The 213,974-nt window shown below is 35.9% G+C and overlaps 5 protein-coding genes across 9 annotated transcripts; 3 read left to right on the top strand and 2 right to left on the bottom strand.

The window, feature by feature from the left end:
• Positions 1–36,734: 36,734 nt before the first annotated feature.
• On the top strand, positions 36,735–42,413 carry LOC306887090 (m-AAA protease-interacting protein 1, mitochondrial-like). The gene is made up of 5 exons (XM_079444583.1): positions 36,735–37,220; positions 37,892–37,963; positions 38,040–38,166; positions 38,922–39,066; positions 41,646–42,413. The coding sequence occupies exons 1-5, from the start codon at positions 36,855–36,857 to the stop codon at positions 41,722–41,724; spliced, it is 789 nt and encodes a 262-aa protein (XP_079300709.1). The 5' UTR covers positions 36,735–36,854; the 3' UTR covers positions 41,725–42,413.
• Positions 42,414–44,774: 2,361 nt separating this feature from the next.
• Positions 44,775–53,158, bottom strand: efhb (EF-hand domain family, member B). Its single transcript, XM_079444199.1, has 13 exons — positions 52,420–53,158; positions 52,251–52,313; positions 50,827–50,970; positions 50,395–50,575; positions 50,193–50,303; positions 49,912–50,041; positions 48,231–48,314; positions 48,063–48,130; positions 47,634–47,788; positions 46,569–46,776; positions 46,201–46,419; positions 45,101–45,282; positions 44,775–45,002 (listed from the first exon to the last, which is right to left on the bottom strand). Exons 1-13 carry the CDS (start codon positions 52,471–52,473, stop codon positions 44,856–44,858), a joined length of 1,746 nt encoding a protein of 581 aa, XP_079300325.1. The 5' UTR covers positions 52,474–53,158; the 3' UTR covers positions 44,775–44,855.
• A 58-nt stretch (positions 53,159–53,216) lies between these two features.
• On the top strand, positions 53,217–61,360 carry LOC306887924 (ras-related protein Rab-5A-like). The gene is made up of 6 exons (XM_079445969.1): positions 53,217–53,266; positions 55,251–55,480; positions 56,324–56,475; positions 56,786–56,908; positions 57,077–57,170; positions 58,695–61,360. Exons 2-6 carry the CDS (start codon positions 55,315–55,317, stop codon positions 58,808–58,810), a joined length of 651 nt encoding a protein of 216 aa, XP_079302095.1. The 5' UTR covers positions 53,217–53,266; positions 55,251–55,314; the 3' UTR covers positions 58,811–61,360.
• Positions 61,361–72,022: 10,662 nt separating this feature from the next.
• Positions 72,023–179,134, bottom strand: LOC306887703 (zinc finger protein 385D-like). Of its 5 annotated transcripts, none has more exons than XM_079445664.1 (9): positions 163,375–164,252; positions 161,830–162,005; positions 123,676–123,818; positions 104,413–104,520; positions 96,599–96,770; positions 80,115–80,381; positions 77,914–78,089; positions 75,600–75,701; positions 72,023–73,826 (listed from the first exon to the last, which is right to left on the bottom strand). In XM_079445664.1, exons 2-9 carry the CDS (start codon positions 161,921–161,923, stop codon positions 73,602–73,604), a joined length of 1,287 nt encoding a protein of 428 aa, XP_079301790.1. In that variant the 5' UTR covers positions 161,924–162,005; positions 163,375–164,252; the 3' UTR covers positions 72,023–73,601. The 5 variants fall into 5 exon arrangements, with proteins under 5 accessions (XP_079301790.1, XP_079301794.1, XP_079301792.1 ...); XM_079445665.1 differs by having other exon boundaries at positions 72,029–73,823; XM_079445668.1 differs by lacking the exons at positions 161,830–162,005; positions 163,375–164,252 and adding an exon at positions 179,123–179,134.
• An 8,356-nt stretch (positions 179,135–187,490) lies between these two features.
• Positions 187,491–212,131, top strand: LOC306886813 (ubiquitin-conjugating enzyme E2 E2). The gene is made up of 6 exons (XM_079444119.1): positions 187,491–187,710; positions 190,800–190,982; positions 194,360–194,410; positions 207,446–207,578; positions 209,579–209,726; positions 210,754–212,131. Exons 2-6 carry the CDS (start codon positions 190,807–190,809, stop codon positions 210,849–210,851), a joined length of 606 nt encoding a protein of 201 aa, XP_079300245.1. The 5' UTR covers positions 187,491–187,710; positions 190,800–190,806; the 3' UTR covers positions 210,852–212,131.
• Positions 212,132–213,974: the final 1,843 nt, after the last annotated feature.

The raw sequence follows: 213,974 nt of genomic DNA on the forward strand, positions 1-213,974 counted from the left end.
TATATCCCATTCCCTTTATTATTTAAAAATAGCCTAAATGGTCATATAATCATTTTTGGCTCTTCAGTGTAGATTAATTTATAAAGTTTGCATAATAGAATTCTCTCTTATTTCTGTCAGAGTGCTGAATTTTTTGTAGATTTTAGTCCGTTTTAATCATTCAATTTAGATACACACTAAAGCGGCAATTTATGCCATAAAGTTGTAATTCGTAGCACAAGATTAAAGACGTTTTATAAACTATACTCTTAACATTTTCTCTCATTAAAAAATTATTTTAATATTTTGTCCTGTACTCCAGTTACTAAAAGTGGCAGATATTGTTTTAAAACACAACCACCTCGCGATAAAAACATAAAGATCTACCATATGGATTTTTATTTTAAAATTCAATGCGGAAAAAGAAACTATTCAAACTGTAGCTCTGCAGGAGTTTTGCACCAGATATGATGATGAGAATGAATCCTTTCAAATGTGAGTCATCCGACCCGAAGCTCACGTTATTAGAAAGCTTTTATACCATAGTTCATTTGACATTTATTCGACATAAACATACATCAGATACCATCATCTCCGATGCAGATTTCCAGTACAGCTTCAGCATTTCCTCCCTTTGATGAAGGGGAAATAAGTAACGCTGCACACTGTTTTGATTCTAAAGACGAAGTTTTGATTTAAAAAAAAAAAAAATCAGATTAGACATTTTGATCTGAAAGAATTCGAATTTTTAAACTCTTCTGCATTGGGTGTGAAAATCCTCTCAGCCTGTTACTCTACATCCACACACAGAATAATGTCACATGCTTATTCATTACTGTTATGCAAACGTGCATTGTTATCATATAGAAATTACAAACATTATGCAACCTGAGGAAACCTTAAATGAATAGAGTAGACTGTAAAGTGTTGTAACATCATCATACATGACCACCAGACTCCTGAAGTGACAGGACAGGCTGTGAGAATCTGGGTTCAAATCATTGCATTTAATGGTGTCATTCATTTGATGTAGAAATCAGTGTACTTCTATTTGGCCCACAATATAAATGCTAAATAGGCCTATATATTTTATGACCACACATGTCTGATACATTTCCACAGATTGCAATTTAAAACTAAATTTTAAATGAATTGATACAAAAAAAATATGCATGCAAAAGATTGACGCTTTAGGAACCAGCGGGGTCGGCCGTAACACTTGACACTAATTTACATGTTTTTAGGATGAGCTGTATATTTCACATCTACAACAGACACATGTGGGAATATTATATCAAAGTCTGAGATGTGCAGTGCAAAAAAAAATAAAAAGTACACTGAGCAAAATGTGTGCCAACACTCTCCGTTTTCACCTACACAACCTTTCAGAAAGGACTTGGCAAGCATCACCTGTTGCTACAGTACAAGCTCAAGGGTGTCTGTCCAAATATGTTTGTGCATTTGTGTGTTTGTTGCGGTATCATTGTCGTATGAACGGAAAGGCGGCTGCTACACTGTGCTATGTTTAACCTCACATCATGGAAACAAGCATCTGTAAATTTCCAAAAACACTGACACCTCGGACTTGATAACTAGGCCAAAATTTACATAATCGCAGAGAAAATCTGTCAATGTTTTCTAAAGCATCTGCGACCACATATTTCTGTTTTAAAAAATGGAAGTGAATTCATTTGAGTTCTTATTTGCCATATTAGCCAAATATTAATTCAAATAACCGCTGTTATCGTTACAGCCGTTTCTTGTCACCATCACATTGTAACTGCTTCTCAGAAAACTCGCCCAAATAGTGGCTTCGGGACTCCACAAAAGCCAAGATGGTTTCATTTATCAGTGGCATTCATAATTTTCAGGTTCTCTGTATGAATCACCGTCACACATTAGTTTCAGGGGAGTAATCTCGAGCGGGAGTGATCGGGGGAAACTCCTCCAGTGTGAGAGAGTGATACAGTATGAAGAGCACAGAGAATATCTGACACTGCAGGACTGCCTTTGGATTCAACTCACCATCATATGGATTGAGAACACAGGATGAGACTTCCATGCGCTGTTACCCAGAGTGACCACAAGAGGGCTTCATGTGTGCTGGAGAGAAACATTGATCAGCTTTGATTTACACACATTAATGCAAATCATAAAACAAGCCTTTCAAAGCAGATAGTTCTGGGTGATGCTCGGATAATGCAGCACTGCAGCTGCGCTAAAGTTCACAGTATAGCAGCAGCTACGATGTGAAACATGATCAACATTGTGTACATCACTACACAGCATCTATAAAGACAAATTATTAACCCAGAAAATGAAGTGTGTGTGCGTGCATATAAATGTATAATAAATAAAAAATACAATAAAATATACTATATATATATATATATATAATACTACAATATACATTATATACATATATGTGACCCTGGGCCACACAACCAGTCTTAAGTGTCAGTTTTTCGAAATTGAGGTTTATATATCATCTGAAACTGAATAAATAATCTTTCCATTGATGTATGGTTTGTTATGATAGGACAAAATTGGCCTGAGATACAACTATTTGAAAATCTGGAATCTGAGGGTGTAAAAAAAATCAAAATATTGAGAAAATCACCTTTAAAGTTGTCCAAATGAAGTTCTTAGCAATGCATATTACTAATCAAAAATGAAGTTTTGATATATTTATGGTAAGAAATTTACAAAATATCTTCATGGAACATGATCTTTACTTAATATCCTAATGATTTTGGCATAAAAGAAAAATCACAAATTTTGACCCATACTATGTATTTTTGGCTATTGCTACAAATATACCCCAGCGACTTAAGACTGGTTTTGTGCTCCAGGGTCATATATATGTATGTATTTATGTATGTATGTGCTTGTGTGTATATATATATATATATATATATATATATATATATATACACATATATACACACACATATATATATATACGGCTTATATATAAAACGGCATATACTATATATATATATATATATGCTGTTTTACTTGTTTTTTATTTAATTATTTTGAAAAAAGGAAAGAAAATGTTTAAATATATATATAAATTAAAAGAAAAATATAACTTACCTTTTTTTAAAATAATAATAATAAATAAAAATGCTAAATATATAAAATGCCACTATATTATTATTCTTATATAATTATAAGTTTATATATATACACACAAAATAATACATATATACGTATATACGTGTGTGTGTGTGTGTGTGGGTGTGTATTTTATTTTTATTTTGTTAAAGTAAATAAAAAAAATGATAAATGCTATATCTATATCTGTATCTATAACTATCTATCTATATATATGTGTGTGTGTGTGTGTGTTATTTATTTTTATTTTGTTAAAGTAAATAAAAAAAATGATAAATGCTATATCTATATCTGTATCTATAACTATCTATCTATATATATGTGTGTGTGTGTGTGTGTTATTTATTTTTATGTAATTATTTCTTTAAAGTATATAAAAAAGGGTTTCTTGTATATAAATATATAAAGTATATAAATCTTGGTTTGTTTGATCTATAACAAAACTTTCAATTGAAATATATATATATATATATATTTTTTTATTTTAAACTAACGATAGAATATAGCAGGTAAATACCGGAATAGATTCACATGGCTAAAGGTAAGGGGTTGAAAACAATAAGAAAGCTTTGTGACGTCAACCGAAATGGAAAGTGATTTCAGAGGGGGGTCAACTCATTACGCTCTGATTAAACATTACAAAGCCAAACTTTTACTTATTTATTTGTTACGTGGAATAACATGCACCAGACACACGTATTAGGAAATTAATTGGGTTAATTTCGATGCCATGTTGACTTTAAAACAAAATATTTCACGCCGTCTGCCACGACTGCCATAACAGCTGAGAGCGTGTGTTGGAGAAGTCGCTAACAGTGCAGTATTAGCGGTGCTGGGGTACATCCGCGCTCTGACAGTAGGTGTTAAAGTGACGGCGTGGGTGTCTGACACAGGAAGTGAGCTTAATTGTGTTGACAGAGTCGTATTTTTTCTGCCAGCCGAGTCTAATGGCGAGTAAAAGGAAAACGCAAGATTGAAAAAGAACTCAGCAGTTTGTACAGAAACAGAAATAAATAAAACTCAAACACAAGATCGCAGCCCTTCCCTCTCACCCCAAACAACACCCTGAAATTAATGTTTACAACGCACAGCCAGCCTAAAGAAGCAGCAAGACTGCTGTTGTTTTCATCCAGTGGGTACATTTTAATTACAGCCTATATTTACTATGCTAAAAAATACGCCTAGGGCAAAATATCAGAGGTCTCGTCTAATTTTAGAATGTTTTATTATTTTGTTGTTCATGCTGAACAATTTACAGTTTTTAGAGTATGTCAATTGCACAGTTATCATTGTTATTTTAACTCTTGAAAATCCGTTACCTAATTTGGTGTTCCTAGTCAAAAATCAAAAGTTGCTGTTAAATCTTTCGTTATGCTATATTATCACCTAATCTTGGATTTAATCTTGTTTTCTTTCAATTAGCACAGGTTTTATGTTTCTTTTTGGGGCTGACTGATCGTAGGTGTCGTTGATTGACTTGGTTTTTGAGTCAAAAAAGCATCATTTGTGGATAATGTTTACTTAAAAACTGAGCTGCTTGAGCTCAAATCAGTGAGGCCTATGATTAATCAGTCCAAAAAGAAATGCAAAACCTGAGCTAACTGAAAGAAAACAAGTTGACAAGCCAATATTTGGTCAAAATATAACATAATAAATTTATAAGCATTTTTTTTGTAACACCACAGATGTAACAGGGTGGGGAAAATCCCCCAAAAAGCACAAAAAGGATCAAGATTGTTCTAGGAAGTTGTTCAACCTTGTGTACGCAGTCACTAAGCTTTAGATCAATCCAATAACATTAGCATTGAAAAACAAAATCCTCTCTGGGTCAAAATGACTGGAACACAACATGAGGTTTAAGTAGGGCTGTGCAATTAAATCGAATTCGCATCTCGTCAGTAAAGCCGGTTCAGTGATTGGCATTAAATCGCCATCACCTGCTTTCAAATGAAGCGGAAATTACTACACAGAGCCGTAGTTCACCGACAACATAAGAAATATTGCATTCATAATCGCAGACGAATCGACTTCGATTATGAACATGATATTGCCTAGCTTGTCAGGGTTCTGTGTAGTAATTCCGCTCCATTTGAAAGCAGATGATGGCGATTAACTACTAATCAAGAAACCGGTTTTACTGACTAGATGCGCATGATAATCCAATTCGATTAATTGCACAGCCCTAGGTTTAAGTTAAAGAACCTCACAAAGTCATCAGGCTGAATCATTTGCATTTTGCACTGTTTTTTCTATTACAACAGACCTGTCACTGATTTTCGGGTCGCGACCTACCAGTTGACACCTGCTTCTTCTAACATAAATACAAAAAAGCTACATAACCATACAAAATAGGCTTTTCAACTTTAAAAGAACCTAGAAATCTGGCATACTCCATTCAGAAAAACATGGTGAGCCAGCAGCTGTTAGATCAGCAGAGTTCTGATCATGGCTGAATTTGTGGTGTGGTTCAAAATGCTTTCCACTCCCTAGACATGAAAGCAGAAGAGTTTCAGACGCTGATAGCCCGGTTCTCAGTGCTACCACCCATGTCAGGCCCTGACAGGATGTTGATTTGAAGATCTCTCTAGATAAGAAAAGGTTTCTACAGTATGAAACTGATGAACGAGCAAATTCAACAAAAAAACTGCATCTCTCATACAGTATATAAACAAATAAATGAAAAAAAGGGCAAACTGTAACTATTTGCTAATTTATTAAAAAAATGAACAGCTGTCAATCAAAATGTCATGATATGGCAAATCATTAATCAAATTAATCAATACATGCCAAATAATTTTAAGACATTCTTTAGCTAGACAAAGACTTACAGGCCCCTAGTACATTTTACAATATGAGTGTGTCAGTTTTTTAGAGACAGACTCCATATGCAATATTTTTAAGCTATTGCTCTATATACACATGCAGACTAACATTTCTGGTAATTACACACGCTGCTGTGCGTTTAAGACTTTAACACAGTTTTTAATGTTTTTTTGTTGCTGTATTAGCCTATTAGTATTTTAGTATTAAATATGAAATATTTAATTGTTTTATATATATATATATATATATATTTTTTTTTTTTGTTAATAAAGTTAATTATTATTATTCATTTTTATTTATTTATTTATCATTTTTGTTCACTTTTTGCTGTATTAGCATATGGCTGAGGAGGCATGATTGTTTTGTGCATTTTCATATTTTATATTTATATTATATTTCACATATAAAATTATATGTATATATATATATATATATATATATATATATATATGGATTAGTGTATGGGTCAGGAGGCATGATTTCTTTTTTAAATTTCATATTTTATATTTATATTTCATTTTATTATATGCATATATTTTATAAAATATATTGTTTTTATTTATTTATTTAGTATTTTTGAACATTGTATTAGCGTATGGGTCAGGCGACATGATTGCATATGTTAATTTTATATATATATGCACACATACATACATTTTTTTATTAATTGTGCTAGATTGACTGCCTTTTCTGATGTTACAAAAATTCCAAAATTCTGAGATTGCATGAAACAGCATGCCCTAAAAGTGCAAACGCTGCATGCGATTCTACCACTGTAGTTAAGATAGATATCTTCAAATGTGGGGGGAAAAAGTGTGAAAGAAAAAGTGTGAGAAAAACTGTACAGTTAAATCTTCATCCACTTCAGTTCACTACCAAATTACTGACATGCATTTGATGACGATGTTTGAGTCCCAGCAGGACACGCGAGCTGCAGAGAGTCCATTACTCCTGCTTAATTAAACCACACACACTTCTGAACTCACAGAAGCACAGCTCAGATAAAGAAGCCTGCATGAGAAGAGTTTGCTCTGCCTGGCTGGATATTATTACCCGGCATATTAAAAAACAAGCATAAGAATTGTATCTCCATCAGGGTTACTAGTTAACAAAAACTACAAACCCCCCCAAAAATAAAAAAGTTACTTGAAATAAGATAAACTTTAAATAAAATATTTTAAAGACCCTTAAACTTACTTCATTATGGCAACATTTTAATGATCTAATTTTAATTTAGTTTAACTGAATAATAAAAAAATATATAAACATTAAAAAAAAAAAAAAAAGACAAAAACACAAAAAAGTGTAAACTTACAGTAAGTCAAATTTTAATTAAAAAATAAAATATAAAAATAAAAATATTAATATAAACTACAATAGTATGTTAACAAAAAATAAAATAAAACTTACTGACACTGACTGAAATAAATGGATACTACAAAAATAATAAATGATCTATAAGTTTGCCTTGTGATATTCAGTGTTGAAATTCAGACTAAAGAAAGTTTCCAATTTGTTCAGGGAGGGGTTTTCCTGCCACTTCTTCTTTTCTTGTGTTTTCATCAGATTTATGACCCATTTCAAGCATTGGGCTTAAGATAAATGTGACTTTATTACAGTAATTTGAAGAGACAAACCACACACTGATTCCTAAAATTCCACAGAGTTTGAAGTTGGGAGTTCACAAACAAAGCGAGCAATTGCCTGCCATAAAAAGCACTCGACTGACAAGCAGCAACACATCACTTGGCGAAAGCTTTTATGAGGGAAAACTCGCCGCCTTTGGAGGCGATCGGTGACTACGGTACATTTTACCTGTTGTTAATTTGCCGAGGAGAGAAGTTCATCTATTACGCATAATTGCATGGGCTGGAAAACAGGATGTAACCATGGCAACATCTGTAGGCATCAAAGCACACCTGTGCTCCAGTCAATCATGAGCGCATCGAGCAGCAGCACCCGATCAGCTGAATTGTGACAAACTTGTGCTGTGAGCGTCAGATTCAAAAAGCATTCCAGAAAAGACATTTTATGACATCTCTTTCATTTTTCTCCAGAAAATCCCCTATGTATTACATCAGTAAGACTACAGTGGCAAAGATTAAAGCAGCGACGTTTAGCACATACAGTACATTAAGCAAACTTGTATATTTTTCCCTTTTCTCTTCAATAAATCTGCATTTGGGTGGTTGACAAATAAGATTTTGAATTTATCAGGGAAAAGTATATTTTGACAGGTCACTTAAAAATAAGACGTCTGTCTTCATTTATTGTTTCCAAAACTGTATGCAGTTATTTTGTCTGTGAATCTTGAGAGATACAGTAGTAACCACAGCTGTCAAAATATAAAAACGAGTCCAAAATAGTGTTTGTGCACTTTAGACTTTCAGGGAGGGGAAAAAAGGTACAAAAGTTGTCACTTTTTCAAAAGGTACTCCTTTGTACCTAAAGGGCTCATATTGGTACGTTACAGGTACCTAAAATGTATATATTACTATCTAAAAGGTACAAAAGCTTTCCGGAAAGTTTTTTTTCTCAGAGAGTGTACATGCTCGTACCTAATTGGTACATATTACTACCTTTTAAATAGCTTATTTTTCAAGTCTTATAAAACCACATGGCAGTTTTGTGCCCAAAAGCTTGTCAAAAATGTTCTCTGAGGACTGTAATTTTGTGGGGGTAAAAATGTAGGAAGGAAAAAAACAAAAAAAATAAATGAAATGGGGGTGAGTATACAATGACTGATTTTTTTCCCAACATTTTTCAGTTTAAAAATATTTAATAGGCTCTTGAATAATACAAGCGCATAAAAATTGCAATTGCATAAAAAGGGCTCTTCTGTTTATTTGATTCATGAATTCAGTAAAAACAGTAATATCACAGTTTAAAATAACTATTTACTATCTGAATATGTTTTAAAATGTAATTTATTCCTGTGATGCAAAGCTGAATTTTCTGCATCATTTCTTCAGTGTCACATGATCCTTCAGAAATCATTCTAATATGCTGATTTGCTCAAGAAACATTTCTGACAGAACCGATCCTCCCTATACGCAAAGCATGCAAGTTGCATAGGGCCCCCGAAACACCAGGGCTTGCTCTCAAAGATGATTTAATTTTAGTTTTCTTTTTTAATTGGCCAGCGGTTCTGAAAACATGAATATTAATTTCTTTTAATGCGGTGCGCTGTCGCCCTTTTTACGTAAAAATCAGTTAAATCATGTAACATGAATGTCATACAGTCTCTTACTCGAGACTTAGAAAAATGAGTTGAAAGCGTTCCGAGCCGCGGAAGAGACACTGTTTCTCAAGCGCTTTCTGTGAGCATGATTCAAAATGATTCATTCATTCATAACTCAACCAAACCCCCCCACACAGTTTTGCGTAGGGCCCCCAGAAGTCTAGGCTCGGCACCGATTTGTGCTGCTGACTGTTTTTGTAGAAACCATGATACATTTATTTTTTTCAGGATTCTTTGATGAATAAAACGTTTGAAAGAACGGCATTTATCTGAAATTTTTTGAGTGGTAGTATATAAAAAAATGAGAACAGTGCAGATTAAAATGTTTCAAATGGAGTTTAACAAGCATGCCACAAATAACTTGTCCGATATCAACCAATAGAAACAAGCGAGCAGAGCGCTGGTTTGAATGAAATGAGTTTCAATTACGCTCTCTTGACAGAGACTTTCCACTTCTTTTCTCCGACCAATTAATCCTCCGATATTCCATGTTGCTTTTGACAAGCGCTCTACATCACTCCATTGAAAGCAATGGGGGATCCCTCAACCAGAGAGAGCGCTTCTCCCAAACCTCGTTGCCCCCGGTGATAGTGACAGAAGTCAGTAATTGCCACCGCCTCAGACGACTTCATTAAGACGTGGATTGTCTGCGCGGCTGATCTCAGAACAGCAGAAACATGATTACGGTGTAGCTGTAACATGTGGGGCCGGCATCCTCTGTGTCTACAGGCGCTAGCGTTACTGGGACCGGGCAAATATCCACATCATCCGTCATCCCGCTGTCATTAGCTGGTAATGATTTGATTATTTTGCAGATGAATCGTGATATAAATCTCTTTCACAAGCACTTCCTGTGTAAATTAATCAAAACCGTTTGGGTAGAGCTGACAGAGAAAAGAAGGGAAATGATGTCTGAATTAAGAATTACTGTCTGTCGATTTGAACGTAATACTTGTTAGTACAAAAGCGGTGCAGTTAAATGAGTCATATCATAAATGTAGAATTCATTTTTTCCCCCCAAGGTCCACTTATAATTTGAGCGGATGTCTTTTGTGCCATAAATGTTCATAATTTATTTTTATGCCTATTCACTTTTTTTATATTGGATTTCTTAAACCCTTAGGCTAAAAAAAATGTTGTATTTTCAAATTATTACAGTAACACAATGAATTAAACATGAAATTTTGAAGACTGAAAAGGTGTCTTGTACATACTCCAATAATCAACTTTAAAAATATTTTATTTCAGTGTAGCAGCAAAAACGGCCATTGAATATTCTTCTAAATATTTTCTTTTCTATCCTGAAGAAGAAAGCAATTCATACAGGTTCAAAATGACGCGAGAGTGAGTGACACAAAGTTCATTTTAATGCCTTTTCATGATACAGCTCTGTCCTGCCGTTTTTCCATGATCTAACCTTTGTCATCAAATCCAAAATAGTCAATATCACCCTTCACTAACAGCCTTATTGCAAGTCACGTTATGACAGATTCATAAAACATTTCATGCTGAAATGTGACGCTCAAGCTGTTACAATCAAACTATCATTACACTCTCAAAAAAAAAAAGGTACAAAAGCTGTCACTGGGATTGTACTTTTTAAAAGGTACACTTTTTTGGGCGGGGGCTTTCAACATTATAATAAAAATAATAAACTCTAAAAAATGCTGGGTTAAAAAAAATATTTGGCAACCCAGCTAGTTGGGTTAAACATTTTTACCCACCATGCTGGCTTCTTTAATATATTGTTTAAAAAATATTATATTGCTGGCTTAAAATGGGCTGGAAAGTAAAAATCACCCACACAATTACTATAGGCAACAGCAATAATCAAAAGATGAACATTTATTATTAAGCAAGAACACCCATGGACAAAATACAAGACAAATTGAATTTATTTGGGAGAATACAGCATAGTTTACAATATTACATGCATTTAAACTCATTTAACAAGCATTTTGGAAATAAAAAAAATCATATAGAAGTAGCATTTTAAGTGTATTCAACTGTTCTCTGAAATCGCTTTTTACTGAAATAGTGCTCGTGCCGATGTGTTGCCGAAATCTGAGCCGGTGAAGGGCTGCTGTTCAGGAGGGAACTGCGAACTCAGACCGCGGCCTCGCGTTTCACTCGTAGCTGAGAGATGGCGCCAAAACCTGCCCAAAAACAAAGACTATTGAGATTAGAGAACATATTTTAACATCAAATCTACACTCAGTACACTCAGTATTATAACGAATACAATCCATTTATGTTATGCAAGGCAAAGGCTTTTCCAGCACAAAATGACCGCAGCTGAGGCAGCTTACTGACATCTCGCCCTTATGTTGCGTTGCTTAAAATAATATAATTTACACATTAAAGACTTTATAAATAAAATGTATACAAACCTTTATTTCCCTGAAAGAGTGCACCAAATCGGCGGCGCTGAGAACCGCTCTCTTCTGTGGACTTAAAGGGGTCATATGACGTTGCCAAAAAGAACATTATTTTGTGTATTTGGTGTAATGCAATGTGTTTATGCGGTTTAAGGTTAAAAAAACACATTATTTACACATCATTGTTGCTCCTCTATGCCCCGTCTTTCTGAAACGCATTGATTTTTACAAAGCTCATCGTTCCGAGAAAGAGGCATGCTCTGATTGGCCAGCTATCCAGTGTGTTGTGACTGGCCGAATACCTCAAGCGTGAGACAGAAATGTTACGCCCCCTTACCGTATTGTGATATGGTGTCCCAGCGCGACGACACAAAAACAACAAAACCCATTATAAACGAGGTATTTGTAGCATCCAGTGGGAACATAATTACTGATTATAATGACTTATATTGTCTTTTTATGTGTCGCGTTGCATCATGCCGCGTAATCATTACCATGTCATAACTTTCCTAAGATGGCGCCGCAGATGGCAGCTACTGTGCTTTGCTCTTCAGTGTTTGCACTGTTTTTGTTTGTTTTTCCTGTTTTTTGTTTCTCAAATATGATCAGTTTTACCAGGGATGACCTGCTGAACATTCGGCAGAACACACCACAAAATCGTTTACCGTATTTTGACTATTAGGACGTTTTGCTGGACATTGTAGTTGGTGGAGCCGTAGCTCTGGTCAAACACTTCAGGAGGACGCGCAGACGGGGGGAAGCTAGCTGGCGCGCTCGTGAAGGTCAGACAGCGCGGATTTCGAATGCCGTTGCCTAGCATCCATCTGGCGAATCTCCGCTCTCTACCCAACAAAACGGACAAATTCTTTCGGCTCTCTCGGACAAACAAGGATTTTTCTAACTCTTCTGCTCTGTGTTTCACTGAAACCTAGCTGAATGGCGACATACCGGACAGCGTGCTACATCTGGCTAACTTCCAGCTGATCAGAGCAGATCGGGACGCGTAATCAACGGGGAAATCGCACGGCGGCGGGATGTGCTTTTACATCAATGAGAGGTGGTGTACAGATATAACTGTGTTAAAGAAGATGTGCTGTTTAGATCTAGAAACGCTCTTCATTAACTGCAAGCCGCTCTATTCGCCGCGGGAGTTTTGTTCGTTTATTCTCGTGAGTGTCTACATTCCACCGCAAGCGCGCGTGAGCACAGCTTTACAGAAACTCACTCTTAATAATTTTAATCATTCTCAGGGACTTTAATAAAGCAAATCTCTCCCGTGAACTGCCAAAATACAGACAGCACATCACATGTCCCACCAGAGACAGTAATATATTGGATCACTGTTACACAACAATAAAGGACGCATATCACTCTGTTCCACGAGCAGCTTTAGGACTCTCTGATCACTGTTTGGTTCATCTTATTCCGAGCTACAGGCAGAAACTTAAATCTGCAAAACCTGTATTAAGAACTGTTAAAAGATGGACTAATGAAACAGAGCGGGATCTACAAGCCTGTTTCTCTCTCACTGATTGGACTGTTTTTGAAGCTGCTGCCACCGATCTGGACGAGCGCACAGAGACTGTAACATCATATATCAGTTTCTGTGAGGATATGTGCATTCCTTCCAGGACTCATTTAACCTACAACAATGACAAACCATGGTTCACTGCAAAACTCAGACAGCTCCGTCAGGCCAAAGAAGATGCTCACAGAAAGGGGGATAAAGTCTTGTATAAACAGGCCAAATACACACTGGAAAAGGAGATCAGAGTGGCAAAGAGTGGCAGTTGAGTCATTCAAATTCCTGGGTACCACAATTTCTCAGGACCAGAAGTGGGACATTCACATTGACTCTATTGTCAAAAAAGCCCAGCAGAGGTTGCACTTCCTTCGCCAGCTGAGGAAGTTCAATCTGCCACAAGAGCTGCTGAAACAGTTCTACTCTGCCATCATTGAATCCATCCTCTGCATGTCAATAACTGTCTGGTTCAGTTCAGCTACCAAATCTGACCTCAGAAGACTACAGAGGGTAGTCCGGACTGCTGAGCGAATCATTGGTACAACCCTCCTCACTCTTCAAGAACTGTACTCATCCAGAGTGAGCAAAAGGGCTGGTAAAATCACTCTGGACCCCTCACATCCAGCACACTCCCTCTTTGAACTGTTACCGTCTGGTCGACGCTACAGAGCTCTGAGCACCAGAACGACCAGACACAGGAACAGTTTCTTCCCTCAGGCAATCCATCTCATGAACACTTGACAATAAACACGGAACACACAACACTATTAAACATTATTTATTCACCACACTTACTTATTTTTTTTAAATTTTTTTCATTTCAAATTTGCACATATCAGACCTGTACACACATAATTGTCTATATTATATATTGTGTTTTTGCTGTTTTGTATATTGCCTATTTGGATATTATTCTTTTATTATCGGTGTCCTGTCCTGTTGCTGTCTTTCTGTTGCACTGTGGAGCTTCTGTCACTAAAGCAAATTCCTCGTATGTGTAAACATACTTGGCCAATAAAGCTCATTCCGATTCTGATTCTGATTTGTGATCGGAGAAACGACAAAAAACAAGCACTACTCTACACTGCTCAAAACTCGCGTTTGAATTGTCAGTAGCAGAAATGTACTTACAGGCTGTGAGTCAGAAGCGTCAGACTGTCCTTGCAAAGTTGGAACTGCCCCACTTTATAGAAATAGCCTTTGTGCAACCCAGCATTGTAGGCTAACGTTACTCTTCCAGGTTCAGGAAATAATTCTCCATAAAATGCGCTGCACACACTCTAATATTTGGGATGAACTGTTCTGGAACAGTGTTGTAAATACAACTTAACCACTGATTTCTAGTTGTGTCCTCTTTTGGAAGCCCAAACAAAGAACGAATCACAGCGTCTCCAGGACATGGCACCGGCGGCAGCAACAATACTACAGCGAGAATAATAGTTCCGCCTTCTTTTGTTGCGTGTACGTTTGCGTGGTGTTTTGCAAATCTTCCCACACCGGGACATAGACATTTTGTGTTTAAATTAGACGTATCTTGTAACATTTCGTGTTTAAATTAGACGTTACAGGGGGCATGTCAGAGTCTTAACTTTTATAAAGAATATCTCTTTGGTTTTGAGACTTTAGTCTTTGCAACTTCAGGGATCTTATCTATGCACAAACAGCTTGTAACACTCCAAAGAGAAAGAAAAACATGAAATCGCAGCATATGACCCCTTTAAAAAGCCCGTGCTCTCAGCAGCTGCGTTGTTGAGAAGTTTCACTGGAGACAAGCTCAACCCAGCGTTAAAATAACCCAATAAAATGACCCAACAAGCTGAACCCAGTGTTTGGGTTACAAAAATAACCCAGCACCTGGGTAAAAATATTAAAAATAACCCAATAAAATGACCCAACAAGCTGAACCCAGTGTTTGGGTTACAAAAATAACCCAGCACCTGGGTAAAAATATTAAAAATAACCCAATAAAATGACCCAACAACCTGAACCCAGTGTTTGGGTAAAAAAAAAACAAAAAAAACAGCACCTGGGTAAAAATATGAAAAAATAACCCAATAAAATGACCCAATGGGCTGAACCCAGCATTTGGGTAAAATAAAATAACCCAGCATTTTTTAGAGTGTAATAATAAATGTTTTAATTTAATTTCATTTATTTTAATTATAATTCGATGACCTTAAACATCTAGCTGGAACGTGTAAGCTCAAAAGGTCAGAAAGATACGAAGGTGCCAGTTCATTCGAAATCTTAAAAATAAAAAGTCAAATTTTAAACTCTATTTTAAAATGGACTGGCAGCCAGTGCAAATAGAGTAGGACAGGGGTAATATGTTCATATTTACGAGGGCCAGTCAAAAGTCTGGCAGCTGCATTTTGTACTGTTTGAAGGCGATTCATATATGATTGGTTAATACCAATATACATTGAATTGCAGTAGTCTAGTCGAGATGAGATAAAAGCATGTATAGCTCTCTCGAACTCAGCACATGTCAAAAAACCCTTCACCTTAGCAAGGCATCTGAGCTGAAAAAAAAAACTTGATTTAACTACTGCATTTACTTGCTTATCAAAAGTCAAAGCAGAATCAAACACAAAGTTTTTTACAGAGGGCTTGACATATGCAGCCAGATCACCCAGCACTTGCTGTATATTGCCAGATACAGCTAAAGAACCGAGCACAATTGCCTCAGTCTTACTCTCATTGAGATTCAAAAAATTAAGAGACACCCAAGCAGTTAACGCACTCAAATTCTGGTTGTCATTTTGCTTAAAAGGCACATAAATTTGCGTGTCATCAGCATAGCAATGAAACGACACTTTGTGCTTATCAAAAATAGAACCCAACATATACAAAGAAAATAAAATGGGAGCAAGGATAGAACCTTGAGGAACTCCACAGGTCAACACTGATTTAGATGATGAGCACCCATCCACACAAACTGAGAAAGTTCTATTATTCAAATAGGATTTGAACCATTTTAGGACAGAGCCACCAATTCCCACACAGTGTTCAATACGGGAAATAAGAATACTGTGGTCTACAGTGTCAAATGCTGCACATCTATTCTGCCATGTCACTTTATCTATCTTCTTTTATTTTTCTACAATGTCCTCAGACTGACAAGCTCTTTTTGCACTATACATATATCTGCACAGTTTTGGTTTATTTAACTGGTTTGCACTCCATCTATTCTACCATGTGCCTTATGTCACTTTATCTAGCTTCTCTTTATTTTTATTTTTCTACAATGTTCTCAGATTGATAAGCTCTTTTTGCACTACAAATATATCTGCACAGTTTTGTTTTTATTTAACTGGTTTGCACTATCTGCCATGCGCCTTATGCCACTTATCCATTTCTTTATTTTTTTTCTACAATGTCCTTACTTGTATAGCTATAGAGTTGTATGTACATATGTTTAAACCGTATTATCTGTAGTTGAACGTGTTTAATGTTAACTGTTTACACCAAGGGTCTGAGGGTAACGCAATTTCAATTCTCTGTATGTATGTGCTGTACATGTGGACGAATTGACAATAAAGCAGACTTGACTTGACTTGACTTGACTTAAATCTAAAAGCAAAAGTACTACAGAGTTACCAGTATCAATTGATAGCAAGATATCATTTAACACTCTTAACAGGGCAGACTCAGTACTGTGATGTTTCCTAAAACCTGACTGAAAAGTTTCAAACACACTATTTGGATCTAAATAGCTTAGCAATTGATTAGAAACAACTTTCTCTAAAATTCTAGAAATAAAAGGTAAATTGGAAATGGACCTAAAATTGGATAACACAGTCACATCCAAATTTTGTCGTTTTAAGAGAGGTTTGATTATTGCATGTTTGAAATATTCAGGGACAGTCCCTTCAGAGAGACTCTTATTTATTATAGCCAGGATACACGGCCCGACAGCATCCAAAATCTTAATAAATAAACGTGTTGGAATAATATCAGTTGAAGACATAGTGGGTTTTAATTGCTTAGTAAATTCTCGAAGAGAATCTATAGAAATTGGTTCAAATTCACTAAAAGATGAACTACAGGCTGGAGGGACTGAGGGGTCATAATCTACAGGAATAATAAGCTGTTATTATATCACTTATTTTATTTGTGAAGAATCTATGAAAACTTTCACAAGCTATAGAATTTATAGTGGAAAAAATAATCCTGGGTCTATGACAATTTCTTGATATAATGTCTGAAAAATATTTAGATTTAGCTGCTTTCACATCTTTTTGATAGTTGTTCAAAGAAGTACGTAGGATTTCAAGAGAAACATATAACTTGTTTTGAGCAGCAAATCAGAATATTAGATTAATTTCTGAAGGATCATGTGACTGAAGTAATGATACTAAAAATTCAGCTTTGAAATCACAGGAATAAATTACATTTTAAAATATATTCAAATAGAAAATAAATATTATAAATTGTAAAAATATTTCTAAATTTGACTGTTTTTGCTGTACTTTGTATCAAATAAATGCAGGCTTGGTGAGCAGAAGAGACTTCTTTAAAAAACATAAAAAATCCTACTGTTCAAAAGCTTTTGACTGGTAGTGTATATTCACATAGAAAATAGTTATTTTAATATTTAACAATTTTACTGTACATTTGATGAAATAAAAACATCCTTGGTGAGCAGAAGAGACTAAAACATCTGCTCAACTCCAAACTTCTGAACGCTAGCGCATGTGAATACAAAGAGGACAGAACTATGGGAGTGAAGGCAGCCGGTCCACGTGCTCTCAGACACCTCCAGCCAACACGCTTCCTTTATCCCTTTCAGAATTCAGCAGAATGCAAATGGCCTCTTGTTGAAGGCATATCATACCCATCCACCTCTCAGGGATCACTCCAGGGATGCCAGCGGCTCCGACTTGGCCGAGATTCCCGAAGGGACACGAGGGGGTTTAAGCCTCTGCAGTCCAGTAAACCCACAGGCCTCCAGCCCTGGGAAATGTGGCTAATTGTGAGCACCTTGGCTGCGGGTCTCCCTTCGCCTTAGGTTCGCCACAGCTCAAAAACAAGTCGAACGGTGCCCAAATATGGAGCAAGTGGGCCCATAAATGTAGGGGGAGCATGTCTTTGAGTTAATCTGGATTGGCGCCGATAAGAGGTGGCGTTCTTTCCTGTCGCATATCGCCGTCTGACACCGTGCAAAGGCTTGGGAGGATGACGCGACGCACATTTGAGCACTGGAGGCGAAATCGGCGCATGCCAACACTGGACAATTCCATACCGGCATTCTTCAACAGCACGGATGACATCTCGAAGACCGGCGTCTGCTTGCTGAAGCATATCGGTTAAAACAAAGTCTGGGCTTTAAAGACTAGGCTGGGCTTTGTGAATTTGGGAAACAGGTGAAAATGACATGCAAACGTCATTGAGGTGAGATAAAGTGTTGACAATCAAAGTCAATATTGACTGTATGTAGTTTCAGAAATGCTCATGACCGCAATACCGTTGTTTCTTTTATAATTGGTAGGAAATACCCACATGAACGTGAAAGAAACCACAAAATCTTAAGGTCATACATTTCCTTCCATACCTTCATTCTTTTAAACAGCTAGTTTAAAATAACAACTTTGTTTTGGACACTCAGAATTTACTGAACATGTGAGCAAATCTCTCTTATAAAGAAACATGAATGGATTTTTGGTAAGCTAATTTAAATGCGTAATGTAATGCAATCATTCAATTTGAGGAGATACCCATCAACAACTTTTAAACGACACGGCGCCATAAACATGCATTCACTGTGAACAAATAGGGTCACAGTTTTTGATTTTTGAACAGCATGCTAATCGTTCCTTCCATTCTATTTGTGAATTTTATCACAAATAGAAGCACAAATCGACACAAAGCGGCTCCTGTGCTTGTTGTGGAAAGACCAGCAATGATTTGCTTCAAGTAAACCTCCTACGTCTGAAACGGAAAGTGCCACATCAAAGAGCGAAAACACGAGGTCCCTTTCAATACGATGAGTAACAGTGAGTAATTGTAAAAGTGTGGAATTCATTGTAGTGGTATGAAGATTCTAAATGACATTTAGAGTATTTCCCTAATTACAGTAAAAATGATTTCTGAATCTGTCGTGAGTTTCATGCCGTGGGAATACTGTACAGAGACGATGTCTCATCTTAAACCGTCTCTGAATGAATTTCTCTTTGAAAGAATTACAATTTCTGCCACATTCTGCAAGTGCAACTCATTTAAATTTTAATAAATAATATTCATTCTGGGGTCTTGTGTACACATAAATTTCACATATTTCTAGTATATAAACACTCACATATATTTAAAAAGCATTAATAACCTGCATATATATAAAAAAGCATTGATAACTTGTTACCATGGAGAATGTGCTTCCTTTAATTAAAAAAACACTAAGTCAGAAAAAAAAATTCGACCCATTGCACTGATCTAATCTATAAGTCGCCCACATTTAATTGTACCAGATGACTGACAGAAAGCACACAACATCTCTATTTATGAGCGACAGAAAATAGGACTGTTGCTTCAAATGCACAAAGCTTGTGCCATGTTTTCAGCGTGAAATTAACATGTCAGTGTCTTGACCAAGAAACACTGATAAGAATATTAAAAATAATGAAAGTAATCTCAGAGTACGTTCTCAGACACTGTCCTGTAATGTTAAAGACTCTCATAAGAAAACGTTCAGATCCTGTAGGTCAATAGCAAATATATATGGTATATATATTTGTGGTGATGGCGCAGTGGATAAGACACATGCCTTTGGTGTGAGAGACCCGGGTTCGAATCCACTGTGAGACACCAATGTGTCCCTGAGCAAGACACTTAACCCCTAGTTGCTCCAGAGGCGTGCGACCTCTTACATATATAGCAATTGTAAGTCGCTTTGGATAAAAGCGTCAGCTAAATTAATAAATGTAAATTTATATGGTATATATGAAATTTTGCATAACATCAGCTTAACTGTAAACCATTTATGGCACATTACAACATAGTTATTCTTAATTCAAATTAAAGGAACAGTTAAACCAGAAATTCACCCAGAAATGCATTCAAGATGTAGATGAGTTTGTTTCCTTATCAGAACAGATTTGGAGAGTGTAGCATTCCATCACTTGCTCAGCAGTGGATCCTCTGCAGTGAATGGGTGCCGTCAGAATGAGAGTCCAAACAGCTGATAAAAACATCAAAATAATCTACAAGTAATCCACACCACTCCAGTCCATCAATCAATGTCTTAGTGAAAAACTGTGTTTTGTAAGAAACAATTCTAAGACATTTTTAACATCAAACCGTTGGTTCCTCTATCCATAATATTGCTTTCTCCAGTTATAAAGCCATCTTGTCTGAATCAGGAGACAAATATGCACAGATCAAACACTGTTTACAACTAAAAACAGTACTAAATATGCAATGTGAGAGGACGACAGGAGATGGTCTTTTCACTGGTGGAAGCGTTATTAAGGATTATGGACTATGGTATTTTAGCTGGAAGTGACAGTTTGAAGTTAAAACTCCTTAATGATGTTTCTTACAAACATGCAGATTTTGTCTTCTCAAGATGTTAACTGATGGCCTGGAGTGGTGTGGATTATTTTGATGTTTTTATCAGCGTTTTGGACTCTAATTCTGACGGCACCCATTCACTGCAGAGGATCCACTGGTGAGCAAGTGATGGAATGCTACATTTCTCTAAATCTGATGAAGAAACAAACACACGTTGGATGGCACTTCCAGCAATCTTTCATTTTTAGGTGTTCTTTTTTGGGAAGCAAACTTCATTATGGTGGCACTGGCCAATTTACTGACACAATAAGTAGATTTTGCAGCATGAATTAAATGTTTTGGGTGAGTTACAGACATGCAATTGAGTTTTGATGTCCAATAAAACTGAAACTGTGATTGTTGCTCTTAGAGTTTAGAGATAAATGAGCCAAAGCGATTGAGGGAAACACTCAGATAAAACGATGACAGTCGTGTTTGGCTGCAGAGGTGTCATGACTCCAGGTAAAGCAGTCCTCATGGAATAATAGTTAACATACCAGATCATTTCATCCCTTTCTCTTGAAATTTTTGGGAGTCATGGAGTTTCAAATAAAACGTAATGAGAAAATAACAAAGGCATCAAGAGACACAAGTGGACTAATGGAAAGTTTGATTGTGTTAGTCGAGCCATGTTTAAAAAAACAATTCCTACGTGAAATTAAACACTGTGTATAGCACCGCTAATTTGACTTCAATTAAAGAGTGAGCTATAAATGGTGTGTTCAGTGATCAAATGCTCACATGCAACAAAATGTAGGGTCCCAAACCATTACGACCAAAATAACGTTGCTCCCCAGGGACGATACCAGTATCTGATCCTCGTAAGTGACAGCTGATGGCTTCAGAAAGATAATTAACTTTTCAATTAGAGGTGCATCTGACATTGCAATTGTATCTACTTGAACAACTAAGGAGCGACTGAAGGAGATGCGGATGTATTATTACTGCAAACAAACAACGTGCTTTCGAAACACATGTCATGATTTCTGATGTCTTTGTGTGACAGCAACATCAAAGAGCAAAGGCAAAATACGTGCTGAAATAATAATTACGACAAAGAGTTTGCACAGAGTAAAATCTCTCAAAAGAGGATGAGCATAAAGCTGCATCGCTTTTAAATAATGGAATCCTAAATAAATAGATAAAAACATGAAAACAAATACAAACAATAAAATAAATAAACAAATATAACATACAGACAAATACATAATAAAACATGCAAATAAGACTAAAACAAAAACATGCAAACAGACTTGGATTCAAAATAAACAGACACATAAATACTACATGCAAACATAAATACATAAATACATGCAAGGAAACAGACATAAATATAAAATAAATGCATGAAACATGAAAACAAACACAATCAACCAAATAAAACATACAAATACACAAAACAAGCGTAAAATAAACAAATAAATACATACTTAAGTAGCTACTTAAAAGATAGAAGTACTTGCATTGTCCAATCTATACAGACTGTGTCTGTTCCCCGAATAGCGAGGTCAACATATAAATTTAATGCAGGATCTAGAAAAAATCTGATCGTGATTAAACCGGAAAAATCGCAAAATAAATTAACAAAAACTATTTTTAAAGCTTGGGCTCCTAAACATCGTTTTAATCATACGCTAGATTTAATTATATCGCATGGAATTGATTTTACCGATATAGATATCGTACCTCAAAGTGATGATGCTACTGATCATTTCCTTGTATCGTGCATGCTGCATATTACTGATATTAATTATATGGCTCCGCGTTATCGTCCGGGTAGAACTATTGTTACATTAGAATACATTAGAAGCTGTTGCCCCCCTCAAACTGAAAAACGTTAGAGAAAAACGTACTGCGCCATGGTACAACAGTTATACCCATTCTCTCAAGAAAGAAACTCGTAATCTTGAGCGCAAATGGAGAAAAACTAACTTAGAAGTTTTTAGAATTGCGTGGAAAAACAGTATGTCCAGCTATAGACAGGCTCTAAAAGCTGCCAGGGTAGAGCATATCCACAAACTCATAGATAATAACCAAAACAATCCAAGGTTCTTATTTAGCACAGTGGCTAGATTAACAAATAAACACACGCCACCCGATCTAAATATTCCCTCACAGTTTAATAGTAATGACTTTATGAATTTCTTTACTGATAAAATAGATAACATCAGAAATACAATATCAAATGTAGATTCTACTGCGTCTAGTATTTCAGCTTCACTCATCGCACCCAAAGAAAAACTGCAGTGCTTTACAACTATAGGACAGGAAGAGCTAAATAAACTTATCAGTGCATCTAAACCAACAACGTGTTTATTAGATCCTGCACCCACTAAACTAGTGAAAGAGTTGTTACCTGTAGCAGAAGAACCTCTTCTCAATATTATTAACTCATCGTTATCTTTAGGTCACGTCCCAAAACCATTCAAGCTGGCGATTATTAAGCCTCTAATTAAGAAACCACAACGAGATTCTAATGAACTGGCAAATTACAGACCCATTTCAAATCTTCCGTTTATGTCTAAAATTTTAGAAAAAGTTGTGTCTGCTCAATTGTGCTCCTACTTGCAAAAAAATTATCTCTATGAAGAATTTCAGTCAGGTTTCAGGCCTCACCATAGTACAGAAACTGCACTTGTTAAAATTACAAATGACTTGCTTCTTGCTTCAGACCAAGGCTGCATCTCATTGCTAGTATTACTTGATCTTAGTGCTGTGTTTGACACTATAGACCATGACACACTCATAGATCGATTACAAAACTATACTGGTATTCAAGGGCAGGCTTTAAGATGGTTTAGATCCTACCTGTCCGATCGCTACCACTTTTACATTTAAATGGGGAGTCATCTCAATTATCACCAGTAAAGTATGGAGTACCACAAGGATCTGTCCTAGGTCCTCTGCTATTTTCAATATACATGTTGCCCCTTGGTAATATTATTAGAAAATACGGGATTAGTTTTCATTGTTATGCTGATGATACTCAACTATATATCTCAACAAGACCAGATGAAACTTCTCAACTATCTAAACTAATAGATTGTGTAAAAAATGTAAAAGATTGTATGACCAATAATTTCAATTGGACCAAAAAACAGTACACAGAATCTCTTGGATTACAATTTGCGACTAGACGGATGTACTGTTACGTCCTCTAAAGTCAAAAATCTGGGTTTTATATTAGACAGCAACTTGTCCTAGAGTTCTTACCAGGTCAAGAAAATATGATCATATTACCCCAATTTTACAGTCTCTGCACTGGCTACCTATTCAGTTCCGTATAATTTACAAAATATTATTACTTGCCTATAAGGCCCTAAATGGTTTAGCTCCTGCGTACCTAACTTGTCTTCTACCACGCTACAATCCAACCCGCTCCCTAAGGTCGCAAAACTCTGGACTTTTGGTAGTACCGATAGCAAAGTCCACTAAAGGAGGTAGAGCTTTTTCACATTTGGCTCCCAAACTCTGGAATAGCCTTCCTGATAACGTTCGGGGTTCAGACACACTCTCTCTGTTTAAATCTAGATTAAAGACACATCTCTTTAGCCAAGCATTCACATAATGCATCTTATAATCTTGTACTGCAGTTATATCTGATCAAATGTACATTATTATTATTCTTTAGCTTGGGTTGAACAAATAATTTTTGCTTAGATGGAACAGCAGCTACGCTAATTATGTCTCTATTTGTTTCTCTGTTGATTAACATCCTGTGGTAACTAGGAATGACAGAAGCTTCAGTCTGGATCCAACCCTTAAATGATCTGAGATCCCGAACTCCCGAGAAAAGATAATGCCAACCCCTCAGAGGACCTCAGAGGATGCCAACGCTCAGACAACATACAGAATTACCACATTTTGCCATAAGTTCTGCAATATATAAATATATTGTGGAAACTTAATTTCCTGTAGAGCTGTTTTGCGTAAAAAGCGCTATACAAATAAACTTGAACATAAATAAATACGCAAACAAATACAAACAATAAACTAAGTAAATAATACTTACAAACAAATTAACAAATACAAAATAAAACATGAAAGTAAATAGTAAATGTGTATACAATCCAAATAAATAAAACACATCATGAAAACAAATACAATAAAATAAATAAAACATCCAAACAAATACATACATTAGTTAATCATTAACACGCAAACAAACAAAATAAATATAATAGATACATAAATAAAATATGCATACAAGTACAATTAAATAAATTAATAAATATTCATATATAAAAACAAACAAACAAACAAGTATGTATGTATGTATAGGTATATTGAATTTTGAAACATTACAATAAATTCTTCCACAAATTCTGACTGCTAATGAAAAACTGACGCACTGACTGGGTTGGCAGTGGCACCTCAGCAAAACCTTTGTTATCTGTCCAAACACGAAATTGTGTTTGTGTAAAAGATATACTACCCACTGAATCTGATAGATTCAATTAGTGAGAGTCTATTAATTTTGTGCTAATATCACGGCACATCCTGCGTTTTTTAATTGAGCCGGGTGCAGGACGGCTGCAGTTCAGAGAAGAGAGGAGTCCGTGTCTGCTCATTAGACTAGCCGAGATCTACACCTGGGGTTCAGCCAAACTCAAGGCCGAAGGCCGTGGAAACACAGGCCATAATTACAGACGGAGATGCTATAGAATCATTTATGGTAATGCAATCACAATGAATGTTTTAGTGATCCTGGGAAAAACAGAAGGGGGAAAAAACCAACAACGTGTAAATGCAAAGCCATAAATTCAGCATTTCGAGACTAACGGGTCTCCGTGCGGTCGATTGCATCAAACAGAATCCAGCTGTCACCAGAGTCCAAAAATAACCTCATCTCATCTCCATCACAACAAGGTCTTAAATCAAATATCAGCTTCTGAGAAGCCAACCATCCATTTATAGTTGCTTTTACATATTGTCTGCAGCAAAAAGGCGCCGTATCTGTCTCTCGAAATGTGTCAGGAATTACAGCAATTTTTGCCTCCAATTCCAAAAACATGCATTAAACCCCTCCTTAGGAGGTGCCATCGTTCTTTTCTGGTGCAAGCTAAATATCGCAGAGAAACACGGCTGTTCGAGGCAGCAACCTGGCAGCTGGATGAGAATAACCCAGCACAGGAAGAAAGCATCCATGTTATCATGTGCACACATGTGGCCTGTGTAAAGATTAAGCCGTATTCATCCCCGGCTGCCTGCTCTTCTGCCTCAGCCCATCACAGATATGGCACAGATTCAGCCAGGAATGCAGGAGAGGTGCCACGGATTTCACACGCTCCCCAAATCGGTGGGACCCGAGACGCCGAGGTGTGGTGTGCCGGTATCACCTCCTTCCCCCCCAGCCGGAAAACCACATTTACGAGAACGCCGTCGACATTCACGCTCCAGATAATAATAATAATAATCCCAGGGATTCCCTAAACGTCAGCCGATTCTGGGAATATGCCGTTCTCTCATTCTAAATCAACACTATCTTGATGTGGTTAAGAACAGGCTTGAATGTTTTCTAACCTCAGATAAGGAAGGGCCGCGCAGGTTTGGGGAAGAGGCTTATTCCGTCAAAGCCACGTTGGGACCCTCTCAATGTTAAGCCCCTAATAATTCCTGCTGTTTGGTTCAAAAGGAGACACACAAAGACCAGACAAAGTGATGAATGCCGTGTATATGGTGCTAGTCGGCCCGTGCGGACAATGAACAAGCCGCGCTCACAAAGGAGGCCTTGCCGGTGGGAGCGGCTATTAGGCTACGTCATTCTTTCAACCAGATTCAGTCCTAAAATCCAGATTAGGTGCAAAACTGGAGTATAAACAGGGACATAACCACCATACCATAAAAAAACTAAAATAAAGAAAAATAAATTAATAACATTATTAATAATAATAGGCACATGACTTATATTAGTATCTTGTTTGTATGAATATATATATATTTAATAACATTAATAATATAATAAAATAATTAATAATAATAATATTGTTGTATATTTTTTATTTAAACGAGGCTATTATTATGCTATTTATAAAATATATACCAGTTTTATTTTAGTATCATTGACATACTACTATAGTTTTTATTAATACTTTGAATCAGTTTTTTATATTTTCCCTTTTTAATTTTAGTTAAAAATTTTGAATTTTTTTGTGTGTTTTTGTCATTTTCAATATTAAAAAAAAAAAATTCTACATCAAGTTAAACTAAATTCAAATGAGAAATGTTGTGTTTTATTTTTATTTTATTTCCATTAACATTTACTTCAAGTAACGGAAATGTTTTTTTTTTAGTTTTCGTTAACTGTTAGAATCCGAAATCTGAAATGGCACGTTAGTTTAAACGCATATGAAAAATCGATCGATGAATATATTTTTCAGGGTCAGATTCTAAAACTTTTACATTTTGGGCACCCCACATTTCTGGGAGCAAGATGTTTCTTTCAAATTTTCAAAGCCAAAGTATAAATGACAAAACAAAATCTACATATTCACCTGCTCTGCTTGTCATGTGATCATGTTTCACAGTTGTCTGCTTTTTATTCATTTGCACCTAAGCTCATAAATGATCAAAAATACCTTGCCGCAATGGGAAAAACATATTGTTACCAGAAGGCTTTGTCACCAGTTATAACGTGCGGTTTGAACAAATTAAGTTACAAACACAAACAAGTGTAGATTGCATAGTGAGCGAAACAAAAACAAAAAATAACTACTTTTAAAGTGCAAAGTTTTCAACTGTTCTTAATCAAATAAGGGTATTTGCACCCTGTGAACGCACCGACTATTGTTTGTATGTGGGTTGCAGGTGTACAAAACATGTTGCTAGTAATCAAATTTGTGTACTCAGCCATAAGCAATGCACTAACCTCTCAGAGTTGTGAAAGTGAAGTGTTGTTTGTGGGCGTTGTGCATTTTGTGGCGTGCATCCGTGAAGGGCTGCCGCTGCTGCAGTCTTCTGTGTCAGCAGCAGCATTTGATTTTTTAAAAACCACTGGTGCAGTATATTAACTATAATTTATATTTATCATCTCTTGTACCCCAGCTGACTTCAACAAACCGTTTAACACTTCAGTCTTGCACGTGGCCCCCTTAATAGCTATTATGCTTGAAGGAGCACTTTAAAGATTTCAAATCATTTCTTTGGGCAAACACTAATGAATTATGTCACCATAACTGCTATCCAAAAGGGCCAGCGAACCAGTGGTAATTACCGGCCGACAGGAAGTAATTTGTGTATGTGCGTCGTGTGTGCATGTGTCTAATATTTAATGCTCACACCGTGATTTATAAGAAAGCGCTACTTTCTTTGTTTAATTAGTGTTTCAAAGGTTGTTGTTTTTTCTGGTGACAACTGCTGCACCGTTTCTCTGTATATAAAGCCAATTTGAAAAGTATGCTTTATATTTCATATTACACAGAAATGCAATACCTACCTGTGCTCGTAGCATGATGTGTTTGTAAGCCAGGTTAGGGGTTCAAATCCTGCAAAATAAGATAGATGATATATTAATAAGATATATTTTTTATATGAAATCATGCAAAATTATATGTTCTCCTTTAAAACTAAATGATATCCATAAATTATATCATTTGAAATTATATGTTTCTGTTGACAAATAAAATGGATATAATGTAGTGATGATATGAAAAAGAGCAGCTTGAACATTATTCAAATCATCCTCTGTGTTTCATTTAATGGCATGATGATGAGATGATTTGGGTTACCTTCCTTTAAAGTAAAGGTGAAGTTAATGAATATATTAGTTCACGAATATGAATTACTGCTGGATATGCATTATGGAATATGCATCATCATTTTGTAAACTAAATTTATACAGGTCGTCCGGCTTATTATAGTAACCAAAACTGAAACTGCAGCTAAAATCACAAAAAGCTGAAATAAAAAAATAATAAAAAACAACAAAAAACAAAACTTAATAAAATGACGGAAAAAAAAAACACAGGACAATATTACTAAAACTTTACCAAAAATTAAACTGAAAATGGATCACGTAGAAATAAAAATACTATTAAGTATTAAAGAAAACTGCAGCTCATGGTATGCTTTTTGTGCAAAACCTGCATACTTCATATTTGCATCGTTAAATTCCCCTCAAATTCTCTTCAAAAATTAAACATTATCACAAAATCGATGTGTTAATCTGGACATTAAGGCTTTACCGTGTTTGAGAAAACCACCAGGAAAACCCACTCGATGCAGAGAGGCTGCCTCTGCCCTCCTAAATCACGTGAAGGTGGACTAAATTTAATTACAGCCTCTATAAAATCCATTTGGCAAATATTTCAAGGTACAGCACAAGCCCAGAAATTGCAAACAGGACTGGCAAGCGCACACAGTGGCTGATGGTGAGTGACAGTAATCCATGAAGAGAAGAAGCAAATTACCGCGTTTATTCCCAACCCCGTGTCCTATTCTGTGATGGATTTTTTTCCTTTTACTCATTTAAAAAAAGAGAAAACACATCTGCAGAGCAAATATTTCAAATAATGTTTCTTTCATGTTTGTGTACTTCCATAGAAGCAAAAGCTGAGAAGCGGAGCCAGAAACACAACTGTCAGTCTTTGGGATTCACTTATTCGGGTGTTAATTCAAACGAACAATCAAAAGAGAAAAGAACGAGAAAGATTGTTTTACTCTCTAGAGCGCTTTTTGTTGTTAATTGCCATTTAGCAGTTGCTTTTTCTCCAAAGTGTAACACGACACAATTGAAATGTAGTTCTTTTGGGACATGTGGGCACTTTGTTATTGTTCAAATGTTTGATAGGCACAAAGTTTAGAAGTGTTGCGCTTACAGAAATGCTTTTACTCATAACAAACACGTTACCCACCGATTCTTCTAATGGGGCGTCACATTAGACTTTGAGCTCCATCCACTTGCATTCATATGCATACGGCCACTGGAAAGGTAATGCAAGCATATGCACAGAAGTTTCGTATTTATACTGCATACAGGTGACCTGCAAATTCATATAGAGAATGATTATAACATATATTCCAACATTTATGAATTTATTTTTATGCTGCATTCATTGCATCGTATTACGTTGCATTCATTTGAGGTAATTTCAAAGCTTAAAACTATACTTAGTACTTATACGGATACACAAACATGCACATTAGACTGATTTTTTTACATAAAATCTTTTAAAATTTATTAATTTTGTTGAATAAAATGAATATATATATAGTCATTTGAAAATGGGCCTTCTCCAAAACACCTTCTGTGTTGCATAGATAAAAACCCAAACTGTACAGGTTTAGAATTATATGATGATGAGTAAGAGCAGAATTTTCATTTTTAGGGTTAACTTTTCCTTTAAAGTAGAGGTGAAGTTGATGAAAATATTAGTTCATGAACATGCATTATCATGCATATGCATTACAGAATACGCATTATAATTCTAAAAGCTCATTTCGAAATTAGGGTAACTGCATAAGTTTCAAACTTTATTTCTGTGCTACTAATGTCACCAGACAACTGTTGACTGTTATCAAATAGGTTTCCCCAAACTCCCTCATTAGTAGATTCAATGTTACTGGTCATGGCACTCAAAAATGTTCTCCCCATTTAATCTGAGATTCAAGAATTACTTTAACATCTTATCTGCGTCTAGTGCGACCACAAATTTGCTAAGACATGTCACGAGACACGTTAGCATGCCACATTTTCCATTATGCAACATTTCTGTTCTCTTAATCACTACAAGAAGGCACGTGCCGACTAGAGACGTTTACCAAAATGCAATCTCCCACATGATCCGTGCACGTTCCCCATCGGTGATATCACAGCCAGGTGAGGACGTACAGCGTGGTTCCTTCACCCTCAAAAACATCAGAGCGTGGCCTAGTTTCTGCAAGCAGGGTTTGTCGTCGATGTAATCTTCACACGGGGGCTGCGTTCGACTGCCATTCCGCGAATGCACAGAAAGAGAAAGACCACACAGACGAACCGGTCTGAACATTTACGCTTCGAACACGAGATTACATCGGCCTCACCCACGCTCCCCCACTGTGAACTTGCATGCCCAAAGCCAAAGCTAAAGGGACGCATTAAAGATGCCTTGGCTGAGATTCAGGTAGCAGCATTATTCTGCATCTTGGAAGCTGGGGTGCTATTATTAAACTGCCACATGCAGGAAACACGACGCAGGCAAACGTGCATCGCCCTATATTATTGTACACAATGCTGATGCCACAAACCCAGTTTTAGTTCCTGCCTTGCTCGGTTGTGCATCTTTTGTTGCACCTTACCTCAATCCCCATATTTCTGACAGTCATATCTGAACATCTGATACGCACCTTTGGCAGCGAGTTGAATAAAAGATCATTGGTGCAGATTTGTTTAGACAGACTGGCCTACAAACGCAAAGGAAATCCAAGATGCAAAGAAGATCTGAGTAACAGTAGGTCATCGGTAAACCTAACACACAAATGAAAACACACCAGATGCACATTTCTAAACCTCAAGAGGAAAAATACACTAAGAGCTCCATGCAAAGTCATAGGAGAATCTTACAAAGTTTAACAAAAAATATTTCTGAAGAAAAGATCTTAACAAACTATAATGAACCATCAAGACATTTTTTTTTTATTCTCCAAAGAACCATACACCGAGTTCAACAATAAGGATTTCTCCTTGCCTGCCATTATTTCCACTATGTTTTTCATCAAAAATTATGCTTTTATAGCAACATATTCTATATGCAGTATAAGGTCTTTACCGAAAAACAATTTCAGACAAAAAATATTTAAAACTTAATAATAAGGATTTGTACTTGCCTTGACAAATTTACTGCATTTGCTCAACGAAACAAACTTTTAGCAATATATTCTATATGGAGTTTTAAGTTTTCTTGAAACAATTTTCAACCAAAAATGTTTTTTTACTCTCCAAAAAACCATATACAGAGCTCAATAATAAGGATTTTTTTCAGCTGGCCTGGATTTGTACTTGCCGTGCCAATTTTTTCACTGGTCTCACAACAAAATAAAGCCTTTCTAGCAATATAGCAATATATTTTAGGACCATTCTACAATCTCTATAAATTCTTTACTTCAAAAATTGCTTTTTTTTACTTCCCAAACAATCATATTCAAAGCTCAACAATAAAGATTTGATCTGCTAATTTTTTCACCAGAACAAAATTATACTTTTTAGCAAGATATTCTATATGCAGTATACATCTTCCTTACTGATAAACAATTTCAGACAAAAACTGTTTTTATTCTCCAAAGAACCATATACAGAGCAATATATTTTTCTGCTGGCCTGAATTTGCACTTGCCCTGCCAATTTTTTCACTGTCCTCACCACAACAAAATTACAGAATATGCTGCTAAAAATCCTGCAGAATATGCTTTCTTTACCGAAAAAAAAAATTTAATTGAAAAAAGTTTTATATTCCCCAAAGAACCATATACAAAGCTTAACAATAAAGTTTTTTTCTGCTAGTCTGGGTTTGTACTTGCCTGCCAATTTTTTCACAAAAACAAAATTAGCCTATGCTTTTTCAGCAACATATTCTATATGCAGTTTTCAAGCACTAAGCAAAGACTGCAAGTCTTTATTTGCCAATTTTTCCACTGGCCTCACCAAAACAAATTTACACAAAATTATGCTGTTTTTAGCAGCATATTCTATATGAAGTTTTCTCCACTTAAAAACAATTGTGCAAAATGTAAGAGCATAAATGTTACAAAAACATACACTCAACAGAAATCAACAGAATTTGATCACACAAAACCATATTTTTATGCATGCAAGACATAAAAATACATGCACAGAAGATGGGAAAGTCGTAGGGGGGAATGGGATACGACATAGGCCAGATTAAAACTCACATTCTCTTGAGAACTTTCACAACCCACTTTGACAGAAATGTAACTTTTAGGAGTGCAAAAAACATTACGTATATACATTTTGAGCAATCAATCACCTGGGGGTGTCGTGCAGTGGGTAGCCCGTACGGTGTGCCATGCACTAATGGGCAAAACCCAGAGTGGGACGCCTCTAATCAGCCAGGCTGGGAGGGATCAAGACTGATTTTTGCCACAGGGCATTTAGCGTTCCTGAAGAGGCACGGATGGGCTGGTGGGAGGGGGGTATTGTCTGCCACGGCTGTGCGTTATAGGATTGAGCTCAAGTTTCCTTTGTGCGTCGATTTTTGTTGAGGGATTATGTTCTTTGAGAGAGTTGTGCGGGCAGGGGGACGGAGCGGAGGCGGTGCGGCGGAGGGAGGGCGCGGGAAGCCCGTGTCTTTGTTCCGAGAGAGGAGAGGGAGAGAGGATGTACAGGGAGAAAAGAAAGGCATAGCTCAATGAAGCGAGCATCTGTGTTATAATGTCATTGGGCTAGATGTCAAGCAAGTCATGTAACCAGCCATGTAACAATTCAAAATCAATTTACCTCCCAAGAAGGAGCTGATCTCGAAGGCACTCGAGAAGCCCTGTCTGAGTTAATCGCCCTGGAAAGTTTCGAAATGATTCTTCTTTTCTGGCTTTGTCACTTGAACCTGCGTGCAAAGTCTGAGACTTATAGATTGGATATTTGTATTCAGATTTAGGCTCAAATTTTTAAATGCATTTAAAAAGTCGAAATATTCCACGCAGGCTCTCGATTAATAAAAGCTGCATGCATTTGCTGTTTAAAATAGTTTTCACAGAAGTACAGAAGAAACTTTTCAAAAGTATGTAATATCAGCTAGGCGTCTACAGACACTGGGCATTAAATACTAGGTAAACGCAATATTTTTGCACCACACAGGTTTTTGTCGCACATTGTTGGCGTTCCCAACTTGTTAAAGCATCACATTTGCATCGGATAACCAACATATAGCGCATCATTTGCATGCCTGAAAGTACACTTGAGTAACCGTAATTACACGTGACACCAATTACTCTGTTACTTTGTATTAAATTATAATGGAAAATTCCACTAGAGAATTGGAGCCTAATTGCATCTTAATTTGCATAATTTTGCATATTAATCACATCTCAGATGAATAATAAATTTCAGCAGATTTTTTAATTTATGCATAGATACAAAAACAAGAAAAAAATAATCCGTTGGGGGAAAAAAATCAGAAACTATTACTTTGGCATTTGCACTGATTCTCTCATTATCCAGCGTCAAAGTAAAGTTACAGTGTGCCACTCATGACATGGTAACATTTTCATACATGTACCTCATATTTTTTGTGTAAAAAATAATATAAGCCAGGTTTCAAATGGCTTTGTAAGATAACAGCATACACTAGCATATCCTAACACTATTGATGCTGAATGTTACTGGCATTAATATGCAAACTGATGGAGAGTGTGTCATGGCAAAAACTGGATATGGGTTTTTCAATTATGCCCTTTTTTCACTTATTATTTGCTTTTTGTTCACCACAAGCAATGTTTTGCAAGTCCAAAATAAAATCCAGGTAACAAAGCGTGCACGTGTGAATAAAACTTTTTCTTCTTTGCTATTTATTATTGGAGGCACTCTGTTATCTGAGTTTCTTTCCGCTATAAAATCACGACCTAAAGTTTGTAATCACTCTGGCAAAGTAATTAATTGAAATCGGTACTGCTGCAAGATTTTTATTATTCTGTTCATTCAAGCCACAGATGTAAAAGCATTTCAGACTGACAGAGATAATTACTATAATACATCTTAGCAAGGTTTCCATATCTGAGCGCAAATTCAATAATGATGAGCTGCAATAGCAATTATTTATCAATAAAAATAGTCACAGAATTCAGAGGGGCGGGTAAATTGTGCAGGTGTCTGTAGTCTTGGTTTTTATGCCTCAACCCTGAATGAATAATCATCATTTTCAAAAGAAAACACAGATAGCAGGCAAATACAAAAGCTTATGACCTGTAATCAGCGGAAACAGCAGGAATGTAATGATGTTTTGCTCTGCTGATCACATTTAAGCTTCTGAAACAATGATGTTGTGCACCTGTGAGGTGTGTTTGGGTGATGCTGCTAGCTTCGGAGAGGGGGGCACTTTTAAAGCGGCTTGCCCACCTGTGTCACTCATTTGCATTCGATGATTCAACAGGAACACTTGCCTAACCTGCTCAAATCCCTCTTTTTATTCAATAGTTCATTCATCATATCGTTGAGTGCGTATATTATACAGTACATACATGTTCATTCATGCAGATGGAAGGAAAATGCAAAACGAAGTTTGCTAGGTTAAACACTAAAACAATAGATAGAGAGACCGGGGCTAGTTGTCCCAAAGGTTTTGCTTCAGCTGTGAGTCTACAAGAATATACAAGATGCTTTCAAATGTTAATCAAATCAAATTTCCACTATCGTTATATTTTTGTAAAAAGCACAGTGAATCCAAGGTCGGGGCAAGTTGTCACATGCGTTTTAAAATATATGCATTTTAACGGTATAGGTATTTTTATGTTTAAAAATGGTTTGAATGTGGCTAAAAGCCTACAATAGGCTGTTTTATTGAGACATCTTACCCCATATAGCATGACAGCATGCTCAGTATTTAAAGTTACTGTCATATTAGCTTCACCGACTACTATGTGCAATTACAGATTAAACATTCAACAACATAATAAATATAATAATTCAACGTAGACCAAACAAATGCAAGATTTTATACATACAATTACTTTAAATGTATTTGTGATAAAAAAACTGTAAACATTTTTGTGAGTTCATCTTACAAAATAAGTCATTATTATCCTTTTAAGACCCTGCGGCCTCATATGAGGACATTATATTTCTCTGAGACTATACACGCCACAGTTTTAAGTCTGGATGTCCTGTACAGAGCACATTCAGGGCTTTTCAGAGATACCAAATGATTGGATGTTTCACCATGACATTAATTTAGTGACACTCTTATGGAAATATGATAATATTTTGTAATTATCATTTAAATCTGTCTAATTTTTAAATTGTGTATCATAAATCAACATCTCAGGAAAATGTTATGGGGTTTCAAATCAAAAAATGACCTTCTGTTACGAAACAGGATGTTGATTTCATACATGAGGACACCGGGACTAAAAGCATGTTTATTACAGGTTTTGGGAGCCATAACAAATGAATAGGGAAAGAAATTATATTTCAATATTCTATGAAATATTATATATTATTATGAAAATCTGTTCAATTATTACTCCCATTATTACACTTCTTTTTTCATTAAGTGTTGCCCCAAAAACACATTAATATGCAAATTAGATTTAGTTTATAGATACATTGTATATAATGAAAAAACCCGTTTATGACCATTTTACACACATTTTGAATAAAGATCATTCTGTTATAACATAGCTGAGAATCATCTTTATACAAAGTTTGGTAAAAAAAAAAAGAAAAAAAAAAGAAAAAGTAAAATGTAAAAATGTATTGGTGATTTAAAAAATCTATTGTTTTTGCCCATGCATGTTCATTCAAGTCTTTTTAGTTTTTCAAAGAAATTGAGTACCGAGGACATAGCATAACTTATGAATGAAATATCTTTTTTTTTTTTTTTATTCTAAATGCTCTAAACAATTTAAAGACATGAAAAAAACTTTTTTTTTTCCTAAAACATTTTTCTTGGGTCTTAAGAGGTTAATGTAGTCAGGACTTTGTGTCTATGCATAAAATGACACAACATAAACAGTCACTGTGTGACAACAAGCCCCGGTGTCTCCAATACTATTCTCAGTAAAGAAAAAAATATATATTGTTACATTTTCTGATCGTCTAATTTTGGATAACTTGCTTATATGTCATAGAAACCGCCAAAACACCGTTTGATTGAGTCACTGAGCAAAATATAAAGATAACATTTTGTGAAGAACATATATTATGGCGCTTTTGAGCGCAAACAAAGAGATTTGATCTAATGCAACGACATTCATTCATTCATTCATTCATTCACGTTAAACGAAAACTTGCACTGTATGGGCCTACATTTTTTTATTTAGAACTTCTCATAATAAATGCTACTTACATCGCGAGGCCATCCATCAGCATCACCATGACGTCCAGCGTCTGCGCGGGAGCGCGCATGGGAAACACGGGTCTTTGCCTCCATCTACTGGAGAAATTACACAAGTGATGAAAAACCAAAAGCATTATGGGTACAGCGTGGGTTAGTTTCATAAGGCTGCCGGAAGCTACGCTGAGGACGGTACGTTTGTCATTTAAGAGATTCACAGTGACCAGTTCGGCATTGCGCAATTACAAAAGAAATGCGCGTCCGTGATGCATCAGTTCACGTGTTTGACTGCACGTCGGGAACTCGCATTCTTGGCCTGTTCATGGAAGAGGAATATTGTGTCGATTAAACACGATACCCACTGCCAACCATGGTGGCATCAGCGCGCGCGCCCTCATGCCAGCTGCGCGACCTCTCCAAAGCGCGCATGGCATCACCTGCGCAGACCGTCTGCTGGCCAGCACTGCAGACTGTATAGTCAAGATGCAGACAGGGACACTAAGCATCCTGACATCAAAGTGGTGGGCACCCCGGATCTCATCGCGTGGATCAGGAATAAAACTATCTTGTTTTTAATTGAATTGTATTTTGGCTTGAAGTTCAGTGTGGAGTTTGACAGTGGTGTGAAACAGGTTGGTATGAAGCAATGACAAAAACTGTCCCATAAATTATAAGCCTTTTTAGGATTATTTTGGTTACCTAAAATAAAAAGAAACTGAAAAACTAGCTGAAATAAAATAAGTTTAAGTGTACTCAAACTGTAGACATTGAAAAACAATCCACAAAAATGACTAACACCTCAAAATTACTAAAACTAATGAAAATAAAAAGCACACAAACACTTTCAGCTATTTGGTAAGACATCATTTTTATTTTAAAGTACAAAAATATCTATAAAATAACTGAAATGAACATCTTCAAAAATTATAAACATAATACAAAAAACACAATGTTACTAAAACTTTAAATAAAATTACAATGAAAACAGAAAAAAATTAAAAGTGAAAACAACTTTATTTCAGGTAGTAGCCAAGGCTACAAGGCTTTTTAAAAGATCAAAATAACACTGATCTTCTAATAATGATGCCTAGAGAGTACTGTGGCCAATAAATAATGCCATTTAATTACAGCAAATGAGATTTCAGAATAAAAAGCTTTTCTGAAATGAGTGCTTGTGCTGATTACTCCGCATAATAATGCTTTAAAAGAGAAATCAATATGGCCAAATGCAGCCTGGCAGATATATCTGTTTATCACTAATAAAGCACTGAATTGTGATTATGACTGACATCTCTCTCCACAGGCAGCAGTCCATGTGTCTACTATGCTCTCCAAAGGCAAGTTTAATGAATTAAGGAGTGTGATGTCGAAAGAGGTTAGTTCATTACATTACTGGTTTGCCAAACATTTGAAGTCATATCAGGCCTGTACAGTTTTTCTTCTGTTTACAGGCTGTTGACGGTGTCAGAAAGCAATGTAAAACTCTGTCAGAGGCCCAACAGAGACATCTTGCCATTTCCCTCGATGACATTATATTTCTGCTGCCTGAGGACGTGTCTGTATTCTTTGACCAGAGCGGTGAGTCTGTTCATTCCTCTTATGCAGAAACGTTTGAAATCAATACGCTTTTCAAAATGTTAAATATGCTTGTGTTGTAACTAGGGTTGCAAAAAGGTGGAAAGTTTTAGTAAATTTGGGGAAACTTTCCAGGATTTTTTGGAATTTTCCAAGTATTTCTGGAAACTTTCCACCCCTAGTTGTAACTTTTGGAATTTCTAAGGATACAGTCGACTTTTAGAAACATTCTTAAACTCAGACACTATAAAGATTAACTAAACTTTAGCAACACAAGAAATGAACAGGATAAAAGCTAAAAGGATAGAAATACATTTTTATTTCTTTATTTTTTGTTACTATTATTATGACTCTAAGTTTTGATGTAATGTTGTTTTCTGTAATTATGTCAGAGGGATGGAACGTTTAAATAAAAAAAACAAAACAATTGATAACACTCACTGTAGTTTGTGCTGTTGTTTTCCCTCCAAAGTGATGTCACTTCCTGGAGGATGATGTTATTAAAGAGATATTACAAAAAGTGAGATTGGGTACACAAGAAGAAAAAAAATCTAGAAAACGATTACAAATTAGAGCAACACTGTACATTGTTTTAAATATTTGGTTAGAGAAAGAACAAAATGACTGAAAGATTCTTCATAAATTAGTAGTAATATAATTTCAAATTCACCTCATTCTCATTATGATATTACAACATTAGATCAACGCATCTGATCCTGATGGGTGAGCAGCGAACTGAACGTCTTTTGTTCTCCTAGGCAGAAAGTTTCTTTACATCACCATGAGGCTTTGGTATCTGTCCAGCGCAGACGTACCTGAGGACCCAGAGAGCACCCGCATCTTCAAGATGGACTTAACTGAAGACGATGGTCCTCAAAAGAAGATCATCACAGCTGTGTACGAGTAAGTGTGCTGTGACAGAATACATCTACAGCTAGACATGAAGAACTATATATGTTCATGTGCATGTATATATATATAATAAATATTACATTTTATATGTAATATATTCTAAAAGGGTACTAAAATCAAAACTAAAAAAACAATAGATATTAAAAAAATTAAAACTATAATAAAAATTAAAACCTTTTTTTCAGCTACTTGCCAAGGACACATTTCTAATTTTCATCTAGTTTCATGTACTAAAATAACTAAAACTGATTTCAAATGTATTAGAAAACTTGAAGGACTTAAGTGAAGATGATGGTCCTCAAAAGATCATCACAAGCGTGCATGAATAAATGTGATTTGACAGAATCTAAAGCTAGATATCAGACAAACCCCAAAAATCTTGCCGATTATGAACTGGACATGGTTTTTGGCATTCATCTTATGAACATTTCGGTGTTGTGATCTACTCCTTGGGTTTTTTTATGTTTATGCACTGCTTATGTGACTTAATTGCTATATCCGCCTTAGTTTTTCAGTCCAAACATGCATATAGCGGCTGTATGTTTGGCACTCTAGAGTAACTTTCATATACAACTCTTTGAAAGAGTCACACTCAAAGCATAATTAGAAGTCAAACACTCTTCATTTCATTGCACTTGTAAACTGTCTCAGCGAAAGCACCTCGCGTGACAAATTCTCCTCCCCATAGACACAGATTTTGGTGAGCGTTGACGTAAAGTACACACAGCCATAAGTCTGACTGATGAATGCCAGCACAGCTTCAAATGATCTTAAATGTACTTAATGGATTTCTCCCTTATGACAGACATTTGTTTTCCGCAGTGCTTTGATGGATATATAGATGCTAATAGGTTCGCTCTCAGCTGTTTGCATACTCCTCTCTTTCTCTCGTGTTTCAAAACATCTTTCCATCTGTCACATTAGCACGTTTTACTCGGCTGTCGCTCAGCTAGAGTGCCGTCTCTAAGTTAACTTTTTGAAAGTGTCATACTTCAGCTCACCCTAGTGTGGGTCTGATGTGACACGTTTTTTCACACCTCAGTCTTTTTTCTGTTGTGTGATTTGATTTCTGACACCCTTTGAGTTTTATGATATATGAAATTCCCCAGATTTTCCATTGCATTGCAATAGGGATGCACTAATGTTGAAATTTCCCCCCACACATTTTCATCAGGTGCAATGCAACAGCTTTTCCGTTATAAGTACTTTGTCAGATTGATAAAATATCTGGTTGCTGGTGTTTGTACTGATTAATCATGGCAAAAAAAGTAATGCATATTAATATAAAGAATATATATTTTTCTAGTTATGCTCCGTTTTAACATTTCATCAACTAGATACTTGCTTTCTCCAAATGCACTTGACCACTTATATGACTTATTTCCTGTATTTGGTCCAAGTGTTCAAGAGAACATGAAGACCACAAGTGTGTGTGTAGAACTTTTCATTACCTGATGGTTATAGTGTTGTAAAAATCCAAGTGTTTACACAGCTTTGCATACTTTACATTTTAAAATCAATTTCTAAATGTCTAATGTTCAGTATTCCCTATAACATGGCAATTTAATTTTGGTGCTTCTAATTAAGTGATAAAAACCAGTTGCAAATGTTGTACAAAATAAATATCACCACTACTCATCTTTGCACCAATAAAACGTGCAACACTTTGTTTTTCTACCAAATTATATATCATTTAATTAGCCTATTATATTAATATTTAACTTACATTGAAAGTTTTCCGTGAGATCTCGGCAAAAAGTCTCACGATTTATTTCCAGAACATGATGCATGATGGGATACACTAATAGCACTCCGGAGCAGTATTTGAGATGGATTCAGTGTGCATTAAGGGCACTGCACTTTGACGTTTTTAAGACTTGGGACAGTCTTGCGCACTTACTTCCTGTCGCGCGCACAGGCTCTCAAGTGGCCAAGAACCGCAAGTGTGGGTATATGGACAAGGGGACTGACTGTTCACGTAGTATAAACTTTGCATGCAAGTCAAATTGAATCATTTTTGAGTTTATTCTTTTAAGTGAATCAGTCGAATTGGTTCATAAATGGGTCTGAATGATTCTTTACCAAATTGGAGTCTGAATTTGAATGTAAACTCAGAGTTCCAAGACATAAAAAGTCAGAATCATGAGGTATAAACTTTTTTTTTTTTTTTTTGCAATTCTGAGTATTTATCTGGCAATTTTTGCCGTTTTTAAAAATGTTGACTGAGTTTATATATCAGAATTTGTTTTTCTTCTGAATTCGCATCTCTTTATGTTCCACCATGGAATAAAAAATAATTGCAACTTTGTATCTCAGAATTATAAATTTCTCTCAAAATTGTGAGATTATATTTTACAATTATGACCTTTTTTTATAAAATTGCGAATTTATATCTAACAATTCTTATTTTATATCTGACAATTTTGTGAAATAATAAATCGGTTATTTTTGTATCCTATGGTGGAAACAGGCTTCCATACTATCCAGCGTTTCAGAAAGAAAAAAGAAAGTACATTAAAGGTATTTTCTGGTCCCTAAGGAAGTATTAACAGCTTATGTGTTCGTTGAAGGTTTTATCGGGAGTTGACTGCTGGAGCTGATCCAGAGTGGATGGTGACCCGGATATGGCACTGGAAACAGCTAGAGTAAAACTCACAATACACTTTACCAGACTAAAACAAACACTTTGTTTCATCCATCCTGGGTGATTTGATCACAAACGGCCAGGTGAGGAACATCAATGTTTGCAGCTGTTAGTAACTAGTCTCAAAAGACTCTCCTATGACTGGATTTCAAAGGGAAGGTCTCTGAGCATCTCTTAAAGTTTAAAACCCATGTTGTAATTCAGTGGTTGATTGACAGGTGAGTAGGTGCTTCATTGCTGCTCCAATATCAGTTCACACATTCTGACTACAAATGTGATTTAAGTGATGGGATCACAGCACGCTTTGGATCCAATCACTTTATGTACTGGTGTACACTTTATGTAGGCTTTCCTGTAGCTCAAAATTTTAGAGCATGGCGCTAGCAACGCCAGGGTCATGGGTTCGATTCCCAGGGAAAGCAAAAGCTGATAAAATGTAAAAACTGTAACTTGAATGCAATGTAAGTCGCTTTGGATAAAAGCGTCTGCTAAATGCATAAATGTAAATGTACTGTAGCACTGACCACTTGTGATCTGATCACCTGAAACAAAACTTTATTTCCAGTATAAACAAGGTTAAAGACAGGTTTCTCCAGCAAAGTCACCTGTACACCCACAAGTAACAGATTGTGTCGGAGCTCAGATGGGTCCAGAAAGCACTTGACATTTCAATAAAAAAAGCAGTATAACAGTTAATTCTGCCTTGTCATTTTTTGTGTTATGGTATTTTTATTGTTTTGAAAAAAAGTTTAGTTCAATTGAAATCGATATTGGAAATGTATTGCCTTTTTGTTTCTCTGAACCATTATGATTTTCTTAAATAAGCAAGTTTCACATCCAAATGGTCTATAATGTGGACAAACTTTAATTCTTATCACTGTAATCCAATGAGAAAGATCTGTCAGGATGCAATGATTTTTCTTTTTTTATTAAAAATGAGTAAAATAAACTCATACAATGCAAATGAGAGGGCTTTAAATGTGCCTTACTGTCATAAAAATCAAACAACATCTCAAAATATTTCGAAAATCGCCTTCAAACATCCAAAACATCTATTTTAAAAAATGATACAGATGTCTTTGGGTCATTGTGATTAATTAGGGCCAAAGTTTGTTTCAGAGCTGCATTTTCCAAGTTTCAAAAACATAATTTCTGTGTCAAATCATGGTCTAATGCACTTCCATTAAGCAGAGACTGGAATTAAACTGATATCTCAACAAAACAGTTCTGAAAAAGTCACCCTTTTTTCAGATCAAGCAAATGAGATTTGCGACAAGATAAACAACCACAATTAATTATGATATTTGATATGTTCGGATCATAGAGAACCACAGATGGTAGATGAGACCAATTATCACCTAATTTAGATATTAAAATAAATCCTTTGTTAAACTGACAGGAAGACGTTCTCACCCATGCGTGGATGTCATCCTATTTCTGTGGAAAACTCTTTTATGGCATGTCATTGTTTATGCATTCATGGCTTTACAGGGAGTCATCGAATTATCGTTGACTGAAATTCATTAAATCATTTAGAAATATGGCTGTGGGATTATTATAATTTTTGCAGGCAGTAATGGATTGTTCTGTTCAACTTGCGTGGGTGTTTTGTCACATGTGTGCAAACAAGTCATAATATGATTAACAGTGGATATCATACCTCCTGTTTCAATTTAAATAAATATGTTAATACCATATTAGGCAATTAATCACGCTGGCTTCAACTACAAGTGAACAAAAGAAAATAAAAGCATTAATGTGCTTTACAAAGCTATTTTGCACTCCTCTAGGCTTTTATCATGGATTAGGGACTCTGCTGTTACTATTAATCTGTTTATTGTACTAAACATTAACTCATATTTCTGATGGGTTATATCGATGTTGCCAAATTAGGCAGATGAATTCATCTGTGTACTCTTGTGCGTTTAAAGTCGACATGAAATACAGCTCAAAACCCATTTAACTTCTGTAATCTGACATTTTTTTTAAGTGACAGGATAGGCAAGTGTTGGGTAGGACTTCATTTGAACTATAGAAACTGGATTGGATTGTGAAAAGGAGCAGGCTGTGTATTAATGTTCAAGAGGTTCATGTTCAATGTGTCAAACAAAAGAGATTGAGATTTACTAGTCCAAGAGATGGAATAATTTACCTGATAACCACCAAAGGAATAGGTGTATACTAATATCCAGGCAGCAAATAACTTATTCATAACGGATTACAACACTTGCCCAAACTATATTGGGTAAAGCACACAAACACAGGCTCCCACTTACCATCAGTGTGTGATAAAAAAAAAAGTCCTTTGGGAGAAAACAGTAATTGACAGCAATCTCCATCTCTTTCAAACTCTAAATGCAGCATACGTCCTCTAAGTAAACTCAATAATGTTATCCTGGGAGGCAAAAATTCATTACTAAACTGAGCTATTATTACGCTACGTTGAGGGCACTTCTTATTGCAGTCTGGCCCGTTGCAGCACTTTGCTTCATTTGACAAGAGACTAAATTAAACAAATAACATGGCCGAAATTACCGCTGACCCAATAATGGATCTGAACTAATAAAATACTGCAGTTGTAGAAGTCATGAGGGTCTGAACCCACTTCTCAGTGTAGTAATGATTACTACATTAGTGTGTCCACACTGATTATTGTACAATTGAAGCAAACCTTTCCAGAGGCAGGTTCTGCATTTATCATATTAATCCCTTGAAAGGTACCTAGAGCTTTACCTCACCTGCTTTTACTGGTCATTTTTGATGTTACTTTCTCCTAAATGATCTGATTGAAGGCTAACTTTGAATTATGGAGTCACCAGGGTTTTTAATAGTCAACTAAAACCATAAAAAAGTGGTTACTTTAAATAAACCTGAACTAATTACAAAAAATTAATAAAATTAATAAAGATAGCCAAAAAAAAAAACAGAAATGCAAAAAAAAGTATTAAACTAAAATGTAAATGAAAAGAGAAATTATAAAAATCAAGTAATTCCTAAGATTAATAAAAACACTGGGTGTCATAAAGCATTGCTTGCAAGTTGAAACAAATTTCTTAAGGAACACACTTTTTAATGCAAGTCTTTTTTTAATGGTGCATTATAAATAAAATGTAATTAAAATACTCAAATTTTGTGTTTAGTTTGCCCGTAGTTCACCAAGAACATTTCGAAAGCTTTCCACACATACGTCACCAGCAGGATGTCTCATGGACGCCAGCTTCCAGGCTTCTTCAAATGTCTCCTCAGCAACATGGAGACCCACTTTTTGGAATATCTGTGCAATCTATGAGTGATATATGCAATATCTTTAGTCCATCTGTAATCATTTTTTGGACAGCATAAAATCCCTTTAAATCATAATGCCCGTCATCCGAAACTCACCTCATCTTTGGTGCGAGGACTAAAAAACTCTTTTTCATGGACTCCGTAGAGGGAATGCAGAAGGGGGTGCAGCAGTTCATGTGCTGTTCCTTCATCTCCGTAGTTTGTCCTGTCGCTGATACGTTTGATACGAGGAGCAGGTAGATCAGCCCGTACAGCTGGTACTCCGTATGTGCGATCATCTATTAAAGAGAAGCAATCAGAAGAAACTTTAAGTTTCATTTTCTAGTTGTGTAATTTTAACCCAGCAAAACCTGATATATGATATAGAATTTTTTTTTTTTTTTTTAATGGAATGGTATATTGAACCTTTTGAAAAAACAAGCCTATATATAGTTTGCATGTGTGTTTTTTATTGAGTATCATATTTTATATTTTAGTATGATATAGTGTAAATATGAAAACAGCTCAATTTAATGAAAGGCTCAGAGAAAAATATACAGTTTGGTTCAGATGCTGAAATTTTTATGCCCAAAAATAGGATGAAATTTTGATGCTTGTAATGTAAATCAATGAGATTTTTATAACAGTAAAGCTGACGATACATGAAATTATATAAATATTGGTTGTCACTCTATATCTCATAATATCTAAATGCTTAGTTTTATTATCAAAGATGATGAATAAGAGATGAACAAATAAACATTCCTCAAAAGCCTGATGATCATATTTACAAAAAAAAAAGAAAAAGAAATTATGTCTGGATAATAAAGTAAAATCAAATCAAGTCCAGCTAAGTTGCTTCAGTCCATTAAGTGTTCATCTTTAAATATAAAAGTTATTCTTACATTTACCTCATAAAAATCAGATCAGATTTCACAGTAAAAAGACATTTGAACCACAAGCTGAAAGTTTGTAAAACTACTAAACATACTTTTACTTGCTAAAAAAAAAGTATAAACTATAATCAAACAGACAACAGAAGTCATGTTGTAGATTGTGTGCAACAGGTTTATCAGAAAAGTTTTAAATATAAAAGGTATAAAGGCTTTAAAGGTTAAGCAACACCTTGAAAAAAAGCATGGAGGTTGTTTTAAAGCTTTGTGTAACTTGAATACTTGAGCAGTTTCAAAGATTCAAAGGTTTTGTGTGAGACTCACCGGCTAGGGAAAGTCCACCCACGACAGCATTGATGAGAGAAGACGAGGTGAAGAAGTTGTTCTGCACAGTTCTAGGCCTAGACAGGGTTTTTGGAGTCTTCCTGGTGCTTACCACCTTAACCGGTTCCAGATCTTCAGGTCTAATCAAAGGCTTCACGGCGCTGGATTCCTGGAGGTCTGTGCGCTGCATGTTAGCTGGGGCGGTCCAAGCCTTCCGCTCTACAAGTTTAGAGATAAATTTAAAATATTTCAAGCCTTGAACCAAACCAATTAAGCCTGGAGACAAATCAAAACATTGATTTAAAACAGAACAAATACCAAAAGACTGTTTTGGTAGATCTGTCATGAGCAAGTACACTTAAATTCACCTCCTGTGAGAATTTTCTGCTCCATCCTGTTGATTGGGTGTTTGTCTTTCCAATTAAGAAAATTGGAAAATTCCATGAAGCCGATCAATCCGTCTTTATCAACATCGCAGTAATCCATGAGATCATCAAGCACTGCGTCACTGATGATCATGTTAAACTGGTGGCAGACTTCCTTCAGATCCTGCTTATCGATTTTACCTTGACCCTTCTGTAACACAAGACAATTACAACAGGTAACTGGCAAAACTGGCTTCAAAATTAAGAATCGATTCTAGATTTTGTTTTGCTTTGATGAAGCATACTTTTATTCAGAAATTAATGGTTAACTATGGTGAAATTCTGATAGCTTGCAATATAAATCAATGGTAACACTTCAACATTATTCTCAACCAATTCTCACTATTAACTACCATGCATATTACTAGCATACTGGTTGTTTATTAGTACTTAAATACTTTATCCTACCCCATTCCTAAACTTAACTACTACCTTACTAACTATTAATAATTAGTTAATAGTGAGAATTGCACCTTAAAATAAAGTGTGACCAAATCAATGAGATCTTTATAATAGTATACCAGACGTCTTTGCATGAAATGATAAAAATATTAGTTGTCACTCTATATCTCTCAATAATACTGTATTGATATTTAAAAGCTTAGTATTCTGATCAAAGTTCTGTAGTATCAAAAACTATAATGCAATGCAATAATGATTAACAAACAAATTAATGTTCCTCAAAAGCCTAATGATCAAATTTGATACAGGTTAACTTGATTATCCATACATCTATTTTTCATGTTAAAAAGTAAGTTGTTTCAGTCCAATAAATGTTCATCTTAAAATATTTCTAACAATATAAACGTTATTCTTGTTTACTTTATAAAAATCAGTAAAGATTTCACAGCAAAATTACATGTGAAGCACAAGCTGAAGGTGGACATTTGTACAATTATACTAAAAGGCCTTTTACTTGCTAAAAAAGCACAAGACAGACCATCAAAGAAAAGTGGTAATTGGTAAAACTGGCAACGAGCAGATTAAGCAATGAGAACAGCTGCTGACCTTGTCGTAGTATCTGAATGCTTCGAGTAATGAGCTGAAGTTCTGGTAGTTGGACTTCTTGAGGTGCTGGCGAACAGCGCTGACCATGGCTCGCTGTCTGTCTTTACCTTTCAGGTACTCGCCAGGAGGAGTTTGATGGAGCAGGTCACCCACACCTGAGGAGAAACAGGAAGAACTACAAGTGGTTGAATCTCTCAAAACCAGTCAAGAACATACCCCACAAATATGCTTAACTGTCATGAACATAGGCTTCATTTTCTTTATTTAAAATACAATGAATGTTTTTGAGTTTTAATTATAGTCCAAGTTGAAATTTCCCAACAATGTTTTTCACACCAACCAAGAATAACCCATAAACTCTCTACGATACTGGCTGCTAATTTATTTCTGACATATCAAACTCAGAATGTGACAGACGATTTAAATTACCAAAGCTGTCAGGTTTCATCAAGACTCCAAATGTGTGATCACTGGGAACGTTTAATGTCTCTGCAATTCTATGAATTAATGCACAAACAGAAAAGATGATTTACACAGTGGCAGAAACTGTGAAAATATCATTAGCATTTAACAAAAATGCTCTTAACCATGACTTACGGATCATGAACTTTGCCTGTTTGTGGCTGAGTCTTCTCTCTGAAGTCATCGCAGCGTTTGGAAACTAATTTTGCGCTGTTGTGCCTGAAGACATGAAGATTAATAAATTGTTCATCTCTGATAATGTTGTCATTCACATTGCTATATTAGTTGTCATTAGGGGCTTATTTAAAAAAATTGAAACAAAATATGGATTGTCATTATAAACTGAATACTGAAGATTGCAGACATTCATAATAGCTGTCAAAATAGTAAAAATGACAACACTGTTACCTTTCTGGAGGCATAATGTTATCCCAAAATACATTCATTTAGCTACAAATGACAATGCAATTAATCTCTGATTTTCTCGATCGTTGTGCTGGGACTGAAAGTGGGGTGAATTTGAAATATCCCCCTACAGATGGTGCCATATATATATATATATAGAATATAGTTTTAAAAAAATATATTTTTAAAGCCTCTTCTGCTCACCAAGGCTACATTATTTGCTCAAAAAAAATTAAAATAAATTACTAAATTTAAAATAATTGTTTTCTATTTGAATATAAAATGTAATTTTTTCCTGTGATACAAAGCTGAATTTTCACCATCATTACTCCAGTCTTTAGCGTAACGTGATCCTTCAGAAACCATTCCAATATTCTGATTTGTTGTGCAGTAATTATTAATGCTCAATTATTAATAATGGTTCTTATTATCGATGTTGAAAACATTGTTTGCTGGTTAATATCTTTGTAAAAAAAAAAAAAAAAAAGTGATAAGGATTTTTGATGATTAGAAAGTTCACTCAATCACCACTTATTTGAAATATTTTTTAACATTATAAAATGTATTTACTGTCACTTTTGATCAATTTAATACATACTTGCTGAATAAAAAAAATAAAACAAGCATGAAATAATTTTAAATAGCAGTGTAACACGGTTTTCACAAAATATTAAGCAGAAAAAAAATTCAGTACTGAGAAAAATAATGTTTCTGGAACACAAAATCAACATATTAGAATGATTTCTGAATGATTGTGCACGTGTGTACACATATACATACACACACAATTTTTATTTTTTCAAAAATGTTTACATTTAACAATATATACGCTGCAAAAGTAGAGCTGTTAAAATCATCAAGGACTCAAATTCACTTTGCTTCCATCTGGTAAGCGCTTCCGTAGCCTGATGGCAAAAACTGAGAGACTTTGAAGGAGCTTCTTCCCCCAGGCCATCAGGCTCCTAAACTCTAACTCTGTGTCATAACATCACTTGACTCCATGTAAATATCACCATATCAATAGCTATTCATAATTTTTCTCTACCTCATATTGCTGCCATTTAAATACCCTGTACAAATTTTTGCACATTCCTCTTATTGCTATTTAAGTCAACAACATACTGACCTGCACATTTATATTTTTTATCTTTTATTTTATTCTCTTATTTTTTCTTTTTCTTAATATCTGTATACTTTATAATTGCACTGTCCTTGGAGCGGACCTGACCTACATTTCACTGCTGGTTATACCCTGTGTAATTGTGTATGTGACGAATAAAAATCTTGAATCTATATTTAAATTCAATCTGAAAATAGAAATCAATGCTAATAAATCGCTGTAGGTTTAGATCTTCAGCTATAAGCAAAACGTACAGTAAGTTAAGGTGCATGTGTGTGTGTATACATTTACATTAGTGAGTCACAGGGCCACCGCAGAGATCTGGAGATGGTTCTCCCATCATTGTAATGCGGCGTTGGGAAACCAAACCTACCATCTCTCCTATAGTGATTGCAATCGTACTTTCTGTCCACACGCTCTCCTGCAACAACAAAGAGACAAATGCAGCCAAAAGCTGTCCATCTGTGTTTTCTGAAATGATGCCAAAATAAGCACAAGAGAAAAAGACAACAACAAAAATGGAAAGTTTAGGCAAAGACTAAGACCTCTAAATGGGCTGCATTCTGACTGACCTACAAAATAGGATCCGTGTGAGCGAACGTAGAGCTGATGTCCCTCATCCGCTTCCTTCTTCACCTGATGTGTGGTTTTGGGTGGATTGATGACCTCACCGCCGTTAGATACTGCATTTAAAAGAATTCACAGATTCGCTGTTTCTTTTGATTTTTGAGTCTATAAATGACTATGCTATTGAGGTTTCACTATTACTCTTACACTGGAGCGTTGTAACACCAAAAGTGGTTTTCTCAGCATCAAGCCAGCTTGGTAAACCAGGGCCTTGAACTCCTGACCTCCCAAGAGGAGCTTTCTGATAGTTGGCATAATTGATTTCATGAAGATGACGCAGCCTCTCTTGGAAGCGCGTTTTTGGTGCAGGATGGATCACTAATCCAGCCTGAAAAATGCGTGCATGCAGTGAACAAACACATTTTTTTTAACTATTACATTTGCAACAAAGTCTAAAGTCGCCAATGTGCTTCTAGCAGAAAAAGAAAGAAATAAAAAGCTCATGAATAAATAGTTTTCAATTGGTTTCAAAAGTATTTTGAGATTAATATGACTGGCTTTAAAGTTAAAACGGTTTAAACATTAAGTACTAAGAACGAAAATAGTCACTAAAACAATTTGGACATGATGTCTGCTTACATTAATGGATGATTTAGTGTTCACACCATGGACTAGTGTGCTGGCAATATCAGGATCATTTGCTTTTCCATGGAAGACCCGAACTGTCCCAACGGGCGGCTGAGCAGAATTGACAAACTTTCTCACCACAGGTGGAGTTACATTCTGTAAGTAAATAAATAAATATTTTATACAATGTTAGTCAAAGGTTTGTTTTTTCAAAAGTTGTATATATACACACACACGCACAAAATGGTTTGGTACAATTTACTGCTGAAAAAAATAAATAAAAGGAGATGTTAGTTTATTTAGTACTGACCTGAATAAAATATTTCACAAAAAAGATGTTTACATATAGTCCACAAGCGAAAATAGTTGAATTTATAAAAAATGACCTCGTTCAAAAGTTTACACACGCTTAATTCTTAATACTGAGTTGTTACCTGAATGATCCACAGCTGTGATTAGTGATTGTTTAGTGATAGTTGTTCACGAGTCCCTTGTTTGTCCTGAACAGTTAAACTGCCTGCTGTTCTTCAGAAAAGTCCTTCAGGTCCCACAAATTCTTTGGTTTTCCAGCATTTTTGTGTATTTGAACCCTTTCCAACAATGACTGTATGATTTTGAGATCCATCTTTTCACACCGAGGACGACTGAGGGACTCATATGCAACTATCACGGAAGGTTCAAACACTCACTGATGCTCCAGATGGACAAACCATGCATTAAGAGCAAGGGGGTGAAAACTTTTGGAATTTGAAGATCAGGATCAACTGAACTTATTTTGTTCTTCTGTGAAACATTTAAATGTCTTCAGTAGCTTCTGAAGGGCTGTACTAAATGAAGAAAAATTATGATACTTGGGCAAAACAAGAAAAATATACCCATCTTCATTCTGTTCAAAAGTTCTTAATGCATGGCTTTTCCTTCTGGAGCATCAGTGAACGTTTGAATCTTCTGTAATAGTTGCAAATGAATCCCTCAGTCGTACTCCGTGTGAAAAGATGGATACAGTCATTACTGGAAAGGGTTCAAATACACAAAAATGCTGGAAAACCAAAGAATTCGTGGGACCTGAAGGATTTTTCTGAAGAACAGCAGGCAGTTTTATAGTACAGGACAAACAAGGGACTCATGAACAACTATCACTAAACAAAAAACACAGCTGTGGATCATTCAGGTAACAACACAGTATTAGGAATCAAGGGTATGTAAACATTTGAACGGGATCATTTTCATAAATTATTATTATTTTCTCTTGTGGACTATATGTAAACATCTTTTATGTGAAATATCTTATTCAGGTCAGTACACACACACACACACACATACATATACACACATATACATATACATATATATATATATATATATATATATATATAAAACTGGAGATATTCGTATATCCAGTTAGTAGCCTAAAAGAAAATTGGAGAATGACTCACCCCTGGTGTAATTTCTTGCAGACAAGTCTTAGTTGTGTCACCGACTGTAATGAGCTTTCCTGCCTTACAATGGAAATTATTATACATTAAAATTCAGTAATATTTGTTGCATAATTGTAGTCGACAAATCTATATACAAGATCAAAACTTAAAACATTAGTCGTCCTACCGCGCGGATGTTTGGAAACGTGTCTCTGGATGAATTCCGTTCTATGAGACTCATGCCTACACATTTAATGCAGATTTATTAACCAATTAACCATTTTAACAACTTTACAACAGCAGCACTAATTACAAAGCCTTACAAACACGTAGCAGTGTTTGTTTGCCTTCCGTTACCCTGACAACGCGCTGACAGGAAATGGTTTAGAAAATATTGAAACGTCTTTACTTTTATTCTGGAATTGCTCTCACAACATCATTCTTGACTTTAACAAATATTATGTGAATCCTAATTATGAGTTTACTTATAGAAATGTAATTTTTGGCTTTCATGAATGTGAAAAAAGTGATGCCTATTTTATAAACCTTATTTTCCTGTTAGCTAAATATCATATTCATAAATTGTTAATGTTTTTAGTTGTTGTTGTTTTTTCAAGCATTCAATAAAAAAAAAAGTCGATTTCCAAATTAAGCGTTTATTTTATGTTATAAAATTATCCTAAGACCTAAGTTGCCAATGCGCTTTTAATTGAAAAAAAGACTCGTTAAATTCTGATTTATAAGAAATAATAACAATAAGTTTAATTAACTACTAAATATGAATAAAATACGTGACTGTACTATGACTTTAGTATATTTCAAAGATTAAATTAAATGTAAAATATAATAATAAATAATAATAACAACAATAATAAACTCTTTATACAAAATTATAATCCTGTGTGTTATGAAAATAAAATATTTGTGATGAGCGTTGTTCTGATTGGCCGATTTGTCTCCGATGAGTCTGACGTCAGATCCGGTCATCATCAGTTTTGATGCAAAAGGGGAAGTTGGGAGGAACCGAGAGGAAGGTAACGTACGAGTCACAGGGCTTTAAACATTTGTACAGTTATGTTAATTTGAATGTTTTTTTGCTTTGTTTTTTAAATAAGCCGTACTGTTGTCCAGTTATTTCCGATTTCTTGCTTTTTTAACGGTTTATTTATGAGGTGTCACGCTCAGTGCTGTGTGTGCGAGCGGCCTGTTTGTCTTTTAGCATTAGCACCATTAGCTTCTGGGAGCCATTAGAACCGAAGCATCTGAGAAACTGACAGACCCGTTAAAGTACCGCTAAAAACACGACTGTCATTGAGTTGACTGTGTGTTTACATGCGTGTATTAGAGAGAAAGACGAGGAGACATACAATATCATTAGCATAGTTAGCATCACAAGCTAACAGGCAGCTCCAGCTTCATATCGTGCCATTAAATAATTAAGTGATTTTATGTTGTTATCACTCTGAAATTGAAGTTACTACTAAATTGTTCAGTGAACACTATATTAACCGATCAAAGCCTGCTGCGATTTGTTTTGAAGAACCAGATTATGCTAAACGTTAAATAATAAGTCACGTTTTATCAATAATATTTATTTAATTTGAGCATATCCCATCAATTCTGATGTGAAATGTAAACAAATTGCTATTTATAATCGCCTTTTAATTTAAAAGTGTTTAGGAGCTATCTCAAGCACTTATTGATTATTAGCGTCAATAATAGACTTGTTTTGCATGGTCACTCTTGTCTCATTCTTTCTATATCGCATAAGATATAACAAGGTTGTCTGTGAAGCATGTATAGTCTAGAATGTAATGTTCTTTGGGACTTGGGCTGTGTTTGAATAGCATATCACCACACTAGTCTTACTGTTTCTGCAGTGTACATTATGGAAGTTTTCTTCCGAATGACCTATATTTTAGTACTTTACAATACTACAAAAACACCTGAAAAGTATACACCAAAAAGTGAAAAACTTGTATGTCCACGTTACTTCAGTGTATAGGCTCAAAAAGTCAAATGAAGGAATTAGAAAGTAAAAGAAAGCACTGGGATATCAATCTTGTTCTGAACACTTACTGCACATTTTTGCCTACTATTAAATATTCTTCACTTTTTTCTGTGGTTATTGTTAATGGGCTTTTTCTTATCGTTTCCTTAAGTTGCATTACTGCTAAAATCAGTTGGCAGTAAACAATATAGACTATGGAAGCCTATTTCTACCACATAGGAAAAAAAACACGTATTGCTAAATCATAAATATTAGTGAAGTCAAATTTGTAACATTAATTTTGAATTTGGGTCATAAACTAATAATTTAGTAATAAGCGAATTTCGACTTCATCAGTTGACAATTTTGAGTGATTTTGATTGTCATTTTTTAAAATTTCATAATTATGACGGTCCATTTAATAGTGTGTTTCATAATTCTGACTTTTATGTCAATTTCACGCTTGGTCATAATTATGTCTGTCATAATTATGATTTATTATCGAATTATGATTTTTCTCATGTGGCAGGAATGGCCTTCCATAATATACAGTAATCAGTATGTAATAAGATAGTATTTCATCCCCATCATGGCTTCGGTTTTTGTTTGTGGTGTTTAAGGAGACAAGACTGATGTCACTGGGTTTTTGGGTCAAAGCACAAAAGACATTTAAGGCTTAACACAGTGGCAGTTCCTAAACAATGTCTATTGTCTATGATTTAGTCATGTGACCACATTGGTATGGATGTAATTGATGGCATGACACAATAGATGTTCTTACTATATCAGTGTTACAGTCTCATATATTACAATATATGAACTGAAGATCTGGGTCTCAACTTGTAGGATTATGCTTATTACAGAATATAGAAAATGGCATATTGTTACTAATTGGCCACCAACGTATATTGTGCAACTCTCGTTATCCTCAGGTTGTATTTGGCTAACCAAGACACCCCTGATATATTACATTACGTAATAGTGTTAACTTACAAGCGATACTAGATTATTAATGTTTGTTCCCGTAGATCTGGGAGTTACCGTTTGAGAAGCACCTCTTGACTTCAGTACAGGAGATTGGGGCTTAGGGTCATGGCAGGAAGAGGTGGAGCAACGAGACCTAACGGGCCGAACGCCGGCAACAAAATCTGTCAGTTCAAACTAGTGCTTCTGGGAGAGTCCGCTGTGGGGAAGTCAAGTCTAGTCCTTCGCTTTGTAAAAGGACAGTTTCATGAGTTTCAGGAAAGCACAATAGGAGGTAAGACATGCATTATATTGCCTGCATATAATAGCCCATATCTGATGTGATGCTAATGCATTTATGCATGGGCAGTTTGACTAAAATCGTGTATTACAGTAATGGTATATCACTAGTATAATATAACTAAGACAACTTTTTTTTGGTGGAAAAAAGACATAATTTTCCATATGAATAATTGAGTGATTTTATTAATCACTCTGATTTGTACAGTAAACACAATATTAGCTAATCAAAGGCTGCTGTGGTTTGATTTGACAAGTCGTGCTTTAACAAATGTTTATTTAATTTGATATACGGATAGGCAGTATGGACAAAATCGTGTATTATGGTAATGGTACTAGTCTTACTAGTACTAGTTAGTTTTCCTGTACGGATGGGCAAAATGACCAAAATCTTATATTATGGTAATGGTATGTCACGATATAACTTATTTTTGCTGTAATGGGCAGGATGACCAAAATTGTATATTATAGTAATAATATGACGATATAACTAGTTATTTTGCCAGAAAAAAAAAATAAGTTGTGTATATTAAAAACTCATGATAAGCCAATGGTTAACGATGATAACCAGTTAAATAAATAAAATAAATTAACTGTAAATTCTGATTTGAGGAGTCACATTTGTCATTGTAATAGTCATAAGTCAATATACACAATGACAACAGTAAACAGGCACAAAAAGTTTAGTTATCAACACCCTTTAACATCTCAATCGGCTAAAATCTTTCTGCCATTGGTATGTGCAGTCATACTGCCCAGCCCTAATTACAAGCAATTAACAGATACTGATGACAAGATCTGACCCGTCTCTGTCCTGTCTCTGTCCTCTCTCCACTAGCTGCCTTCTTGACTCAGACAGTATGTTTGGATGACACAACAGTCAAGTTTGAGATCTGGGACACAGCTGGCCAGGAGCGTTACCACAGTCTGGCCCCAATGTATTACAGAGGAGCGCAGGCTGCCATAGTGGTGTATGACATTACAAATGAAGTGAGTCCTAACCCACTTTGTTTACTCTGCAGTTTAATTGACAAATCAGATTTTTTGAGTAAAGTTAAGTCACATTTATTTATAAGGCATTTTATATAATACAGATATATATAATACAGTAATAAATGGGAAAATAACATGATGCAGGTGTCAATTAAAATTTTTCTAGTCTCATCATTCAGTTTTAGTCAGTTTGGATCTGTGAAAAAAATAACGACGAAAAATGCATATGTTCCTTTTAAGCACAAACGAGAAAGCTCCGAATCCAGAAATTGCTTTACAGAAATGCATGTTTTTGTTTTTCTTTCAGGAATCATTTGCACGTGCGAAAAACTGGGTGAAAGAGCTTCAGAGACAAGCCAGTCCAAATATTGTAATAGCTTTGGCTGGAAACAAGGCAGACCTTGCCAACAAGAGAGCGCTGGACTTTCAGGTTTGCGATGTTTGAACAGCCACAGATGAGCAGACGCTTCCTGTTGGCTTTACAAATGAGATGTGGAACTGTTTATAAACAAACAAACATGCCATGCAGACTTCCAGTCGCTTAGAACTGTCCATTTAGAGTCTGAAACCCTGACTTTTTTTTTTTTTTGGTTCACAGGATGCACAGTCATATGCAGATGACAACAGTTTGCTCTTTATGGAAACGTCGGCAAAGACTTCAATGAACGTGAATGAGATTTTTATGGCCATTGGTAAGTTTATCAACCAGTTTGACGCACTACTTTTTTGGTAAATAGTTCTACACTGCCATTCAGAAGTTTAGGATCTATATGATTTTCAGTGTTTATGAAAGAGCGTATTTTTATTTTTGCTTAGAGATACAGTAAAACCAGTAATATTGTAAAATAACTTTTCTATTTGAATATTTTAAATGTAATTTATTCCTGTGATGCAAAGCTGAATTTTCAGCATCATTACTCCAGTCTTCAGTGTCACATGATCCTTCAGAACCCATTGTAATACGCTTATCTGCTGCTCAAGAAACATTTCTAATTATCTTCAAAGTTAGAGGTACAAAAATGTAAACACCCTAAATTTTGTACCTAGAATATCTGGTTTCACTCAAGAAAATGCATCACAGTTTAGAGTTAAATTGGGTTGTGAATGCCATTTCATGTTCAAGGAATGGTTCATCGAAGGAAGATCAGATGTGTTAAAACATTAGCCACACTTAAATCTAGACTCAAATCGTCTGTTTAGTTGTGCATTTACTGAATGAGCACTGTGTTATGTCTGAACCGATTCCACTGTATTTTATGTATAATCATTTTCTATTTTTAACTGTACTTAACATTTTAAATCAAATTTTAAATCATTTAAAAAGTTTTTGTTTTTATTGTTGCGATTTTTTTAAATGATTATTTGAAGTCCTTTTATGTAAAGAACTTTGAATTACCATGGTGTATGAAATGTGCTATATAAATAAACTTGCCTTGTCTAAACAGATTTGGAGAAATGTAGCATTCCATCACTTGCTCACCAATGAATCCTCTGCAGTGAATGGGTGCCGTCAGAATGAGAACGCTGATAAAAACATCACAATAATCCACACCACTCCAGTCCATCAGTTAACATCCTGTGAAGTGAAAAGATGTGTGTTAATAAGAAACAAAACCATTAAGATGTTTTTAACTACAGACTGCTACTTCTGGCTAAAACGTGACTCCTCTATCCATCCATAATATTGGTTTCTCCAGTGGGGGGAAAAAAAACTGTCTGAATCGGGTGAGAAATATGCACAGATCAAGCACTGTCTATAAGTAAAACCCTGTCTGAAACTATTCTAAACCAAACATATATTTGTGATGTGAGAGGACAACGGGGGATGAACTTTTTAACTGGAGGAATCGTTATTATGGACTCATATTTTGGTGAGAGTTTAAATTTAAAACATCTTGATAGATCATAGATTTGTTTCATACAAATGCACAGCTTTTCACTTCACAGGATGTTAATTGATGGACTGGAGTGGATGTTTTTATCAGCTGTTTGGGCTTTGATTCTGATGGCACCCATTCACTTCAGAGGATCAACTGATGAGAAGTTGATGTGATGCCAACTTTCTGCAAAATCTGTTACAATAAAGAAAAACCCGTGCATCTTGGATGGCTTGAGTAAACTTTCATCAAATTTTAATTTGTGTGTGAACTATTCCTTTAACTTCATCATTCCTTATATTTACAAAACTACCTCTTTTGTGTGTTTTTGTACCTTAGCAAAGAAACTACCCAAGAATGAGCCCCAGCCTGCAGGTGCCAACACAGGACGCAACAGAGGTGTGGATCTAACAGAAACGGCACAGCCCACGAAAGGTCCCTGCTGTAGCAACTAAACAGCGACGGTCCTCACCTCCTAACCAACCGCATCACATCTGGACATGGGGCTCCTCCTTCCAAACCTCGCTCCTTGGATTAGCTAAAGACTCTGTATAGCTGTGTTTCTAATCCTTTTTTTTTTTACTTTTTATTTTTAAGAAAAAAATATGTAAATCAACAGTCTACTGGATGCATGCATCACTACAAATGCTAAATACACATTTTAACTTAATTCAGCAGGAGAACAAACCCAGATGAAAGCGCGTGAGAGAGAGAGAGAGAGAAATATTGAGTGTGTTTGCATGTGTTTAGTATGTGGAACTGATTACTTTATAACCAGGCCCAGGCGCAATCTGCAGACGTTTTCTGCGAAAATGGATTAAAACAATGTGTTAAACGAAGCTATCCTTAGTGGTAACCGTAAGCATAATCTAATCAAATTAGCAAACTAATAAACTTCATGAATGCATTACAGTTCTGTGGAAATCTGCTTGCAGATTTCGTGTAGGCCTGTTTATGACTCAAAATTGAATCAGAAAGAGTTTAAAAACTGTTTAAGAAAAACCAGATCCATCAGCAGCTGGTCTAAGTTGGTTTTGGGTTGTAGTTTGGATACAGTAGCTTCCTATATTCTAGTCAAGCATTCCTCAATGCACCTGCTGTGTCCTCAGTACACCACAAATTGCAGTATGGCCATGATGATATTAAAAATATTGGGCCTTCATGAGCATAACTCAAAGTCGTCCAGCTCTTTGGCAGAAGGGATCTTACAAATGGCTTGGTGAATCGATACCGTCTTTGGGATAAAGAACAAATCAAGGAAGGCAGTCAGTAAAACATGTTCAGCCTGCTGTATGAATGATTATTATTAATTGGGACTGTATTCTCTTCTCTGTGTTATGCTTTTACGTTTATTGCCAGGCCCAGATAGATATGGGTGGGCTGTGTAAGCCTGTTTCCACCAAAAAAATAAAAAAGGTACGTTTATCTTTTCTCGAAATTGCAACAACAGAAAAAAAAAGCCAGAAATCTGAGATTATATCTCACAATTCTGATTTTTCTCACAACTGAGAAATATTGACTCAAAATTGAAAGATATAATCTTGGAAATCTGACTCTCAAAATTGGAACTTTATATATTTCAATTCTGAGTTTGTCTCACATTACTGAAAAATATAACTAAAATTACATTTAGAATTCTGCCTTTTTTTTGTTGTGGCAATTCTAAGTTTATACAGTAGTCAACATTTGAAGTGGATCAAAAAGACAAAACACATTTTGGTTTTAGGACAACTTTGATGAAAGGTTTTGAGCCACTTCAAATGTTGACTAGTGTAATCTCCAAATTGCAAGGGCAAGAAAACTATTTGAGAGAGAAAGTTGCCATTACCTTATTTTTTTTTCCCGTGGTGGAAACAAGCTTCCATGTGTAAAAGTGTGACCATTTGAATCATGCACAATTTCTATGCGGGCCTGGTAATTATCAATTAAGAGACAAAAAAAATTAATTACTCCAGACATGTCCAGGAATCTTTCCCTGCAATTGTTATTGTAATCTTACTGGAAGTCATGAGCAAACTGTAACGCCTGATTATGTCAGTGATGCAGTGCAGTTTTGTTATCACATGTACTCTGAAGACTAAAGGTGTATGTTTGCGGGCAGATTTAAATGATACCTGCTGCCAGACATAAAAGACTCGGTGAGGGCTTTTACTTCAAAACATGTCTTGGAGATCTTTCAGTGTTTTGTGGTCAGATAGAAACCCAGCATGTCTGCATCATTTAGGTGTGCCTGCCATGACGGACAGTAATTTTTTGCACACTGTACAGCCTCTCATAAATCCTACTACCAGTTTGAAGTTTCTTTTAACGGAGAATCATGTTTAAATGGTGGTCTTTTTAATGTACGTAGTGTTATTAACAAATGAACTTGACATTTAGTCAGTGGTCTGTCTTGTACCTTCTCTTAAAATGCTCAATGTTTTTATTTCTAAGAACCTATTGAATTGCACAATTTTGAGTTGCGTTTTTTTTTCTTCTTTCTAGTTATACAATTGTGTCTGCCTGTCATATCCAAAATGATTTTATCATGGACTACAGTGGACATTCTAACACTCCTGAAGTACCAGGTAGCTGCGGTCAGTAAACTAACTGGCAGATGTTCGTTAAACCAAACAGTTTCAGCGGCGTAGTGCATTAACACTGAGGGACTACTCATTTTTTAATGTCCAGGTACTAGTATATTTCCAATAAAGGGGGTGAATTGTGTACATACACGCTGTGAACATTTAATTCAGGTGGTTTTGATTCCAATTTGATAACATTTGTCTGATACACGCATTTGGAATATAAATATCCTGGACACCACCAGCAATTCCATCAGATGAGTACAAAGGCTGGTCATCAAATTTGGTAGTTTTTCCAACATGTTTGTCTTATCCTGTTGTAGATTCCTCGCCTTCCACTGCGACTGAAGTTTCAGTCAACTCACTTGTCCAATCCAGAGCATGTCTTCCAAATGCAGCGTTCCTCTTCCTCAATACTGAATCACAAAGTCAAAATAATCCAAAAAAACCAAAAAAAAAAAACTTTCAAAACTGGTGCACTCCTGTAAGCCATTTGGGGACTCTGGCAGTAAGCAGCAGAAGACCTCAGCCTACGGTCACCAAAGTTCAATTTAACTTCAAGCAAGCAAATCCGAAACGAATCCTGGATCCTGCATTTCATTCCTAAACTCAGCTTCATGTCCATTTCTTGAACACTCTTAAAAATAAACGATGCCATCGAAGAACCATTTTTGTCTAAATGGTTCCATAAAGAACCTTTAACATCTGAAGAACCTTTCTGTTTCACATAAGTTTCTTTGTGGCGAAAGAAGGTTCTTGAGATTATAAAAAGGTAAGAAAGAGATGGTTCTTTAAAGAACCTTTGACTAAATGGTTCATTGTGGAAGCAAAACTGATTCTTCTATGCCATTGCTGTGAAGAACCTTTTAAGCCCTTTATTTTTAAGAATGAATTGGGATGTTCATTATAGTAGGTGTATGTGTCATTTTAAGTAAAAGTGTGTGCTAAATGACCACTTACTCAGCTATACACTGTAAAAAAAAAACGTTGAGCCAATTTAAAATTAAGGCAACCAGCTTCAGCAGATTAAGTTTATTCAACAAAAAGTTGAGAATCTCCTACAAAAAATAAATTGAGAGAACTCAGAAATCTGCTGAAGCTGGTTGCCTTAATTTTAAGTTGGCTCAACTTTTTTTTTTTTTTTTTTTTTTACAGTGTATGGGAGCAGGGATTTAAAGCTACACGCTTTAAAATATAGGTTTTACAAGGGATGCGATGCAATAGAACAACCATTTTTGGTTCCAGTTGATTTGGTTAACAGCTCCTAAACTGTTTTTATTAGTGTGAAGAACATTTTAATGATATAAAAGGACCATTTAAATAACATTTTGTGGAATGGAAAGGTTCCACAAAAAGTTATAGGTTCTTCATGGAATCATCAATGCCAATAGAGTGTGTTAAGAATATAATAATAATCTGAAGAATAATTTTCCACTGTAAAGAACCTTTTGTGCAATGAAAAGTTTCCATGGATTTTAAAGGTTCTTCATCAACGCCAATAAAGGAACCTTTATTAAAAAAAAAAAAAAGGAAACAATAAATGTGTGATTTAATTAAGACGCACATGTTCCCTCAAAGCATTTTTAGTTAAGCTCTGCCCTTAAATCCACTGAATACTGTGCTGTAACATGCACCATCAGCTTTTCTTCACAATTCATGTGGTATTTTTCTATATGCCAGTAAATCCTGAAAGTGGCACAGAAATGACACACTTAAAGTGAAATGAAAAATGTTCGCCCCGTCCTCTTTAACAACTCATTTTACTTGGATAGTAAGTTGTGTATATGTAGATTTACTGGTTTAGTGAACCCATAGTGACGCACTTTTCATGCATGCATTTAAAACTCAATTTTGTCAGCATTTGGAAGCTTTTCCTCACCTGCATGTTCTCCTCCTATCCAGCAGATGGCAGCAGGACGCTTTCCCAGCTCTGCTCTATGTGCTAGTAGTGGTTTGTCCTCAGAAAAACTCACTTTACTCAGTAAAAGTGATTAAAAAAGTTTCCTGTGGGAGTCTCTTTGGGCTTTTCCACACAAGCTTCACTGCAACTCCAGTCAGATTGAATCAGGGTATGCAGGTGTGCAGGGGATGCAAATTACCCAGAGGCCATTGTGGTTTGTGTGAATCAAAATCAATATGCATGCAAATTCGACATGACCCAATTCATCTGGGTCGATCCGACTCGTTCTTACAAGTAGCCAATCACTGATTCAGAAAGCACTCAGACAAAACAGGCTACAGAAAAGAAAAAGTTCAAGTAGCACAAGAATTAATTTGGATTAATCGGTTCATTGTTTACAGGAATTCACCCACCAGCCTCATGCTTCTTGCATTTTCTCTCAAAATGTGCGACTGTGTATCGTCAAGACAACTATTTAATAAATATTTGACAAATCTAGCTTTGACTTCAGTGAATAAATGATATTTAACTACAGATCAGCTCCATCTATTGAAGAAAATCTCTGAAAAGAATTAGCTATAATTTTCACAATCACACACACTAAACTGAGGAGACATTTTTAGCTGTTGCTACAGTTGGACCTATACTTAAAATTATAAATATTATCTAAAAACTCCAAACACGTTTCTTCATAAAATACATCTATTGTTATTAGGGTATAGCAGGGTTCCTCAAATCTTTCCCTGGAGATCCAATCTGCTGCAGAGTTTAGCTCCAACCCTGATAAAAACTCATCTACCTGTGATTGTCTAATGCTCTTGAAGACTCTGATTAGCAGCTCAGGTGTGTTTGATTAGGTTTAGAGCTAAACTCTGCAGGAATGGTCCAGATTTGAGGATCCCTGGGTTATAGCCTATAGCAGTGCTTCCCAAACCTGTCCTGGAGGACCCCTAGCCCTGCACATTTTGTATGTCTCCCTTATCTAACACACCTGATTCATAGCAGTCTCTACTAACGAGCTGATGATCTGAATCAGGTATGTTAGATAAGGGAGACATACAAACTGTGCAGGGCTAGGGGTCCTCCAGGACAGGTTTGGGAAGCACTGGCCTAGGTTACTAACGTAAAACACGAAAATATAGCCACAATTATCTTAAATTGTCTTAAAGTGATCATCTCTAGTTAATTTTCTTGTAGAAATGCTGCTATTTTCAAAACAGCTGTGAATTGTAGGACATGTTTTGTCCAGTGTCTTGAGAATCAGCAATATTAGAGGCAGGTGCTTCTAAAGTTAATTTATTGCTTCTGTGAACGTTTAGACATTGAAACAACAAGGTGACATTGTGGACATCCGAGTTGTTTTCTGCCACGATATGCATCTCCTGTCGTGCTTGTCACCTGCAGCCCTGAGATCATCACGCTGACAGTCCTATTAAGATGATAACTCTGACCGCTGCATATATTACTGTCACTCCACTCACCGCTTCATCCCCTCTGAATGAAAAGAACCAGAGGATTGTGTCAAACAGGCCTCGTCACAGAGAGGGTGTCAGATATCTGTAGGGTGAGTGGGTTTTTCAAGACTCAAACCGGGACGGACAGGAGGGTAGAGGGTGTTCTTGTGAAATCTTCATGGGGAGTGAAAATGTGATTGGAGTATAGTTCTAAAACCGCTGGAAAACAATAGTTTTTCATTATAGTTGGTATCATTTTTACTTTCTTCCTGGTGCAATTAATATTGTTAACTAAAACTATTATACAAGAAGAGCACTAATATTAAGTGGAAATAAAGAAAATTACTGGGAATAAATACAAACTGAACTAAAAGTAAAACTATTAAAACACAATAAAAAATAAATAAACCGAAACAATTTTTGAAAACGCAAATAAAAATCATAAAATATTTAAATTATTTATATATATATATATATATATATATATATATATATATATATACACACACACACACACAAACACATGCATGTATATTTTTAAGAAAAATATTAGTTTATATTTTATTATATACTTAAATATACACATTACATAAACAACAAACGCAATTAATAGTTTGCCAGCACATACATATATATATATATATATATATATATATATATATATATATATATATATATATAGGCCCAAACAGACTATTGTAAGTATGTGAACGCAACTGCGTAACATTGCAATGCTACACACTATCCATGCATTGTATCATTCTGCTCTGATTCCATGCATTATTTAATTCTGGAATTAATCAGTCAAAACAGACCTTGTAAAACTGAGAATGTTCTATATAAACTGAGACATCTGGTCACCCTGAGTGTCTACCCCATAATAAACTTATAAAAACATTTATGTTCTTGTTGAAAAGTTCCGTCTTATGCAAAAAAAAAAATCAAATAAAAAAAAAAACTCTCTTGAAGTCCTCTTTTCAAAACTTCTCCTTACCAGCCACTTGACTCCATTCCAGTACCAAACACCAATCCGGTCAATTCCTGATGGATACAATTAAAGTCCTGTTTCAATTAGATATGCATCTGAATAAAAAAGTAAAGTGTGTTGCGGATGTCAAGGACAGTTCACAGAACTGAAATAGCCTTTCATAAGTTGTCATATGTCATGTAATCCTATGTAATAAATTGCAATCTAAGTATGCATGTATTTGTCATTTGCACATTTCCCGAAATAGGTCCTGATCTGCTTGGAAACAGCAAACCTCAGAACCAAAACTGCTGTTGCTGTGATGCATAAAGCCCTAGCAACAGTCAGACAGTGTGAATAACTCGCATCACGCCTGTAAAAACACACTTTATCTTCTATGGAAATGAACTGGAAACATCTGAAGCGTTTCGGGCTTTTCTTTCCTAGACCCTTGAGATGTGCTCCTAACGATCGATTTTATGCTTTTTTTCCCACCCTCCATATTCCTTAATCCAGCCTTAAGGCAAACATTATAAAGTTTTTATGGAAAACATTAAGAAGTTGAGGACTTTTTTTTTTCCTCACTGAAGGCCTTAAAGGTACAGCTCACCCAAAAAGGAAAAACCTGTCATCATTTACTCACCCTCACAAGTTTCAAATTCCTAAGACTTTCTTTCATCTTCAGAACACAATTAAAGATATTTTTCATGAAAACTGAGGTATTTCTGTACCTCAGTTGACAGTCTACACAACCTCTTTGATGATTCAAAACGTTCATGAAGAGGTTGTAAAACAAATCCATATGTATATACTGAACAGATTTCATTTTGACATTTATTCACATATTTACATTGATCAGCAAACAAACAGAAGGTCAATCATATGGAAGGCAGATGGGGTCAGAAGTCTTTATGCAGAATGCGTGAAATTTGACTGTGTCAGCACACACTATTTGTCTGTGTTAATGCAACAACATGCACAGCAGCCAATAAAATCGCTGTATTTGAGACTATATTTGCATATGGGGCGTTATGGTACGTTGGTGTATATGTATACAAACATTAGAAATCGTGTTTATTCATGAAGGATGTAGTAGTGGTATGCCGGTGTGCATATATGCAAACATCAGACATTATATTTGTTCGTGAGGGATAATGCATTTTCATTTTGTGTGATGTCAGTCTTATGTCATGATTTATCATGTCCTTTTTAGTTGTTTAGTTCAATGTCCTTTCCCAAGCAGAAAAGTCTCAATTTGCATTGTAACATTAATGCAAAGATCTGCTATGAAACTCTAGATGGTGCATAGGTTATAACTCAAGCTGATACAATTACACCATCGTTCACATGGTGCAGCTGATTGGTTTCTTTTCGCATCAGCAGCCAATGAGCTTGCTGCTCAACATTCAAATGCTTGGCTAGTGCTGGCAGCACACTTCAGAAACCCTCCACCTTCCCCAGCTCCACCTGTATAGATCTGCAATGGGGTAATTTCATGTATGCTATACATGAGGGTTATTTCATATATGTTATATGTGAAGCAGAAGTACAGCAGCAGCGTAGCAGATCCATTCCGCCAAGACCAAACATACCATGCTAAACTCTCAGAGAGTTGTCGTGACAGAAATAAATTTACTCTAGCACAGTAGATATCAGTAAAGCAGTGCCACAATAAATTAAAGAAAGGATTAATAAGTGGGTAAATATAGAGGTAAATCTGCTTTAAAAAGTATTACACATTCAAGCACGGCCAGAAACGCATTCAAATTTACTGTCTTTATGTGGTAAAACTTGACATCTTGACACGTACTAAAGAAATACAGCGAAAACGGATGCTTTAACATGGACAGAATGTGTATGTCTACACATACAAAAGAAATGTGTTCAAAATTGCATGTTAACGTGGATGAACAGTGCATGTTGTTGACAGTTTTGTTGTTGAGAGTTTTGGCACTGTCTGCCCTCCATAGTCAGACAACAAATAGAAAGAAAGAAAGAAAGAAAGAAAGAAAGAAAGAAAGTCATATGGGTTTGAAATGACACGTGGGTGAGGAAATTACAGAATTCAGGGTGAACTATACCTTTAAGTGCACTCGCTCTTTGAGTGCTCTGCATTTGGGTTATTTAGAAAATGTATTTTTGATGACCTTCCCTCGTTTTCAAAGAAACGCTGTGGTTTAATGACACTGAAAGCTCTAGAGGTTAACGATAGCTAAACAGAACAAGGTATAATTTCTGTCAGGGCTTTAGTGCTGAGCCGCAGGCAGCAGTAAAACCTCGTAATGTGCAGTTACTCTTAACTTTAGGACAGCTTTTATTGTGTTCAACTTGTGATCTGGTCCGAATAACTCTTAAGGGTGCAATGTATACACAGTGATTATGCATAATGCATTCAGACTGGAAAATATTAAAGATACAGGTATGTGGAAATTAACTTTAATAGAATTAGCTGCTAACGGCTCAATGGCACCAACATTGCTATTTGATCCAGAGTCTTTATTTTATACAGGAGATGGTTGGCAGTTTATATTCTCTTTTGCGTACTCATTTCACTCGTTGAATGCATTTTTTTTTTAATTGATTAAGGTTTTTTTGGCTTGTGTTTTAAACAGCAGTTGGGGATTTTCTTTATATCTGGACTCATGTTATAATCAGCCTTTTACACTTTAACTTCTGATCCAAAAAACAATTATTGACATATTTTCAGCTGCACACGTCCAGATCCCTCATCGACTCTGAGGTGCTGAATGTCCTTCCAGTTTATATTCATCAGCATGCATTTGAACTTAATTATGAACAGTATTTAAATGCTCTAATCAGAAAGAGACCGCATTTCAGAATCATTGTAAAGGTGTTCTAAGTGGTTGCCAGGAGGTTGCTCTGAGTAGTTATTTCTAAATGCATAATTATTAGTCAAAAGAATCCATATATTTCCACTTCTTTTTTCATTTCTCAGGTAAAAACAGTAAGTCTGATTGGTTAGAAAAGCAAAAGCACACCTCCCCTCAACAACAACAAAACACAGCTAGAGATACAGTATCATTCATGTTCATAGCAACAAGGACAAGCCAGGTGCTTAACAATACTCAGGCCTAGAGGCTTGTTCAAATCCCAAAGTATGAGCAACAGTGATACTTGACCACAAAGTAATAAGAATGACCCTCTTCCAAGCTCAGATAAAATGAGCCTTCTTGAGTCAATGTCACAGATTATTCTATCCATCTTGCTTAAAAAGAAACTTCAGCTCGCTTATTTCGACCTGTAATTGTCTTTGGTCATATCAGGTGCACCAGTGACAGATAACATAATCTGGAGTGTGCTAATGTTTCAAACAATGCCTAAAATCCAAAAGAGCCCAGCTGGAAACACTGTTGACATGAGCCATAAAATCGCAAGCACAAGATGTGCTTCATGCCAGCTTCAGTCTCTCTTGGCATGGCAGCAGGGATGAAGACGGGCCCGACGTACTTAGCAGGCTCCGCTATAAACCTGCAGGAATAAAGAGAACTCGCTCCTCTTGGACTAGAATGCTAATTACTGCATTTGTCACGATCAGGAATCAAAGCGGCGCACAGGCGACCGGAGCGCTTGAATTTCCCCGCTCGTCCTCCGAGGATCGTCATGTTCCATTAGTCTTCTTTAGATCTCCCCCCAGGCACTTGAAGAGAAGTGTGAGTCTTCGAGTGCTGAGTAAAGTGTTCTACGGTGTGCCGGGAGGGTATGAAAAATGGATTTCTGGAAATAAATCCACATTGTGAATGACGTCCTGAACACACGCGGCCTTCTCAACACATCTCGTGATTCAAATGCATTATGAACGCTTTCAAAATAGCGTTAGCATTCATTTATGGATCGATGTTGAAACGAGTACATTTTTCCATGACCACATTTCAGAGAGTCTGTCAGCGTTATTAAAGGAATAGTTCACCAAGAAATGAACATTCTGTCATCATTTACTCAAACTCGTGTCTTCGCAAACTGCTTTATGTGGACACAAATGAAGGGCTAGTGAAACTACATAGGCAGCATGCTTTTAAGGCAGCAAAATTGAACCTAATTTGTTCACCATTTTTAATATTCTACATATGCATTAAGATGACTCTCCTCATGTGAAGCACATGGCAGACTCAACTCACAGTTGATTTCAAATCATTTTTCGAGTTGCTAATCTAACAATGAAGTGTTATAAGAAGCTTCAGAATACACAGAAATACAAAGATACATACAAGCACACAAATATTGGATAATTGTTCACGATAAAATAATTGTCAAAAAAAAAACTACATGCACTGATCATTTTTGGTATTAAATTATATGTATCATTAGACAGTAAATAAATATATTTTCTAACCTTTTGTCCACTTCTTTTAACAAAAACATGTAACATTACCTTTCTTTTGGACTTTCTATTGAAAATATGTATCATATTTCCAAAACAATTAAAACAATATGAAGCAGCCCAACTGTGTGCAACATAATACGAAATGTAAGCAGCAAATTATTATATTAGAATGATTTCTGAAGGATCATGTGACACTGAAGCCTGGGGTAATGATGCTAAAAATTCATTAAAATTAATTACATTTTAAAATATATTTTAAAAGAACAAAGTAATTGTACATTATAATAATATTTCAGAATTTTACTGTATTATTATTCAAATAAAGGCGGCCTTGATGAGCACAAGAGACTTGTTTAAAAAATAAATTATATATATATATATATATATATTGTTTCTCAATGGCTCTGATGTTTTCATTATCGAAAGGAAAAGTCATACAGGTCAAAATCTGAATATTCCATCCACAGTATTCTTTTTTTAAATTCAGCAATGGTCTAAAAAACAACAACCACGAAAAAAATCCAGATAATTGGAATCTGATTTGGCTCTTTGGATAAAATACAGCCTGTCTTCTCATTGAACTGACCTTCCGCTCAAACAGAACATATCGACTCCTACATGCAGATGTTCACCATTATGTTTTGAGAGACAGCGAGACCACGCCAGCATTTCACTCTCCTCTAGCATTATCGTTCGCTCTTCAGACCGCTGGCTCCGTCGCTCCTGGACCGGCGCACCTGCCGCTTTTCAACACGGATCAAGTCATAGCATGGATTTATGTAAGAGGTTTCAAGAAAGTTCACGAGAAAGTCCACAGAGAGTATGGGTTATTCAGCCCCGCGTCTGCTGACTTATGAGCTTTTGACAAATGTGACTCATACAGGAATGCCAGAAAGTGAAATTGATGGCAGTGGCGTTTCATAACGCATACAGAACCTCCTGGAAACCAGCGCTTGTTTAAAAACACAGGCTTTTTATAGGCACTTTTGTTTTGTTTTGAAAAGAGGTAAATTGTAGTTGTGCTGATTAACAACTGCTAGTGTGACTCACTTTTACCGGCTCGTGCACCAAAACAAGCAAAGTCGAGATAATTGGCGTGCATTTTTTTTCTCAATGCAATCCATTAAAGCAATAGTTCACCCTCGAAACGATCATTTTGTCATATATAATCACCCTCGGGCCGTTTCAACCCTGCATTTTCTTTCTTCTGTGAAACATGAAAAGAAATGATCTGCAAAATGTCTGAGCTTTGTTTTTCCATACAGTCAAGGTGGACGGTGAGGTCGACGTTTAATGGCAAACGTTGTTGGTTCTCTAGTGTTACATACATGATTGCAAATTCGAAAATGCATAGGAAAAAATGACCCTAACAACCAAATTTTGGGTTTGTTTTCTCACACAAAGTGATCATATGACTTCAGAAGACTTGGAATAAAGGCATGGACTGCTTTTATGAGATTTTTAAAGGTCATCCAAAACTTAAAATGTACTCTTCCATCCAAGATGAAGGTTGTTTGTGTCTTCATCAGATTTGGAGAAATTTACCAGTGGATCCTCTGTAGTGAATGGGTGCCGTCAGAATGAGTATCCAAACAGCTGATAAAAACATCACAAGTAATCCACACCACTCCAGTCCATCAAATAATGTCTTCTGAAGCGAGAAGCAAAAAGCTGTGAAAATAAAGAGGAACAATTCTGACGGCACCCATTCACTGCAGAGGATCCACCAGTGAGCATGAAATGCTACATTTCTCCAAATGTGTTCTCATGAAGAAACAAACTCATCTTTGGATGACCTGAGTGTGAGAACATTTCCAACAAATCTTCTTCTATTTTAAGGGGTTTACGGAAAACAGAAGTTTAGACAGTCTAGTTAGATATCTTATATTTCTACTTATGTTTCAAAGAAGAAAGAAAATACTATGAATTTGGGAAAGCTGAGTAATGTTTTTCAATTTTGAGGAAAATATTTTCAAAATTTTAGCTTCTGCTTACCAAGCTTAATTTATTTGATCAAAAATACAGTAATAACAGCAATTTTGTGAAATATTATTCAAATTTAAAATTTCTGTTTTCTATTTGAATATATTGTAAAATGTAATTTATTCCTGTGAATAAAGCTGAATTTTAGAATTTGTCTTCAGTGTCACATGATCCTTCAGAAATCATTCTAATATGTCGAAAACAGTTTGTTGCTTAATATTTTTTTTTAAATTCATGATTCTTTGAATGAATAGAAACAGCATTTATTTAAAATAAAAATCTTTTGTAGCATTATAAATGGCTTTACTGTCACTTTTAATTTAACGTGTCCTTGTTCAAAAGTATTAATTTCTTAATATATATATATATATATATCTGACACCAAACTTTTGAAGGGTAGTGTGTGTATATACATATGTACATTCTCCATATTTAAGTGAATTTTTTTTTTTTTTTTCAAACAAGCAAGTTAACAAAGCAGGATTCTTTATTTGAAAATGTTTATCGGTTTTCACATTGCAAGAAGAGACAGACAAGCTTTGTGGCCCCAGTAGCTCATGTAATATTCATGAGATGTTTCCAGGGACGACTTCAGGTGAAAGGCCTGCTAACTCTCCCCCGCACACACACACACACTCACAAACACACACGCGCACGCACGCACACACACATTCCTGCACATTTACATATTCATCTGTTTAGCAAACATCCCACTATATTTTTAACCTTGCTTTGACATGAATCAGCAGCATTTTACTTTGGAAATCACCCACTTTTCTCCCCCCAAGTTCTGCTGTACACACACACACACACATTCACAAACAGGTACAACAGGGCTTAATTTGTATTGGAAAAGCTGGATCTGGATCTGGAATTGGACTGCAAACACTGACCATTTTTGGAGGGTCTTAAAACTGTGAAATTAACTTTTATTTGACGTCAGCAGCCTTAACATTCTTAACATCAGAATTAACATGACAATTTTCCTGCTCGAGTGCGATCAGTCACATGACATTTACAGCTCAAGTTATTGGCTGAAATTTAATGTCTCAAACCGGCCAGATCCATCACCAATAACTTATTCCATTATTTCTTAATGGACCCCTTTCACAGATGTATTTCAGAGTAATTAACACTGTAAATCTAGCAAAGGATTTGTTTTTATATTTTCATGTACATTTATAACACTATACTTTACATTTTTACCCCTGCATTAAAGTTTTTTAGTTTTTCTACTTGGAAATTTCACATTTAATTAAATGTGGTACTTGGTGTTTCTTTATTTGTGAAATTTACTTGTGCAATTTATGAGTGAAAATTGTTTCGAAGTCAATTTTTTGAAGAATTGATGGCAAATTTGACATTTCTCTTTTCTGACCAGCATAATTGATCATGTAGATATTTGATATATTAATTTTTTATATGATTATGTTAATGTGATATATGAATAGATATTTCTTCCTCTTTTGTGAAGTCATAGAAATGCTATAATGGATTTTTTTTTCTCTATTGAAGCAAACAGGGACCCAAAAATGATATTTGTTGTAGATTCCATTGACCACTATAGTGCTTATGACTACTTCTGTTTCTGAGAACCACAGAAATGTGAAACGGGTCCATTGACAAATGAAGCACTGCTGACCTCGTTACACTATCAGCTGGAAACAGGAAGGGATCTAGTCATCTAAAGCACTGAAATCAACAACAGAAACACTTAAAGTGCAAAACAGCAGAGAAATACAACTTTCCGATTTCCCCATTATTAACATCTCTGTGTTCCCAAACTCACCTTAAATTTACAAATCAATCTTGTACTCTAAGCAATGATAATGATGAATCATGGTTTACATACAGAAAAACAAAAATCAAATCTCCACCAATACATTTATAGCTTAACGTCAGTGTGTCACATGATAATGATGATGCATAGTTACCTGGTTCGTGTTTTGTCTTTAAATTATTGCGATATCGCACATTGGATCTGGGCATGAGGTGATGGAGGGGTTAATGATCCCCCAGAGGTCATAATTCAAAGGTCAATAAGGGGCAAACAGTACAGGCGTGTGAGCAGTCCTGATTGGTCCCGGTGCAGGGCGGAGCAGCGCGGCGGGAAGGGACTGAGTCTGAAAGAGGGCGGGATTATGGCAGGCACGCAGCGGGAAGGCGGAGCCAATGGCGGCCGCGACAGCTGCCAGGTGAGACGGCATTATCCTGGTGGTCAGCGGTGGACACAGGTCTTTACTGGCTGACATCTTCAACTGCTGGACACAGGACAGATTTTTTAATATTTTGTAAATTAATTTTTTAACTAGTTAAAATAAACAAATAATGAAATCTAAATATTAAAAAAAAAAAAATAGATAATATATATTTCATCCTTGACAAAATTACAAAAGTCATTTTTAAATTTTAAAAAATATTACTATTAAAAATTCATTCAATTCTTAGATTTGAAAAAAAACTTCAATAATGATCAATGAAAATACACACACACACACACACGCACACACACACACACACACACACACGCACGCACACCATATTATAAGTTTAACAAAATAATAAATTTAATAACAATAATAGAAATTCCAAATTATTTTATATGTTCATTTATTAAATGTAATTGCACCATATATATTTAATGTGTTGTTTTTCACAGTGACGTAAATCAATTCTATAATAACTTTCATTTTTTATTTAATTATTAACAATAAAGAATACAAATTATAAATATAAATATAAAAGAAAAGGAAGTATATGCACAAAAAATTTAGGCCAAAGCTCATGTAGATGTATTCCATCAAGTACCACTGATTTAGGATTGAACTCAAAAACATTTTGTACTTGGCACTTTGTACTAATTTTGCCTCAATGGAACAAATCTACATGAGCATCGGCCTATATTGCGTGCAGATTCAATTTCATTAGTAAAATCAGTAGTCAAATGGGTTGTATTTTCAGTTATACCTTACAATGCTATGAAATCACTATTATGCGATTCCGGCGATAGCTCACTATGTTGATGTTGTTCCAGACCCATATGTGGTTGTTCGTTTCCGTGGAACACTAAACAATACAACAACGCTTCAGAGTAACCGCAAGCACCACAACAGTAGTCCACATGACTCATGCGCTATCTTCCAAAACGTCTGAAGTCATATGATAGATTTGGTTTGAGGAACAGACTGAAATTCAGATCACTCACTGAAAATCTCATTTGTGTTCACAGTGAGCTTGACAGATGTCACTATCAGCTGTTGTTGCATGGAACAAAACAGCATCAGCATACGGGTTTGGAACGACATGTGGGCGAGTAAACAATGACAGAATTCTCATTTTTGGGTGAACTATCGCTAAACGGTCAGGATGTGTATAATTCATCAGGATGTGTTATTCGAAAGGAAAAAATTGTTTTGATAAGCGTTCGTCAAAACATAATGGTTTCCTCTGTCTCTGAAATACTTTCTCTGCTGACATACACGAGTGCTGATAGCACACTAATAAACTACATTACTGTTCAAAAGTTTGGGTCAAAAGTGTGATCAAAAGTTATTACAAAAGATTTCTCTTCAAAATAAAAGCTGCTCTTTCTTTCTATTCAGCAAAGAATCTTAAAAAAATGAAGCAGCACAACTGTTTTTAACATTGATAATTGAAGTAAAATTGGAGTAATGATGCTGAAAGTTCAGCTTTGCATCATAGATATAAATTACATTTGACAATATATTCACATAGAAACCAGTTCTGTTAAAGTCCTGGTATGCATTATTTCCACTGAACAGTTCTCCATCTGAAATGTGTCACATTGTGAAATTTAAATTTATTGTGAAATCATTTCATGTGTTTTTTATTAAATATGGCTTCACTCCATCATGCAACATCTGATTTTGAAACAGTCTGGGCTGACAGCATTATTTTTGCACCACTAGCAACACAAAACAGAACTACCTTTATTGTTTTCCATTTCTATTGAAATGAACAGGGTTGCTTAATAACATATTTCTCCAGGTATTGTTAAGGAAGCAGGAACCTACTGTCTGTTTGGTGGCTCCTCTTTGGGGTTTGGTGTAAGGACTGAACTTGGGTTTGGCTGGTTTCCCTGCAGCTCTGTCTTTATGGCGTCTGCTGCTGATATGCTGACGATACAAACACAGAATGTGACACAGATGTGATGAGCTGACAGACACAGTTTACAGATTCTATAACAGCGTTTAATGCTGTTATGAACTTTTCATACCAAATTAAAATACAATTTGCACTGCAGATTATTTGCCACAAGCATTTATAGCAAAACAATCCACTGCTATTAGCGGTACCAAAGCAGAATATCCCATCCTTTATTATTTATTTAGACTGTATGATGATGAATGTATGATTTTGATTTATTTATGTTTCACTATGATTTTTTTTTTTAATATTGTTTAATATTGCATGGATGGTGGGTATCTACATCCTCCACAAAATTACAGAAATCATTTTTATATCAACATATATCTACACAACTAATTAAAGTAATTATTTTCCTTTTTTAAAAAACTTACTTAAAATATTAAAATAAAAATATTTACATCTATCTATCTATCTATCTATCTATCTATCTATCTATCTATCTATCTATCTATCTATCTATCTATCTATCTATCTATCTATCTATCTATCTATCTATCTATCTATCTATCTATCTATCTATCTCTCTGTCTGTCTGTCTGTCTGTCTGTCTGTCTGTCTGTCTATCTATCTATCTCTGTCTGTCTGTCTGTCTGTCTGTCTGTCTGTCTGTCTGTCTGTCTGTCTGTCTGTCTGTCTGTCTGTCTGTCTATCTATCTATCTATCTATCTATCTATCTATCTATCTATCTATCTATCTATCTATCTATCTATCTCTGTCTGTCTGTCTATCTATCTATCTCTGTCTGTCTGTCTGTCTGTCTGTCTGTCTGTCTGTCTGTCTGTCTATCTATCTATCTATCTATCTATCTATCTATCTATCTATCTATCTATCTATCTATCTATCTCTGTCTGTCTGTCTGTCTGTCTGTCTGTCTGTCTGTCTGTCTGTCTGTCTGTCTATCTATCTATCTATCTATCTATCTCTGTCTGTCTGTCTATCTATCTATCTCTGTCTGTCTGTCTGTCTGTCTGTCTGTCTATCTATCTCTGTCTGTCTGTCTGTCTGTCTGTCTGTCTGTCTGTCTGTCTGTCTATCTATCTATCTATCTATCTATCTATCTCTGTCTGTCTATCTATCTATCTATCTATCTCTGTCTGTCTGTCTGTCTATCTATCTATCTATCTATCTATCTATCTATCTATCTATCTATCTATCTATCTATCTATCTATCTATCTATCTATCTATCTATCTATCTCTGTCTGTCTGTCTGTCTATCCATCCATCCATCCATCCATCCATCCATCCATCTACATGCTGTATATATGTATATGAAGAGTTTATTTGCAAAAACAGATAACTCCGTTTTTTTAAATTGTCAAAAAACATGTTTTTATTATGTTATCATTTTTGTATTGTGTTTTATTGTGTTAAGGTCATCGGACACTGAGTTCGAAATTTTCGCACGTTAAAAAATAAATACGACCTCACGTTGTGTCAATCACGTTTACACACTGCCTCCAAAACTTTCATCCGTCATAAAATTTTTTGGATCAGGTTCGATTTTCTGCGTTTTCGCATCTGTAGCATGCATTTTGATAAGAAAGGATGACAAATACGAAAAAATGCAAAAACGCACGCAAAACTTTCGGACTCAGTGTGCAGTGGCCTTTAGTTAGCTGTTTTATTCATTATTTTTTAACCTAGTCAAAATAACCCAACTGTAGTTTAATTGAGATTAATTGGAAAGCACAATGAAAAAACATGATTTCTGAGAATTGTTAAAAACGGAGTTATCTGTTTTTGCAAATTAACTCTTCATATAGGCCTATATATAAATAATATGAATTAATACTTACTGTATACTTTCGTTTATTACATGCATCTTTCTTCAAAAAGCTATTTTTTACTTTTTAATCTTTCCATCTCCATAAAATAACCACTATTTAACCACTGTTTTAAAGCAGGTACTGTACATCTAAAATAGGCAATTATTACTATTATTTTAGTAAAAGAGTAAACAATATTTCACTAAATCTTAAAAATCTTAAACTCTTCCAGTAGAGTGACAACATTAGAATTACATTATAAATGAAATCTCACAAGTAAAATCTGTAGTCAAGTGAGATTTTGACATTATTTTACTGAAATCCATGCCTTTGATGCTTCCTACGTAATGCTCTCGCATCATGCTGCGCTTTCGCTTTCACAGTGACAGTCGAATGAGGTTTGGCACTCACCTGCTTGAGCTGCGTCTCTGAATTGACGTGCACGTCGCAGGTTTCACAGTGGAATGTCTTGTACTGCAGGCCCGTGTCTACTTTAGTGGGTGCAGCCAGCTTGCTCTTGGCCCTGGGGAAGGATTTGATGGAGCCGATCCCACTCCGAGCCTCCAGCATGGTTTTGTGTTTAGTGCCTGAGGAACAAAACATGGCAGGTTCAAAACATTTATCATCTTAATGATACGCATTCGCCAGAGAAAATAAAACCGTGAGGGCTGGACGGCGTCTTTAGTGCTAATGCATCACATTTCAAAGTCAATTGCTGTATATGTATTAGAACTAAGTATAAACTAACCATCAAAAGAGACGTGACTGAATTTACGGTTCTCATTGATCTTAAACTTATTGAAAGGTCTTTGCTTTAATACTTGGAAAAAAAAAATTGGTTTCAGTATTTTTATGATTCATTTTCTCCATAAGCATCCTTCAAAAGTTCCAAACCATGAACCAAATCAAGCAGCTCCACATCACATTTATCTGAAGCAAAAAAGAATTCCAGAACAGGCAGTCAGTACGATTTCTAATGCTTTTAAAAGAAGTCTCTTCTGTTCACCAAGGCTCGATTTATTCGACCAAAACTAATTTTTATGTAAACTTATTAGTCTGAAAAATGTCCTCACAACCCAACTTGCCAAAAATCATAACCGAGGTGCAGTATCTTGCTGTAGTATTTAAGTATTTTAGTACTTTGAGTTTTTTAAAGGGGTCATCGGATGCCCATTTTACACAAGTTGATATGATTATTTAGGGTCTTAATGAAAAGTCTATAACATACTTTGGTTAAAATTTCTCAATGGTAGTGTAAACAACACCTTTTTTACCCTGTCAAAATCAGCTCTGTTATCAGCACGCTGTTCTAGTTCATGTTGCTTTAAATGCTAATGAGCTCTGCTGACTCCGCCCCTCTCTTCCGTGGAGTGACGAGCAGACCATAGATATGTGTAGATTCCCTATTCAACCGCTCCAGATACGTCAGCCATCTCGCATTCACCATAATAATCAATGAATATTCAAAGATATACAAGCGTATAACTTGCTGTTGTAGACGCGCACAGTCAATGCGCTCAAAGATTCGCAGACCGTTCCAAAAATGGCGGATGGCTTACGTATTGCGGCCCATAGAAACAGTCCATAATGAGGCATCTAGGTATATATATCTAGGGAGCATATTAAACTTCAGCCGCGAAACTGGCTAACTAGCATATTATTAGGAAAGGCGATTTGCAAAGATTCATAAAAACCCTTATACTTACTTCTTCTGTAGATAAAGCTGGATCACGAATGATTCGTGCGAACAATGGGGTGTTGGTCTTGGTCTGAAGTACTTAAGGAAATGTGCCAAAAGGATCGGGGTGATTCTGTAGCTAGAAGCCCGTAGTGTGGGGTGTCTCTATACTTCACACTATGTATTTCTATAAAGTCAGGTATGCATCTTTTACTCGTAGATTTATCTTTGAGAATTTGATGTTTTGTATTGATATGATTTGATATCTCTGAATTGGCTATGTAATTGGCATAACACATACAGTATTTACCTGACTGATACATTTGATCTTATTCTGTTTTACTCTGTAATTATTGACTCTAGTAGATTACGTTGTATCCTTGTTAGAGACATGAGCACCTGAATGAATGAGTAAATATAAAGTAAAGAGTTAACTAGAATAATCAAATATCAGTAGAATACTAATTAGAAATAGACAAGCAATCAATTTGCATTTTAACCTAAATACGAGGTCATAATAAAATGGAGTCAGATTAGAATTGAACTTAAATTAAAGAACTGCACAGGAAACCTTCATCCACCATTGGATACCTTCTTTGGGCCAAATGTGTGGACCTTACAGATGTGTACACACACTTCCAACACACTTCCAACTAATAAAGTGAATTTTGCATCCGATGACCCCTTTAAATGTCTTTTTTAAACTCTTTGACTCACAGTTTCTAATAAAGAAGCTGTTCATTACAGTAATGTAATTTTTTTACCATGACAAGATCACTGTAATCTTGAGTGACTTATTGCTTTCATAAAACTGCAGCAACAACAATATGATAAAAGGCCCTTTTTTAAAGGCTGGTTCTTCAGTTCTGTTGTCTTGCATGTGTCAGGGTAATTCAGAAAAGCCTCAGTGCAGGCGCTCTGAGAAGCTGCTCACCGCTGTTATGTGCCTCTAGCTGTGACGCCGAGTTGACGGCCACCTTACAGAGGGAGCAGTAGAGCAGACGCAGCGCTTTCTCATCCTCCGTCTCTGGAATGACTTCTGGGTCGTTCTCCTCCGGTTCAGGCGGGTTGGGCGTGATGGAGCGGCCGTCCTCCCCTCCTGACACTGAGGTAGACTCTGGCTCTGTGGGCTCCACACCGGGGCCGGACCCTGGGGCAAAAGAGGGTGATGAAGGGGCCACAGGTGCTCCAGGACTCCCACCTGTAAAAGACAAATGACCTGTGATAGTGCTTTAGTGTTTATACCGTAGCAGATCTAGTTTAAAATAATAGTCTAATAAGAGTCTTTTGTTTTGATCTCATGTGTTTCATAATGTGAAGCTGTTCTTGTAGTGATGCCAGACTCATCATTCATATATTACGAATAATTGTTTGGTTTCCATTTATCAAGGTCCAAATATAAAGAGAAAATAATTGAAATTAAGTACCTTTCATTTTTAAAGTACTTCATTTTATAGATTATACAAAGATATATTATACAAAAACATCGTTGCTCAATTTCCAGCATAAACCACACACACACACACACACACACACACACACACATACAAAACTAAAAACAACTAATTATTAGTTCATACTTAATAAAATATTAAAATAAAATAATTTATTACTATGTAAAAATAAATCTAAAATCTAAAAAGCAAACAATAACTCGTAATTTATTATGAATAACTATTTAGTTTGTATCCATCAAGGTTTAAATATAAAGAGAAAATTATGTACTAACTAGACTCTTGATTCAAATATTGTTGGACAATTTAGTCCTGCATAACTAACAAAATGCACTGCAATACAAAGTGTAATTTTAATAATAAATAATAATTTATTAAAATCTAAATAATTTATTAAAATGCAATATAAAATCTAATTAAAACTATTTTAAAAATATAATAACTTAATAAAATGTCAAAATTAAATTATTACAAAATTTAATTATTAAATTAGATAAATATTTGATAAACACATGCCTATTTTTCTGAACTGAAGCACTGCACCGAAAGCTATTGAGGCGCATTTAAATACAAGTCAGAATTTTCTAATTATACACACATTATATTGTCCACTGGATGGATGAGTATTGGATTGTGTTTTGGATGAATAAATATGCAGCAGGCACACATAAACACGAACCCTGATGTCACGGATGACTTGTCGACCTCTAAAAGCTCCTTCGTTGCCATTGTCAATAATATATGAGCACATTATTCCATCAAACGGCACTCTCGCGTTCTGGCTGCGAGTTTTTCCTTGAGTGTTGGACTTATTGTTTTGATTTGAAGACTTCCTTTATTTGCGCTGGAAAATAACTGTGTCAAATATTGAGATCGATGGCGCCACACGCCAGTATTACCTAATGTGGTCGAGACTGAAATTAATTGCACCGAATAAGATAAACTGCTGCTGATTTTCCCCAGATGAGGTGTGCTTTTGGCAGGACGCTCTGATCAATGTCTGAGGGGTCTGAACTCTTTGTACAGTAATAACACAGAGGCTCTCTTCATTTCAGACCCTGGGGACTCAATCGATACCGAATTATGTTGTTCTATTTTGGTGACCCCTTAAGTAGAGTCTCTTATTTATCCCAGAGCTCCTCTTTGGATCATCTGTAAAAGAAAAGAGGCATGAATGCAACCGAACATCTTGCTCAAACTAAGACCAATTAGTTAACCCTAGGGCTTCAACAAATGGTTATTTTGAATGAAATTAATCTAATGATTATTAGAATGAATAATCAACAAATTGATTATTGCACTGAATAATCAGTAAACTTTCGACGTTCGTAATCAGTATCAATTCATTAAAGTATAGAGTTCACATTCTACGCATTCATATATACATAGAGCTGCTGTAATTCTAACTTTAGTGACACTGGCGTCGTTTTTTCATGGTTAATACTGTAAAGTTGATTGCTTTTTAACAGTCTATTGTATAACGTGCTATTACAAATGTGACATGACTAAAGCTAACAATAAATTACATTTTTTACCTATTAAATTGTGTTTTTATTAATGTCTACACCTACCCCAACCCTAAACCTACCCCTACAATAATGCAAAAACAGTAATTATTGTTGTACAGTGTGACAAAAATGACCAGTGTTGGGGAGAAACTAGTTACATGTAATGGCGTTACGTAATTTAATTACAAAATAAATGTAACCGTAATCAGTTACAGTTACTAAGAAAAAATGTGTAATTAAATTACAGTTACTAATGAAAATGTTAATGATTACAAAGGGGGTTACGTCTGAATTTTTGCACATATCCGCATACTGTCACACCCGATGGACTGTTTTTGTTGCGTTTTCCCTCCCCATGTGCTCCGTGACCTAGTGTCTCCCTCTCGTTGATTATGTTCATTTAATTCCATCTGTGTTCCCCTTGTTTCCCTCTCTGGAAAATAATGGCGCAGAGTATGGTTTCGTTTACTAGAAGTACAATTTCTTTTGCAAAACTATCATCATATTATATACAAACAGACACAAATGTTTCAAAAAGACACCAATTCAGGAGTTTAGTACACAGAATACGACATACTTATTAGATAACTGTTTTTCCCCCAAAGCATTGTTAGATGCCATTTCCTGTGGTTACGCAAAGATTTGATTTTAACTATTATTTTTTGTTATGATTTTAACTGCATTTAACTTCAGATCAATCTCAAAGTAAAAAGCAGTACTAAATGATTTTGTGGTGGACGTGTTCAATTATTATCAACTGATGAAGGATTTTGTAAGTCGAGTGTTAAATAATACCGTAAGGTTAACCCTGTATGGTGTAAATGTTTGAAAACAGTAAAATATTTTTTTTTTTTAAATAATCAAAAGCAATCAGTTACATTACTTTAATATAGTAATTGAAAAAGTTAAGGGGGGTAACCTGTAATCTGTAACATTTCCAAAGTGACCTTCCCAACACTGGAAATGATGCTATATTGATTGTGCATGCCCAGTAGAGGAATCTGTATACCATCTAGGCTTAACCCCTACATGTCTCATAAGGGTGTCTTCTTCTGGGAGGACTGAAATACAGTCTTGCTCTACAGAGCCACACTGGTCAAACCACATTACTGCAGGCACTTACATTAGGTCATATGAGATCAAACGATTATTCAACTACTAAAATAATTTGTAGACAATTTTTATTATTGTGGACCGTATCAATTACTTTTGCCTAATCGTTTCAGCTCTAGTTAACCCTATATAATTCTGCACATATAGTTTTGGAGCCCAAAGTCCTTCATCCGTGTTGAAAGGTTTACCAGCTGGCTAAAGGAGATTAGCTTGTTGAGCCGTGGACATCGCCAGCTCCGATGGCAAAAAGAGCCGTTTCTCTTCCACCAGAGAAGCATCATTAACCATGACGGCTCGCCACAGAGAACTTCATTTACACTCCAGTTTCTATTAAATCTGCAGTGGCGGCCACACGGACACTTCAGTCGAGCTTGACCACTGTGAGTAAGAGCTGGGAACTCAACCAGAGACAACAGGAAACCAAAAGAGCTCTTCTCAAAGCTCTACAGATGAGGGTTCGGACCGGGACAAAATGGTTGTAACAGTCAACCAGTAAGCCAACTAACTATAAGCCTACTACATGTTAACGGCAGAGATGGGTAGATTACTTACAAATTGTTGTCTGGTACTGATTATAAATTACACGATACAAATTGTAGTCATTAATGTAATCTAGATTATGTATTCTAGGTTATGTATTCTGACTACTTTTGGATTACTTTTAGATTACCTTTGACCAAACTTGTTTACTTGAGATTATTGTTATTAAAAAAGCCAAAGAGAAATAAAAGATGTTCCATTCTTTGTTATCAACATCATGAAATGCAACCCTAGGGTTTCCCAAACTGGGGTAAATGAAAAAACTGCAGGAGTTCATGAAAAGCTAAAAATGAGTAAAATATATATTTTTAAAATAAGAACACAATAAAACACTTGAACTACTTAATTTGAAATATTTTATTTGTTTACCTGCATTTCACATCAGAGAACACGCAAATATGTTGCCAAATTATTGAAATGTTAAATTAACCCTACTTGAAGATTTAAAGTGGTTCGACAGACAAAAAATAAAGAAAGAAACAAACATGAAAACAGCAATCATATGTTAAAATCTTACAGGTGTCATTTGTTAACATTAATTAAAGCAGTAATGCACTAATGCATCATACTCTAACAATGAGCAATATATATATATATATTTAAATGTTATTTCACAGTCGATTAACTAATGTTAATAGTATTTTGCTGTGAAAATATGTATTAAATACTCAAACATCTTTGAGAGAGAACACAAAGTTTTGCGAGGGAACGCAAACATCTTTGCGAGAGAACACAAAGTTTTGCGAGGGAACGCAAACATCTTTGCGAGAGAACACAAAGTTTTGCGAGGGAACGCAAACGTCTTTGCGAGAGAACACAAAGTTTTGCGAGGGAACGCAAACGTCTTTGCGAGAGAACACAAAGTTTTGCGAGGGAACGCAAACGTCTTTGCGAGAGAACGCAAAGTTTTGTGAGGGAATTGCGAGAGAACGCAAAGTTTTGTGAGGGAACGCAAACGTCTTTGCGAGAGAACGCAAAGTTTTGTGAGGGAACGCAAACGTCTTTGCGAGAGAACGCAAAGTTTTGTGAGGGAACGCAAACGTCTTTGCGAGAGAACGCAAAGTTTTGTGAGGGAACGCAAACGTCTTTGCGAGAGAACGCAAAGTTTTGTGAGGGAACGCAAACGTCTTTGCGAGAGAACGCAAAGTTTTGTGAGGGAACGCAAACATCTTTGCGAGAGAACGCAAAGTTTTGTGAGGGAACGCAAACATCTTTGCGAGAGAACGCAAAGTTTTGTGAGGGAACGCAAACATCTTTGCGAGAGAATGGAAAGTTTTGCGAGGGAACGCAAAAGATTTGAAAAATATTTTTTCCTCCCATCCCAAATTTTTTCCTCCCATCCCGAATTTTTTCCTCCCACCCCGAAATCTTTCCACCACCATGAGCTCTAAGGGGCTCCGTAAATATGTATGTTTCATTTGAGCTTTATTTCAATTATCTTTAAATAGTTTTAGTACTTGTTTAGTAAATGCACATTTGGTGCAAAGATGTGTGTGAAGGAGCATATTATCTGGAAAGAATTATGTCCTATTTTAAGTATAATGTTGAATCACAGGGAATTTCACCAATTATGAATCACATTCCACTTAATGATTCCAGTTCCATAATGACTATTTTATTACTTTTGAGGAAAACCCTCAAATAAATAGTTCTGATTATATACTAAACAAACACTACACTATTTGTGGTAACATTTCAAACAAGAACTAACTTGTCTTTTTGGCTGACTCATTAAAAAGAACCGGTTCAAAAGAGTCATTTGTTTATGAATCAGATTACACCGGTTCTACAGTATGTTCCTTACTGTGTGCAACCGGTGAGGATAATGCAAATAATAAAGACTGAATATACAACAGCACTGTTCTTCATAACAAAACTGCCAAACTGTGTGGATACATGTACTGTATCTTGTGAACAGACCAAGCAATTTAGATAATATTTTCCATCCAGCTTTACTCTTTCAGTGAAGAGGTAATTTAAAACCGCTCCACTTACAATTAATCAATTTACCGCTAACGTCAAAAAGCCCACAAAGTCATTTGCTGTTTATGGGGAGATTCACCTTGAACGACAGATAAAGAGTAAATGAGGTGAGCGGCGGCGCTGACCTGAACATTAGCCTCATTTTCATCTACCATCAGGAGGCTCGGATCACAAGCGGCCGACTCTACAGGAAGTCTGGCACATCCCAAACTACGACGTGTGATCAATTTGAGCAGCATTTGTGTGTGAAAATAAGTCATTAAAGGGTAATTTGTGAGAGTACAGGCTGCTTTGATTGTCTGTCAGTGTGCTGGTGATCTATAGAGTCTGCTGTGACCTGTGAGGCCAAAGAAGGAGAAACGCACTCTGATAGAACATCAGAGAAGGAAAAAGACAAAGAGATCAATGGTTCCTCATTAATGACCGGAATGGCCTCGATTAATCTGCTCTATCAAGGTGCTGAAGGTGGCAGAACAGATCTGGGTCAATCCATCTAGTTCATTTTTATGTCACCAATCATATTCCGAAGCCCTAAAATGTATGGAAAGACACTTTTTGGACACACTTGAAATATCTGAATGCACGTTCACAAAATATCACAATGACACTTTTTTTTCTTAAATGCTAAAATGCAATGACATTCATACATTTTGAAATTGTGGCTAAAGATCCTTAATACTCTTTTTCCTTATGACTTATTTAAACTTATATAGACTTTATATAAAGACTTATATTTAACTTACTTGGGGGTGGTTTCCCCGGATAGGGATTAGATTAAGCCTGGACTAGGTCTTTGTTAAATTAGGGCATTTAAGTAGCTTTTACAAACACGCCTTACAAAAAAGCGTTACTTGTGTGCACTTTAAGACCAAACAATGGCACTGATGTATTTTTAGATATGTCAGTGCAGGCTTTTATTTTACATTTATTTTAGTCTAGGACTAGTCTTAAGCCCTGTTTGCGAAACCGCCCCTTGATGTACTAAAATAACTAAAACTAAAATAAAAACTATATAGATATATTTATAAATATTAAATAAGTAAATAAGTAAATTCACAAAAAGTGTAATAATAAATTAAAATATTAATAATTTTTATACGTAAAAAATATATTGCATGCTGTCTGATAAAATGACAGAAATTAGTTTGAAATGAACGACTTTTCAAAATATGAATCTTTAAAATATGTATTAATAAGTATGATTATTAATTACGATAGATAATAATTAAATAATACATTTTAGAATAATTTGATAATGAAATCATACCAATTATGAAATAATATACATCTCATTTTCTCAAGTAACCCAATAAAGAATGATGTATAACCCAAAGAAAGAGAGCTGCTCGTTCCATCAGATCCTTTCCGGTCCCGCCGATGTGCCCAAATGCTCTGCCAATCTCTGCTCTTTAATTACGGGGGCAGTAATAAGCGCACGTCTCCATAATCCTTCCACCCTTGTTATTATACCAACTAATCAGAAAGTTCCCTTGAGTTCTGATTACATTTTCACCATGATTCTGGATTAAGGCCTCTAATTATAATGATTACGCCCCATTATGAATCACACTGACTTGTGAAATCAGTCCCCGAGGGCCACACGCTCCTGTCAGACCTCTGTTTTTTTATTAATTGCCCCAAATATCTCATTTAGAAATTCTCCATATTTTATAGAGAGTAATAGCTGCTGTGAAACACCAGTGAGGAGGTCATTTGTGCTGCTGCCAGAACGCCGCGACACGACAGCTTTCTACTGACAGCCAATCAGCCTGTCCACACTGCGTGACACAACACATTCACAGCCAATCAGAAGAGATTTGATGCTTCATGTACAGTTCAGAGTTAAAAAAAAAAAAAGAAATTAACAGTTTTATTTAGCAAGGATGCATAAATGCATTAACAGCCACCTCCAGCATGTTTGATAATTTTCACAAAAACTTCATGCCCCCAGAATATTTTGTTGCATTAATATCTGAACATGCAATATGTCAAAAGAAAGAACAGAGCCTCTGCTTTCAAACCTATTTTACTATTTTTATCAACACTAGAATTTGGATAAGTTTCATAAAAAAGTAACATTTTGAACAAAAAGCTGGGGTTGGATTCAAAACAATAATCAAAACAAAGATCACTTCCATTAATTATTATTTTACATATGCATCTGTTTACATATGTGATTGTTTTTTTTTTCTGCTTCTTTTTTTTATTTATTACAGTTTTTACAACACTATGAATAACACTATTGTTTTCAACATGTATAATAATCAGAAATGTTTGTTGAGCAGCAAATCAGTATATTAGTATGATTTCTGAAGGATCATGTGACACTGAAGACTGGAGTAATGATGCTGAAAATACAGCTTTGCATCACAGAAATAAATTACATTTTACCATATATTCAAATAGAAACCAGTTATTTTAAATTGTAATAATATTTAAAATTTTTACTGTATTTTTGATCAAATAAATGCAGCCTCGGTGAGCAGAAGAGACTTCAAGCTTCTAGTTCTGTCTCGGCAGAAGCATCATCATCTCTAGCAGGCTGTAAGTGTGTGTTCTTAAGGCTTTTTTCCAGTTCAGTGCCTGATGAAAGGCTGAGCGCTGCAGACAGGGAAAGGATATCAGGTTTGCTGATGACTGAACAGTTGGAGTTTGCAAATCTCTCTCTTCTTGAAATAAATTTGTATTGCCCTTTCTCAAACTTTTTGGATTCTTCTGTATTTTTCCCCTATAACTTTCTCCAATCTTAGTTTATACTATTTATACTGACTGTAAGGCAGTCCCTACTTGTGCAGTTTTGTTTGGTGATGCAGAAATTACACACTTCACCTTTAACTATCAACTCTGTCTCAGATGTTTCTTATAAAATGCCTCAGGGGAAATAAAAATGAAAGCAAATGAGCCACGAAGAAAGAGTATAATGCTATGAAATGAATGCGGATAGCAGCTTAGATCATTTGATGAGAAATGGTTTTGTTTATGTTGAGATCTCTGACTTTTGATGGCTTAACTTTGGTATCTTGGAAAATCTGAACTAGGGTTAATATAGTTAAAATTAAAATTAAAACCATAAAAAACATTTTCAGTGCTTGTAATAAACATTTTAACTAATTAAAATCAGAAAATATTAAAATATTAATAAAAAACTATAATCAGGGTTTCTGAAGGTTTTATGAAGTTAAAGACCTTTTAAGTCAATAAAAAAATCTTAAGGCATAAATCTGTTTGCTCCCAACCACTGGAAATAATTGATCACTCTGCAAAAATCTTGTTCCTTAGTATTTTTGTCTTGTTTTCTTGTGCAAATGTCTAAAGATTCTTAAATCAAGCTAAATGTACTTGAGAAGCAAAATGATAAAATGATTTATACACCATTGACAGATATTTATTATTGCTTTAAACTCAATTAATTCATTTTGCATCATAGGTAAATGTATCTTGATTTAAGGATGTATAGAAATTTGCATTGGAAAACAAGACAAAAATCCAGAAGATAATCATTTTTAGCAATGCATGCAACATTTTTTATGATTTTGAGACTTTCTGTCTGATTACGACCTTTGTAAGACTTGTAGAAGCCCTGTATCTCAACCATATCTGAACACAGTCGGAGACATTGTCGACATCTCTTCTAAAAACTGACACATGTAAGACCCCAGGGCTCTTTTTCTCAGGAGAAACGTCTGAGCAGCATCAGATTTGCAGGTGATATTTCACGCAGCGTACGGTTTTAGAGACCCGAGAGCTCCGTAATCCAGCCCTGAAGCACGTGAAAGCGTCTCCTCTTCTCTCTTCCCTGACTCGTGTTTTCTGCCTGCATTGTGCAGCTGTCTGAGCTGGCGTCCCTCCCCTGACAAGCTGCTCTTTAATAGCTAATATCAGGGTACATTTCCTGCGGCACTGGACTGGAACAGAGAGATGGAGGCGACTCTGTCACACACACGCTCGCACGCACGCAGCTGCTGACTCATCTCCTCATCTACAGCGGCTCTCTCTCGGCCCTCTGCCCATCTCGGGCATCACATCAAAGGACCGTACTCTCTCTCTGCCTCAGATAGCGGCCATTTGTGCTGCTGCTGTCTCACTGATTAGATGTCATTTTCAGCTCTGACAATTTCTTACTTTTGTTCCATTTTTTAAATTTGTACACGTCTGTGGCACCGCTAGATCTGGAGGTGCTGTAGTGTCTTTTTTTCTAGCCTCAAATGTTTTAGATGCACCAGGGAAAAGAAAGTAAGCCTTTCAATAATGGTTTACTTAGTAATTATTTCTACAAAGTTACTACTACTACTAAAAATGTAAACCATTTTTCCAGGTACAAAATGTACACCTAAACAAAACAAGCCCTGCAGCGAATGCATGCAAACACAGGACAGCATTGTATATGCATGCAAGTTTTGTCTTTTGTTGCTGCCTAAAGTTTTACAGTATTCATTTTTGTGAAGTACTGTACTATTTTAGTATAATATATTGTGTAATTATACATATATACAGTATGTGTGCATAAATATTATATGCTATACTATTAATGTAAATACTATTCATATAACATATTTATATATTATTTCTATAATATCATAAAGCATAAATTATACAATATACAGTCAAACCAAAAATTATTCAGACACCAGATATTTTTTACTAGTGGGTGCAGGACACTATAGTTCATTTATGTAAGTGAGGATAGCAAAATAAAGTAAACTGTGACATATTATACCCAAACATTCTTCATACAGTGGACTACCAGTAAAATTGATAAAAATTTGGGACCAAAAATATTCAGACACTTTGACCTGACCATGGTTTGCTTAAGTGTTTTTTCTTTAATTGCTAATGTGAACTTTTTGCACCACAGACTGAACAAAATTAAAGCATTGCTTGGTAACTGGTTGACCTAAATTAGTATTATCTAATTGTGTACTTAAATTTAACCGCTGACAGCTATTCAACCGAACTCATTACATACCTTTATATCAAAGTTATCTGACATTATCAAGATCAATTTGTTCTGACACAGTTTATCTCTGAGGTCTTGTCATATTTTATTACCATTTTCTAAACTATAGTGAATAAACTGTGATATTTTGAGAAATGTGTTTGAATAAATTTTGGTTTGACTGTTTATAAAATATATAATATACAATATAAAATGAGCAAAATACTAATTAATATCTTTTTATTTATATAGTACACAAAAATTAAACTCAAATAAATTTTTTTTTTTATTATTTGATTTTTATTTTACAATATATACATTTTGATCCTTATAAAGGACACTTAAATGAATTATTAAAAATTAATTATTCAATAAATAAAATAAAATGACAAATACCATCACCAACATATGAGTATCCCTGTCCCTGTATGCATATATTGCATATATTTTTCGCAAGGTCCGAAGCAATTTCCATCCTGAAGTTTAGTATGACCTTTACAGATAAGCCCCAAGCTAAGAAATCCACTAAGAATGCAGTGACATCGAGGTGGAAGATAACAGATACCTCCAAAGTATGTAGTCAAATGCATACATATTCTCTTCCCACACATTATTCACTTCCCAGCCCTGACAAATGACTGTTATTTAATAAGAGAAAAAAGAAAACCTTGAATTAAACGCATTAAACAGCCACTCCAAAAGAGCAGACTGACTAGCGCGCTGCTATCTGCTCTCTGAAGCCGCCCTATTAGTGTCTGAGCCTCTGCTATTCATTACATGCGGCAAATAAACTCTAGATAATGCAGCTTTCAGCCGCCCCCACAATTCATCTCTCTGACATCTACGCACATTAATATTCATTACCAAGTGGCATTTTGACAAACAAATGCCCAGCTCTCCGCAAACGCTGGGAACGCGTGAGAAGCGGTAGGGTGTGATGCTGTGTTCGGTATGATGTGGCGTGATTTATCGGGAGGTTTCTGGCCCTGCGTGATCATGTACTCAAATGGGTCACGGTGCCCTTCTTTATTCGCAGGCTTTATTAATGCAAACAATACACCGGCTCGATTAGTTTTCTGATAACGGCAGAGGTAGGTCACCGATCCGTGCGTTTTCATTCCAGAGATACAAAAGGGGGGATTCACTAAAATGAATTGCACCAGCTGATGATAGCACCATTTATTTGCACGTGGTGCATGTGTTGTTTTAGCACCGTTCGATAAAAAAATTATGCAAATTGCAGAGTGCAAATGTACACAAAAGACCTGTGGTAAATGCGATGTGCATGGTGCAAAACCCAATTTTGAGTAGGCTACTAAAGAGTGCAGGATGCAGCAAGCTATCACGATCTAATGTACTTGAAATGTGGATGCACAGCATCACTCCACAAAAGCACCCGCTTTATGAATAAAGCGCAATCAATAATGAGTCTCATTTACATAGATAGGAGGCGTGTTTGCATGGGAAATAATAAAAATAGCATAATTTAAATGTAGCATATTCTTATTTTAGCACATTTAGTGTGTGGTTAACCTGGATTGCAATTAAATAAAGTACTGCAGAAGATAAAGCTGTACTTCCTCCAAGAAATAGTTCACCAAAAATACAAATTTGCTTTGAATGTATTCTCCCCCAGGCCATCCAAGATGTAGATGAGTTTGTTACTTCATTAGATTTGGAGAAATGTAGCATTCCATCATTTGCTCACCAGTGGATCCTCTGCAGTGAATGGGTGCCGTCAGAATGAGAGTCCAAACAGCTGCTAAAAACATCACAATAATCCACAAGCAATCCACACCACTCCAGTCCATCAATTAATGTCTTATGAAGTGGAATAATGTGCGTTTCAAATCCAACATTGACACATCAAATCATTTAGCTTCTGGCTAAATTATGAGTCCATAATAACCAGGAGAGAAATATGCACAGATCAACCAGAGTTTACAGGTAAAACCAGCCATAAACAAATATGTGGGTGTATTTTGATGTGAGAGGAAAACAGGAGATGGAATTTTTCACTGGAGGAAGTGTTATTACGGATTATGGACTCTAAAGCAGCTTATTGATGGATTTGTTTCTAACAAACACAACTTTTGGCTTCACAGGATGTTAATTGCTTGACTGGAGTGGTGTGGATTACTGAGATGTTTTTATCAGCTGTTTGGACTCTCATTCTGACGGCACCCATTCACTACAGAGCATCCATTGATGAGCAAGTGATGGAACGCTACATTTCTCCAAATCTGATGAAGAAACACTCATCTACATCTTGGATGGCCAGAGGGTGAGTACATTCTAAGCAAATTTTTGTTTTAGATGCACTATTCCTTTGAAAAACCAAAATTTGCCAAAAAATGTTTTTTCATCCACATGAATTTTGCAATTATATTCAATATAAAAATGGAAAAAAGAGCCAGATGTGTTGCAAAAGAATTGTTACCAAGAATTTTTACCGGCCAAAAATTGTATTTCATTTACACGCATTGGGGTTCTTTTTGCAGTATTTTTTTGCAGTATTTTTTTTTACTGAAAGATTGCATGCAAAACCACTGCAGCTGTTTAGTAAACTCACCCCAAAGGGTTGACAAGAAAAACTTTTGGTGACAGAAATGTGTTGTTATGAATTGCATGATGCGAGAACACAAACTGCTGACGCTAGTGCATTATTTGTGTTTGGTGTTGCTTCTACGAGTCCACACAAACTGCATTTCCTCTGGCTCATAGTGATGAGGCACTGCTTTATAAGACAATAACGGCTTGTGAAGGAGCATCTCTCTGACTTCAGGCTACACTTTTGCCTTAAAATGCCACAAATTAGATTACACCAGGTGTTTGAGCACAAATAGACCTTTTGATTGGGAGAGCTTGACTGCTGGGCCTAAACAAGCAGAACAAAAAAAGAGTGAAGTAAATTATTGATTCCAGAACAGGTTCCAGACGTGTGTTGAGTGCACCTAATTCCACAATGTGCTTACGTACACAATTTTGTGCCATGAGACTCCTGATCCAGCTGTAATCCTGCAGAGAATACAGCCAACCCCTGGATCGCTAACAAACACACACAGGAGGATGCTGTTTGCTTTGGACCATCTGAAACAGCACTACGAGTCAAATTGAACCACCAGAGCAATATATAATTTCACTGTTCTGCGGAAGAACATCAAGTTCAGGACAGGTCAATGAAAACCAGAACCTGAAGTGGGCGTCATGCTATTTTCCACTGGTGCACATGAATATGAAGTACTGTACTGGTGCAATAGCGACACAATTACTGCAAAACGCCTGCCTAGGACTCAAATTATGGCCTTTACGCCGATTCTTGGAACATATTTCTTGTTTCCAGTTCAGAGAGAGATCTTTGTGACAGAAATAGAAGAGGAGGTCAAGTCTTGTCCAGGGAAATCTGATGAATGTTTCTTCTGTTGCACAAAACAGCAATAAATCGCAGAACTCTTGCAACAGATTCTTGCATTTTTCTGAGTGCTCTTTGCGAGTGCAAAACTTGCAGATGATGTTTGGGTGTTGTGGGTGGTATCTTACGTCTTCATGATACATAAACTTGTATCAAGAAACCCTTTCAGACAACAAATCCCTCAGTTATAATATCAAGTGTTCTACCAACCGGCTGCTAGTCTGTACATATGGATCAATGTAAAAGTGTGGTCACATTTATTGCTGCTTGATGAAATTTTGTGAGCAAAATACAATTCCAGTGGCAATTTGTGCAATCAAGAATTTCGTCTGATGGACTTGCCTGTGCAAAGAAATCTCCCGATGCAATTACATTTCAGATTTAAGGTTAGTGACTCTGACACATGAATTTGCAACACAGACCAATTCACTTGTCAAGCCTGATATCATACGCCATTGTTTCTGGGTACAAATTTCCAGTTGCCAAAACAAACAACAAATGGAGCTAAAATACACTCACGGTGTGCTTTAATACTAAAGAAAAATCATGATCCTAACCCTGATCTCCATACTAAAATCTCAGATGGCCAGACAGTGATTTTCATCTTTTATGGTCATTAAAATATTGATGAGTAAGTGAATGTTTTGCCATTTTATTGTCCACCAATCTTTGAAAAAACTGTTAAAACTTAAAGAGTTTTGTTCAGTGGTGGCTTGTTGGGGGAGGCAAGGGAGGTGAAAATGGGAGGAGGAAAACTTAATAAAAATAACATTCACAATTCATTTCAATTCATGTCTCAAAAAGTGTATTTTTTGTTTGTAATTTCACAGCTTTAATATCATAACATGCTACTGAAGTTGGAAAGCACTGCTTTTCTATTGCGAAACGCGAATGTGCCGAATCTGCTGATATAATTACAACCGCTAATTGATAGAGAAGGGGAGGGAGAGGCCGGGGGAGAGCTGAAATAGCCAATCAGCATCGAGCGTTCACTTTCAGCGCTGTGTTGAGAAAGAAACCTCGCCCCTTGCGAGGTTACCCTCCCTTCTGGTATATCAACCAATCATTACAGAGACGTAAATTACATGATATTAGTTTGAACGTCTCCCGCTGAGCTGATAATGTACGAAGTAAGTTACTTATGATGAGTAGCGATATTGAGTATTTGATCGCCAACAGATTTACCAAGGTGTCATTCAAACAGTGTATATACAAATTAAAATAAAGGGAGAACGCTGGATGTAGGCTACAGCCTTCGGCTTAATTAAATGGCACAACAGGCAGCTCTCTTTAAACACAGACTTCTAAGAAGGGATCGATGTTTGCTTCAAGTGATAGGCCAGGTAAGTGAAATTATATTATCTTGCTGTATGAGTCCTTTCCTTTATGTTTTCTGACTAAAAGCAACCAAAAAGCCATTTTAAAATGGTTAAGCAAATACGTTAATGATATTAATCGGCAAGGATCCCCAGACCAATCAGTGTGCCTCCTTTATTTTAAAACCCACGAGCCGCCACTGGTTTTGTTTACTTGCACTGTTTAGGTTTTATTTAGAGTGGATTTGTTTGCTAGCCAGTAGAATAGCTATGGATGTTTGATTTGTTATTTGTTCCTGTATCATTCATTTTGTCCCATCCAGTTGTGCTTTCCGTCACTTGCGAAGTTTCAGCAAGCAACAGTAACTGTGACCACACATTTCTATGTTTTTTTGTTTGTTTTTTGCCATTTTGTTGTCAGAAAATATTAACTGATTTCATTTATTCATTTGACTTAGTTTTGTTTACATGCATTGTGTTTGCATTATTTTTATTATCAATATAAATCATAATTTTGACTCTGAAGGTTCTTTTATTGAAGTTGCATGCAAAACTAATGCAACTGTTGCAACAGCTTTCTTTCACCTGTTTGATTTAGTTTTATTTACATGCATTATATGTCTACAGTATTTTATTAACTATATAAATTTACCTCCAATAATATGCAGGTTATTTTGATGAGATTGCATGCACAATTGCTGCAATAGCTTTCTTTCACCTGCAAAGTTTCGCAAAATAAAAGTTAATGTGACCACATATTTCTGGCATTTTATTGTCTTCCTACATTTGAAAAAAAACTTTTTTTTATTTAGTTTTGTTTACATGCATTGTGTTTGCAGTATTTTTTATTAACAATATAAATCATTTAGTCTCCAATAAGATGCAGGTTCTTTTGCTGAGCTTGCTTACAAAAGTGTTGCAACTCCTTTTCACTCACGTCAAACAACAGTAAATGTGACCACACTTTAATTCTCTAAAAAATAAACATACACTTAAAAAAGAATTAACACACTGCTCTTTGTATCATACATGTCTGTTGGAAACGGTTCAAGATGAGCTGCACACTAACACTTCGGCCTGTGGGGGTTTATTCAAGCAAGCATGAGCAGCCACAACAGTGATGCTTGTAAGCATGAGATAACGTCTCTTCTCTTACCTCTTCTGTCAGTGTTGCTGGCCGCTGTGGTGGGAGAGAGGCCTCTTGGCGGCTCCTTGTTGGTATTTTCCCTGCTGACCAGGGAACTCTTGTGTTTGAGGCATTTCGGGGTGTCCAAGGATTTCAGCTTCTTGGCATGTTTGGTGCCTTTGTAGTGGGCCAATGCCTGGCTCTAGGAAACACAAAACGGGCCAACCCGTGGAGAGGGCCAGCCCGGACCAGGTGTTAGCAACATCAGACAGGGGCAAAGGAGCTCTGAGCCATGAGCAAACAAGCTGCTGGACGCAGCGCTGCAATGAGGCACGCTCATATTTTATCGACATCAAACCACCCGTCTGTGAGGGTGAAGGTGACATGACGCCCATCTTCAGTGCAGCCCAGTAAAATGGGGCTCTCTATATGAGAAAGCCTGCTTACTCGTGAATCTTATATTGTTTAGCATCTCTGTGCTTCACCTGTATGTGTCGACTGTCTGGATCTGCTCCAAAAGCTAATAACTGCCTACATATGCAGCATTTTAAGGCACCGTAGGCGTGCAGCATAATGAAAAGGACTACTTTCCCATTTTTCTATGTGAAAAATGTGAAGCTAAAAATGGTTTGATAATTTGGAGAAGGAAATTAAAAAAGTATGAATGCCATAGAGATGAGAAACTGTTGTATTTCAATATAAGATTAATTATGCTTGGCAAATGTCATTAAGAAAGTGAGTGGGTTTGGATAATTGCTAAAATTTTGCATACAAATATTTATGCAAAATTTTAATTTTAAAATGTAAATATCTAAAAGAATTTAAAAAAACTATATAATATAAACACACACACACACACACATGTTGGTTTTTGTGGTTTATGGGGTAAATGTAATGGTTTTTATACTGAACAAACTGTGTGTGCTATTGCCCTACACCAACCCTACACCTAAACTTAGCCCTCACAGGAGACTTTGTGCATTTTTAGATTAAAAAAAACACCAATTAGTATGTTTTTTAAGCCTTTTGAATTACGGGGACATAGGCAGTGTCCTCATAAACCACCTTCATATTGTAATACCTCTGTCATACCCATGTCATTATACAAATTTGTGTCCTCATAAACCACATAAACATGCACACACACACAAGCACACACACAGCACACACACACACACACTCACACACACACAAAACCATATAAAATATATATTATAATTATATTGCATACTATATAATATAAAGTATTCTTAAAATATCATTAAAAAATATTGTACACTTTACATTTATAAATTTAGTTACATTTATTCTTTTCAGTGACAAAACAAAATATCACAAAAAAGAAATTATACTAAACCAAAGCCTACATTAAATAATTCAATTATGATGATTCAACTTTTAATTGAAATGAATCAATATTAAATGTATTAAATACATTACCATTATATATTGGTAAAAGCTGCCAGGGCAGAGCATATTCGCAAACTCATAGATAATAAAAAAACAATCCAAGGTTATTATTTAGCACAGTGGCTAGATTAACAAATAAACACACGCCACCCGATCTAAATATTCCCTCATAGTTTAATAGCAATGACTTTATGAATTTCTTTACTGATAAAATAGATAACATCAGAAATACAATATCAAATGTAGATTCTACTGCGTCTAGTATTTCAGCTTTATTCATCGCACCCAAAGAAAAACTGCAGTGCTTTACAACTATAGGACAGGAAGAGCTAAATAAACTTATCAGTGCATCTAAACCAACAACGTGTTTATTAGATCCTGCACCCACTAAACTACTGAAAGAGTTGTTACCTGTAGCAGAAGAACCGCTTCTCAATATTATTAACTCATCGTTATCTTTAGGTCACGTCCCAAAACCATTCAAGCTGGCGATTATTAAGCCTCTTATTAAGAAACCACAACTAGATTCTAATGAACTGGCAAATTACAGACCCATTTCAAATCTTCCGTTTATGTCTAAAATTTTAGAAAAAGTTGTGTCTGATCAATTGTGTTCCTACTTGCAAAAAAATGATCTCTATGAAGAATTTCAGTCAGGTTTCAGGCCTCACCATAGTACAGAAACTGCACTTGTTAAAATTACAAATGACTTGCTTCTTGCTTCAGACCAAGGCTGCATCTCATTGCTAGTATTACTTGATCTTAGTGCTGTGTTTGACACTATAGACCATGACACACTCATAGATCGATTACAAAACTTACAAAATACAATTTATACAAATAAACTTGAATTGAATTGAATATATTAGTTATATAAAACACGTGCTAAACAAGTTTCTGTTTTGTTTGTAGCTTTGCTCACAAATTCCAACACAGGGTACAAACATACATGTTAACATTCATTAATTCATTAATGCAAATCATTAATTAGAAATTTTTAAATATTTTGTGACACTAAATTTGTCTGTTTTTACTCAAGGCTTTCATTTGCAATATTCTAAGCCAACATTGCATGCATTCTTCATAGAGAAGGCAATCCCAGTGTGGAAAAAATATATAGCACTGAAGCAATTCAATACCAGCTTCTTCATTCTATTCAATGTTTTATCTGCCAATATAATAGTAATGACTTCTATGAATCAATAAATATTGATTCCTTGTAATGAATTTCATGATTTCGCATATTTAATTGCATCAATCAAACGTCACAGTCTTCTGTGAATAAGGTGCAACCCATAATGAGCTTAATTTACATATAAAGGAGATGTGTTTGTGCTGGAAAGAATGACAATGACTTCAATTAAACATTCACAGCGTTAATTCGCCTGCTTAAACTGGAATGATTAACTAATCAGCATATCATGTAATTAATTTGACTATCAATTTCGGCTGATTGACAGCGCTATTTCTGATTCATTCATTATTACGACTTATATAATTAAATAACTGACGATTTTACCCAATATTAATGTATCTTATGCTTATTTATGTATTAAATTACAACCCCAGTAGCACAATCAAGTCTCCTCACTGGAAATGCTTGATTACGGTGGTTTGATTTCAGTCAGGATGTTCCCTTAGAAGGCAGCTCCCTATATAGGCAGTATACAGCAAGCAGCTCACTAGGTTTTGTCCTAGTCTCTTTGAGTAATGGTGTGGAATAAAGAGTCTGACAGAGAAGAAAAGAATGGCCTCTCCCAGTCGTCCGTGTGTGAGGTTATTATCCCGTATGACACAGACCCATACATAAAACTTCCAGATCATCGTGGCTGACTTGGTGGGAAACAAATCTTTTAATATCCGTGGGCACAATGTAGGAAGCTTCAAACGCTCTGTGCCATTTGCTTTCACCTTCAAACCAGATTTATTACGGCTCAATTGGACCGTGCCATTCGCAACGTCTTTCAATTGCCCTTGTTTACCTCAGCACTAACTCCTGGACGCCTGTCTGACATTGCTAGCAGCGGGGAGGATACTATCAAGAGACAGCCAAACGCTTCTTTGAATAAATAAGGCAGACTTCAATGGTGCAAAAACAAGGTGGGCATGTGAGTAACAAAGACATAGATCCTAGGGTCCAGAACTACATATTAAATAAATAAATAAACAATACATTCATGATAACATGTAAATAAATTATATTAAATTATACTTATAATAAAGGTGCAGAATTACATTTTTGCCACCAAGTTAGAAAAATAAATTAATTAAACAATATTACATTCAAAATATGACAAATACTATAAATAAAAATAAATAATAAAATTAAGTAATAATACAAAATAAATAAGAAATAAACGTAAAAGTTACAATATTTATAAAAAATATTTAGGAAAACAAAAGGCAGGAGTAGACACAAATGCTAAAGTCCAGAAATAACTTTTTGCCTATGGTGAGTAAGTTAGACAAAATAAATATCTAAATACATAAAACTTAATAATAAATACAAAAATGAAAAATAGATTTATAAAGTAAAAATATATATATATTTACTCTTAATTTAATAATTAAATGTAGTAATAGGAATATAATAAAATTGAGTAATATCATTAATAATGCATAATTATATAAATGAATATATATTTATTACTTGCCATAAAACTGCGTTTTGCATTATTTTGCAATGGCGAGTAAGTTAGAAACAATAAATCAATATAATAAATTATAAATATAAAAAGTCAAAATTATTTATTTCAACTTAATTAAATTTCAAAATATTATAAACTGCCTATAATTGTAAAAAATTATGTATTTCGCATAATTTTTCAATGGTAAGTTAGAAAAAAGAAATTGAAAAAATGTATACATAAAAATAAAAAAGCTACAATTACAAATAATTATAGTTACTTTTAATTTAATAACATTTTTATACATTATGCATACATAAGCAATTTATTAATATTTGTTACTGGCCATAAACCGTATTTTGCATTATTTTCTCCCGGCATACTGATGACATTCCATCTCCCATATGAGCTAGTCTATGTCTCTTGGTAAAACTGCTGTTTACCTGCCAAAGATGATTTTTACTCACATTTGGTGTTTGGTGCGTGTTCAGTTCAGGCCTTGCTTTCATACTCACTTTCCTCTCACCACTTATTTCTTTACAATACCAGCCTGCTTGCCAGGGAGGTAATTTTGTAAAGACATTAAAGGCAGATATACCTTTATGAAAAGCAATAAGACGTCATGATGGATCAGACTCCTTTTGATATATTGTATTTGTACAAATAGCAGTGCGGGATATGGATCCTAATCATATAGATTTATATCACGGGGTTTGTAAGTAACACATCATTTGAGCGGGACAGTGTTATGAAAATGGCTTTAACAGCAAGATGAATGGGATGTTTTCTGACACCTTCCAGCTATTTGTTCCATTGGCCAATCACAAGGGAGAATGCAGTGACACAGATAAATGTCATGTGCAATCTGAGCCGCAATCAACCATTCATTAAACGCACGACACGGAAGAGCTGCCACTGTGATGGCTGAGAGCGGACGCCCGACGAGGAGGAAGTCAGTCCTGCCCCGTGAGCCTTTAACTAAGATGGGCACCTGCAATGGGACGCTGTTAAATGACGCTATCAATCAATCATGGGAAAAGCAAATTAGAGCCGCAGTCTGTGTTTGGCAGGCAAAGAGCAAAGCACTTCAAGAACAAACTAGGTTTTCTCTCCCCTGCCATTATTTACTGTATTTATAATTCATACGCCCAGAAGAATCCATAACCAAGTGTCTCCTGTTTACGTGAGTAACAAACACAGAAGCTAGGGGCTAAAGTACAGTGTTTGCCTGTTGCGATGTTTAAATTTTAAAGGGAGATTAACAGTGTGCAGATCTTTTTACCATTTTTTGAAAATTAAAAAAAACAAAACAAACAAAGAAAACAAGCAAAAAAAAAACATGTGAGTAACAAAGACCAAGTTGCTAGTCCAGAACAAACTTTTGGGCAGTAAGTTAGAAAAAATAAAATAAAAAAATAAAAGCAAATAATGTTAAATAATAAATAAATAAAAATGTAAAATAAATATAAAACAAAAAATAAATAGGTAAAATGTATAAATATTAAATCTAAAAAATAAATTAATATTATGAATAATTGTACAAATTACAAATAAATAAAAAAGCAAACAAATAAAAAAGACAAGCACGTGAATAACAAAGGCACAAATGCTAAAGTCCAGAACTAACTTTTTGGTAGGGATAGATGGATAGAGGTACAATTGTTATAAGCAATAAATATGAAAATATATTATAAAAATATAAATTAATAATATAAATACTTAAACACAAAAAGCTCGAAAAAACAAAAAAAGCATGCATCCTAAGTAAAAAAATGGCAATCATTTGAGGGTCCAGAACTTTTTGGCAGTAAGTTAAGGGGACATTTTTTTAATAATATTAAATAATAAATAAAAAATATTTAAAAAGGTAATAATTTGTAAAGAGTCCACTGAAGGCAAGCGTAGTGATGAACCCAAGTGCAGTTTATTTACAATGTGCAATCAGACCAAAACAGACCTTACATAATTATAACGATAACTGTAAATAATTATAAATAAAAAATATTAAAAATGATAAATAATAATAAAAAAAAGATGATAAAAAAAACAAAAACAAAGCATGACAGAGAAGCTGCCACTGTGATGGTCAAGGCTTTAACTAAGATGGGCACCAGCAATGGGACACAGTTAAATTACACTATCAATCAATCATGGGAAAAGCTAATTAGAGCTTCATTCTCCATTTTTGGCAGGCAAAGAGCAAAAGCACTTCAAGAACTAACTAGGTTTTCTCTCCCCCACCATTATACAATTTATTTATAATTCATATGCCCAGAAGAATCCATAACGAAGCGTCTCATATTCAAACAGACCTGTGGTGATATATGAAAACCAAATGTCATTTTCAAAAGTCGCCTGGAACGCCTGGCTGGACTGGCTGGTGATTTTTGAAAATGTGCCGCATAAAGGCTTCCCGGGCTCAGATTGGAGCTGATTGGAAGCTGGAGCACAAACGGCCAATAATAATGAGGTTTTGCTGAGCATACGGCGTGATTTGAATGTATAATCTCTCCCAGATGCTCACTGTGATTGGCTGCTGGAGAGCTACAGGGCGTGTGATTGGTCAATAGCAGCCCCGCCCACTAATTCTGTCACACGGTCCTGACGGATGCGCATAATGAGCTGTGATTGCTGTATGATAGGCCTCGGTCCTGCGGATATTACAGCTTAATATCTTACAGTGACGCTGTAAATGAGCACCTAATAGAGTGGATTTGGGCCGTGCTGTTTTTAAATAATCCTATTGGGACTAAATATCTCGGATGAAAGCATGGCACACAGGAAGAAGTTCTCCTGAATGGAAAATGGCAAGGGATGGATGAAGGACGGAAGATAAAATTGTCCTCTAGGCCATTTCAAAGTCATCCTGAATGAATCGGATGCATCAGTGGATGATCTATAGTCTGAGCCTAATAGATGGCTGGAAGTATGACGATATATAATGTATGACAGTAGAAATGGATCAAATGCATGGGCAGGACCTTCTTACTTGCTTTATACACAGTGTATTGACAGATCTTTGTACTGTATGTTGGGCTGGGTAAAGATATCGATTCCCAAAACTAATGACTTTGGTTCTTTATCGTGAATCAAAAACACACAGTGTGGTCTGATTCCTGAAGCAAATATCTCTTAGGTTATTATTAGTTCATCAGTACAGCGCAAACAGAGTAGTCAGATTCTCAAAACAAATGACTCTTATGAACTGGTTCTTTTAAGTAGTCAAAAACATAGAGTGTGACCTGCGTGGGCTCATTCACAAAGACATGACTCTTATGAACCGGTTCTTTTTAGTGAATCAAACACATGAAACCACCTCCATCTCCAAATTATTCTTTTAGGGCTGGGCGATATATCGAACGCGATGATCATTTGCATCTCGTCAGTAAAGCCGGTTCTGCGATTTATAGCATTAGAAAATAAGAGAAAATGTATTCCTTTAAGCAAAATGTACATTATAATTGCAATATACCAAAAAGAATCAGAATCAAATTGAGCATTTGTGAATCAACTTGTAATCAGCTCTACTTTTTAGTTGTGTTTATTCATATATTTCATGAAAATAAGCATCATGCTTAGTGAGTAAATAATGCCAGAAATGTCACTTTTGAAAACTATTGCATTAAGTTTCAAAAACCGATGCAATGCAGGTGAAAGTGATAATCTTAGTAAAACTAACACAGAATCAAAGTCATGTGTGGATGGTAATATTTATTATATCACCTTGACTGCGTTGGATAATTAGATTTGTACTTTTCTCCGGTGGATTTAGGTTAGAATGTCAGGGTCACGGTGAAGAGAACTCACCTGCGAGTTAAACCTCAGCTGGCACACGCCGCACGAGACAGCTTTCCTTTTAGAGGAGCACGAAGCGCTGAACGTGTGATGCAAAACAGCTTTCTGAACCGGGTCCAACTGAGGAGAGGAGAGAGAACGGAAAAGCAGTTTTATTAACCTCATTCACCCCAGCGGCATGCTGAATGTCAACTCTGTTACCCATTGGAAGGCGTGATAAAAACGTCGCCCCCAGCGGCTTCACCAGAAACACGACTTGTGGTTGCGCAGTCTGGAACACGTTAAAGGCCAACGATTTTCACAAACACGCTCTTCAATCAACGCAGCAGGGAAAGAGGAGGGGAAAACAAACTCCACCGAGGATTTCATGAAAGGATTTTCACTCAGAAAGGTCTGCTGAAATTACAACAGCTTGCATGTGTAGTTATGCATCTCATACGAGCAACAGATCAGCATTGGGAAGACTAAGTAGATTAAAAGTCACTAGTTTATATGATAACATGCATATGTACAAAAAAAAGTGGTACTTTAAAATTTAAATAAACAGAAATGTACATATAGGCAGGACATCTTTACCTGCTTTACACACAGAGTATCTGCATATTAGATCATTGTACTGTAGGACTGGGCAAAGATACTGATTCCCCAAATGAATCAGTATTCTAATGAACTGGTTCTTTATAGTGAATCAAAAACAGAGTGCAACAAATAATTCTTCTTTGGGAAAACAAACATATTCTGTGCATGTAGTTTGATTCACAAAACTGATGACTCGTTATTTTTATTTTAGTGAATCAAACATACACAGAGCAAACAATGCAGTCCGAATTATGAAACGACTGACTCTTATGAACTTCTTTTTAATGAATCACGTACAGTACAGTACAGTATAGAAAGAGCATTGTAGTTTAACCCCTTCTTCTTTAAATAAATGACTAATGAGCTGATATACTTAGATAAGTACAGCATATTACTTAAAACTAAGAATATTTATTGATTTATTCTTTACCAATACAATTTTTCATTTATTTGGGTGCTCTCATTATTAAAAAAATCCTTAAAATGTTACTAAAATAGTATTTTTTTTTTTAGCATTTACTGGTTTACTAAAAATTAAAAAGAATCATAGAAACCCATCCCTTGTAACTCTTTTAGTTTCTTTTAAAAAAAATACTTTATAATGAATTATAAATCAATCATTAAAATGTTACTAAAATAGTATTTATTGCAATGTATATACTTTCTCAATAGGACTAAAACATTGTCCCCTTTTTTTGGTAAATAAATTATTAAAATATTACTAAAATATTACTGGTTTTCTTTAGTATTTACTTAAAAAATAATAAAGACGACAAGAAATATTAAGGAATCTTACGAATCCCATTCCTAGTATCTCCTATGCTGTTTATTCATTGATTTATTTTAGTCACAATCAGTCTAATGTCAAATCGAGGCACAGTGAAACAGGATATGACATTGTCGAGGTGGTCTTCGGTGTGCTGAGAGCATCTCGGTCTTTGATGAGCTTGTGAAATAACACCGATGCTCTCAGCCACCGCCTGCTGCCTTCATTTGTCCATCTATCAGATAAGCGTCCGCCTCGTGCCTCCGTCTCCTCAGACTGATTTACAGGCTCTCTCTCCTCTGATGTCTGTTCTATGATGGTTCAACAACTTGAACCTGCTGCAGACAGATGTCAGCCCAGCCGCCGGTGTTACACAAGCAGAAAATCACTTTCGATTCACAATCGTCTTCTGCGGCCAGCTGTAGATGAGGCTCCTAAATCAATCCCACTTTAAGCCCCGACAAGTGACATGCAGTTTAGAAACCTGATACGCTCTTCTTTATTAGATCACATCAGGCCAATCAGTCGCAGTAAGTTATGGTCTGATGTCAATTTCGTATTCATATTGGTACCACATGTACATGTTTGAAATGAGCACAAAAAATAGCTAGACAGCATATCTGAAAACGTTACATAATATAATTGCGGCATAACTCTAAAAAGAGGACGAGATGGCACTTAAAAACAGCAGGATGGGTGCAGGTTTTGGAGAACGTCCAGCTGGCCAACGGGGGGGGGGGCTGCAGGGAAATCGAAGGACTCGGAGGGGGACGTGCGAACAACGTGAGAAGGGAGCGAGAAAAAGAGCAGAGAGAGAAGAAACAGAGATAAACCATCTGTGTGCGGCAATGACCTCGTGCTCCAAAGACACCGGGTTCATCAAGGAAACACTGCTTCTCATTCAAAGCGTTTACAAGCATAATAAAAACCTGAAAACTATCAAAAACAACTCATTAGAAAAGCTCAACAACTCAAGAACAACTGTAATGACCTCGCTTATGAGATACTTTGAAATTGCCAGGGTTTTCTAGGATTTGTGCGTCAAAGCAAAAACATGCACAATCAATAACAGGGTTTATGAAAGTCTAATTTAAGACTTTAAAAGACCTTTTTAAGACCAAATAAAGAAAATTAAGGAATAAATTGAATGGATCACAATATGTCAAAATGGCCTCTAAAAGTAAATGTCTTTTATTAGCAACGCTTCACAGTTTGAAACTGCAATTTCGAACAGATCTCCATTACTTTTGAATTCATTTTCCAAAAAGTAGCCTGAATAGCTCTGCTCCCAACCACTAGAATATGGAAATAACTTTTACTATACCTTCCGATCACATTGCTTGATTCAAGGATGCTTGGATATTTTTATCAGAAAACAAGACAAAACTATTGAGAAAGAAGTCATGCAACTTTTAATGCCATGTTTTATGAATTTAAGACTTTATGCTCTGATTTAAGCCTTAATTTGTGGAACAGAATCATTTTTAAGACCAGCAGAAACCCTGCTAGAACAATAGTAAGAGCCAGATAAAACTTGTTCACATGACTTCATACATCATTGGTGCCTGAAAAGCTATTATGGAAAAGCTGTTTATGAATAACATGCAGAATAACACCAAGAACATGCATTAAAGTCACGATGTTACGGAAGTAATAAAAGGAAAGAGGCAGAGCAAGTTTGGTAAAGATTTACGAAAAAAAATACGAATTTTTTCAAATTTAAATAAAATATATATAATATAAACATATATATATTTATTTATTTTTTTTAACTAGTCCTTTAAGATTTTTTTCTAATGAAAAAAATAATATAATAAAGAAAACTGCACTGCTGTTAAAAACTTTTTTTAAATTTTTATAAATTAACACTTTTTTGGAATAAATGCATTTATAATGTTAGAAATTGTTTTGATTTCTTTTTAAAATGCTGGATTTGTAATCAGCGCATGAATCACTATGTGAACCGCTGAGCTACATGACTCCTAAAACACAAAAAAATCAATCAGCCTTGTTTGATTGTTGCTTTTATGAATGCATCTATTGGACGAGCCTTTCTAAGGGATCCGCCCTCGCTGTGAACAGATCAACACAACTTGCAAAGTGTTTATTCTGTAGAAACAAAGCGCAAGAGAAAACATAGACCACGGTTTGATGACGAATCCTGCCGCGGCCAACACCAGCCATGCTTACCATTAACTAAAGTGGGATAAATGACCTGTCAGAAGCAATACCAGCCCTTATGTTTTTCCCAATTACACGCCCACGCGTGTGAATCCCAGTCCCTGCGTCTATTGATTTTAACCGCCGAAATTTGCAATTCAGATCGGGATGAGGAGGCCAGGCCAGGATGATGAACAGCACGATCTCCGCCGTGTTGATAAACACATGTAACATTATCCCACAGTCGGCCGCGGCGTGGAAGTCTGAGCGGGAATCATCCACCCGTGAGACCCAGATAACATCCAAACAAATCTGAGGGAAACATATTAAATATTGAACTGCTTATCTGACTTATTGCACACATAATGATGAGTTATGGCATGTGCCAGAGGGCTGTAGCAAAAGAGAATTGAAATGAAAAGAGATATATAAATATAAATCACAGCTCTCAAAGTGGACCATTAGGAGAAGCCTTAGAGAATGAAACAATGTCTGGGTTCTAACTAAAATGAATAAAAAATAATTAATAATTAATAAATCTGAAAACAAAATTACATATTATTTTAAATCACAAACTAAAATAAAATAAGATGAAATTTAAGTACTACAATTAAAATCACAATTATTAAAAAATATAAAAAGACATAGCATGTAACGAAATTACTTAATTGTAACTAAAATTAAAATGAAAACTGAAAATATAAAAATAAAAGTTAATTCAAAATATTAACAAATACTATAATAAATTATATATAAATTAGCATTTTTAGTAGCCTATCAATGATATAGTTTTATAGTTTGTATTAATATAAAGTTTTATTTTTTATGTTATCTATTTAAAAAAACAAAAGTATTTTTTTTAAAGAAATTAATACTTTTGTTCGGCAAGGATATGTTAAATAGATCATGTAACCATGATGTGATGATTTCCATTTTAAGAAATATCATGTGGTGCGACCATCAAGAAACTACCATTTTGGGACTTTTATGTTGAAATCCATTCAAAGATAAGACTTTGCATCATATACCAATTTGCCAAGGACCCATGGAAGCATCAAGCAGGTTTGTAAGTCTCTTTCAAATTTGGAAAAAAATAATCTTTTTAACGGCTTGTATGTAGTTACCACATTTGGATATCATGTGGTATGTCCTCAAAACAATGAATGAATAGTTCAATTGTTCAATGAATGCATGAACAACAATGAATGTAGCTTGTTTTGTTTAGGTGACCAATTCTGTGCTTGTAAATTTTGATTGAATTTGAAAATATCATGTGGTGCGACCACTGCAGAGTGTTTTCCTTTATAGATATATGTCCCAGATTGGCAGTTTTTTGCTTTTTTATTCAATTGATGGTTTATACAGTAGACATAGAATACTTTATTTTAGTATAATTTGGAATATATTTGTATGCAATTTGGTTCATTTAAGATTGTTTATGTTCAATCTTTGTACAATATGAGAAAAAATGCAAAAAATTAAAAAATATAAAAAAATAATTCAGGGCATGTAATTTTAGTTTGGTAATTATGCATTTATTAGTTATTTATTATTTATTTATTAATAACTATTTTAATCTATTCTACCAGATTATATTGCCAAGCAAAGTAAAATAAATGCTCACCATAGGCAGCATGTTAATTCTGACCCTGCAGTCTAGCGCAAACTCCAGAAGTCATTTTCTACTATTAGAAAGATGTTCATGATGTCATCTCAGAACCTGAGCCAGCAACCTCCCCCTACTCTAAATTGACCTTTTGCAAAGACCCCCCCCCCTTAGTTATTGTTGCTACGTCCGACAAACCATGGCACTTTTATGCCACACATCATGTTCTCACACATTGGAAAATACATCACGTAGCAAAGAGGACACTGACAGACAAGACAGAGCTGGTTACTTTTAGTATGAAACAAAGCCTCAGTGTTCAAATTTTGTCATTTTTTAAAAGAAATTCAAACAACAAATACTGTTTTGTGGCTCTTTAACATGTAGTGACAGATTGCTGTATCGCCTCAGTTGAAGCGGCACATGAACCGATCATCCCTTCATCTTTACTAGTCATAGCACGAAATAAACATGCATGAACATCAGAAGGTATCTTGTTTCAACTGTGAAAAGATGTCAGTACACACCATTTTTCAAGTTCAAGCCCAACGACGTTAATTTACTCTCCTGTCTGTTTTGTTTTTCGGCATTATAATATGTCAAGACTGCATGTTAATCAAACTCCCGGTGAAAGGGTCAATTGAGCAGCCAATACTGGGCAAAGTACAGAAATAACTGGGGCTAAAGAAATACCTGCAGTTAATGCCACGTGCTGCACTTTTCCCACATGTCTCTTTAAATAGATTTTTAATGATATAAGGTATTTTTGTCATTTGGAGCGACCACTCTTCATGTGGTGTGACCAATAATAGCAATAACTGTATTAAAATTAAAATAAAATATCTAATTTATGTGGTTGAAATATGTATCACTGCTACAGTATGCTTAGGTGAATGGTATTTTTAAAACATTTTTATCAGTTTCATGCAATTTGCAGGAAAAATAAGTGTTAACTACATTTAAGAAGGCAACTCTGAAATTATAGAACAAAAATAAGAGATCATTATTTACAAAAACTCAAATTAAAGGCAAATACTTTGTTTCTAAACACATTAATTACTGAGAACATTTAAAAAAATGTTAAGCATGTTAAGGAAATTATTTAATTTTAATATAAATCATGGTTGCACCACATGACATTTTTTAAGGCTCCAGCCAATTCATCTAGATGAAAAAACACTAAAGAAAATAATTTTACATTTTAATATGAATTTATGTGCACAACATTCTTAATGTTTGAACAATTACAGTAAATATTATGATTTTTCTATTTTAAAATTGGCCTGTCGAAAATCCTTATAAGTCAAATACATTTTTGTATTTGTTTTAGTTTTAGTTAACAATAATAACCCTGATAATAAATAATACTAAAACAAGACTGAATCTAATCAATCTGTCCAGATCATTAATATCATCTGAAACAGAGATGGTTGTAAGTAAATGAGTACTTGTATGTGACAGCAAACATGTTAAAACTTGTTAATTGCATGACATTTCACACAGGTAGAAAACCGGGATCATACACAAACATGTCAAAACAGTCTGGGATGTGTTACGATAATTTTGGCTTTCGTGATGGCTTTCAGTCTTGGATACAACAGCCCCAACGCTTTAAATATAGATTTAAATGGTGAACACACAAAGAGGTTCATCTAGAAAGAACTACTTTGTTTAGCCATGCACAAATATAAACAATTGGATTTAATTGCACAAGATTGTAAAATAGCATGTTTAGAACCACATTTTAAACTGACTCAAATTGGATGTACAAAAGTATTTGTTTTGGATGCTTAAAAGCGCGCACACAAATACACCCACACACACAAAAGAAATCTGTGCCAGAGACCCGCTAAAAAAAGTGTAAATGCAGTACTCGACTTGCCAAAATGTCCAAAATGCAGTAATCTGAAAGCGGACAGGATCTGGCTGTGGTGAAAAGAACAGCTCTGCAGGATAAAGAGCACAGTCTCTTGAACTGAGAAAAGCACTCGCTGACAGATGGGTACAGAGAGCCGAGGCTGATGGTAAATGGTCATCGCAGCAGAAGCTCCTATTGAGGTGCTTGAGCACAACCTCTGCCCACACACAGGCAGACACAAAGACCTTCCTGAATAGAGCCCGTATCACACACCTGCTGCTCCACCAAACCCTTTCATTACGCAGCAAACGGGCGGCTCACCTCTCCGCTGGTGGCTGCGGCTGCATGACTGAGATACACACACCCTGACCAGAGCCTGGGAAGATGCTTTACAAATGGAGATTCCCAAGTTGCAAAGGTGTCATTTAAAACGGCCATTAGCAAATCATTTGACTTGAAAAAAGACCATCCAATGGGAAAATATGTGCATTTCCATTCAAACAGTTTCTTTTTGGAAAGAAATTAATACTTTTGAGCAATTGATCAAAAGTAACAGTAAAGACATTTAAAATCTTACAAAAGGTTTCTATTTCAAATAAATGCAGTTCTTTTGAACATTATATTAATCAAAGAATTAGAAAAAAAAGTATCACAGTTTCCACAACAATGTGAGCCTGGACCACAAAATCAGTCATAAGTAGCACGGGTATATTTGTACAATACATTGCATGCCAAAAATCATAAGGATATTAAGTAAAGATCATGTTCCATGAATATCATTTGTAAATTTCCTACTGTAAATATATCAAAACCTTATTTTTGATTAGTAATATGCATTGCTAAGAACTTCATTTGGACAACTTTAAAGGCGATTTTCTCAATATTTAGATTTATTTGCACCCTCAGATTTCATATTTTCAAATAGTTGCATCTCAGCCAAATATTGTCCTATCCTAGCCAACTTATTTATAGCTTATTTATTCAGCTTTCAGATGATGTATAAATCTCAATTTTAAAAAAAACTGACTCTTATGACTGGTTTTATAGACCAGGGTCACATATTCACTATATTGCCAAAAGTATTAGGTCACCCCCTTCTAATGAGCATGTTTTACTACTTTAGTAATTCTATGAGTATAAATCTTAATGTTTAAGCATATAATGATATTCTAGTGAATAGTGTGCTTCTAATTTTATAGCAATAGTTTGGACAGGACCCTTTTCTATTCTAACATGTCAGTGCCTCTGTGTATAAGACACGGTTCAAAAAGACATGATTGATTGAGTCAGTGTGGAAGAACTTGACTGGTCTGCAGAAAGCCAAGTCCTGATCCCAGCTGAACACCTCTGGTGTGACTTTAAATGCAGACCTTGAGCCAAAAACTCATCACCAAACACCAATGACTTGTATAGACACTATAAGGACAAAGTGTTGGGACACCCTTCTTTAGAACAGAAAAAGGCACTAATAAAACTGTGGCAACAAAGATGGAAACAGTTCATGTATTTAAAAATTGTATTTCCATCTCTGTTGCAACAGTTTTGGACATGTCTAAAATGACAGTATACCCTTATGTACAAGTCATTGGTGTTTGGTGATGAGTTTTTGGCTCAAGGTCTGCATATAAAGTCACACCAGAGGAGTTCAGCTGGGATCAGGACTTGGCTTTATGCAGACCAGTCAAGTTCTTCCACACTGACTCAATCAATCATGTCTTTTTGAACCGTGTCTTATACACAGAGACACTGTCATGTTAGAATAGAAAAGGGTCCTGTCCAAACTGTTGCTATAAAAATAGAAGCACACAATCCCCTAGAATATCATTATATGCTTAAACATTAAGATTTGTACTCATAGAAATTACTAAAGTAGTCAAACCTGTTCATTAGAAGGGGGTGACCCAATACTTTTGGCAATATAGTTTATGAAGCAACTGTTTTCAACATTGATAATAATAATAAATGTTTCTTGAGCAGTATATTAGAATGATTTCTGAAGGATCATGTGACACTGAAGACTGGAGTAATGATGCTGAAAATTCATTTCATTTCAACATTTTGCAATATATTCACATAGAAATTGTAATAATATTTTGCAGTTTTACTCAACTTTTCATCAAATAATCAATTTTTTATTGCAATTTGACTAAATCGTAAAAAATAAAAGTGAATTGTGACAGAGGAAGAGCATAAAAGATAAAAGATGGTGAATATAAACAAGCCTTGACTAATCATGCACAATAAGCCTAGGAACATTTCTTAAGGAAGTACATTATATCACATGCTTGACCGAACAGCTGTGAAAGTCTCTCCTCAACTCAAGGATTATATAACCTAACCTCCCAAACAGTGTAACTGCACTTCAGTAATCTACAGAGGTGGACTTGTGGGTCTATTTTCATCATTTCTAGCCTGAGGTCAAGCTTTCTGGAGCTGTTTATGCTTGTTATGAGAAGCTTTTGCCCACTTCTATCTTCATCTCCATCTCGGTTCTCCTCTGTGAGTGGGGTTTGCACTGAACTTATGTACCATAATCACAGATTCAGCAGCAGAGCCTCCTACACAGGTCTCAATACTCCAACAATAGAGCTATGTTTAGATTTACACAACATTTAGCCAACAAAAGGTCGTATCGAAGACCTCCCAAAGTTTCTCTACGCCTTCAGACTCGCAGAACAACTTAAAACAAGGCTGACACTGGCGATGGTAACCAGAGATATTCATGCATTTCATCTGAAAGCAAATTCACTGATGCTGAGTAAATTCAAAAGCAGTAAAATCAGTTAAAATAATCAAAACATGCTTTTCACTAAATGAGCATGCAAGAATAATTGATAATTTCCATTTATACCCTAGTAGAAAAAAAACATGCCATAATTTATTTAAAACACATTTATTTCATAGGTATACTTCAAATGCATTAACATATTTATTGACATATTACTTAAGACTTACTGATATAAAATTATAATTAAACTTTATTTGGAGCATTTCTTAATATTATGCCTTTAATATCACTATTAATAAGGATTGCATGATCTCTGTATAATATTTTTCTTATAATATATTCTTTAAATGCAAGGTATTTAAAGTGCACCTGTAGTATATTTGCAATAGCTCCACACATTCCAATTCTAATAGCCTTTTTGTTTCTGAAGTTTAAATAAGAGACATTGGTGGAAATATCTTATAGTCTTACAGCGCGACACAAGAAAAGAACCAAAAAGGAAGAAAATGCAATGATTAAATAAATAATGCAATACAATCACTGCAATATTCATGATGCTGTATGCTGCCATCAAAATGAATTTGTAAATATGTGAACATTTCTTCAAACTCATATGCAAACTGGTTCTATCTCACAGAATTCCAATGAAATTCCATTTAACGTGAAGAATGGTTCATGTTCACTCAAGTGTTCCTCACGGAGATGGGCTGAGAATTCCTTAACAAGATCCATGACATCAGAAATGAGTCCATTCATCTCTTGATGGCGATTCGTCCATGCTTACAGAACAAGATTGATTATGGTGTGAAAGAGAGGAAGGTGAATATGACCACACGCCACTGAACACAACACAAGGCATCAGACACAAGAAGCAGAACACTGTGAAACGAACTGTCCTGCTTCTTCAGTTACGCCATACGTCCATATGAGTTACAGGACTGAAGGAACAGTTCAGACAAAAATGAAAATTCTGTCATTATTTACTCACCAGCATGTCATGTATGCCACAAAAGAGGTTTAGTCAAATATCTAAGCTGTTCTCTTTCACATAATGTAAGTGGATGGAAAACAAGGCTTCAAAAAGTAAAAAAGCATAATAAAACAAGTCCATATGACTCATACTTTATATTTCAAGCCTTCTAGCTTTGAAATGACTGACATTGAAGTCATTATTCAATTAAAACCATTAAGAATCTTGCTTGACATCTGTAGTCAACATTCATTTCCATTGTTTTGAAAGACGTTCGAATGCATAAATAATGACGGCATTTTCATACTCAAGTTTGTAAATCCCTAAAATATGGTGGAGATTGAAATTGTTTGATTTTTGAGGCACAATAGAGTGACTCCAGCTGCTTCATTCCCCCTCAAACACACACACACACACACACACAAATGGTTGTTTTTGTGAATTGGGGGACATTCCATAGGCATAATGGTTTTTATACTGTACAAACCATATTTTCATTCGCCCTACACCTAAACCTACCCCTTACAGGAAACTTTGTGCATACGTTCTCAAAAAAAAACTCATTCTGTATGATTTATAAGCCTTTTGAAATATGGGGACATGGGGCAATGTCCTCATAAGTCACCTTCTCCTTGTAATACCTGTCATACCCATGTCGTTATACAAATTTGTGTCCTCATATGTCACAAAAACGCGAGCACACACACACACTATACCTTTCAAAAAGGGGAAGTCGTGGCCTAATGGTTAGAGAGTCGGACTCGTAATCCAAAGGTTGTGGGTTCGAGTCTCGGGCCGGCAGGGATTGTAGGTGGGGGGAGTGAATGTCCAGCGCTCTCTCCACCCTCAATACCACGACTGAGGTGCTCTTGAGCAAGGCACCGAACCCCCAACTGCTCCCCGGGCGCCGCAGCATAAATGGCTGCCCACTGCTCCGGGTGTGTGTTCACGGTGTGTGTGTGTTCACTGCTGTGTGTGTGCACGTTGGATGGGTTAAATGCAGAGCACGAATTCCGAGTATGGGTCACCATACTTGGCCATATGTCACTTCACTTCACTCATTTAAAAAATATACTGATTTGCTCCTCGAGAAACATTTCTCATTATCAATGTTGAAAACAGTTATGCAGATTAATATTTTTGTGGAAACTGTAACAATTTTACAATTCTTTGATGAATAGAAAATTCAAAACAACTGCATTTATTTGAAATAGAATTATTTGTAACATTCTAAATGATACTTTCGATCATTTTAATGTGTCCTTGTTGAATAAAAGTATTAATTTCTTTTAAAAAAGTGACTCCATTGGCTTTTAAATTTTTATTTTTTTTTGTATTTAAATAACTTCTGACAGTAAATCAAAGACAGTTTGTTGTGTCTAGAGTTGCATCCGGAATAGACGAGACAAATCAGCATATCTTCCCAGTGCATTAAGTGTGTTTACCTTTCTAAGTATGTTTGCCTTTTCATCTGAAAATATGCCAAGAAAGCTTTCTTCTTACATCTCTAACTTCACTTAACAAACACAATAAAAGCTTTGCATGCATGCAAGCTATTTTTGAATCAGACTGTGAGAGTAGCCAGATTCAGTTGTTTACAGGGGTGTTTTTCTTCAGTTTAATGAATTATTTAAGATCTACATCACCTGAGGTGTTTACATGAAGCCTTTTCATTTCAGCTGAGCCACGAGTCAGATTAGTAATGGATTATCAGGCTGCATGTAAACACAGCGAGTGTGCAGAGTCAGAAACTCCATTTGACCCCGAAGGAAAGCGGGACATGGTTGTATGTCTTGTAGACTTGCATGTAAAACAGGGATGGGACGGGAACGAGGGTGACCAGGTTACAGCAAAGGCAAGCATGTCTGTAGGCTAACGTTTCAAACAGCCCTTGCACTTTTAAACTCACGTCTACCTCATAAATCTCAGCAAAAAGCTTGCATTGAAGACTTAAGTGAGGTTCTCCGGAGACTAAAGGCGGGAGGCCTTTCATTACATGTTACAGGTGTAAACAGGCTTGCGTGACACTGACAGCATAAACGTCTTCAGTAGAGAAACATGGTGCGATGCATACTACATAAACTGGCAAATGTGCAAACTCTCCCACAAGAGCTGTTTGTCTGGATGCAAGTCTGTTTGTCATCAGAGCTTGTGGTTCAACAAACAAGCAAAATGCATCCAAATACGCTTAAAGATATAAAGCTAGAGTTTTACAGTCGTATAAGTGTCATAAACAAGAACACTGACAAGCACAGTTTTAACAGTTGAGAATTTCAAACTTGTTCTGACTGCCTTCTCTACTAGTTTACTTGAAACACTGGAAACCGATTGCACATATATATTTTTTAAGTGTCTATAGCCTAAAATTGAACATTAAATCCAGCTTGAGATTTATAGTATTCAGGATGTTCGCATTACATGTTAATTAAATTGATAATATAAGATATTTAGAAACATTAATAGACATTCTAGAGTATATTAACCAAAACTGACACATTAAATTAACTTGATATTTATTAATTAATGTACTCCGGTAGAGTTTGCATTCTTTATATTTAGCCGATTATTCACCTAACGGAAAAGTTCATTCAGAAATGAAAATTTGCTGAAAATGTACTCACCCTCAGGCCATCTAAGATGTACATGAGTTTGTTTATTTATGGGAAAAGATTCAGCATTAAATTACTTGCTCACCAGTAGATCCTCTGCAGTGAATGGGTGCCGTCAGAATGAGAGTCCAAACAGCTGATAAAAACATCACAATAATCCACACCACTCCAGTCCATCAGTTAACATCTTGAGAAGTGAAAAGCTGCATGTTTGTAAGAAACAAATCAATCATTAATATGTTTTTACTTTAAACCGTCACTTCCGGCCAAAGTATGAGTCCATAATTCATAATAACGTTTCATTTGAACTGTTTTTTGCTTATAAACAGTGCTTAATCAGAGCATATTTCTCTCCTGATTCAGACCATAAGAGTTTTTCACTGGAGGAAGCAATATTATGGATTATAGTATTTTATCTGAAAAAAAAAAAACAGTTTGAAGCTAAAAAAAAAATGCCTTAATGATTGATTTGTTTCTTACAAACATGCAGCTTTTCATTTCACAAGATGTTGACTGATGGACTGGAGTGGTGTGGATTACTTGTGGGTTATTGTGATGTTTTTATTATCAGCTGTTTGGACTCTTATTCTGACGGCACCCATTCACTGCAGAGGATCCGTTGGTGAGGATGCATTGGCAAGTGATAGAATGCTGCATTTCTCCAAATCTTTTCCTATAAAGAAACAAACTCATCTACATCTTGCATGGATTTAGGGAGCGTAAATTTTCAGCAAATTTTCAGCTACGCCTTTAACTGAAACTGTTAATGATGCAACAGTTTTCCAATGTTGATGTCGCACGCATACTGTGGTTTGAACCCAAAAAAGTGATGTGAAAAGGAAAATGGGAGCAGCTGGAGGAGGGTGAAATCGAAGAAAACAGGAAAACAGCCAGAAATATCCGTCAAAGTCATACGCACCTGAAATGTAAAGCATGGTGGTGTTAGATTGAATTTCAGAGAGCAATTACCTTCCCAGCATGTGCGACCCACTTCAGGTCAGCAGCTGCTCGTTTCTAACATGAAACACATCAACATGACCACGGTAAGTGTACACTGCACGCCGTCAAACCTGATCTATCGTGACATCACAGACTTATGACACTGAATGATTCTGCTGGGTGTCACAAATAGGGCCGTACCCGTTTCATTCATGCATTGAGGTCACTGAAAACAACAATACAGATGATTCAGATCCCGAGGAATGCTTCATGTGTGCGGAAAACAGCTCAGAATATGTCAGGGTTTGAAAGACGTTTCAATTTAGCCAACTAAACCCCTCCGGGCTCTGATACATCTCCGCTCTCCCAGCGATTCCGCATCTGCAAAAGCACAAATTGTTTTAATCAAAATGCAGTATATTATGCTCAGCTGCGCAGACGAACTGGCAGGAAAACATCAGCGTAAAAAGATGGGGTATTAACAGTGCATTCAACCAGGGAGCGGCCATTGGCAGATCACCAGAGAACAAAGCATCACCGTGAGAGCGGGAACAGAGTGGGAATGAGAAACCTGCACCGCTGCGTGTGTCTGTTTACATCGCTCCACCTCGCTCACACACACACACACACACACACACTCACCTCATCCCTTCAGCTTATTCGTTAGCCAAATGCAGGGATTCCCGATTTTTATTGACAGCTGAAGCTTTGAGATAAAAATTTTCTTAAAGGACCCCCTGAGATTTTCAGCATTTAAATAATTCAGTAAACAGCACATTTGTATGTAATATAAAATAATAATAAAACTAAAACTATTAAAATAAATTAAAATAGCAAATATATAGAATTGTTTGTCTTTTTTATTACTTAAAAATAAAAAAAGTTTAAAATGATATTAAAAATCATATATTACAATAAAATATTAGCATAAAAATATATAAGAATATATTGTTATTTTTAATAGAAAAATAATAATATAAAATAATAATAAAAAAAAATCTTAGTAAAATGGAATAATGTGTGTCTTTTATAATTTGTTTAAAATGATCAAATATTTTATAAAAGCTTGAAGTAACTATATATTACAATAAAATATTGTAATAAAATATTTCATATATATATATATATATATATATATATTTTTTTTTTTTTTTTTTTTTTTGCTTTATATTATTATTTTAAGAATAATAATAAACCATTTACATTTGATCTAAATATTTCCATGAACATGTTGCATTTCCAAATGCATGTGATAAGCAACTGAGCCATTTTGTGATTTTTCTATTTTGGCACATCTAACTATATTACCACCCATTAACATCATGAATTTCTGTCAAGCTGCTTTGAAACAATGTGTACAAGCGGTTTACAAATGAATTTTGACTTGCCTTTTCTATGTCTGAATTAATTATTAGCTTTTCATCAACTCCGAAACCCTGGCCTAACGCACCAGAGAAGATCAGGCGCTGGTAAACAGGCCGAGCGGATGGCGCTGGGGCCCATGTGTCACTCCCAGCGCTCCACTCCAGAGCAATTTTCCACTGAGAAATCTATAGCGTAGTGCAGAGCTCTCTACAGGGGAAATAGAGTTTGTATTGTTTCTCGCAGGCAAATGCAGGCCTCAGGAAAGATAAATGGTATTTTCGTGGGCCTTAACAGAAAACTGTTCAGCCTCATTCCTTTGCTCTCATCTCTTTTTTCGGACACTCCCCGAGTGCATCGTTCTTCACTGAGAACCTTTGAACAAAGCATTATGGAGAAAACCGGACTAGATTCGTCTCCGCATTGTTCTGAAATGCGTAATATTGGTCTGATATTATCTTCTGCCCTCATATGTCCTCTGCTTTAAAAGCACTGCTTGACGTTTCCTCACTGGATCTGCGTCAGATACACTTAATCCACCCGGATTCCACGTGCACCTGAGACTCATGCTTTCCAAAAACTCCTCTCTGATGTTTCATAACTTTCATATCCGACCTAGTAGCCCTGTTTTATATCGCAGTACAACCCAGAGAGTCATAACTGTGTCTAAATGTATTACTAACCAGGCGCAATGCCACAGGGTCTAGAATCTGTCTGTGCGCAGTGAAAAGCAATATTTTAAAAGCATAATTTTACATAAAGCATAATTTTAAATTATTACTTGTAATATTAAAATCTTAATAATTTTGAAAATATAAAAGCTACATTGTTTAAGTATTTAATAATACTATTTTTACTTTTTTTTTTTTACTTTTTCAAGTATTAACATTATTCGGACGATCAAGTATTTAGAAATTTTGAGAATTATTAATTATCAAATCATATAAATATATTTTTTTAAATATATATAATATTTTTAAATGTATACCAGACAGTATACTAGTATTCCATTCCAGTCATCCTTAGTGACTGACAAAATGATCCGTCGCGCATCGCTTCTTGTGTTCACAGCTAGTCAGGTTTATAGACCTATTTTGTGTGCATTTGCCATTTGTAACTATGCAGCATATCAATTTGGCAAAGTCACTTTAATGTTAAATTAGCTCTGCTCTCATATAACCAAATTTAGACGGCTTTATGCGTACATTACAGGCTTCTTTATATGCATTATTTGGAAAAAACTGTGCACATCATTCCAGCCTTGTAAAATTGCTGTTAACATATATTAGGGTTGGAAAATCCCTGCTGTCATATTCTATAAGATTCCTTTGTGTTTACGATTCTGAACCAGTGAATGTTTAACACGCCTCTGAGAGCCAGCTATAGATCTGACCTCACTGTTTCCTGAGAATGAACACACACATACACACACACACACACGTTACACACACTGCAAAATCCTCACGCTCCATCTGAAAGAGCTCGAGTCGATCATGACACATAAAACTCTGTGAGGTGAGTGAAACCCACTGTTGCATCTGTGCCACGTGTAAAAGCACACCGAGCAAAAAACAAAATAACTAAAGAATGGGACATAAATGCATTTACAACCCTGATCAAGCCAACTCTGGAATTCAATATTAGAGCGAGCTTCGCCAACATAGCATAAGAGCATGAGCGAGCGAGAGAGTACTGTGAGTTAATCTAGTATCAGATTACCAGCTCCAGAGGACGGCCAATGCCCAACTCATTATTTAAGGAAAAGTCTGTTAAATACAGATTAGGGATCCAGAGCAAATGTCAGCCTTGGCGACCATCACTGCCTCTCTCTGAACCGCTATCAAAAAGTGTGTGTGTGTGTGTGTATGACTAAACTCTTCTGTGATGCACGACTGTGCCTCTCCGCTCCACATGCATGCATCTGTTACCAGCATGTTTGAAAAATCCCACACTCCAGTTTCCAAACGCAGGTCCAGCCAGTTCAGTCGTCCCTCCAGCCAAATTCCCTCCCAGCGATACACCGTCTCAGGACAACACGGCCTGTCTTTTGTGCTTTTCCAGACTTTAGCAAATGCGCTGGGTGAGCGCTGATGAGTGCTTTAGTGCCACACCAGCATCTTGCAAAAATGTTTTTCTCATGCTGACAAAAACCCAAAGCAACGCAGCAAAAAGTGATCCCAGAGGATTGCTCAGAGGTTGCTCTTTTAAAGCTCAGGGGAATAAATGCAAATTGCAGGTATGACTAATATAAGTGTCAGATTTGTCTCCGATGTTTCTTCTACTAAAAAATGAGAACACAAATGAGACACAGTAACGGTTTAGTATACAGAATAATATGAGTTTATAGTGAGGTTTCTGGCTTTTGATTGCAGACTTTAGTATCTTTGCAAATCTGAGCACAGTTTGAGATATTGTTAAGATCTCTTCCTAAATTCTAGAGGAGATCTGGGACATTTCTGGGGTCTTCTTCTATGGAAACATCTGAGAAGTAGGAGGCTTCTCTCAATTTTGTTCTCATTTATTCTCATGTGTGACTAGGAGAAACAACTGAGATGTTAAGGAGATATTTCTGACACCTTTTTCTAATGGAAACAGTTGAAGGCTTTGTTCTAAAATTCCATATGAGAATAAAAAAACACAAATGAGTCACACAGTAAGAGTGCAGAGCTTTACAATTAACAAAATGCATAATTTAGTCTTTGATGAGCATTTGAAAAGCGATGTCTGAGTTCATATTGAGATCTGGATTTCGATAGCATAGTATTTTCCCAAATCTCAGCACAATTTGAGACATTTTTGAGTTATTTTCTGGAATTACTGAGGACTTTTCTAAGGAGACACGTATGAGAAACAGAAGGCTTAGTTCTCAAATTTTTTCCTTCATTTATTCTCATTAGTGTCTATGAGAAACAATTAAGATATTAAAGAGATATCTTTGTTTTGACACCTTTTCTTATGAGAACAGGTTGGAGAGCAGATTAGCATCACATTGAAAATGTATTTCTGAAAGGTCTCAGAGTTCTCAGTTATGATTTGTTTAATATAATCAACTTTGTCTGAGATGCTTCTTCTTAAACTCCATATGAGAAGTAAAAAATAGAGTACAGAGCTATAAAACAAATGCAAATAGCAGCTCAGATCCTTTGAGAATTTAACGCAAAGTATTTGAGATCATTTTGAGATCTTTTTATTGCTATCCCTTTGATATCATAGAGTTTGAGATCTCCTAAGCAGAGTTTGAATACCCAAGCAAAGGTCTCTGATATCTTCTCTATGTAACCTCACTGGTATCTATGAGAAACAAACAAGACATTCAATAGATGTCCTTTGTGATTTTTCCTAAATAACAAAGACAAGTTATTTTTCTTCTTCTTTTAGCTCCAGTTGTTATTATTCATAAGCCATATATACATCTATCATTTCCCGCATCCAGCTGACTACGCAGTAGATGTTTATGTGATCTTGACAAGATCTTGACACAAACCTAAGACAACAGCCGGCATTATATTTCCAGAATGCACTGCAAAGCACTCCACAACCAACAGTTCCAGAACAACCAGCATTCATATGACAATTATCCCCAGCGACACTCTCTTCAAACCACGGCGGACGGCGTGTCTGACCACCAGCGCGAGAACAGAGTGAACCTCATTAACACCTCCAGACGGAGTGTGTGTGTGTGTGTGTGTGTGACTCACGCTGCTGAAGCTGGGAATGAAGCTGAGCGTGGAGCCACCATCCAGAGGGAAGGGAAGGAAGTGCTTCATGCCCAGAGAGTGTGGTACAGTGGGCAGAGGAGCTCGAACCAGCGCTGGCACCAGTCCGCTCTGACATGAGTTACCTGAGGAGGAAGAAGAGAGAGACAGAGAAGTCACACTCGGTTATGAGATGATACACGACCTCAAGCACATGTGCAACCACTGGAGAGTAAAAGATTAATTATTAAGTGTGTTTTTCTTTAGCCGTTTATTTTAGAAGTGCTGACGTGTCTCATATCTGCATGCCAAATTATCCTACCTCATCATCACACTGCCTGTTTTATTTGGTTATGAGCTTTATGGGAAGCCAAACGCTCCAAATGAACCGTGCGATGCTAGCAGCGTAACACTTTCAACAAGTAAACTGTCGTGCGAGTAAACTGGCTGATCTGGTGGAAAGCCAGGTGTTATTTTTCCAAATTAAAACAATGTTTGTTTTTGTAATCTTAACATCTTGCTCTACCTCTAAAACAACTTCCCTTTTTGGATGACATCACCAATGCCTCTTTGTTTGACTCCACCCCTCTGACCACCTGACCGCATTATGGTATTTAACACATACTTCTAATGATCTATTTTGTTTATTTTTGCTAACGCAAACTAAAACGAAAACATTTTTGCTAACTGAAATATAAAAACTAACAAAACTGGTAAAAACAGAAACTGAATTAAAATACGTCACATGACTCCAGCATTGACTCAAATAAAATGAAAAGGGACACCAATTATACAGCTTTCATTTTTGAATATATTACAAAACTTATAAAACCTACCTGTATTAAACATAAAAATGCCTCTTATTATCAATAACACTACATTGTGCTGCACTGAGAAATATGTGACCCTGGAGCACAAAAGCAGTCTTAAGTCGCTGGGGTATATTTGTAGCAATAGCCAAAAATACATAGTATGGGTCAAAATGATTGATTTTTCTTTTATGCCAAAAATCATGAGGATTTTAAATAAAGATCATGTTCCATGAAGATATTTTGTAAATTTCCTACTTTAAAGATATCAAAACTAAATTTTTGATTAGTAATATGCATTGCTAAGAACTTCATTTGGACAACTTTAAAGGTGATTTTCTCAATATTTTGAATTTTTTGCATCCTCCGATTCCAGATTTTCACATATTGTCCTATCCTAACAAACCATACATCAACGGAAATCTTATTTATTTAGCTTTCAGATGACTTATAAATCTCAATTTCGAAAAATTGACCCTTATGACTGGTTTTGAGGTCCAGGGTCACATATTTATGATACCAGTTAACACATTAAAATACTAAAATTAAAACACTCAGGAAAAAAAATAGATAAAATAACAAAAAAATAAAAAATTAGTAGTAAACGGAAAACCAAAGCACCAAATAAAATTCTTGAAAATTCACACATAATATGCCTAGATTTTTTTTTTATTTTTACTATATCTGTTCATTATTAACACATTCATTAACGAAATGAAAACACTGAAATAAAAACACTGATAACAATGAAGTTAAAATAAAGATAAACCTGGAGAAAACAATATAAACAAAAATGACCATAAAATAATTTTAGCTTTCATTCTCGATACGAAATAAAAAATGTATAACCTTTACAAACTGCCTGCATTAAACATGAAAATGCCAATATATTGTGCTGAGAAATTTAACGTGAAGTACGCATCCCTAATCTAAAGTGTTAGTAAATTTAAAACTATAAGCCTGCCATAGACTGAACTGTGCATGCAAACTAAAAACTACAGTAACTTTTGGCCTTTTCCTAAAAATCTGATTGATAAGAATTTTGTTCTAGGAGCAGCATGGATGTTGATGCAGGAACACGGCCTAGTTTGGCAGAATAATTCATGAGATCAATTCCAGACGTGATGATCCAGAACATTTCTTTGCCACACGCAGCGTAATCTCCGCTGAGGATCTGGACACTGCCAGCGATGGAATCATGACTGTTTCTCAAAACCATCTGCCATATCATTCACTTTTTAACAAACTCTCCAGTTGCTATAAATATTTGAACAAAACCCTTGTCAAACCCAGACTCTGGACTGGCTGTTATCTGTAATAGCAGTAGACACAACCACTAGTCCAAGTGGGAGAGACAGAAACCAGTGGCAGAAAACTAAAATAAATGGCTTGTTTTATTACAGTACGAGTGTTTGTGTGGGTGGCGTTGGAAAGGCAGATTTTTACAGCACATCCCATTACCGCAACAAAAAAAGGAACAGCGTTCCGTATCCAAACAAAGACAAAAGCCAAAGAAGAAAAACTAAAGACCAAACACCCAAAGCAATGCAGAAATGTGATGCCAGTGAAAAATGCATTGCTCAGGAGTGACTTTATCCTTTGCTTCATTAAAGTATCAGTTTTGCTTTTTGACAAAAATGAGTCAATTGCTAACATAAATAGATTAGTGTAAAGAGCAGCTCAAATCATTTGATTAAATGGGTATTAAATGAAAAATGTTTCATATTGAGATCTCTTGCAAACTTTATCTTGGAAAATATGAGCAGTGCTACTAACTATACGTAAATTTGCAACTACATGTCAACCAACTCTTATTAATTCTGTCTTTTTGTTCAAGGTCTTTTTTTCTCAGGAGAAACTGTAAGACTTTTTCTACCCTAGTGAATATTTTTTTCTAACTTATGGGTTTAGGTGTTGACTAAAATGAAAAAAACAACAACAACAACAAAAAAACAAAACATACAATTTTTTTACACTTATTCTTTTGATTGCATATCCTGCAATTTTCTAAGATCTCTTCTGAAACCCTCCAGAGAGTCTCCATCTCATTATTGTCTATTAGAAGAAAAAAATAGATATTAATCTGATCTCTTTTGTGATTTTTCTATCACTTAGGGTTACCTAAAATACATTTTCTCTTCTTTTAATTACATAGCCTGATCTCCTCCAAAACTCTAGAAATGCGATTATTTAGGTCTTTTTCTGAGACTTTAGAGAAAGTCTCCAATTGATTTCATTAGAGAAAAAACTGAGATCAAAAAATCATGAATGCGGTCTCTATGACATCACATGGAGTTACACGTGCTGTCGTATCTCAAATAATCTCAGTGTTTGGTCTTTCCTATGAGTTTTGAAACCTCAGCACCAGCCTGAGATGGATTACGAAACAAAACGTTACTAATTCCTCTAGTCCTTCGGGACTGCGGGGAGGAGAGAAATAATAAAACAAGAGAATAATAAAATAAAAAAACGCCCTTGCTGCAGCCTTAAATGGTTGCGCACATGCCTTTGTGCAAGTGCAAGCACGTTTTCGTTCTCCCTTGACAAAGCATGTCAACCTCAGGCCTCCGTGTCGGTGACTCGAATCTGACATGTCAAATGACATCAGGCTAAAGCAATGCTGTCACGGAGCCAGACACTGAACAAGAAAACAGAATTAAATATGCAAGCAAAACCGCGGCCTGAGTGACAGCAGGAACTGCGCTCACCGCTAACCAAGAGGGCGTCTTTAGAAACAAGCATCTGGGTTTTTATCTCCTCAGGGCTTTGAAAAGCTTTACGAGGTTTGATTTTGGTGTGCGCACGATGCAACAACATTCAAAAGCCTCTTTCTGGAAAAAGGCAAACAGGCAAAACATCAATGTTGGCAGTGTGTCACTCGGGTTTAAGGGAACACGACTTATTAAGTTGATGAGAACATTTTGATTGTTACGAGGGTTTTTGACACCGTGCCCGCAGCAAGAGCTAGTCTTTTACAGCACTGTTTTTTGTTTCAAAGAACATTAATGTGGAAAATGTCCAATCTTCTCTGCCCTACAGTCAGTCACTGCGCTGCTTTTGGTGAGCTGTATTTTCAGCACCTTCTCGTCTATGGAGATCACCTTGCTCTTAGCGCTGAAACAAGCTCTCACGCTTTTACAGAAAGGGGTCAAGGGTTCAACGGTTAGCATGGTCCGCTTCGCCTTGCCATCTCCACTTATGCATCATGCATTCCTCCCCATGCTATACTTGATCAATGCTCAAAAAGTGGTTAACAGCTACTAAAAGGATCATAACTATTCCATAAATATAATTTAGTAATACCATAAAATCCCTAAACATTACTAAACTATGTAAAATACAGTTGATAAATTTAATTGGGGAAAAAAACTAATTTTTGACAGACACACAGTGAAGTGAAGTGACATACTGCCAAGTATGGTGACCCATACTCGGAATTCGTGCTCTGCATTTAACCCATCCATCGTGCACACACACAGCAGTGAACACACACACACACAGCAGTGAACACACACACAGCAGTGAACACACACACACCGTGAACACACACCCGGAGCAGTGGGCAGCCATTTATGCTGCGGCGCCCGGGGAGCAGTTGGGGGTTCGGTGCCTTGCTCAAGGGCACCTCAGTCGTGGTATTGAGGGTGGAGAGAGCGCTGGACATTCACTCCCCCCACCTACAATCCCTGCCGGCCCGAGACTCGAACCCGCAACCTTTGGATTACGAGTCCGACTCTCTAACCATTAGGCCACAACTTCCCCAGGGAGCAGAGGGTTAAGAATGTTCTGAAGAAAAAACTTTTGAATTCCTGAATACCGTTTGATTTGAATTCCTGAAAAGAAAGCTCTTAAAATTCAACGCAAACAACCTTTGAAAGGTCTTCATGAAAATAGTGTGCCTGCTTATTTTGTTTATTATTAAGGTAATCTGCAGACAGCAAAAAAAAAAAAAAAACATATGTTTTTTTCAGTCAATAAATGAGTCTTCAACAAGAACTACTATATAATAATTTTATTCTTAAGGAAAAAAGTTCTTATGAGAATATTGAGAACTTGAGTGTATTTCAACATTCTTACAACTTATCTTAAGAATTTCTGTCTCAAGACGATCTCTGTTAATCAGGCTCCAGGTCAATTTAATCAGAACAGAAAATCAAAATGCAAAAACAAATGCAATCAGATGTGTAACTTAGATTATTATAAATTTAAGACATTTACAGTCATGGCCAAAAATATCGGCACCCTTGGTAAATATGGTCAAAGAAGGCTGTGAAAATAAATCTGCATTGTTAATCCTTTTGATCTTTTATTTAAAAAAATTCACAAAAATCTAATCTTTCATTGGCTAATAAGAATTTAAAATGTGGGGAAATATCATTATGACATAAATGTTTTTCTCTAATACACATTGGCCACAATTAACAGCACCCTTTTATTCAATACTTTTTGAAACCTCCATTTGCCAGTTTAACAGCTCTAAATGTTCTCCTATAATGCCTGATGAGGTTAGAGAACACCTGACAAGAGATCAGAGACCATTCCTTCATCCAGAATCTCTCCAGATCCTTCAGATTCACAGCTCCATGACGGTGCTTCTTCTCTTCAGTTCACCTCACTCATTTTCTACAGGGTTCAGGTCAGAGGACTGGAATGGCCAGCAGAAGCTTGGTTTTGTGCTCAGTGACCCATTTTTGTGTTGTTTTTGAGGTTTGTGTTTGGATTATTGTCTGGTTGGAAGATCCAAACATGGCCCATTATCAGATTTCTAACAGAGTCAGTCATTTATTGATTTTTTATCTGTAGGTATTTGATAGAGTCATCATAAACAAGATGTCCAGGACCTCCAGCAGAAATATAGGCCCACAACATCAAAAGTACAGCAGTATATTTTATTGTACACATGGGGTACTTTTTATCCCTGTGTTCACCAAACCCATCTTGAGTGTTTGCTGCTAAAAAAAAATATTTTTTTTAGTTTCATCTGACCATAGAAGCCAGTCCTATTTGAAGTTCCAGTCGTGTCTGATAACTGAATATGCTGGAGATCCCTGAAGTTGCAAAGACTAAAGTCTCAAAACTAGAGATGTTCGATACCCTTTTTCTCCTCCCGATACCGATTCCGATACCTAGGCTCAGGATATCAGCCGATACGGAGTACTGATCCGATACCTGGGTACGTATCTGGTTATACAGCTGTATGTATTACTAGCCCTGTATGAATTGATACAATTATTTTATGGTGTGGCCATGACTATATCTGGAATTAATGATTCAGGTCTTTATAATTTCCTTATGCGATTCTTACCTCGCAATTTCTACTAGTGCTTTTCAACCGCATTTCAGAGCCAATCATCTGAGCTTATTATTCAGTGACATGACTTGAGGCAGTTACATGATGTTTTTGATGAGCATCTAGGAATTTATTTGGTAAACTTGTTTACATTGAAGTTTATGTACATAACTTAGAAAATAAAAAAGTGACTAGTTTTCTCTTCAAGGGTATACATTTTTTATGTGTTTTTGCTAAATGTTATTCAAACCTAAGTGCTTCCCCACAACACTTGTATATGCAATATCCCAAAATGTGCATAAAGACACTGGATGGAAACTAAAATAGCTATTTGACCTATCAAGCTACAATGAAAAGCCACTATATATGCATGAGTGTAATATATAGTGTGAGATTATAAACTAAAGAGGATACACAGGAAACCCAACATGATCAAATTTGGCCCCAAAAAATGACTGCAGAGTTTCAAAAATATGAATCCAAGCATGAACTTTGACTTTACTCTCACCCACCTGTTTCAGTTCTCACCGACTCTATCAACACCCACCGGCTCTGTGAAACACTGCTAAACACACACCGCTTCCCATTGCTGCAGCGATCGCAGTAATGAAACCGAGGAGAAAGAGTGTGTGTGTGTGTGTCAGAGAAACTGCCTGTAGCACCGTCTCCATATCTCTGTTTAGATGTTGCATCATCTTGAAACAGTACTTGCTGCTCGCAGCACTGCTGATAGAGAAAAAATGATGTCTGGAGGATAAATATGGCACGTAAATAATTAATCACATCCGCTCTGTTTGCTCGTCACTGGGATTCTCCTAGACTTGATCCAGTCTGCTTTTTCTCCATGTCCCTTTATATCTCTGACAAACAAACACACATATCTACACTCAAAGCAGACACTGCATAGCTCAGAGAGTCTCTCCTGCTGGACTGTCAGTCAGAACACATCCTAAGAGTGTATAATATACTGCATTTTAGATCAATACAACAGCTTCATGTTGTTCAGTTTGAAAACAAGCAAAAATCTTGCATTATTTACAGCAATACACATACAAAGGAAGTCTCTGAGGTATTGCACTAGGATAAACAATAAAATACACAAATATCAAATAAAGCACCAAGACTAACAAAACTCTGTGCAAAGTTATGAAATATTTCCTCTCATGTTATGGAATGAAGGTTAACTGGTTAGCATTCACAGTTTGCCCCTGCTGGTAGAGGTCATAAATACACCATTATACAGCTGAAAAAAATGTTTGAAAATAGCCATGCGTTGTTTTAAATAAAGCAATCAAAAAACATTTATTGCTTATTTCACAATTTATTTTAAAATTCAGTTTTTGGGCTTTCATAATAAATACAAAAAAAAAAATGTTTAATGAAGATAAAAATGACTAAATGAATTTGCTTTAAGCAGACAGCATAATAGTAAATTTTGTGCATTAAATATTTACAATAATTCATGCAAACATGCTTTCAGGCTACATGTTTTGTCCCTTTAAAATCTTCTAGAAATCACAGTGATAACTGATTAAAAATAACATCCACCTGATACTTGATTACTGCACAACTTTCTCTCAAATTAAGAATCATACCATTAGACAGACTGGACACTGCCTCAGGTTTCAACAGAAAAGTCCACCCACAGGAATTATGTCGATAACACAGAACCAGACGTTCATCTAGACAAGTGGTCCCACTGCTAAAAGGATGATTGAGACAACTAAACGGCTCAAATAATAAACATGCACAGCACTTCAACACGTTTCTGCTTTGAATCCCTCTGGAATGCCTCACATCTTAGACTTCCACTGCAAGTGCATCGCTGTAAACATAATTTTTGTTTGCTTTGACAAACTGAGGGATGAATCAATATATTATGCCACAGATGGAGTTCATAAAGCTTAAGTTGTTTTGCACATTCCACTAAGGGCTAGTTTTGATACTGTGCACTGGATTCAGTATGATTCATCATTTAAGTGAAGAATTATAAGCCTCAATTATTCTGCAAATAATAAAACTGCAAATAAACTGCATGCAAACCTGATTACAATCGACTCCTAACTAGCACTGGTCAGGAAGCGCCAGTCATGTGCTTTGCAATCTGAGGTTATAAACCAAATAAATAAATATCTTGGGTTAACCACACTGCAGTCTCTGCTGTCATCACCCACATCACAACAAGATCTACACTGCTCTAAAGCCACAGGAGTCCAACAGCCCATTTCTGAGATTTCCAATTGTAAACGAAGTCTATTTAAGACAGTTTATTGACCTTTTTGTACCAGAACCAACACAGATTTGATCCCAATTGGCACCTGTGTGATTGCTCAAGCTGCACTGGATGAATAAAGATTCTTGCCCTGAAGGTTTGCAACGTATGAAAATGCTAAATGTCTGTACTGTTTTGTTTTTGCTTTGAAAAATGAACTCGAGTGCCGCATTTTTAGCAACAGACAGTTTCTATGTAAATACATGCTAGATGTCCATTTAGCGTGTATTTACATAGAAAAACAAAGGATAAGTAGTGCAGTGGAATAAAAAACACATTCTGTGCGAATGGCTCCTTACAGGTCTTATATAGTGGGTCTGTTCCAAAACTTAGGGAGATCCCTTCATAGGCAGCACTATGGGGGTCACACCAATATAGCGTTCCTAATTTAAAGGGGTCATGAAATGAGAAATCAAAATTCCCCTGATCTCTTAACATATAAGAGGTCATTGTACTATAGAAACATCCTGTATGTTTCAGAACTCAAACTCAGCTTATATTGAAGCCAGTCTGGCAAAAGGACAGCTCATGAAATGTGCCACTTTACGACGTAATAATGTGGCAAAACATCGCGGAAGAAGATCAACACCTGCTTCTACATCACTGCCTGTTTAGCCCCGCCCACCGATTCGCACATGTAATGAGTAAATAACGAGAGCGGCAAAAGCAGGTCTACGCAGAAAACAAATGACAAAGATACTCCGAAGACAACAAGACACTGTGCAGTGCCAAAAACACAGCCTTCCTTCTGATCCCTACATTTGGAAAGAGCGGATGAACTTTATTTTTAATGAAGATCCAGACCACATCAGTAAGAAATTCCTTTACAAACAAGGCGCAAATCAACGTGGGATTTTCAGAAAGATTGGAACTAAAAGACGATGCTGCGCCGACTACATTGGATCCGACAGTAAGCACAAGTGCGAGTAACTATTTTTATTACGTGGTCACTAATGCTTTGTCTGTTATTACAGATCGTTTGAGTATTTATGCGTTTATAACCTAAATCACAGCAGCGTCCATCTGTGAAGGATGTAGGCTGTCAAACATGCACAACTGTTAGCCAATCATAGCAGTGGGCATTTACTTCCGAGTCTACAATCCACCAAACCTGTTGAAACAGAGCGTTCTGATGGGGGGGGGGGGGGGTAAAAACAGGACAGAAAATAGCTTTTTACTTCAAAATTATGATGGTTTTTGATGTAAAAGTCTTGATAGCATTGACCTCAGAGCACAAAATAATAAAAAAGGCAGTTCATACCCCGGTATAGTAACATGTTACTAAGCAAACAATGCAACACTCTAATAAGCTACTCTAATTATTAATAAATATAGGGTAAGATAGTATATTTTACCATTTTTAATCAACACTTTGGTTTCAAATTAATTATATGTATATGCTTTATGCGCCATCGTGACTGCAGTGCATTGTGGGATGGCATTCAACACTCAGGATACGTGCAATGCTGCTGTAGAATTTGGCCAAATATCAAGCTGCAAACTTTTTGAACTCTATTTGCACCCGTGATGCCTTAAAATGCTGCCTACGTAGACAGCTCAGTGGGTTTTAGAACAGAACCCGCATCTACACAGATCGAAGCTGAACATCAGGGACCAAAAATGTCAAGCTTTGATTTCAGTCAGAAGTTATTTAAATGCACAACAACAACAACAAAAGCATAGTAAAAACTATTTGTAAATAAAGAACAACTGAAAAAATGGCTGTGCAATACAGAATACCAAAAATAGAAACAGAAAAAAAAAGAAAAATGGAAGGTTTCCATCAAAATGAGCATCAGTCATTTCCAGTTGACGGCTTTGTGAGCGCTTTAGTGGTTGTGCATCATCGAACGCCACCTGCGTCTAGTGTAGACATGTTAAGCAGCAGAGTGACATGCTATACCTCATATAAAACTATTTTAAACAGAAATAATAATTGCATTATTTTTTAAGGACTGCAAAAAACGTTGAAAGGTGATAAAAATTATAAAAAGCATCTAAAAAAAAACTTTGACTTTTAAATTCATACAAATTTAAACCTAACGTCTTAAAAGTTCATGTTAATATTATTTAACAATCCCAGTACTTGTTCTGGCATTTCTAAAAACATGTTATCATGTTTTCAAGCCCCTAAAAGCTGCATCTAATGCATCGGCTTCCCCTCAGAGCAACAGATCTGCTGTATCTCCCGCGGTGAGCTCTGTTCCCGTTCCTCCGGGAATTAAGCTTCATTTCCAGACGACACGCTGAGACACAGAGCCGCACGTTTCCTAAAATCTCCTAATTCCTTCAGTTTTGATGTAGCTCACGATTTCACACTCTGCTAAACTCCACCGCAACAAATCAGGTGTCTGGTGAGGCACGCGAGCCGCGCTCCTCTGATGTCAAAGCGAGAAACCCCTGCTGCGAACGCCAGACGGGGAGCCTACAAAACAAAACCATAGACTTTCAAACTTACCAATAAACATGCTCTCCATGGTCATCACACGTCCAGATCTGTGGTGTCCCCGTGCACCGCTGCCGTCAAGAGTGAATCCATGATCTCATCTGTGTATGTGGGAACAGGGACCACGAGGACTGCAACAACACCTTGGTAGTTTTCTGTCCCTCTTTCTGTGTGTGAACAGAAATCTCACTTCAGAGAAACTCTCAGTCTCGCTCTCGCTCTTGCACCTCCGTCCTCAGCAGTGTGTCAGAGCGCTGTAATCTGACTCCTGGTGAAGCAGCTCTCTCCGGCGTGCCGATATCAGCGTCTCTGGCGGGAGTCGAGCCGTGGCTGCTCATTTGTTCTGTCTGAGTGTTCCTCAGGCACTGCTTTCTCTCTCTCTCTCTCTCTCTCTCTCTCTCTCTCTCTTATCTCTAGTTCGCTCTTCCAGCACCTCCCTACTTCATCTATCATGCTTGCTCTTTCTCTCTCTCTCTCTCTGTCTCTTCACAGTTATCTAGTGATGTCCTCATAAAGTAAACTGGAGTTTTATTTCTACTTTATTTTAATAATTTATCTAGTAAGAAAATGTGAGCGTTTGCTGCAGAAGAAGTCACTGTCACGGTGCAAAAGTGTTTGGCTGGACATTACTAGGGTTTTTTTTTTGGCTGTGGTGTTGCTCGACAGTTGCTAGGGTGTTTTGGCTGTTTGCCAGGGTGTTCTATTTGGTCGCTATGGCGTTGCTACCATGTTCTGCATGGGTGCCAATTTGTTTTAGGTGGTTGCTATGGTATTCTGGGTGGTTTCTCTGCTGTTCTGTTTATGTTGTTACTATATGGTTGCTAGGTTGCTTTAGGTGGTTGATAGTGTATTCTGGGTGCTTTCTCTGTGTTTCTGTTTGTTACTTTGCTGCTATATGGTTGCTAGGGTATTTTCTGCTGTTTCTGTTTATGTTGTTGCTATATGATTGCTACCATGTTCTGCATGGTTGCTAGGATGCTCTAGGTGGTTGCTAGGGTATTATCTGCTGTCCTGTTTGTTATGTTGTTGCCAGCACATTCTGCATGGTTGCTAGGTTATTCTAGGTGGTTGCTAGGGTATTTTCTACTGTTCTGTTTATGTTGTTGCTATATGGTTGCTACTATGTTTTGCATGGTTGCCAGGGTATTTTCTACTGTTCTGTTTATGTTGTTGCTATGTGATTCCTACCATGTTTTGCATGGTTGCTATTCTGTTCTATGTGGTTACTAGGGTATTTCGGGTGGTTTATATCTGCTGTTTTGTTTATGTTGTTAGTATATGTTTGCTACCATGTTCTAAATAGTTGCTAGGTTAATCTAGATGGTTGCGCGGGTGTTTTCTGTTGTTCTGGCTATGTTGTTGCTATATGGTAGCTACCATGTTCTGCATGGTTGCTAGGTTGTAAGGTGTGGTTACTAGAGTATTCTGGATAGTTTCTCCACTGTTCTGTTCACGTTGTTGCTGTGTGGTTGCTACCATGTTCTGCATGGTTGATAGGTTATTCTAAGTGGTAACTAGAGTATTCTGGCAGGTTTCTATACTATTGTTAGGTTCTCCCGAGTAGTTGCTATGGTGTTACAACAGTCTATGGTTGCTTCTATCTTCTGGATGATTGCCAAGTTGTTACTATGGTTTTGCTAGGCTATTCAGGCTGGTTGCTAGAATGTTCTTTGTGGAAGCTATAGTATTGCTAATTTGGTGCTACCATGTTCTGCATGGTTGCTAAGGTTGTACTAGGTGGTTGCCACACTGTTGCTAGGGTGTTGTTGTTGTTGTTTGCTATGGTGTAGCTAGACGGTCAGTAGCCTGCTCTGGCTGGTTGCTAGTGTGTTCTGTGTGTTTATAATGCATGCTAGATAGTTGCTCGATAGTTCTGGGTTCTTAAAAGATTATTCCAGCTGGTATCAAGGCTGTTGCTAGATGGCTGCAAGCATCTTTAGGATGGTTGCTAGGCTGTTGCTAGATGGTTGCTAGGCTGTTGTGGGTGGTGAACAGCACATTCCAGGGCCCAGTTTATGGCGTGGCCCTTCTTTGACCACAACAGAGGACAACAGTTTGCTACATTTTGATTTGATCTTGGTGGACCAACATAAGCAAACTGTCCAACACCATCAGATAAAGATGCTAAGACAATGGCCAGACACCTCTTTGAGGTCAAGAAGAAAACCTCTGGTACTAAGCCCAGGAAGGACAAGACTTCTCATTGGTCCACATGCAGTTTCTTCCCTTCACCCATCTAGAGACTAATGTTTAAGGTTTTGGCCTGTGACCGCCATAAAAATTCCTCAGGACCTCTGGATGCAGCAGCAGAGGGTGAAAAAAGACAGATCACAAAAATACATCCAAATCCATTCTTAACTGTGTTTGGCAACCTTAAAACTGATGCAAACTACAACACATCCATTACATATTTATTTAGAGAAATAAGTATTCTCAGTGACAGCTATGAATAATGTATCTGTAAAACTTCAGTGACACTTTTCTAAATATATATTTGAACTATGCCAGAGTTTCCCCAGTGTTTTACCACCTCAAGACATTGGCATTAATGTAAAAATATACCTCATTGTCATGTTCTATCCTAGATTTATCTTTAAATAATAATCAAAAATGTTATGCCGTTTCCCCCCACTGTATCAAAATGGTATCGAATATCAGTATTTTTCAAGGTATTGTATCAAAGTTAGAAATTACAGTATCATGACAACACTAAAAACCAGACTGACCAAGTTCTGAGTCCCTAGCCCTGAGAAGCAGAAGACATACATACATTTGAAACAAGACTAATCTCAGTTGAGCAAACTTTTAAGGTACTTTCATCTGCATGTCCCATATTAAGGAGTTTCTGCACCTACTTCAGGACCTCATCTGCGTGTTCCAGATTTTAGGAACCTTTGGTGCAGCATCCACAACACTTCATGTTAAGGGTAAGGATGTGAACAAATAGTTGAATTCGATCTGTAATTATTATTCAAAAAATAAAAACTTTTTTTACTGTGTTGCTTTGCTGGCTGTAAATGCAGGGAATCCATGACAAATCCTAAACACAAAAATTAAAAGTCAGTTATAACTAAATGCGCTGGGTGGGGCTGTGGAGCGTGTTAACAAGTTGATTACATTTGATCACAGAATGTCATTGCCTGCCTTATGAAGTTTGGAATTACTTGATCTTACTAAATTATCTTACAAAATGGAATTACTTTAGATCAAATGAATCAAGTCAAGTTGAGCTTTATTGTCATTCCGCTACATGTGGGGACATACAGTGGAACGAAATGTCATGCCTCGCAGGACCACGGTGCTACATAAATACAGACATACAACAATGAAGTAAAAAACACTATAAACCTATACACAACTAACCTACTGACAGATTTTAACTATAAGTATACTATATATAAACATTTACCCTATACAAACTAAAAAAATTAAAAATTAAAAATACAAACTATACGAATGCTTCACATAAAGCATTCGAAACTGTGAATCAGTAAAACTGAGTTATCATATTATCACCATCGCAATGAGAAATGACATGAAATTCAAACTGGAGGAAAGACAGCTGTCCCTTACTGCATTCACGACTGCAGGTAAACCCAGCTTTTCTGATCCAGCCAAATAATCTTGAGGCATACACTTCCTTTAAGTTTCCTCGAGGGAGAGTGGTTTAAGAACAGAAAACACAAAGTGCTGTAAGAAACTTTGCTTAGCACACCGTTATCTTTGTGTCTCTGGAACGTCTCTAGAATATATATATATATCGAATTGTGCCTTGTTTGTAAACTAATCTGCGGTGAAATGAAGTGAACAAAGGACTAGGTTCTTAATGTCTTAATGATGTGGTCTGGATCTTCATTCAAAATAAAGTTCATCCACTTTTTTCTAATGTTGGGATCAAAAGGAAGGCAATGTAAAGACTGTTTTTTTTCATAACTTGGCACTGTACAGCGTCTTGTTGTATTCGGAGTATCTTTATCATTTGGTTTCTGCGTAGACCTGCGTTTGCCTCTCTCATTACAGTATGTGTGGGAATAGGTGGGCGGGGCTAAACAGGCAGCGATGTAGAAGCAGGCGTTGATCTTCTTCTGCGGAGGCGGTGTTTAGCCACACTATTATGTCATAATGTGGCACATTCCACAACCTATCTTTTGTCATACTGCCTTGAATATAATCTTTTTTAGACTAAGTTTTGAGTTCTGAAACTTACAAGATGATTTTGTAGTACAATGACCTCTTATATATCAAAAGATCAAGAGACTTTTGATTTCTCAGTTCATGTCCCCTAAAATAAACAAATTTTTGAATATAATTTTTTTTATGAGCACAAATATTTGAATTCAATATTTTGGAAAAATGCACATCCCCAGTTCAAGGCTGCTGAAATGGATTCCTCACTGCATTATTACCCACACAACCATTGGAGAAGTCACTGCCATAAGCTGCTCACTCGACCAACATAAATATCACTTATCCCAACCTCTTTCCAGAGTTGTTGGCATTGTTGTATATTAGTGGTATATTATTTTCTAATTTACATTAGAAAAATGTGCTCTGGCTTGTTGCTAATATGTCGGATGTTCTAGGTCATTGCTAAAGTATTCAAGCTGATTGCAAGGTTATTGCTAGAGTGCTCTGCACTGTTGCGATTGTGTTGTGGGTGGTTTGCAGCAGTTTCTTACAAGTCTAGTCTCTAGATGTTGCTCAGGTCCCTGATTTATAGGCCTCTTTGCTGGTTAACATCTGTTAGAGGAACAAAAGTCTAAACAAAAGTTAGGAATTGGTTCAGATCTCTAACCCTTTATGCACTAGCAATTTATAATAGTGATGCTGGCGTTAAACACCACTAACGATGTTCTAAATATGCAAAATGTTTTACATTTAGTCTTTAAACACAAACTATATAAGGCAATGGTGGTATAGTTAAATAACCAAGAAAACGTGTCTGCATAAGATCTTAGGAGAATGTGTCATCACAGACACAAAAACACATGTACACTTGACCTTGATTCCCCTCTTGGCTCTCGCTCAGATTTTTCCTTGATTGGTTCACTGTAATTCTTTCAGAAGGTCACGAGGAATTGACCGTTCGAAAGCCGCCCGCATGTACTGCCTACAAATCAGAGGCTTTGCTTGCAAACAACAAAACAAACACGTATGCAGAGCAAAATCAGATCGTAACACGCTCTCATTCACCTACAGAGTTCAAGAGAGAGGAAAAACAAAACACTAACAAAAAAGAGAGCAACAACAAAACTCATTGCCTCAATGGGATGCGCGTTACGCTCGCCTGCAGCTAGGAGACGGCAGATATTTTGCATCGTCGCACAGATGTTTTCAATTAATCCCGAATTCCCAATCGCTCTCGTGCCTCTCGTCCCGCCTCCAGCCCGCTGCGAGTAAATAAATTTATTCCGTATCTATAGCTGCAGAGCCTCGCTCATCCGGCTCTACTCGTCCAGGCTGGCAAATGTGTTTTTTAACCTTGACTCGGAGGTGTCACTGCTGAGATAGAGCATTATTTGTCACCATGAATAGCATTTAACAGCAGTTGTGCCCAGAGGAGCCCACGATGAACCACATGCAAAGTGCAGCATGGGAAACTTCATTAATCTCTCTGTCACTTTCATGACGCTTTTCATTAGTTACACTGCTATCTGATCAACTGGCAGGTTGTGTGTGTTTGTGAAGCTCTAAACAGTTTCTGCGACAGAGGAACGCCGATCTGAGATGCACAAAAGAGGATGAGAGAGTTAACTTACTTTTCTGTGACTAACCAGTGCTGTGTCCCACAACAACACTGCAACATTTGACACAAGCTATTCAGAGTATAATACTAGCTTACTCCTTCCTAAATCCTGTACAGTATAAAAAAGCATTTATTAATTATTAAATAAGTAAATAGCTTACTGTTTACTGCTCCGTACATACAGCATTTATTATAGAAAATATTTTAAGAAAATACTAAAACATTAATTACATAAACCGCTTGCTCAATATACATGGCATTTACTATTTAAAAAAAATAAAATAAACACACAAACAAATAAACTACTTACTGAATCATGCTTAATACACACAGCATTTATTATAAAAAAAATAATACAAATTTAATTACATAAACTGCTTGCTGAATCCTGCTCAGTATATTTTTAAATAAATAATGTGACCCATGCATTTGCTACTTTTTTAAATAAAACTAATTAATTAATTAATTCGCAATGTCACAGAAGTCAGTTAATTCTCAGCACATAGAGACTCTTCACCTAGATATCACACTACAGAGAGAGTTATTTTGATTGATGTTATTTGAATGGTATACGTGTGTTGATGATAATTCGTTCTCCTGGTTTGGTTATTCTCCTGTTCTTTGTTATGGAAGTTGGAAATAAAGACCATTTATGTTTACTCCATTGTCGTGCGCTAACTACAACCACATCCCGTGACAGGTACAGCATATGGCATTTTCTATTATTACAAAAAATAATAAAATAGACTCCTTACTGTATACATAGTATATAGGACATCATTTTTTTTAATAGAACAAATTATTATGCATTTTAATCATGTTTTTAAAAGTCCAAACCAAAAGAGAGATTGCTGCTGTGATTTCCTTGTTCATGCATGCCACTAGAATTGGAAGTTAAAGTCAAGCTGACGTTTGAGGACTTCCAACAGGTCCAAATGTGCTTTCAAAATCCACTCAGATCTTTCACAGAATCTTTCACAAAACAGATCTCATATCTGGTAAATGGAGTTCAAATTTAAATACAGTAAATAAGAAGAGTCACGGGACGGCAGGCAGTTGAACTCTACGTAGTGACACCAGCAATTTAACCACCATTGCTTCTCATATGTCTCACACTTGCTCAGATTTGCCATCAAAACAATCAAAATCTAATATTGCAATCAAGATCTCATTATAAACTCTACATGATCTGGGTTGTGCCTCTGTACACTTACTATATGCCAACTCTTCTCTTATTTATGTACATTTTTATTTATTCTAAGCAAAATAAACTTTAGTATGTGATCTTTAACTAAAAGAGCAACACTTGAGCAAAACAATCTTTCCTCTCTCTATAGATATAACATCGTTAACCTTTTCTTTCTTTCACACAAACACAAAAGCCATTTTCATATATAAATTAAATAACCTAATGATTCCATCAGCAGAAATGGCCTTGCGTGAAGTCATTCTGCAGGAATAATACAGTGACATGTTTGTCATCACATCAAAATGTCTATAAAACAATATATTCTGATATAAGTGCACACAAGCATGTGCGTTAATGGCTGCTGGTGGTTGCGACTGTGGGCTGTAATGGTTGGCGTGAGGGTTTGACAGACGCCTACAGATGCAGAGGTGAAAATGCTGTTTACATTTAACAGAAACACACATGAAGACAACGAATGAAACATGAAGAGAGCAGCTCCCATCAAGCCCTGTTTCAAAAACTCGTCAAAATCAAAAGCTTACAAGGTCAAGGTTACAGTGTGCTTTTTTTAATAAACTAAAATTGTGCAGTGTACAGGCTGTGCTACAATAGAATTGCAATTCAAATTTTTATATAAAGGAAGTCAAATTAAAATTCATTGAAATTCATACAAGTAGTCTAGAAACTACTAAAACAAAATTTGTCAAGAGAATCTCTGACTGCCGGTTTGACAAAGGATTGTTTGAAGGTTTGTAGACAGAGTATATGATAGAACAACAGAATGAACAATAGAACAATCAACAGACAGACAATTGCTGATAGATTGATAGAAGGATGGATGGATGAAACGAGACAATAAAATAGATGAATGGATTTCCTGTGTTGAATTTCTTTGCATTACAATTTAGCTTCCAGTTAGCCTAATTGAATTCAAATTCACACTTATGATTTGAAAGGCAGCCAATTCGTCTATTGTGAATTTGACAAAACCCTGCTGAGTGTCGTATGATTTTGCCTGGAGCAAAAAAGACCACAAAGTCAGAGTGGGTTTATTTGTTTTCTCCACTTATCGTTTGCAATCGTGCTGTTGTTCTGGGTGTTGATGGTGCAGTGGATAAGACACATGCCTTTGTTGTGAGAGACCCGGGTTCGAATCCACTGTGAGACACCAATGTGTCCCTGAGCAAGACACTTAACCCCTAGTTGCTCCAGAGGCGTGCGACCTCTGACATATATAGCAATTGTAAGTCGCTTTGGATAAAAGCGTCAGCTAAATGAATAATGTTCTGAATATCATTCTGATTGTGCATACCTGCGGATATTATGATATTCAGGACAGCGGCATTATTGCTCTTGTGATATTTATTAATGCACCGAGATTAGTGCCTAAAAACCCTCCTAACAGTACTCACTGTAACACACTTCCTATCATGGCAAATTTCTTCAGTATACAGTAATCTTGTGGTAACAATGTATGAAAATTCTTGTGTTGATCCTTGTGGTCACTAGTCCAAAGATTCCCATAAAGCTTTTTTATTAAAAGCACATTTTGAGTGAGGTAACTGTACTGTGATATGGATCGCATTTCTGTCTGCATCACTTCCCCGCTTCACTCGTACAGCTCTCAGAACAGAGATTAAACACGCTCCGGCGATCGCCGTCCTCCTCGTGATGTTACTCTCTCATGCCATTCCTTTTTAATAAGATTTTGCTGCGTGTAAATAGGTAGAGCTGTGAGAAAACAAGGTTGTTATTTATTGGGGCTCAGTGATGCGTTTCATATCATGGGGCTCAAAGAAGCATTTGCGCTTTCAACACAAGTCGCACGGAAGATCTTATCAAAGTGCTAAATGCCAAAAGTGTCTCAACATTTCACAACTGCTGATAAATCACCCGCATTTAACTGAATCCAATCACACCACAACAACAAAACATCAAGAGAACAACACAATATGTGCTTTTTCAGACTGTGATCCTGAACATAAATTAAAGCATTCAAATTTGGCATGCAACTCATCCCGCAATCGTTTATTATGCACATAACTGAGAACTTAATTGTGCACCTTTAAGAGAGCTGATACTTTTAAAACAAAAAATAATAATAATAATTTGGAGGAATTTTGCATTCCATAACTTGCTCACCAATGGATGCTCTGCAGTGAATGGGTGCCGTAAGAATGAGAGTCCAAACAGTTGATAAAAACATCACAATTATCCACAAGTAATCCACATCGCTACAGTCCATCAGTTAATGTCTTGTGCAGTGAAAAGCTGTGTTTATAAGAAACAAATCCATCATTAAGACGTTTTTAACTTCAAACTGTTACTTCTCGCTAAAATATGAGTCCACAATCCATAATATTGCTTCCTCCAGTAAAAAAAAAAGAAAAGTTGTCTCTTTTTGAAATCTGCACAGATCAAGCACCATTTATAAGTTAAAACAGTCCAAAACAGTTCAGTTTTTATCAGCTGCTTGGACTTTCATTCTGACGGCACCCATTCACTGCAGTGGATCCAGTGGTGAGCTATGCTAAATGTAAACTCATCTACATATTGGATTTCAACAATTTTTTATTTCTGAGTGAACTATTCCTTTAAGGACTTGGACAGATTTTGAAACACTGAAATTCATGTCGCGTTTGCAACTAGATGCTCTGCACACTTGAAGAGCATCAGCCACATGGTGCAAGTCTTGTAGTGTGCAGTTCAATTTACATTAAAGGAAGCACTCGAGCCTTGTCTGGGGACTAGAATATTATTTTCTATATGGGCAACCATCTGGAACATCCTAGCAACTACATATAATATCAGTGCACTAAACACACTCAGAATACTTTAGTAACTGCTTGGCAAAATCTAGCATCGACTTCTATACCGAAAGACACCACTCACATTCTTCAGAAAAAGTCAAAATCTTATGTTTCTATATCTGTACTAAATTGTAATCGCTTATACCTTTTATAAAGATAAAAAGATAACTTTGATTCAGTAAAATGGTAAGCAAACACGCTGAACTTCAGTAATAAGCATCTGAGTTTATTTTCATTTGAATTATAAGTGCCCTGTCACCCATTACGCAAGAACACACCATTTCCTTTCATGGAGAACTCTCGGGACGGGAGGAAAAAGATGAATGTAGCCAAATCCTACAGAACCATTTCCCAGCTGAACAGCTGATAATTAAATTCTTATGTGGGCCTGACATCATCTCCACTCCAGCATGTACAGCTCACGGACTACACCAGATGTCAAACAGGAAGAAGTAAGCGCCTGCGGCAACAGCACGGCCTAATGTAAAGATATTTTAGAAGAAATGCTGTGAAGTATCAGTGGAAGATCTGCGGTTCAGGCCTGAACTTTTACACAACCACTTAGTTTTGGCTCTGTAAATAATGTAAGTCAAAAAGAGGGCGTTCACACAGAATGGAGAGACGAACTGCAAAGGACGGCGATGAAAGCTTTCAGGGGTTAGTAGGGTCAGATTCAGCTGGTAGATGTCATAACTGCAGAACTTGTTACATCATTTTTAAAGCCATTTTGCATGTTTAATCCCGAAATCTGCAGCAAAAGTCTACAGAAAGAAATAGGAATGAAGGATTTGTGCATCAATAGGATTCAACCAAATGGAAAAAAATTTATCTATAGACAGTTCTTGAAAACATCGACATAATACACAGTACACACAAATACTGGGTTAAATAGTCCATTTTGTACTCGTTTTAATTTTTTATCAATACTTTCTGGTAATGAAAGGACATAAATTAATATTTTTCTTTCTCAAAAATAAATAAATATATTAAAACAATCTAATAATGACCCATTGACTAAATTTGTATGACTCTTGTCAGAATTAATATAAATAATTTCTCTCAAAAGCAAGCCTCATACGCTTTAGTTATGCATTTGAATTACTCGAATGACTCACTGACTGATTCAAATGATTCACAATTTATCAGAATTAATATAGATCACCATTTCTCTCATTTACTACTATATTAGATGGGCATTGTTTCCCTAAATGCCTTTGAATTTTGCCAAAACAAGGTCTTATAATCATACTCAAAAACAAGTCCATTTGAATTCTGTAATGACTCACTGGACTGAATAAAACAATTCTCAGCTCATCGAAATCAATATTTTGCTCAAAAAACATGCTCAGAATGCAAGACTCATTGTCTTTAGTTGGTCATTTGAATCGCTCTAGTGATTCACTAACTGAATCGAATCATTCTCAGCTTATAAGAATGAATATAAATCAAGATTTTGCTAACTTTATATCCTATTTTGGATGTTTTTTTTTTTCTAAATGCTTTTGAATTTGGCAACAAGAGGTATAACCATGCTAAAAATAAAAGCTTATATGTTTGAATTCTTTAATGTCTCACTGGACTAAATAAAACAATTCTCAAGTTATCAAAATGAATGTAAATCACTGCTTCTCTCACTTTATATACTATATTGGATTTTTATTTTTTTTCAAAATGCCTTTAGATTTTGCCAAAAAGAGTTATCTTATAATCACACTAAACAAGTCTTATCTTTATGAATTGTCGAATGATTCTCAAATGACTCACTGGATTGAATAAAACAATTCTCAACTTATTAGAATGAACATAAATCAACAATTCACTCAAAAAACAGGTCTCATACTGTTTAGTCATCAGTTTTAATCACTCAATGACTACATCAAAAGATGCTAAACTTATCAGAATAAGTATAAATGAACATTTCTCTCACTTTATGTATTATCTTGGATTGATTTTTTCTAAGTACCTTTGAATTTTGCCAAAAAGTGTCATTTTATAATATCACTCAAAAACAAGTCTTATTTTTATGAATTCTCTAATGACTCACCAGAACAATTAAAACATTCTCAACTTCAATGAATATGGATCAAAAATTTTAAAAAATGCTGCAAAAATGTCTCTTATTCTTTTAATCACTGTATTGGCTCACTGACTGATTCACAGCTTAGCATAATGAATACAAATCAACACTTTTCTCATTTTTTATAATATCTTGGATGGATTTTTTCCAAATGCCTTTGGCCAAAAGGAGGAATCTTATGATCACACTCAAAAGCAAGTCTTATCTGATTGAATTCTCTAATGAATCACTGGACTGAAAAAAAATTCTCAATTCATTAAGACTTAACTTTTCTCTTGACTTAACTCATCAGTTCTTAATTTAATAGAATGAACATAAACCAACATTTTGCTTGCCTTATATGCTATCTTGGATGGATTTTTTCCCCCCCAAATTGTCTTTGAATTTGACCAAAATAAAGTGTCTTATTACCATGCTGCCTATCTAATGAATCAGCCTTAGTGTCTGCCTGATAATGCAATCCAGGAATAGGCAGTTTACTATGCTTTTGAACAGAGCAATAACGCCAATTTCTGTATTGTTCTACTAATTGACACAGTCTGACAGCAAATATTCAACGAAATAAATGGCTGTAAAGTTTACCGAAATAAACAATGAGTGTTGGCAGAGATCAATATCCAGCATGTCACGGCACGGACAGTAACGCAGAACCAATTGGAAACTAATGTAATAAATTCAATCATCTCAATCGGTTCCGAACGCCATCAGGCTCTTGTTTCGCTCTTTCCATATTTATAACCCACAGCTGTTTCGCTCGCTTCAGTTTAGCCAATTGGCCGTTAATTGGGGTTTTGGCACCGGGTGAGTTTTTGTAAACATGAATCAGAAGAGCTGCCCGGTGACGGATCGGAAAGTACAGATGAAGCCGATCTCGCCGGTGGAGGCCATCGATTTCTGCCAGAGCTTCTTAAGCCTTCAGCACGGCGGGTCAATGTGGATTTGATATATGCGAGTTTAAAACAAGCCAAAAACATACAACCGGCGTACCGCCGACAGCTGAGTCAGCAGAGATGAAATTAAAATGACAAAGGTGGCTTTGGGATGCAGATATCGACTGGGGAGTGGGACAATGTTTGGCGAGTTTGTCTCGCTGATAATGTCTGTGCCAGAGGAAATAACACGGCCGTGCGAAACTCCTACAGGGACCAAAACATTGCCTGTAATCACATTTCCTGGGAGCGGGAGAGAGAGAGAGGGAAGATGCCTCTGTGAGAGGGATTAATTGAATCCTGTGGATACACACGGCTGGGGGCAAGCATGAACCGCAGAGCTTTAGATGCCACGCTGAAGAGACAACTCACACGTACACGCTATTATAAAGAGCCAGAGTGATTCCCGTACGCTTCTGATTAGTCTTAAAGCATCAGCCTCTTCTAACTGCTATTTATGTGCGAGTTCATTTCAGACACACTGTGTGGTAGAAGGTGATCATCGACGGGCCTGCTTGAGCAGCGTGAGCCTGATATTGAGCTTTCTAATGGATTTATGTACTCGCTCAGCATTTCACTCCATTAACAACATCATCACAGTCTGAACTGTGTTTATGCCTAGAGCTGGACAAAACGACTCAAATATATCTCGATACTGAAAGTCTGTTGATGATATCTAATATGCATCACAATATTTATTCGGACTTTTAAGTTATTCATTTAATTACAATGAAATGACATATGCAATAAATCACATGATCGATATTTGATTTATTGTGTCATTTTTTAACTAAGCACCATCACATCAGCAGGTGTTATAGTAGAATAAACCATGGCATCTCTTCGAGCAACACATGAATTTTGAAGTCACCGAACAAATCAAAAAGTCACTGAAACAGTGATTTAAAACTTATTTAAAAAACACTTGTCAGCAGCGACTGGTGTAATAAGACAATCTGAAAAAGTCTAAAATAATGATATATTAATATGTAAATGCCTAATAAATTGATTTCTTTGAACATATAACTTATAATGCAAGTCAATTCAAAACATTCAATATATTCAATAAAAACTATTAAGCTATTTAAAGTTAAACCAAAGATGCTACTGTCTTAATAAAACTTAACAAGACAAAGAAGACAAGGGAAGGAATTGCAAAACTAGTCTGACACAAAGTTGAAACATAACAGCCAGATAAATAGCGCAATGTTCCCAATGTGGCGTAATTTCCTATCGCTCAGCCCTAGCTCTCATGCAACATTTTGCTCCACTATCAACCATCATCACAGTTCAAACTGCTTTTACACCACTAGGCTTTATGATGTTTTCAGGGACCGTCTCTAAATTCTTGATGCCGTTCCAGCGTCAAAGATATTTCACAGGATATCCTCACGTCCGTAAATTTAGCTGAACTCTCGGACGCTCAAAAGCTCAAGGTTATTTACAGTTTTCTAACAGCTGTCATACAGCCATTAATGCCAGGAAAGGATGTGCACATCATCAACCTTTGACACCGAAAGCCCAATAAATCGGCAGGAAGCCACTGAACCCAAGATTGATGATCTTATCCTTCCCCAGCTACTGTCACGGCTACAGAAAGATGACTTTCATAAAGATCAAACTCTTCTGTTGAAGTTTTCCTGTGTTTGTGAAACTAAAGTGTCTCATGCTAAGGAAAAATACTGGAACTGAATGATTTTCACACCATTCGGTTCCATTAACGAGTGTTTAACGTCTACATTATTTCACTGTCCTAAAATACACCAGTGATCACTGCCAAAAACTCTGTCTGACCCAGTGTTACTATCATTAACTAAAAATATTATGAATTGTTTTAATTAACTGAAATGAAGATGAAATAAAATACAACACAAATATTAGATGAAAAAAAATACTTAGAAAAAAGTTTGTCTTGGCAACTAATTGAAAGGGAAAAAAACTTTAATCTGAAGTGCTAAAATGACTAGAACTGAAACATAAAAATAAATTAAAGCTTTATTATTAAATATAAATATAAAAAAGCACATAGCAAGGTGCTTATTAAAAAATATTAATAAATACTATAATAATAAAACTAAATAAATAGGACCAAAATATCACTGATCTGACTTGAAAATGATGAGTAGACTACAATCATCCCTGAAATCAGATTTCTAAGAAACTTATTACACTTACACTTACTCATCATGTCCAACTGAATGTAAGCAGCAACAGAGAAAAATCCTAAACTCAAAAAAACTCCTTTGTTTACCTGTTGGAATCACTACACAGCCTGAACCAATTGAATCAAAATATAAAAGCACATCTAAATATCAAGATGCAAGTCAAACTTGTGTTTAAGTCAACTTAACTCTTAGGCTTCTTTATTTATTAAAGCAATGTCTTGCAACGCCTTCCAATTGGCCATCAGCCTTTCTAAAGACATAATGAATGAATCACTGACTGAATCAGTCAGAACGATGCCCGACTTGTTCCCTGAAGTCATTACTCTTATTGATGTCTTTCAGCAATTGAAACAAGATACCCTCTGATGTTCATTGATGTTTATTTCGTGCTATAACTAGTAAAGAGGAAGTGCCTTAAACCGAGGCACTACATCGATCTGTCACAACACATTAAAAAGCCACAAAACTGTATTTATTGTTTGAATTTTGACAAAATTGGTTTCATACCAAAAGTAACCTGCTCTGTCTTGTCAACTTTGAGGAATCAACCTGCAAATGACTTGTTGTTGATAAATGGTTTTACAAAAAATATCATCATCATAAATATATCATTACATATCCAATTATTCTCCAAGTACTAAAAACGTTAACCAGAAGTCTATAAACCAGAAGTGTTACCTCTCTCAGTATCAGTCGCCATCCCAATGCAGAGAAGATGGGATGGAAGGATGAGAGTTGCATGGGACGCTGCTTAAACGACAGCTGAGAAATGGTCATCGTGTCGGGTGGGACGCAGGGGGGAGCGTGTCCTTGAGGAAACCCAGCGAGATGTTTATTAGGCAGACACAGATGAGCACTTGTAATTACCAGTCAGAGAGCTGAATGGAAAAGGCCTTGAGTGATGACACGGGGAGGAGGACGACACACGCAGTTTCATTCTGACTGATGCCACAAACACAACGTATCCCTTCAATTTCAGGAAACGGTCACACGCTACAAGAGGAATAAATCCTGTTTGCATTGTGAGAATAAAATGAGAGAGGACAGCGAGAGGGAGAGAGAAGAGATGAAGTGTTTGCATGTTTTAAAGCACCAAAATATTGAACTTTAGACTATGCAGCATGTATTTATTTGAACAAAGCATCTCGCGACTTCCTCAGATGAATGATAATAAAAGGAATACAGTCAAAAATGGATATTGCGTCTATTTACTCATCCTCATTTCGTGCCGAATCCATGACGTTCTTTATTCTGTGGATATAAAAGGAGAAACTGCATGCAGCTCTTTTCAACATGACAACAATTCATAATGACCACATCAAGCTCAAAAAAACACACCAAAACAAATATATATATTGTTTTACAAAATAATTCTTGTCACAGAAGGAATTTTGGAGCGATTTAAGTTAGAAAAAGAAGCAAAAATTTCCCTCAGTAGAGTAATATTAAATTTTAGACTAGGCAGCACATGCAATTATTTACATAAATCATCTATGAACTTCAGAAGAAGAATTACAGCCAAAAATAAGGGTGAGTGATGACAAACATCACAAACAAATATATAAATGAGCCACAAGAGAGAATACTGTGCTATAAAGTTTTGAAAACTTTCTCAGAAGGTAGTTTTAACACAAAGTGTGATTTAAAGCACAAAATTTAGAGTAGAGTAATAGACTGCACAGCATATGTATTTATTTACACAAAGTATCTCTCTACTTCCTCAGAAGAATGATAATAAAAGGAATAAAGCCAAAAATGAATACTTTTCATGTTGCGCCTATTTTCCTTGACATTCTTTAGTCTGTGGATAAAAAAGTAGAAATTGCATGCAGATTTTTCCACATGATATCAATTCATAGCAACCACATCAAACTAAAAAATCTTTATATATAAAACATAAATGAACCAAAAAAACAGTCTATATGACTCTTGTGCTTTAAAGTACTGAAATCAGGTTTGAAAATCAGATTTTTTACCCTCCTTCCACAGAAGAAAGTTTGGAACAACATAAGGTTGAGAAAGAAGTGTTTGCATGATTTTTAATATTAAACTTTAGTATGCAACACGTGTATTCGTTTACACAAAGCTCTGATCTTCCTCAGAAGAGTGACATAAAAAGGGTTTTCAGCCAAAGATAAGGGTGAGAGATGACAAAATATTCACGTTGTGCCAAATCCATGTTGTTCTTTATTCTGTGGATACAAAAGAAAAAACTGCATGCAGCTCTTTTCAACATGACAACAATTCATAATGACCCTGTCAAGCTGAAAAACACACAAAAGCCTCATAAATGAATCCAAAAAAACATGACTCTTGTGCTATGAAGTTTTGAAAACAGGTCAGACTTCTTTCACAGAAGGAAGTTTTGAATGACATGAAGCGAAGAAAGAAGCCATGAAGTGTTTCCATGATTTAAAGCACTCAACATTAGACTACACCTGTATTTATTTACACAAAACATCTCTGAACTTCCTCAGAAGACTCAAGGAACACAGCCAAACATGAATATTTTGTCATCATCATTCACCCTCGTGTTGTGCCAAACTCATGACGTAATTTATTCTGTTGCTATAAAAGGAGAAACTGCATGCAGCTCTTTTCCACATGACAACAATTCATAAAGACCACGTCAAACTCAAAAAACACCAAAACGGCCGACTCTTGTGGTATAAAGTATTGAAAACATTCACGGAAGGAATTTGAGTGATATAAGTTGGAGAAAGACGCAATGAAGTTCTCTGCATGATTTAAAGCACAAAAACTAATATTAAACTTCAGACTAAGTAGCACGTGTAATTATTTACATAAAGCATAAAAATGAATTGCAAACTGCATGCAGCTCTTTTCAACAACAATTCTTAGTGACGTCAAACTCAAAAACATAAATGAGCCAAAAAAAAAGTAGTCTATTTGAAATCTTGGGCTATAAATTTTTGAAAACAGGTCAAATTTCTTTATACCCAAGATCTCCTTTCCCAGAAGGAAGGACGTGAGGTGGAGAAATAAGTCATGTTTGCATGATTTAAAGCGCAAAAACAACATTTTCCCCAGTAGAGCAATATTAAACTTGAGACTGAAACATGTGTTTATTTAAAAAAGGATCTCGGATTCCTCAGAAAACTCAAGATAAATGAATACAGCCAAAAATTAATATTTTGTCATGTATTTTTGTCACACGCCAGGAGAAATTGCATGCATATCTTTTCCACATGTCAACAATTTATAGTGACCACATCAAGCTAAAAAAAAAACACAAATGGAGAATCTTCACGCAGCCCTTTTCTATTTGAGTTTAGTTTCAAAAATACCATAAATACCATAAAAGCAGTCCATTCCAATAGTGTGCTTCTTAAAAGTATGGAAAAGAGAGGTCAGAGACCTTCAACAGAATGTTTGGGATGACATATCATTTTTGGTTGCACTGTTTCTTTAACTCGTATAGAGTGAGAAGAGGAAACTGCAAAGAGAATTACATATACACTCTTAAAAATAAAGGGCTTAAAAGGTTCTTCACTGCAATGCCATAGAAGAACCATTTTTGGTTCCACAATGAACCATTTAGTCAAAGGTTCTTTACAGAACCATCTCTTTCTTACCTTTTTATAATCTCAAGAACCTTCTTTCGCCACAAAGAACCTTTTGTGAAACAGAAAGGTTCTTCAGATGTTAAAGGTTCTTTATGGAACCATTTAGAGACAAAAAGGTTCTTCTATGGTATCGTGAAGCACTGTTTTTTTTAAAAGTATAAAGTGTCAAAATAAACTTGCACTGGACTGAAACATTTTAAATTGAGTTTCTGCAGTGTCATGCTATCGACGGAGTGGCGGAGAAGAGAAATCCAGGAAGCGCTGGAGACTAGAGTGTCTGGGAATTGCTGCTCGAGCGCTGCCCTCTTAACACAGCAAGACCCATCAAAGTCTCTTGGAAAGACAATGAAGCCGTGCCAAATGAAAGCCCTCAGACATCTGTATCCTTGTATTATTTAAAAACTCCTCTTCTTGTGTCACATTAGAGTGAAGTGACGGCCTGAAGTCCTGAAGAGGTGAGGAATTATTCATAAGAGAGTCCTTTGAGAATATCTGTATGCTAGACAAACAAGAAAAACAGCAATAGCTGAAAGAGACAAACAGATGGATATTTACTGGCCATGTGCTTCACACAAGCTCAAGTGGAAAAGCAAGGAGTGGAGGAAATGGGAAGTAAATCCTGCTGTAAAAACAGCATAAACCAGTGGTCTGCTGCTCTTAGTAGGCATCAGGCTGGTTTCCACTAGTCAAGCTGCTGGTCTTGTTTAATAGTTCTGAAGGGGTTGTAAGCATTTGCCAGCTGGTCAGGATGTCCAACCTGCTAAACCAGGATGATCTCATTTCCATACCTTTCAATAGCCACTGAAATGAACAATATCAACAGCATGTAAATGTAAATCTATTTACATACATATAACTTTAGCATGCATTAATTCTGGTCACAACTGCAGGTAATCAAGTTCAAAACCCAGACAGAATCCCTTTGTCAAAGACAGACATTTTTAATAGTAAAATGTATTTATAAACGAACTCCAGATGGGACTAATAAACAACATTTGCACGGCTTAATATTGTTATCATCAGGGCTCAACATGCATGAAAAATCAGTGGAACACTGATGATGTTATGGGAAACATTAACATGTGTTTCACTCATTTACTGATTTTGTGTGTGTTTGTGTGTGTGCGTGTGTGTGTGCGTGCGTGTGTGTGCGTGCGTGCACATGCATTCTGGTTTTGAAGAGTCACAGAACACAATGAAATCATTGTAATCTAATATTAGGTAAAAGCATTAATAAATGTGAAGCATTTAGTATAAAAACAATCAAATCTACCATGAATTCAACATTACATGCATCTCAAGGGATTTGTAAACATTTGTTCATACATACAAGTTTTCATTTTTTAGCTGCTGTAAAAACATTAATATTGCATGTCTCCTCATCTATACAAATGTATGAATATATGTACTGGGGTTGGTAAGATGATTGAATGCTTTTAAAAGAAGCAGCTTCTGCTCACCAAGGCTTCATTTATTTGATCAAAAGTACAGTCAAATGTTTTCTATGTAAATATATTGTAAAATGTAATTTATTTCTGTGATCATAGATGGATTTTCAGCATCATTACTCATTCATCATTCAGCATTTCAGCTGATTTGCTGCTCAAGAAACATTTCTTATTATTATTTTTTGACAATAGTTGCACTGCTTGATATTTTTGTGTAAAAAGAGATACATTTTCTTCAGGATTCTTTGATGAATTGAAAGTTCAAAGGATCATCATTTTGTAACATTATAAATGTCTTAAATGTTACTTTTGATCAATTTACTGCATACTTGCTGAATAAAATAATTATATGTGAGCTCAAATAAAGTGTTATGAATTGGTAAAAAAAAAAATATATATATATATATATATACACACACACAAATACTAATGAGATTAAAAACCATCTAGAGCAGGAAGACCAGTGCAAAGCAGTTAAAAGCAGCAAATCACCTTAGGCTGGTGTCTCTTCAGGATTTTCCTTACAGTATGTTACCCATACAGGAGACTAATACGCGACCCGGGACCACAAAACACAACACTTATTTGTGTGACCAAAATCAACAGAGTATTTTTAGTGTCTTTTGCACTTATCTTAAAAAAACCGAGCTGGTATCGCCGGCGATACAGCAGACCCCAGAGGGTTACGTATAATTTTTTCGAAATTGAGATTTATACATCATCTGAAAGTTGAATAAATAATCTTTCCATTGATGTATGGTTTGTTAGTATAGGACAATATTTGGCCGAGATACAACTATTTGAAAATCTGGAATATGAGGGAGCAAACAAATCAACATATTTGTCCAAATGAAGTTTTTAGCAATGCATATTACTAATCAAAAATTAAGTTTTGATATATTTATGATAAGAAATTTACTAAATATCTTCATGGAACATGATCTTTACTTAATGTCCTAATGATTTTTTGGCACAAAAGAAAAATGGATAATGTTGATCCATACAATGTATTTTTGGCTATTGCTACAAATATACCCCAGCGACTTAAGACTGCTTTTGTGCTCCAGGGTCACATATGTGAAACTTCTGAACTTTTTTAGATATAAAATCTCAAGATCAGTTTCCAAATTGCATCACGTGGAATTCTGCATTCTACAGATCTAAACAGCTTTATGCATAATTTCAAATTGCTATATTTGTTTTATAACAGATGCCATGTACTGATTACATAATATCTGGTGTTTATTTTAATATGAGAACAACAGAATCAATACCCTGCCATTCCCAGCATCATTATAAACACCAAATGTTGCACATATCTGACTTAATCATCACTCAAAATCAACACAAAAACGAGTTACAACCTTGTAAACATTTTACAGTGCTGCTTAGTTGTTTTCTGGCACCGTATTGCAACAGCTACAAAACTCTAATGTGGTCTGTTTTTTTGGAGAGTAAAGTCAAATCAAGAGAACTTGCACTGGAAACAACAACAACGGGACCGCCGACGTGCCAGCTGAGGCCGGATATTGAAAAAATAGCGCAGTGCAATCCATAACTCTGTCCCAGAAATTACATTTCCTCCTCAGATAGAGAGCAGTTCACTGACTCAACACACAATATGGCCCAAAAACATTGTGTACTGAGGCGGTGAGATGGTTAGCTTACTGAATTCCCTTCAACGTTTGTTCACTAAAGGCAATTATGCAATAAAAAAATTTAAAAATTGCCAGAATAGCAAAGAGTACTTTGAGAGCCAAAGTAGGCCTAAGTCCAGTTTTAAACATTTAATGAAACCTGCTGGAGGTCATGAGATTGGAAAGGAACTGCAACATTTATTTTGGCACTCCTTGTTTTGGCAACAACTACCGTCATTGCATTACCATATATTTGCAATTTTTTTTCTCCAAACTATGGCTCAAGCAATGTCTTAAATTCGAATAAAATAAGCAAGAGGGAAAAAAAGGAAATTCATGCAAAGAATCAGCCGGGCTCCATCAGACCAGATGTCTTTTGTTCATATGGACTTGTTTAAGATGTTGGCTAAATTTAGTTTTCCTTCTCCAACAGTCTATTACATATAGCGGGGCCCAATGTCATCACTTTGACAAAGGATCGGAGAAAAAAACTTCAATAACTCTCTTTATGACCTCCAAAATTCAGAGGTCAATACAATTTCCTCAGGACCCTTTGTTTAAATTTGCCCCAAGAGAAAAGACAGATTGTTCCCCTCATATCCAGCACTTTTAGTCACACAAACACGACGGGAATGCAAATCAGGCAGCGGCTAATATCGCAAACCCCTCAACAAGGCCCATATTAAACAAACAAGCAAACCCAATAATCAATACCATATTCCTAATCCCATTCAAAATGTCATTCGTCAAACTAAATGCTCTTCTAATAAAGGTTCGTCACTGGCTGTCACATTTCTGGCACGTCTTCAAAGAGGTTTGTCTTTATCCAAAGCCTGGGTCCTCCAGCACTCCAAGCACAATGAATTCTCTCATAAAAACCCACCCAGGCTTGGACGGATGAAGTGTGTGAACCATCGGGAGTCCTGCAGTGAAGGAGCTGGGATGCCTTCCCAAAGCTGAGGGGAGCGTGCATGTTTGAAATCAGGAAAAGCCTAGAGACTCGGTTTCCTGTTTTTCTGGGCCTCTCTGAGCATTCAGCATAGCTTCTGTTGGTCGTCAACAAGTGAACAACAGTCAACAGAGGGAGGAAATTAGCGAATAAATATGCAGATTTGCCTCGCTGAAATACGCCGGGTTGTTGATTGCGAACACCAGGAAGATGAGACGATAATTACCACACCAGATCCTTCAATACGCGAGATCTGGATGCAGATCCGTACTACGCTTCAACAGACTGTTAGGCTTTTTAAGCAAGTAAACTCCACCTGTTTTGTATTTCCAAGTTTTTTCTCCTTTCGCCAAACACATCGGCGAGAAAAGCGTTGCAAACATGGAAGACGAATAGATTCGCCACCCCCCCACTTCTATCTCCTGAGGGTTAGATGGAATTCCAGCAGTCTTTGGCTCTCGTATATTTGTCATCGCTCATCTACCCTTTGATCCTTCCAAGCCTCCGTCTCTGCACTCCCTCCCATCATCCTTTTCTAATTAAGGCCAGGCTCTCACTGTAGACTCGCACTGAGACCTTGATTTCCTCGGTTCTGTAACCCCAAAAAACAATCAAGCAAGAGCAGCTTCTGCGTGGGCAAACGGAGAGGAATGAGGCAGATCTTCTTGCTTTAGCTTTCCTCATGGTGAATGCACACCCTCAACCCACACAATATTATTGGTGAGTCACTGTTTTGAGTTATGTTGCTAAAACGATGCCATGATGTCAGAACACTTTCTGATTATAGATCAAACGCGGCAGCTTATTTTAAAAAGCGCAATGATGTTTGTGCCATTTTGTTCACCAACTTTCAATCTAAGTATCTATGATAGTATGTGAATTTCAGTTGGCCACAGCAAACAGGATATTGAATTTGAATTACTGAATAAAGAGATCGACCAATAATTAAAATTCTGTCACACTGTTCCAATCCTTGAAACACAAAAGATGATTTTGAAAACATTTAAAATTAAATCTACACTTCCAGTCATTATTTATTTGGATTTTCAAATATTCAAATTCAATTTTGATTCTAACTCCTTACATTTAAATGTCACTAACAATTTTGCATCCTATTTATTTTCTCAAATTCAAATCATATTCAGAAATTGATAAATATAACAAAGGGCATATAAACATTTGGCAAATGAATTTGCGTATGATGTAATTAACACAGCAGGAAAAAATTAACTGAATTTATTGTTCACACAGACTAAAAATATCAATATTTTTAGCAATTATGGTTGCTAATGTTGAGGCTTTGTCATATTTGCTTTGCTATTTTTTTCATATTGTGCATAAATATTGCGGAAACAAGAATTAAACCTCGAGCTATCGCAAATAATGAATATTAATTAATAATGGATTGGTTGCATTTGCATTAAATCGTGTGATTGCATGATCACCAAATCCTGGAAGGGTTGGTTTCAGTGGTAGTAAGCTCTAAGCCCTTTTCACTTTGTAGGTTTTCTGTGACCAAAAGGCAGTCAGGGATGATTTTTGACTGCTAAAAGGAGACTCTTTTGTGACTCCGAGTGCAACGCATGCATTATGCAAACAGTCACCATGACTACAGATGACGGGCATCAAGGAAAAGTAGATTTCTTTCTCAGAAATTTCTAAGAGCTTTTGTTGAAAAAAAAAATGCATGCAAACACAAGAGAAAAACATGATCAAAAATACGCCATAAAACCATCAAGGCAAGCAAAAACATGTAAGCATGACCAGAACAAAAATGCATGGCTATTCCAGCATTTATAAGGATCATTTGATGTTTGTGGGGCTAATATTCTCTAAAGCACCAGCAAGGCAACCTTTAAAGTGAGTAGCATTGCTGTGAGCACTATATCATAGCCAAGCCTGTCCTGAGTGTTAAAGATCCAGTAAAACAAAGTGCCGTGACCCGGGTTCCCCTCTATTGTGTGTTATCTCTCAGCCTTGTCATCTCATTCTAGTCTCATTCCACTCCGCTGCACCTGACCTTCCCAGAACAATGGAAACGGTGAGCTAAAGTTTTCCCGTCCCGTATGCGCAGCTGATGGACGCTCACCCCCTCAACGCTGAGCCGCAGGGACACGATACCGCGCTCGGGCTCGTTTAAAAGCCTCCCGGCGAGAGGCAGGGAAATTCAAAACCGTCCAATTAAATAAAAGATCTGACGGCGTGCCAAGCCACGGGTCTGTTGAGGAATACGGTGAACGCCTTCTGGTTTTATCTAACGGTGAGGTTATTAAGCCAAGTGTAGGTCATGTTCCAATAATCTATGTCTTAATATTATTAAACTCACAGTTTTTAAAGATGGAAATCATATCAGTAACTTTTAAACTTAATACTTCAGAATAGAAATGACCCCTCAGGATGAGTAAAACCAGTACATTTCATATCCTACGTGTTGAATATGACAATCAAATGCATAAAGATAATGCAGTCCATATAATATTTATACGATTATATGAGTCTACTCCAGGCATCGGGAACAAAGAGGAGCAATTACACGTCATCCTGGTGCTCTCAGCCCTCCTGAAGGGATCCCATTAATCTCAAAGAGGACTTCAGAGCGGGGCTGGAAAGAAAACTCATTTGTCTAAAGATCTCCCTCAGATTTTCTGTCATAGCCATAACGCCGAGCTAATACTGATGAGAAGTTTACCCGCAATTCCCTGTTTCTTTGAATTTTCACATTCCATTTTTAAAAAACTGAATTTGGGAAAAATCAAAGGGATTGGGATAAAAAAAAAAAGAGATTTCACATTCACAGGGCCCTATAAATGTGCAAGCATATAAATAAGTCAAACAAAGTATAATATAACAAAGTCAAACATATTTACAAATGAAGTATCCACACAGAAGGAAAAAATAAAAAAATAAACTGAATTTATAGTTGTTGTTGTTTCCTATTAAGGTTGCTACAGTACATTAAAAATTTGTGTCATACTTATTATACTAGCTTTCATACTATGCAGAAATAAGAGAAAGCTATTTTGGACCAATGAGATTTCATTGTGGGCGGGGCTAGAATTAGAGTGACTTACCAACTTGCCCCAGTTGATAGAACAAAAGTTCATATTAACACAGGAGAGATTCAATTTACAACTGTCACCATATATCAAATCACACCTGGTTAGACCGCATGTATAACACGAGCAGAGCGTCTTGCAGTGGCCGCAGACCTCTGAAAACACAGCATGAGTCCACTGGGAAAGCTCAAACCCCACAATCATCTTAACTAACCACAACAGCAGAGCCTGACAGCGCTCTGGTCTGTACAGAGCTTACATGAGTAGAATTCATCAGTCACTTTCATGAGCCATGTGTTAAACCAACTGACATTAATATATACATTAAGAACAAGCTGGAGGAGCCGTAGAACAAACACAGACTCCAGATGTTTATCAGCTCCGTATTCATGACAATGTTCAAACGCACCCTTCCTCATTTTTCTATTTCGTAACAATGTACCCATGCTCCTCTGCATCAGGACAGGCAGTCATTTATTATTCAGGTATGATGCCTGCATTTCCTTAAAAAAAAAGTTTGAGTTTTAGGGAAGCTTTTGTGAACTTGTTGAGGAACTTCTGAAGCTGTCAAGCTATGACAGTTCAAAGCAGTTCAGCTATAATCAAACCACAGTAAAAAAAAACTATTAATTAAAAGCAGCTACCCTGAAGGGAAATCTTTGTATTATTTACTCTTTTTGCTTTAATTTAATTTTTTTACATTTTTAGTTTTTATATAATATTTGTATGTTTGTAAGATTTGGCAATTTTGTTATGCACTTTCATAATTTTAAATTATTTTAGGTTATAGTATGTTTGTTTGTTTATTTATTTAACTTTAACTTATTTCTGCCAAGGCCAAATTTAACATTTTCAAAAACAAAAACTTTTTAAAGGTTTTAGTTTTAGTTAACAACAATAAAGCAGGAAAAATATATTTTTTATTTTGTATATGCATATGTATATTACTTAACATTTTTACTTTACATGTAATAAAACATGCAATTTTAAATCACATTAACGTACTTATCTCTTTTTGCACAAGTGAAACAAATAAATAACACCTGCTAAGTGTCTTTATATAGACATGCACATATATTCCTCTATTTGTGTCAACCTCACAAATTAACAACTTTATTAAAATGAGAAATTCTTCTAATTGAATGTACTGATTTGTGTTAATGCATTAACTATGAACTGACAGTCCTAACGCAATTTATTACTAAAATAACATATATAATATACCTTTGTTATATTATATATTACATTTACTAAATTAAATTCATATAAAAGAGTGTTGATTTGTTTGAAAAAATTTGAAAATATATATTTTTTTCAAGTCTGAGCTATAATCAAGCTGCCCGAAATATGTGGTTGTTATTTTTTAAGTTAAGTTCCTCCCTCAAACCGTGCAGAACCTTCTATTTCCTGCTGCTCGTACCACATCATATACTTTGCAGCTCATAACGTGGTATCTGCCTCCTTTGCACAATTTCTTCCCCATGCAGCACTTCGCTGGTGTCTGCAGATGAATGGAGGAACCTTTTGACTTGACACAAGCTGTATTTAAAACACGCGCTAGGAGAACAGAACGCACACCACGGGTAATGACACGCGCTCGACTATTCATCACACAAACCTGTCAATGTTGCAAGGACGCGTATGAAAAGTACCGGCCTATAAACAATGTGAGTGTGTGTGTGTGTGTGCATTATTAAAGGCAAGAACATACTGAGTGAATATGCATGGAAGAGGGTGTGGTGTGTACCGTGAGGGTGTTTAGCAGGGAAGGGATCAATCACAGACGCTGAAGGTATGTTCAACCATATGGGAGCCATCTGGGACTGAAGGCCAACCATCATCACTGCTGACACCCAGCAGCATGGAAGTGTCACGGTGAGCCCACCACAGCGCTGGTCACAAGGTCACACTAAAGGGGACTAGCTGAGGAAAAAGAGAGACGTTGGGGAACTAGTGATATGTAGAAAAAGTTTTGACTAGCATAGTTTTGTCTACATATTTTGTCTATATATTACTTGATTGACATGTAAAGTGACCAGTCAGAGTTTGTAGATAAAGAAATTTTGAAATACATGATTTAATAATAACAGACTGACAATGTGCTGAAAACTATCCACTCTGAGAAAATTTGCATAAAAGTTTAGATTTTGAGATCAGAACCTTTGATCATTCAAAAACAGCAAATCAATTCTGATTATTTAACAGACATAACTTATGAAGAAAATAAAGTGATGATGCCATGATACTTCAGAAATCATTTTAATATGCTGATTTGCAATTGTTGTGCTTAATATTTTGTGGAAACCATGATACATTGTTATAGGATTCTTTGATAAACAAAGTTTAAAAGAACAGGAAATATTTGAAATAGTAACCTTTTGTATATCTTTACTTTACTTTTGATCAATTTAAGACATCCTTGATTAATTAAAGTAGTAATTTCTAAAAATGCCATTTTCATTCATTTCATTTGATATATATATATATATATATAAAATCTCAAATTAAACTAATGAAAAAAATTATAATATAAAAAATATAAATACAGTATATATAATTTTAAGGCAGGTAAAATGGTGCTCTGGGGTTTATAAAGGCTATTTAAATATTTATAAAATACATATATTTGTCTACCTGCATGCCATGTGTAGTTAATTATTAAAATATTAACTTAAAACTTAAAATCTTTGGGGATATTTTAAGTAAATATTTTAGATAAAAGGGGTTCATGTGACAAAAAAGATTTGGTAATCTCTTTGCGGTACGAGAATCTTTCATTATTATTATCCAACAAAAAAAAAAAAAAAAAAAAGAGACTAAACATAGTCCTCAGTTTTTAATCATTCAAATAACGTTTAGTATTATCACTTTTACTTATATATTTTAATGCATACACGTTAAAATAAGTATGGTGTTTCAATTTTTCACAAATATATCCGTTACGCTGAATGATGAAGGAACATTATTTCACCCATATTTTGACATTTTATTTTCACAAAATTTATTTTAAACATTACACATTTGACTTGCATTTAATATGCTTTATATGTAGGCTATATAAAATTACTTTTGTCAATTTAATTTGATTCAGACACCAAAACGGGAAGTCTCATCTTTGACCCAAAAACATCTTCACATTATAAAACACTTGAATTAAGACTCAAAACAGTCAAATTAAAATTATAAAACTTATAGGTGAAAATCTAAACCCTGATTGGATGAGCAAACCAGTCGTACGCGGCCATACCATCATAGCTCATTAAATAGACGCTTGTGCATTCAGCAGGTGTACCTGGCCCAGGAGAGCTGTACAGGGATGTGAAGGAAGAGGAAACCGCGGAGAGTGAGTTAGCGTTCATTACACGCTCCGCTACCTCCAACATAGCCCATCTCAGAGCTCCTGCCATCAGTCACGGTGACACTGTCCTCACTGCAGTCCTGTAGACACGGACCATCACTCTCACAAAGCCCTGTCCCCCATGGGCCCACAAACACACACACACACACACACACATTACCTGATATACACACCAGCACAGACATATCAAATCGAGGCATCCGGAACACACTAGGGATCACTCGATAGCAAAAAAAAAAATTCAGCTTCAGTACTACAACACCAGCTCTGAGACCTCAGCATCATAACTAAATCAAAACTTCAAAACAAACAGATTGTATTGAACATGCATTATAAATCTGCACATCATATAATGCAAACATATCAAACCAATCACTTAAATATACATTAAATCTATCATTTACATGCAGATAAGGCTCATATTGAAGGTCATAGAATTTAAGACAAAATGCAATTAAGGTGCTAAAGAGTAAAATATATTTAAATGATCCAACTGTTTTCTATCCAACAGGAACATGTAGTCAATTATAGTGCATAGACTGTCAAAATGCTAGCAATTAATGGCATTACAAAAACTGCATTACTTATCATGTCTCAGTTCGACCTGTATAGAACATACAATATGAGATACATTAAAATATATAACAATAATAATAATAATTCAGCCAGCAAGTTCATTTTTGCGTGTGTGAGTGGATTAATTTGAGTACAGCATAGTGAAGGATCATCAGTACTTTATGCAATGTCAAAGAAAAGTGACAGAATTGCAGCAATAAAGGCTTTACTTGCAAAATGAAATTGATGACAGTGATTAAAAAAAAAAAAACTTTAAATGAATGAACAGATATGTTATTTACAAGTATGCAGTTCAGAAATGAACAATTTTCGGTTTTCTCTAAATGTGTCAGTTATGATGGACAATGTATTGTTATGAATGTTTTACAATTGTTCAGGCTGAATATAGCCTGCGGTAAGAAACTGTTTTTGTGCCTGGCTGTTCTGGTGGTCGGTATCGCTGACCAGAAGGCAACGGTTCAAAGAGAGAGTGGGCAGGGTGTGTGGGGTCCAAAGTGATTTTCTTAGCCCTTTTCCTCACTCTGGAGATGTAAAAATCTTGGAGGTTGGGCAGGGGGGCACAAATGTTCCTCTCAGCAGTCCTGACTGTCTGCTGTAGTCTCCTGATGTCTGATTTGGTAGCTGAACCAAACCAGACAGTCCTGGTCCAACTACTCCTCTCCCTAGTCCATCTTGTCCTCTCCCTGGTCCAACCAGTCCTTTTCCTCGTCCAACTCTCCCTCCTCCAAACATCTTTTTATGCTTCTCTGTGTTGTGTTGTTCTGTATTGTTTTGAACAAAACCAATCAAGAGACTGCCTTTTTATTGTGCATGGCCATGTATGGAAAGACTTGGAATTATTCATTAAGATTGGAAACAGCTATTTCTCAATTATAAGTAATTAAAATAATTCTTAGCAGCTCTTTTAAGCTGCTTTTGTTGTAGAAGTAGAGGCTTTACACTATATTTAAAGTTTGGAACATTAGGTATCCATTCCTGTCATGCTGAGTTTAAGCATTTGTAAAAAAAGATAAGAAACATCCATGATTTTTGGTATTGGGTGAGCTTGTGTGAAAAGCACATTTAAGCATTTTAGAAACGTGTTAATTGACTGAATATTGTGTGAAAACAACATGAATTGTGTTAATGGTATGGTCACAAGAGAAGGATGTTGTGTTAATTGTGTGTAAAATGTGACTACAGATCGGACAAAGGGATGTTAGCAATTTAAAAAAAATTGTAAGCACAGGGAAGACCGTTTAGAAAGAAGCGATTCCCTAAAATCACTCTCAAAACTCCAAAGCAACTGTTCAGGATGAACCGACTCACAAGAATGAATCAGACTTTCCAACAATAACGATAAACTTGCATCCAACTCCCCAATGCAACATAATAGGGTTCAGAGCGAAAATTGAAGACTGCAACGTTAATGTATCACAATACAGCATATACACAACAAAAACAAATTAAACTCTGTGCTGAGAGAGCGGTTTAGTCAAAGTGATTTACTAAAATTAATCAGGATTTCCAGTTCATGAGAATGAACAGTTTAGGATAAAGTGATTGAGAATGAATCAAACTCAAGACGTTACGACAAAGCGGTTCACAAAAGTGAATAAGACTTTCCAGTGCAATTTATGATAGAGAGAGAACCGTTTAGGATGAAGCGAATCACCAAAAATTAATTTGATTCTCCAGTGCAACATATACTGTAAGAGAATCCTTTAGGATAAAGTGGTTCACCAAAAATATATATTTGATTCTCCAATTCAACCATTTAGAGATGAAGCGATTCTCTATAGTTAATCAAACTCTCCAAGGCAACATATGAGAAAAACAAAACAAAAAAACATTGTTTAGGAAGGAGTGATTCATTAAAATAAATTTTACTATTTAATACAGCTTAAAAAGGACCAAGTGTGTGTGATTATTATTTCTCAGTTCACCCAAGTCTATATAGGCAAACTTATTATCATTAAGGTGCACTTAAATTATCATTAAGGTGCATGTCTCAGTATGTTTCTCAGCTGCATAGATTTTAAATACAGTTCAGAAATATTACAGGAAATAAACATAAATTGTAAATATTTAGTATTGTTTTTGAGTGATGGAATGAAAGACACAATACAGAACAAAGGAACAAAAGTATCTTAGTTGATCAGGCAGCTGTAACTACTCAAGGCTTCTTTGTCTATAACAAATAAACTAATTTCTGAAATCAATACCAGGCCTGACTTCATCTCATAAGGTACCTCCTGAACTATTGACCATCCAACGTGCCGTTTCATTCAGTGCAGCTACCGAATCAAACTGTGCCACCGATTCAAGTCAAACAGCCTGACAAATAGCTGGCCGACTCAACACGAAGCCTTTGGCATAATCACGCCATGCTTTTGGATGGGATCCTGTGCAGATAGCATTGCCACTATGCTCATCATCATTAATTATGGCTCGCCTATCAATATGCAATTATCTCCACTCTTCGGCGCTACAGGGGCAGGAGGGGGTATAAAGCTACCTCACCGCTCTAGCTTTCCCAACCGCGGCTTTCAGCATACGTGGCTTACCGATAGCATATAGCTTATTTCACATCTATAGTTTGGCAAGGAGATCATGATTGCATTACCTCTTTTCCCAGGTGGGAATAGGGCAGCTGTGCCCTTCAACAAAAGCACTTAACCTGAATTGCTTCGGTAAACACCAGCCTGTGTAAATGGAACATGAGGAAAATGCAACCTCAGGGTTGCCCAGACCAAAATGTTATTGCTTAGAGGTTGCTCTTTCGTAGTTCAGGAGACTTAATGGGGAGTTTCATTCTAGTATGAACTTCATCTCAGATGTTGGTCCTATACTCTTAAAGGAATAGTTCAGCTAAAAATGAAAACTTGCTGAAAATTTAATCCAAGATGTAAATGAGAAATTTAGCATTACAGTACATCACTTGCTCACCTACGGATCCTCTGCAGTGAATGGGTGCCGTCAGAATAGGAATCCAAGCATCTGATAAAAACATCACAATAATCCACACAACTCCAGTCCATCAATCAAAATCTTGTGAAGAGAAAAACTGCATGTTTGTAAGAAATAAATCCAGGAACTTTAAACCATTGTTTCTGACCAAATGATGAGTCCATAATTTCCTCTGGTGAAAAAAAGTCTCTCACATCAAATGTCACTAACATATTTGTTTAGAGCTGTTTTGGGCTGTTTCGGCCTGTAAGCGGTGCTTGATCTGTGCATATTTCTCTCCTGATTCAGATGACACAACTTTTTCACTGAAGAAAGCGCTATTATGGAAACAAGACTCAAACAGATGCAAACAACAGTTTGATGTTAAAAATGTTTTAATGATTTCTTACAAACACATGGCTTTTATCTTCACAATACATTAATTACTGGACTGGAGAGGTGTTGATTACTTGTGGATTATTGTGATGTTTTGATCAGCTGTTTGGACTCTCATTCTGACGGCACCCATTCACTGCAGAGGATCTACTGGTGAGCAAGTGATGGAATGCTACATTTCTCCAAATCTGATGAAGAAACAAACTCATCTGCATCTTAGATGGCCTGAGGTAAGTAAATGTTCAGCAAATTTAAAAATGAGGGGGGGGGGGGGGGGGGGGGGGGGGGGGGTCAGTGACGCCATAGAAGAACCATTTTTGGTTCCCCAAAAAACCTTTCAATTAATAGTTCCTAAAATAACCATTTTTTTCTTAGTGTGAAGTATATTTTAAAAATTCAAAGTGAAGTGAAGTGACATACGGCCAAGTATGGTGACCCATACTCGGAATTCGTGCTCTGCATTTAACCCATCCAACGTGCACACACACAGCAGTGAACACACACACACCGTGAACACACACCCGGAGCAGTGGGCAGCCATTTATGCTGCGGCGCCCGGGGAGCAGTTGGGGGTTCGGTGCCTTGCTCAAGGGCACCTCAGTCGTGGTATTGAGGGTGGAGAGAGCGCTGGACATTCACTCCCCCCACCTACAATCCCTGCCGGCCCGAGACTCGAACCCACAACCTTTGGATTACGAGTCCGACTCTCTAACCATTAGGCCATGACTTCCCCAATGAAGTCAATGTAAAAGTTCTGTGGATGTTAGATGCCAATAAAGATCCTTTGTTTTTGAGTGTACAATGCATGAGGAACAATAAAAATAGACACAAATGCAAGAAATATGGACAGAAAACAAACATGGATAGCAGCTATAAAATTACATAGGAAAAGTGTGAGCACATATAGAGATCTTTGACATTTGATTGGTGAAAATATGCATATCAGAATTATCAGATTATTTTAATCATAATGACATTGACAATTTTAATGCTACTTTGAACTAGCCTCAGAAGTTTTCATTTCAGAAATATGGTCAGTTAAAGATATCCAGGACAAAATTCTGCCAAGTTAGGAGACTGTTTGAGACGATTTATAATTTAAGAGAGAACTTTTTAGGTGGAAATAGGACAATTACACAAGGAGTGAGTGAAAATATTCCAGACATTGAAACAAATGATCTCAGATGTGCATACCTTCCCGGAAAGAGTTCGGAAAGAAACCACTTCTTTTGTCTTTGCTGTTTATATTCTCTACAGCTCCTTTTATAGTGATCCAGCCATCCCCAAAAAAAGCTTGTTAAAAATGGACATTTTGGGAACCTCTTCTATGGGTCTGTCAAACCAAATGAAAAAAAAAAATCAAAAGGGGATTATCATATTCCTCCTCAAGTTTATGAATGATATGAAAGTATGCTTATGAACTCACACTGATATTGTCATTTTTTAATCATTTATTTAGCTCAAAAACAAATTTAAATGTAATCTCATATAATTTTAAAAATAATTTTAATGTTAAACATTGCCCATTTAATTTATGAATAATATGCATATGTACCTTCATTGATATGTTATTGCTGTTTTGTAGGTTTTATATATTTATCTGGCTCAAAACAATTATGCAAATATACATTTAAAAGTATTTATTAATATAATTATATAATACAATTTAGAATATGTAAATATGACATTACTTATATTTTTATTTATTTAAACATTATTTTTAATTTAATAATTAATAATTTAATAATATCTAATAATAAATAATAAATCTTAATGTATCATATTCCAAATTTGGATTATGAATAATATGCATGAATCAATTCATATGTACCTTCACTGATATTATCTGGCTCAAAATATATATATAAATATTATATAAAGAAATAATATATAAATAAAATATGTAAATATATATTTACATAATATAATTTATAGTAATATACATTACATGCTTACATATTAATCACACAACACATTTACATTTACTTATGACTTCTTTTTGCATAAATAAATAAATAAATAAATGTACTGTATGTATGTCCATTGCAAAAATTATTTGCTGGACTGAAAGAGTCATTCAGTTGCTAAAAATAAATAAACAGAGCACATGCACTTCATGCTTTAATTTAAAAATGCAACTGAAGCACAAATCAATTATTTTTTCATTGTGTATTTGAACAATGCAGAGCACAAAGCATTCTCGCGACCTGTCCTTCTGTTAAGAGCGCGGACGCTCCGAGGTCAATTAGCTGTAGTCTCCGCTATCGGCTGGGGGAAGAGAATGTCTCTCAGAAGGGCTCTGGGACAGATAATCAATGAGTGCTCCTGTCACCCACTGCTATCTGCACAGCACAATCGGAAGCTTTAAGGACCAGAATAACTTTCTTTTTCTCTAAGCTGATTGCAGTGAAACCGCCACACAAATCCCAGCCCCTCTCTTACCTATGGCTTTATCCTGCCCGGGCCTGAGACATCTGCATGACTCCAGGGTCCAACGGACCAACACTCCTGTCGCCCTGGGAAATGAAGAGCAGAGACAAGTATCTCCAATCAGCCCCATCCATCTATCAGCTCCAGATCAACTCAAAGTCAAGCTCAGACAGTTCCTACTTTTAAGATGATAGGCACGATAAGGCTCTGTCGGCTCAGTCTGTGCTCCTCCTGAGGCTAGGGAGATCCTGCTCAGCATTATTATTAAAAATAAAGGTTCAAAAAAAGAATTTAGAACCTATGCCATACAGAATCATTTAATAGTAGGTTCCATGTGTTTAATTTTTAGTGACTATTTATATACAGTACATATACACACTATTTTTCGAAGGTTTGGTGTTTTGTAATGTTTTTCATGAAGCCTCATCTGCTCACCAAGGCTGCATTTATTTGATCAAGAATGCAGTAAAAACAACTTAATATAAGTGTTTTCTTTCTGAATTGATTGTGTATTGTAATGTATATCTTTGATGCAAAGCTGTTTTGTTTTTGTTTGTTTTTCCTGTTTTTTGTTTTTCAAATACGATCAGTTTGACCAGGGATGACCTGCTGAACATTCGGCAGAACACACGTTTTGCTGGACATTGTAGTTGGCGGAGCCGTAGCTCTGGTCAAACGCTACAGGAGGCGTAGGCGGGGGAAGAGAGCCGGAGTGCTCGTGAAGCTTCGTCAGCGTGGATTTCGAATGGCGTTGCCTAGCTTCCATCTGGCGAATCTCCGCTCTCTACCCAATAAAACGGATGAACTCTTTCTGCTCTCCCGGACAAACAAGGATTTTTCTAACTCTGCTGCCCTGTGTTTCACGGAAACCTGGCTAAATGGCGACATACCAGACAGCACGATTCATCTGCCATAATTACCAGCTGATCAGAGCAGATCGGGACGCGGAATCAACGGGGAAATCGCGTGGTGGCGGGACGTGCTTTTACATCAATGAGAGGTGGTGTACAGATATAACTGTTAAAGAAGATGTGCTGTTTAGATCTAGAAACGCTCTTCATTAACTGCAAGCCGTTCTATTCGCCGCGGGAGTTCTGCTCGTTCATTGTCGTGAGTGTCTACATTCCACCGCAAGCGCACGTGAGCACAGCTTTACAGAAACTCGCTGATCTGATCACAGACACAGAACAACAACACCCAGACTCTGTTTTAATCATTCTCGGGGACTTTAATAAAGCAAATCTCTCCCGTGAACTGCCAAAATACAGACAGCACATCACATGTCCCACCAGAGACAGTAATATATTGGATCACTGATACACAACAATAAAGGACGCATATCACTCGGTTCCACGAGCAGCTTTAGGACTCTCTGATCACTGTTTGGTTCATCTTATTCCGACTTACAGGCAGAAACTTAAATCTGCAAAGCCTGTATTAAGAACTGTTAAAAGATGGACTAATGAAACAGAGCGGGATCTACAAGCCTGTTTCTCTCTCACTGATTGGTCTGTTTTTGAAGCTGCTGCTACCGATCTGGACGAGCGCACAGAGACTGTAACATCTTATATCAGTTTCTGTGAGGATATGTGCATTCCTACCAGGACTCATTTAAACTACAACAATGACAAACCATGGTTCACTGCAAAACTCAGACAGCTCCGTCAGGCCAAAGAAGATGCTTACAGAAAGGAGGATGAAGTCTTGTATAAACAGGCCAAATACACACTGGAAAAGGAGATCAGAGTGGAAAAGAGGAATTATTCTGACAAGCTAATGAACAAATTCTCTTCCAGTGATTCTGCTTCAGTGTGGAAAGGAATGAAGGATATCACCAGTTACAAGACACCATCCCCCAGCACTCTGGAGAATCAACACCTGGCAGATGACTTGAACAAGTTTTAATGTCGTTTTGAAAAATCACCCCACACCCACCCTGAACACCTCTCCACACACCCATTAACACCTCCAACAACCCTCCTCTCCCCCACACCTACAATTCAAATCAGCGAAGAAGATGTGTGCCAGGTCTTCAGAAAGAACAAAAGAAGGAAAGCACCAGGCCCAGGCGGTGTGTCACCAGCCTGTCTGAAAATCTGTGCTGACCAACTGGCCCCCATCTTCACACAGATCACTGGAGCTGTGTGAAGTCCCCTCATGCTTCAAACGCTCCACCATCATCCCCGTCCCAAAGAAACCTAAAATTACTGTTGAGAGGGCCTGTTCCAGAGACAGCCATGCATGCCCATGCCATGACACCACCTCCACCATGCTTTACAGATGAGGCTGTATGCTTGGGATCATTGCAGTTCCCTTTTTTTTCTCCACATTTTTGCTTTCCCATCACTTAGATAAAGGTTCATCTTTGTCTCATCGGTCCATAAACACAGTTCCAAAACTCTTCTGGCTCAACTTTGTGCTTTTTTGCAAACTCTGATCTTGTCTTTCTATTTGTGGTGCTGGTCAGAGGTTTGCATCTTGCTGTGTAGCATCTGTAATTCTGTGTCAAAGTCTCCTGAGGACAGTAGATTGTCAGAGCAGCACCCCAGCTTTCTGGAAGTTGTTGGTGATTTTACAGACAGATCTTTTAGGGTTCATTTTCACAGCTTTTATGATTTGTCTGTCATCAACTACTGTTGTTTTCTCAGCTGATCAGGTCGTTGTTGATTGCTGGTGTCACTGGTGGTTTCCAAACTCTTGATTTCTCCATGCCCTTTGTTTTTGCTAGCGCTCTAACTGACTTCCTCTTTTCTTTTAGCATCCAAATTGCTTGCTTTTCTCTCAAAGTCAGCTCCCTCGTCTTCATCCTGGTTTGTGTGCGTCATCATCGAATGCAAGATTCAGAATGCAGAAGTAATGGATATAACAGATACGACACATTCCCTGCTTTTAATATCTGAAGAATTAATGCAACAGGACACAGCTGATCACTTAGAAAGACCTGTGAGGCAACTGCTCCAATACTTATGCTCACATCAGATAGAGATGAAACTCTAAAAGTGCTGAACTTCTTAGCTGGTAAAACATGTATGTGTTGAATCACCCAATAATAAAATGTGACATTCTGTAGTTTTGTCTCATATTCATCTTTTAATCATATTTGTAAAAGTCTTGACTCCACAGCCAACAGAGCAATTTTGTCTTTACTGTTCCAATACTTTTGGAGGGCACTGTATATATAGATTTTTAATTATAAATTCATAATTTTAATTTTGCATCTAGTAATTTTAACATCATAAATGTCTTTACTGCACACACACACACACACACACACACACATACACATACATATACATAACACATACACATACACATACACATATATATATATATATAAATGTGTGTATATACATATAGATTTTTAATAATAAATTAATTATTTTAATTATCTTTTATTAATTTATATACATATACATACAGTATATAATTAAATATATAAAGTATATAATTAATCTTTAAATAATTTTATTTTAATCTCTAATTAACCATATCCAACTCCAATAATATATTGTACAGAGTAAAATCTTATACAGTTAAAATGGTATTTAGAAGGGTTCTTTGCTGAACTTAATGTGCTCCAAAGAACCACTGAAGAACTTTCATTTGTAAGAGTGTCTGTGCAGAAATCAAGCCGAACTACTGAAGGAATCTTCAGCCCGTTAGTTTCAGAGAGGCTTGTGTCAGGACTGGATTAGCTGACCTTGCAGGTTTGGATCTCTAGGGACTTGGCGCAAACTCCTCTGGGTGTAAAAGTCTCTCTTAATTCATCTTAAATCCCGCTGACAACCAAACTTGGAACAAATGTGGAAAGCCGACACTTCCAGACTTTTGCAGAGGAAATGAAGTTGAACTTGAGGTGAAACAAACACAATAGTCAGCGCTCGTGTCAATGAGAAGAAATTGGCATGAACGGCTGTAAAAAGTCTGATGTTTGCTCGTCTGTTTGATAAGAAATGAGTTTCTAGCGGTAAACACACCCTGAATTAATTGCAAAGGGGAAAAGCTTTTTGACTAATACAAAATTCATTTGCAAGTTTATAATTACTACACATGGCGACAAATCTTTCCATTTGCACAATATAATTTCAGTAATGTCACTGGAGACTAATGATGCTAATTTATGGACTACATTAAGATATTTAACAGACTAAGGGGACAAAAAGCCTCAAATACTGCTTTGTGTCTTTCAATGCAAGGGTTTGGAAATAAAGACAAAGCCTTAAAATGTGTACTGACCAGCAAAAGGTCACAAAAACACCTGTAATTTGCCAGACTAGTCCATTAAGATCAAAGTAAAGATGATTTTATATTAAAAACGCAGTTCATGACATTTTTATTAGCAATTTACAGCTAATGGGCCTTTTGCTAATGGCCCCAGGAATATTAGTCACACATATTTCTCATGAGTGATTAAAAACAAACATTAGTGTTGTGTGGGTGACGCTTAAATGTACGTTTTATTCGTGCACGTGACGAGCATTCGACGGGAGTTTCACCGAGGGCTTCAGGATCTCCCCCGCAGGACGGACTCAGAAACACGCACAGACACGTGCATTAATTATTGAGAGCCACGAGACCCTGTCTGGGTCTGATAAATGTGTGTTTGAAGTTCCACCGCGCTCTCCAAGCCATTTAGCAAGAGTAAAGAGCACTATCGTCTAAGTTATCATCTACTTTATCTCCTGAATGAGTTATCCGTCTGTCTCTGAACACAAACCTGATCTTCTTTATATTGAAGATGCCCTCGACGCACTGCAGGGTGAAGATATTAGCTCGAACATCAGTCTAGTGGTTAGGTTTGCATGAATTTGGAAACAAAACATCCTCATTTCATTAAGAAAAGAATCAGCATATTTCCTCCCGTTCCTCTATCTGACTTTGTAATATTCGGCCCTGGCAGCAGGTCTTATACTGAGCCTCGTAAAGAGACTTTTCCTCCACAACTGGCCCTATAAACTTTAAGATCTCTATCTTAAATTGTTATTCGGAGCACTTAAAAGAAACCCTAGCATGTGGCAAGAATGAAACCCTTTGATGCAGCGATTTTTAATTATTTATTTCTATTAAGCACTCTCCAGTCTCCTTGTATCGCAAGACTATAAAGACAAGCGTCTGGCATTGCTTATATCAGAAGTAAATCTAAGTGCTTTATATGTGAGATAAGCTGTGCTGCGTAATTTAGATACAACGGCTCATCTAATCAATGCACTAACTGATAGGGGCCTAGTAGATACACACTCACACACACACACACACACACACACACACACATACATTATTTATTACTATTATTACCTAATCGTTTTATTAGGTTATTAGTTTGTTCATCACAATTAATTGCAGAAACCTGTCTGATTGATTAATTATTTTATGCGATTCATTTTTAATTACTAGTTAATTAAATATTTATTTTTATTCAATCAAGTCCTAATATATACACATTCATAATGATAATCACAATGTAAATATGTTGATATTATATATTATTAATAACGTTTATAAAATATATTTTAATCTATAAAATCGAAAAATTAAAACGTTAATTGTCTCACACTTGACTTTTTTCTCAAAATAGTGAGTTTACATCTTACAATTTTGACATTTTTATGAACTTGCAATTGTAAGAAAATTATATATATACACACACACACATATATATACATTTTCTAACAGTTGCGAGTAACTCATTTATCATTTATATTATTATTTTTAAAATTATATTTATATTATTATTCATTTTGAATGTTTCAAATCATTGTTGTAGAATTTAAGTATGAAAAGGTACCACCGAAACCGTGGTTACTGTGGTTTTTAGGATCAGAAGACTGCTCCTTTGATGGCTAAAAGCAGTAGGCTGCACATTAAGTTTAGGAAGAGAACCATAGAGACATCCAGAAATGCTTCACCTATATGGTGCAAAACACAAGAGGTAACCAGATAAATACAGTACTGCATATATTTGGCTATTAGCATTTCCAGCGTCCATTTTTGACTACATTTCATGTCAAATCTACATGTGAATGAGATTTAGGACTACATCGATAAATACCGCAGTGAAATGTCAGCAGTGCCCTCATCTGACCCTGAAACAGGACTCCATTGGTGTAAAACTGTCCTGCCTCCATCAGCAAACTGTTCGCGCGTTATTGGAATTGTACTGGACTAAAATAAATGCCTCCATTTTGAGCAAAATTAGATTTTTTTTTCTCAAATCCATTTTTCACTTGAGCACAGAGCCGCTGATGGCTTACTTCTGAGTTGCTCCCATGGTGGAGAAGAAAATAACAGTTGCCAATCAGTTGCCACTACAGAAATACCTGTGCTATGAAATACGTCTTTAACACAAGTAAAAGCTGCAGCACTGCAGTGTACGTACACCGCTGATCTTCTGCTGTACCTGAGCTGCAATTCAAGCATTTGGAGAATGGGATGAGGCCATTATTTTTAATTAGATTTCTTTTTTTTCCAGAATTGAATGCAGAAGTTGCTCTTTGGTTATGTAAAAATTCAATAGGCAAGGCAGATGGATTATAGCTGAGGAGCTTCACTGATCAACTGTGATGCACTTTCTATCTAATAGGAGAAACAAAAGCAAATAATCATATTTGAAAGTTTTTCCGTTTTAATTTACTTCAGAGAAACATGACTGCTGGCTCCAATGCGCTACTGCTCTCTGCTGGAGGAACATAATATTGCAGCCCTCTAACATGCCTGTTTTAGTTTAAAATGCATTGGATATCATTGCATTACATAACACATCAACAAAGCAAGTGACATTTATTTTAAAGAAATGTAGTTTACAACTAGTATTTTGCCACTTTACTCAATATTTGTGTATGTTAAGTATTTTAGTCTCGTGCAGCATTTGTCTGCAGATGACACTTGCTTTTACTTTTTATTTAATGCAATGAAATACAGTTGTATGCATTAGTACCAGTTCAATCAAACTGTTTTGTTCAATAAGAAGTCTTGAATAAAAATAAAAAAAATAAAAAAAGTATATGGAAACTACATTTTATCTTTTATCAAAAAAATAAAAAATAAATTCAGTTCACGTTTTTAGGTAACCATACATATTTAAATTCACATTTTATATTGAATTCACTTTAACGTAAACACTGGAACCATCCATCCATCAAAACTGAAAAGATTCAAAACTATTGAAAATATTTCTCTATTTCATACTCACTAGAGCAAAAATGAGATTCACCGTCACGCCATCATCACATAAAAAGCAATTTCAAAGCAAACAAACGTCCGCCCTGGATAAAAGTATGGTTTGACTCATGAGGCTTTACTGAAACAATCATGAATCAGAGACACTCTGTGGACAAAATGTAAAACAACCCCACAAATCTCATTACTGCAATGCAATGTAATGCAAAAAATAAAAAAATAAAAAAAAATATATATATACAGTATATATTTATATATATATATATATATTATTGTATTAATATCTTAATGCATTAATACATTATTATATTATTAAATTAATACATTAGAGTAGTGTCTATTGTAAAGTCTTTATTATAAATTATAAGCTATACTGACTTAAATAAATATGAATAAAAAATATTTTACTTTTTGTATGGTAATTATGATAGGAATCCCCCCCACCCCCCACCCCCCCAAAAAACTACATTTACTATTAAATATGCATCTAATAATCTGATAAACGAATGTTTTCTTATGTATCTATAGAATCAGTAGATTCAAAATTTTATGTCAGTATTATTTCCTGAAAAACATGTTGTGGAAATTTAAATGATGCAAATGTTTAGTACAAAATTCAGGACAAAAAGTGTCACTGCGTCTCCACAAATTGCATTACTGCAATGCAAAATTTAATTATGTTTATTACAAAAAAATATGAAATTAATAAAACAAAGTAATTTCTATCGTAGTGTCTTTAAGTTATGCTGATTAAAATAATTATTATGTCATATATAATGTTAAAATATAGAGTAACTTGTAAAAAAAAAAAAGGAAATTTACAGGAAATTTTAACTTGTCATAAAAATAATGTCCAAGTAATTTAGGCAAAAATATACTACATTTTGTGCAAAATGAACTGTCTAATTATATGTAATTGGGGGGTGGATTGTGACCTGATCATGTTGACATGGGATTGTGAATAAATTACATTTAAATTACATTCAGTTAAATTACGGTTAACTATTGGCAGGATTTCAGAAAGGCTGCATTACCTACAAAATGCTTTGGAAGCTGAACGCTTGACATGATTGGCTGGCAGAAAGTGCCTCAAACTCCTCTGATTGGCTAAACACTAATGTCGCACCATCAGGTTGTTTTGTGAGCTTTACAGAGTGCCGTTCTGTCACATAGACATCTGTGATTTCTCAGGACGCCTCTTTCACTGATATCTGTCAGACAGTAGGGACATTTTCAGCGAGCCGATCCATAAAAACTCCCTTACAGCACTTTTATGTTGGAGTTGTTCAGAGGGGAAAAAAGAAGCATTATCTCATAAAATCAAGTAACAGTGACAGCGGTGACAGATTCAGTCCTCCCGAGAGACAACAGAGCAAAGTCTCCCTACTAAGAATCTTTCATTTCTCTTTCCAAAGAGCCACATTAGCATCAGAGTCTGCTTTCATCCTTCAGGCGTAGAAACAGCATCACACTGGTGTAAGAGTCTCTAGAACGATCTCTTGCATTTCAAGCTTTTGTCATCGCAGAATCAAAGCATCCCACCAGGAATGTGCACCATTCAAAATTAAATTGCATATAACTTTTAGAATATAATTTTTTTTTTTTTTTTAAGGAAGTAGAATTAAAATGGAATGAATGTAAGGACATTTAAGTTCTGTCTAATGTCAAAAATATCTCAAAATTAAATATTTAAAAAAATAATATATTTTATTTATTAAATGTATATATTTAATGCACAAATTAATATTATTATCATTATTATAGATGTTTGGCTCATATTTGAAGACTTTAAATTTGAACTTTCAGATAACTGAAATGCTTTTTTATGTATTTATATATCAAATCAATAATTTAAATTTTTTTTTACATGAATATTTATATTATATTAAGTTATCAGAAAATGAGATATTAAAGTGAATTAATTGTTTAAAGTAAACTAAATGTAGTATCGTTTTTTATATATACATAAGTATATAGTTCAGCTAGTTCAAAACTAATAAAAATTGCACCTGCATGTGAGTGATGAATTGCTTTGAACTGGATTTCAATAAACTGCTTTTCCTGTGATTTCAATTAAACATCCTGTAGCCGATTCAGATTCACACTCATGAATTTAAAATGAAGTGATTTCTTTAGATGGCGTGTGTGCTGCTGATCTCTGGCCTGCCGTCCTCACCTCAGCGAGCAGATGTCACATCAGTCTGACAGTGCTGTCATCGCAGAGCAGACGGCTGTGTAACACACCGACATGGGACGGGACAGACCTTCTGAGAGCCTAATGACTCAAACACGCTGCTAAACCTGCAATATGAAGGCAAGCACAAGAGGAATCAGACACTGACAGTGTAAGAGCGCCACCTTGTGATCACATTTCAAGTTGAATCCCTGTGGGCTACTACACAAGTAATTCCTGTCATACTCATCTGATGTTGCATGTATCACATATAATATTTTTGTATATTTTTTGGTGCTTTTAAATAAATAAAAAAATGTAGCATGATATTAGCATGGGTTTATAGACATGTGACAATGCTGTTACTGTAAACTAAAACTAAAATAAAAAAACATTTTCAGTAATTTAAAAAAGGCTGAAATACAATAAAATATGAATGTCAGATGGAAAACCCACATTTACAAAATGCAAACAAAAATTAGATCTGTTCTTGGCAGCTACATAGATTAAGTTTACTACAACCCGAATTCCAGAAATGTTGAGACGTTTTTTAAATTTGAATAAAATGATAACTAAAAGACTTTCAAATCACATAAGCCAATATTTTATTCACAATAGAACATAGATAATATAACAAATGTTTAAGCTGAGAAATTTTACAATTTAATGCACAAAATGAGTTCGTTTGAAATTTGATGCCTGCTACAGGTCTTAAAATAGTTGGGACGGGGGGGGGGGGGGGCATGTTTACCGTGGTGTAGCATCTCCTCTTGTTTTCAAAACAGTTTGAAGACATCTGGGAATCGAGGTTATGAGTTTCTGGAGTTTTGGTGTTGGAATTTGGTCCCATTCTTGCCTGATATTCGTTTCCAGCTGCTGAAGAGTTTGTGATCGTCTTTGACGTTTTTTTTGTTGTTGTTGTTTAATGATGCGCCAAATGTTCTCTATAGGTGAAAGATCTGGACTGCAGGCAGGCCAATTCAGCACCTGGACTCTTCTACTATGAAGCCAAGCTGTTGTAATAGCTGCAGTATGTGGATTTGCATTGTCCTGCTGAAATAGACGTCATCTGGAGGGGAGCATATGTTGCTCTAAAACCTTTCAGCATCCATAGTGCCTTACAAAACATGCAAGCTGTCCATACCGTATGCACTTATGCACCCCCATACCATCAGAGATGCTGGCTTTTGAGCTGAATGCTGATGACACGCTGGAAGGTCTTCCTCTTCTTTGTCCACAGGACAAGACGGCGCTTCTGGACCATGTTCACAAATGGCTTCCTTTTAGCATGATAGAGCTTTAGTTGGCATCTGCAGATGGCACGGCGGATTGTGTTTACTGACAGTGGTTTCTGGAAGTATTCCTGGGCCCATTTAGTAATGTCAATGACAGAATCATGCCCATGAGTGATGCAGTGTTGTCTGAGGCCTGAAGACCATGGTCATCCAACAAAGGTCTTTGACCTTGTCCCTTACGCACAGAGATTTCTCCAGTGTCTCTGAATCTTTTGATGATGTTATGCACTGTAGGTGATGAGATTTGCAAAGCCTTTGCAATTTGACATTGAGGAACGTTGTTTTTAAAGTATTCCACAATCTTTTTGCGCCACACTCTTTCACAGATTGGAGAGCCTCTGCCCATCTTTACTTCTGAGAGACTCTGCCTCTCTAAGAAATCCCTTTTATAGCTATTCATGTTACAGACCTGATGTCAATTAACTTGCTTCCCAGCTGAATCTTTTCAAAATTTCTTGCTTTTTCAGCCCTTTACTGCCCCCGTGCCAACTTTTTTGAGACCTGTAGCAGGCATCAAATTTGAAATCAGCTCATTTAGTGGATAAACGTGTAGAATTTCTCAGTTTAAACATTTGTTATGTTCTCTATGTTCTATTGTGAATAAAATATTGGTTCATGTGATTTGAAAGTCATGTAGTTTTAATTTTATTCAAATAATAAAAAAAAAAAATTCCGAAAAAAACATTTCCGGAATTCAGGTTGTACAAACTACTAAAACTGAAATTAAAATAAATTACAGATATATAGAAATCTAAAAGTAAAAAACAATAAATTACTTAAACTTAATCTAAATTTAAATTGAAAACTCAAAAATATTAATTTAATTTTAATTTAATTTATAATATTAATAAAAAGTATAATAGCATAAATAACATTGACTTATACCATGGTAATACCATGACAGTAGGACAGGGTAACACAATGTTTTGTTTTTTGTCTTTCTAGAAATGTATAATGGCATTAAATTTTGGGCATATTTACACTTTTTTTTTCTTAAAAAAAAAAAAAGGTTTTCAGTAATTAAAAAATAAAGCTGAATTAAAATAAAATATGAATGCTAGAAGAAAAAAAAAAATAAAGAAATGTTTGTTTTATAATAAATATATATTTTTTTAATTAATTCACAAATTAAGAAATACAATAATAGGATATAAAAACACAAACCATGTACCATGGTAATACCATGTTTTTGTGGAAGTGTACCATGATGATGGTATCTTTGAATATATTAACACCATATATTTTAGTTTAAATTAAAACTATTCAAATTATTTTCAGCAATTGAAATAAAGCTGAAATACAAATTGTTAAATTGAAAACATAAATAAAAAAAGAAAATGTTGTCTTGGCAACTAACTAAAATATGTTTAAATTAAATTATTGAATAATTAAATCAAATAAAAAAGTAATAAATTACTAAAATTTTAAATCTAAATTTAAAATAAAATAAAAAAATATATAAAAACAAAAGCTAATTAAGAATATTAAGAAACCCTATAATAGTATATAACAATACTGATGTACCATGATGACAAAACACAGTAATGTCATGTTTTTTTAGGAGTGCACCACAAAAGCATTTATTTTTGGACATATTTAAAACTTTTTTTTTCTCAACACATACTATTTATTGTAAAATGTATTGCACTATTCATTGCACATTGGTGTCTTTTATAATACCACTGTTGCTATTGTTTTATAAAACCAAACATTAGCTCAGACCTAAAATCACTGTAATGACCAGCCTATGCTTTATTGCATACTTATTTCCATGATGATTTCTCATTAGGTATTACTTGTGTTTCCAGACACACTGACTCCATCAGAGCAGGTAAACGCATCCGTGCCTCTGCATACCTCACAAAACCATGCAAGATTATTGTAAAACTCATTTACGCACTCTTTATGGCTTTGTTCAGTCATTACACAAAGTAAACATTTATGTTTTTGCACCGTAAAGTCACTGTATTGTGAAAGGCAGGCATTTTGCTTTGTCCGTAGGGTCTGGAACAATCTCAAATGCGCACATTACCCACAAAATGCCTCAGGAGACTTCCTTAATACAGGTCCCTTTGTACATGACTGAACGCATAAGCCCCATGAAATTCGCTCTCCGGTATTTTTAATAGAAACATGGGCGTTCTTATTTTGGCAGAGGTTTATAGCTGGGGTTGCCTGTTAAAATAAATATCAAGCTTCTTGCATGGCTTTGTTCGAGAGAAATAAAAGATATCCATTCATTGCTGTCTGCTTTGTTTGTCATTTCCATACATTCGCTAATAAAGTTTACAGAAGCAGAGATGCATTTGTGTGTAGGTAACCCGTGCATTTGCACAGCTAACGCAGAAAAGGCTGATGTTTAATGGCCCTCTGGGAATTCATCCGTAAAAGCCACTGCTAATTCACACTGCCAGAGTTCAGTCTGTCGTGTTCTCAGTCTGAAACCTTCCTCAGCAAGACCTGTCTAATAAAGCCAGTGCTGTAACACATCTCACAGCTTGGCGGGTGGCATTGAGTCAATGATGGAAGTAAACAGGCCGTTGAGTTTCACTTACTGTCACTTAGCGAATGTTAAAGGAACAGAGGATTCAAAATGAAAACACAACTCACCATCTTTTCTGTGATCCGAACGTGAATGTTCTTCCTTTGAACACAAGAGGATATATTTACAGAATGTCGATCTTCTGTTTTTCTTGAAATGCATATGGTCACCTGTCAAGGACTAAACAAATCAATAAAGTCTCATAAATGCAGTCTATGATTCATTTTTCATGCTGAAGTCATACGATAACAGACAACAGACTGAAATGTCAGCTGTTATTCACATTATTCTGCAACTCTTTTTGTGTGTGTGTATATATATATATATGTATATATGTGGACGGACAGATAGATAGATTTTTTTAATTTTTATGAATTTTACTCCTATATATTCCAATGACATACAGTAGAGATTGTACACACTTGACTGGATTTGTTTCTCATATGATTATGATTCCAGAAACACCATGCTCAAATGGCATCTGCTTAAATGTTTGATATTATGTAGATACATAAATAATGCCTACATATTGTTTAAAAATTCTAAGCATTTTTTTTTTCAATGGATGATCGGTCAGTGAACGGCAAGTGTCCAGCATACATGAAAATGGCATCAATATTGTAAGGCAAAAATCAAAGGGACGGATACTCGGACAAAATTAAAACATGTCATGGCAACATAAATCTAGGGGTAGGATAAGTAAACAAATATGTGTTGTTTCTTTATTTAAATGAACAATGTACCCCAAAATGGCTACATCACTGCAGCAAGGTTTTGTACAGTTTTACACTCTTAAAAATACATGAGTTTTCACAGCAATGCCATAGAAGAACCATTTCAGATTCCCCAAAAACCCTCAAGTGAACAGTTCATAAAAGAACCATTTTTTCTTGTGTTAAAAATCTAGAACCTTTTTTCCACAATAAGAACCATTTGTGCAATAGAAAGGTTTCTCGTGGAACTATCGGCACCAATAAAGAACCTGTGCAAGTTTTTGGGGTGTATATAAGACAAGCTGGATGAGTGAGTGGACTGAAGGACTGAAGGAAGGGGGAGAATGAGGGGAGTCACTGCGGCTGGCGTTTACACCCTCCATTAGCATGACAAAGGCACTCAGCACAGAGTGTGGCCCTGACCTTCAGCCCTGACAGGGTGTGAGAGAGGAAGTGCTCAGACCGAAACCTCCTCCATTCTCATAGACGCACGGGTCCCCGGCTGCCCTTCGCCGCCTGCCTGCCATATTATCATGCTGATCCGATGGACGCCCCAGAGCAATACAAAGCCACGGAGCAACAGAGCGAGACCCAATTTCATCATTCAACAGGCCTCAAGTGGCTAGAGCGATGAAAAGCACACTGTAAATACAGTAATTTCACAAGCGGCAGGTCATTATTATGCAATCGTCTGGAAATCCAGGCGTTTGAAATTGATTTACTCTCAGTACAGCAAAATGAATCCTACCAAGAGAAAATTACAGGCATTTGCTCAATTTTACTCACAGGCTATCAGATCAAGATTTTTTAAAGAGATTTTTCATAGTGGAATCACATTCAAAGTCATTTTTTGATTTTTATTTTAAACAAACGTTATGACTCGGAATAAACAAATGTTCATTGTAATGTACATACCATTCAGTCTCATCGCTATTTGTTTTCCTCTCAGGTCGCTTTTTTTCAGCTTTCACTTGAGCTTGTAAAACCCTGCAAAGACAAAGAGACTCTGAGCCAAAACCCCACCAATGAAATGAAATGGACAGATTAAGTGACATAAAACAAGTGACAGGAATGAAAATGTGTTGGTGATCATTGTGTCTTTTTCATAGTAAATCCTCATCATTAGTGAAATTACACCCCACAGCATCAGCCTAATGGAGACATTTAAATGCAGACTTATCATAGTACAATAATAATACAATGAAACCTCTAATTCAACCCCTAATTTATTTATTTTAATTGGTAATTTTAAATAAATTATAATGTATTATTGTTGTTTCTGTTGAAATTATAAATGTGTATGAATACTTAAATGTGATATTAATAACAATATTAAAAACAAAACAGCAGAAAGTGTAATGTTGTCCTGTAAATATATATTTATATTTATTATAGGTATTTATATGTAAATATGCACTGCCCTCCAAAAGTTTGTAAACACCCCTGGCAAAGTGTGGTTTTGGACGATATCAGCATAAATCCTTATCATTTTCTGGTGTAAATACATTAAAGTAACTTGACATTTTGGTGTTCCATAGTATGGAACACCATACTAATACTGTGTTTGACCCCCTTTCGCCTTCAGAACTGCCTTAGTTCTACGTGGCATTGATTCAACAAGGTGCTGAAAGCATTCTTTAGAAATGTTGGCCCATATTGATAGGATAGCATCTTGCAGTTGATGGAGATTTGTGGGATGCACATCAAGGGCACGAAGCTCCTGTTCCACCACATCCCAAAGATGCTCTATTGGGTTGAGATCTGGTGACTGTGGGGGCCATTTTAGTACAGTGAACTCATTGTCATGTTCAAGAAACCAATTTGAAATGATTCGAGCTTTGTGACATGGTGCATTATCCTGCTGGAAGTAGCCATCAGAGGATGGGTACATGGTGGTCATAAAGGGATGGACATGGTCAGAAACAATGCTCAGGTAGGCCGTGGCATTTAAACGATGCCCAATTGGCACTAAGGGGCCTAAAGTGTGCCAAGAAAACATCCCCCACACCATTACACCACCACCACCAGCCTGCACAGTGGTAACAAGGCATGATGGATCCATGTTCTCATTCTGTTTACGCCAAATTCTGACTCTACCATCTGAATGTCTCAACAGAAATCGAGACTCATCAGACCAGGCAACATTTTTCCAGTCTTCAACCGTCCAGTTTTGGTGAGCTCGTGCAAATTGTAGCCTCTTTTTCCTATTTGTAGTGGAGATGAGTGGTACCCGGTGGGGTCTTCTGCTGTTGTAGCCCATCCGCCTCAAGGTTGTGCGTGTTGTGGCTTCACAAATGCTTTGCTGCATACCTCGGTTGTAACGAGTGGTTATTTCAGTCAAAGTTGCTCTTCTATCAGCTTGAATCAGTCGGCCCATTCTCCTCTGACCTCTAGCATCAACAAGGCATTTTCGCCCACAGGACTGCCGCATACTGGATGTTTTTCCCTTTTCACACCATTCTTTGTAAACCCTAGAAATGGTTGTGCGTGAAAATCCCAGTAACTGAGCAGATTGTGAAATACTCAGACCGGCCCGTCTGGCACCACCAACCATGCCACGCTCAAAATTGCTTAAATCACCTTTCTTTCCCATTCTGACATTCAGTTTGGAGTTCAGGAGATTGTCTTGACCAGGACCACACCCCTAAATGCATTGAAGCAACTGCCATGTGATTGGTTGATTAGATAATTGCATTAATGAGAAATTGAACAGTTGTTCCTAATAATCCTTTAGGTGAGTGTATACATGCCCCTTTGCCAGCTGTGATGCCTGGTTACTGGTTTAAACTTGGCCCAGGTTTTTAAAAGATGTTTTTGGTCAGCACACCTTAATACTGCAGCTTCAACAATTGATTGCCAATTCAAAGTCAATGTTTGAATAAACTGACAGCTCGGATGCCCAGATTATGCAGAGCTGTAATAGCTGCTAATGCTGGATAAATTTAATTTTTTATGTAATAAAATATGTTTTTGTAGTTTGTGTTGTCCCTTATCAGTGCAAAATTATCACAAATTCAAAAGGATTCATGCCAATATTGTCCAAAACCCCACTTTTCTAGGGCCTTTCCAAACTTTTGGAGGGCAGTGTAACTAATATTCATATTTCAAATTACATATAAATATTTTTACGATTTTGTATATTTAATATTAATTACAATATTTGTAACATTAGTAATGCATAATATTTACTTATTAATTTTAAGTAAAACCATAGTAAATGAGATCTCCTTCAAACAGTACATTTTATTTGTTTATTTTGTGTTGAATGTGGTTAATAATGCAGTTATACAACAGTAGCCTATGGTGTAAATTACCATGGTACTTTTGTCATGGCAGCTGTTGTCAAAGATTTTCATTTTACGGTTTCATTAAGTTATTTGGGGCCCTTTATGACTCGTCTTTATTAGAGGTATAGCCTATTATTACATGTGACCCTGAATCATTCACCAAAAATCATTAAGATATTAGGCAAAGATCATGTTCCATGAAGATATTTAGTCAATTTCCTACTCAAAACTTCATTTTTGATTAGTAATATGCATTGCTCAGAACTTCATTTGGACAACTTTAAAGGCAATTTTCTCAATATTTTGATTTTTTTGCACCCGCAGATTCCAGATTTTCAAATAGTTGCATCTCAGCCAAATATTGTCCTATCATAACAAACCATATATCAATGGAAAACTTATTTATTCATCTTTCAGATTATGTATAAATCTCAATTTTTAAAAAAATTGACCCTTGTGACTGGTGTTGTGGTGCAGGGTCACATATGTGAGGAAGCGTTGTCCTCTCAAGCGCAGCGAAACAATTTGACGCTCGAGCACGGAGGCGAGCGCGAACGCGCCGCGCGTGCACGGCGAAGGCGGGAGCGCGCGTAGAGGCGGTCCGGCTGCTTCAGTTTCTGTAATCGCTTTTTTTCTGCTACCTTCCTTCAGTTAAATAGCGACGCGACGAGAACGAGCGGACGGCCCGACTCCGACTACACGGTATCATCCAGGAAAAGCGAATCGGGACTCCACATCGACGGCCGCTCGCCAGGTAAATATCCTCGCGTGAAAAGTCGCTAAATGTCCCGCGAAAGTGCTTGTTTTTGCCCCTCAGTGTGCGGGGATGTGCGGGACCAGCCTTCTCCTTTGTGCCGAGCCAGCTGCTCATCGTGGTCATCAGGGGCGAATCGTCGCGTGGTTTTCGCCGCGTTGGGAAAATATCGCGGCGGAAACTCGATGGGGCTCGACGAGCGCGTTTGATCCGTGTATTTTGTGCGGGATCTCGAAGCGCTCGCGGCCTCCCGCATAAATAGACGCTCCTCTATAGCGCGCGCCGCGCATGCAGCTGCAGCAGCAGGGTTTCTGACAGCCAGGTGCTTCAATGATTTCCTACAGTGCCCTTCACATTGTAGTATACACTAGATATATACTGCCAGTGAGCACCTCTGTGTGCTTCAAATGGAGAAACCCCTTGATATTGTGGTGACACCCTTTTGGGGTGTTCTGTTGAGTGCATATTTATTATTTTGTGATAAAATATAGGCTACACTCCTTAAGGTTACGTTTGTGGATCTAAAATAGTACCCTTATTATTACTCATTACACTACCCAAATATTGACTGTACTACAATAGTGCCTTTACAGTGAATGTGTGCTTTATACCCTAATAAAGGTGCATGATTTGGTACCTTTATGGGTGCAGATTTTGTCCTGTAGAATAATTATGCATATTATGGCTAAAAAAGTTAATTTTGTGGACCTAAAATAGGACGTAACTGTTGTGGTAGCGGTTTGCGTTACTGGATTGTTTATTCACAGCGAATATGTGAAAATACACCACTGTAGAAGTATTTTTATTATGATGTTTTGTATTTTGTGTATGCATGTATAGAGAGAAAGAGAATGTAAAACTAAACTTTTAAAATGTTACATTTAAAACATTTAGGTTCAGAATCGTTCTTATTCTGTTACAGTGTGTATATTAAAGGGCTGAATTGCTTTTCTTGCACAACGGTCAAGTTTGTGTGGGCCACGAGAGGTTTAGCCTTTTAATTTCAGTCTAGATCTTAAGCATTAAGATACATTACCTCTGAGTGAGTGAACGAGGGACTAAAGGTCGCTAAACAGAACCCGAGACTCACACATTGATGTGATTTATCAATGACTGGAATGAAGCACGATCTATCTGAAGGGAAATATCTCAAGCAGGACCGTAAACTGGCAGTATTGTGTCTAAAAACCCGAAGCACACCGACTGTATTTGGACTCGGAGCCATTAACTCTCTGGCATGACTGCCTGTGCGCTGCAATTGAAATGTTTTATGACTCATTTCCCACATTATCACAAAATGAGTTGATCCGTAAAATCCACTCTCTGAAGTGTTAATACCTTCCTGTTGGTGTATCTGTGATCATTTAAGACTTGGATCTAAAAAAGAGGTGACCTAATGCACAATGAACACCCAGACTTGGGCAACTTTAAAGCCACGTCTTCTCAGTATGCATTGGTGCTCTCTCAACATCATGCATCTTTTATCTTGGTTTAAATGCTGAGCTGAGAGCGCAGGTTCCATAGGTATTTATTAGCTGCACTTCTGTGGCTTTTAAAGCCTGTGATCAGAGGGCTTTCCTCGCCGCCACATCTCCTGATAACATCAGAAAGAATTTCTGCTCGTCGTTTGAGAAGAGCAGCAGCACCCTCAAAGATCAGATAAACATCTAAATCATGATTTAACGGTGATCAAACGTCTGGGAGAAAATTCTAGAGTATTATTTCATTTCAGTCTACTTCCTGTGACCATACAGGAAATGCCTGCTGAAATTCCTCCTGAATGAAAAGTGGGACCATAACTGTCTTAATCCAGCTAAAAGGAAGCAAGTCTGCATATAATGCTATTTGTAAGACCTTCAACTTCATAATTGGACATTTATGTGCAAAAATGAAAGTTCAATGAGAAAAAAACATGATTTAATTCATTGGGAATTGTGAAAAGTGGCTGATGCATGATCAGGATGACCGTTGCATATATGCTTAACATTATTTTTATTGGAATAATATGTGCAATAAGACCAGAAATGTGCATTAAAGTAAATGGGGTCTTATTACTTGTTGACTTTAAAATCAAAGATAATATTAATGATCCATAAAACAAAAAACATTTGTTTTGTTAATTGTTGCATTGAATTAAATGACAACTAAATCCTTTACACCGTTAACAAATTGGTTCATTCTTTAAGCAATTCTGTTTTTGGGGATTATAGGTTATATAACATATGCATATGGAAATTATAATTAGATGAGGTTATGCATAGTGATACTAGATGTTATATGCTCCATATATGTTAATTTTGGAGGAAAATTCAGGCTCATAAGTCTGAGGTTTTGTGCATATGCAAAATCTTTATTTTGTGTGTACACACTTTTCAGATGAAATCTAGGCAAACTTTTAAGAGGCCAAAGAATTATGCATTAAAAAAAGTGTACACCCAGAAGGCAGATTTTGCATATGCACAAAATGTCACTTATAAAACTATGCAAATGTACATGCATTCCCACGTCTTCCCCCAGAATTTCCATATAAAACCATTAATGGTTTTACAAATGCAAAAGCTGATATTAAAATTTTGTGCATACACATACCTTTAGGTTGCAATCTAACCTAAGCAAAGTTTTATACAGGAGGCCGAAGAAATGTGCATTAAGGGTCAATTTTAGTCTAATGTTGAGGAAAATGAAAAATAATTACCCTTGAAGCAAGAACAAAGTTATCTTGTGTAAAACTATAATTGCGTAAATGGCTGCACTGAAATGAATGTGACATGTTTTTATGAATGGAATTTGTTGCTTTTGTTCATACTCCTGGAAATTTTTGTTAGATTGCTTTGAAAGAGAGGCTCATGCATGCAACAGTAGAAATGCTGTTTATTTATTACAGCTCAATGTTCAGACTGAAAATTAGTATTGTAGAGAAAAAAATCTCTTGTTAAGAGTTAATCCGATTCCTCTGCCTTCTATTTCAGTTGGGATCACCGTTTTATTTGTCTTAATTCAGCGCAGCTGGAATTAAGACAACTATTGACTTCATACTCCAGTGACTTCACCCGGCAGTCTGCTAATGTAATCGTGTGTTGTTTTTCCAGGGCCAAGATGTCTAGTGAGGTGCAGAGACCAGATGATAGCCCCAGCACAAGCGGAGGGAGTTCAGATATCGAGCAGCGGGAGACGGCACCTCCTCAGCAGGAGCGTGATCTGGTTGCGCCCAAGAAGAAGGAGACCAAGATCTCCAGTAAAACCGCAGCCAAACTCTCCACCAGTGCCAAGAGGTAACGCTATGGCTGTTTGCTTTTTAACAAATCTGCTTTAGTGCTGCACAAATTGGTGTTTTGGACGTTATTGGAAATTTATTGACACTAATGTCTTGTTGGTGCTGCTTTACAGGCTTTGAAGTTTGCATTGCTTCTGTATTTTATAACAATATGTATTGTATAAAGCGCTATATGAATGAAGGTGATTTGATTTGACTTGAGATTGACTCCGCAGCACCAAAATAGTTTTTCACACACAATTAAGCAATCAAAATTAATCCTAAAGTTATTAGCGTGAACCAGTATTTAGTGTCGTCTGGTTTTGTTCCTTTTTTGTTTAGTCACTTAAACCATTGTTGTTGTTGTTGATGTTATTTAATATAAAAGCATCTGCTAAATAACTAAATGTAATTTAATATAATTTATAAATAAAGGTGTCTTGACATTAAGTAGTGTCCCTCGTTTATCTGCTAAATCATAAATGTAAATCACACAGCCTGTCCAACTTGGCATCGCTATAATTTGGCAAATTTCTACCAAGTGACGGATGAATTTGTGCCAGAACACCTGCTAATTTGATTTGACGCATGGCTTTTGTTAGTTGCTTTTCTTCGTTTTTTTTAATAGTTAAGTTCATGTATTTCACTAGCCTAACTTTGCATGATTATAAGGTTAGTTTTCCCAGTTAGAAAAGAAAAATGTTGTGAAATTGTTCAGTTTTAAGTTCTCTTAGGAAGTTCTATTACTCAGTCAACCCTTTAGACTGTCCATCCAAAGCAAACTTCAAAAACCAGACCAGATATAGGTTTATAATTTGCTCTCTTATACTATTTCGGTTACTTGCAATGCAAATAGTCATGAAATCTGGCATGATGTTAAAGTACCAACCAATCAACCCTGTTAGAAAAGACCCACAGCCCATCAGTCGAGATGCACTGGTCGGTGTTATAAGAAAATCCCCTTTGCAGACGTATAAAAACCTCTCAGTATCGAAGCTTTCAACATGCAAACCAAATAACATGTTTGGATGCTTTTACACCGGAGGGATCTGTGCAGTCGCTCTGAAGGATGTATGAATGTTTACAGATGATCGGAGCACGCTGAAGTTTGCTTCACCGCATTTCTATTGTTCTCTACATGCTGTTTCACATTCATTCTGTGAACGGGCCTCACTGGCAACGCTGTAGATTCTCTGAAGGCCTGACTGCAGTACGATGGCATTATGCAATCAGTTGAGCAAAGCTTTGCCTGGGACACGGTGCTTTTTATAACTGCAGCATCCTGTTCCGTCTGCTTTCGAGTGCATATCAAGATCCAAACAGGCTGATCTGGGCTGAGGATGGTTTTTGTCTGTGCTTGATGTTACACAATGCGAGAACCCTCAACGTCAACATCAAAAGTGTTTGTTCATGAAAGAAAACTGTTGATGTTTTGGGCCTCCAAATGAAATCAATTAGCTTGTGCTTTTTTACTAGCAACGGGAATCGACTCGGATCCTGCTAAATGATTGTGGTTTGTTTGTTAAAGGAATAGTAAACCCAAAAAGGAGAATTATCCACTCGCCCTCATGTCGTTCCAAACCCACATGCTGTTGTTTTTTTCTGTGAAAAGGGGGTCTTTATGCAATTATGGATGCTAACGATATGTTAATATAACAATTGTTACGATTGAAGAAATAATGAATGTTAAAAACAATTAAAATTTTCAGATTATGCAATAAATTCAGATTTTATCCAGAACATACAAATAAATTGTATACTAATAATAATAACAACAACAATAAATAATAATAGTAATAGTCTATTATTTTTATTATTTGTTGTTATTATAAAAACTATAAAACAGTTTATATACAATATATTGTATTTTTTTGCAATAACAAATTATATACTTATTTTTTAAATAATTTGTGTATTTTATATCATTTGTATTTAACTCTAATAATGCTAATAACAATAAAATAATAATAATTATTAGGAAAGAAAATGTATAATTTATTTTTATAATTTATCAATATTACACAGAATTTAAAAATCTTATCTTTATTCTCGAGCCTAGCTTTAAACAGTAGGTGTATTACAGTTACATATTGACATTTATGCATGCACAGCAATTACTTGTATGTCATAAATCAATTTGGTGTCATAAATCAGTTTATCTGCTGAACAGCTTACTATAGTGCGGCTTAAACGGCCACAAATAGTGACCCACTACTCAAGATTGATGTTTTGATGATGCATGGTTTCCTGTTGTAGGTGACTGTCGAAGGAAACGTGTGTTTAAATAACAGGCCTGATGGTCGCAGTTACTGTGTGCGTGAGTCACTTTTCTTGGAAATGAAAAAACCGCTTGATTTCACACGCCTTCGCTCGCTTTGACCTCTGCGAGCAATATCTGTTATTATCTCAGAAGATGCCAGGGACGTTCAGACTTGAAGTGCAGTGACGGATAAATGTACGTTTTGAAAATATTTAAATCTATTAGATCACCTACTTGCTGACAAGCTACATTTAAATGCATTTAAAAGTGTTTTCCAGGAAATTGCGATGCTCGATTTGACAAGAAACACGGCTGGTTTATCCTGTTTGGTGTTTTTTTTTTTTTATCAATTTTATATGCATTACAACAATGATCAACAATGAGTCTTTATGCAATTATAGATGCTAATGATTGTTTATTCTAAAGAATAACAGCTACAGGCTTTCCTGTAGCTCAAATAGTAGAGCATGGCGCTAGCAACGCCAAGGTCATGGGTTCGATTCCCAGGGAAAGCAAGAGCTGATAAAAATGTAAAAATTGTAACTTGAATGCAATGTAAGTCGCTTTGGATAAAAGCGTCTGCTAAATGCATAAATGTAACAATCATTAAAAACAACTCGGTCTGTGTTGCCTTCTAATTATGCAATAAATTTAGATTACATATAATAAATTGTTTGCAGTTGCAAAATATTTAATATTTATTTTTATTATTGAATTAAATTATAGAATGCATTTATTATTATTATTATGCTTTATAATAATTTTATTTAATAATAATAAATAATTATCATTTGTAAGTTGCTTTGGATAAAGCTTCTGCTAAATAAATATAAATAATAATAAAATGCTTCCATTGTACATGCTTGGAGTGTGGTTATTAATGTGAGTGACAATCACATTTATATATAAGAAAATAAAAATATATCTTTAATTTCTTTATTAATGTGTGTGTGTATAATATAATTTTTTTTTCTTATAATATATAAATGTAATTGTCACTCACATAAATAACCAAACTCTGAGTATGTGCAGAATAAAATTGAAGCATTCAACCATATTTAGCATCTGCATGTAGGAGGCCTTGTAAATGAACAATTTCTGCTGAATTAGTAAATAAATGCTTTCTTGTGTTGCAGGATTCAGAAGGAGCTTGCAGAAATCACACTTGACCCTCCACCGAACTGCAGGTAAGCGTCTGCTGTATGTAAACGTGCTGCTCTTTGTGCTGGCCTCCACCGGAGAGAGAAGGGGGGGTAATGGGCGAGAGAGGATAATGTTTATTGTGTGTTGATGAGGCTGTCAGGCGGGCGAGTGAGAAAAGAGCCGCCACATGTGCTGCTGCAGGGATGAGTGACTGGGGCTCCCCGGGGGCCGCCGGGGGAAACCAGACCTTAATAAAGCACATAACTGGAACTGACATTGTCATTGATTGCCCTCATGTTTGTATCAGGAGAATAATTACCCACAAGCCCTTGCGTTTAGAGACTAATATGAATAATATGTTTGTATATCGCGGATCTATTTGGATTAAGATCTCACCACTACGATGCTAGGTGTCTGTGGGTGAATTCCAGGGCATTGTTATGTGGTTGCTAAGGTGGTGTTATGTTGTTGTTTTTAATGACTAATAGCTAGCAAACTAGAGACAGTTTAATGAAATAATGCAATTGAATGAAATCAGACAAGATTGACTGATGTATATAATCACTTGATTTAATAGTTGTTGTTGTTTTTATTTATTTAATAATATAAACACTGTTATTATTAATCTTTTGTATTTATAATAATTATATATTAAATATAATTTATTTTTTTATATTTAAAAACATTTATTGCCAATAAATATTATTATTATTATTATTATTAATTAAATAATATTATTATTATTTATATTATTATTATTATTTATTAATAATATTGTTATTATTAATATTATTATTTGTGTTATTTATTTAATAATGAATTATTTGTTTTTAGTTATAATAAGTATTATTTCATTTATTTTAATAATTAAAAAAAGTATTTTAATATTTTTAAAACATCTGTATGCCCAACCCTGTTTTCCTAAATTGATTATTATTTTTATTAATATTATTATATAATGGCATTTTATTCATCCACAGGCAGTTCTTTCATAACAGTTATGTGTCATTAATTTAATTTATTTTCTGAACAACTTCTACTCTTATTGTTGTAATATTTACTGAAAAATTGATCAAAGAAAATGCAGACTATCCATAGGCAGCTGTAAGTAGATTTATTTCCCAGCGATTTCTATCCCAGTTTTATGATCTGCCATCTGTAATGGCACATCATTCATGAGTGGAGCACAAACGGTGTGAGTTTCACTCCAAAGTGCCACTGTTTCTATTTAGATTAAGACATGGATATTGTTGGATAAAGATAATATCAGTGCTTTCAGAATAAATCAATGTCTGTAACTGGAGATCACTGATAAAGCTGTCATATTCGGCATTATCACATTTATGGCTTGGAGCAAACACGCTGAAATCTTCACTTTTAGGAATTATCATGACAGTGAGGGATGTTCGTATGGATCATATCGTATATCGTGGTTTCTTTTCATCCTCTAACTTCATTCATACCTGAGAAATGTGTCCCTTCTGCCAGTTGAATGAAGCACCAGATGCCAACGTAATAATAAATCATGTTTACTTTGTAAGCGAGAAATGAGCGCTGCTGTTTTTGTGAATTTTTTTCCATTCAACTCTTCCCGTATCAATAAGAGTGTCTGCACATTGATATCAAGTTGATCCCGGCTGCAAAAGAAAGCTGTAGGTGTTCTTTGGATATTTGTGCACAGGTTTTGTGCCTGTGAGCTGAACCGACAGTAATAGGATTTTGTCAACAAAGAGAACAACAGGCGCCGTTCGAGACTGGAATACATACTGTAACACATTTTTTTTCTGGCAGCATATTGAGTTACGCTGTTGTGGAACCAGCTGCAGTGAACGAGGCCGTGAGTTGTGGTCAGGCGACAGGACAGAGAGTAACTCTGTTAGTGACAGACCTTTCAGGGTTATACACCTTGTTAGGGCTGGGCATTATTAAGGTACAGTACCGTGTGACCGTAGAAATGATCTGTCTGAATGCTCAGTTCTGATTGGATCAGGCTGGCAGGTATGCATAAAAACCAGGTAGTTTCAAGTCCGTTTAATCAGCGTTCCATATCCGCGCTGGTTTAATTGATGCATGCACACACAGAAAGAGAGAAAGATCTAGAACTATGGGGCTGTTGAATGCTTGAATCTGATTGGCTGACGAACATTCTAATGCGTGCAATTATTTTCAGGGATTATTTTATTTATTCACCCAGTGATTTTAGTTATTCCAAAGGTCCTTACAGCCTACAACAGCAAAAGAACCGAAACCGACAATGATACTGGCCAAACAAATAAATATAGTAAACAATAGGATAAAAACGATAGATCATTTCCATGTTTTTGCCACAAAATTACGTTTTATGTACGGAAAGCACATACTCTATTTCTCCCGCTCACTCTTCCTCACAGACGCACATACATCTTGCACACACACACACGTTAACATGCATGTTAATGTTGTTAGCACTACTCTGACGATTTTAACAGTAATATCAACTTAAAAACTACACAACTCACACGTGAAGTAATAAAAACGTTAAGTTCTGCTGCTGAACACTTTTGAGAGATGCACAGACTCACAGAGGTAATCTCTCTCTCTCTCTCTCTCTCTCATTAGTTTGCTATCAATGGCTCAAAACTGCGTTACTAGGTTTAAAATGACATTCTGAAATTTGCAACCGAGACGTTGGTTGAGATGCGGAAGAAATTAATCCTACTCACAATAGCGTTTTAAGTAGAAAACCAGACAAATGCTTTGAAATATATCATCTGATCGATGTCTTGAGGTGTGGTAAGCGTAGTATAAGTGGAATTATAAATGGTAATTAAATGTATTTAAGTAAAATTAAATAGTGTGTGTGTTTATGTGGTTTATGAGGACACAAATTTGTATAATGACATGGGTATGACAGAGGTATTACAATATGAAGGTGGTTTATGAGGACACTGCCTATGTCCCCGTTTATGTATTATGTATTCATTTGTTTTTAACTTGTACCATACGATCTGGCTCATACCACCATCTCTATCTGGACGGCTGTAGTTCTCTGAGATGCTTGCATCAGCATCTGATCGGAATGCCACCTCTCGTTCCCCGGAATACTGCTGGCTGTTGATTAGCATTACGGTCCTGAGGGAAAATCTGCGTGAGTCATTTTTCACCTCCTGACCATTAGCTGCAGCAGGGAGAATATACATATTCATGAGGGGGGAGCACAGCGGCCGACCAGAAATGATCTTGATCATGCGTGTCAAAGGCCTCCATCTTAGACCCGAGATAAAAGCTGATACACTGATTTCAAATCAGAGAAAGGGAAATGCTCGTTTCACCTAATGGCCAGACAAGGCATGATGGGTGTTTCTTCAACTAGACACTCTTGGGCTATGTTCACACTTGGCGTCTTTTTTTAAGCTGTTTTACATTATAATCCAATGGAGTAAACGGTGTTTTCAAAGTCCTGAGCGCTTTTTATGTCTTTTTCTGCAGTTCAGAGTGTCTTTTCAAGCTGAAAAAAGTTCAACTTTTCTGAAAGAAAAAAACACACCCTACGTCAAGTGCCTTTTTGACAGCTGACAAGTGAGTGGCGAGTCATCTCCATAACAAGAAAAAAAAAGGCGAAGATAGCCGGTAGACAGATCGTACTAGTTTCGGAGCACAAGGAGTTGTATGAAACCGTGCATCATCCAACCGGAGCTCCTGGACTAAAGGAAGCACCATACAGTTTCCTTCCCCGATAATGTGGTTGTGAACCGACAGCCTCCCCGTTAACCTCAAAAGCCATTTCTGCAGCACACAGCGCTAGGCTACAGTTGCAGCTGTTGTTATAGCAACAAAAGACTCCCTCGCCTGCTATTTGTAACCAAAACGCTGCCAGCTTTTTATTTTACTAAAGCGCTCTTGTCAACTTTATCTAGTTAAAGACGCCTTGGCCCTCACTTTAGACTCACTGGTTTCATTCTCTCCATTTAATTATATTAAATCTAATTCTGTTATTTACCCGTGGTATTTTTTTCCCCTGAACCATTTTGCGATTAGAAATGATTTTTTAAACATTTTGGTCATTTAAACATTCAACTTGTACAATGGAAAAAAAAAAAAGTTGACCTAAGTATAATAAATTTATATATAATAAATAAAATTAGACTAAGTAAATATATTTTTGCGTACTCATTTATGTATATATTTATTATTATTATTATTATTATTATTATTATTATTACTACTACTAGTATAAAATATTACAAACAAATAAATGAAATGTATAGTAATAATAATCCATTTACTGTCTTGGTAAGGCTAATTTCATAGTTAACATTTTAAAGTATCTAAAATTGTTTATTTATTTATATTAGTTATTATTATTACTACTACTACTACAATAAAATTACAAATAAATAAATTAATTGTATAATAATAATAATAATAATAATTTGTCTTGCTAAGGCTAATTTCATAGTTAACATTTAAAACATATTTGTAAAATATTTGCATATTTGCATTTATTTAATAATAATAAATTGTATTATTACTGTTACTATTATTAAATATTTCTAATAAATATTATTATGAATATTAATACATTGATTTATTTATCATATTTAATGATGATGATAATAATAATAACAACAGTACTGTAGTAGTAGTATATATTAATACATTATTTTTCTCTTCACGAGTGATATTTATGTTGATTTGATTATCAGCTGGACTATAAAATGGGTAAAATAATAAAAGCTATATGTCAAAAACATTTGAAAAGTAGCAAAATGGTCAAATGTTTCCAAGAGAATTTTAGTCAGACCCTCATATAACACAAAAAACATTTTAAATGTGTTTGTTTGAATAAAAATCAGTGCCTACAGCATAAAGGTGCCTGTAGTTGAAGAAAGACGCGGCTATGAATAAGTTATGAAGTGTTTTCAGACAGCTGCACCCATGTTGGCAGGCCCTGGTTGTTTTGCCGAGTGTGGAAAGACTGTTGTTTGATCTGGAGTCGTTTTCAATACTTGAGTCTTGAAAGCAGGAAATGTTTGGCATATCCTGCTGCGCTGCTCGCTGGGATCATGTTTTAACACGCGAACAAACAGGAAGGAGGGATCTGGCTCTGTGATCGTCAGTGCACGACACTTAAAATATCACATTAGCTACCTGTTTATTTAAGTGTTATCCAAACGCAGCGTGTTCTGGATGTGTTTGCAGAGCCGCGGTGCAGGTGTTTATTTAACACACTGCAGTGTTTATCCCCACACCGGCTATCAGCTCTCCTTAAAGCTCAAGTGTGTCTTTTTTTATGTTTTATATGCAACTAAAGTCAACTATATAAAAATCTTATTGAAACCTTAATAACTAAATTAGCATGTGAAACATCATAAAGGTTGTTGTGCCAAGTTTACTGTACTGCTCAGGTTTAAAGCATTAATATAAAGAAATCTGATAACTGATTATTTGTTTTTACTTCATTAATTTTTATTGTATTTTGATCATTTATTTATTCATAATATTTACTTGTTTGTTCATTTATTTATTTATGAGGGAAGTTTGTAATGTTGTTGTGCTAGGTTTACGGTCTCTCTCAGGTTTAAAGCATTCACCTCAAAAAAGGTGTTTTTCACGTGTCAAAGGCAAAGCAGAAGGATGCAGAATTTGCTTTACTTTCATGATGCAAGTGTATAAATATCAGACCTGCAAATGGTACCATATTCTTACATTTATAGCATTTTAGTTCAGGGAGAATTAGAGGCAATTTGCTCAATGGCTTTGTGCGTTTATGCTTCAGAAGTATATCACTCATGCACCGTGTGCAAAGCCTGTTTATTATTATAATTATCCATGATGCATTATTCATAGACCGCTCTAAGGCGAGCATACGAGCCGACTCTACGGCCGCCTTCAGGGGGATTTGACTTGGATATGTAGCATAACTCTTAAATTCTCCAAGTTTAATATTGACCCCCTGGCATTTCTAATAGATTTGCGTGGAAATCAGATTATATGAGCAATCGAAGCGCTAAAAAGGGTCTATGATGGTACTTTTGTGCAACAGAATTCGGCAGCCAGGCAGAATAAACACTTTGAACTGACATGGAAAATTCTATTGTGTCATGTTGTAATGGGATATTCACTTGGGCCCTTATCGAGCAAATATTTCCCTCTTAAGCGCTTGTTTCGGAAGTAATTGCTTGCGTATTTGTGCGGGAGATGAGCTATTGGACGGTGTCATTAAGAGAAGCCGTATCATCAGAGAAAGCACAGACAGACTCTACTCCACTGCCGCAGCCGTAATTAGTAGCGGGGTATTTCACGGTCAGAGGAAGAGTAGATTGCTTCATTAAGTTCCTGTTCTGATAATCACCGCAGCACTGCATAATAGACCATATTAACTGAATGGATACACAATTCCAGAAGAGTGCTGCGCAGAAATGCTGAACTCAGGCCGATAATGTCTCTTTGGATAGAGATGCTGATTATATAAACAATTTAAAGCAAATGTTCATTGACAAAAAGAAAATGCAATCATTTACTTTGCCTCATGTTGCTCCAAACCAGCATGACTGACTTTCTTCTGTTAAAGAAAGTGAATCCATGCGACTAGTGCACTATATTTCAAGTTTTGTGCGAGGAATAGACTAGAGATGCACCAAATATTTGGCTGCTAACGGTTCCCCTCTACATTTCAGGAGTGTTTTAGAAAATAGATCTAAAATATGAATAGAAATTAAATCTATTGATCCCGATGTGGCAAAGTAAAAGAAAATCAATCAGTACAATAAAATAAATCATTAAATGAATTAAGTACAACCAATCAAATAAATCAAGTAAAATACATCAATCAGTTAATCACTATATAAAGTAAAATAAATCAATAGTGTAAAAAATGAATATGAATGGAAATGTCAACTTTGACTAGATTGGATAACCGCAACTTTGACATGCTTTGAAAAGCAGCTTGAATATGAAGTTAGGTTAAATAATTTGTAATGAACCACTGGCTGATATCTTGCAGGAAAAATCTTGCATTTATAGTTGATAAGATGCCGTTTTAACACTCAAAACAACATATATTTGTGTTTTGTATTTTCCAAGATCCTTTTATTGGATACTAGCTGATAAAAAAAATAGTTTTTTTTTTTGGATGATGCCAAACACTGTTGGTTTTTATGTCTTGTGTGTCTCAAACTTCACTGATGTCAGTGGTGCCATATTCTGAGATTAGAGAAGTACAGCAATTTTCAGTAAAAGACACAGTTTGATTTGTTCCTCGCACAAAGCTGTGTGGATCCAGAGATCTTGAAATATAAACAAATCACTGATGTTTTTGAGTCCCAGTCCCCATTTACTTTCATTGTATGAGTGATTAGGATATTCCTCTGGATATTCCAGGCTTGCAATGACATGAGAGTGAGTAAATGAAATCATTTTTACGATCTCTCAGGTGTGCACTAAACCACATTGTCCATCTTTATCGAATGGCGTTAACGAGGGTCGTATTTAATAATGTTTTCATCTATTGAATTTGTCATTGATTAAATATGTCAGAGCTGTTACATTAAAATCTGCTCATTTTATACTTTATTATGTCTGTGCCTGCAGCTTCTGCTTAATTCTGCTCTGACCTTCTGGCTGAATGTGTGTTTACTAATTAGTTTTGCACATTGACAGATCGCACAACCTTGCCTGAAGCCCACACATTAATAATCACACATTGTTTCACATTGCATTTTCTTTTTGCAGTAATTAGATGCTCAGTAAGGCAGGGGTACAAAAGCAAATAGTTTGACAACAAACAACATATTGTCGTTCTCCATTTAACTTTAGGATATGGAGTTTTCTTTCTTACTGTCATTTCTCTCATGAACTGCGCTTTGTGATTAGATTAAACGTTTTTTTCTGTCATTTTAAAAGGAAATCATCTTGATTTTTATATATACAAAGACTTCTATGAATGTTTTGAGTTTTGGAATCGTTGAAACATAAACTGATTCACACAAATGAATCCACTGTAAAGTTGTTTTGCAAGTTTAGTCTATTGACTTTGTCTCATTGTCATCGTTTACTGTTGTTTGGACCCTGCCGAGCTGCAAAATATCTTAAATTCTTCTCTTTTCACAGAAGAGGGTCATATAGGTTTGGAATGAGGGCGCATAAATGATGACAGGATTTGCATTTTTGGCTGAACTCTCCCCTTAATGGGCAAATAATAAGCACATTAAAGTCATTGTGATAAAACCATCTCAAATACATGGCCCAGGCCTTGACTCGACCACAGCGCAGAGCACCTGTCCTTGTTGAGTGTGTTTTCATGTTCTTCAGACGGTCGTGTGAGTAACACTAGACCATTAGACCATCAAACTTTGAAGAGTGCTTAGTATTTCAGCAGTATACATTTAACAATGTGTTTAAAAATATGCATTTCAATTAGGGCTGTGCAATTAATCGAAATTCAGTTTCGATTTTGATTTCGACCTCCAACGATTATGAAAATGCAGTAATCGAGATGAAACTAATATTGCGCCCCATGCCACCCCCTTTCCAGCGCTGCTCTTTCGTTCCTCCATAAAACCCCAATTTCATGTGCAAATCAGTAAAATCATGTAACAAGACTTACTAAATGAGACATGCTTGATTTATTTAAGACGGAACACAACACGGACATGTGAAGTCATCTTTTAGCGCCTAAATGGTCAAAATGCGGCACCTAGTGATTATTCACATAAACCCTCATCAGGACCTTTTTTTTACTAATATTAGTTACTCTAGTATTCTGCTGTGGTATTGAGAATTGTGACATTCACAGGTCTCTAAAATTTAGTTGTTATAGCAACCTTATTTACAGAAAATGTATATTTCATATAAAGTTTTGGTCATATGGCCCACTAATAATCATTTTAAATAATCGTGATTACAATATTGACCAAAATAATTGTGATTTATGATTTTTGTCATAATCGAGCAGCCCTAATTTTAATTATATTTCAATTCAATTATAACTTTTTAAATAAATGCTTTAAATATTTATACTTAATATATTTATTAAATGTTTATATAAATACTTATATAAGTATGTTTAATTTCTTACCAATTTGTATAAAAATATTTTTTTTAATACTCTAAATAAATTTTTTGATTGATTGATTTCAACATGTACATTTTTATATACATTCACTATACATATATTTACATATATCCTTACTGGCCAAAAAATATAAAAAAAAATTTAAAATATATTTATTTAGCAAATTTAATATGCATTTATTTATTTATTTATTCGGTCATTTATGTTTCAACATTTACTTTTTAATATACATAGATTTTTTTACATTTTTAATATATATATATATATATATATATATATATATATATATATATATATATATATATATATATATATATATATTACACACACACACACACATTATTTATTTATATATATTTTTTTGAGCACAGAGTTGCTGGTTACTTTAGTAAATACAAAACAATAAGCATCTAACCTTTAATAACACCATGAGCGGCGTGTTATGCTTTTATATTGTTAATGATTATATTAAATGAAACTGCATATCCCACAAGGCCAGTGGGATTCTTTAAAGCTCTGCAGTCATGAGGCATCAGCTGCTATTTCTGTCTCTGTGAGTCGACCATTACTCCTTTGCTTTTCTGCATTTAGCAAACAGTTCATTTTGTTAGTCAACATTATTTTTAATGATGCAGCAGGGTTTATATCACGTGTTATTGGAGCGGTTAAAAACGAATGCAGTGCATGTCTTTTGTTTTGTTTTTCCAGCTAAGCGCTAGGATTCAAGGTTTTGAAGTGGAGTGCTGAACCAGTGGGGTTTTTTTCTTCTCAAGTCTAATGAGTTTGAATAGGAAGCTGAAAGATCAATAACAAGGTCAGTTAACTGCGCTGTTTAAACTCGTTCACCGCGGCCAGCGGTGGTGATGGTGGAGGGGGTTGGTTGTTGCGGGGCAACCGTCAGTATTAGCATGTACCCAGAGGTCTTTGCCCATCGGATCCGAACAGAGGTTTTGCCCACTGGCACCTGCCGTCAATTAATTGTCACGACATTGAAAGCAAATGGGCATTTACAGGAAATGACCCGCTCATTAAAAGAACCAGAAACCACCGGTTCAAGCACGCTTCAGCATGTGTGTCATTCAGACTTGAACAAACCCTTAAACCAAAGTATTAAACTTCTGTGCTTTTTGGTCAATTTGAGAATTTGGTCAGAAAGCAACCGCCTGGAACCACCTAGCAACTGCAACATGTTGCAGTCCGAACAGCTCAGCCGAGCCGACGCCGCTTTCTGGTTTATAGATGTACATCCAACACTAGCAGCGAGTATCCAGCAGAAACGCTCGCCTGTTGAACGACGTCGCTTAAACGAGTTTTTCCCAGATCCTTTTTCACATTACTTAGTGCATATGTTGGTTGTTATATTGTTCTGTGTTTTGAAATATATATTTTTAATTTGTATATATGTATATATATTAATTACATATATTGTATTGGTAAGAATTTAAAAATTACAACTACTGCACAGCTAGACATTAAAAACACTCGGAGCACCTTAGCAATGCAGAGATGATGTCTGATTAATGGCTGTAACTACATCTGAGAACTGTTCGTCTGTTGAACAACGCCGCTCATCTTATTTCTTCCCAGATCATTTTTCACATTGTAATTCGAGCGCATTATTTCCGTTTCTTTCTTCTGCTGGTGAAACTTTGATTACAGCTGATGTTACTTGTCGCCCCGGGCCAAAAGAACATGTGGAATGAAATTCCTGACCTCTTCAGATTTGAAATTAAATCCAAATTTTCCTAATATCATTAATTTCAACGTCACACCTCTTACATTATCATGAGCAGAATGATTTCTGCCATTGAGCATCTCCTCCCTTTGTTACTCCTGCAGGAAAGCAGCATTCACTAGAAGAGCAGTATGTGTGTGATTAGTCGTGTTTGCCAAGGCAAGTGTCTGTGTTATTATTCATACTTGCAGTTAGTGATTTGTTTGGTTTACTTAAACTAGGTATTAAACTTCATTGTGTGCGTCATATCCAGAAATGAATGTTTGCTCAAATCATTGTTGAGGAAAGGTGTGCTGTTAATGATCAGATGTGCCATTTTCACCTGAAGGATGTGGAAAAACATCCCACAGATGCACATTAACGAAAGACCCAAGCGATCAGAAGATCATAGACACTTAGTAAGACTAGGGCTGCTCAATTATGGCACAAATCACAATCGTGTTTATTTGGGTCAGTAATCACGATTACTCATTGAAACAATCTAGCAACACCCTGGAAACCACCCAGAAAACCTCTTTTGCTGGATCACGCAGGTCATGACTACGGATTGGGAATTGTAAGGAAATTCAGGTGAACAAGATTTCCAGCCCTAGTCATGAACGCACATGCATTCACTTTTTTCATCCGTTTATGAACACAAACGAATAAGCATTATGAGAAAAAAAGTAATGGCCACGGGACGGACTAGCCTCCACAACACAAGTACTTATCAAGCGTGTCTGCTGCTGTTAGAGCCCAGCTCTAAGGCTTGTTTATTATTATGGGCTGGATCTGCTCCCAGTCTGTTTGTTTGGCACAGATACAGCAGTAGAACGAGTCGTAAATCTTCAATATCACAAGGGAATCCTGCAGATGTGGCAGCCCTTTGACAAACGAGCTCAAAGATGTGCTCTAAAGTCCTGTTTGTCTTTCTTCACCAGCTTTGGCTCAGCCGTCAGCATAGATTTGGGCAGATCTGAGAGTGAATTTAATGTATTAATAATGTCAGTCAGAGGAATAGTCAAGTGTTTTAAGAAAACGAGAAATTGTTTATTAGATTTCTAAGTGTTTCTTTGTGATCTTTATCACACTGAAATGGCATGTATCTGGATTATCTTTAAAAGGGTCATTTTTGGGCCCAATGAAATCCGTTTTTATTTCTTCCCAAATTTTTTTGCATTCCATTTTATTTCATTTTAATTTTTCTAGACACTGTTTTAATGTTTTAATTTAAGTGTTATTAATCAAAAAGCATGTCTAATTAATTGAAATCATAAAACTTACCAAATTTCACAATTTATTGAAAGTTTAACAAAAATTATATTAAGACCCTGCCTGGCCTATACATTTTTTTTTCTCAAATATATTTATTTTTATTAAATTCTGTGTTTTCCAATCATTTTCTGGATTCCATTTTAATAGTTTAATTAAATTGTAATAATTTATATAAAAATAATTAATTGATTTATATTATTGATTCTAAATAATTGATTTTTCTAAACTTTTTTTTTTTTTTTTTTTTTTCAGAAATACTGTTGTGTGTTTACATTTTTCTGGTAAATTATATTTCTTGTAAATATTCCCTTAAAATAATATTTTATAATAATTTTAGTAGTAGTATCATATTAAGTAATATATTTCTTTCTTAGTTTCTTTAAGTTAAACTGAAGCTTTATTTTGACGGGTTACTGTGAAGACCTTTAGGTTTCTGTTTGTGTATATGATAGTTTTACTCAGAAGAAACGGTGAACTGCTCATGAAGTGACTCTCAGAGCAGTTTTACAGATCGTTTATGTGCTCATATTGAGGCAGCAGAGGCTGAAAAGGCCGTGAGCATTGCATGCACTTCAGTATGTGTGTAGTAAACGAAACCATTCTGAGACATGCACAACATGCAGGATTCATATTTAAATAGTATTTTGTACAGCTTAATATTCACGGACACTAGTCCATATCGCATTTTGTTATAAGTGTACTAACCTACTTTTGATTTATTCATACAAAATTTTCCAAATTCCGTGACATTCCGCATTATACAGTAAATTCCATTTTTGTGACTGGATTCCACATAATGCATTGTATCATGAGGTAGTTGGCAATATCTAAGACTGCTAGCTTCCAAAGATGGTCAGTGGAGAGAGAGACCATTTGGTTTTTTCAGTGGTTTGTCTACTTTTAGTGCTGATGTGTCTGCAGTGTCTTGTTGCTTCTTGGTGTTTGACTCATGAATTAATGATGATTTATCTTCCTGGAATGGCCGTTCAGTCCCTGTTTAACTTCTCAAATCTCTTCTCTTTGTTCCACTAACAGCGCTGGGCCCAAAGGAGACAACATCTATGAATGGAGGTCAACTATTTTAGGACCACCGGGCTCTGTGTATGAAGGAGGGGTCTTTTTCCTTGATATTGCATTTACACCTGACTACCCATTTAAACCACCCAAGGTAAGAGCAAAGAAATATCCGTGGCATATGAATATGCATTGAACTCAGGGGATGAATGATATGGGTTTTCAATGACAACTAAAGAGCAGGACTGCAGATGCCTGATGCCAGATGCACACTTTCTGAGATACACACACACACACACACACACACACACACACACACACACACACAGTATATGCACACACACACCATCATACACCCAATAAAAAAATTCTACTCTTTCTGCAAGTTACATTTATGCCAGTAAGTGGCGACAAGTGACTGTCTCAGATGAATGAGTCACTGACTCGTTTATTGAATCAGTTCATTCAGAACACTGGTTTAACTTTGAGTGACTCACTGAATCATTCATTTGATTTATTCAAACAAATCAACACTTTGACTTAGTTTGAAACTATTTTATTGGCGATTTCAATAACATTTTAAAATGTAAGTTGCTTGATAATAACTTGTTTGTTGCACTATTGTTTAAGACTTGCAATTTTGCTGTTTATCTGTGATTTAACTGCATGCTGATATTGCCAAAAGTATTGGGACAACCCCTTCTAATGAACAGGTTTTAGTACTTTAGTAATTTCCATGAATAAAAATCTTAATGTTTAAGCATATAATGATATTCTAGGGAATTGTGTGCTTCTAATTTTATAGCAAAAGTTTGGAGAGGACCCTTTTTTTATTCTAACATGACAATGCCTGAGTCGGTGTGGAAGAGCTTGACTGGTCTGCAGAAAGCCAAGTCCTGATCCCAGCTGAACTCCTCTGGTGTGACTTTAAATGCAGATCTTGAGCCAAAAACTCATCACCAAACACCGATGACTTGTACATAAGTGTCTACTGTCATTTTATACATGTACAAAACTGTTTCAACAGATGGAAATACAATTTTTAAATACATGAAATATGTTTTCATCTTTGTTGCCACAGTTTTGGAAGTGTTGTTTTCTAAAGAAGGGGGTGTCCCAATAATTTTGTCCATCGGTGTTTGGATATGTGTGTTTTTATTTATTTATTTTTTGTATTTGTTATTTTTGTTATGTTTCTGTATGATAACATGGGTAATTTATACTGAAAATTATTGTTAATGGGTAAAAGTGTAATTCATGCTATTAAAAACTGCAGCACTTATTACTACTTACAGCAGTTAAATTTTAGTCTAATTAAATTTCTACTTCCTCCAAATAACTATTTCAGTTCAGACTCAGAAACTGAATTGGAATTTAAAACCTCAATTCTGTTTAACAGTGAACTTAATTTTTTTTCTGTCAGTGCCTTAAGGGCCATTTTATTCAGTGTCTGTCATCCCAGCCCCTCAGCAGCACGGTTCCCCAGGGCCCATGTGTCTCTGTCATTGTCCTTTAACACCCCTTCCAATCTGTCTCTAAACCCCATGTAAAGCAGGATGTTCATTTAGAGACGGCCACTTATGTCCCGTATGCGTTTGTTCTCCGGGCTCTGGTGGGTTTGTAGGTAGACAGGATAGAGGAAGTTGTTCTGGTGGCAATTAAACTGTCATGAATCTCAAGGCAAGGAATGTCAAGGTCCATTAAAGGTTTGCCCTGAAAGCCTCGGGCTCTTGCACAGATGTCTCACACACACCGAACATGCTGAGGCTTTTTTTTAGTTTAGCTCCTAGTTCATACAAAGACCAGTTTCCTGCGTATAAGATACTTTAGTGTGGCATAACCTCAGATATTAACTACAGCAATTGATTCAGGAGGGGAATTCATGCTGTTGTTCATTTGATTAAAAAGGATTTGTTCAAACAATGCAACACATAAAATTTGCATGGCACGGTTACTCATCTCGCAGGCCAGTTTATTTTAAGTTGTGAAGGATATCGTATACTAACCACAATTTGGTGAATTCATCCCTCCACCATGATCCAGACACCTGATTTGGCTCTTTAAATATAGTAGAATTTTTATTTGTTCTTCTTGAGATCATTGGTCATCTTCTCAATCCTATCAGCCTTCCAGTGAATTTCTTGTTGTCTCCAGGTAACATTTCGTACGAGGATCTACCACTGTAACATCAACAGTCAGGGTGTGATCTGTCTGGACATCCTGAAGGACAACTGGAGTCCTGCCCTCACCATCTCTAAGGTGCTGCTGTCCATCTGCTCTCTCCTCACAGACTGTAACCCAGGTAAGACTCTCAGCTCAGTATGCTCTTCTGATCACGGGACACAAGTCACATGTTTTGAGGCATCATTCATGTCAGTAGCACAAACAGTGTGGGACCAGTTGCATGCTAAATTTTCATATTTAGCGTAGAGGTAGGGCTGTACGAATAAATGAAATGAAACCGAATCATGTTATGGCTTAGTGTAAATTGTTGAAATTGAATTAAATATATGCAGTGTGTTTTCAACGTTAACTTTTAAACCAGCTGTTGTCAAGCTTCCTGCAGTTTTCTGCCAAAATGAAAGCTTGATGGTTTAACGTTTCAAAATGAAGACATCACCATAAATAAAGGTATTGCAATTTTACAGTTGTACTATAAAATATTATACAATTTTACAGAAAAATATTACAATATTTTATGTAATATATCTTAGTTTTATTATTATTATTATTGTTATTATTAAACGTTGTTGTTGCTATTATTATTTTCTTATTTAATAAGATTGTATAATTATTTTCTTAAATGAAATAATTTTAGATACAAATATTACAATATTTCTTATTTTGTTAGTATTATTATACAATTACTACTACATACAATATTACATAACAAAATATTGTAATTTTACTATAAAATAAAAAATATAAATAATTATTGATGTAATTATTATTATATTAATATTATCATCCCTACTAAATAAAATGAATATTTGAGGTATTAATAAACTAATAATAACAATATAAAAATAAAATATTTGTGTTATTATTAAAAGTTTTATATAATATTCATAATTTATTCATATTTCTTAAATATTAAATTTTATTTTATAGTAAAACGTTGTGTAATATTTCTTTTGTTCAGTAAATAATTAGTTTAGAGTTTTTTTTAGAAACAGAAAAACCCATTTTCCTCAAATTGCGCAGCTGTAGATAGGACTGTTCAAATCATTAACCGTAAGTATGCGCAGTAGTTTAGCCCCTAAGCGGCAGATGAAATGTGTTTTGTATTCGGTCGATTAACGTGCTGATGACCGCTCTTGTGTCCGCAGCGGATCCTCTGGTCGGGAGCATCGCCACACAGTACTTGACCAACAGAACGGAACATGACAGAATAGCTAAACAGTGGACGAAGAGATACGCCACATAAAGCATCGCTCCCCTCCTCGACACAAACACACACTATATCCCCCTCAGCCCTACTGTGCCTCTACCTCTCCCCGTCTGCTGAAAGCACACTCACCAAGTGCAACAATAGATCTGGCCCCTCTTCCTTCCAACTTCCTGTAGACCTTTCTGTGAAGAAACTGTCCTTTGTTCCTTGTTGACTTGAAAGCTTCTTTTTATACAAAGAGTAGATTGGGACTTTATTTTCCAATTATCTGAATGTTTGAATTACCTTAGGAGAAAAGGAATACTATTGTTATTATTATTATTATTGTTATTATTATTGTGCTTCAACTTAATGTATGTATATCCTTTCTTTTTAAGTGGCATCAGGAACAAATACAGCTTATGAACTACTTTGTTTTTCTCATCACCGTATAATGTATCTTTCTTTTCTCCTCTCTCTCTCCTTTTGTTAGAAGTCAGTAAGATTTCCATGCATGTAAACGGATGACCAGTTGCATCCTTTCAACTCCAAACCTGGCCCTCTTGTTTTATTTGTATGTATTTTTTTTTTAAGTCATGGCAGCCACTTGACGATAGGCTTGCTTGTGAATTTAAAAAAAAAAAAAAAAAAGAGGAAAAAAAAAATGTGTACATATTGCTACATGCCACCTCTGGCCAGAACGGACTGTTGTGCACTTGCTTCATGAAAAACACCATAAATAAACACTGTGGCTGAATTGTCATTTCTTGCATGTAATGTTGTATGTTCGGTGCATGTGTTTATCTCTCTAGTGTTACGCATGACTTCCTGTGCATCTGTCACAAGCGCTTTAAACATCCGTCACATTGCAAAATCTTAAAAATTAGGACATGTTTGACATATTTATCATTACTGGCTAATTACCGTGTCTGATTGGCTTATCAGAAGTGTTTCAAAACTTGAGACTTGTCAACAGATGCACAGGAAGTCATGCTTGAAAAGATTTGCTTTTCAAACATTGGTAAATATTGCATAAAATAACTTTTATTTAAAGTCAGCAATTCTACTGTATTTGCTGTCTTGAATTTGTATTATAATTCATATATCCAGCATTATTTGCCCTGTCTCTTGATATCCGCATCAGGCAAAACCAATATTGGTTGAGAACTAATCATTAATTTTTAAAAATTGTCCGATTTTGTTTGAATTGTATGCTACATGCTGGTTTACCTCTATATGCTGCAGATGCAGGGATAAAAAACAGCGTTATCTCTCACACTTCAACGTCAACTTGTTTTATCTAATAAACGTGTCATACAAGCAAAGCAGAGAACATGCACACGTTTCCTCTACTATCATTATTATTATTATTGTTGTTATAAAAGTAATATATTGCCTTGATTTGATCCTCTACCTGTGATTCTCTGCTTGAGGAGACACTCGGCTGTAAGAAAAAGCAGCTTCGCTGAATCTACAGCACACTGACTGTGACTTTCAGAAGTGGTTTTTATAATCCAGGCAAGGTTCTTAACATTTGTGCATTATTTTTAAGCAAATATATACACACAGACTTACTAACATTAGTCTACTCGTACTTCAAAGGGGGCATGTTGTCACAAGAGTTATATGGTCCATAAAGGTTCAAATTTTCAGCAGGCCTATCTTTAAGGTTTGTGTACATGCAGAAATTTAAATACATACTACATAAACCCACCCTGAATTGTTTGTTTTCATAGTTTTGACAGCTTTATCATCATAATTTACAAGTGTTTGTCATCTTTCCACCAAAATTCACTTTGCCAAAGCAAATATGTCATAGTTATGGAAGAGAATAACTATCCATTATCAGTCATACAATGTCGTTATGTCCGATTCACAGAGATCAGATTCCATTTGGTATTTACTGTTAGTCAGGAGTTCACAGTTCATTAACGATGTACAATCATATGATAATGACTGATGTGTCTTGTAAATTCTGCAGACTAACCTTTCACACATATTACACACATCTATCAGCTGTTGTGGATTTGAATGATGAGCAAGTGCTCAACAAATGTCAAAAGGTTGGCTAATCATTGTGAATTTCACACCCCAAAATCATTAAATGTCAAACTTTGCCATTTCTCAAGTTAAGCCATATATCTGTCGAGTGTTCCTTCATAAATGAGCTCGTTTGTTCATTTATTTGCAGCTGTCTTAAAGGAACAGGTCACCTTAAAATTCAAATAATTGGATTATTTTCTCATCGTTATACTAGATAAAAAGTCATGCATGTGTCTTAAGTCAATTGTGCCCTATATCCTAAATAATATTATATATTCAGTCTTCTGAAGCCACACAACATTGTGTGGAACAGATATTAGACTACATTTTTAATTTTTGTATTATAACACAATAACAACAAATATTTTCAGTAATTAAGATAAATGAGATGAAAAAATCGTTAAAAACGAATCTTAGAAATGTTGCCTTAAATTAATCAAATTAAGAAGCACTAAAATTACATAAAGCTATATAGAAATATTTAAAGGCTTAAGCCTAGTCCCAGACTAAAGTGTAAGTCTGAGCTGTTTTAACTGAAAGAAACGTGCACTGACTGATCTTAAAATATATCAGCGCCTTTGTTTTGTCTCAAGATGCACACCAGTAATGTTTTTTCCTAAGGCATGTTAATAAAAATTACTTAAATTTTCTAATTGAACAAAGGCCTAATCCTGCTTAGTCTAAACCCTGCCTGTGAAACCAAGCCATAGCCTATTAAAATGAAAATAAAGCCTAATTCATGTATATATATATACGTTAAAATAAAACTTATTACTAATTTGATTAATGGCCTACAAATATTGCAGAATTTTTTTCAAAGCTTTTCAGTGCATCCTCAGACATAAATTCATATTTTATTATTATTAACATGCATATTTAGGAATTATTATGATTCCAGCAATGCTTAGTAAATGTAAACAAGATCAGATCAGTAATATTTGTGGTCCTAATCTGACATCTATATTTTCAGGACACCCTGTAGTTTTTTCCTTGTCGTTTACACCAGATGACCTGTTTAAACAACCCAGAGTCATGATAACAGCAGATTTTAAGAACAAATCACCTGTTTTCCATGCATTCACTCACGTGAGGATGACTGTAGAGAGCTAGTTTGTCCACTAGATGTCAGCAGATAAC

This window comes from Barbus barbus, assembly GCF_936440315.1.
Source record: "Barbus barbus genome assembly, chromosome: 21".
Classification (NCBI taxonomy): domain Eukaryota; kingdom Metazoa; phylum Chordata; class Actinopteri; order Cypriniformes; family Cyprinidae; genus Barbus; species Barbus barbus.

Excerpts from the sequence above, each read along its gene's own strand:
- efhb (XM_079444199.1), bottom strand. The coding sequence starts at position 52,473 with ATGAGTCTCATAGAACGGAATTCATCCAGAGACACGTTTCCAAACATC. Across the intron at positions 50,042-50,192 it reads ACACGGATCCTATTTTGTAG|GAGAGCGTGTGGACAGAAAG; the intron begins GTCAGTCAGAAT and ends TTGTTGTTGCAG. Across the intron at positions 46,777-47,633 it reads CATTCAGATACTACGACAAG|AAGGGTCAAGGTAAAATCGA; the intron begins GTCAGCAGCTGT and ends CTTGTGTTACAG.
- LOC306887090 (XM_079444583.1), top strand. The coding sequence starts at position 36,855 with ATGCATCAGTTCACGTGTTTGACTGCACGTCGGGAACTCGCATTCTTG. Across the intron at positions 37,221-37,891 it reads TTGACAGTGGTGTGAAACAG|GCAGCAGTCCATGTGTCTAC; the intron begins GTTGGTATGAAG and ends CTCTCTCCACAG. Across the intron at positions 37,964-38,039 it reads GGAGTGTGATGTCGAAAGAG|GCTGTTGACGGTGTCAGAAA; the intron begins GTTAGTTCATTA and ends TTCTGTTTACAG.
- LOC306887703 (XM_079445664.1), bottom strand. The coding sequence starts at position 161,923 with ATGATGGTTGGCCTTCAGTCCCAGATGGCTCCCATATGGTTGAACATA. Across the intron at positions 123,819-161,829 it reads CCCTGCTAAACACCCTCACG|GTAACTCATGTCAGAGCGGA; the intron begins GTACACACCACA and ends CTTCCTCCTCAG. Across the intron at positions 78,090-80,114 it reads GCTAGAGGCACATAACAGCG|GCACTAAACACAAAACCATG; the intron begins GTGAGCAGCTTC and ends TTTGTTCCTCAG.
- LOC306886813 (XM_079444119.1), top strand. The coding sequence starts at position 190,807 with ATGTCTAGTGAGGTGCAGAGACCAGATGATAGCCCCAGCACAAGCGGA. Across the intron at positions 194,411-207,445 it reads GACCCTCCACCGAACTGCAG|CGCTGGGCCCAAAGGAGACA; the intron begins GTAAGCGTCTGC and ends TTCCACTAACAG. Across the intron at positions 207,579-209,578 it reads ACCCATTTAAACCACCCAAG|GTAACATTTCGTACGAGGAT; the intron begins GTAAGAGCAAAG and ends TGTTGTCTCCAG.
- LOC306887924 (XM_079445969.1), top strand. The coding sequence starts at position 55,315 with ATGGCAGGAAGAGGTGGAGCAACGAGACCTAACGGGCCGAACGCCGGC. Across the intron at positions 55,481-56,323 it reads TCAGGAAAGCACAATAGGAG|CTGCCTTCTTGACTCAGACA; the intron begins GTAAGACATGCA and ends TCTCTCCACTAG. Across the intron at positions 56,476-56,785 it reads TGTATGACATTACAAATGAA|GAATCATTTGCACGTGCGAA; the intron begins GTGAGTCCTAAC and ends TTTTTCTTTCAG.